The sequence below is a fragment of the Hyla sarda genome, chromosome 5, assembly GCF_029499605.1.
Source record: "Hyla sarda isolate aHylSar1 chromosome 5, aHylSar1.hap1, whole genome shotgun sequence".
In the NCBI taxonomy this organism is placed as follows: domain Eukaryota; kingdom Metazoa; phylum Chordata; class Amphibia; order Anura; family Hylidae; genus Hyla; species Hyla sarda.
This window is the reverse complement of record NC_079193.1, coordinates 183,953,017-184,166,812: the sequence shown is the minus strand read 5'-3', so window position 1 is coordinate 184,166,812 and position 213,796 is coordinate 183,953,017. Positions and strand designations below refer to the sequence as shown.

Here is a 213,796-nt window from a genome sequence, read left to right as displayed (position 1 = left end):
ATCAGAAAGCACTTAGACAGAAAACAACAACTCAACTTAAGCAGCTCATAAGTACTGAAAGGATTAAGATTTTTTTTATAGAAGTAATTGAGGATTTTCCTAGTGTTTATGATGGATAATATAGGTTTTATTAAAGACAAGAGGCGAGTATTATAATGCCAATCTTTCTTTTACTGAGAAAAACAGCAGCAAAAGAGTTAACATGAATACAAAGAGAAAAAACATAGGTGAATGCAGGTGATAACAGGTACGTAATCAGCAAGGTATCCACCAATCAGGACACAGCATAGGTTATAAAAAGTGTATGAGTCCCTTAATCTTCCTCTTCTTTTTTTTTTTTTCTCTTTTTTTTTATTACCACCACATATTATAAAAAGAAAAAAAACGAATAATACAATATTTTATACAAATTTTAATATAATATAAAAATTTCTTTATTTCTGGACATGTCCAAAGCATATATGCAACAATCCTGCCTCTTCCTGCCCACATTTTGACCAGGCACTCGAGTTCTTTTTACCTATTTTATACAAAAAGAGAGATGTATAGTACAGCCTATAAACTATATTAAACTGTATGACCCTATGATTCGCATTTAATGGAATAACATTAATTCTTTTGTGTATTTTTCCCCACTGTGCTTCTATCTCACCCAATTCTTTTTGCCATATTTTTCTACTGTGATGATTTCTCTTTAATATAGAAAATGTATTAAGTGCTCTATATACCTTTGACAACTCTTTTTTTCCCATCTCTGTATTCACCATCTTATCAAAAAAACTACCTTTTACTATTTCTACTTTCTTCCCCATATCTACCATATCTTTTACTATACCTCTTAATCTCCTATATTCAAACCATGTCCCAACTCCAACTTCTCTACCCTTTTTTAACTCTTCCCATGTTTTAATCTTCCCTTCCTTATATATATCCCCTATTTTATTCACCCCCCATTGTGCTAGTGTTCGAAATTCTAATCTATTTATTTCCTCTACTGTGTTTTTATTATTCCAAATCAGGGCTATATCCAATATCCCAGTTATTCCCACCTCCCTCTTTACCATTTTCCACGTTCTTTTCAAGGCAGCTATTGTTATACAGTTTTTCCATCTTTTCTCTTCTAATTGCCCTGACTCCAGTAACTGGTAAATATCATCATATGATCCTCTACATCGTTCCATCAAATACTCAATCATATGAGATCTCCTCCAGTCCCTAATAAAGTATAATTGGGCGGCTAAAAATACTTTTTCACGTCTGGAAACGCCATTCCCCCTTCTCTTCTGGGTAGACATAAATATTCTATCTTAATCCTCACCCTTCTTCGGTCCCATATCAAGGCATTGAATATTGACAGCATTCTTTAAAAAAAAATTCATCACACCAAATGGGTGAAGCGCTAAATACGTATAATATTTTCGGGAACATAATCGTTTTAATTAATATCATTCTGTCTGTGTTAGAAATTTTGAAGTTGCTCCATATTTTAATTTTCTTTTCCATGTTCTTTATTAATGGTTGTAGGTTTAATTTATAATGATCTTCTTTTCCAAAATAATTTTTATTAAGTTTTTCACAGAACATAAGAAACAGCAGCATCAAGTGATGCAATGAAACAGAGCTTGTACAAAGTTCTAAACACACGTACATGTACAATGTTTTACAATCAACAGTTACAACCAAACCAAGGAAAACACTGACAGTTGTATGTAGCTACTTCCAATTAGTGGGACTAAAATCAAGAATGGTCATTAAGACTGCTAGTGTATTGGTATAATGAAAAAATGCATTCAGTGCTCAGAGAGTGACATCAATGTTACAAAATGAGTGACCGCAAAGTCAATATTGCATGTGAACGGTTCATATAAGTACTCAATATGGAGAACAGCTAAACCGGCAAGGATGAAACTGGGAGGGGGACCGTGCGAAGGGAGCCCAATCATTCATACTGACTATGTCCTTCTATATGTCTACACAATGGGGAGACTGTTTCCACCTCTCCCAACTACCAGTAAAAGCACTAAAACCTACGGAACCAAGGGCTATAATCTTTTCAAAGAAGTAGGTGGTATTGATTTTTGCTATCAAAGATTCAATAGAAGGGACATCGGCTGACTTCCAGCGACTTGCCAACGTTATCTTAGCGATTATACAAATGATGCAATAGAGATCCCTGTTTCGTTTAGATATAGAAGCTAGGTCTAGAAATAATAGTACAGATTGTGGTGACCATGGAACGTCGTGGCCTAGAACTTCCTTCAATAACTTTGCGCACGAGGACCAAAAGGGTTGAATATTAGGGCACTCCCAAAGGATGTGATAAAGTGTGCCTCTGTTCCTACACCCTCTCAAACATTTGTCAGATGTGTCAGTATATATCAAAGCTAATTTTATAATGATCTTCTAATTTACCTGAGATTTGTATACCTAAGTATTTAAAGTGCTCATCTTTTTTTAAAATATTTTTATTTCGTTTTCTATGAATATATTATTCTCCACCAATGGAAGGAGTACTGATTTGGACCAGTTTATTTCTAATCCTGAGAAACTCCCATATTCCTTGATAATCTCCATCACTCCGATCAGATCCGACTATTTTTCAAAAAAAAGCAGGATATCGTCTGCATATAAGGATATTTTGTCCTCTCTCCCCCTTGCACCAAACCCGCCAATCTCCTTCTCCTCTCTGATCTTAACAGCCAAAGGTTCCATGCTCATAGCAAACAGCAAGGGAAGAGAGGGCATCCCTGTCTGGTGCCTCTTGAGAGCGAGAATTGCTCCGATAATTTCCCATTGATCGACACTCTTGCCTTAGGTTCGGAGTATAACAGTCGGATCATGTCTATATATGTTTTCCCAAAGCCTCATTTTTCTAATACTGCCTACCAGAACTCCCACTCCACCCTGTCAAAAGCCTTAGTGGCATCTAAAGACAGGATGGAGTGGGATTCCCCGCCCTGTAATTTTCCCATATCTATGTTCGTAAGGACTCTATATATATTGTGTCGGGCCACCCCATGGTTCCCAAACCTCCCCCCCCCCCATCCTTCCCCATCACCCCTCCCGGTGACCTGCCATCTCGGGCAAATCTCTAGCCTTACGTGATTGGACTGAACATCTATGGAAGTATTACATTTTGCAACTGCCGCTAATATATTATCTAGGGCAGGTTGGGGAACATCACCTTCCTTCTCCATTATAGAGCCATCTAATCCCAGATCTCCTGCATTGGTTTTATTTTGTCCACCTTTTCTAGGCACTGCCCCCGGCGAGACAAAATATTTATCCACTTTCCCAGCTGCTTTAGTGTCCTTTATTGGGCTATGTGTTTTATTCAGCTTGGGTGCCATCTTATCCTCCAGTTGTCAATATATTGTCCCACGCAGAACAGTCACGTGTATTTCATATGCTGCGCTGGGAGTTTCAGAAAAAATTACCAATTAAATATTTCCAACGGACACTTTCAGCTTGCTGTATCATAGAAGAAGCTCAGTTATCTGCAGACTATAGACCTGCTCCTGCAGTGCTACAGGTGTTTCACCAGGTGTCGTTTATACTCAGGAGAAAAAAAAAATACACTGTCCCAATTTGGGTTTTCCACCCAAATCCAGTTCTTATAGATAAATTCTTATTTCTTATGCAGAAGGGCCTACTTTAAGCATACAAGGTGAACGTGGCAGCGCCCACCTCCACAGCTATAATCGCCACGAGGGGGATTTATTATTGAGTGAGCAAAACTTTCCCCCACACCTATTCTTTTAGTACAGTTTGTTCACTGTGGCAGTTTCATAAGCAGTTTCATCCTTATAACAACACAGATATGGGAGGATCTCACCTGAATCTCAGCTGGGTCCCTGGAGCAGCCATGGATCAGCCTCCTCAGTGTGTCTTCCTCCAGTAGCTCCAGGGTCACACTCTCACTCTTCCTGCATTCTCAGCACAACACAGACCCGGGTTCCTTCCACTCACTACCTCTTCTGGGCCTCCACTCCAGATCGCAGTGTTGCTGGCACCTGTGTGTGCTGTTGTTCGTGTGGGGGCTGCTACGCTCACAGTCCACTGCTCCCCACTCGCTACTGCTGTGTCAGGTCAGGTCCCTCTGCTCCACCGCCAACCAGCACACTCACATCCCAGCTTTCAGCGCAGCTGAGCAGTGTCCCGAACCAGCAGCATGTGTTTGGTCCATGGAGGGGGCAGGAAGCGGGGGGGAGGAGCCTCTCAACATCCTCGCATCACGTCCTGTTCCCTAGTCAATAATCTTCCTCTTTCTTTGATGCGGTAAACAGGAAACAGGATCATCAAACTTCTCAAACAGATAATAACAGTAGTCATCAGTGGAGTCTTTAAAACCCGATGACTTCCATGTAGAAACAGGGTCCTTTAGGCTGTCAAGAGAAAATACATGAAATTATAGGAATGGGAAATTAGGGGGGGATAATACTCGCCTCTTGTCTTTAATAAAATCTATATTTTCCGTCATAAACACTAGGAATTTTATGACAAGCAAGAGACTGCTATCATAATGTCAGTTTAAAGCTTGCAACAAAATATATAATAAGTAAGCAAGGTTATAGAATATACACAAAATTAAATAACATTCATGGAGACATGAGATTCTGGTCTGAAATAAAAGGTTTTGAAAGTGGATTCTGATGACCAATCTGCCGTCTTAAGAATGTCGGAAAGAGAGCTACCTGATTGAAATGTCTTGGTGGCCGTGGCGCCTCTGACGGAATGAGCTCCAAAATGGTAAATGTCGATACCGGCAAAGTGCATGGTATTTTTACCCAACGAGCCAGAGTGGTTGAAGAAACAGGAAGGTGAGGTTTGCAAAAAGAAATAAGCAATTGAGAAGCAGATGGGGGTCTAATGTTAGCAGTCTTAGATTCATAAGATTTTAGACAACGCATCATTTTTCATGGAAAGGAAAAGCGGGATAAAAAATAGAATGGAGATTCGTTTTTGTACAGCGATGAATAGAAAATTGTACGCCTTGAGGAGAAAATTGACGATGAGAGATGTCCAAGGCTCTAACATCCGAAACTCTTTTGACCGAAATGAGGCAAAGAAGAACTGTGAGTTTGAATGAGAGAAGCTTAAGGGAAAGAAGATCCTTGTCTTCCCAGGATTTGAATATATTAAGGATCAAGGAGACATCCCAAGTGATTTGGTACTTAGGCTGGGGAGGTCTCCTAAAATGCATGCCTTTAAGAAGTCTACACACTAAAGGGTGTTTTCCCACAGGAGTAAATTCAATAGGAGAATGGTTAGCGGAAATGGCCGAACGGTAGACGTTAATAGTGCGATAGGCTTTACCCTGATCGAAAGAAGAAGAGAGAAAATTCAGGATGTGGGCGAGAGGTGCATGAACGGGATCCAGGTCCCGTTGTGAGCACCAACGAAGCCAAAGTTTCCAGGCAGATCTGTAAGCTGCCTTGGTACCTGGAGCCCAAGCGTCGGCAAGGATGTCCCTAGTTGATTGTGAAAGGTCTGGGTTCGATTGTGGAGACCCGATACCAACCAGGCCACTAGAGAGAGATTGCCTGATAGGATGAGAGGATGAGGGTTCCCGGAGGGGTCCAGAAGAATGTTCAGAGAGGATGGAATGATGCGAGGAAAGTCTATAGACATCTCCAGAATTTGAGGGAACCAGGACTGGGTGGGCCACCAGGAGGTTATGATCACCAGGGTTGCCTTCTGGATCTTGGCTTGGGTAAGAGTCCTCGAAATGAGGGAAAAGGGAGGAAAAGCGTAGAGTGTTCCGTCCGGCCAAAATTGTAGAAAAGCGTCCACTCCCAGAGCCTCTGGGTCGGGGCGCCAACTGAAAAATGTGGGAATTTGTCGATTCAGACGAGACGCAAAGAGATCTACGGTTAAGGGACCCCAAAGAGAATTGATTTGTAGCAAAACATTCGGATCGAGTTTCCAATCGCTGGAATCCGCTAGATAGCGAGAATTCCAATCTGCGACCGTGTTGGATAGGCCCGGAAGGTATTCCGCTTTGATGATAATATTTTTGTTCAGGCAAAAATGCCAAAATTCTTTGGCGATGTTTGCCAGCGCCTCTGACTTCGTGCCTCCTAGGTGGTTGATGTATTGCACCTCTGAGATCTTGTCCATCCTCAGCAAAATTCAACAATGCTCCCTTTGGAGAAGCTCTTGAGGGCGAATGAACCTGCCAGCAGTTCGAGGCAATTGATATGAAGTAGAGATTCTTCCCTCGACCATTTGCCTCCAGTAGATAAATTCCCGCAGCGAGCTCCTCAACCACTGCGACTCGCATCTGATTCTATAATCAGACCTGGGAAGGTGTTGAAGATTGTCTTCCCGTTCCATTCTTGAATATGGTTCAACCACCAAAGAAGTTCTTCTTTGGTGTCCGGGGTCAGCGAAATCTCGTCTGAGTATCCGAGGCCATTCCTCAGGTGTTGAGCCTTGAGGCGTTGCAGGGCTCTGTAGTGCAGGGGTGCTGGAAAAATTGCCTGGATCAAGGCAGAGAGAAGACCCACTATCCGGGCGATGGATCTCAGGGAAACTAACTGTCTGTTTAGAACCGAACGAATTTCCTTCTTGATTAGACTTAATTTCTTTGATGGTAAGCTTAAGAGAGCTGAAAGAGAGTTGATTGTAAACCCCAGGAATTCTACCTCCTTGGAAGGAGTTAGTACTGATTTCTTGTGGTTTATTAAGAATCCCAAATTGTGAAGGAGGGATAGGGTCCACTGAGAATGAAGGTGAATGAGAGACAGAGACTGGGCCATGATGAGGATATCGTCCAAATAAATTATTAGACGAACGCCCCGGCTCCGAAGAGAGGCTACTACTGGCTTTAGGAGCTTGATGAAGCACCAAGGAGCTGAGGAGAGACCGAAGGGGAGACTCGTAAACTGCCACTTTTGATTTTTCCAAAGGAATTGAAAATAAGGTTGGTGACTGGGGTCTATTGGAACCGTTAGATAGGCATCTTTGAGGTCTATTTTGACCATCCAGTCCTCTTGGATCAAGAGATCCTTTAATAGATGGATCCCCTCCATCTTGAAATGCTGGTACTGGACGAAGGTGTTCAGTAGTTTCAAGTTTATGACCGGCCTGAAGCCGCCGTCCTTCTTTTTTACTAAAAAGAGGTTGCTTAAAAATCCCGGGGATTCCAGAGGAACTGGAATGATAGCCTTTTTGGCTTGCAGATCTCTGACCTCTGCTATAATTGAATTGTGATCTGTCTTTGAAAAAATTATGGGGTGAGGAGGTGAAGGTTGGACCGGGGGTGAGAGAAAATCTATTAGATAGCCTCTGACGGTATTCAAAATCCAGGCATCTGTAGTGATTGCATTCCAAGCATGGAAAAAATGTTGGAGTCTTCCTCCTAATGGAAAGGGGGAAGAAAATCGGGTTAGTGCACTTACCTGTAGATGGGCGTGATTTGGAGTAACCGTGTTGACCTCTCGCCCTCCAGGGACGGCCTTTCGATGGGAAGAAAGGTGACTGATGGTACGAGGTCAAACCTCGCTGGCTATCGTAATGAAAGGGGGCCTTGTCTTGCTGCCTGTCTTGGGAGTGTCGGCAGGGAAAGCGGCCCTTTCCTCTCCTGGCCTTCCCAAAAATTTTATCTTGAAAAACTTTTTTGAGGGATGTCTGGGCTTTATTGAGGGAAGAAAACAACCCCACGTATTTACTGATCTCCTTAATAAAGGAATCCCCGAAAAGGAGACCCTCAGTATTGGAGTCCGGTTCTGAAATGGCCAAATGCATTAGTTGTGGGTCAAGTTTTAATAATATGGCCTTGCGCCTTTCAGTGCAGAAAGCTGCGTTAATACTGCCAAACAAACAGGTTAATCTCTGGGCCCATCCCCTGAGGGTATTAGTATCCACTGGTTGGCCAGATATATAGGCCTCTTCAGATAGATTCAGAATCTTAGTGATAGGTCCTAGGAGATCTAGGAATTTATCCTGGCAAAACCTAAAGGATCTGTCGACCCCTTGTTTAGGATTTTTGCCGGTCTTTTGTAGATATTTCACCAGGATTGGATCAATCTCAGGAGTGGCTGAGGCTTTGTGCGCCAAAGATGGTCTGGGGCACTCCGCTTTAAGTTTGCTCCTGGTAGCCTTATCCAACGGCTTATGAATCCAGGCATTGAAAAATTTGGCGATCTGAGGGTTAGGAACCCATTCGCCCGAACGTGGATGCTTTATGAGTTCAGGGTTGAAAAAGGGTTCGCCTTTACTATCTAGGATGGTAGGATTCTCAGTCGGTATTTGGGGTTCATCCAGGTGGTCAGATATATCCTCATACTCAGAATCGGAGAACCGGGGGTCCGCGTCCGAACCGGATTTTTCTGAAGACTCATGGCTGGATGATGTATTATATGAGTCAGGTTTTTGCCTGTTAGATGATTTTACTACCTGTTTTTTATTTATCTCCTCACGGGTTGAGGGTATGTGGTGCAATTTCTGAACACCTTTAATTGTGCTGCCTTGGGTAGGCACGTCAATAACAGTGGCCTGATCCTTATGAGATGTCCTCGCCTTTTTTGAGGCGGGAGGATCGGTATTACAAAAATTTATTTTTTGGGAATGTTTCCCCGATTTTTTAAAACCTTTTGCTAAGGCTGAAGTTGATTCCTCCGCCGACCAAAAGGAATCGGACAGGGTAGTAGGGAATTTTTTATGTAAGCTGGAAGAAGGAGACTGAGAAATGGCCAATATCACAGAGTTGGTTATTGCCTCCAGCATAATACCCATGGCTGACTGAACAGTGGACCTGACTGAGACGGAGACTGATTCGTCATCCAAATTTTTTATATGGTCTTCCAGTGTAATTTCAGACTCCTTATCCTTACAGGGGGAGTCAAGTTTATTTGACTTTTTAGTCATATTTTCCTCAGTCATGTTTAATGCAAATGTGGCAGTGACTGGGACACACATTAGTGAATGACAGGCAGAATAATATTATCAATATTAGCCCAAGAAGGGTTATGGTAGTCAAAGGGGATAAAAAATGCCCAAAACTTGTAAATAAATGAAAGAATACTAAGCGCGTATGAAATTCACAGAGATACGTCTGAAGCCGCAGCTGACACCGGAGCCTGTGAGGTAACCCGCGCGTATCACAGTATAGAGGGGAGAAGGAAGGTCTCGCGATATCTGATGAGATCGCGTCAGAGCGAGGCGGCCAGGCGTGAGCCCGGGATGGCATTAGTGCTGTGTGAAGAAGAAAAGGAGAAATACAATGCGATATAAGAACGGAGAATGAAGGTTAGAGAGTACAGGGAGGGAGGGAAAGCCTAAGCTGCCCAGGAATACTGAAAAAGGGGGAAAGCGATATGTCAAACAGGGGACCAAGAACCGCTATCTATGACAGGGTGTATGTAACAGATACTCTATAAATGTGCTGCCGCAATACAGTAAATTGTACCATAAGGTAATATTATTACAGTTAAATGACCAGACACAAGATACTTATCTGAAGCAGCAAAAGAAAGAGGAAGATTAAGGGACTCCTACACTCTTTATAACCTATGCTGTGTCCTGATTGGTGGATACCTTGCTGATTACGTACCTGTTATCACCTGCATTCACCTATGTTTTTTCTCTTTGTATTCATGTTAACTCTTTTGTTGCTGTTTTTCTCAGTAAAAGAAAGATTGGCATTATAATAGGAGCCTCTTGCTTGTAATAAAATTTACAAATCTGTTTAACTTTCTGGAGCCAGTTGATATATATAGAAAAAAGTTTTTCCCTGGATAACCCCTTTAACCACTTAAGGACCAAGGACGTACTGGTATGTCCTGAGTCCTTTCCCTTTCTATAACGTAAACAACGGCCGGGACCCGTGGCTAATAGCGGGTTGCGCGCTATTAACCCTTTAGACGCGGCGTTCAAAGTTGAACGCCGCAACTAAAGTGATAGTAAATCACTGCCGGTTAGCTCAGGGGGCTGTTCGGGATGTCTGCGGTAAAATTGCGGCATCCCTAACAGCTGTGGGACACGAGGAGGTCCCTTACCTTGCCTCCTGGTGTCCAATCGCCGAATGACTGCTCAGTGCCTGAGATCAAGGTATGAGCAGTCAAGCGGCAGAATCATTGATCACTGGTTTCCTATGAGAAACCATTGATCAATGTAAAAGATCAGTGTGTGCAGTGTTATAGCCCCCGGTGGGAGCTATAATATTGCAAAAAAAAGTGAATGAAGATCATTTAACCCCTCCCCTAATAAAAGTTTGAATGCGTGCGGAAATGTCCAAATTATAAAAATATATAATTAATTAAACCGCACGGTCAATGTTGTACGCGCAAAAAAAATTCCAAAGTCCAAAATAGTGTATTTTTGGTCACTTTTTATATCATGAAAAAATTTATAAAAAGCGCAAACAAGTCCGATCAATACAAAAATGGTACCGCTAAAAACTTCAGATCACGGCGCAAAAAATGAGCCCTCATACTGCCCCATATGCGGAAAAATAAAAAAGTTATAGGGGTCAGAATATGACAATTTTAAACGTATTAATTTTCCTGCATGTAGTTATGATTTTTTTCCGAAGTACGACAAAATCAAACCTATATAAGTAGGGTATCATTTTAATCGAATGGACCTACAGAATAAAGAGTGTGTAATTTTTACTGAAAAATGTACTGCGTAGAAACAGAAGCCCCCCAAATTTACAAAATTGCGGGGTTTTTTTCAATTTTGTCTCACAATGATTTTTTTTCCCGTTTCGCCATAGATTTTTGGGTAAAATGACTGACGTCATTACAGAGTAGAATTGGTGGCGCAAAAAATAAGCCCTCATATGAATTTTTAGGTGCAAAATTGAAAGAGTTATGATTTTTTTAAGGTAAGGAGGAAAAAAATGAAAGTGCAAAAACGGAAAAACCCCTGGTCCTTAAAGGGTTAAACCCCTGCAAGTGATTGAATTATATTTATCCTGATGAATCCAGGTGCATCTGACCTTCTTATGCAGAAGCATTAGAAATTTACTAGCAGGCATAAATTGTAGTAAATTTCTTCGAGAACATGCCAAAGAGCAGCCAAAAAAAAGTACAAATCACAAATTTGTGTGCAAATCTTAGGTATGTGCAAAACATGCACTTTTTTTTTTTTTTTTTTGCTGTTTTGCCCCAGACACAGATTTTGATAAATTTCCCACATAGTATTTTTGTCAGTGCTAGCCAAAATTAAGAGTGGGTTGAAAACACAGAAACGTGATTTTTAGATGAAAGAAAAGGAAGTAAAAATGCCAGAACGAAGATGCCACAAAAGCAGAGTGTTGCCAATTGGGGAGATATCAAAAACTGTCTATATCTTAGTATAAATGTAAACAAAATAGCTTAGTTGAGCAGAGTGCAAGCGTTGCTGCCCAGCTACACCCAGAAGGCAGCAGCAGAGAGCATATTCATTATGGGGTGGGGCGGACACAGAATATGGAGGAGGCAGGGGAGATCAGCGAGTCGGCTCCCAGCCTCCACTGTGCAGAGCTGTGCAATAGAACTACAAGATGGATGGATTAATGTAAGTCAGGAATTTTATATATGGGAGCTATAACACTGCAAAAAAAAAAAGTGAAAAAAAAAAAGTTAATAAAGATCATTTAACACCTTCCCTAATAAAAGTTTGTCACCCTCCTTTTCCCATAAAAAAAAAACTGTTTAAATAAAAATATGTGGTATCGTCGCGTGCGGAAATGTCCAAATCATAAAAATATATCATTAATTTAACCACACGGTCATGGCGTACGTGCAAAAAATTCCATCAATAAGTCCTATCAAATCAAAAATGGTACCGCTAAAAACGTCATATCATGATGCAAAAAATTAGCCCTCATACCGCCCCATACACGGAAAAATAAAAAAGTTATAGGGGTCAGAAGATGACAATTTTAAATGTAATAATTTTCCTGCATGTAGTTATGATTTTTTCCAGAAGTACGACAAAATCAAACCTACTGTCACGATGCCGGCTGGCAGGAGGTGGATCCTCTGTGCCAGAGAGGGATAGGCGTGGACCGTGCTAGTGGACCGGTTCTAAGTCACTACTGGTATTCACCAGAGCCCGCCGCAAAGCGGGATGGTCTTGCTGCGGCGGTAGTGACCAGGTCGTATCCACTAGCAACGGCTCAACCTCTCTGACTGCTGAAGATAGGCGCGGTACAAGGGAGTAGACAGAAGCAAGGTCGGACGTAGCAGAAGGTCGGGGCAGGCAGCAAGGATCGTAGTCAGGGGCAACGGCAGGAGGTCTGGAACACAGGCTAGGAACACACAAGGGAACGCTTTCACTGGCACAATGGCAACAAGATCCGGCGAGGGAGTGCAGGGGAAGTGAGGTATACATAGGGAGTGCACAGGTGAACACACTGATTAGAACCACTGCGCCAATCAGCGGCGCAGTGGCCCTTTAAATCGCAGAGACCCGGCGCGCGCGCGCCCTAGGGAGCGGGGCCGCGCGCGCCGGGACAGGACCGACGGAGAGCGAGTCAGGTACGGGAGCCGGGGTGCGCATCGCGAGCGGGCGCCACCCGCATCGCGAATCGCATCCCGGCTGGAGGCGGTATCGCAGCGCACCCGGTCAGTGGATCTGACCGGGGCGCTGCGGGAGCGAGAGTGTAGCGAGCGCTCCGGGGAGGAGCGGGAACCCGGAGCGCTCGGCGTAACAGTACCCCCCCCCCCCCTTGGGTCTCCCCCTCTTCTTGGAGCCTGAGAACCTGAGGACCAGATTTTTATCTAGGATATTGTCCTCAGGTTCCCAGGATCTCTCTTCAGGACCACAGCCCTCCCAGTCAACCAAAAAGAAGGTTTTTCCTCTGACCTTTTTGGAGGCCAGTATCTCCTTTACGGGAAAGATGTCGGAAGAACCGGAGACAGGAGTGGGAGAGATAAGTTTAGGAGAGAAACGGTTGATGATGAGTGGTTTAAGAAGAGAAACGTGAAAGGCATTAGGAATACGAAGAGAAGGAGGGAGAAGAAGTTTATAAGAGACAGGATTAATCTGGCACAAAATTTTGAAAGGACCAAGATAGCGTGGTCCCAATTTGTAGCTGGGAACACGGAAGCGGACATATTTAGCGGAGAGCCATACCTTGTCTCCGGGAGAAAAAATGGGGGAAGCTCTTCTTTTCTTATCAGCAAACTTCTTCATGCGTGATGAAGCCTGTAAGAGAGAATTTTGGGTCTCTTTCCATATGGTGGAAAGATCACGAGATATTTCATCCACAGCGGGTACACCAGAGGGCAAGGGAGTAGGGAGGGGGGGAAGAGGGTGACGGCCGTACACCACGAAAAATGGGGATTTGGAAGAAGATTCAGAAACTCTGAAGTTATACGAGAATTCGGCCCATGGTAGAAGATCTGCCCAGTCATCCTGGCGGGAGGAAACAAAATGCCGTAAATAATCACCCAGGACCTGGTTAATTCTTTCTACTTGCCCATTGGATTGAGGATGATAAGCAGAAGAAAAGTTTAATTTAATCTTGAGTTGTTTACAGAGAGCCCTCCAGAATTTAGACACGAATTGGACGCCTCTATCCGAGACGATCTGCGTGGGCAACCCGTGAAGACGAAAAATGTGTACAAAAATTGTTTTGCCAACTGAGGCGCAGAAGGAAGACCAGGAAGAGGGATGAAATGTGCCATCTTGGAGAATCGATCAACGACCACCCAAACAACAGTGTTGCCACGGGATGAGGGTAAGTCTGTAATAAAGTCCATACCAATCAGAGACCAAGGCTGTTCGGGAACAGGCAGAGGATGAAGAAGACCAGCGGGCTTCTGGCGAGGAGTCTTATCCCGGGCACAGACAGTGCAGGCTCGCACAAAATCCACAACATCCGTCTCCAGAGTCGGCCACCAATAGAAACGAGAGATGAGTTGCACGGATTTCTTGATGCCCGCATGACCTGCGAGATGGGAGGAGTGACCCCATTTGAGGATTCCGAGGCGTTGGCGTGGGGAGACGAAGGTCTTCCCTGGAGGAGTTTGCCTGATGGAGGCTGGAGAAGTGGAGATCAGGCAGTCAGGAGGAATGATGTGTTGCGGAGAGAGCTCTACTTCCGAGGCATCCGAGGAACGAGAGAGAGCATTGGCCCTAATGTTCTTATCGGCAGGCCGAAAGTGAATTTCAAAATTAAATCGGGCAAAGAACAGAGACCACCTGGCCTGGCGAGGATTCAGCCGTTGGGCAGACTGGAGATAGGAGAGGTTCTTGTGATCGGTGTAAATAATAACTGGAAATCTTGATCCCTCCAGCAGATGCCTCCATTCCTCAAGTGCTAATTTAATGGCTAGTAGCTCTCGATCCCCGATGGAGTAGTTCCTCTCCGCCGGAGAGAAGGTCTTAGAAAAAAAACCACAAGTAACAGCATGCCCGGAAGAATTTTTTTGTAGAAGGACCGCTCCAGCTCCTACTGAGGAGGCATCAACCTCCAATAGGAAGGGTTTAGATGGGTCAGGTCTGGAGAGCACGGGAGCTGAAGAAAAGGCAGACTTGAGCTGTTTAAAGGCGTCTTCCGCTTGAGGAGGCCATGACTTAGGATTGGCATTCTTTTTGGTTAAAGCCACGATAGGAGCCACAATGGTGGAAAAATGTGGAATAAATTGTCTGTAATAATTGGCGAACCCCAAAAAACGTTGGATAGCACGGAGTCCGGAGGGGCGTGGCCAATCTAAGACGGCAGAGAGTTTGTCTGGATCCATTTGTAGTCCCTGGCCAGAGACCAAGTATCCTAGGAAAGGAAGAGATTGACATTCAAACAGACATTTCTCCATTTTGGCATAAAGTTGATTGTCACGAAGTCTCTGAAGAACCATGCGGACATGCTGGCGGTGTTCTTCTAGGTTGGCAGAAAAAATCAGGACATCGTCCAGATACACAACAACACAGGAATATAAGAGATCACGAAAAATTTCATTAACAAAGTCTTGGAAGACGGCAGGGGCGTTGCACAGGCCAAAGGGCATGACCAGATACTCAAAGTGTCCATCTCTAGTGTTAAATGCCGTTTTCCATTCATCCCCCTCTCTGATGCGGATGAGATTATAAGCACCTCTTAAGTCCAGTTTGGTAAAGATGTGGGCACCTTGGAGGCGATCAAAGAGTTCAGAGATGAGAGGTAGAGGGTAGCGGTTCTTTACCGTGATTTTATTAAGACCGCGGTAGTCAATGCAAGGACGTAGGGAGCCATCTTTTTTGGACACAAAGAAAAATCCGGCAGGAGAGGAGGATTTGCGGATAAAGCCCTTTTTTAAATTTTCCTGGATGTACTCAGACATAGCAAGAGTCTCTGGGGCAGAGAGAGGATAAATTCTGCCCCGGGGTGGAGTAGTGCCCGGGAGGAGGTCAATAGGACAGTCATAAGGCCTGTGAGGAGGTAGAGTCTCAGCTTGTTTTTTGCAAAAAACATCCGCAAAGTCCATATAGGCCTTAGGGAGACCGGTTACAGGGGGAACCACAGGGTCACGGCAAGGAGTACTGGTAACCGGTTTAAGGCAGTCCTTGAAACAAGAGGGACCCCAACTCTTGATCTCCCCTGTGGACCAATCCAGGGTTGGGGAATGGTGTTGAAGCCAGGGTAGTCCAAGGAGAATTTCGGAAGTGCAATTGGAGAGGACCAAAAACTCAATTTTTTCGTGGTGAGGTCCGATGCACATTAGGAGGGGTTCCGTGCGGTAACGCACGGCACAGTCCAATCTTTCATTGTTAACGCAATTGATGTAGAGAGGTCTGGCGAGACTGGTCACTGGGATGTTGAACCTGTTGATGAGAGAGGCCAAAATAAAGTTTCCTGCAGATCCGGAGTCCAAGAAGGCCTTAGTGGAGAAGGAGAAGGTAGAGGCAGATATCCGCACAGGCACAGTAAGACGTGGAGAAGCAGAGTTGACATCAAGGACTGTTTCACCTTTGTGCGGAGTCAGCGTACGTCTTTCCAGGCGGAGATTCTCCATGCGGCGTCGTGTCCTCTCTTGAGGTGTCAGGCGAGACCGGTCAACTTGCATAGCCTCCACGGCGGAAGGCACAGGAACGGATTGCAGAGGACCAGAGGAGAGAGGAGCCGGGGAGAAAAAACGCCTCGTGCGAACAGAGTCCATATCCTGGCGGAGCTCCTGACGCCTTTCGGAAAAACGCATGTCAATGCGAGTGGCTAGATGAATGAGTTCATGTAGGTTAGCAGGAATTTCTCGTGCGGCCAGAACATCTTTAATGTTGCTGGATAGGCCTTTTTTAAAGGTCGCGCAGAGGGCCTCATTATTCCAGGAAAGTTCTGAAGCAAGAGTACGGAATTGCACGGCGTACTCGCCAACGGAAGAATTACCCTGGACCAGGTTCAGCAGGGCAGTCTCAGCAGAAGAGGCTCGGGCAGGTTCCTCAAAGACACTTCGAATTTCCGAGAAGAAGGAGTGTACAGAGGCAGTGACGGGGTCATTGCGGTCCCAGAGCGGTGTGGCCCATGACAGAGCTTTTCCAGACAGAAGGCTGACTACGAAAGCCACCTTAGACCTTTCAGTAGGAAACTGGTCCGACATCATCTCCAAGTGCAGGGAACATTGCGAAAGAAAGCCACGGCAAAACTTAGAGTCCCCATCAAATTTATCCGGCAAGGATAGTCGTAGGCCTGAGGCGGCCACTCGCTGCGGAGGAGGTGCAGGAGCTGGCGGAGGAGATGATTGCTGAAGCTGTGGTAGTAGCTGCTGTAGCATCACGGTCAGTTGAGACAGCTGGTGGCCTTGTTGCGCTATCTGTTGTGACTGCTGGGCGACCACCGTGGTGAGGTCGGCGACAACTGGCAGAGGAACTTCAGCGGGATCCATGGCCGGATCTACTGTCACGATGCCGGCTGGCAGGAGGTGGATCCTCTGTGCCAGAGAGGGATAGGCGTGGACCGTGCTAGTGGACCGGTTCTAAGTCACTACTGGTATTCACCAGAGCCCGCCGCAAAGCGGGATGGTCTTGCTGCGGCGGTAGTGACCAGGTCGTATCCACTAGCAACGGCTCAACCTCTCTGACTGCTGAAGATAGGCGCGGTACAAGGGAGTAGACAGAAGCAAGGTCGGACGTAGCAGAAGGTCGGGGCAGGCAGCAAGGATCGTAGTCAGGGGCAATGGCAGGAGGTCTGGAACACAGGCTAGGAACACACAAGGGAACGCTTTCACTGGCACAATGGCAACAAGATCCGGCGAGGGAGTGCAGGGGAAGTGAGGTATACATAGGGAGTGCACAGGTGAACACACTGATTAGAACCACTGCGCCAATCAGCGGCGCAGTGGCCCTTTAAATCGCAGAGACCCGGCACGCGCGCGCCCTAGGGAGCGGGGCCGCGCGCGCCGGGACAGGACCGACGGAGAGCGAGTCAGGTACGGGAGCCGGGGTGCGCATCGCGAGCGGGCGCCACCCGCATCGCGAATCGCATCCCGGCTGGAGGCGGTATCGCAGCGCACCCGGTCAGTGGATCTGACCGGGGCGCTGCGGGAGCGAGAGTGTAGCGAGCGCTCCGGGGAGGAGCGGGAACCCGGAGCGCTCGGCGTAACACCTACATAAGTAGGGTATAATTTTAATGCAAAAGTGCAAAAAATGGCAAAAAATTCCAGCTCCCAAAAATCAATAAAATTTTATTAAATTATATTAAAATTATACCCAAAAAATGGTGAGGTATAAAAGCAGGGCTGTGGAGTCGGTAGAGAAATGTTCCGGCTCCGACTCCAACTCCACAGTTTTTTGTACTTCCGACTCCGACTCCCCGACTCTGACTCCTCTGTATTAATATGCGAATGTATTTATAAACACTTACAGGTGAATCCAAGAAGCTGTTCCACCAAGTTCTTCTAAGCTCTTCTAGCAGAGAGAGGTAGTTGGGTAGAAGCTGCTACCTTCTCCTTTTTGTGTGCTGATCTGCTGCTGAAGATAGGGCAGTGGGAGGATCCAGGAAGGGGCATTTATTATAAAACATGATTTCACTAGTCATGTGTAAAGTTTAAGCTAACAATCGAGTTTACAAATTTTTATAGCCTAAGCTGAATGACAGCAGTTTTTTCAATGGTTTATAGCTTCAGTCTTGAACTATTGACCCTCCATTCCCTTCAATTATACAAGTGTCTCTAGTCCTGCAAAAACAATATTTACTTAATCCCTTATCAGTGAGAGGCTAGGTTACCCATGGGTTCCCTGTAACAGCAGAACACAACATTATGGAAAGTATTGCCGCTCCTAATTGTGCGTTGCGTGCCATATAGTGAAGCACATGAAAAGCATGCTTCTTCACGGTCACTTAACGTGTTTGTTTTGTGGTTACGTGAGGCACTGCATGCATTGGTCTTTATTCTTGCAGTAGAGAAGTCATTAATTATAACTTTTTGTGAATTGGGACTTTTAAACTTCCTTTTTTTTGTATTCCAATCTAAATTTAGTAGGAGTCTGAGTCGGTGCATTGTTTGCCGACTCCAACTCAAGGTACCCAAAATTTCGTCCTACTCCTCGACTCCGACTCCACAGCCCTGTAATAAAAGCAAGCAGAAATGCTGATGCGTTTTGAACCACATGGTTCTTAACCCCTTCAGGACCAAGCCCATTTTGGCCTTAAGGACCGGAGCGTTTTTTGCACATCTGATCACATTAATAACTCTGGAATGCTTTTAGTTATCATTCTGATTCCGAGATAGTTTTTTCGTGACATATTCTACTTTAACATAGTGGAAAATTTTTGTCGATACTTGCATCCTTTCTTGGTGAAAAATCTGTAAATTTGATGAAAAATTAGAAAATTTTGCATTTTTCTAACTTTGAAGCTTTCTGCTTGTAAGGAAATGGATATTACGAATACATTTTTTTTTGATTCACATATACAATATGTCTACTTTATGTTTGCATCATAAAATTTACGTGTTTTTACTTTTGGAAGACACCAGAGGGCTTCAAAGTTCAGCAGCAATTTTCCGATTTTTCAAAAAATTTTCAAACTCTGTATTTTTCAGGGACCAGTTCAGGTTTGAAGTGGATTTGAAGGGTCTTCATATTAGAAATACCCCATAAATGACCCCATTATAAAAACTACACCCCCCAAAGTATTCAAAATGACATTCAGTCAGCGTTTTAACCCTTTAGGTGTTTAACACGAATAGCAGCAAAGTGAAGAGAAAATTCACAATCTTCATTTTTTACACTCACATGTTCTTGTAGACCCAATTTTTGAATTTTTACAAGGGGTAAAAGGAGAAATTTTTTACTTGTATTTGTAGCCCAATTTCTCTCGAGTAAGCACATACCTCATATGTCTATGTAAATTGTTTGGCGGGCGCAGTAGAGGGCTCAGAAGGGAAGGAGCGACAAGGGGATTTTGGAGAGTACGTTTTTCTGAAACGGTTTTTGGGGGGCATGTTGCATTTAGGAAGCCCTTATGGTGCCAGAACAGCAAAAAAAACAAACACATGGCATACCATTTTGGAAACTAGACCCCTCGGGGAACGTAACAAGGGGTAAAGTGAGCCTTTATACCCCACAGGTGTTTCACGGCTTTTGCAAATGTAAAAAAAAAATAATAATTTTTACCTACAATGCTTGTTTTCCCAAACATTTTACATTTTTAAAAAAGGGTAATAGCAGAAAATTCCCCCAAAAATTTGAAGCCCAATTTCTCCCGATTCAGAAAACACCCCATATGGGGGTGAAAAGTGCTCTGCTGGCACACTACAGGTCTCGGAAGAGAAGGAGTCACATTTGGCTTTTTGAAAGCAAATTTTGCTCTGGGGGCATGCCGCATTTAGGAAGCCCCTATGGTGCCAGGACAGCAAAAAAAAAAAACCCACATGGCATACCATTTTGGAAACTTGACCCCTCGGGGAACATAACAAGGGGTTAAGTGAACCTTTATACCCCACAGGTGTTTCACGACTTTTGCATATGTAAAAAAAATGCTTGTTTTCCCTAAAATTTTACATTTTTAAAAAGGGTAAAAGCAGAAAATACCCCCCAAAATTTGTAACACAATTTCTCCCGAGTACGGCGATACCCCATATGTGACCCTAAACTGTTGCCTTGAAATATGACAGGGCTCCAAAGTGAGAGCGCCATGCCCATTTGAGGCCTAAATTAGGGACTTGCATAGGGGTGGACATAGGGGAATTCTACGCCAGTGATTCCCAAACAGGGTGCCTCCAGCTGTTGCAAAACTCCCAGCCTGCCTGGACAGTCAACGGCTGTCCGACAATACTGGGAGTTGTTGTTTTGCAACAGCTAGAGGCTCCGTTTTGGAAACAGTGGAGTACCAGACGTTTTTCATTTTTATTGGGGAGGGGAGGGGGGCTGTGTAGGGGTATGTGTATATGTAGTGTTTTTTACTTTTTATTTTATTTTTTGTTAGTGTAGTGTAGTGTTTTTAGGGTACAGTTCACAGTAGTTTCTCGCTGGCAGTTTGAGCTGCGACAGAAAATTTGCCACAGCTCAAACTTGCAGCCAGATACTTGCTGTAAACCTCCGCCAATGTGAGTGTACCCTGTACATTCACATTGGGGGGGGGGGGGGGGGGGGGGACATCCAGCTATTGCAAAACTACAACTCCCAGCATGCGCTGACAGACTGTACATGCTGAGTTTTAGTTTTGCAACAGCTGTAGGCACACTGGTTATGTATCACTGAGTTTGTGACCTAACTCGGTGTTTCACAACCATTGTGCATCCAGCTGTTGCAAAACTACAACTCCCAGCATGTACGGTGCATGGTGTACATTGACTGCTGAGAGTTGGAGTTTGCAACAGCTGGAGGCACACCGGTCGTGAAACACTGAGTTAGGTAAAAAAAAAAAAAAAACTCTAAATTTCACAACCAGTGTGCCTTCAGCTGTTGCAAAACTACAACTCTCAGCAGTCACCGACAGCCAACGGGCATGCTTGGAGTTGTAGTTATGCAACCAGCAGATGCACCACTACAACTCCCAGCTTGCACTTTAGCTGTTTGTGCAAGCTGGGAGTTGTAGTTATACAACAGCTGAAGGTACACTTTTCCATAGAAAAAATGTGCCTCCAGCTGTTGCAAAACCATAAGTCCCAGCATGCCCATAAGGGAATGCTGGGAGTTGTGGTGGTTTGCCTCCTGCTGTTGCATAACTACAGCTCCCAGCATGCCCTTTTTGCATGCTGGGAGCTGTTGCTAAGCAACAGCAGGAGGCTGTCACTCACCTCCAACGATCCACGCCGGAAAGTCAGTCCCTCGCCGTCGCCGCCGCCGCCGCTGCTCCTGGGGCCCCGATCTCAACATTCACGCCGGGGATCGGGGTCCCCAGCTCCCGGGGTGCACGTCCCGCACCCGCTCACGTCCTCCGGAAGAGGGGCGGAGCGGGTTGCGGGAGTGACACCCGCAGCAGGCGCCCTGATTGGTCAGCCGGTAATCCGGCCGACGAATCAGGGCGATCGTGAGGTGGCACCAGTGCCACCTCACCCCTGCAGGCTGTGGCTGTTCGGGGCCGTCAGAGACGGCCCCGAACAGCCAGTAATTCCGGGTCACCGGGTCACTGGAGACCCGATTGACCCGGAATCGCCGCAGATCGCTGGACTGAATTGTCCAGCGATCTGTGGCGATCGCCGACATGGGGGGGGGGGCATAATGACCCCCCCTGGGCGATATGCCGGGATGCCTGCTGAACGATTTCAGCAGGCATCCGGCTCCGGTCCCCAACCGGCTAGCGGTATGGATACGCCCTCGGTCCTTAAGGACTCGGAATGCAGGGCGTATCCATACGCCCTATGTCCTGAAGAGTTTAATCATGGCATGATTAGTGCCATGATTAAGAAGCATATGGTTCGAAACGCGTCAGAGTGTCTGCTTGCTTTCATACCTCACCATTTTTTGGCTTTCATTTTAATATGATTTAATAAAACTAGGATTTTATTGATTTTTGGGAGCTGGAATTTTTTGCACTTTTGCGTTTTTGGATACTGTTCATACCAAGATTTGCGGCTTGGATCTACATCATCTGAGGTATCTTCTTATCAAGAAATATTCATAGGCGGTGAGCTGGTTTATTTTTCTACATTTTCTTTTTTTTGTATCATTTTAATCGTATGGACCTACAGAATAAAGAGAAGGTGTCATGTGTACTGAAAAATTTACTGTGTAGAAACGGGAACCCCCAAAAGTTACAAAATGGTGTGTTTTTTTCTATTTTGTCTCACAATGTTTTTTTTTTCCATTTCGCTGTACATTTTTGGGTAACATGACTGACATCATTACAAAGTAAAATTAGTGGCGCAAAAAATAAGCCATCATATGGATTTTTAGGTGCAAAATTAAAAGAGTTATGATTTTTTAAAGGTAAGGAGGAAAAAATTTTAATGCAAAAACAGAAAACCCCCGGGTCCTTAAGGGGTTAATGGTCTATTCACACATACAGGATTCTGCACAGATTTGATGCACAGGATTTTCTCCTGCAGATTTCAATGTAAACTGAATGAGTGAACACAGCTTGAAATCCTGCAGAATACTGCATGTGTGAATAGACCCTAAAGGGGTATTCTGGCCTTATACATCTTATCCCCTATCCAAAGGATAGGGATAGGGGATAAGATGTCTGATCGCAAGGGTCTCGCCGCTGGGACTCCTGCAATCTCCGTTCAGCCCCCGGCATTCTGTGCCTGGCGCTGCCACCTCTTAAATAAGTTTGGATTCTTCTACACTCAAACAATAAGTTCTATAACTGCTATGAGATTTGTGCCAAATTGTATGCCATTTTCTGGTTTTAGTATTGTTACTGTAAATCTAACAGTCTTAGGCACTGTCATTTCCAGTAAGCCACACCTATTTTTCTTTTATAATGAAAGAAGTCCTTTACAAAGTGTGTTATATTTAATTGAATTATGGTTATTTTATTTTTAAATGTTCTTATTCCACAATGTTCTCCTTTTGCCACGTATTGACATTGTTTTAAATGGACATAATTGTTTATCAATAGGTCACATAAATTACCTCCACCCATGCAGAAATGAATACAGAGACTCTATTTTACCTGTGCAAGCAAAGCTGGCTATATGGGACATCAGGAATAGCAGTTATGCTGACTGTTCTACGAAAAATACATTACACCCATTCATTAGTGACCGATGTAGAGACTAGATGGCGCTCTCTGAAAGACTGTTATAGAAGAGATCTTCAGAAAGTCAAAGCAGTGGAACGCAGTGGGAGCTCACCAACCAAAAGGAAGCAGTATGTATGCTTTGGCCAGTAGACTTCCTGAGACCTGTCATTGAGGCTAGAAGGTATGTAAAAAAAAAAGTAATATAACATTACATAACATTTCTGAAAAGCAAAAACTTAACATTTTCTATTTTTGCATAACTACTGTAAATCTAACCAGAGATAAGTCTTAAGAGGGCAAATAGTTAAAGACCAGATGCACCTACTGTGGAATTGGAAGATCCTTCTTTAACTTTGTCTGGTGGACCCCTATTCTCACTATGATTCAGATGAGCCACAATGCTATATAATGGAAGGTCGCACAGGTGCAAAATACTGATGAACAACCACTCACGCCTACTATTCATGAGGAATGGGGTGGGGGGTAGCTGCTTAGTATTGTAGTTACACACAGATAAGGCATACACAGGATGCCAGTTACATGATAGCGTGTAGTGCACCATGCTGGCTTACAACCTATTAGTGACGCCCATATTATTCGATCAGGTGTGGTGCCCAACATCTTTTATGTACACCCCACAAAAAACTGACAACCCAGGCTCCCCCAGCATCACAAGGCCAGAACACAGCATAAAAGATACATATATACTCCATATGATAAACATGAGGCCATCTAGATACACTATTAGATGAGAGATGTTCCCTAATCGGCAACTAAAACTATTGGGGAGATTTATTGTTGTTGGTAAGTAAGTTTCAAAAAGTTTCTTTGGTTTTGCTCATGTGTGACATATGTTTATTACATATTTTTACCCCTTTTTTTTTTCCTAAATGTACTAAACCATTTTGTTTGTGTGTGTTTTTTTTCTTCTCATTTCAGATCCGTGTATACAGATTCGGTACTTCAAATTTGGTGGTCTACATCGATGACGTAATAGTAATAAAATGATTTACAAGGGCTTGAGGGGGAGTGTTTTTGGAATAAAAGTTTTTTAAATGTTTTGTATTCTTTTTTATTTACTTTACAGGCTTAGTAGTGGAAACAGTCTTATAGACATAGTCCATTACTAAGCCAGGGCTTAGCGTTAGTCCCAAAAACAGCTAGTGCTAACCCCCAATTATTACAAGTTGGTACCAACAATCAAAAATGGTGCTTTGGGGCCTAGGCCGTAACAGGCTGGCATTATATAGGCTGGGGAGGGCCAGTAACAATGGTCCTTGCTGAACCTGGTAACATTGGGCTGTTGCTGCTTGGTTGGTATCTGGCTGAGAATGAAAATACGGGGAACCCCAAATATTTTTTTCATAAATAATTACATAATAATTAGGGATGTCCCGATACCATTTTTTTAAAGACAGAGTACGAGTACGATACTTTAATTCTAGTACTCGCCGATACCAAGTACGAGTACTTTTATTTTAAAGGGAATCTGACACCAGACTGACCCGGTTTCTGGCGCTGCTTACCGAATGATATGTGGGTTCCTTGTTGTGTACAATAGAGGTGGCTGCTGTAGTATGAGCCAAGATCTCCCTCTTCTCCATTGGACAGAACAGGGAATTTGCATTGGCGGCGAGACCAATGTTTCTGGAGCGATTGTGCTGATGTTCACATAGTGAGCAGCGGTAGAAACCGGGTCACCTGCACTGTCTACCTATAAATTCAAGTTAGAGCAGGTGACTCTGCTGTAAGATTGCCTTTAATAGTAGGTAGTATTCCCTTGTAGGTAGTATGGATAGTTGCAGACATTAGTAGCAGCCCCCCTGTAGACCGCAGCTCCCCCTTGTAGACAGCACCCCCTCTTTTCCCCCTTGTAGAAAATGCCCACCCCGTGTCCCCCTTGTAGTCAACAGGCGCCCCCTTTTAGACAGTGCTCCCTCTTGTCACCCTTACAGACAGAAGGCCCACCCTTGTAGATAGCCCCCTCTTGTAGATAGCACCCCCCCTTATAGACAGCAGGTCCCCCCGCCTAATAGACAGCAGGCCCCCCTTATAGACAGCAGGCCCCCCCTCTTGTAGACAGCTCACCTGCGGCTGTCCTCGAGTGTTGCCGCTCCGCTGTTCCATTCTCCCGATCGTATCATGGCGTCCTATGGAGGAGCATGTGACATACACGTCACTCTGGTTCCTCCGTAGCATTACGCTGGGCGCAGGGGAGGAGGAGGAGTGACGTGTATGTCACATGCTCCTCCATAGGACGCCATGATGCGATCAGGAGAAAGGGACAGCGGAGTGGGGCCGCACACCAGCAGGTATCGGACATGGTATCGGGGACATTAAACGAGTCCCCGATACCATGCAAATGCAGAGTATCAGCCCTGATACCGATACTAATATCGGGACATCCCTAAAAATAATAATAATAATAATAATATAAAAATGTGTGTGGTTTCCCCTATTTTTTTTCTCAGCCACATATCAACCAAACAGTAACAGCCTGATGTTACCAGGGGTCAACGAGGACCATTGTTACTGGTCCTCCCCAACCTAAATAACGCCAGCCTGTTACTGCCAAGGCGTAGGAGCACTATTTTTTATGCTTTGGGCCTCTTGGTACCAGCTCTTCCCCGCACCCCTGTGGCAGAGGGTACCGAGGTAATAATTGGGGTTTTTCGCTAGCTTTTTGGGGGGCTAACGCTAAGCCCAAGCTTAGTAATGGACTCTATGTATTCGACAGCTTCTTCTCCTTTTTATTAAACATGGAAGGAGGCTCCATGTTTAAAAAAAGGAGAAGAAGTTGTCGAATACAGTGTTTAACTACAACCCCATCATTTCCAGACAGCCTTTGGCTGCCTGGGAATGATGGGAGTTGTAATTTCACAACAGTGAGCCTTCAGTTTAGCAACTCCCATCATGGGAGTTGTAGTTTAGCAACAGCTGGAGGCACTCTGTTGCTAAAATGCAAGCCAGGGAAACAGGCGGCAGCTGTGATTGGTCGGTCGGTACCGGCCAATCACGGTACCTTTTGGGGAATATGAAATTACAGTAGGGGATAAAATAAATGAGCAGTACCGTGATATGTTAAAAGGAGCCCGGGCTGGTATAATTCTGCAACCACCCAGGACTCCCACAGCCAGGCCAAGGGATGCTGCAGGACATGACGTGAATAGTATAACCGCAGTGCAGAGGGATGGCAGGGACGGCAAAAGCACATCCCCAGCCTGGCTGCGGGAGTCCTAGGTGGCTGCAGAGTGATGCCAGCCCAGGCTCCTTTTAACATATCACAGTGCCACTAATTTTTTTCTATCCCCTATTGTAATTTCATATTCCCTGCCCGGGGAATATATCGTGCTCTTCAAAGCCTGTCCGGGCTAGCTTACATTTTCAGTGTTTTGGAGATGTTTGCGACTCTTTGTGCGCCTTTCGCACTTAATAGATCACTGACCACTGCAAAGAAAAAACTGAAATTGACTTTTGTAAGCTCATTTGTAGCTTTTTGCTTACAGTCAAAAGGTCAAAAAAAATTGCTTAGGCGCATGTGCGACAATTGTAAAAAAAATAAAATAAATCTTTTGCTAAATCTCCCCCTATAAGCTTAGCATGTTTATTTATACTGTACTGATGGGCCTTCCTTGTGATAAAATGGTAACCTGTTGAAATGAGCTCTGGGATGTTATCAACCTCTTAAGGACGCAGGGCGAACGTAGAACCTCTTAAGGACGCAGAACCTACGTCATACGCCCGCTCCCGCAATATACCGCGGGGTCACGCGGTGACCCTGCGTCATATCGGGTTTGTTCTGGCGGCTAATGAAAGCCAGAACCCGTGGCTAAAAGTGCGCTACTAACCCTTCAGATGCAGCGATCAAAGTTGATCACCGCATCTAACGTTAAAAAAATATGCTTCCCGGGAGCTCATTGGGACCACCACGGTGAAACCGCAGTGTCCTGATCAGCTAGAACGCAGCAGGAGGGTCCCTTACCTGCCTCCTGCTCATCCGATCGGCGATTGATTGCTCCAAGCCTGAGATCCAGGCTTGAGCAATCAACCTCTGAAAACACTGAGCAATGCAATGCTATGGCATAGCATTGATCAGTGCCTACAATCAATGAAATGCATGCTATAGTCCCCTATAACATTGCAAAATAAAGTGTAAAAAAAAAGTTAAGAAATGTGATTTAACCACTTCCTTAATAAAAGTTTGAATCACCCCCCCCCTTTTTCCCATAAAAGGTCACTTTTATACCATAAAAAATGTATAAAAAGTGATCGAAAAGTCTAATCAAAACAAATATGGTACCGATAAAAACTTCAGATCACAGTGAAAAAAAATTTGCCCTCATACATCCCTGTATGCTGAAAAATAAAAAAAAGTTATAGGGGTCAGAATAGGAAATTTTTAAACGTATTAATTTTTTTGCATGTACATTCATGGCCGTAAATGTTAGCACCCCTGAAATTTTTCAAGAAAATTAAGTATTTCTCACAGAAAAGAAATGCAGTAACACATGTTTATACCCTTTGTGTATATTGGAACTAAACCAAAAAAGGGAGGAAAAAAGCAAATTGGACATAATGTCACACCAAACTCCAAAAATGGTCTGGACAATATTATTGGCATTATTAACTGAGGGTCCTGTTCCAATTTTTGTTTTGCCCATTGTGCAGCACCTGAAACTACGGATACTGGAAGCCTGTGCTAGCATTTCTCCTGTGGTGTTGCTATCAGTGTGTGAAGAGTGGGAGAAGAGGGTTGCATTGACAATCCAACACAATGGGCAGCACATTGAACACATTTTATAAGTGGTCAGAAACTTGTAAATAACTCATGAAAGAAAAAAGTTATGTTAAAACCAAGCACATCATTGTTTTTCTTGTGAAATTCACAATAAGGTTGATGTGTCACATGACCCTCTTCCTATTGAAAAAAACAAAAGTTGGATTCAAAATGGCCACCATGGTCACCACCCATCTTGAAAAGTTTCCCCCCTCACATATACTAATGTGCCACAAACAGGAAGTTAATATCACCAACCATTCCCATTTTATTAAGGTGTATCCATATAAATGGCCCACCCTGATCATGCTGTGGGGGGAGGGGTGATCCACCCCACTACACCACCAGGAATGCATTAAAGGTGCCTTTAGATGCCACTGTCAGCTTTGACAGCGGCGATCTAGAGGGTTAACAGCCACCTGTGGTGACTCTACATGGTGCAAAATTCTTCACAGAGCCCCCCCTAATATGTTTCGTCCACAGGTGTGACGTCATCAGAGGTTATGGGGCAATGACAGTGAGACACGCCGCATCGGGGGTTTTATAACCTCTCTCATTGACATCATAGGCCACTCCTTCAGATTTTACCCTATCAGCTTGTAACTTACCTATTGACATATGATTCCACATATCATAGGATCTATTAAATTGTCCAATCATTGATCCACCTCTCCTTCCTTGTTAAAATCAAATCTCCAATTCATCCTGAAACCTATCAATCAACATTCCTGATCGATGGTACGTCCTCTTTGGTGATACTCGCCAGAACTCCATCACGAATATGAGTCCCGATATACTGATATTCCTGTAACTACACTAATTGAGAGTTTAGATGTTGAGTCTTTATACACTAATATTGCTCATGATTTAGGTATACAGGCAACAAGTCACTTTTTGAGCACTAGGGGAACACAATATCACCGGCACAACAATTTTCTCATTACACTTTTACGTTTTGGTCTTTTTCTTTTAGATTTTTAGTATTATTTTCAAATTAAAGGCACCATGATGGGCACAACTTGTGCACCTAATTATGCATATGTATTTCTTGGGTGGTGGGAGAACACTATTGTTTTTTCAGATTTTTCTGAGTTTTCTGAATTCACAGGTCACATTTTATTTAGGGGTAGATTTATTGATGACATTTTGATTTTTTGGGGTGGCACTATTACTTAATGTGATTTATTTGTAACTGCACTGAACACTAACAATATAGGAATGAAATTCACTTCAGAGATCCATACCAACACTATTAATTTTCTTGACTTGGAGATATCACTAGACTTGGATGGAACTGTGCATACCAACATTTACAGAAAAGAAACATCAATGAAAAGTTTCTTGCATTGGCAAGTTACCACCCACCCCCTCATAAAAGAGGGATTCCGATAGGACAATATTTACGGGCTAAAAGGAACTGTTCAAATGATGATACCTTCCGGAAGGAATGTGATGAACTGTATGCAAGATTTTTGAGTCGTGGATACCCAAAAAAATGGCTCCATAAAGCTTATGCGAGAGCTAAGGCTACACCACGTAGCCAACTATTAAGTAGTCAGGCGAGACCAGGAAATGGGACTAAAAAAGTCATCTGATGTATTGGAACATTTGATTCCAACAATAAACAAGTCTTAAGGATTATGGAGAAATACTGGCCACTTCTGATAAGTGATGCCGAACTCAAGGAAGTGTTACCCAAAAGACCAGCTATTACGTATCGTCGAGGACATAATACGAGGGAATCCTTGGCCCACAGTTTCTTTTCAGAGACAAATATACAAACCTGGTTGAGATCTCCCACCATTGGTTCATACCCTTGTGGTGGATGTGCTTTTTACAAGTTAAGCCGAAAATGAAGGAATTTGTTAACCCTGTAGATAACAAGAAATACAGTATCAAAACATTCAACTGGGGTAGTCTATGTTGCTCAATGCCCATGTCCAAAACTCTATGTGGGAAAAAACTATTCAGCAATTGCGAAGGAGGATATCAAAACATGCTAGTACCATCAATCCTAACATGGACACCTCGTTGTCTAGACATATTAAGGAATTCCATGGCTGCAATGCGATGCTGCTTAAATTTTGGGGAATACAAAAATGTATTCTTGGTCCAAGATGTGGGAACCTTAAAAGGAAAACTGTCAGCTTGTGTGGGAGACACTGATCAGTTTGATGCATACCATGCCCGGATCCGCGGCTCCGTTCGCCCGTTATCTTCTTTCTTCTTGATATGCAAATTAGCTGCTAACTGGCACGGGCAGCTTACTGCCTTCATCTGGCACTGTGACGTAACCGCCGCCTGGCCCACAGCACCGCCCGGCTTATGAATATTAATGTTCTCCCTCATCATCTCCCTCTCCTTCCCCGCTGATTTCAGGACTCCACTGCGATGAAGCAGCTTCCGGGTGTAGACAGGAAGCCAGCACATGCACAGTGGAGTCCTGAAATCAGCGCGGAGGAGAGGGAGATGATTAGGGAGAACATGAATATTCATAAGCCGGGGCGGTTCTGCGGGCCGGGCGGCGGTTACGTCACAGTGCCAGATGAAGGCAGTAACCCTGCCCGTGCCAGTTAGCAGCTAATTTGGATATCAAGAAGAACATACGGGCGAACGGCGCAGCGGATCCGGGCATTAAACTGATCAGCGTCCCCCGCACTACCAGCCAGTACCACTGGTTAGTGTGGGGTAGTAAGCTGACAGTTTTCCTTTAATTGGAAATTACTGAAGGAAGAGGGTTTTGGATTTACAAATTGAAGTCCCGAAGCCCGGTTGGTTTAAATGAGGGCTTTACATTTTCAGCTTTTTTTTTATAAACCATCGGCTTATGACATTGTTTACTTAGTCTACAATGATTATAACTAAACACGACGAGAGCTGAGCCCTATGTTGATTCGTATTTAAGGCCACTGAGGTTGATGAAATGAGGAAGGTACGCTCTCTTCCAAATAATTGTTCACTAAGTGTATAGCTATAGGATCCAAATTGTTAGTTATGTGATTTATCAATTGAGTTAATGAGATTTACTGGGGATTATGAAGAGTTAACCCAAGTATGAGCGATTACTGGATAGCATACTTTTGGAGATGGAAGTCAATAAGCAATTGGAATTAGAGTCTATTATGTATGAGGTGGGAATTTATTATGAGTTCTCCTAATATGTATAAATTCCAATTCCCTTCAGGGTTAACAACCCCTCCGGGACTAAGACCCCCGACTAGGGTCACCCTTTTAAAACTTCACTTTTATTTATTATTTGTTAAGAACAAAATGAGGTGCAAAAAATAATACAAACGAAGGTGTTTAAAAACACAATATATAGGAATTGGATTGGTCCATTACTGGTTCCACTAATTCTGATTCACTAGGGCTTATATGTTAGGGACTCTTTATCATTGATCTGGATCCTAAGATTCCAATCTTTATAGTCCACATAACATGCACCTCCTCTATCTAATTTACCAATTCCTATTATTGCTGTTTAAAAAGTGTTCCCTAGCATCCCCCCGACGTTTCGCTGGAAAGACCCAGCTTTATCAAGGTATAGGACACTAATGTTGGGAGTGGGTAATCACTGTGATATATATGTCCTCTGTTTGTAGGTGTGGTCACTTACCAATTTATTTGGACCAATCAGGGACTGCCACATCACTATTTTGTCTCTTAGTTATGATTCTATATCCTGTTAGCTTCTGTCTTATTATCGGATCAATTCCGGGTTATCTAGGTCATGTGATATCCATTTCCATCCGAACCTATCAACAATCACGTTCCATCCTTATTTCTTACTTGTTTATAATTCGTGGTCCAATCCAGATAGGTCTTGTAAGCTTTCATCTTCTTACGTCACTGAACCAATGATGTTAGTGCGATCAGGCATGCGCATTCGTCCCGTCCTACCCCTTCTATGATACCACGGCTTTCCTCTATGGTATTTCCTGCGCTTGCGCACTGGGTTCAGTATTCCCATGGTAACAAGTAAACATATCTTGGCGCTTGCGCACTATCTCCCGGCTTATCAATAGTTGCGATCTTTCTCCACGGAGCTGGAGGCGCACGCGCACTAAGGTATTCCCGGTGCTGGCGCATTAGATGTATGTTGCCATGGAGACAAGTAAACAAACTAGCTCTCTGACAGCTCTCGATCTCTCTATATGATGTCATCTTATTGTATCGTTATATCTATTATATCTTCCTATTATTTTATGTACTAGGATTATTGATGTTTATAACTATATCCTGACCATATTGTAGTTATTACCCCCACATTATGGTTACTAGGAGAAGTATAAGGAGATACAAGATAGTTTACTATATAGTAGCCTATCATCTTATTCATTTCTTTGTTAATTTTCTTATAGGTAGATTCTTCCGGATCCAACCAAGCTGGTCCACGAGGTAAGTATCACATGGTTTGGATATGTAAGGATGTGTAAATAATTTATCTTATTTCTTATTTTTCATTTTTATTCTTTTGGAGCAAGTCACTTTACTTGTATCAAGGACCAGACCCACCCAGGTAATTACAGGAATTACCCTATACCAATTAACAGGGATATAGTTAAGATGTCATTGGCAAATTACCCACTTCTTCCTTTAGTACTATTTTAACTATTATTCCACTCACTAAATTACTAAATTAACTATATATCAACCTATTTCATTCTAAAAATGCAGAGTAGGAAAAGCCTTCATTAAGACCATCAGGTGATCTACTCCTCAGACGGAAGATCCATCTGGCTTCTTCCCTTTGGAGGAGATTATCTATGTCTCCTTTTCTTGGCCCCAATTTGACAGTGGTAATTCCCCAGAATTGAATTACTTCCAAACTATTCTTGTGTACACTTCTCATGTGTCTACATATTGGGGTCTCAGCATTGGTGCGTATTGTACTCAGATGTTTACCCACACGTCTCCTCAGTTGTTGAACTGTTTTCCCTATATACACTTTCGGGCAACCACATTTTGCTGCATAGACTACATTTTTACTGTTACAGTGAATGAACTCCCTAATTTCATATTTCTTTCCATCAACTGGATTAACAAAGGATTTAGTCCGTGGCATGAACTTACAGTTCACACAATGGCCACAAGGATAAGAGCCTGGTGGTGGTAGGGTTGAGAGCCAATTCAAATCATTGGCTACTTCTATATCCTTCTGATGGCTGTGTACAAGGATATCCTTGAGGTTAAGACCTCTCTTGTATGTTATACTTGGTTTTTTACTTATTACTTCCTTGAGATCACTGTCCGCTAAGAGTATTGGCCAATACTTATCCATAATTTTCCTAATTTGAGGGGAATAGGCATCATACATCCCTATGCATCTTATAGTTTTGGGGGGATCATATTCTTCTCCTTTTTCCTCCAAAAGTGATGTCCTAGTTCTAGAGTTTGTTTTATTATATGCCTGTCTCATGAATTTTTTAGGGTATCCCCGATTACAAAATCGTAACATGAGATTTTGGCTTTCCTCCCTGTAATCTTCTTCCTGCGAGCAGTTCCTTTTTGCTCGCAGGTACTGGCCATAAGGTATACTCTTGCGAAGCGATCCTGGGTGCCAACTTTTCCAATGTAATAAGCTATTAGTAGCTGTGGGTTTCCTAAAGTTCTTGGTTTGTATTCCCTTATTCTCATCTATTCTGATATTTAGATCCAGAAAATTGATAGATTTTCCTCCCACTTCGTGGGTAAATCTCATCCCTATTTCATTTTGATTTAAGATATTTACAAATTCCAAGAATAGCGACTGTGATCCTTCCCAAAAGATTAGGATATCATCCAAATACCTACCCCAAAATAATATGTGCTCTGTGTAGTGATTCAAGGTGTCATCTCCAAAAACAAAATTGTGTTCCCACCACCCCAAAAATAGTGTAGCAAAGGTAGGTGCACAGGTGGTCCCCATAGCGGTACCCTTTACTTGTCTGAAAAAGGTACCCTGAAATAAGAAATAATTGTGTGTTAGCAGAAAATCCAATGATTTAATTACAAATGTATTGTGGTCTAGAAAAGACCTACTTTTAGTGCTTAAATAGGATTCCGTGGCTTTTATACCCAAGTGGTGTGCTATATTGCTATATAGTCCTTCCACATCTAAACTCATAAGTGAAGTGTGCTCAGTGACAATGAAATCATTAATTTTCTTAACTGTGTCTTTTGTGTCCTTAAGGTGTGATGGGAGTGTGGGGACAAAAGGTGCGAGAATTGTGTCCACATATTGGCTAATATTTTGGGTCAAATTGCTGTTCCCTGAGACGATTGGTCTTTCTTTTATTGGTGGATATTTTTTATGTGTTTTTGGCAGTGCGTAAAAAGTCGCTATTCTTGGACTTTTAATCAGTAGGAATTTAAATTCTTCCTCAGAGATGAGATTATTATCTTTCGCTGTCTCCAACAAAGTTTTCAACTCTCCCAGATAAATTTCTGTTGGATCTTTCCTTAAAATCTCGTAAGTGTCACCATCGTCAAGGATGTCCCTGACCATCCTTATATATTCCGATCTGTCCATGAGGACAACTCCTAATATGTAGACCCTCATATTCATTATGAATTTTCATTAGGTAGCGATATACAAGGTATTCTAGCCTGTTTATATACTGGCAATGGTGCTGCCTATCAATAGGGCAAACAGGCTATTTATATAGACCATAGGATATAGAGGGAATAGTGGTGTGTTGCATTATTGGTATTCCCCCCTTTTCTAGTGTTAATTTAATGAAGAGTAAATAATAAACAACTTCCACTTTGGTATACATTTATTTATTAAAAGTATACAATATATATGTATATTGAATGGTGAATGTATAACTTTCTTCTTTGGTATATGATCACTTATGGTGAATGTTATTATTAATTTATAGGGATTGATGAATAATGCATGACCTCTATATATAATTTTTGCTGTATACTTACGTATTGTGAATAATCAGATACTTACCTACAATGATTCCTGGTAGTTTGACATATATATATATATATATATATATATATATATATATATATATATAAATAGATTCATTAGGAGCACTCTCTTTTGTTCCCCTACCTACTTGTTTTCCATGAGTATTCTCTATGTTTTCCTGCATGCGACGAAATCCGGACATGCGCGAGTGCGAGAACGAAGAATAAGTGCTCGCGCATGCGCTAGAAATACACGCAGGCGCAGCATGATATTGGGATAGGGGTTGTTGTTATAAGAGCAGGCGCTTGCGCAGGGGGAGACATGCGCAGTGTGGTGAATAAGGAGGAGTGTCTACATATATCGGGACTCATATTAGTGACGGAGTTCCGGAGGTTATAAAACCCCCTGTGCGGCGTCTCACTGTCATTGCCCCATAACCTCTGAGGATGTCACACCTGACGAAACATGTTAGGGGGGGGGCTCTGTGAAAACTTGCATCAGCACTGTTTTCGGCACACACTGCAAGTGTGCTGTACTGGTATTATAGTGTTTGTCCTTTGTGACGACAGTACACAGTGCATAGCAACGACGCAGGGGACGCACACCGGAGGCCTGAAGCAGCGCGGACCCGTCCCCGGCAACAGGTAATTATGCAACCGGGGATGGGGGGAGGCAACGGGGCAGCGGCGCCGGCAATGGGTGCCGCTGCCCCTTCTCTGCCCCTGGCTGTTGGCGCCGCTTCTCTCCCCCTGGCTATCGGCGCCCCATTGCAATGGGACGCCGGCACCGATAGTCAGGGGGACAGAACGGGCAGCGGCGCCGATAGCCAGGGGGAGAGAAGGGCCGGCAGCAGGGCTCTAGACCCCAGGAAAGGCAGGGGGAGAGAAGCGGGCAGCGACGGCCTCTCTCCCCCTGCCTTTCCTGGGGGTGTATCGGCGTATAACACGCACATAGACTTTAGGCTAAAAATTTTAGCCTAAAAAGTGCGTGTTATACGCCGATAAATACGGTAAATCAAAATGTAATAGAGTAGCGCATTGCTGTAATAGAATAAGATCACTTATTGGAGTTTTCTATACTACTAATCTGGAGAGATTCAAGGAATCTCATCCTTCCTAATGGTATCAGTATACATCTTTTGTTAAATACGGTAGTCAAAGTGCTAACTTGCCTACTGGTTTTTGCTGACAAATTTGCACTAGGGATGTAGTTTAACTCAGTAAGTCTACCAGTAAAACTTACGTTCTCAGTTTTTGTATGATTAGATTAGCCCTGTCATAGATTCCTACATTGGATATGTATAACATTACAGTTCATGAGAATGTTATACAGAGCCAAAAAACCGACCATGTTTTTCAGCACTGCCAGACAATATTGTGGGTAAGAGTATGATTTTTATTGTAGAATGCGAACTTCCACGATTCTTAGAGATGGGATCCAGACTTTAGTTTTATTTTGTCTGTGTTACTTGCATTCTTTAGCAACACTTTGACTGAAATATTTTACTCTAGTATTTACTATGTGTTCATACCTCAATATTGTTACTGTCACTGATAATTGATGGCATTATTTATGTGCTATAATCCTATAACATCATTATTATAGTATTTTCTAAGGTTATGTGTTGTTACTAACTTTTCTATGATGGGAAAACTTATTTTATTAATATTTGGAACCATACCTGGTTGCAATGTATATTATTTGGGTAACACAATATTTTCCTGAATCTTTGTCATGCACAAAGTTACATACAGAGTGGGTGCAAAATAACCCTAAATTGTGCACCTTAAAAGTTCCATGAAAGAGAGCAAACAAAACCTAGAACACTCAAAATGATAGACTCATTGCTAAATCACAGCAATTGTGACAGTGTGGAAATGTTCATTTTAGCAATGAAACTACTTCTGAAGTTAAAAATTACTGCAGTAGGAATGTCAAACTAATACTGTTACCTTATTATGTTTTTCACTCTTTTTACAAAAAAATTATAATGTGGAATTTCTAGTAATTATCTATAATGAGGCAGTCTGAGACTGTGACTTGCCATGTTCAGTACTATGTCAGGGATTTACATGTATATACAGCTGTTCTGTGTTAAAAACTAAAACTTCCTATTACTTCTGCTTGAATGAATGACTTCCACACTAAAATCATTCACAACCACTTTCAGAGAGTCTACTTTATGCATAGTTATATTCCCTACATACACAAAGCTATGTGTTTGTTAAGGGTGTTTAATGTGAGAAACGGGGTTGGGACTGTCATAGCAGTCCATCATAATTCAGACATCTACTAGGTGATGTCAGGGAGCAAAGAGAGGTGGGCTGGGACATCTGTTACTATACAAAAAGGGGGCATGTTGACGAGTTAGGTTTTGGTAGAAAAAGGGTGTAGTACCTGTCACTTTACTTTTGGTGGGAATACTTTTGATCTTCTATAATTAATAAGCCTAAGATTCTGGAATGTAGTATAGATATCAGCATTTTAAAGAATTACATTAGCGTGATCTAAGGTGATACAAGGTGCTCAACCCCAAGTGCAGTTGTGCACCTACATTGGAGTGGAGAACCCGCACCTATGGATCACAATATGGATTCACTCCTGTGGCAGATGTAAACAATGACATTAGCTAACCCTCAAAACTGATGTAAAATTGGGACATTAGCCAGTATATCCTTATATGAAGGACACACCTGAGCCGCACACCATGCCAAGGTTTCTCAAGTGGTGCAGGACCTTTCAACTAACCTACCTGGCCAGATAAATAAAACCAGGAACCAAATTACAGCAGCCATAGGTCCGACTTGCAGATTGCTCCCCAATTATCTCCAGTGTGAACTGAGCACACATACAATGTGAGGGGGGATACAGGCTACAAGCCCCACCCTTGGTTGGTTCATTTATAGCCGGCCTCACAGGTGAAGCCTTATAATGCTACCCAATAAGATAAAAAGGTGCATTAGTATAAGCCTTGAGCAAAAACATGTCGGCTTATATTTGCATGAACATGGTTTTAGCAGGAAACTCAACCCCAAGTGCTGTTGTGCACCTTTGCTGGGGTGGAGATCCTGCACTTGTAAGCCGTTGCTATGGACGATCCTCAGCAAAAAATTGCATACAATGGAGGATGCCTGCAGACGGTCACAAGTACCACAGTGACACCATATAAATGTGTATCAGCATTTTACACAGATTCCACACTTTTGTTTATACAACTGTTCTGCGTTAAAAGAAAAACCCTCTGTCTCCTCTGCTAACTCTTTAAATTAATGTACTTTATGTATTTAACTTTCTTTACATATGTGCTGTACAAAAGGAACATATCTTATTCTATAAAAATGATTATTTGAATGTGTTTCATTAAATATATAAAGATGATTGTATTTAACTTTATTAATGTATCTTACAAAATAAATCATCTTAGACTTACGGTTCCAGCGCCATGCTGTGAGGACGCAGTGAAGCACAGCTCCGCTCCTGATACCTGTTCTCTGACCCCCTCTACCCGCTAATCTGCATCCTGAAGCAGAGACAGAGGGGGGGAATGCACCATACTTACTATTCCACCTGATTTTGGGACTTCTCTTCTTTTTTTTTCTGGGGCAGTGTTTTGTCATTATTTGTATGTGTGTGCTCACAAAGCTTATTTTTAGTATCTGTGGGTCTATCTGTATTGAGGTTCCTGCCAACTATATGCTTGGGGGTTCGGGGGTGTTGGCTATGGAGGGGGGGGGGCGTGACTATTAGAAGGACAGAGTTGCTGTCGCCTTAATGGAGTGTTTTTAAAAGGTTACAGTTTTCTTTCTCTCAGTGTGGAATACAGGAAGTCCCTGGTGCTAGGGGGTCTTTGGTGTGGAGTGGAGAAGCAAAGGAAGAGTCCATGATCCGACTGGTTGCAGTGCTGGTATTTTTCTTTTTGGTTGGGGATGTGGAGGGGATGTTTTTTTTTTAGTTTTGGCTCATCTCTGATATATTTTTGCTCAGGATCCTGTTATGTACTTTCTTTAAGTCCTACTCATGTTACCTCATTATGCAGATTATTTCATGGAATGTGAAAGATTTACGGTCTCACCAAAAGAGAGGGATGGTATTGAGTCACCTGAAACACCTATTTCCAGATGTCATCCTCCTCCAGGAAACTCACCTGGAAACTCACCGCCAAGCCCCCTCTCATAGACTTTCATTGAGGGGGAGGGGAGTGACATCATACGGGGCGGAGTGGTGATGTCACGATACTCCAGCACTGTGGTCGTCACGATCCACACTTGGAGCCTCCAGCGCTGCGGAGAGCTCGCAAAGGTGGGTGCTGGATAGGGGATAAGATGTATTAGGGCCGGAGTACCTCTTTAAGACAGCTTCTGCGGATTTCCACCTTTTTAACATTTATGGCCCTAACACAGGAGGGGGGTCTTTTTTAGGTGATGTGGCGGGAGGGTGATGTCCAGCTCTGGGTTGCACCAGCTAGAGGACAGGAGGAATAATAGGTGGGTGGACTTGCTCCTCAGACATAGTGTTACCATTCTAGCTCCGTGGGCAGCCTAGACCCATTTGGAAGATTGTCGGAGGGTTTTACACTCAGACTGAATATAGCAATTACTCGCATGTCCAAGACTCTTGGTCAAGGATTGACATGTGTTTTGTATCTCCTTCCTTACTACCTAAAATACAGCGGGCATCTGTAGATGATCTGGTGGTCTCTGATCACTCTCCGTTGGTGCTGTACCTGCATGATCAGATTCTGATGGGGACTGATGTCCTGTGGCGGTTCCTGGTGGGTTTGGCCAGAGACTAATAGTTCCAGCAGCTTCTAAAAGGGTTGGTGGATGGAATTTGCAGGGGTCAACAGGGATCACAGCTCTTCTAGGACACGTCTAAGGCGGTATTGATTATGGCATATACAAGTTCTCAAAAAAAGAAAATTGCAGACTAAAAGGTCCATTTAGGGGCCTCGTTGCGGAGGGCGTACACGGACTTCACTGTTGCACCTTTGGCAACTGGATTTTATATTATATATATATATATATATATATATATACACACACACACACATCTTTGTGCCTACAGCTTTTTTTTTCTTATTTATTTTTTTTTGCTGGCATTTTATGCAAATCAGGCTTAAGTATGGCTTGGTCATCTGCAAAGTCTGGCATGCCTTGAAAGGCGAGAACATTTTCATCGTTCACACTTTGATGCCTCCCTATTTCGGTTTGGCAACAAACTTAGCCACTTGCTTGTGAGATTCACTAAAGGAAGACTCCCACCATGTCATATTTTCTTGTGCTCTGTGATAGGGCGGGACCCTAAACTCATTAATGGCCTCCTAAAATATTTTTTGGGAGACCTTTACTCCGCCTTCACCTCCTCTTCAACTCCATCACGGTATTGGTTGTCCATGTCAAATATGCCAAGCCTGGATGATGACGATAGACAGAGGCTAAATGCGCCAATAAATGAGGAGGGATTGCGGGGCGTAGTGGGGGGTTTGAAAAATAACAAGACACCTGGCCAGGATGGGTATTCAGGGGATTTTTTGAAAGTCCTGCTCCCAGATAACACGTTCCATCTTATTATCTCTGTATAACGCATACATGTCTGACACACCCATTCCGCCAGATATGATCACAGCTTACATTAAGGTTCTACCCATAACGGGAAAAGACCCCTTAACCCCTTAAGGACCAAGCCCGTTTTGACCTTAAGGACCAGGCCAACCAGGCCAAAAGTTTTCGTTTATTCCTTCTCGCCTTCTAAAATCCTTAACTCTTTTATATTTCCAGACCCAGACCCATATGAGGGCTTGATTTTTGCGTGACCAATTGTTCTTTTACCATAAAATGTACGGTGAACCCCCAAAAATATTTTTTTAGTGAGGAAATTTAAATCAAAATCACAATACTGCAAATTTTGGAGGGTTCAGTTTTCACACTGTACACATTACGGTTAAAAGGACGTTTTCTTTATGTTGTGGATCAATCCGATTAAAATTATATCCATCTTTACATACTTTTCTATTATTGTACTGCTTTTAAAAAATTATAAACTTTTTGTACAAAATGAGTTTGTTTAAAATAGCCCTATTTTGACCACCTACAACTTTTTAATTTCTCCGTATACGGTATGGTATGAGGGCTTATTTTTTTAGCCGTGATCTGTACTTTTTATTGATACCAAATTTGCGTATATGAAACTTTTAAATCACTTTTTATAAAAAAAATTTGAATTAAATGTGACAAAAAAGCAGCAATTTTGGACTTTTTTTTTTACATTTACACCACTCACTGTACGGGATCATTAACGTAATATTTTGATAGTTCGGACATTTGCGCACGCGGCGATACCAGATATGCTTAATTATTTTTTATGCTTTATGGGGGTAAAATGGGGAAAAAAGGACAATTTACATTTTTATTGAGGGAGGTGATTTTTCGCTTTTCTTTTTTTTCCTTTTTACACTTTTTATGTCCCCATAGGGAACTATCTATAGAAATCACTTGATTGCTAACACTGTTCAGTGCTATGCATAGGGCATAGCACTGATCAGTATTATTGGCGATCTTCTGCACTGGTCTGCTCGATCTCAGACCAGAGCAGAAGACCCAAGGAGACGGACGGAGGCAGGTGAGGGGACCACCGTCTGCCATTTTAGATGATCGGATCCCCGCGGCAGAGCTACGAGCGATCCGATCATCCATTTAAATGTGCGCATTGCAGCAGATGCAGGGATATGTATTGATCACGGCATCTGAGGGGTTAATGGCAGACATCAGTGTGATTACGGATGTCGGCCATTACCGGAAGGTCCCTAGCTGCTGATAGGAGCCGGGACCTGCAGTGCATGACGCGAGCACCGCTCCGATGCTCGCGGTCATGTACAGGACGTAAATATATGGTAAATCCTGGTGCATGAAGTATGTCCGTGTTCGTTAAGGGGTTAAAACATCTGTTGGGTATATGCCTATTTCCCTTATCAATGTGGACTTGAAAATAATGTAAAAATATTTTAGCAGATAGGCTAGCAACTGTACTGCCTGGCTTATTTCATCGTCTCAGGTGGGGTTTATATTGGGAAGGGTCGGCGGTGGCCAATCTTAGAATAGTTACGGCAGTCCTGGTTGATATTCATCTGCGACACCCATACACCCGTCTCCATTCATTCCATCGATTGATGTTGAGAAGGCGTTTGACAATGTGAACTGGGGATGGATGTGGCGGGTCTTGCAGAGAATGGGATTTAGGTTCCTTCCCTATCAACAAGCATTATACACTACTCCCCTAGCCAGAATACATACATCAGGTTTTATTTCCTAAGCTTTCCTCAGCATCCTGGAAAACGGTTCTCCGGAAGCGCTGACTGCTGCAGCTGCCGCAGGGCCATTTGATCTGCCCCATTACGCTGCGCTGCCACTCTTCCGTCCCAGCTTCTCAGGCTGTCAGGGCGCCACTCCTAAATCAAATCACCGATGCCTGTGGCGCTCTCATCACTAAGCCGCCCCTGCGTCCAATCCCCGCTGCCCTGCCCTGCTCTGCTCTCATCACTACACCCCGTCACTACACCGCCCCTGCGTCCAATAAACCTACAGCATCAAGTCATAGCTGCCCTGCTCATCCCTCGCACACTAGGGGGGAGATTTATCAAAACCTTCCCAGAGGAAAAGTTGCTGGGTTGCCCATAGCAACCAATCAGATCGCTTCTTTCATTTTTAACAGGGCCTTTGCAAAATGAAAGAAGCTATTTGGTTGCTATGGGCAACTCAGCAACTTTTCCTTTAGACAGGTTTAGATAAATCTCCCCCTAGGAGTCTAAATGTACCTCTAGTGTGCACACAGTTGCAGGGATATCAGCACGGCAGTAAATACAGCAGTAATGTGCACAAAACAGTACACACACAAATTCACAACAGTGCCCCTATTCAATACAGTACTGTATATAGGGGCAAAGGGTGTGGTCAGCACTGTATACAGTACTGTACTGATTAAACTGTTCTAAGTTACTCCTTCTGACGCAAAAAAGTAAGGACATTGTTTATCTGTACTTTTTGTGGTTATTTTTACCTTTTTTCTTCATATTTTCTTACTTTGGGTTGAAATTTTGGGGAATCAGGAAGCAATTACCAGTTTTCCATAGAGTTATAGACTCAACATACATGGTTTCAACATACAATGGTCCTCCCATAACCAATTAATATTGTATGTTGAGGGACCACTGTATGCAGCAAGGTAGAACAGACTGCAACACTCACTACAAAGAGACTTGACTTCTGATTCAAATTTCTTGGTGGTGAGTGCCAGAGTCTACTCTACTTTGTGGAAGCTTTATCTGGCCTTTACATCTGCATCTTTGTGTTCCTGCTGAGCGCTGCATTGGATAAGTGAAGTGCCCCTTACAGTGTGTAACAAGTGCAAGCTTTCTAAGTGGGGATAGTGACTGTGTTTTTATATCTGTCTGCAAGTATCTATGTCAAAGTCTGCACTGCCTGTGTGATACTGGTATCTACTGGTCTATGGCGACTGTGTGTAATGTTGTTCTGTGTATAGTGGAATTTATGCTGTAACAGTATGGTGGTATTCAGTTACGCGGTGGTAATTGTAGTGGTCCCAGTGTAGCAATATTATTTAGTAGCAGTATATTATTATGACACTATGCAGCAGTAATTTCTACCCATGATGTGGCAGTATTATTTATTTCCCTTGTATATTTGCATTAGTGGTAATACTCTACTCAGTATACTGGGATTTGTTTAGTAACAGCATAGGGGCTAATATATGTATTAATGCATTAAATTTATGGGGATATTTTTTACTTGTATACTGGTATTATTTGGTAAATGTATGACTTTTAGAGTTATACAGCATTATAATGCAGAGCATAATTGCCTTATAATATGCTGTACTCCTATAAAGAATGCTGCTCCCCTAAAAAGAGAAGACTCGGGTCCTCATTTCCAAGATCGCATGGTGCCCCAGCAGTCATACCCCTGTGATCAAATAGTTTAAACTTTTGCAACATAGAAAAACCCCTGAAAATAGCCTTACAACTGCCACATAAAGCCACCTCTTTATATCAGAAACAGTAAAACAAATGCAGTATACATACTATCCATCATCTTCGAGAGTACACCTCTCTAAAGCAGGGCTTCTCAAACTGTTATAACTCACCAGACAGGCTAAAAAAAAATCCAGAGCCTCGGCATCTGTCATGGCAGTCCATGCTAAACTAAATACATCTAATCTGCATATAACTTTAAAATTAAGTACAATATAACTCAATTCTGATGCAAAACGAGGGATGGACTCACAAGGAAGGACCTAGGAAGTGTTCTGTAATGTCTGGAACTAAAGCCTGAAGTGTCTTTTCTGTGATATCTGGAAACAAGACTTTAGTAGCAGAACCTTTACAAGCCCTGTAAGTTGCAAGGTAGAGCCTCAACAACCTGTTCCAAATTATTATGCGGTCTTGAGGACCGTGCTTGAGAAACACTGCTCTGTGTGTCAGACTTTTTCCAGCTCATTTCATATATTTTAAAACTGGTTGAGATTCTGGTTTGTTCTTTCTTTTTGAAAGCCTTAAAGGGGTACTCCACCCCTAGACATACTAAGATGTCTGATAGCAGAGGTCCTGCCGCTGGGAACCCCCGCAATCTCTCCAGCAGTAACCCGTCATCTGGTGCACAGAGTAGGGGCCAAAGGATCGCCAAGTCACAGTCCCACCCCCTTGTGACATCACACCCCTCCACCTTAATGCAAGTCACCACGCCCCCTCCCATAGACTTGCATTAATGGGGGGGGGGGGGGAGCCTCCGGCCCATTGAATCTCCAGTCATCAGGCACGGAGCGAAGCTCCCTCCGTGCACCAGATGACAGGGGGGAGCTGCAGGAGAGATTGCGCGATCAGACATTTTATCCCCTATCAAACATACAAAATCAACAGGAGATCAGATAAATTGTTCCTTCACTGTACTTTAAAATTGCACATAGCATTGAGCATAGCAATGCCTGTCACTTCAGGGGTCCAGGAAAGGGGCGACAGACAAGTGTTCCAGTGCAATAGTGTAGAGCAGAGGACCATTTAAGGGGTTATCCTCTCACTACTTCCTGGTTGAGCAGTTGCTCAGTACTACAAATCTCAGAATGTCTTGCTTTCTCTCACCTCTTTATTACTCCCCTCTTGCCATCACTGTTCAGCACAAGACAGCATGCTGTAAACACCCCTCATTCACCTTAAATGTTTAACTGAAGATAAATGTAAAGATGTATATGTGAAAGGAAGATGATGATGTAGACTGTTGAGGATGTCAGAGGTGAGGACATCACTCAGAAAGTGGGCTGGAGCTCAGAGACCAGATCCAGCCATGTTTCTGGGACAGCAGATGATTAGGTTTTGTCTAAGCAGAGAGGTGAAGATGAAAGGACATGGGTGAAGCACACAAAAAGATGCCGGAACCAGTAACATTTGTGACAACACTATATTAGTAAGTTCTGTATCTATTGTAAACCTATTTTGATATACAATCCAAGCTTTGTTGGTCTCGGCAGCTATCACCTCTCCAAAATAATTTTATTTATTAATCTTTAAAGTGTACCTGCCTGAAAAACTGTCAGAAGTCAAGACTCCCTCTTTTTGACATTTCTCTGTAACATCAAGTTAAAACTACAATATTTATTGCTTTCAGTTAAATACATGAAGGTAAAGGAAAATATATAAAACAAGCTAAAAAATGTAATTTTTTTATGTAATATATATATTTTTTTTTTAACCATGTTTATAACTTATAAACAATAAAAATTTAAAGGAGATATCCAGGATAGGGCATAAGTAGATGATCACAGGGGGGTCCCAGCGCTTTGGCTGTGAGCTGATTTTTCTTGTCAATATCTACACTCTTGATATACAGGAATTCAGTTAATAAATGGAAATTACATAAGTCATAACCATTTTTATATTTAGCAGACAAGAGGAAAAAAGAAAATTGAAAAATGGCACTGGATAATTCTGGATAGTTGGAAAGGGCAGTGTTGCAGCATCACCCGCCTCGGGCTACCCCTCTATCCATGATCTGCCATGATTGACATACATGTATTGGGAGTATAGCCTAACAGCACTGAGCCCTGTAAACAGAACACATGCCTGTGTCGTGCATATGACTAAGGTGTACTAAGGTTGTGCTGCATACACACATTCCCATTTTTCATGCCTTTAGTCAGTGTGTAGAGTGTTGACTTAGGGACAGGTAGCCAGTTGGTTAGGGTATTGAGGGGCGGTGGGAATATTTATAGGGGTCCTGAAGTTCAGACGATAAACTTGACTTAAGGTCCCCAATATGTTTGTATTTTTTGTCGCTTCTTGCTCCTTATGTGTTTCTTTTCAGAGCAGCCAGTAGTGGGCAGGGCTTTAGCAGCAACCTATGAGCTTTAGCAGCAACCTATCAGTTCCCAACATGTATTGCTGCCATCTACTCCACAGCAGGTAGAGCGTGTTGGATTTTCCACCCGACCCTTCTCTCAACTGACATCATCTGTTGGTGGAGCGTTAGGGGCCGCCATACATTTTTGGAAGCATGGACATCACAATTCTTGCATTCGCCAAATGTATTGTTAAAGCGGATGGCCTAAAATCGTATGCTAATAATTAAAATCAGATGTGTCTAAAATTTACATATCAGACAGATACGTAATGGTAGTTTGTTTTCTCACTTTTTTTGTTTCTCCATTTTTCTAGACTATCCCTTAGGTACTGTACATATGTAAAAAAAAATATTGTGTACAATTAAATGGATCAAACTATTCAGTAATACAATCCAATAAGACTAACATAGGTCAACCATAATTTTTCATCCAACAAAAAATTGGGCAAAAACTTAAATGGACCGAAAGGAGTACAGGTCAATAGAGGTCAATAAATACCTCTAGATATATACCATTTCGTGTGCTTTTACAGATAGAATCATATGTTAACTCGACGGATGTAAAAACTAATGTGAATGCAGCCTTGGACAGTCGGCTGAACCCGCCGCCTTTGGTGGGTTCGACTGACTTTAGTATTGGATGTACGGCAACCTTTAGGAGGGCCTGTTACAGATCAGCTTCTCAAAATAATTTTGGCCCCCATGAACTGTGAAGGCATAGGTTTATTTAAGACCAGATTGAGGCATTATGGCAAGAAGATACTAAAAAGCACCTCCTCTAACAAAACACTTATGTGAGCTTCAATTTTACAGTTAAAGGGGTTGTGCGCTGCCCTGCAGTTCAGAGCTCCGCTCACAGCGTCCGGAAGTTCATTACTCCGAACGCTGTGTGCGGGCTTCCGTGTTCGCAGCTGCCGGGCGTGACGTCACACCCGTCCCCTTCGTGACGTCTTGCCCGCCCCCTCGTGACGTCTTGCCCGCCCCCTCGTGACGTCTTGCCCGCCGCCTCAACGAAAGTCTATGGGAAGGGGGCGCGACCGCTGCCACGCCCCCTTCACATAGACTTTGGTAGAGGGGGCGGGAGTGACGTCACGCCTGGCGGCCGCGAACTCTGAAGCCCGCACACAGCGTTTGGAGTAATGAACTTCCGGACGCTGTGAGTGGAGCTCCGAACTGCAGGGCAGCGCACAACCCCTTTAAAAGAAAAAAAATCTTAAACCCAACAATGATTTCAGTTTTGCAAGGTAATGAGAAAAAAAAGTCACCATACAATAAAAAATAATGAAAAATGAGAAACATAATAATTAAAACTTTTTTATCTTCTACTGTCATGAATTCTTCAATCTCCCAGTTTCTTGCAAGTGTTTTATAAGGCTTGGTATATTTATATCTAGAAGAAGAAAAAAGTTAAACAATTTAATGAAATAGTAACAGCTAACAGTATAAAGCTGACTAAATGTTATGTGTGTGAGTGCACATTCACATGAATATGAACATTTCAAAATACACTAAACAAAATTCAATTGCGGTAATGTACTGTATTTGTTTTGGTTTATAGTTGTAAAATCTCATTTTTTTGTGTGGTTGCAGGTCCCCTGCGCAAAATTCTTATCCTCTTCAGCATTAGAGCATCTCCATCACTCCTATTCTACCGAATGCGCTCTCTCTGAGAGCCGGGGCCCCATTTTGGAAATCCCCCTCAGGGATTAGATACTTGTCAACTATCCTGGGGATAGACAATAACATTTTTATTTGCTTGACATTCCCTTTAAAGAAGCACCTATATTTGTGTAGAACAGGCCTTGTGTGTACTTCGTTAATGGCATTTATGAGTTGTGTGCTTTCAAGATTATAGTTCTGCTTATAAAATCTGCATTCCCTCTGATACTGAATGCTTTTCAAAAAAAAAAATGTAACACCAAAAATGGGATCAAAATTACTTAAAATCTCAGAAAAGAGGCCTTAGACCATATTTATTTCTGGTTAATGGTACAAGGTTAGGTTAAAAACCTATTCCCACCATAATGTAGACCAGCCCCAATGATATATGGGGAAGATCACACAAGTGCTAAATACTAATGAACAGCTACTCGCACGCCTACACTATTGATGAGGAGGGGTCGGTAGCTGCTTAGTTTTATAACTGTATATAGTTACAAAGGGGCAACTCTAAGGAATGTTTTTTAACCTGCCAAAACAGAGGAGAGTGCATTATTAATCCCTTGGTGCCATCCAATAAAAAAGTAAAAAATAAAAAAAAAATCTGTAATTCGTGCTATACTATTTTTTCGTCTGACCAGTAAACTGTAAATTCCCATAGTTTTCACTGTGTTTCAACCATCATGACGCTACATAATGCACTCACAAACAATAGCTTCAGGCAAAATCTTTTTATTTTTTTATTTTTATAACTATGAAGTATACTTTTGCATACACTGAAATGCACAGTTTAAAGGAAATCTGTCACCAGTATCACCTGAACTAACCTGTTGGTACCGACATATAGTGCAGGTGACACTGATGACAACGGTACTTACCTTGTCCCATTCCGTGCAGGGGATCTCCAATAATCTTGTCTGTTAGCTTCAGCTCCAGGCCCGGCTTAGGGCACGGGCGAAGCTTAGTGATGTCACTGATGCTGTTTTCTAGCAGTGGGGCCCAGCAGATAACAGCAGCGGCTTGGGGCATGGGCGGAGCTTAGCAGCAGCGGTGACGTCACTCTCTGCTGGGTCCCGCTGCTAGAGAACAGCAGCGTTGACGTCACTAAGCTCCGCCCGTGCCCGAAGCCAGGCCTGGAGCTGAAGCTAACAGAGGAGATTACCAGAGATCCCCTGCACGGAACGGGACAGGGTAAGTACCGTTGTCATCAATGTCACCTGCACTATATGTCGATACCGACAGGTTAGTGCAGGTGACACTGGTGACAGATTTCCTTTAACACTTATTTCACTTATTCTAGGACTTTATCCTAATAGTACTGCAAATAAATAAAGGTAAAAAAGCTTTGGTACCTCGAAATGCAGGGTTTGTAGCAGCAATTTTTTTCAATGTAACAATGACTTCAGATGCATTCATGTTTTTGATGCTATTAAAGAAAGCATCAGTTGCTTCGCTTGTGTTCTGAAACATGGGTGGAATTGCCTTGTCTGAAGTTAAAAGCAAGAAGAAAAAACTGTCATACTGGTACTATGAAACGCTCAAGCCAAAAGTAGACTGTTAAAAAACAAATCAAAACATTTTTTAATACCTGAAGAACTATCATTTTTTGAATCAGTATTGCTTGCTACAGTGGAAAAAACCTATAAGGAAATGAAATTAAAAAGGTAAATTTAACATAGTTCTTTAAAATGCTCATAATAAATTACATTACATAGGAAAAAAGTCATACCCTTCAATGATACTTTAAAGCATTAATGTCATTTGTAAAAACTTTTGACATGTTATATTGACTATTTCTAAGCATTGCATAATGATTTTCGATTTTTCATAGCCTATCTTCTCGATATCACTATTGTTACATAGTTTTATGCATTTTTTTGTATTTTAACCCCTTAAAGACTCAAGGTTTTTCCGTTTTTGCACTTTTGTTTTTTCCTCCTTACCTTTTAAAAATCATAACGTGTTCAGTTTTCCTACAGACCCATATGAAGTTTTATGTGCTACCAAATTTACTTTGTAATGACATCAGTCATTTTATCAATAAAATCTATGGCAAAGCAAAAGAAAAAATTATTTGTGTGACAAAATTGAAAAAAAAAAAAAGCCATTTTGTAACTTTTGGGGGCTTCCGTTTCTACGCAGTGCACATTTTGGTAAAAATGATACCTTTTCAGCCCGCTCTTTAGGTAGGCTGCAGTAGAGGTTTGCTACTGGCATCAACCTCATAGAAAATTTGCCTCTGGATCAACACAGTAGGGACACAATAGGGATATAGGTTGAACTAGATGGACTATAACAGATTTTATAGCTTAGAAAAATGAATCACAGGGCCTGATCAAACACTGTAGCAGCCATGTTATCAGAGTTTCAACAGGTTGAAATTAAGGTTATATTTCTTAGTCTGTTTCATTCACATAAGTTTTTCCACAATGTGCCTTCCTCTGGGAGAGCGGTATGCACCATTTTGTCAGTGAGTATTTAGAACATGATGGGGGTTAGCTACATTCTCTAGACAAACTTGTAGTAGATAAGACAGGAGGGGAGAAAGGAGAAATAAAAACTAGGAGTATGTTTATCCATATAATGAACATTAGTTCATATGTATAAGATAATCCATAGGACACATGGTAGTGTCATGTATACAATTCAGTATTGATAAGTGACATCACACATACATATTTGCCCAGATTTATCAATCAGCCTAAAACCCTAATTGTTTGTTTTTCCCACAGCAACCAATCACAGCTCAGCTTTCATATCTCAACGAGCTCCTGTAAAGTGAAAGTTGAGCTGTGTTTGGTTGTTAGGGGAAAAAAACAATTAGGGCTTCAGGCTAATTGATAAATCTGGGCCATTATGTTATATCCCACACAGCTTATATAGTTATGCTATATGCTAGACATTGTAACATATCAGTCTCTCCTTAAGAGTCTTATACAGGGTAATTAGCATTTGTTGGGATTCCAAAGGTGAACTGTGACCTGCCGTCATAGACTGTGCATGAATATGTTATTCCAGCTTATTTGAGTAATTGGTAGCAGTGGCGTACCAAGGGGGGGGGGGCGGCCTGCCCCGGGTGCCACTCACAAGGGGGGTGCCAGGGGCGGACTGACCCTCCGCTGCAACTACTGAGGAACTGGGACATTCGAGGATTGGGAGAAAGGGGGGGGGGTGCTCTGCATATACCTATGGGAAAGTAGGGAGAGGGGGGGGGGTGCTCTGCATATACCTATGGGAAAGGTAGGGAGGGGGGGTGCTTTGCATATACCTATGGGAAAGGGAGGGAGAGGGGGGTGCTCTGCATATACCTATGGGAGAGGAGGGGTGCTCTGCATATACCTATGGGAAAGGGAGGGAGAGGGGGGTGCTCTGCATATACCTATGGGAAAGGGAGGGAGGGGTGCTCTGCATATACCGATGGGAAAGGGAGGGAGAGGGGGGGGGTGCTCTGCATATACCTATGGGAAGGGGAGGAAGAGGGGGGTACTCTGCATATACCTATGGGAAAGGGAGGGTGGGGGGGGTGCTCTGCATATACCTATGGGACAGGGGGGTGCTCTGCATACACCTATGGGAAAGAGGGGGGGATAGCTCTGCATATACCTATGGGAAATAGGGGGTGGGGGATGTAGCTCTGCATATACCTATGGGAAAGAGGGGGGGTGTAACTCTGCATATACCTATGGGAAAGGGAGGGAGAGGGGGGTGCTTTGCATATACCTATGGGAAAGGGAGGGAGAGGGGGGTGCTCTGCATATACCTATGGGAAAAGGAGGGAGAGGAGGGGTGCTCTGCATATACCTATGGGAAAAGGAGGGAGAGGGGGGGTGCTCTGCATATACCTATGGGAAAGGGAGGGAGAGGGGGGTGCTCTGCATATACCTATGAGAAAGGGAGGGAGAGGGGGGGTGCTCTGCATATACCTATGGGAAAGGGAGGGAGAGGGGGGTGCTCTGCATATACCTATGGGAGAGGGGGGTGCTCTGCATATACCTATGGTAGAAGGGGGGTGTTCTGAATATACCTATGGGAAAGGGAGGGAGAGGGTGGTGCTATGAATATACCTATGGGAAAGGGAGGGAGAGGGTGGTGCTCTGAATATACCTATGGGAAAGGGAGGGAGAGGGGGGTGCTCTGCATATACCTATGGGAAAGGGAGGGAGGGGGGTGCTCTGCATATACCTATGGGAAAGGGAGTGAGAGGGGGGGTGCTCTGCATATACTTATGGGAAAGGGAGGGAGAGTGGGGTGCTCTGCATATACCTATGGGAAAAGGAGGGAGAGGGGGGGTGTAGTCATGCATATACTTATGGGGAAGAGGGGGGTGTAGCTCTGCATATACCTATGGGAAAGAGGGGGGGGGTGTAGCTCTGCATATATCTATGGGGAAGAGGAGGGGGTGTAGCTCTGCATATACCTATGGGGAAGAGGAGGGGGTGTAGCTCTGCATATACCTATGGGGAAGGGGTGTGTGTAGCTCTGCATATACCTATGGGGAAGGGGGGGGTGTAGCTCTGCATATACCTATGGGGAAGGGAGGGGTGTAGCTCCGCAAATACGTTTGGGAGAGAGGGGGGGTGTAGCTCTGCATATACCTATGGGAAAGAGGGGGGTAGCTCTGCATATACCTATGGGAAAGAGGGGGGGGGGAGTGTAACTCTGCATATACCTATGGGAAAGAGGGGGGTGTAACTCTGCATATACCTATGGGAAAGGGAGGGGGGGTGCTTTGCATATACCTATGGGAAAGGGAGGAAGAGGGGGGTGCTCTGCATATACCTATGGGAAAGGGAGGAAGAGGGGGGTGCTCTGCATATACCTATAAGAAAGGGAGGGAGAAGGGGGGGTTCTCTGCATATACCTATGGGAAAGGGAGGAAGAGGGGGTGCTCTGCATATACCTATGGGAAAGGGAGGGAGAGGGGGTGCTCTGCATATACCTATGGGAAAGGGAGGGAGAGGGGGGGTGTTCTGCCTATACCTATGGGAAAGGGGGGGAGAGGGGGGGTGCTCTGCATATACCTATGGGAAAGAGGTGGGGGGTAACCCTGCATATACCTATGGGAAAGATGGGGGTTGTAGCTCTGCATATACCTATGGGAAAGAGGGGGGGGGGGGGAGTGTAACTCTGCATATACCTATGGGAAAGAGAGGGGGGGAGTAGCTCAACATATACCTATGGGAAAGAGGGGGTGGGGAGTGTAGCTCTGCATATACCTATGGGAAAGAGGGGGGGGGGGTGTAACTCTGCATATACCTATGGGAAAGAGGGGGTTACCTGGCTACCTACCTACCTGCCCTTTTACTGTGCAGGACACCAAGGAGGGCATTATTACAGTTTGTGGGCCTATAGATGGAAAGATTGTGTAGAGGAGGGCACTGAATATATGCAGAGTTTGCCATGTTTTTCCTGCAGATGTTAAGAGATCCACATGGCGGTCTTATCCGGACGGAGAAGAAAAGAAAAGAGGACGCTGCTGATCGGAAAAGATGTAATTGTGAGTCCCAAAATGTAACTGTAATCACTTATATGGTATACACATCCTTTGTACAGCTGATATCTACCGCCATATGGTCCTGTAGATAATCACTTATTGTATACAGATTCTTTATAGTATAGTGGTCTGTATATAGTGGTTTTATTCAGTACATTATGGCGGTATTATCCAGTTATTGTGTGGTGGTATATATTTACTCCTTGTATACCAGTATTATTGGTCATGGAAATTTACCTACGTTAAAGTGTTTCTTACATATATAAATTTTAATTTATTGTGTGTGGGATTTGGGTGGAATAGGGACGTGGCAGAAGATTGACGAGCTGCATAGCCTAGCAGGGGCCCTTGCCTTTCTTTTGGTCCGGGGCCCCGAGTGTTGTCAGTCCGCCCCTGGGGGGAGGGGAGGGAGGGGATGTAATTAAGGCGGGGGTGCGTGTGTGTGCCAAACAAAGGGTCCGTCCCGGGTGCCAAATGCTCTAGGTACGCCCCTGATTGGTAGTCTTCTAAACAATGGTACTGTGTCTCTGTGTGGGGAGATAACCAAGTCCAGAAGTTCGAAGTTAACCCCTTAAGGACCCTTGACGTACGGGATGCCGGCTGAAATCATTCAGCAGGCATCCCATGCAAACGCCCAGGGTGATCATCAGACCCCCCCATGTCGGCGATCGCGGCAAATCGCAAGTGAATTCACACGCCATTCCGGGTCTATAGTGACCAGGAATATAAGGGGGATCGTGGTTGTCTAAGACACCTACGATCCCCCAGAAGGCATAGGAGTGAGGTGGCCCTCCTATCCCTGCTATTGGTGGTCTAGACGCAACCACCAACAGCAGATTGGGGGCGGGGGGGGGTTAACTTTCGTTTTCCCCGTCCTGCCCACCCACAATAGGCAGGGCAGGACGGGGAAACGACGGGGACCGGCGCCGAAGATCCACTTACCGATCCGGGCGGGCGACGGAGGCTGCGGGCGACGGAGATCGGCGGGCGGCGATGACGTGCGGCTGGATCCGACGGAGGCCGGTGAGTTGCCAAGCAACATCTGGAGGGTACAGTTTGAGACCATTATACAGTGGTCTCTAACTGTAGCCCTCCAGATGTTGCAAAACTACAACTCCTAGCATGCCCAAACAACTGTTTGCTGTCAGGGCATGCTGGAATTTGTAGTTTTGCAACAGCTGGAGGACCACAGTTTGGAGATCACCTTGCAGTGTTCTCTAAAACTGTAGCCCTCCAGATGTTGCAAAACTGCAAATCCCAGCATGTCCAAACAGCAAACAGCTGTCTCGGCATGCTGGGAGTTGTAGTTGCATACCTCCAGCTATTGCATAACTATATCTCCCAGCATGCCCTTCGGCGATCAGTACATGCTGGGAGTTGTAGTTTTGCAACAGCTGGAGGTACACTGGTTGGAAAATACTGAGTTAGGTAACAGAACCTAACTGAAGGTTTTCCAACCAGTGTGTCTCCAGCTGTTGCAAAAGTACAACTCCCAGCATGCATGGTCTGTCTGTACATGCTGGGAGTTGTAGTGAACGTACATGTGAACGTACAGGGTACATTCACACGGGCGGGTTTACAGTAAGTTTCCTGCTTCAAGTTTGGGCTGCGGCAAATTTTTCACCGCAGCGCAAACTCCTAACGGGAAACTCACGGTAACACGCCAGTGCGAATGTACCCTAAAAACACTACACTACATTACACTACCACATAATAAAGGGTAAAACCCTACATATACACCCCTTTATACTGTCCCCCCAATAAAAATGAAAAACGTATTGTATAGCAGTGTTTCCAAAACGGAGCCTCCAGCTGTTGCAAAACAACAACTCCCAGCATTTCCGGACAGCCACTGACTGTCCAGGCATGCTGGGAATTTAGCAACAGCTGGAGGCACCCTGTTTGGTAATCACTGGCGTAGAATACCCCTATGTCCCCCCTATGCAATCCCTAATTTAGTCCTCAAATGCGCATGGAGCTCTCTCAGTTCGGAGCCCTGTCGTATTTCAAGGAAACAGTTTAGGGCCACATATGGGGTATCTCCGTACTCGGGAGAAATTGCACTACAAATTTTAGGGGGCTTTTTCTCCTTTTACCCCTTATGAAAAGGAAAATTGGGGTCTACACCAGCTTGTTAGTGTAAAAAAATTTACACTAACATGCTGGTGTTGCCCCATACTTTTTATTTTCACAAGCGTTAAAGGGGTACTCCGGTGAAAACCTTTTTTTCTTTTAAATCAACTGGTGGCAGAAAGTTAAACATATTTGTAAATTACTTCTATTAAAAAAATCTTAATCCTTCCAGTACTTATTAGCTGCTGAATGCTACAGAGGAAATTCCTTTCTTTTTGGAACACTGATGACATCACGAGCACAGTGCTCTCTGCTGACATCTCTTTCCATTTTAGCAAACATGCATAGCTGATGTATGCTAAGGGCAGCATGGTGGCCCAGTGGTTAGCACTGCTGCCTTGCAGTGCTGGGGACTTGGGTTCAAATCCCACTAAGGACAACAATAACTAAAGCGTTATTATTATAATAACGTCAGCAGAGAGAACTGTGCTCGTGATGTCATCAGAGAGTATTCCAAAAAGAAAATAATTTCCTCTGTAGTATTCAGCAGCTAATAAGTACAGGAAAGATTAAGATTTTTTAATAGAAGTAATTTACAAATATGTTTAACTTTCTGCCACCAGTTGATTTAAAAGAAAGAAGGTTTTCACCGGAGCACCCCTTTAAAAGGAAAAAAAGACCCCCAAAATTTGTAACGCAATTTCTCCTGAGTACGGAAATACCCCATATGTGGGCGTAAAATGCTCTGCGGGCGCACAACAAGGCTCAGGAGTGAGAGCGCACTATGCACATTTGAGGCCTAAACTGGTGATTTGCACAGGGGATGGACGATTTTACAGCGGTTCTGACAAACACAAAAAAATAAATCCCCACATGTGACCCCATTTTGGAAACTACACCCCTCACGTAATGTAATAAGGGGTACAGTGAGCATTTACACCCCACAGGGGTCTAGCAGATTTTTGGAACAGTGGTCCGTGAAAATGAAAAATGTAATTTTTCATTTGCACAGCCCACTGTTCCAAAGATCTGTCAAACGCCAGTGGGGTGTAAATACTCACTGCACCCCTTATTAAATTCTGTGAGGGGTGTAGTTTCCAAAATAGGGTCACATGTGGGGGGGGGGGTCCACTGTTCTGGCACCACGAGGGGCTTTGTAAACGCACATGGCCCCTGACTTCCATTCCAAAAATTTTTTTCCCAAAAGCTCAATGGCGCTCCTTCTCTTCTGAGCATTGTAGTTTGCCCGCAAAGCATTTTACGTCCTAACATGGGGTATTTCCATACTCAGAAGAGATGGGGTTACACATTTTGGGGGTCATTTTGTCCTATTATCCCTTGTAAAAAATTTAAATTTGAGAGAAAACTAGCATTTTAGTGAAAAAAAAAAAAATAATTTCACATCCAACTTTAACGAAAAGTCGTCAAACACCTGTGGGGTGTTAAAGCTCACTGGACCCCTTGTTACGTGCCTTGAGGGGTGTAATTTCCAAAATAGTATGCCATGTGTTTTTTTTTTTTTACTGTTCTTGCACCATAGGAGCTTCCGAAATGTGACATGCCCCACAAAAACCATTTCAGAAAAACTCACTCTCCAAAATCCCACTGTCGCTCCTTCCCTTTTGAGCCCTCTACTGCGCCCACCGAACACTTGACATACACATATGAGGTATTTTCTTACTCGAGAGAAATTGGGTTACACATTTTAGGAAGATTTCTCTCCTTTTACCCCTTGTAAAAATTCAATAACTGGGTCTACAAGAACATGCAAGTGTAAAAAATTAAGATTTAGAATTTTCTCCTTCAAGGGTTAACAAACCTTTTGAATGTCATTTTGAATACTTCGAGGGGTGCAGTTTTTATAATGGGGTCATTTGTGGGGTATTTCTAATAAGAAGGCCCTTCAAATACACTTTAAAACAGAACTGGTCCCTGAAAAATTTGGAAAATTGCTGCTATACTTTGAAGCCCTCTGATGTCTTCCAAAAGTAAAAAACATGTCAACTTTATGATGGAAACATAAAGTAGACATATTTTATATGTGAATCAATATATAATTTATTTGGAATATTCATTTTCCTTATAAGCAGAGAGCTTCAAAGTTAAAAAAAACTTGCAACATTTTCAATTTTTTCATCAAATTTTTGAATTTTTCACCAAGAAATGATGCAAGTATCGGCAAAATTTAACCACTAACAAAGTAGAATATATCACGAAAAAACAATCTCGGAATCAGAATGAAAGGTAAAAGCATCCCAGAGTTATTAATGTTTAAAGTGACAGTGGTCAGATGTGCAAAAAATGGCCGTGTCCTACAGTGAAAATTGGCTGGGTCCATAAGGGGTTAAGGAGTGTGAGCTCTAATCTCCAGACATATATTGAATGTTTAGGGATGTCTCAACTAGTTGCCATGTCTGGGTCCCACCAGGGCTTAATTGCTCTGAAGTGTCATGGTAATCTCTATCTTTTAATTTAAGGGCCCACATTTCATGTATGGAACGACAAGTTGAAATGAGCTTTAAAACAATCAACCCTTACTGGTAATAAGTCTAATTAACTATGCAATAATGCCACCTAGTGTATAAGTGAATGGCCATTAAACCAGTAGAGAAGGTAAAATATGGTAATGATATCACATACTCATTTCCATATGCACACACCAAGTCTACATTCATAGAGAAATTTCAATTTAGGAGGCGTGTGTAATAGATAACAAAAAAATTTTTAAACTAGAAGTTATACACACAAAGATCCTCTTCTACATACTTTGCCAAATCTTAAAGGGGTACTCTGGCCCTGAGACATCTTATCCCCTATCCAAAGGATAGATGTCTCACCGCGGGGGTCCCGCCGCTGGGGACCCCTGCAATCTTGTATTCGACATCCACCTGTTTGAACTGCATGCTGCGGTGCCAGCTCACAAACAGCCGGGCGGCAACTACGGGGCTGGTGTATCATGACGTCACGACTCCGCCCCCGTGTGACGTCACCCCCCCGCCCCCGCTATGCAAGTCTATGGGAGGGGGTGTGACGGCCCACGTACCTGGTCAGTCTCCCCCTCTTCCAGGGCCGCCTCAGAGGACCACACGGATATGTCGGACATGGTGCACTCATTGGTCTCGGCCCTTGCCTTTCTTTTGGTCCGGGGCCCCGAGTGTTGTCAGTCCGCCCCTGGGGGGAGGGGAGGGAGGGGATGTAATTAAGGCGGGGGTGCGTGTGTGTGCCAAACAAAGGGTCCGTCCCGGGTGCCAAATGCTCTAGGTACGCCCCTGATTGGTAGTCTTCTAAACAATGGTACTGTGTCTCTGTGTGGGGAGATAACCAAGTCCAGAAGTTCGAAGTTAACCCCTTAAGGACCCTTGACGTACGGGATGCCGGCTGAAATCATTCAGCAGGCATCCCATGCAAACGCCCAGGGTGATCATCAGACCCCCCCATGTCGGCGATCGCGGCAAATCGCAAGTGAATTCACACGCCATTCCGGGTCTATAGTGACCAGGAATATAAGGGGGATCGTGGTTGTCTAAGACACCTACGATCCCCCAGAAGGCATAGGAGTGAGGTGGCCCTCCTATCCCTGCTATTGGTGGTCTAGACGCAACCACCAACAGCAGATTGGGGGCGGGGGGGGGTTAACTTTCGTTTTCCCCGTCCTGCCCACCCACAATAGGCAGGGCAGGACGGGGAAACGACGGGGACCGGCGCCGAAGATCCACTTACCGATCCGGGCGGGCGACGGAGGCTGCGGGCGACGGAGATCGGCGGGCGGCGATGACGTGCGGCTGGATCCGACGGAGGCCGGTGAGTTGCCAAGCAACATCTGGAGGGTACAGTTTGAGACCATTATACAGTGGTCTCTAACTGTAGCCCTCCAGATGTTGCAAAACTACAACTCCTAGCATGCCCAAACAACTGTTTGCTGTCAGGGCATGCTGGAATTTGTAGTTTTGCAACAGCTGGAGGACCACAGTTTGGAGATCACCTTGCAGTGTTCTCTAAAACTGTAGCCCTCCAGATGTTGCAAAACTGCAAATCCCAGCATGTCCAAACAGCAAACAGCTGTCTCGGCATGCTGGGAGTTGTAGTTGCATACCTCCAGCTATTGCATAACTATATCTCCCAGCATGCCCTTCGGCGATCAGTACATGCTGGGAGTTGTAGTTTTGCAACAGCTGGAGGTACACTGGTTGGAAAATACTGAGTTAGGTAACAGAACCTAACTGAAGGTTTTCCAACCAGTGTGTCTCCAGCTGTTGCAAAAGTACAACTCCCAGCATGCATGGTCTGTCTGTACATGCTGGGAGTTGTAGTGAACGTACATGTGAACGTACAGGGTACATTCACACGGGCGGGTTTACAGTAAGTTTCCTGCTTCAAGTTTGGGCTGCGGCAAATTTTTCACCGCAGCGCAAACTCCTAACGGGAAACTCACGGTAACACGCCAGTGCGAATGTACCCTAAAAACACTACACTACATTACACTACCACATAATAAAGGGTAAAACCCTACATATACACCCCTTTATACTGTCCCCCCAATAAAAATGAAAAACGTATTGTATAGCAGTGTTTCCAAAACGGAGCCTCCAGCTGTTGCAAAACAACAACTCCCAGCATTTCCGGACAGCCACTGACTGTCCAGGCATGCTGGGAATTTAGCAACAGCTGGAGGCACCCTGTTTGGTAATCACTGGCGTAGAATACCCCTATGTCCCCCCTATGCAATCCCTAATTTAGTCCTCAAATGCGCATGGAGCTCTCTCAGTTCGGAGCCCTGTCGTATTTCAAGGAAACAGTTTAGGGCCACATATGGGGTATCTCCGTACTCGGGAGAAATTGCACTACAAATTTTAGGGGGCTTTTTCTCCTTTTACCCCTTATGAAAAGGAAAATTGGGGTCTACACCAGCTTGTTAGTGTAAAAAAATTTACACTAACATGCTGGTGTTGCCCCATACTTTTTATTTTCACAAGCGTTAAAGGGGTACTCCGGTGAAAACCTTTTTTTCTTTTAAATCAACTGGTGGCAGAAAGTTAAACATATTTGTAAATTACTTCTATTAAAAAAATCTTAATCCTTCCAGTACTTATTAGCTGCTGAATGCTACAGAGGAAATTCCTTTCTTTTTGGAACACTGATGACATCACGAGCACAGTGCTCTCTGCTGACATCTCTTTCCATTTTAGCAAACATGCATAGCTGATGTATGCTAAGGGCAGCATGGTGGCCCAGTGGTTAGCACTGCTGCCTTGCAGTGCTGGGGACTTGGGTTCAAATCCCACTAAGGACAACAATAACTAAAGCGTTATTATTATAATAACGTCAGCAGAGAGAACTGTGCTCGTGATGTCATCAGAGAGTATTCCAAAAAGAAAATAATTTCCTCTGTAGTATTCAGCAGCTAATAAGTACAGGAAAGATTAAGATTTTTTAATAGAAGTAATTTACAAATATGTTTAACTTTCTGCCACCAGTTGATTTAAAAGAAAGAAGGTTTTCACCGGAGCACCCCTTTAAAAGGAAAAAAAGACCCCCAAAATTTGTAACGCAATTTCTCCTGAGTACGGAAATACCCCATATGTGGGCGTAAAATGCTCTGCGGGCGCACAACAAGGCTCAGGAGTGAGAGCGCACTATGCACATTTGAGGCCTAAACTGGTGATTTGCACAGGGGATGGACGATTTTACAGCGGTTCTGACAAACACAAAAAAATAAATCCCCACATGTGACCCCATTTTGGAAACTACACCCCTCACGTAATGTAATAAGGGGTACAGTGAGCATTTACACCCCACAGGGGTCTAGCAGATTTTTGGAACAGTGGTCCGTGAAAATGAAAAATGTAATTTTTCATTTGCACAGCCCACTGTTCCAAAGATCTGTCAAACGCCAGTGGGGTGTAAATACTCACTGCACCCCTTATTAAATTCTGTGAGGGGTGTAGTTTCCAAAATAGGGTCACATGTGGGGGGGGGGGGTCCACTGTTCTGGCACCACGAGGGGCTTTGTAAACGCACATGGCCCCTGACTTCCATTCCAAAAATTTTTTTCCCAAAAGCTCAATGGCGCTCCTTCTCTTCTGAGCATTGTAGTTTGCCCGCAAAGCATTTTACGTCCTAACATGGGGTATTTCCATACTCAGAAGAGATGGGGTTACACATTTTGGGGGTCATTTTGTCCTATTATCCCTTGTAAAAAATTTAAATTTGAGAGAAAACTAGCATTTTAGTGAAAAAAAAAATAATAATTTCACATCCAACTTTAACGAAAAGTCGTCAAACACCTGTGGGGTGTTAAAGCTCACTGGACCCCTTGTTACGTGCCTTGAGGGGTGTAATTTCCAAAATAGTATGCCATGTGTTTTTTTTTTTTTACTGTTCTTGCACCATAGGAGCTTCCGAAATGTGACATGCCCCACAAAAACCATTTCAGAAAAACTCACTCTCCAAAATCCCACTGTCGCTCCTTCCCTTTTGAGCCCTCTACTGCGCCCACCGAACACTTGACATACACATATGAGGTATTTTCTTACTCGAGAGAAATTGGGTTACACATTTTAGGAAGATTTCTCTCCTTTTACCCCTTGTAAAAATTCAATAACTGGGTCTACAAGAACATGCAAGTGTAAAAAATTAAGATTTAGAATTTTCTCCTTCAAGGGTTAACAAACCTTTTGAATGTCATTTTGAATACTTCGAGGGGTGCAGTTTTTATAATGGGGTCATTTGTGGGGTATTTCTAATAAGAAGGCCCTTCAAATACACTTTAAAACAGAACTGGTCCCTGAAAAATTTGGAAAATTGCTGCTATACTTTGAAGCCCTCTGATGTCTTCCAAAAGTAAAAAACATGTCAACTTTATGATGGAAACATAAAGTAGACATATTTTATATGTGAATCAATATATAATTTATTTGGAATATTCATTTTCCTTATAAGCAGAGAGCTTCAAAGTTAAAAAAAACTTGCAACATTTTCAATTTTTTCATCAAATTTTTGAATTTTTCACCAAGAAATGATGCAAGTATCGGCAAAATTTAACCACTAACAAAGTAGAATATATCACGAAAAAACAATCTCGGAATCAGAATGAAAGGTAAAAGCATCCCAGAGTTATTAATGTTTAAAGTGACAGTGGTCAGATGTGCAAAAAATGGCCGTGTCCTACAGTGAAAATTGGCTGGGTCCATAAGGGGTTAAGGAGTGTGAGCTCTAATCTCCAGACATATATTGAATGTTTAGGGATGTCTCAACTAGTTGCCAGCATGTCTGGGTCCCACCAGGGCTTAATTGCTCTGAAGTGTCATGGTAATCTCTATCTTTTAATTTAAGGGCCCACATTTCATGTATGGAACGACAAGTTGAAATGAGCTTTAAAACAATCAACCCTTACTGGTAATAAGTCTAATTAACTATGCAATAATGCCACCTAGTGTATAAGTGAATGGCCATTAAACCAGTAGAGAAGGTAAAATATGGTAATGATATCACATACTCATTTCCATATGCACACACCAAGTCTACATTCATAGAGAAATTTCAATTTAGGAGGCGTGTGTAATAGATAACAAAAAAATTTTTAAACTAGAAGTTATACACACAAAGATCCTCTTCTACATACTTTGCCAAATCTTAAAGGGGTACTCTGGCCCTGAGACATCTTATCCCCTATCCAAAGGATAGATGTCTCACCGCGGGGGTCCCGCCGCTGGGGACCCCTGCAATCTTGTATTCGACATCCACCTGTTTGAACTGCATGCTGCGGTGCCAGCTCACAAACAGCCGGGCGGCAACTACGGGGCTGGTGTATCATGACGTCACGACTCCGCCCCCGTGTGACGTCACCCCCCCGCCCCCGCTATGCAAGTCTATGGGAGGGGGTGTGACGGCCGTCCTGCCCCCTCCCAAAGACTTGCATAGCGGGGGCGGATCCTTGAAGGCAGCCGCATCAGCCAAAGGCTAGGTAGGTGCCTTAGAGAGGCGGGAGACCGGCAGATCCACAGTTGGAGAGGAGGTCCACTGAGCAATGAGGTCCTTGCGAAGGGATACCGTGCTTGAACCTTCTATGCTTCCTGAAACTTCTTGTCAGGGTGCCTCCAGGCGGATACCAACAGGGCGTAAAATTCAGCGTGAGAGCTGAAGGTTTTGGGTGCCAGTCGGGCAAGAAAAAAAGGAGACTTCTGGAGCCACGTTCGAAGTTTCTGGGTCCTCTAGATGGAAGGTGTCTCTTGTGGCCGAGACCAATGAGTGCACCATGTCCGACATATCCGTGTGGTCCTCTGAGGCGGCCCTGGAAGAGGGGGAGACTGACCAGGTACGTGGGTCTGGAGGACCAGAGTGGCGACCATGGGAGCGTCCTCTAGGGAAGCGACGCTTGCTACAGGGTGGAGTAACGGGGCGATGCCTGTGAGGGGAGCGCCCGTGCCTGCCAGAAGACTCGGAGGATGAGTCAGATGAAAAACACCCCCATGATGCTGCAAGAGCATCAGTATAGGGGAAGAGCGGGACCCTCCGGAGGGCCAGGAGGGTCTCTCCAATGCAGTCACCACATAACGGAAGACCTGAGCCAAGTCAGATATAGACTGGGCGAGGGAGAGAACCCAGGCTGGAGGGTTGGTCGAACCCACCGGGTCTGGTAGACAACTGGGGTAGAATAGCAGGGGGGTCTGGGGGAGCAGTGGAGCAGGCAGAACAAGTGGTTCAGCAGAACCAGATATTTTTGAGATACAGCTTTTACAGATGTAATGAGTGGCTAACACTCCAGTTAACTGTTTAGAGGGAGCAAATGGGTTCAGCAGAACCAGGCATTTTGGAATTACAGCTTTTACAGACAAAATGATGAACTAACGCTCCAGTTGTCTGTGCAGCCCAAGTCGGAGACTCCAGGGCAGCTGCTGTGAGGAGAACTCCGTTCTAGTATAGATAGAGAAGGGAGAAATGCCGGCCAATAGTAAAAGAGGGGCGGGCCAGGAGCAGGGGCACTGTTGATTGGCGCCTGCCTCTCACAACGCGCGCACAGCGCTGATTGGAGGCTAATTCGCGCCTCTTAGAAGCCCCGACAGAGGGGGCGGAGCTATAGTGCCCTCAGCTTCTGACAAGAAGGTCAGTAATGGCGCCCACGCCTGCTCCTCTCCCCGAGCGCACATGTCATTCACATATGCGCTCGCGGGGCAGTGAGCGAGTTGCCGCCGGCAGCCGAATGCTGCCGAAAGCGAAAGTATGCCGGCGCTTCATGCGTAAAAACGCTGCGGCTACCAGCCGCTTAAAGAAACACACACACCACACACACATATCATTCAGGAAAGTGAGAAGTATGAATAAAGCTGTGCTCCAGTCCAAAAATGCTCCTGCTCACCCCGGCAATAAATATCGAAAAAAACCCTGTCCAGGCCAGCCCCTGAGAAAAAGTGGGCAAAAAGTGAGGGTCTCCAGAGGTTGCAAGACTGTTACCTAAGGGAGAAAGGGAATATACTCACCTCAGTAAGAAGAACTTACCTAATGAAGTCTTCTATAGAGGTCTTCAGTCAGTTGTCTGTCACCTGCATCACGCCGAGCTACCATGTGCGAGCGAGGCGAGCAGGGAAATGGGGACCTGGACCCATGAGGTACAACCCCAGGCGCTGACCGTTGGCGAGATGGGTTGACAGCCCATATACGCTATGTCTGTGCCCCCTCAATCCCAATGGGGAGACAGTGAGCCGCAGTTCCTGAATCCCCATCTGAAAACATGAAAGAAAAAGGAATAAAAAACTAACACATCCTTAACTAGGAAAATAATAAAACATGAGACCTGGTCTGGAGAACTCCAGACCATGTTCACCTCCTTAAGACACTAAGCTAAAACTCATTACCTCAGGTGCCTGTGGGCGGGTATACCCTGCTGGGAGGAGCCGACTTCTCTTGTTGCCATAGTGTCGAGCCTCCTAGTGACAGCAGCATACACCCATGGTCTGTGTCCCCCAATGGAGCCGATAGAGAAAAGGAGATTTTTATGCTCAACGTAAAATCTCTTTCTCGAAGGATCCATTAGGGGACACAGACCATAGGTATATGCTGCTGTCTCTAGGAGGCTTAACACTATGGCAACAGAAAAGTTGGCACTTCCTAGCAGGGTATATCCGCAACTGAGCTAATCAGTTTTAGTCCCAGAGCAAAGGGAGAAGACCGACAGGTGTAGAGAAAAAAACAGGAACTGTCTGAGAAACCAGGAGAAAATGAACCGAACTCACCCAGATAACTGAAACCGGAACACCAGAAAGAAGGGTGGGAGCTGTGTCCCCCAATGGATCCTCCGAGAAAGAGATTTTACGGTAAGCATAAAAATCTCCTTTTCTCTATCGGCTCCTTTTCTCTATCTCTAGGGGCTCCCCTGTCCTCCCGGCGGCTCCACTCCTCGAGCGCACAGGCGGGGGGGGGGGGGGGGGAGGGGGGGGAGAGGCGGGGTCACAACCCCTGCAGCATCAATGCCCTAATCCCTTCTGATGAATTTTTCATGAAATACTCTTCAATCGACCAAGCGATCCAGGTAATCTTACACTTGGGCAGAAACACATGGCTGTCAAAGGCAGACATCACGGACGCCTTCAAGCTACTCCCCATAAAGCAAGACCTCTGGCAATGGCACGGAGTCAAATGGCAGAACAAATACTATTTTGCAATTAAGCTCACGTTGGGGCAAAGAGCAGTCCATGGCTCTTTGATCAACTAGCCACTGCACTACATTGGGTGCTACAGAACATCTCCAATTGCCAGCACACAATTCATTATCTGGATGATTTCTTATTACTAGAACATCCAGACTGCACCCCGAGCAACCTCGGTGCTCTACAGACTCTATTTTCAGAACTCGGAGTCCCAGTCTCTCCACACAAGACTGAGGGCCCTGCCACGCAAGCTTACTTTCTTAGGCACGAACATGCAAGCCAGACTTCCTCAGGAGAAACTGGCCAGAACCCGCGAACTGATCCACAAGCTGTCCAGATGCCGCACAGTATCCAGGGTCGAGCTACAGAGTCTCTTGGGTATGATGACTTTTGCCATGAGGATCATTCCTCAGGGCAGATCTTTCATATCCAGACTGTTGGATCTACTTCCCTCAGTCTCGGGTCAGAGGCACACCATACAGTTAGATAACAAGGCCATGGCAGACCTCCTTTATGTGGGACCACTTCTTGGTTAATTGGAACGGGGTCTCTTTCTTCGTGCCCTCGGCAACTGAAGAATCCCCCACAGTAGTTTCTGACGCCTCAACAATCGGTTTCGCAGCCATACACGGAACCCACTGGCTGGCAGGCCCCTGGCCTGCAGACATCTTACTTATCCCCAACTTCAGAGAAACGTCAGCCTTATTTGAAACCTACCCAATGGTTGCTGCCGCAGCTGTTTGGGGGCACTCGTGGACCAACACCACTGTTCGGTTCCTGTGCGATAATGCTGCCACCGTAGAGATCCTCAACAAGGGTCGTTCCAGATCCCCCCAAATCATGCGTTTTGTCAGGTGGTTTGTTTTGCTTTCACTTCATCACAATTTTCATTTCATTTTTGAACATATTGAGGGTAGCAAGAATCTGGCGGCAGATGCCTTATCCAGGGCTAAAATGAATGTAATTTTCCAGGTCCAGCCAGATGCAGATCAGGCCGGAGTTCCGGTTCCTCCACTCCAGAGCCTTCAGATGGATTAGCCAACTACATCACCATTGCCAACGACCTGATCAGAGGGTCACTAGCACCCAGCACTACTCGAGCCTACGACGACGCCTATGCGTCTTTCACTTCTTTCATGCACAATCAAGGACTTCCAGCCACAAAATTTCCATGCACTCTTCTCTAGCTTTTGTTGGATTTTGCCACTCTACACTGCATCTATCTCACAACTCCATCAAACTGCACTTAGCAGGGCTACAACACCATAGATCACTTGCGCACCCCAACACTCCTTCACTACTTTCCGCTCGGCCTATCAAAGCAGCACTTAAAGGCATCTCTGTTCTCTCTCACCCTACTACCCTTTCTCGCGCACCGGTCACTGGGGATCTTTTTTGAGCCATGTCTTCTCTACTAGACAGGCACCCCTTCGGCTATCACCTCAGCACCGTCATCAAAGCCGCCATTCACTTAGCTTTCTACGGGTTCCTTAGACCAGGGGAGTTCACACGTCATGGTCCCAGGTCACCTGGTCCAACCCTGAGCCAACTCTCACCAAACGGACCAGGTTTTACGCTCACCCTACCCACTTCCAAAACCTCCAGGTGGGGGGCCTCCATACGCTACTTCCCCACTGCACACCAATGGTGCCCTGTCTCCACTCTCACAGACCTTGTCCACATGCTGTCTGGACACGTGGCAGACAGTCCACTTCTCCCGATCAATGGTCGGAAATCTGTCTTCCTCACAGTTCTTGAAACATGTCCGCTCACTAATTGTGATTCTGGGCCACGACCCTACTGGCATCACAGGGCACTCCTTCAGAATCGGAGCGGCCTCGGCAGCCTCAAAACATAAGCGCCAGCACACGTCATTAAGAAACTAGGCCGCTGGAACTCAAGCTGCTTTGAACGATATGTACCTGACCCATCAACTGAGATGACAAACGTATTTAAAGTGTTAGCTTTGTGACTTCAATAAAATAGTGTTGCACCCTACTTCTGACTCTTTGCCCTCTATAGGCGTACCCACGCTCGCGGTATTTGGGCACACTTCATCCGCTTCTGTTCATCATCTACTTTCTAGGTCTATCAAGGATTCAAGTCTCAGGTTGGTAAGTACTGTCACACATGCTTATTCCATAGGTAAGCCTCTCTCGGCCTTTTCGAGCCACGACCACAAGTAATTAGCCTAATTGGCTACATTTGTGGGAGTGGTGTGGGGTATAAAACCTCCCCTATCCCACAGGTAGGGGCATATGTATGGTTTGCGTCACCCATCCAACCCTCCCCTTTTCTATCAATTCACATGCTTATTCCATAGGTAAGCCACTCTCTGCCTTTTCGAGCCACGACCACAAGTATGAACACGGTAGAACTTTGTGAAAGTGTGCAAAGACGACCAGGTGGCAGCTTTACAGACCTGCGAGGCCGAAGCCCTGTTGCGGAGGGCCCAGGATGCCCCAACAGAATGGATGGAATGAGCCGAAACCCTGAAGGGTGGGATCCTCCCCTTGCAGCGGTAAGCTTCCAAAATAGCAGAGCGGATCCACCGAAAAATGGTGGCTATGGAAGAAGGCTGTCCTTTAAGACGACCTTCCGTAAGAACAAAAAAGGAGTCACACTGCCGAAAGGAAGAAGTGACAGAGATAGGTCCGAACAGCCCTCACTACATCAAGTTTGTGGAGCAAAAACTCCCTGGGGTGAGAAGGAGCAGGACAAAAGGACGGGAGAACGATGTCCTCATTAAGATGAAAAGCCGAAACGACCTTAGGCAAAAAGGACGGACCTGGACGGAAAACAACTTTGTCCTGGTGCACAACCAGAAAAGGAGAACGGCAGGAGAGAGCCGCCAGCTCAGACACTCTCCTAATAGAGGTAATGGCAATGAGGAATGCCACCTTCCATTAAGGAGGCGAAGAGGGATGTCCCCGAGAGGTTCAAAGGGAGAACCCTGTAGGGCACCTAGGACCAGATTTAAGTCCCAAGGGGGAGAAGGGGACCGATAAGGAGGAGCAGCATGTGCCACTCCCTGAAGAAAGGTCCGGACATGAGAATTGGACGCCAGAGGATGTTGAAAGAGAACAGAAAGGGACAAAACTTGACCCTTAAGGGAGCTGAGAGCCAACCCTTGTTCCAGCCCCAACTGCAAAAAGGAGAGAAGACGGGGAAAGGAAAATGTGACAGGAGAAAAAGCCTGAGCCTCACACCAACGAAAATAAGGCCGCCAGGTACGGTGGTAAATTTTCACAGAGGAGGGCTTGCGAGCCCTGAGCATGGTGCGAATTACTTGGGAAGAGAAACTGCGGGCCCTTAGAACCGTGTTCTCAACCACCACACCTTCAAATGCAGAGACAGTAAATTGGGGTGGCACAGGGGACCCTGAGATAAGAGGTCCGGACGAGGGGGTAGGCGCAGTGGTACGTCATCCAGAAGCCTGACCACGTTGGTGTCCCACGCACTCCGGGGCCAGTCTGGAGCCACGACAATGGAGGGAACGCCCTCCGCTTTGAGTTTCCTCAGGACCCTGGGAAGTAGAGGAAGGGGAGGGAACAGATAGGGTAGGGCAAAGCCCAACCTAGGGATCACCAGGGCATCCACGGCTAGAGCCAATGGGTCCCGGGACTTTGACACAAAAAGAGGAACTTTGTGGTTGTGGCGGGACGCGAAGAGGTCCTGGAGTGCCTCATAGGTTGCAGATCTCTGCAAACACCTTCGGATGCAGGGACCACTTGCCGGCATCAGCCGAGGACTGGCTGAGAAAATCCGCTTCCCAGTTGAGTACTCCCGGAATGTAAATTGCTGAGATGGCCAAAAGGAGTTGCGCCCAGAGGAGAATCTTGGTCACCTCGGCCATCGCCGCTGAGCTGCGAGTGCCGCCCTGGCTATTGATGTACGCCACAGCAGTGGAGTTGTAAGACTGGACACAAACAGGGTGGCCCTGAAGAAGTAACTCCCAATACAGCAGATAAAGATAGATTGCCCTCAGTTCCAATATGTTGATGGGGAGAAGGGCTTCTCGGGGGGACCAGAGACCCTGAACCGTCCGGTCCCTGAAAGCACCTTCCCAGCCCGACAGACTGGCATCCGTCGTGACAACCTGCCAGTGGAGGGGCAGGAAGGAGCATCCCTGAAGAAGCAGGGGGGGAGCAGAGCCACCAGAGAAGGGACTGACAAGACCGTCGAGAGAGAACGATCTTTCGGTCGAGAGACACAGGAGACCTGTCCCACCCGGAGAGAATCGCCAGCTGAAGAGGGCGGCAATGAAACTGGGCAAAGGGCACGGCCTCCATGGCTGCCACCATCCGACCTAGGACTTCCATGCAAAGGCGGATGGAGACTGGGACAGGCTTCAGAAGTGACCGGACTCCTGACAAGAGAGAGTCAGGCGCTTGTCCGGCGGAAGTCGAATTCGGCCAGAGGCCATGTCAAACTGGAGCCCCAGGAAAACCAGTGACTGGGTAGGGGAGAGGGTGGACTTCTTGATTGACCAGCCAACCGAAACGAGACAAGGCCTGGAGGGTGAGACCCACACTCTCCAGATTCTGGGCCCTGGATGAGGAGGTCGTCCAAGTAAGGGATCAACGAGACTCCTCTCGCCCGTAACAGGGCTATCACAGGTGCTAGGACCTTGGTAAAGACCCGAGGAGCAGTGGCCAGACTGAAGGGGAGAGCCACAAATTGAAAATGACCCTCCGGAACTGCAAAGCGGAGGTACCGCTGATGACCGGGGAATATTGGAATGTGGAGGTAGGCATCCACCAAAGAAAGAAACTCCCCTTAATCCATAGACGCGACCACCGAACGGAGGGACTCCATTCGGAAATGGCGGAGCAGAAGATGTTGGTTGAGACGCTTGAAATCCAAGATTGGGCGCACAGAACCGACTTTCTTGGGGACTATTAAGAGGTTGGAGTAAAAACCTTGAAAACTTTCCCTGGGGGGAACCGGGACAATTACTCCCTGGAGAAGGGACTGGAGTGCCCCCCGAAACGCTTTTGCTAGCAAGGGGGACCGGGGGGCCCGGGAAACAAAAAAGCGATCCCTTGGAAGGGAGGCAAATTCGATCCTGTATCCGTTGGATACCACGTTCCTTACCCAGGATTCCTGAATGTGCGTGGCCCAGGCCTCTCGGAAGAGCAAGAGACGACCTCCCACCCGAGAAAAATACGCGGGTGGGGGCGTCCCTTCAGGCTGAGGTAGGTTTGCGGGTGCCCGATTTGGCTGCAAAACGGCCGCTACGGTTATCCAATTTCCAGGAGGGGCGTGCCTGGAAGGAGGGAGCCTTTTTGTCCCGCGTTGGTGCCTGCCTAGACCCTTTATTGGGACCAAAAGTCCGAAAGGACCGGAAAGAGGAGGACTTCCTACGGGAAGTAGTGAAAGCCTTATTCTGAGGTAACAAGCAACTCTTCCCGCCTGTCGCCTCTGAGATAATCTCATCTAGGCTCTTGCCAAAAAGCAGAGATCGTGCAAAGGGAAGTTCAGTAAGAGACTTCTTGGAGGCGTCATCCGCGTTCCAGGCTTTAAGCCACATGGAGCGACGGAGGGCTACTAGGTTGCCCATGGCAAAGGCAGCACAGCGGGCCGACTGCATGGAAGCAGTACACAGAAAATCTCCAGGAACCTGCTGCTTCAAAGGCACATTTTGCCAAGGTCTCCACCTTCTTGTCCGCTGGATCCTTAAAGGCAGCCGCATCAGCCAAAAGCAGGGTAGTCGCCTTCGAGAGGCGGGAGACTGGTGGATCCACAGTTGGGGAGGAAGTCCACTGAGCAATAAGGTCCTTTGCGAAGGGATATTGCGCATGGACCTTCTTCGTTTCCTGAAACTTCTTGTCAGGGTGCCTCCAGGCGGATTCCAGCAAGGCGTCAAATTCAGCATGAGAGCTGAAGATCCTGGGTGCCGGTCGGGCACAATGAAAGGAAACTTCTGGAGCCACGTCCGAAGTTCCTGGGTCCTCTAGGTGGAAGGTGTCCCTTATGGCCGAAACCAATGAGTCCACCGCGTCAGACATATCTGTGCGGTCCTCTGAGTCAGAGGCCGAATCAGAAGCCTCATCAACAAGTTTTCCAGGTGAGTGGGAATGAGCGGAGGCAGCCCTGGAGGAGGGAGAGACTGACCTGGTACGCGGTTCTGGAGAGCCAGAGCGGCGACCAGGGGAGCGTCCCCTGGGGAACGACGCTTGCGGCAAGCAGGGGCAGCGGGGCGATGCCTGTGAGGGGAGCGCCCCTGCCTGCTAGAAGACTCAGGAGATGAGTCAGATGACACTCCCCTATTGCGCTTTGCGAGAGCGGTTAGCATAGGGAGAAGGAGAGCGCGTCCCTCTGGTGTAGGGAGGACCCCCTAGGCTCCAAGGCAGTCACCACAGAATGGGAGACCTAAGCCAAGTCGGAGATAGACTGGGAGAGGGAGGATACCCAGACTGGAGGATAGCCGAACCCACAGGGTCTGGAAAGGCATCCTGATTAGAAATAACAGAGGGGTCTGGGGGAGCAGTGGTGCAGGCGGAACAAGTGGGTTCAGCAGAACCAGACATTTTTGTGTTACAGCCCTTGCAGGTATAATAGGCGACTAGGGTCCCAGTTAACTGGTTAGAGGGAGGAACCAGTCTGGGTTCGGACATAGTAAAATTAAACAGTCTCACCCAAAGTCTGTGTCCCCAACAGGGCAGCTGCTGTGGAGAGAGAGATAGGGGAGGGGCTGAAATTGTGGGACCAATGAAGGAGGGGGCCATGTAAAACAAGGGCACCACTGATTGGCCCTGAAAAAAAAACCTGCGCGCGCATAGCGGTGATAGGAGGCTAATTCGCGCCCTTAGAAGGATTTCCACTAGCTGCGGGTGGGCGGAGCTAAGTCCTGACAGTGCCCGCGGCCGAAGTACATGCGGACGGATAATGGCGCCCGCTCCCAGCCCCGAGCGCATATGCGTATGACAGGGGAAGGGAGCGGGCGAGCACACCGCTGGCAGCCTCACGCTGCCGACAGAGAAACTATGGAGGACGAGATACGCGTCCGGAGAAAGTCGGCTGAATCCGCGCTGCTATGCATTACAGTGAAAGAGCTCTCCCTCACAGATTTTAAGTTTCTTCCGCACCACTGCTATTGTCCCCCATCTGCATTAATAAAGAGACCCCATAAGAGGAGGGAACAAAGTGCCTCAAGCCAGGCCCCCAAGTCCAGGGCAGTGCACCAAGAGTGGGCCAAACCTGGGGGTCTCCAGAGGCTGAGAGTCCGCTACCTGGAGGAAAAAGGGGGAAAAAAAATACTCACCTCAGTCTGAAGAACTTACCTAATGAAGTCTTCAGTCAGCTTTTGCCACCTGCATCATGCCAGGATGCAACAGCGAGACGAGCAGGGAAGTAGGGGGACCCGGACCTATGAGGTACAATCCCAGGCGCTGACCGTTGGCCAGAGGGGGTTGACAGTACATCCACGATGCCTGTGCCCCCTCAATTGATAATGGGGAAACAGTGAACGCTATGTTCCTTAGTCCCCACCTGAAAACGGAAAAGAAAAAGGAATAAAAAAAATCTAAACATCCCTAACCTAGAAAAAAAAAAATGTGAGACCTGGTCTGGGGAGAACCCAGACCAGCGTCTACCTCCTTAAGACACTAAGCTAAAACTGATTAGATCAGTTGCCTGGAGGCGGGTATACCCTGCTGGGAGGAGCAGACTTTTCTGTTGCCATAGTGTCAAGCCTCCTAGAGACAGCAGCATATACCCATGGTCTGTGTCCCCCAATGGAGCAGATAGAGAAAAACTAAATTCAGCAACAGAACTTCTGAAGGCCATATGACATGAACAACTGGACAAAACTTAAGTTTTGTAAGTTACTCCTCCTCCTTGGACTCCTGGTCATCCACACTATAACCCAGTGTATTGGGTTCAGTGTGGGCGACAGTTTTCCTTTAAGACTGCAAACATATAATTTATTACTTACAATGCACCTTTGCTTTTGTGGTTACCTTTAAAAAAAAAAAATAATAATAATAATAATAATTAGGTTCACCCATGCTTATTGGCTACATCATCCAGCCAAACATGAGTACATGAGATCTGAACTGTCTATTGTATTTTATGTGGTTTCAAATTTCACTATTACATTAATAAAAACCCACTAAACTGAAGCCTATTAAACTTATCACTGTACAAAAAGAAGGTAAATACCTGAGTTTTAGCTTGCTCTTCACGAAACGTCAACAGTGCTTTAGTGCAATTCTTAGTGATTTGTTGGACAAATGAGGCATCACCGTCATTTTTTATTTGGAAGCTTCGCTTAAAAAAATAAAATAAAATAAAAAACAAATATAGAAAAAATATGAAAACAAATTAACACCTTATATTGAGGGCCTCTTCATCACCACATAACTGTGGTGTTCAAGATTTGGCTAGAAAAATTAAAATTAAAAATGAATGACCCTCATCTTCCACCAAATCCCCCCCATCATGTCCGTCCCAACGGTCCATGGTCCTGGCTGATTGGAACATTCTGCTTTTGTTTCAAGATGCAGAAAGCATTAGCTCAGCCAATAACTGGCCTAGGCAGATCCCTGCTACAACTAGTGACTGACTAAACAAAGACTCAAGGTACGTCGAAATGGAAGCAGAAAGTCTTGTTCAGCCAGAACTGGGGACCTCCAGGACAAACGCAGTGGGGGATCAGAGCAAGTGAATTTCATTTATTTTTTTCTCTCAGCTCGCCAGTACATAACAAAATTGTGGCATCAGACAACCCCCTTTAAGTGTTTCTTTAGAGTAATCAAAAGGTCAAGTGTAATTCTACTCTACATTATAAAAGTATGTACATTAAAGTCATCCAGTTCAATGGTGACCCACTAGGCTGGATGCATGGCTCCCCTAAAAGTTGGAGCAGGCAGAGCAGCTCATGTGCAGACTGAAAACATAAAGCTTACCAAGTAATTCAAAAAGTCATTATTTGTTGTAAAGTCCTTCAGTTGGTTTAATTTCTATACAAGAAAAAAAATATATATAGGTTTTAAGATTACTTTTAATTCATCTTATAATTTAAATATTTAACTCCTTACTAATCAGAGTTGTAATAGTACATCATGTAAAGTTTCTACTTCCTACTATTATAATGCAAAAAATGGCACAACACTTTTGTGTCAGATATACCATATGAGACCATGTTGCACTGATTGGGATAAGAGACAACTAAATTGTAGGCTGTTTAACCCCTTAGAAGCAAAGCAGCAATGGTATCTAGGTGTTTTAAAAAGGGAGTGGCTCCTTTAGTAAACACAATAAAGAAATACTCCAGGGCAGTAAAACTTATCCCCTATCCTTTGTTTTGGATCACGGGGGATCCGACCGATGGGATCCCCCCGTGATCTTCTGTACGGCACCCCGGTAGTACCCAGAAAGGGAGTTTGTCGACCCCGGCACGAAGCGGCGGCCGACACGCCCCCTCCATGTATCTCTATGAGAGAGCCGGAGATTCCCAAACGCTGTATCTCCAGCTCTCCCATAGAGAAACATGAAGGAGGCATGTCCGCTGCTGCTTCATGAGGAGGTCGATATGCCCCTTACTGGGAACTGCTGGGGTGCTCAGGAGATCATGGGGGTTCTTAGCAGCTGGATCCCCACAATCTAAAACTTATTCCCCTTTGGATAGGGGATAAGTTTTACTGCACTGGAGTACTCCTTTAACACTAACAGACCCTGTGTAATAAGTGGCCTGTGGGTAAAACACAGATATCCACAATAGAGAAAAAGTCAGATTACATGTGTGGTTTTTCAGACAAAAGTGCAGAATGTATGGACCAATATTTACCACTAACATCAAGTACAATATGTCACGAAAAAACAAATCTCAGAATCACTTTGATTGTTTAACGTGACCCAAAATTATCACAACAAAAAGTGGGACAGGTCAGATTTGAAAAGTCTAAATTGGCCTGGTCCTGAAGGGGTTAAAGGCAAATTTCGTTCAAAGTCAGGAAACTAACTGGACATCAAATACTAATGGAGGAAGAAAATTAACACATTCATATATTAATATGTATTACTTACCTCTGTATTTACCATATTATTTTCCATAACACTGTGAAGAAGTAGTAATAAGTTAGTGAACTGTAATAACAAATTCAATAAACATGAAATAAGAGAAAGTCTCAGCTACCTCCTTAGTTTGTCAGTAGAATAAAGAATGGCACAGGTTTATAGTGCCACAGGGGATTACCTGGTCATAAAATAGAATGGTAGCCAGGGATTGGCATTTTTCCCAAAGGTACCTGTCATATGTATCTACTAAGTTTTAGGAAGCACATATTTCATCCAGGGAAACCTGGGTGAGATATGGGAATTCCAGAAAAGATTGAAACCCATAGCAGAACACAGCTGCTGGAGGAGCCTTTGATAAAGTCCATTTTCTGGCCTGGAGTTTTAGTAAATGAAAGGAAAATTGGTAGTGGGGCCTTTCATTCACTTTCTTGCCACTCCAGGTATTCAGTGTGGCCCAAAATTAGCACAGGTGCTCAAGGCAGATTGTTACTAGACCTTAAAGGTTTGAATCGGTCTGCAAGCTGAAGCTGGGAGGTAATGGAATGGGAGTTGGAGTTCTGAGGTTTGTCTCTACAGGGCTAATGCCCCACAGTATATACACACACTAAAATGTGTATGAATCATTTTTCTAAAGTAAATCTTAAATATTACATAAGTGCTCCACTGTAAACCACAGAAACTATCAATAAATGAGCCTCTGAAACAATTAAAGCATATGTAGAGGACCAACATGGGTAAACGAAAATTAACCAATGTTAATATATTTTGAGGTACAGGTCTAACACAGTCTATGAAATTCACATAATAACTACAGAGAAAATACTATATGAATATATTGCATACCTTTTGTTTTCTGGGGAAATTTGAGATACACCTGTTAGGTCAAAACAGAATTTGTACGATACATTAATAAAATGTGATGACAAAAGTTAAATGGGCACTCTCAGATACAAAAACTTTTGATATGTTGTAAAGAATGCTAAACCAATAGGTTTTACAATTGCTTTCATTAGAAAATTTTCTGTATTTCATACTGAAAAAGCCAGTCAAACAACTGCTACTGTCAGTGAGGACAAGCTGGGAGTTGTAGTTTTGCTAATGCTAGGGGAGATGTGAGCAGACAGCATACTGAGGGAGGGGGCGGAGACCTGCACAGTGAGGCCACGCCCCCACCCTTTGAGAGGAATTCAGACTAGTGAGCTAAATTAAAAGTGTAATAAAAAAATAAATAAAGGTGCTAGACACATAAAAATGTACATGGTCAGGATTAGGTACTGAGTGAAATATTTAAAAAAAAGATTTTTTTGTTGGATCAGACAGTTACGCTTTAACCCCTTAAGGACGCAGGACGTAAATGTACGTCCTGGTGAGGTGGTACTTAACGCACCAGGACGTACATTTACGTCCTAAGCATAACCGCGGGCATCGGAGCGATGCCCGTGTCATGCGCGGCTGATCCCGGCTGCTGATCGCAGCCAGGGACCCGCCGGCAATGGCCATTAACCCCTCAGGTGCCGGGATCAATACAGATCCCGGCATCTGCGGCAGTTCGCGATTAAAATGAACGATCGGATCGCCCGCAGCGCTGCTGCGGGGATCCGATCATTCATAACGCCGCACGGAGGTCCCCTCACCTTCCTCCGTGCGGCTCCCGGCATCTCCTGCTCTGGTCTGTGATCGAGCAGACCAGAGCAGGAGATGACCGATAATACTGATCTGTTCTATGTCCTATACATAGAACAGATCAGTATTAGCAATCATGGCATTGCTATGAATAGTCCCCTATGGGGACTATTCAAGTGTAAAAAAAAATGTCAAAAAATGTAAAAGTAAAAGTAAAAAAAAAAGTGAAAAATCCCCTCCCCCAATAAAAAAGTAAAACGTCCGTTTTTTCCTATTTTACCCCCAAAAAGCGTAAAAAACATTTTTTATAGACATATTTGGTATCGCCGCGTGCGTAAATGTCCGAACTATTAAAATAAAATGTTAATGATCCCGTACGGTGAACGGCGTGAACGAAAAAAAATTTAAAAAGTCCAAAATTCCTACTTTTTTAATACATTTTATTTAAAAAAAAATTATAAAAAAATGTATTAAAAGTTTTTTATATGCAAATGTGGTATCAAAAAAAAGTACAGATCATGGCGCAAAAAATGAGCCCCCATACCGCCGCTTATACGGAAAAATAAAAAAGTTATAGGTCATCAAAATAAAGGGATTATAAATGTACTAATTTGGTTAAAAAGTTTGTGATTTTTTTTAAGCGCAACAATAATATAAAAGTATATAATAATGGGTATCATTTTAATCGTATTGACCCTCAGAATAAAGAACACATGTCATTTTTACCAGAAATTGTACGGCGTGAAAACAAAACCTTCCAAAATTAGCAAAATTGCGTTTTTCGTTTTAATTTCCCCACAAAAATAGTGTTTTTTGGTTGCGCCATACATGTTATGATATAATGAGTGATGTCATTACAAAGGACAACTGGTCGCGCAAAAAACAAGCCCTCATACTAGTCTGTGGATGGAAATATAAAAGAGTTATGATTTTTAGAAGGCGAGGAGGAAAAAATGAAAACGTAAAAATTAAATTGTCTGAGTCCTTAAGGCCAAAATGGGCTGAGTCCTTAAGGGGTTAAATGGGCACTGTCACCAACTTTTTTTTTTTTTTGATATGTTGTAGCATTTATGTACTACAACATCTCTAATATAGTTTCATTATTTATTTTTATTTTTTTATTAATATGGTGTAATTTACGTTTGAAAACTGGCTACTAGGGGCGGGAGCAAGCACTGAGAGCGCATTGGCTCCCTGGCCTCACACGCCGGCCCCGCCTCCCGGCATACACCACTGCTGCTGCCTCAGGAAGGACTCAGCACAGCAGTTGGGTATGTCTGTTTTGGGTGGGGTGATTTTAGCGCCGTGGCAATAACAAATTTATTGCATTTAGCGCAGAGGGGGAGGGGGGGTTACATAGCGCCATGGCAATAACAAAATGTATTGCTTTCAGCGGGTGGTAGCGCCGCGGCCATAACAAATTTATTGTTTTCACCACAGGGTGCTTCCAGTTGTTTCACCACTATAACTCCCAGCATGCCCTGACAGCCAATAGATGTCAGGGCAGGCTTGGAGTTGTAGTGGTGAAACAGCTGGAGGCACCCTGTATAGGTGACCTAAGGGCGGAAGTCTGCCTGGTAAGTGAGCACACTACCAGGCAGACAAAAATACATTTTTCTAAAATAGTAATAAAAAAATTTAAAGGCAGGGAAGGGGTTAGGGATAGATGGGCAATAGGCAGGGAGAAAAAAAAAGGATGGTGGGAGCTACTCTTTAATGTACAACAACGCCATATGATCAGTGAACTAACAGTTTTCAGAAACACATTGTAAACAGTACAAAGAGAATTACAATAAAAAGTGCTCACGTGTCTCATTTACCCCTTCCCAGACAGCAATTTCTGGCACATTTGTAACTTACCTTCTAAGAGCTAGAATTTTTTGTTTAAATTTCTGTTTTTATTGATCAAATGGGAAATGTGAGTGATTTGTATTTTTAATATACTATTTTTTAGTTCCCCTAGGGGACTTTCATGAGCAATCATATTTATTACACTGATCAATGCTAGTGCACTGCATCAGTGAAAACGGTGCTCTGCTAGTACAGACTGCCTAAAGCAGGCTGTATTAGTAAAGTCGACATGGCAGGCACAGAGCCCTTTATTAAAGGGGTACTCTGTCCCTAGACATCTTATCCCCTTCCAAAGGATATAAAACAAGATGTCTGATTGCGAGGGAACAGTCGTTGGGAACCCCCGCGATCTCAGACGTGGCACCCCAGTCATCTGTTGCATGGAGGAGACAGCGCTACTTGCCATATGACCGGTGACCACAGCCATCATGCCTCCTTTATCCATGTCAGAAGACAGGAACAGCAATACCGTAGTCACCATTGGAGAGGCAGAAGGTATGTTCGGGTTTACGGTTTGTTTGCTTGTGTTTTTTTATGGCAGCATTCTGAGCTAATTAAAGAAAAAATATGATTTTCCCTGGATAACCCCTTTAACCCGAAAATCCTTCCCAAAAGTATTAATGAGGTAATGTGGGAATTTATCATTGGTTTTACTGTTTTTTGTGTTGTTAAGGTTTGTAGCTAAGCCATTGTCTGGTTAACTTTTTCTAATGCTCAAAAATTTATAATAGCAATTTATCGCACAAATCTCCATTTTGGCGCACAGGTTAAAATGTCGCAAAGGAGGAACCATACAAAGTGGTGTACTGTTAGGTGGAGTAAGTTATATATTCATCACATGCCCTGCATCATTCAATAAATTTGGTGCACGTACACAGATAAAAAGGAATACACCTACACCACTTTTGATAAATTCTCCCCAATATCTCTATGGAGGGAATTTATCATTTTGGAAAGATAAAGTATCAAATCATCAGCATACAAGCCTTACTGATCCATTCTGCAACCAGTCTCAATACCAGAGAGAGAATCATCTAAATTAGAGGAGCATAGGTTTATGCAGTAATATCAGAAAGTATTAGGCTGAGTCACATTGCCGTTCACACCCAACCCGGCTCTTTATTTTATGCAACCAGCCTTTTCTGTTACCAGCCTTCTTAGATAGCAGAAGCAGTTTAGGTGAGTTGATATGTATCTTAGTTGTATACACAACTAGGATACATATCAACACACCAAGCTGCCTCCATTTTTCATTCAGAGATGTTTCTTTGAAAGATAAATGGGCAGATCTGTGGTACAAAACTCAGCTACTAATTTATTAAAGGGCTTCTCAAAAAGTTGCACATGTGGCAGTCTGTGCACCTCAGAGTGAAATCTATGCCAATTAGGACCTGGCATAGATTTCCGCTACAACTTATCAAGAGTAGTAACTTTATAAAGGGTGGTGTAGGTGATTGATTTTTCAACACCTTTAATTTGTGTGGTGGCAATGTGTATGTGCACAAATGTATTAAACAGTTGAATGATGTAATAAATATGCTGCAAGTAGTATGGTGCAAATTTTTGGGAAATAACACTTCAGTGCACTACTTTATATGGTTTCTCCTCTGAACCTTTGAGACAAGTTGAGGGCAATTGATAAATTCATGACCACTTAGGAAAAACACTTGATTCTGACATATCTACACAAGCATGAGAAAATAGTCTAAAAAAAAAGTCCCAAAAATGTAAGTGTGACAAATACAGAGACAATTTAAGAGCAAAAAATAGTCTACATTCAATGATAAATTCCCCTCCCCACCCCCAAATAGGTGCACATTTTTTTGCAAAATAGGTGTGTGAGAAATGTGTGACTTTTTGGCACCACAACACTGACTTTAACCATTGCTATATTTCCTCCATAGTGTTATAAAGTTTACATTAACAATTGCAGATAGCTACACTTCAGTAGCTACACGGTCAGTAAGTTTGGAGACTCAAGTCCAGTTCTATTTCAGACACTCTACTTTCAGGATGTTTGTGCAGGTCTATGGGAGGTGTGTTAAAAATGCCTCTACCAACGACATCCCCACAAGAACAGAAGCCTAGCGTAAGTGGTCGGTATCTAGTGAGATTTTGGCAGTACAGTGGCTCTACTAAAACAAACTACATCCTACATGTTTCTTTATCAGAAATGGTACTAATTTGTCTGTTCTCTATATAAAATTTACTGTGCTAATTCCATAGCCAAACAATATACCCCGCAATCTTACTCTTCCTTTTTTAAACTGCTTCTTAAATAGATACATTTCTACATGAATCCACATTAGGACAGTTATTTTTATTATAGTATCCCTTCTCCAATTGCCCTTGATCACTATTGCACAGGTGCCATATACTCACCAATCCTATTGTTAAAACTTTAATCCAAATATACACATTTTTACACAAATAAACTAGTGAATATTTTGCTTGTTTAGGTTAAAGAGTCATATTTATATTTTGCAGACATAACATAAATAGAGAAATATACATACCTTTTGGTGGAGGAAAGACCTAGAAATAAATATGCAAAATGCATTTTTTATATTCAGCATGAGCAATTTAATAAAAATAAAATATTGAAGTACTAATAAAACTATAAATTCAATTGGGTACAACATAATAGAAAAAAAGATTAATTTCTTTACATAGATATACATGGCAAAATCTAACGTAGAATGGATTAGAACAAAGAGAATAAGGAACAAAAAACAGAGGGTGAAAGTCTTTCTATAAATAAAAAGACAAAATGGTACAATATGGAGCCATAGTAAATATAAGCCCTTCATGGAGGAACCAGAATCAGAGTATTGAAAAACACTGGAAGTCTAGCTTATAGACTGCACAGCCCTGGTTAGACCACTTACTGTTAAAGAGTACCTGTCATTATCTTTATACATTTCTTTATCATTTGATATTGCTCTGTATCTTCTGCTCAGTCTCAGTCAGATTCACAGACTGAGAAGGGGCATTCCCCAGCAGGCATGACATAATCTGAAGCCATACAGGGGAGAACTTCCTCCCTCACTGTGCTACACACATCACATAGCAGTTTAGTGTGAGATAGGCTGTGATTGGCTGAGGCAGCACACACACCCCTGCTCTCTGAACTCCGCTATACACTGTACTAAGCTGAGGTACCACCTGCATTTCTTGACTTTTGTCTCTGCCAGGCTGCTGCAATACACAATCTGCAAGAAGGACCAGAAGGAGGATCCCTTAAATTTAGGGGTTAATTTAACTCAAAGTTACAACATTTTAAGAAAATAAATTCAAATAGACTAATCTATAAACATGCCTGAATATTTTATTTCAGCTAGGATTCTGCAGAATAGTATTGTTAAACATTTTACATTGCTGCTGGTTAAACCACTCACCGTTGAGGACATTTTAGGAACTTTAGCTGGATTTGGACCAGCCTTGCCTTCATTAATCTCAGTTGCATCTTGCAATATACGTTTTCTCCCATGCATTTTTTCTACTTGTGATGCAATCAATTTTAATTGTTGTGTATATTCAGATCTTTTAGAAAAATGTAGTTGATTCACCACTAATTCAGGATGGTGTTTTTTCTATATAAAAAAAATTTAATAAAAAATAAATAAATGATGCAGATACCAATATATGTAAAATACAAGATATTTGTTAAAATAGACATTTTCTGTTATTAACGCTTAAAGGGGTACTCCGCCCCTAGACATCTTATCCCCTATCCAAAGGATAGGGGATAAGATGTCAGATCGCCGCGGTCCCGCTGCTGGAACCGCGCTATCATTACAGCACAGAGCGAGTTCGCTCTGCACGTAACGACGTGGCATAATTACCTGGGTCGGGTCCGCGCTGCTGCAGGCCTCCGGCGTGCGTCCCCTGCGTCGTTGCTATGCACGGCGCGGCGCACTGACGTCATGCGCCGCGCCGTGCAGCGCATAGCAACGACGCAGGGGACGCACGCCGGAGGCCTGCAGCAGCGTTGACCCGACCCAGGTAATTATGCCACCGGGGATGGGGGGAGGCAACGGGGCAGCGGCGCCGGCAATGGGTGCCGCTGCCCCTTCTCTCCCCCTGGCTGTCGGCGCCGCTTCTCTACCCCTGGCTATCGGCGCCGGCAATGAGGCGCCGGCACCGATAGTCAGGGGGACAGAACGGGCAGCGGCGCCGATAGCCAGGGGGAGAGAAGGGCCGGCAGCAGGGCTCTAGACCCCAGGAAAGGCAGGGGGAGAGAAGCGGGCAGCAACGGCCTCTCTCCCCCTGCCTTTCCTGGGGGTATATCGGGGTATACACGCGCACACACGCACCCTCATTTTACCATGGATATTTGGGTAAAAAACTTTTTTACCCAAATATCCTTGGTAAAATGAGGGTGCGTGTTATAAGGCGGTGCGTGGTATACCCCGATAAATACGGTATTCAAAATGACATTCAGAAAGTGTTAACCCTTTAGGTGTATCACAGGAATAGCAGCAAAATGAAGGAGAAAATACAAAATCTTCATTTTTTACACTCATATGTTCTTGTAGACCCAGTTTTTGAATTTTTATGAGTAAAAGGAGAAAAAGCCTCTCAAAATGTGTAACCCAATTTTTCTCTCGAGTAAGGAAATACCTCATATGTGTATGTCAAGTGTTCAGCAGGCGCAGTAGAGGGCTCAAAAGGGAGGGAGCGACAATGGTATTTTGGAGAGTGAGTTTTTCAGAAATGGTTTTTGGGGGCATGTCACATTTAGGAAGCCCCTATGGTGCCAGAACAGCAGAAAAAAAAAACACATGGCATACCATTTTGGAAACCACACCCCTCAAAGCATGTAACAAGGGGTCCAGTGAGCCTTAACACCCCACAGGTGTTTGACGACTTTTCATTAAAGTCGGATGTGTAAATGAAAAAAATGGTTTTTTTCCCCAAATTTACCATTTGGTAATGGGTGAAAATGCTCCCCAAAAATTTTAACCCCATCTCTTCTGAGTATGGAAATACCCCATGTTAAGACGTAAAATGCTCTGTGGGCGAACTACAATGCTCAGAAGAGGAGTCACATTTGGCTTTTGGAAAGCAAATTTTGATGAAATGGTTTTTGGGGGGCGTGTCTCATTAAGGAAGCCCCAGAACAGCAAAAAAAAAAAAAAATACATGGCATACTATTTTGGAATCTATACCCCTCAAGGAACGTAACAAGGGGCACAGTGAGCCTTAACACCCCACAGGTATTTGACAAGGGGCAATAGGAGAAAATGACCCCAAAATTTGTAACCCCATTTCTTCTGAGTAGGGAAATACCCCATGTGTGGACGTCAAGTGCTCTTTGGGCAAACTACAATGCTCAGAAGAGGAGGAGCGCCATTGAGCTTTTGGAAAGAGAATTTGTTTGGAATGGAAGTCAGGGGCCATGTGCGTTTACAAAGCTCCCTGTGGTGCCAGAACAGTGGACCCCTCCACATGTGACCACAATTTGGAAACTACACCCCTCACAGAATTTAATAAGGGGTGCAGTGAGTATTTACACTCCACTGGCGTTTGACAGATCTTTGGAACAGTGGGCTGAGCAAAGGAAAAATTAAATTTTTCATTTTCACGGACCATTGTTCCAAAAATCTGTCAAACACCTGTGGGGCGTAAATGCTCACTGTACCCCTTATTACATTACGTGAGGGGTGTAGTTTCCAAAATGGGGTCACATGTGGGAGGGGTCCATTGTTCTGGCACTATGGGGGCTTTGTAAACACACGTGGCCTTCAATTCCGGACACATTTTCTCTTCAAAATTCCAATGGCGCTCCTTCTCTTCTGAGCATTGTAGTTCGCCCACAGAGCACTGTACATCTACATATGGGGTGCTTATATACTCAGAAGAAATGGGTTTACATATTTTGGGGGGCTTTTTTCCTATTTTTCTTTGTGAAAATGAAAAATTTAGGGTAACACCAGGATTTTAGTGAATTTTTTTTTTTTTTTCATTTTCCCATCCAACTTTTATGAAAATTTGTGAAACACCTGTGGGGTGTTAAAGTTCACTATACCCCTTGTTAAATTCCATGAGGGGTGTAGTTTCCAAAATGGGGTCACATGTGGGTATTTATTCTTTTGCTTTTATCCAAGAACCGCTGTAAAATCAGTCACCCCTGTGCAAATCACCAACTTAGACCTCAAATGTACATAGTGTGCTCTCACTCCTGAGCCTTGCATCCACAGAGCATTTTACGCCCACATATGGGGTATTTCCGTACTCAGGAGAAATTGTGTTACAAATTTTGGGGGTCTTTTTTTCCTTTTACCGCTTGCGAAAATAAAAAGTATGGGGCAACACCAGCATGTTAGTGTAAAAAAAAATATTTTTTTACACTAACAGGCTGGTGTAGCCCCCAACTTTTCCTTTTTTATAATGTGTAAAAGGAGCAAAAGCCCCACAAAATGTGTAGTGCAATTTCTCCCAAGTACGGAAATACCCCATATGTGGCCCTAAACTGTTTCCTTGAAATACGACAGGGCTCCGAAAAGAGAAAGCGCATTGCGCATTTGAGGACTATATTAGGGATTGCATATGGGTGGACATAGGGGTATTTTATGCCAGTGATTCCCAAACAGGGTGCCTCCAGCTGTTGCTAAACTCCAAGCATGCCTCAACAGTCAGTGGCTGTCCGGAAATGCTGGGAGTTGTTGTTTTGCAACAGCTGGAGGCTCAGTTTTGGAAACACTGCCATACAATACAGTGTAAGGGGCAGTGTAAGGGGGTGTATATGTAGTGTTTTACCCTTTATTATGTGTTAAAGTGGTGTTTTTAGGGTACATTCACACAAGTGGAGGTTTACAGTGAGTTTCCCGCCAGGAGTTTGCGCTGTGGCGAAAAATTTGCCACAGCTCCAACTCCAACTCCAACTTGTTCATTCACATGGGGGGGGCAAACCTCCAGCTGTTTCAAAACTACAACTCCCAGCATGTACTGACAGACCGTGCATGCTGGGAGTTGTATCTTTGCAACAGCTTGGGGCACACTGGTTGGAAAACCTTCAGTTAGGTTCTGTTACCTAACTCCGTATTTTCCAACCAGTGTCCCTCCAGCTGTTGCAAGACTACAACTCCCAGCATGTACGGTCTATCAGTGCATGCTTGGAGTTGTAGTTTGCCACAGCTGGAGGCACACTGGTTGCAAAACACTGAGTTAGGTATCAAACTTTGCAACCAGTGTGCCTTAAGCCGTTGCAAAAGTTACAACTCTCAGCATGCAGTGAAAACTGAAGGGCATGCTGGGAATTTTAGTTATGCAACAGCTGGAGGAATACTACTAACACTCCTAGCATGCCCTTTGGCTGTCCGTGCATGCTGGGGGTTGTAGTTATGCAACAGTTGGAGCCACACTGGTTGCAAAACACAGAGATTGTTACTTAACTCCGTGTTTCCCAACCAGTGTACCTCCAGCTGTTGCAAAACTACAACTCCCAGCATGCCCAGACAGCCGAAGGACATGTTGGGAGTTGTAGTTTTGCAACATCTGGAGGGCTACAGTTTGGAGACCACTGTGCAGTGATGTCCAAACTGTAGCCCTCCAGATGTTGCAAAACTTCAACTCCAAGCATGCCCAGACTGTCCAGGCATGCTGGGAGTTGTAGTTCTGCAACATTTGAAGGGACAGATCTTACAGAACTACAGCTCCCAGCATGTCTGGACTGTCTGGGCATGCTGAGAGTTGTAGTTTTGCAACATCTGGAGGGCTAGAGCTTGGGCACCACTGTATAGTGGTCTCCAAACTGAGGCCCTACAGATGTTGCAAAACTACAACTCCCAGCATGCCCAGACAGCCTTTGTCTGTCTGGGCATGCTGGGAGTTGTAGTTTGGCAACCACTAGAAGGCAGCAGTAAAGATCACTTTACGGCGATCTTACTGCTACCTTCACAGCCACCGTCGCTTCCTTACCGCTGATCCCGCCACTGTCTGTACCTGTCTGCTGACACATAGGGGGAGTCTGAGGGATACATCTTAGTTATTCTTGTGGGGACACAAGGTACTATCTATATAAGCAATACCATCCAGCCCGCTTAATTAGAAGTTGTGGCAGCCTTATGGGCCCAATTTTTCAATTTGATCCGCCGAGATCAGACTCCTAGGCTATATGGGAGCTTAGTCGAGGACCCAAGGAAAACATTATAAATAGTAGAGACAAACCTCTGAGGAACTGATGCAAACTGATTCATAACGGGTACAAGTGACATCTACCGCAAGGCTTTTCAAACTAAAAAATGGGAAATTTGGCGATAGCAATACATCTCAGAGTCTGCTAGGCCATAAAATGTGCGGAAATGAGAGTGATCTAAAGCCAAACCTGTCAATGAAGTCACCTATGCGAAGAAGACCTTTATTGGACCACCAGGAGAACGCAGAGGATACCATGCCAGGAGGAAATTTAGGATTATGGAAAACTGGAGCAGCTGGGGTGTGAGCTGACTGCAGAGGGTAGCGCTTGCAAAATCTGTGCCATAAAGCTAGTGATTGTGAGAGAATAGGAGAGAGAACCGGAGATCTATCCCTTGAGGGGAGCCACTGAAGAAGCGGTAGTGGACAGAGTGGGGTCATAAGCGCCTCAATGGCAACCCAATGGGGGTAGCACTAGCCCACATGAGCTTGTGTAAATTGACTTCACGCTACTCCAGCCCTGTAGTCGTAGTCTGGGAGTTGCACGCAGCACTGGAGCCTCAGAGTTTGCCGGGTCACGACTGCGGGGCAAGGAGTATCGTGACGTCACAATTCCACCCCCGTGTGACGTCACACCCTGCCCCCCGCAATGAAAGTCTATGGAAGGGGGTGTGATGGCAGTCACAACCCCTCCCATAGACTTGCATCGTGGGGGCGGGGTGTGACATTACACAGTGGCGGAGTTGTGACGTCACGATACTCCGGGCCTGTAGTCATAGTCTGGGAGCTGCACGCAGTCTAGGAGCTGCATGCAGTGCTATAGCCTCAGAGTCTGCCAGGTCACGACTACAGGGCCGGAGTATCGTGACGTCACACCCCGTGGTGCGTGACATCACATGGGGGCGGAGTTGTGACATCACGATACTCCGGCCCCGTAGTCGTGACATGGCAGACTCGGAGGCTACAGCAATGCGTGCAGCACCCAGATGTTCATTCAAATGACATTGACACTTTAAAAAAAGGTAACTGAAAGTCTATATAAGGGAAAGCTCACAATGAAAAGCAGCAACCGATTGTGCTCTTACTTCCTGCTCTCACTTCCAGCAAGCCTACACCTTTGCTGAACAAGAAAGTTTCAAATTCAGGTAGCAGAATGTGACGCCCCAAGGTCGTGGAATCACTGTGCCACAAATGGCAGCTGGCCAGCCGGGCAGAATAGGGAAAACTGACACTAAAGATAATGTCAGACACAGCAAAGCTGATTAATGGTCACTTCACACGTACAGTATTCTGTGCATAATTGACGCGCAGATTTGATGCGCAGGATTTTCTGCTGCAGATTTCAATGTAAACTGAACACAGCTTGAAATCCTGCGCATCAAATCTGCGCAGAATACTATACATGTGAATAGACCCTAAAGGGGTATTCCAGAATTTTTTTTTATTTGACTGTGCTAAAGTTAGTGTAGTTCATAATATAGTGTCTGTACCTGTGTGTGACAGTGGTCTTTCAATTCTTTTGTGATTTTCGCCCCAATATTTATTTTCAACAGCATACAAAATGACTGTTGTCTCAGGTTTTTCCCAGGTTGCAATGTGGTCGAGACCTGACATCACTAGTCAGCTGATGACAGGGAGCCTGTCTGCTTTAATGGGTGGAGCGATCGCTTGGTGGGAGAGAGATCAATCTGCAACTAATTGTATTTTTGCAACAGCTGTAGGCACCCTGATTGGAAAAAACAGGTCTTTTGAATGGATGCAGCTCATTTATGTTTCAATGAGTGGCTGATGTGTGGGAGGGAGGAAAATGGAATTATGGGATTTGTAGGCACAGAATTAAACTCAAACAGGAAATACCAGTTCACAAAATGCTAGCCACAGTGTTATGGTAATCTCACAACATAGCCATTTAGCCCCAAGACAAGCGCAGATCCTTCCTAAGCATATTCATTACTGTCTGGCAGGTACATACTAAAATCACCTTATGGTAAATAACCCCTTTAACGGTGTTTATTAACGTAGCAGGTTCAGAAACAATAGCTAGGCAAGATTGCTACAGATGCAGGTTGGCTAGAACAAGCCACAATTGTGGTAGACAATTCCAGGGGATGAGACCGAGGCAATGTCGTGTAGTCAGGAAGGATCAGGAACACAAGATCAGCAGACTGACTTTAGGAGTACTGAATAAACAACCTTGCTAAGGCCAGGAACAGAAGGTGTGGCAGACTTGTATATGCAGTGCCTGGCTAGGACTGAAGGAGAATCCAATAGGGAGTGATCGCTGGCTCTATTTAAAAAAAAAAAAAAAAAAAAAAAAAAAAAAAAGGCGCGCAGCCCCTAGTGGACAGAGAGGAAACTGCACTAAGAGACACACCAAAATAGTCCATCTGGTGAGCTGCAAACTGGTAAAAGAGCCTTGAATCATGTCAGGGTAGGCTTCAGGGCACTACTAACTGGATTAATTGGTTCACACAAATATACACTGCTCAAAAAAAAATAAAGGGAACATATAAACAACACAATGTAACTACAAGTCAGTCACACTTCTGTGAAATCACACTGTCCACTCAGGAAGCAACACTGATTGACAATCAATTTCACATGCTGTTGTGCAAATGGGACAGACAATAGGTGGAAATTATAGGCAATTAGCAAGACACCCCCAATAAAGAAGTGGTTCTGCAAACTGTGACCACAGACCACTTCTCAGTTCCTATGCTTCCCGGCTGATGTTTTGGTCACTTTTGAATGCTAGCGGTGCTTTCACTCTAGTGGTAGCATGAGGCAGAGTCTACAAGCCACACAAATGGCTCAGGTAGTGCAGCTCATCCAGGATGGCACATCAGTGCAAGCTGTGGCAAGACGTTTGCTGTGTCTGTCAGCGTAGTGTCCTGAGTATGGAGGCGCTACCAGGAGACAGGCCAGTACATCAGGAGACATGGAGGAGGCCGTAGGAGGGCAACAACCCAGCAGCAGGACTGCTACCTCTGCCTTTGCGCAAGGAAGAGCAGGAGGAGCCACTGCCAGAGCCCTGCAAAATGACCTCCAGCAGGCCACAAATGTGCATGTGTCCACTCAAACGGTCAGAAACAGACTCCATGAGGGTGGTATGAGGGCCCAACGTCCACAGGTCGGGGTTGTGCTTACAGCCACACCGTGCAGGACGTTTGGCATTAGTCAGAGAACACCAAGATTGGCAAATTCGCCACTGGCGCCCTGTGCTCTTCACAGATGAAAGCAAGTTCACACTGAGAACATGTGACAGACGTGACAGAGTCTGGAGCCGGCATGGAGAGCGTTCTGCTGCCTGTAACATCCTCCAGCATGACCGGTTTAGCAGTGGGTCAGTAATGGTGTGGGGTGGCATTTCTTTGGGGGCCGCACAGCCCTCCATGTGCTTGCCAGAGGTAGCCTGACTGCCATTAGGTACCGAGATGAGATCCTCAGATCCCTTGTAAGACCATATGCTGGTGCGGTTGGCCCTGGGTCCCTCCGAGTGCAAGACAATGCTAGACCTCATGTGGCTGGAGTGTGTCAGCAGTTCCTGCAAGAGCAAGGCATTGATGCTGTGGACTGGCCCACCCATTCCCCGGACCTGAATCCGAATGAGCACATCTGGGACATCATGTCTCGCTCCATGCACCACAGACTTTCCAGGAGTTGGCAGATGCTTTAGTCTAGGTCTGGGAGGACATCCCACAGGAGACCATCTGCCACCTCATCAAGAGCATGCCCAGGCATTGTAGGGAGGTCATACGGGCACGTGGAGGCCACACACACACACACACACACACACACACACACACACACTACTGAGCCTCATTTTGACTTGTTTTAAGGAGATTACATCAAAGTTGGATCAGCCTGTAGTGTGGTTTTCCACTTTGATTTTGAGTGTGACTCCATATTCAGACCTCCATGTGTTGATAAATTTGATTTCCATTAATAATTTGTGTGATTTTGTTGTCAGCACATTCAACTATGTAAAGATGAAAGTATTTCATACGATTAGTTCATTCATTCAGATCTAGGATGTGTTATCTTAGTGTTCCCTTTATTTTTTGAGCAGTGTATTTGAAACAGAGCCTAGGCTTTTATTCTTTAGTGTGTATTTCGGGCAATAATAAAATCATGTATATATTGGCTACTTTACTGCTTATGCTTAATTTTTCCAGTCCATTTTAATTTTAACTTACAATTATAGAATACATTTTACACAGGAATCGAAAATATACATTTTCACAAATTATGAATTTTATAGTACATTTTTTACCAGGTATACGATTCTGTGTTTTGATCCACATAGATGCAATATTGTGGTCCCTCTTGGGGTTTGTGTGTCACACAACAAGCATTTGTAGGAGTATGTACCATTCCTACAATGCTCAACAATATACTCAAGACCTGTCAAAAAAGTAGAAAAACAAATAATTTGTTGTTCTCATAAAACCAAAAAGGCACACATTTTTATATAACTAAATTGTTGTATGTACTGTCACTGTTCCCTTTATTTTGGAAAAAAATGTATAACTTTTACAAACAAATTAACACAGTTTCATTACATAAAAATAAAGACATGGCTAGGTTTCATCTAGACATCACAACAGTTTTTATCAGTATTCTGAAGCCAAAAATCAGAAGGGGAAACAAAGACAAAAACAGGTTAAAATCCTACCATTATATTTCCCTTGTTTAGTATCCAGTTCTGGTTTACACATACTGATGCAAAATAAAAATAAAACAATTCAGCCAAAATTCTGTCAAAATATCGGACCATTTGTAAGAATTGGGATTGCAAATAATTTTCTTACAATCCAACAGAAAAACATTTCCCACCCCTCGAATATCTATTTATACAAAGAAAAAAGACGGCCATCTACAAATCTCTATTTAACAGGTCAGTGGTCAGAAGGGAATTTTGTGTTCTGAAAGATATTGCTTTAATACAAAAACAAAAAAAAGTCCATGACTTACCGAGCATAGGTTCATCTGTAAGAAATGTATCAAGAAAATACTGTAGACGTTGTATATTTTCTAGGAGTTCTGAGAGAAAAAAAAAAAAATGTATTTCATCCATAGTGTATAAGACAACAAATGAATGAAATGTGGAGAATTTGTTCATTAGAAATAAAAACTTCTATTAATTTTCAGATTTTTCTTCTTTAAAAAGTACCTGTCATGATCTTGTTACATTTTATAATCCTCCCAGTTCACTGCCCCCATCATGATAAATAGGGATGTCCCGATACCATCGAGTACCGATACTTTAATTCTAGTACTCGCCGATACCAAGTACGAGTACTTTTATTTTAAAAGGGAATCTGACAGCAGGGTGACCCGGTTTCTGGCGCTGCTTACCGTGCTGATATGTGGGTTCCTTGTTCCGTACAATGGAGGCGGCTGCTGTAGTATGAGCCAAGATTTCTCTCTTCTCCATTGGGCAGAACAGGGAATTTGCATTGGCGGTGAGACCGATGTTCACATGGTGAGCAGCGGTAGAAACCGGGTCACCTGCACTATCTACCTATAAATTCAAGTTAGTGCAGGTGACTCTGCTGTAAGACTGCTTTTAATAGTAGGGAGTATCCCCCTGCAGACATTAGCAGCCCCCCCCCTTTAGACCGCAGCCCTCACCCTTGTAGACAGCTCACCTGCAGCTGTCCTCTGTTGGGTGCTGCTGCTCCGTCCTCCCATCCGCATCATGGCGATCTATGGAGGAGCATGTGACATAGACGTCATTCTGCTTCCTCCGTAGCGTTACGCTGGGCGCAGGGGAGGAGGAGTGACATGTGTGTCACATGCTCCTCCATAGATCGCCATGATGCATATGGGAGAATCGGTGTTAGTAAAGTTTGGGACACGGAACGCTTCAAGACAGTTTTCTTCACTACACCGGGCAGCAGAGCGGCAGCAGCTATCGGACATGGTATCGGGGACATTGAATGAGTCGGGGACATTGAATGGGTCAGTATCGGCCCCGATGCTAGTATCGGGACATCCCTAATGATAAACTACCTCCTGCCTTAATTTTTATTATTTGTTAGTTTTCTACTTTGATATTGCTCTGTATTTTCTTTTTTTCAATCAGATCCCTTTTATGAAACTTTTTTCATTTAAAACAAAAACAAACAGCTGGCAGAATGTATAAGACAGAGGAATACAGTTTCTCAAGGTATGACAGACAACATAATATCAGACTCGTCAAACAATGAGATATGCCAACATTGTGCGCAAAAAGTACTATAAGGATACAAGAAAATATGCAATAAAACAATAAACCATACAAACAGAAAACCATATGTAAGCAGTTCCCATATGACTCCAAGCATTGCACCCACAGTGATAGTACAAAAAATACATTCAAGCCACCCTTAAGAGAGATACCAATACTTGCTCTGTATTTTCTGCTCAGTCTAAGATTCACAGACTGGGAAGGGATGTTACTCAGCAGGCGAGGGCATACAGGTACACCCTCCGACCCGGGTACTTAAGGACAAAGGGCGTACCTGTACGCCCTTGTCCTGTTAACAGGGTTTAAACAATTTGTACCAGCGGAGAACGGGCTAAACCCTGTGGGTTCCAGTTGCTACGGGCAGCCAGGACCCACGCCTAATGCCCGCCATTAACCCAAAGTTGATCGCGGCATCTAAAATGAAAGTGAAACTGTCCTGGCAGCTCAACGGAGCTGATCGGGACTATTGCGACATCGCGATGTCCCGATCAGCTTACCGGATGACGAGAGGGTCCTTACCTGCCTCCTTGTCATCCATTCGGCAATCTACACTCCAAGCCTGTGCAACAGGCTAGAGCAGCAGAGCACCAGTTACACTGATCAATGCTATGCTATGGCATAGCATTGATCAGTATATGTAATCAGAAGATTGCATGTTTTAGCCCCCTGCTGGGGCAAAGAAAAAAAAAAAGTGTAAAAAAATAAAATAAAATAATAATAAATAAAAGTGAATTAGCCCCTTCCCTATTAAAAGTTTAAATCACCCGCTTTTTCCCATTTTTTTTAATTAAAAATTATGTAATAAAAAATAAAACGTGGTATCACCGCGTGCATAAATGTCCGAACTATTAAAATATAAGGTTAGCTAATAAGGTTAGCTAAACCGCTAATACCAAAGTCCAAAATCATAAATTTTTTGGTCATTTCATATACCATAAAAATATTAATAAAAAGCAGTCAAAAAGTCCCATCAAAACAAAAATGGTACTGATAAAAACTACAGACCACGGAGCAAAAAAATTAGCCCTCATATAGCCCCGTATGCGGAAAAATTAAAAAGTTATAGGGGGTCAGAAGATTATAATTTTAACCCTACTAATTTTGGTGCATGTAGTTAGGATTTTTTTAAAGTAGTAAAATAAAATAAAATCTACATAAAATGGGTATCCTTGTAACCGTATGGACCTACAGAATTAAGATAAGGTGTCATTTTTACTGAAAATTGCATTGTGTAGAAACGGAAGCCCACAAAATTACAAAATGGCATTTTTCTTCTATTCAATTTCACCCCACAAATATATATTTTTTGGTTTTGCGGTAGATTTTGTTATTAAATGATTGAGGTCATTACAACGTACAATTGGTGGTGCAAAAAACAAGCCCTTATATGGGTCAGCAGGTGCAAAATTTTAAGTGGTATGATTTTAAGAAGTAGAGGAGGAAATAACTAAAGTACTAAAATGAAAATTGACCTGATCCTTAAGGTGAAAATGGGCTTGGTCCATAAGGGGTTAAACAAAGTATAATAGAAAGTTTTTTTTTTTATTTACCAAAAGGAGTGCAATAGCAAAAATTAGTTTTAATGACATTGCCTATTTAAGGAACTTTTTTCACATTTTACTCTATGAAATTCCATGTCTGAGGACATATACAATCAGAAGAACCAAGAACAACCTGTCTTATAGCCACTGCAGGACATTCAAAACTATGCAGAAATCACAAAAGGAAGGTCAGATCATGGCTCTCACCAAATAAAAATTATGAAAAGTCTTTTACAAAACTGTAGTAAGAGAGCACTTTGAGTCCTAAAAAGTATCAATTAGCTTCAGTCTTTTTTTAATCATATCCATTTTTGTATTTTTATTTTAACATAATTTTCCATTTGGCTCCCTTCTCTCCCAGGTATAGGAAGCAATAAAAGGCAGCACCAAAGAGGAAACCTAAGTCTACGATCAAGGATTGAGAAAGTACTGTTTGTACCTGTCAAACTTCCAATGCCAACATCAGCACATGATCACCACACCACCATATACCATATTTATCGGCATATATAACATGCACCATAATTTTCACAGGAAAATTTGAAGGGAAAAAAAAAAAGGAAAATAAATGACATGGAAGCTCTGAACCACATGCCTCATCATCCCACCCAACTTTGATTCCCCCTGCTCCTCAGTTTGTCCCCCTCCCCCCCCCCCCAGTGCAACATCATTCCTCCCCTTTATGAGCCCCTGTGCTCATAAAGTCGCACGTGATTAGGGTGTGCTCTCAGGATGCCTCCTTTATGCAAAGCCGAGCCCTCTTCCAGCTACCTTGCCTTCCTATTTGTGCAAATTCACAAAAGTCACAAATTTTTTGCACAAAAAATCTTTTTTTTATGCAAAATCTGCAATTTTCAGAGATTTACGCCGATGGCACGGTTTATTAAAGGACCCACTTTGGATCTAATAATGAAAAATTTCCGGAGCCATAGAAGCCACACACACCTCATGAGAACTTTGCTACTGTTTGTGGGTGGCTAGGACGCAGGTCACATGATTTGGCCTCACTTCCGGCTTCGTTAGTCAAACTGACATAAACAGAAGGACCAAAAAAAAAATATACAGACACAAACTGAATACTCTCTGGTCGCATCCATCGTCAAAGACTTTTAATGTCAAATTTTGAATACACTTTTGAGTTCTGTTTGTTGTAAGATTGCATTCACATCAGGTTGCCGGACTGAAAACCATGGTCTGCTGGGGTTTTAGTTTTGCAACAGAAAAAACAAAAATGGATACAGTCCAAAAATGATCCGAAATGAATCACTAGCTGACTCCACCTGGTTCCCTGAAATGAATGGGGTGCAGCACAGGTCTGATGCGGATACAGCAGCTGCTGGTTTATTACTTTTCCGGCCGAAGTTTGCTTTGCCAGAAAAGAAAAGTATACAAAATGCCAAGGTTTTTGTTCCACCGAAAAAAAAATGAATTAAATCTGAACAGAACATAAAAATGACCCACTAAAATCATGAAAGAGTCCTAATACGTATGCAAAGTAATTATTTTCCAGAAAGAAAATAACTTGCTGTATATTCACTCATGGTAGCTTTCCTTTAAATCAATGTTGGATCCCCAAAGGGCCTTAAACATCATCTGGGATTATATACCAAGCCAGACATACTCCCAGAAGGGAGAACTGCCTTGGCAAATAAGCCCAGATCATGTTTTAAGGACAGTGAAAAGGGTTGTGCCATCACGAGAATGGGGAACCCAGCCTCTGTTAGAAGGAGTGACGGGAAGCGCAAGCGCTTTGGCGGTCCATCCATTCTCTTTGACAGGCGCAGAAACAGCAGGACTCCCAGCAATCGTCTAGTTATACCCTATCCTGAAGATGAGGGATAACCTTCCTACATAGCACAACCCCTGTAAGGGTTGAACATCCATGTAAAAGTAAGTTCCTTTCTTTGTAGAGAGATACTTTGTATAACTATGTATCCATGGAACATTGCATGGCTTGTAAGACTTCATAAGTTTGTTTGTTAATCTACTCATGGAGACACATTACCGTTCCAGGCCCCTTGTGACGAACACCATATAGTAAATACATATACAGAATCTCATAAGTAAGTCCACCCCTCACATTTTTGTAAATATTTTAAGTTTTATGTGACAATACTAAAAAAAAAAATAACACTCTGCTACAATGTAAAAGTAGTGAGTGCACGCCGGTATAACCATGTTTAAAGTTGTGACCCCTCAAAAAGACTCAACACACAGCCATTAATGTCCAAACCCTGCCAACAAAAGCAAGTACACCCTTCGCAGAACTGTTTAAATTGGGCCACAGTGTCAGTATTTTATGTGGCCACCATTATTTTCCAGCATTTACCAGAGCTTCACATGTTGTCACTGAAGTTCCCTTCCACAACTCCATGACAACATGAAGCTTCACAGGTGATCAATAGGGTTTAGGTCTGAAAAAATACTTAGCCAGTCCATTGCCTTTACCCTCAGCTTCTTTAGCAAAGCAGTGGTTGTCTTGGTGCGTTTGGGGTCCTTATGTTGGAATACTGGCCTGCGGCCCAGTCTCCAAAGCAAAGGGATAATGCTCTGCTTTAGTATGTCACAGTACATGTTGGCATTCATGGTTCCCTCAATGAACTGTAGCTCTCCAGTGCCTGTAGCACTAATGCTGCCCCAGTCCATGACATCCCCACCACCTTACCTGACAGTAGGCAAGACACACCTGTCTTTGTACTCCTCACCTAGTAGTCGCCACACACGATTGACACCATTAGAACCAAAGAAGTTTATCTTGGTCTCATCTGACCACTGAACATGGGGTAGATTTATCAAAACCTGTGTAAAAGAAGAGTGGTGCATCAAGTCGCTTTAAAAATGAAAGAAGCACTCTGATTGGTTGCCATGGGCAACTGCACCACTCTTCCTGTACACAGGTTTTGCTAAATCTACCCCCATGTTCAGTGGTCAGATGAGACCAAGATAAACTTCTTTGGTTCTAAAGGTTTAAATTTTGAGTGGCGACAACTAGGTGAGGGGTACAAAGACAGGTCTCCCTAATCTCTCCAACGGTTCCAGTAACCCATGTCTTTAGCAAACTGTTTTCCGGCTTTCTTGTGTTTCATCTTTAAAGGAGTAGTCTGGTGATAAATAACTTAACCCTTGTGCATAAATTATACTGTAGATAACTGGGGCCCCCGCAATCTTCTGCACGGGGTCCCGGAAGTCGGCAGGAAAGGGGGTGTGTGTCGTACCCCGCACGGAGGGCTGGCTGACACGCCCCTCCATGTACCCCATCGAGATACATGGAGGGGGTATGCTTGCTGCGGCTTTCTGTGGGGTGCCCATGCAGATCACGGGGGGGGTCCGAGCACTTGGACCCCCGCGATCTATAACTTATCCCCCTATCCTTGGATGGGGATAAGTTATTTTTCACCAGACTACTCCTTTAAAAGAAGCTTCCTTCTGGGAAGCCAGCCATGCAGACTAATTTGATTAGTGTGTGGCATATGGTCCGAGCACTGACAGGCTGATCCCCTACCTCTTCAACCTCTGCAGCAATGCTGTCAGCAATTATATGTCTATTTCCCAAAAAGAACCTCTGGATATGATGCTGAGTAAATTAAACTTCTTTATTCGACCATGGTAAGGCCCGTTCTGAGTGAAACATTTTCTGTAAAACCGCTGTATGATCTTCCTATAGCCTAGGCTTCCTTTATCTAGAGCAACAATTCTTTTTCAGATCCTCAGAGCGTTCTTTGCCAAAAGGTGCCATGTTGAACTTCCGGTGACCAGTATTAGGGAGTGTAAAAGCAGTAGCACCATATTTTACAGACCTGCTACCAGTCACATCTGAGACCTTGTAACACTAATGAATCACATGACGTCGGAAATTGAAAATGGCTATTTAGGCCCAATTTGGACATTTCCACTTAGGGGGTGCATTCACTTTTGTTACCAAGGTTTAGACATTAATAGCTGTGTGTTGAGTTATTTTGTGGGGACACAACATTAAATACTATTATACAGGCTGTGCACTCACTACTTTTATTTCAGCAGAATGACTTTTCTTCCGTGTTGTCACATGAAAAGATATAATAAAATATTTACAAAAATGTAAGGGTGTACTCAGTTATGTGAGATACAGTACATCTATTTAGGTACACTTGTTTTTAACTTGTCTTTAGAGATGAGCGAACTTACAGTAAATTCGATTCGTCACGAACTTCTCGGCTCGGCAGTTGATGACTTATCCTGCGTAAATTAGTTCAGCCTTCAGGTGCTCCGGTGGGCTGGAAAAGGTGGATACATTCCTAGGAAAGAGTCACTGGCCCACGGGAGCACCTGAAAGCTGAACTAATTTATGCAGGAAAAGTCATCAACTGCTGAGCCGAAAAGTTTGTGACAAATCGAATTTACTGTAAGTTCGCTCATCTCTACTTGTCTTCTTTAGAAATACTACCTGTTCTGTTTATGTCATACTTCAGTATAAACTGTATAAGGATTATTACACAGCTCTACTTACCAGGTGATTCTTCTTTCACCTAAGTTGGGAAAAAAAGTCACACACTATTAATTAAACATTAACATTATAATATCAAAATATACCTGTAGTGATTTTTTCATAGTATGCTAAGATATTGTAAAGCCACTTACTGCATTCCAGTGTTTAATTCCTCCTATGTGGTTACTGAAATTTAATACTGAGGAGAAGGAAACTTGGCAAACCTACAATACGAGTAAAGAAATGTAAGAGAAATCAAATGAAAAATAATATTATATAAATAAATGAGAAATATATATATATATATATATATATATATATATATATATATATATATAAAATGTGCAATTGCTATTATGGAGGTAAATATTGTGATTTCGATATGCGAGAAAGGCTATATGGGCAGGCTGCTTTATGAGGAGGGATGGCTACATGAAATTCATATAGCCATCCCCCCCCCCCCATTCCATTTCAGCCCTAGAAAAGACAGACAAAGAACTCTCTCACACACCAAGGAAAGAGGTCCAACAAGATGGAAGCCATGTGAGATGCGAAGATTGACCATTCAGCTTTCCCAGGAGCAGAAGTGAGATTCTTACATAGACTTGGTAAGAGACACAAAAATGGTATTCCATTTAATTAAAACTAATTCTATAATGTGGATGGAATTATACCATTTAGATTGGCAAATAATTAAAGGGGTATTCCAGGCAAAAAAATTTTTATATATATCAACTGGCTCCGGAAAGTTAAACAGATTTGTAAATTACTTCTATTAAAAAATCTTAATCCTTCCAATAGTTATTAGCTTCTGAAGTTTTCTGTCTAACTGCGCAATGATGATGTCACGTCCCGGGAGCTGTGCATGATGGGAGAATATCCCCATAGGAACTGCACAGCTCCGGGGACATGAGTCATCAGAGAGCAGTTAGACAGAAAACAACAACTCAACTTCAGAAGCTAATAACTATTGGAAGGATTAAGATTTTTTAATAGAAGTAATTTACAAATCTGTTTCCCGAGCCAGTTGATATATAAAAAAAAAAGGTTTTGGCCTGGAATACCCCTTTAAATTAATTATCTCCATATTGCCCATCATGATGTTTCCTCTGGACAGAGTGATGTATAAATGTTTTTCTTCTATGATATCCTAACCTAGTAGCTCATGTTGTATTGTAACAGTTGCTCACTATTCACATGTATTGTTCTACTATAGGTAGTCAATTAACAGGCTTGTAATGTTTACTAATATATCTAATTGATATTCATTTGCATATATCATTGTGTTTGTTACTCATTTATGTTTATAACTTCATAACCAACAAATCTGCATACTTTTATAATACCTGTGTATTATTGTATATTGAAAAACGACATCCTTAGCGTTAATGTAATCCTGTAATAAAATGAACTTGATATCTGAGGAAACAGTCGGACTCAGAGGTGAATTGTATCGATTAGGCTTGTCTACAATTCACCAGGTCATAATTTTTATACATTTTGATTATTTTCAATTTTTCATAATTAATATATATATATATATATATATATATATATATATATATATATATATTTTTTTTTTTAGGAACATAATTCATAATTGAATTACTACCTCACAACAACATCTGCTGCACTGGGCCGCCCAGGAGTGATGGTGGCTCCGCCCCATGACCTGCAGTGGCTCTGCCCCCTAACCTGTTGTGACTCCGCCCCTAACTTCTACAGTGCAGTTGGACCCCCACCAATCACCTAGTCATTCCCAATCCTGTGGATCCGTTTTAATCTTGAGATAACCCAATTTAAGGGTTATTCTAATTACTGAGATGCGAAAGCTGAAATGTCCGAACATGAAAATTCACACAACCAATGAAAAACTTGGCACTCAATTTTTAGAGTAGGTGAATATTATTTGCAGTCCTAAATAGAAATATATGGACCTATTGCTGCGAAGGACAGTGTAGATAGGTAGAATCCTCCAATTGCAGTGAAACAAGTGTGCTGTAAAGCAACCAATAGCCGCTAGGAAAAGTGACTATAAGCAAGCTTGTTTTATGGCTATTGGCCTATTCTACCTATCTACACCATTCTGTGCATTCTGGTTTTCTGATAAAGTCCGATTAGAACTCAAACATCAATATATATATTTAGGGTAACAAATAAAATTCTCATATATACTGTATATATTCGAGAATAAGAAGAGTTTTTCTGAACGATTTTTCGTGCTGAAAACGCCCCCCTTGGCTTATACTCGAGTGAACTCTCCATCTGTCAATCCCTTCTCAGTGGTAGAACACTATGCAAAACAATGAATAGCGTCCAGGCACTGCTGAACAATAGAATGGCTGTTTATACAGGTAAGGAGCAGGACTGCTATAACGAGGATACCTGCTGCTATGTAGTGGGAAGATGTGTGGTGCGGCTTCAACCCAGCGAGAGTGGGTTAATAGACGAGACTTGCATCAACAACAAAGAAGAAGTACAGAATGAATCGCACTCACCACTAGTGTTCCCAGGAAAAACGATCCTTTAATGCATTTACTAGTGACGTTTCCTTGACGACAACGCACAGGGATATTCATGCGTAGGGGCCGGGCCCGGAGCGGAGAATAGGGCCTTCCGGTGAAAATGGACAGCCCGGAACGACTAACCCACCCCACCGGACGGTCCCTGCAGCATAGATGGGCCGGACCAGCTCACCCTTCCTTCCCACCGAGGGGAGGAGAGTAGAAAACTAAAGGGGGGGTCTGGATGATGACGAAGGCCTGGCAGTGGTCTTCAACCTGCGGACCTCCAGATGTTTCAAAACTACAACTCCCAGCATGCCCGGACAGCGGATGGCTGTCCGGGCATGCTGGGAGTTGTAGTTTTGCAACATCTGGAGGTCCGCAGGTTGAAGACCACTGATTGAAGGGATTGACAGGCGGTGATGATGAAGGGGGGGGGGGTCTGGATGATGACAGGGTGATGATGACGGGGGTCTGGATGATGACAGGGTCTGGATGATTACAATGGGGGGGGGGGATGATGTATTTCCCACCCTAGGCTTATAGTCGAGTCAATAACTTTTCCTGGGTTTTTGGGGTGAAATTAGGGGCCTCGGCTTATATTCGGGTCGGCTTATACTAGAGTATATACGGTACTGAAAATGGAGTGCCAAGTTTTTTGTACCAATTATCAAGGATTGAGATTGTACTTGAACACCATCACCATGAGTGCCATATTTATATAAAAAAAAATCAGTCATATTTTAAAAATTAAAATACCAAACAGCTCAACAATAAAATAAAAATGGATACATTAAGAAAAAAAGAAACTTACCTCACAAACAAAGAGTGGTTTATTCTGTTCCGAACTCATTTCTATTCAGTCCCCAGCTTTCCTGCTAAGGAATGGCTGAAAGACAAACATGAAACAAACCACATTAGCGCGGAAGGTTTTTTCAGTATCTCCACATAGTTTTTTTATCCAAATTTTCATTTGACGTATTTGTTCACAACAGGTGAATGCTTAAATAACAGGTAATGTAATTTGCATTTGAAAATCACTGATAATTAAGTAGTAAGCTGCAATGCAGAACACAGCCTGTGATCAAGAATGGCACTGTAAGCAACAAAGGAGACCCGGAATTGAAGCAAAAAACTACAAAAAAACTACAAAATTAAATGCTGTTTTATAGTGGTCACCAATTGCTTTAAAACCACAGCAAATAAAACCTAGTTATCGTGGGGACTAAAAGATTTTCCATATTTATATTAAAGGGAGTCTGTCACTTAGGGCTGCCTACAGTCCAATCTGCAGGCAGCATGCTATAGAGCAGGAGTTGCTTAACCCCTTAAGGACTGAGCCCTTTTTCGCAATTCTGACCACCGTCACTTTAAGCGTTAATAACTCTAAAACACTTTTACCGAATATTCTGATTCTGAGACTGTTTTTTCGTGACATATTCTACTTTACTTTGGTGTTAAATTTTCGGCGTTACTTGCATCCTTTTCTTGGTAAAAAATCCCCAAATTCCATGAAAATTTTTAAAATTGTGCATTTTTCTAACTTTGAAGCTCTCTACTTGTAAGGAAAATGGATATTCCATATAAATGTAATTTTTATTCATAAATACAATATGTCCACTTTATGTTGGCATCATAAAATGGACATATTTTTACTTATTGAAAAAATTAGGGGGCTTCAAAGTAGAGCAGCAATTTTAAAAAATTTCATGAAAATTGAAAGGGACAGATGTTACAGAACTACAAATCCCAGCATGCCTGGGTGGTCTAGGCATGCTGAGAGTTGTAGTTTGGCAACATCTGGAGGGCTACCGTTTGGGCACCACTGTAACAGTGGTCACCAAACTGTGACCCTCCAGATGTTCCAAAACTACAACTCCCAGCATGCCCAGACAGCCTTTGTCTGTCTGGACATGCTGGGAGTTGCAGTCCGGCCTTCCTAGTGGTTGCCACAGTAAAGATCACTTTACTTTCACTTTCATTTCTCCCCCCCCCACCGTCGATTCCCTACCTGAGCCGTGATCTCCGCTGAATGTCTGTGATGATCGACGGGCCCCACGCATGTTCTCCTCAGGTACAGGCCTCCATCTTCTCCCCCCCGTTCTGCCCGACATCCAGGGGTGGGCAGAACGGGGGATTTCCATGGCAACCCCCTGTCCTGCGCTGCCATTGGTCAGAACTCAGTTCTGACTAATGGCAGGGGATAGGAGGAGATCGGAGCGCTGCAACCTCACTCCCATCCCTTAGGATGATCGGGGCTGTCACTGACAATTCCGATCATCCCTATTTTCCGGGTGATCGGGTCACCAGAGACCCGATCAGCCCGGAATTGGAGAAAATCGCATGTCTGAATTGACATGCGATTTTCTCCGTTCGCCGACATGTGGGGGTCTCAGGACCCCCCCTCGGCGATGTGCCGGGATGCCTGCTGAATGATTTCAGCAGGCATCCCGATCCGGTCCCCAACCAGCTACCGGCAGGGACCGGAATTTTCACAGGCGTATCCATACGCCCTCAGTCCTTAAGGACTTTAAAACGGGGGCGTATGAATACGCCCGCCGTCCTTAACAGGTTAAAAGATTTATATATAGGTTTGTGGGATAGGTTCCAGTATAACTTGTCATTTATTCCTGTAAACCTCTGCTTATTCTAGGCTAAGTAGTTAATTGGGTGGTACTACGGTGATTGACAGCTCTCTAATTGCACACTTATACATATATAGCCGTCCATCACAGTTATCCAGAACATTTTCCCACAAAATTAAATATCAGTCTTTAACGTGACAGCGCTTAATGTAGAAAATCAGCATCCAGCTCCATTTCTCCTAGCAGAAGGTCTGTGGTTGCACATTCTTAGGGTATGTTCACACTGAGGAATTGGAGAGGAATTTACTTGAGTAATTCCGCTCACTTATTCCTCTCCAATTCATTCAGCAGTGCCAAACCCCATTGATTTGAATAGAATTCCGCTCCTCAGTTCACTGAGGAATTACTGCAAGCAGAATTCCATTCTGCATGAAGAATGAGCATGTCCTTTCTTCATGTGGAATCCGCGTCTAAATTCTCAAATACCGCAATGTAAAATTTTTTAGTCCCGCCGAACACGTTTTCATGCGGAAAAAAAAAAGGGAAATTAAAATTGGTGGTTGTAGTCCAGCAAAACAAAAATACTGTTCTCTTCTATATTCCACGAGGAAAATTCGCGTCAATTACACGCGGAAAAAAAAAGGAAATTCCGCGGTGCAATTTTGAAGCAGGAATTCCTCTCCAATTTCTCAGTGTGAACATACCCTAACAGCGCTGTGTGATCTACATGCATTAATCTTGGAGAGCAGAAACTGATACAGAAAGCCACATTCAGCAGTCTACAACTAGCTGCTCATATGTACTGTAGCTTACTGCCAGCAGAGGACTATAACAGAAGTGTGCACAATGCAGGCAAGACTAATATACTATCCATTTAAAGGAAATCTGTCATCAATGTCACCTGCACTAACCTGTTGGTACAGGTGTGTAAAGAGAAGGATAAGGATTGATGATAATATAACTTACCTATTCTGATCTGTCACTCTGTTTGTCCATTATCCTCCTTATTCGGGCAGCAGGCTGTATGCTTCTGCTTCCTCACTCAGCCTCGCTGCAAGCAGGCTTAAAGCAGCAGCAAATGACGTCTGCATACTCCTGGAGCGCCACCATGCATCAAGCCTGCCTCTCGAATATTGAAGATAAGGGCCGAACAGGGTGAAGGATCAGGAATAAGTATCATTATCATAAGTGTCATGTGCACTACCAACCTGTACCAACAGGTTACTGTGGGTGATACTAAAGAAATGCTTCTTCTTCTTCTTTAAAAAAGCACTGCAGGGAGTTTTTCTTATTAAGTGGAGCATAGGCTATTATTAGAGAAAAATGCAGAAGTTCTTTTGCATGCCTTGTGCTTACATGTTTTAGTTGATGTGGCAGGCATGGGTTTTTAGCCATACTAATTCCTGTCTATATTTCCCGTGAATCCTCTGGCTTCGCAGAAAGAGGGGGTGGTGCAATTCCCTTAATGAAACAAACCTAATCACAAGCCTAAACTGCTGAGTTGTGGTTTGGTTTAGGCTGTGTTCACACATTGCATTTTTGAACATGTGAATGCAGCCTCAGGTAAGGTGTAAAACTGCTATATATACTGATTCCAAAGAGATTATAGCAGCAGAATACAGATAGAGCTGGGTGGGGAGGGGTCTGGGAGCCACCAGGAGAGTCTGAGAGATTATGATGTCATCCTGTAGTTCAAATGTAGTCATCTGATCCAGGACAGACCACTCCTCACACATAAAGCACTCTGATTTTCTGTGGGACAGACTTGTGATTGTATGACCCAGTTACAGTAATGGAATGCATTTATACTTCATTTTTGAAGGAATATTGATGTTCCGGTCAGACGAAGGCCAATAGGCCAATGGACCTGGACACTATTTCGAGTCAACCCGCACTCCAGGAAAAACAGTTAAACTTAAGTTAATTGAATCAGATTTACTACACATGATATAATAGCGCTGTGCTAACACCGACAGGTTTCCAGACTATCCTGGCTTTTAATCATAATAAATAAATGTGAGGTATTGTGATAATTCCATGCAGGCAAAACCATGCACCCACCCATGCAGTAGCCAATGGCCGTACAATGATGGGGCTAGGGCTAGCACCGATTACTACATGGGGGAATAGTCTCACCAGCGCGCAGTGATCACAAGAGAGTACACCTCCCCACTTCTGTCTCCAAAGTTATCACGGAATGCGGAGGTGGAGTGCAGGGCAGGGAGTAGCGGTAATACTTTACTGCTCCCCAGATAATCCTTTTAATACACCACAACAGAAAACCATTAAAATAATAGTTTGTTTCAATATATTCACAGAAAATACCTACCAGTAATAGTTGAACCACTGAGCTTCTCTTTCCAGCACAAGTAGAATATTGCTTGCAGTTACTCTGACCGTAGCTTATACTCAGCAGCTAAATGGTAAAGGTCAGCTGCAGGGAAAAGAGGGTGCATAATATAAAATTAATGTATCTTTTGAAAGTTATTTGCAAATCCAACAAAAAATATGCGGATCATTCCTGCATTACTTTTAAAAAACAACAGAAAATATAAAACCTGTAAGCAAATTGTGCTAAAAGCTTATACACAGATGACAGGTGCTAGTGCAACAAGATAAATTCTACATCAAAAAGTTTAGCATGAAACGGGGCATGGCTTTCTTATACAGAGGAGGGGTTTAAAAGAAAAAACAGATTATTGAAAAGCCGGAAAATTATACAAACTTTAGTACAATTTTTTTTCTCCGCTCAACTCCTCTAAAATAACAGACACCTGATAGGCCCCATTGACGTCAATAGGATCCATCAGGACCCGTTTTGCAAAGGGCCCTTTCGGCTTCGTTGTTTTGTGCTGAACGGACCACAATGATGGTGTGAACTTACTGTTCAACAAACTCTGCATAAAACAGTACAAGTAAATGTAAGAAACTTTATATTATGAGTTATTAGAAAAGAATGTTTCTATGTCCACTTCTCTGGTGTATATCTCCTCTGTTCTCCAGCCTAGGCAGCTCTCTGAAGAAGTTAGTTTCCTAACGAAACGTTAGAGCAATTTATCAAGTTTTTAGACAGGAAGACAGTGTGTATTAAGGGTGCGGAGTTACTGTGTGATGGTAGAGTGATATACTGACCATACACAGTGAGAAATAAGATAACTCCTACACCAGCACTATAGCACCACCAAGTGGGCTAATACAAGAAGACACACTGTCTTTCCTGACAATTTTAAATATATATAAGTTTCACAATCACAGATAGACCTTTTAAGTAATAAGAATAAAAGTTATATTTTAATTGGGTTACAGATAGGGTATTGTTCCCCGGAAGGGAGGATCTCCTCCCAGAAGGGGATTGGAAAATTTACTATTGAACCCATAACCCAATGGGACCACTGGTGTTGGATCTCTGCTACTAGAGACTTAGCCTAACCAGCTGATTGCAGTAGAGGCAAAAACTTTAAAGGGGTACGCCACTGCTCAGCGTTTGGAACAAACTGTTCCGAACGCTGGAGCTGGCAGTTCGTGACGTCATAACCCCGCCCCCTCAATGCAAGTCTATGGGAGGGGGCGTGGCGGCTGTCACGCCCCCTCCCTTAGACTTGCATTGAGGGGAGGGGGCTTGGCGGCATGAGGGGGTGGGGCGTGACATCATGAGCGGTGGGGCTATTACGTCATGAGCTCCCGACTCCAGCGTTCAGAACAATTTGTTCCAAACACTGAGCAGCGGAGTATCCCTTTTAAAGCTTTTTTTTTGCTGGGGTAAGAAGTCATTCTTGGTAAATAAAGGGATATACAAATATGTTACAGATCATAATTAGATCGGTAGAAGTTGTTTATATCAACCAGTGACCAGTGACATTTTCTCCATACATTTAATTTGTAACTCGAACAAGTAATAAAGTGTTTCTATTACAGACACTGTAGATTAACATGGATGCGTTTACCTATTGTCTGTAGCTCACCCTGTCCACCAGGGATGGAGGGGCTTAATACTCACATTTTTTGATAAAAGTAGAGTTCCCAGTTTCCAGACCTCCAGAGATCAGACATTTATGGCATATCCAATAGACCTGTAATAAATGGTAAGAGGGGTATAAGTCCTCATTGCACATTGCTTACATATCAGCATCTCAGGAGAGAGCGGCCATAAAAAATATGGCTGTGGAGACATGTTGGGTAGGCTGTTCTCATTGGTGAATGCAGGGTACAGACAGGGGTGCAAGGTACAGAAAGTAGAGAGGCGCCTCCGATAACTACTCCAGTGACCATCCGTGACTCCCTTCTCTTTCAGTTCAGGTGCGTCTGTCACTGTGATTAGTATATATGTTGGTCGGCACTACCGTTGGGGGTGGTGCACGTGGTGGATCAGGTCTAGTAACAGTGTAAATAAAGTGCCAGAACTCACCAAGTATATTCAGGGATAAGGAGATTTATTGCATATTCTTTAAACCAAACCGGACAGAGGAAGGCTACCACCGAAACGCGTCCTGTTTGATTTAAAGGAAGCTCCTTATTCTAGGCGAGTGCTGGGACATTATTTATACTGTCACCGTGATTGGCACAGAACGCAGTCTCCAGTTCCTACACTACTCTACAGCGGCCGCCGGCCAGTGAACATTAACCCCTTAACGACATTAAATGTAAATGTACATCCTGGTGCACTGATGCAAAAAAGAAACCTTTCAAAAGTTGCGGTTTTCTTATCAATTTCCCTACAAATATTTTTTGGTTGCCCCGTACATTTTATGGTAGAATAAAAGGGTTCACCTTCCCTGTGATACCTTCTAAATCTGGCCCGTGAGACTTTTGAGAGACATTTCACAAAAAGTTGCACATAAATTGGTGACCACAGCACAAAGGGGAGATTTATCAAAACCTGTGTAGAGGAAGAGTGCTGCAGTTGCCCATGACAACCAGATTGCTTCTTTCATTTTTTACAGGTCTCTATAAAGATAAAAGAAGCAATCTGATTGGTTGCCACAGGCAATTGCACCTCTCTCTCTCTCTACACAGGTTTTGATAAATCTCCCCCAAAGTGCTCTGAATAAGAAAGGTATAAGGTCTAAATGACATGTCACAGATAAAATTGCACTGGGTCAGCCTGCGACAAATTTAGACCAAAAAAGCAGTCTAAACAGATTGATAAATTCCCCTCAAACTGTGGAAGTGTGTATGTTGAAAAGTCCCCCCATTGGTCTAAATTCCCCAGATTGGTCTTCGCATAGTGAACATTATTCCATAACAGTGTTATTGTATTAGTCAGTGGCAATGGTAGTCATGGTGTGGCAGTATTTGTCCCTCACTGGTAACACAGCTAGCAGTGTGCACATATTTCACTTTGTTTGGAAGTTCTCACCATTTTTGTTTTTTGTACTGGTAATATTGGTATCAGTATACAGGATTTGGTCAGTAACAGTATAATGGTAATAAATATAGTGATAATATAACACTGATATTATTGGTCAGTATAATAGATTTGTAAAGTATAACTGGAGCTACCTCTGAGTGTGCACACACACTATTCCTCTATATACCACAATGTGATCACACATTGACTGATACAGGAACATCCTCAGCAGTGTACACATACTACTCCTCTGAATGTGATTGATACAGGAACATCCTCAGCAGTACACACAGTACTCCTCTGTATACAATGTGATCACACAATGACTGATACAGGAACATCCTCAGCAGTGTACACATACTACTCCTCTGAATGTGATTGATACAGGAACATCCTCAGCAGTACACACAGTACTCCTCTGTATACAATGTGATCACACAATGACAGATACAGGAACATCCTCAGCAGTACACACACTACTCCTCTGAATGTAATTTCACAGTTATACACACAGTACTCCTCTATATACCACAATCTCATCAAAACAACAGACACATGGACTCCTCTGCAGTGTGCACACACACAAACACACACACACACTACTCCTCTATATACAATGTGATCACACAATGATCCATACAGGAACAGTAGTACACACACTCCTCCTCTGTATATAACAATGTGATCACACAATGACTGATACAGGAACATCCTCAGCAGTGTACACACACACACACACACACACACACACTACTCCTCTATATACAATGTGATCACACAATGATCCATACAGGAACAGTAGTACACACACTCCTCCTCTGTATATAACAATGTGATCACACAATGACTGATACAGGAACATCCTCAGCAGTGCACACACACACACACACACACACACACACACTACTCCTCTATATACAATGTGATCACACAATGATCCATACAGGAACAATAGTATACACACTCCTCCTCTGTATATAACAATGTGATCACACAATGACTGATACAGGAACATCCTCAGCAGTGCACACACACACACACACACACACACACACTACTCCTCTATATACAATGTGATCACACAATGATCCATACAGGAACAGCAGCATACACACTCCTCCTCTGTATATAACAATGTGATCACACAATGACTGATACAGGAACATCCTCAGCAGTGCACACACACACACACACACACACTACTCCTCTATATACAATGTGATCACACAATGATCCATACAGGAACAATAGTATACACACTCCTCCTCTGTATATAACAATGTGATCACACAATGACTGATACAGGAACATCCTCAGCAGTGTACACACACACACACACACACACACACTACTCCTCTGTATACAATGTGATCACACAATGACCGATACAGAAATATCCTCAGCAGCGTACACACACTACTCCTCTATATACAATGTGATCACACAATGATCCATACAGGAACAGTAGTACACACACTCCTCCTCTGTATATAACAATGTGATCACACAATGACTGATACAGGAACATCCTCAGCAGTGTACACATACTACTCCTCTGAATGTGACTGATAAAGGAACATCCTCAGCAGTACACACAGTACTCCTCTATATACCACAATCTGATCACAACAACCGACACATGGACATCCTCTGCAGTGTGCACACACTACTCCTCTGTATACAATGTGATCACACAATGACCGATACAGGAACATCCTCAGCAGTGTACACACACACTCCTCCTCTGTATATAACAATGTGATCACACAATGACCGATACAGGAACATCCTCAGCAGTGTACACATACTACTCCTCTGTATACAACTAAACACACACACACTACTCTTCTGTATACAACACACACACACTACTCTTCTGTATACAACACACACACACTACTCCTCTGTATACAACACACACACACTACTCCTCTGTATACAACACACACACACTACTCCTCTGTATACAACACACACACACTACTCCTCTGTATACAACACACACACACTACTCCTCTGTATACAACACACACACACTACTCCTCTGTATACAACACACACACACTACTCCTCTGTATACAACACACACACACTACTCCTCTGTATACAACACACACACACACTACTCCTCTGTATACAACACACACACACTACTCCTCTGTATACAACACACACTACTCCTCTGTATACAACACACACTACTCCTCTGTATACAACACACACTACTCCTCTGTATACAACACACACTACTCCTCTGTATACAACACACACTACTCCTCTGTATACAACACACACTACTCTTCTGTATACAACACACACACACTACTCCTCTGTATACAACACACACACACTACTCCTCTGTATACAACACACACACACTACTCCTCTGTATACAACACACACACACTACTCCTCTGTATACAACACACACACACACACACACTACTCCTCTGTATACAACACACACACACACTACTCCTCTGTATACAACACACACACACTACTCCTCTGTATACAACACACACTACTCCTCTGTATACAACACACACTACTCCTCTGTATACAACACACACTACTCCTCTGTATACAACACACACTACTCCTCTGTATACAACACACACTACTCTTCTGTATACAACACACACTACTCTTCTGTATACAACACACACTACTCCTCTGTATACAACACACACACACACTACTCCTCTGTATACAACACACTACTCCTCTGTATACAACACACACTACTCCTCTGTATACAACACACACTACTCCTCTGTATACAACACACACTACTCCTCTGTATACAACACACACTACTCCTCTGTATACAACACACACTACTCCTCTGTATACAACACACACTACTCTTCTGTATACAACACACACTACTCTTCTGTATACAACACACACACACACACACTACTCCTCTGTATACAACACACACACTACTGCTCTGTATAGAACAACTAAACACACACTACTCCTCTGTATACAACACACACACTACTGCTCTGTATACAACAACTAAACACACACTACTCCTCTGTATACAACACACACAACTCCTCTGTATACAACAACTAACCACCTGATCCTCCTTACTTCCCAGATTCTCCTCACCTCAATGTTTATCATTCGTCCACAGTCCATGCAACCTGTGTCGTCACTTCTGGTATGTGACGTCACAGAGATGCGGAAGGCAGCGGCTTGGTCAGTGCGCAGACGCAGTAGAGCGAAGATCCGGGTAAAAATCTGCAATGGATCTGGAAGAGCTACAGCGCGCGCTAGACAGGGACACGTTGCCATGGTGACCTAAGAAAAAAGCTTCTCAGCGAAGCTACTGGTTCTTAAAGGGACCCAGGTCACATATTATAGCGCCGCCAAATTCCACAGCGCTCTATAAGGGATCTGTGCTTCAGTTGTTAAATGGAAGTGTGACTGGGATCTGTTCTATAATCTACTTCCTATTGACTTTTGATTTAGCCTTTACATTTACCTGCTGCTTTTCAAGTAAAATACAACCCCCTATATGCGGCTTTTCTGACGCTCGGAGGAGACATACTGCATATTGGGATAACTGGCTGCAGTACTCGGCACTATCACTGGGTGGCAGTATACTTCTAGCACTCATAGGCTGGGTTCACATGGCAGAATTTCCTCTTCGAAAATCATCCTGATCAGGACCTTCTATTGATGTCAATGGGGCTTTACATTTCTCAAGGATTCCATTTAGAGTTTCCACATGGAAATTCTGCTTGGATCTGCCTCATATTACTTGTGTGCCAGGATTTTTGCATGGAGAAGTAGAGGAAATTCAGTGAGGGAATTCTGCCATGTAAACCCAGCCATAGGCTAAGTTCACACAGCCGAAAATGTGCGTAATGCCTGCCCAAAAAACAGGGAAGGATGTCCCGCACATTTGCATGTTGCAGAGGTGCTAGGACTGCTTGGAAATGCACCATCTTCATAGACGGCAATGAAATTAATGGGATTCTGCTGCAGCAGAATTTCCAACCAAATATTTCCGCAGAATACCACTCGGAAATTCTGCCATGTAAAAATTGCCATACACAGCAATGACTCTTTTAAGCCTATATTTTTAGGGTAGGGTCACACAGCGAATCTGCAGATGCGGTATCAGCAGTCACAGAGCGAGGTTCCTGCTGTGACCAGGTAGCTCTGTGTGTCTGGAAATCTGTCGCTATGAGCAGACACACAGAGCTGCAGGGAGCCCGCTCTGTTTTCACTTTGTGACTGCGGACAGCGCATCTGCAGCGTCAAATACAGCTCAAAATTAGCATATTTTTTTGGGGGGCTGTTACATGCAGGTTTTCTCTATGTTTTAGTAAATGCATTTTGGTTGCATTTTTTCCTGTGGCTTTTTACCCACAAATTATGTGAGTCAATGATTTCCTTTTGGATCACATGAATTGTAAGGTTAAATGTGGCCACAGATAAATGCAGCACACATTTAGGCTGGACTTACACATCACATAGGGGAGAATTTAGTCGATATTTAGTCCACCACTCTTATTTAAAGGGGTATTCCAGGAAAAAAAATATTTTTATATATCAACTGGCTCCAGAAAGTTAAACAGATCTGTAAATTACTTCTATTAAAAAATGTTAATCCTTCTAATAATTATCAGCTGCTGAAGTTGAGTTGCTGTTTTCTGTCTCACAACAGTGCTCTCTGCTGACATCTCTGCTTGTCTCAGGAATTGCACAGAGTAGGAGAGGTTTGCTATGGGGATTTGCTTCTACTCTGGACAGTTCCCGAGACAGGTGTCATCAGAGAGCACTTAGACAAAAAAAGAACAACTCAACTTCAGCAGCTCATAAGTACTGAAAGGATTAAGATTTTTTAATAGAAGTCATTTACAAATCTGTTTAACTTTCTGGAGCCAGTTGATTTATATATATATATATATATATATATATATAAAAGTTTTTTTTTCCTGGATAACCCCTATAAACCCCTGCAAGTGATCGCATTAGATTTATCCAGATGAATCCAGGTGCATCCGACCTTCTTATGCAGAAGCATTAGAAATTTACTAGTAGGCATAAATTGTAGTAAATTTCGTGTGTGGGGGAGGCCATGCCACCTTTGCAACAAGCCCCACCCACTTGGCGAACATGCCAAAGAGCAGCAAAAAAAAATTACAAATTAGTGTGCAAATCTCAGATATATTAGAAAGGTTAACGTTTTGGCAAAATGTACAAAACTTTGTACAACAAAGTTTTTGATTCTGACAGTGCCTATTTATTTTCTGCTTCAATAACTAACATATCAATTCTCTAACAAGGATTCTTTGTGAAATGATACTCTTGCACTTTGGAATTCTTCTCTAAATCTCCATTGACAAGGATTTTTGGTGGGAATATTTGGCAAGAAATTACAGATTTTGATGAGGATTTCCCAGGAAATTCATCAATAACCTAAGGCCCTATTGGCATGGTGGAATTCTGATCCGGAAAAATGTCATCCGGACATTGCACAGGCAGTGGCAACTCATTTCTAAGCGGATTCTGTAACAACCAGAATATATAACAGGCCTAGATACATGAGAAATATGACAATGATGATATTGTGACATCCTGAAAACATGGCAACCTAAATATATTAGGAATGTAGCAGTGATGATATTGTGAGTGCCTAAAGGTAACAACCTGGCTATATGAGAAACGTAACAGAGATAATATCGTATCCTGAAAAACATAACAGTAGTGACATTGAAACAGCCTGAAGATACCATAAAAACTATTTAACAGTGCTTTGTTCTTGTTTTTTTAGTTTGCATGTAAGATGGGCAGGAACCCCGCTAAATACAGTAGAGGGCCTCCTCCCATACTTTTTAGTAGTATGGCTGGGAAAAAATACTATATAGAAATATAAACATGGATCTATGAGTTATATAAAAAAAAATACATATTGACAGGGGGAAATATATATATATATCTATTTACATGTGAGCAGAAGAAAATGTACTATGGCAAAAGCTCCATTAGCAGACACCTCCAAATAGGGGACACCTTCCAATAGTGGACAGTTTTTTATTCCCCAGCAGTGTCCCATAAGACTTAATGTATTTGCACCCTCTGAATAGGGGACACTCCCAATAGCAGACACAAACACACCCAATAGGGGATAAAACACTCCCAATGAGGGACAAAACACACCCAATAGGGGATAAAACATTTTGTACACAGGGCCGTCGTCAGGGGCATACAACCAATACCCCATTAAGAGGCCCGGGCTCCTAGGGGCCCCTGGACCCCACTAAACCCCACTGTAGCAGCCCCAGCATAAAAGCAGAAGACCGCTATTTAAACAGTGGTCTCCTGCTTCTGTATGTCTGCTGGCCACATCATCCTCCCCCGATCCCTCTGTGCCAAATCATCCCCCCTATTACCCCCTGTGCCACATTATTTATCCTTGATCCCCCTGTGCCAGTTCATTCCCCCTTTATTACCCTCTATGCAAATGTATCACCCCCTCTTTACCACCCCCTATGCCATTTCATCCCCCCTGTGCCATTTCTTTCCCCCTTTATCCCACCTGTGCCATTTAATTTCCCCTTTATTCCCCTGTGCCACTTTATTCCCCCTGTTAATAAATCATACCCCCTTACCCTTGTGCCACATCACTTTTCCCCTTCCCTCCTCCCTCTGTTGTTCTTATCTGGCCAGCAGGCTCAGGTGCAGGGGCTCTCAGCAGGTTTGAGGGTCTCCTGACGTTCTTTGCGCTGCACCTACTGAGAGGCTGTAAGCAGCAGGTGCTGCCAGCAGTGACGAGTCACTCTACTGACTTCACTCGTCAGTGCCTGCAGTCACCGCTGCCCGCAGCAGCTGCTCTCAGTAGATGCAGCACAGAGGATGTCAGACGACCCTCAAACCCGCTGAGAGCCCCTGCACCTGAGCCTGCTAGCCAGGTAAGAAGAACAACGGGGGGAGGAGGGAAAGGTCATGTAGCACAAGCGGAGGGGGGGGGGGTAATGATTTGGCACAAGGCACAGGGGTGAAGAAATGGCACAGGGGATAAAGGGGGGAATGAAATTGCACTGGGGGGATGAATTTGCACAGAGGGGGGAATGAAGGAAGGAATGGAATGAAGTGGCATTGGAGGGATCAAGAGGGGGAAAAATGGCAGGAAATGGTACAGGGGGTGATAAGGGGTAATTAAATGGCACTGGTAGATTCTACTGTCATATGGCTTTTATAGTGTTTCATGGGTAATTACACTTTGGAGTGAGTACAGTACAGTATTTGGTCATTTATAAAGATTTTTCAATAGGGGACAGTTTTTTTTTCCTGTGAGTGTCTGCTATTGGGAGAGTCTACTGTAATATAAAGACAGGCAGTGGACATGCTGCTGACCATATGGCTCTATATAATGTCCCATTCCCAGCATTTCCACACGCCGCAATGATGCATATAAGTAAGGTCCTGCAGCGTTTAAGTTTGACACAATTACCCCTCACATGAATACTGAATTATAAATAAAATGATTTACAATAAATATTTAAATTGAAAAAAAAATGCCCATTTTCCAATAAAGCACTATATATAATAAGTATCGCCATGTTTGTAACAACTGGTAAATTCCCAAAGAACCTTCAGTTGACCACACCGGCACAATCATCGGTAATTCCCGCCTTGGAGCATGGCCTACTCAAGCAAGCCAGATCCAGATTCCAAGAAATGATGCCAACTCATGTGGAAAAGGTCCACAATTGTCATTTATTGAGGCATATAAAACATAATTAAAACACAGCAACCCAGAGTGGATGACTAATGCATTTTAAACTTGGCATTCTTAATCATAGTCTGAGGCTTTTGATGACAAACATCCTCTTGAAAACATTTCTTGTGGTTAGTTCCTCCTCCAAACTTTATAACAATATCCTTAAACTGTACCCGTCAGATCCAACAAAAAACTTTTCTTATATATATATATATATATATATATCACTAGGTACCTAATCCTGACCATGTACATCTAATTTTTATGTGTCTAGCACCTTTATTTATTATTAATTTATGTCACGATTCGGCTGGCAGGAGGTGGATCCTCTGTGCCAGAGAGGGATTGGCGTGGACCGTGCTAGTGGACCGGTTCTAAGCTGCTACTGGTTTTCACCAGAGCCCGCCGCAAAGCGGGATGGTCTTGCAGCGGCGGTAGCAACCAGGTCGTATCCACTAGCAACGGCTCAACCTCTCTGACTGCTGAAGATAGGCGCGGTACAAGGGAGTAGACAAGAGCAAGGTCGGACGTAGCAGAAGGTCGGGGCAGGCAGCAAGGATCGTAGTCAGGGGCAACGGCAGGAGGTCTGGAACACAGGCTAGGAACACACTGGGAAACGCTTTCACTGGCACGATGGCAACAAGATCCGGCAAGGAAGGGAAGGGGAAGTGAGGTTATATAGGGAAGTGCACAGGTGAATTCACTAATGAGAACCAGGCGCCAATCAGCGGCACACTGGCCCTTTAAATCGCAGAGACCCGGCGCGCGCGCGCCCTAGGGAGCGGGGCCGCGCGCGCCGGGACAAGACCGACGGAGAGCGAGTCAGGTACGGGAGCCGGGATGCGCATCGCGAGCGGGCGCCTGCCGCATAGCGAATCGCATCCCGGCTGGGAGAGGTATCGCAGCGCACCCGGTCAGCAGGTCTGACCGGGGCGCTGCAATTGCGAGAATGTTGCGAGCGCTCCGGGGAGGAGCGGGGACCCGGAGCGCTCGGCGTAACAGTACCCCCCCCCCTTGGGTCTCCCCCTCCTCTTGGAGCCTGAGAACCTGAGGACAAGACTTTTGTCTAGGATGTTGTCCTCAGGTTCCCAGGATCTCTCTTCAGGACCACAGCCCTCCCAATCCACCTGGAAAAATTTTTTTCCTCTGACCGTCTTGGAGGCCAGAATCTCCTTCACGGAGAAGACGTCAGAAGAGCCGGAAACAGGAGTGGGAGAAACAAATTTGGGAGAGAAGCGATTAATGATGAGTGGTTTAAGGAGAGAGACATGGAAGGCATTGGGAATACGGAGAGAAGGAGGAAGAAGGAGTTTGTAAGAGACAGGATTAATCTGGCACAAGACTTTGAAAGGACCAAGATAGCGTGGTCCCAGTTTGTAACTGGGGACACGAAAGCGGACATATTTAGCGGAGAGCCATACCTTGTCTCCGGGCGCAAAAATGGGGGGAGTTCTTCTTTTCTTATCGGCAAACCTTTTCATGCGGGATGAAGCCTGTAAAAGAGAATTTTGGGTCTCTTTCCATATGGTGGAAAGATCACGAGTCACTTCATCCACAGCGGGCAAACCAGAGGGCAAGGGAGTAGGGAGGGGGGGAAGAGGGTGACGGCCGTACACCACGAAAAATGGGGACTTAGCAGAAGATTCTGAGACTCTGAAGTTGTATGAAAATTCGGCCCATGGTAGAAGATCTGCCCAGTCATCCTGGAGGAAACAAAATGCCGTAAATAGTCACCCAGGACCTGGTTAATTCTTTCTACTTGCCCATTGGATTGGGGATGATAAGAAGAAGAGAAGTTTAATTTAATCTTGAGCTGTTTACAGAGGGCCCTCCAGAATTTAGACACGAATTGGACGCCTCTATCCGAGACGATCTGTGTGGGCAAACCGTGAAGACGAAAAATGTGAACAAAAAATTGTTTTGCCAACTGAGGCGCTGAAGGGAGACCAGGAAGAGGAATAAAATGTGCCATCTTGGAAAATCGATCAACGACCACCCAAACAACAGTGTTGCCACGGGATGGGGGTAAGTCTGTAATAAAGTCCATACCAATCAGAGACCAAGGCTGTTCGGGGACAGGCAGAGGATGAAGGAGACCAGCAGGCTTCTGGCGAGGAGTCTTATCCCGGGCACAGACAGTACAGGCCCGCACAAAATCAACAACATCCGTCTCCAGAGTCGGCCACCAATAGAAACGAGAGATGAGTTGCAAGGACTTTTTGATGCCCGCATGGCCTGCGAGGTGGGAGGAGTGACCCCATTTGAGAATCCCGAGACGTTGGCGTGGAGAAACGAAGGTCTTCCCTGGAGGAGTTTGCCTGATGGAGACTGGAGAAGTGGAGATCAGACAGTCAGGAGGAATGATGTGTTGCGGAGAGACCTCTACTTCCGAGGCATCCGAGGAACGAGAGAGAGCATCGGCCCTAATGTTCTTGTCGGCAGGGCGAAAATGAATTTCAAAGTTAAAACGGGCAAAGAACAACGACCACCTGGCCTGGCGAGGATTCAGCCGTTAGGCAGACTGGAGATAGGAGAGATTCTTGTGATCGGTGTAAATGATAACTGGAAATTTTGATCCCTCCAGCAGATGCCTCCATTCCTCAAGTGCCAATTTAATGGCCAGTAGTTCTCGATCCCCGATGGAGTAGTTCCTCTCCGCCGGAGAGAAGGTCCTAGAAAAAAAAACACAAGTAACAGCATGCCCAGAAGAATTTTTTTGTAGAAGGACCGCTCCAGCTCCCACTGAGGAGGCATCAACCTCCAATAGGAAGGGTTTAGATGGGTCAGGTCTGGAGAGCACGGGAGCAGAAGAAAAGGCAGACTTGAGCCGTTTAAATGCGTCTTCCGCTTGGGGAGACCAGGATTTAGGATTGGCATTCTTCTTGGTTAAAGCCACGATAGGAGCCACAATAGTGGAAAAATGTGGAATGAATTGTCTGTAATAATTGGCGAACCCCAAAAAACGTTGGATAGCACGGAGTCCGGAGGGGCGTGGCCAATCTAAGACGGCAGAGAGTTTATCTGGGTCCATTTGTAGTCCCTGGCCAGAGACCAAGTATCCTAGGAAAGGAAGAGATTGACATTCAAACAGACATTTCTCCATTTTGGCATAAAGTTGATTGTCTCGAAGTCTCTGAAGAACCATGCGGACATGCTGGCGATGTTCTTCTAAGTTGGCAGAAAAAATCAGAATATCGTCCAGATACACAACAACACAGGAATATAAGAGATCACGAAAAATTTCATTAACAAAGTCTTGGAAGACGGCAGGGGCGTTGCACAGGCCAAAGGGCATGACCAGATACTCAAAGTGTCCATCTCTGGTGTTAAATGCAGTTTTCCATTCGTCCCCCTCCCTGATGCGGATGAGATTATATGCACCTCTTAAGTCCAGTTTGGTAAAGATGTGGGCACCTTGAAGGCGATCAAAGAGTTCAGAGATAAGAGGTAGGGGGTAGCGGTTCTTTACCGTGATTTTATTAAGTCCGCGGTAATCAATGCAAGGACGTAGGGAGCCATCCTTTTTGGACACAAAGAAAAATCCAGCTCCGGCAGGAGAGGAGGATTTGCGGATAAACCCCTTTTTTAAATTTTCCTGGATGTATTCAGACATAGCAAGAGTCTCTGGGGCGGACAGAGGATAAATTCTGCCCCGGGGTGGAGTAGTGCCCGGGAGGAGGTCAATAGGACAGTCAAAAGGCCTGTGAGGGGGTAAAGTCTCAGCTTGCTTTTTGCAAAATACGTCAGCATAGTCCATATAAGCCTTAGGGAGACCGGTTACAGGGGGAACCACAGGGTCACGGCAGGGAGTACTGGGAACCGGTTTAAGACAGTCCTTGAAACAAGAAGTACCCCAGCTCTTGATCTCTCCTGTTGACCAATCAAGGGTTGGGGAATGGCGTTGAAGCCACGGTAGTCCAAGGAGAATTTCGGAAGTGCAATTGGAGAGGACCAAAAACTCAATTTTTTCGTGATGGGGTCCGATGCACATTAGGAGGGGTTCCGTGCGGTAACGCACGGCACAGTCCAATCTTTCATTGTTAACACAATTGATGTAGAGGGGTCTGGCGAGACTGGTCACTGGGATGTTGAACCTGTTGATGAGAGAGGCCAAAATAAAATTTCCTGCAGATCCAGAATCCAAGAAGGCCTTAGTAGAGAAGGAGAAGGTAGAGGCAGATATCCGCACAGGCACAGTAAGGCGTGGAGAAGCAGAGTTGACATCAAGAACTGTCTCACCTTTGTGCGGAGTCAGCGTACGTCTTTCCAGGCGGGGAGGACGGATAGGACAATCCTTCAGGAAGTGTTCGGTACCGGCACAGGTAAAGATTCTCCATGCGGCGTCGTGTCCTCTCTTGAGGTGTCAAGCGAGACCGGTCAACTTGCATAGCCTCCACGGCGGGAGGCACAGGAACGGATTGCATAGGACCAGAGGAGAGAGGAGCCGGGGAGAAAAAACGCCTCGTGCGAACAAAGTCCATATCCTGGCGGAGCTCCTGACGCCTTTCGGAAAAACGCATGTCAATGCGAGTGGCAAGATGAATGAGTTCATGCAGGTTAGCAGGAATTTCTCGTGCGGCCAGAACATCTTTAATGTTGCTGGATAGGCCTTTTTTAAAGGTCGCGCAGAGGGCCTCATTATTCCAGGATAATTCGGAAGCAAGAGTACGGAATTGGATGGCGTACTCGCCAACGGAAGAATTACCCTGGACCAGGTTCAGCAGGGCAGTCTCAGCAGAAGAGGCTCGGGCAGGTTCCTCAAAGACACTTCGAATTTCCGAGAAGAAGGAGTGTACAGAGGCAGTGACGGGGTCATTGCGGTCCCAGAGCGGTGTGGCCCATGACAGAGCTTTCCCAGACAGAAGGCTGACTACGAAAGCCACCTTAGACCTTTCAGTAGGAAACTGGTCCGACATCATCTCCAAGTGCAGGGAACATTGTGAAAGAAAGCCACGGCAAAAGTTAGAGTCCCCATCAAATTTATCCGGCAAGGAAAGTCGTAGGCCGGAAGCGGCCACTCGCTGCGGAGGAGGTGCAGGAGCTGGCGGAGGAGATGATTGCTGAAGCTGTGGTAGTAGCTTCTGTAGCATCACGGTCAGTTGAGACAGCTGGTGGCCTTGTTGCGCTATCTGTTGCGACTGCTGGGCGACCACAGTGGTGAGGTCGGCGACAACTGGCAGTGGAACTTCAGCGGGATCCATGGCCGGATCTACTGTCACGATTCGGCTGGCAGGAGGTGGATCCTCTGTGCCAGAGAGGGATTGGCGTGGACCGTGCTAGTGGACCGGTTCTAAGCTGCTACTGGTTTTCACCAGAGCCCGCCGCAAAGCGGGATGGTCTTGCAGCGGCGGTAGCAACCAGGTCGTATCCACTAGCAACGGCTCAACCTCTCTGACTGCTGAAGATAGGCGCGGTACAAGGGAGTAGACAAGAGCAAGGTCGGACGTAGCAGAAGGTCGGGGCAGGCAGCAAGGATCGTAGTCAGGGGCAACGGCAGGAGGTCTGGAACACAGGCTAGGAACACACTGGGAAACGCTTTCACTGGCACGATGGCAACAAGATCCGGCAAGGAAGGGAAGGGGAAGTGAGGTTATATAGGGAAGTGCACAGGTGAATTCACTAATTAGAACCAGGCGCCAATCAGCGGCACACTGGCCCTTTAAATCGCAGAGACCCGGCGCGCGCGCGCCCTAGGGAGCGGGGCCGCGCGCGCCGGGACAAGACCGACGGAGAGCGAGTCAGGTACGGGAGCCGGGATGCGCATCGCGAGCGGGCGCCTGCCGCATAGCGAATCGCATCCCGGCTGGGAGAGGTATCGCAGCGCACCCGGTCAGCAGGTCTGACCGGGGCGCTGCAATTGCGAGAATGTTGCGAGCGCTCCGGGGAGGAGCGGGGACCCGGAGCGCTCGGCGTAACAATTTAGCTCACTAGTCTGAATTCCTCTCAAAGGGAGGGGGTGTGGCCTCATTGTGCAGGTCTCCGCCCCCTCCCTCAGTATGCTGTCTGGTCACATCTCCCCTAGCATTAGCAAATCTACAACTTCCAGCTTGTCCTCACTGACAGTCACAGGACACAAGATGACAGTGGGAGGATTTTTCCTCCAGCTGTGAGCCCTGCACTCACAGCTGTCAATCAAGGAAATGTGTCCATGACATAGGTGATGATGCATGGACACAGCAGGACTAGTATGTGTCCAAGCAGGCAGGGAGGGCAGTTGTTTGACTGGCTTTTTCAGAATGAAATACTGAAACATTTATAATGAAAGCAATTGCAAAACCTATTGGTTTTGCATGCTTTACAAAAAATCAAATGCTTTTGTATCTAACAGTGCCCATTTAACCCCTTAACGACGCAGGACGTATATTTACGTCCTGCGCCGGCTCCCGCGATATGAAGCGGGATCGCGCCGCGATCCCGCATCATATCGCGTCGGTCCCGGCGCTCATCAACGGCCGGGACCCGCGGCTAATACCACACATCGCCGATCGCGGCGATGTGCAGTATTAACCCTTTAGAAGCGGCGGTCAAAGCTGACCGCCGCTTCTAAAGTGAAAGTGAAAGTGACCCGGCTGCTCAGTCGGGCTGTTCGGGACCGCCGCGGTGAAATTTCACCGCGGCGTCCCGAACAGCTGACAGGACACCGGGAGGGCCCTTACCTGCCTCCCCGGTGTCCGATCGGTGAATGACTGCTCCGTGCCTGAGATCCAGGCAGGAGCAGTCAAGCGCCGATAACACTGATCACAGGCGTGTTAATACACGCCTGTGATCTGTGTAAAAGATCAGTGTGTGCAGTGTTATAGGTCCCTATGGGACCTATAACACTGCAAAAAAATTTTTTTTTAAAGTGTTAATGAAGGACATTTAACCCCTTCCCTAATAAAAGTTTGAATCACCCCCCTTTTCCCATAAAAGAAATAAAACAGTTTAAAAAAATAAATAAATAAACATATGTGGTATCGCCGTGTGCGTAAATGTCCGAACTATAAAAATATATCATTAGTTAAACCGCACGGTCAATGGCGTACGCGCAAAAAAATTCCAAAGTCCAAAAAAGCGTATTTTGGTCACTTTTTATACCATTAAAAAATGAATAAAAAGTGATCAAAAAGTCCGATCAAAACAAAAATCATACCGATAAAAACTTCAGATCACGGCGCAAAAAAACGCCCTGTACGTGGAAAAATAAAAAAGTTATAGGGGTCAGAAGATGACATTTTTAAACGTATAAATTTTCCTGCATGTAGTTATGATTTTTTCCAGAAGTGCGACAAAATCAAACCTATATAAATAGGGTATCATTTTAACCGTATGGACCTACAGAATAATGATAAGGTGTAATTTTTACCGAAATATGCACTGCGTAGAAACGGAAGCCCCCAAAAGTTACAAAATGGCGTTTTTTCGTCGATTTTGTCGCACAATGATTTTTTTTTCCGTTTCGCCGTGCATTTTTGGGTAAAATGACTAATGTCACTGCAAAGTAGAATTGGCGACGCAAAAAATAAGCCATAATATGGATTTTTAGGTGGAAAATTGAAAGGGTTATGATTTTTAAAAGGTAAGGAGGAAAAAACGAAAGTGCAAAAACGGAAAAACCCTGAGTCCTTAAGGGGTTAAAGAGTACCTGTCACCAAATAAAACTTTTAATACAGTGTTCCTTGTGTAATTAGCAGACAATTTCCCATTCACTTGCTTCCAAAATTATCAACATAAATATGTTTAAAATGCAATACAAAAAAAACAACCATTAGGTTGCTCTGTTCTGTTCCCTGCCACAATTAAAGGGGTACTCCGGTGAAATTTTTTTTTTTTTTTTAAATCAGCTGGTACCAGAAAGTTAAACAGATTTGTAAATTAACAAAAGAAAATGTGTGCAGCTCACATTCAAATGCCCGAGGTCAATGTGGCCAAAAAGATCGATCCCCACCATTCAAAAATAATCTAAATTAATATAAAAATATTTGAACCACACCTCAAGAGCATCACCCCATTGGGTACACAATGAATATCAATTGGGAACAGCCAGTTTGAAACAAAATGACAAATTTATTAAAATACAATAAAAAATATGATAGTACAAACATAAAATATTTATCAGAGCAATATTAAATGTTACATTGAACTGCCATTGGGCCCTAATGGCAGAATAAATTGTATCCCTTGCAGCAATCGCCTGATATTTAAAGTGCCAGCGATATTGAATGCCGATAGTTCAGAATATACTGTTAATCCGGCAGATGTAGTGTAAATGAAAAATAAGATAAATAATCAGTCTCGCAATGGATCTAGACTGTACTATCCATAGTCATTGGATGAAAAGTTGTGCGCTACCTCACCGAAACAGCTGGTCCCGTGGTGCAGCGGACTGAAGATGGTACATCCAGTAAGGTGCTGTATAACGGTGAGTGGGCAGTGTGGTCCTCCCGTGCCTGTTGCGAATGGAGCTCCGGCAAGAGACTTCCAGGTGAGCGGTCCGCAATTGCTATTTGCTGTTTTTTAATAGAAGTGATTTAAAAAAAAAAATGTTTTCCATCGGAGTACCACTTTAAGGCGACAGTGTCTGGCCGTCAATGCCAGGAGATGTAATAGGTCCGGGAAAGAGCACACATTTACTAGAAAGGGGGCTTGAGCCCCTGCATTTTTTAATGCTCCTCCTAAAAGTGCCCTTCTCCCTGGCAGGAAGTAAAATGAGTGGTGATTAATCTTCACAGCTCAGCCATGGAGAATGAGAAGAGGGGGAGGGTAGGGGAGTACAGAGAGAGAGAGCAAGGACATAAGAACTAGCAGCCTTACACAGTGACAAAACCCCAGCCCTGCACAGCCCCTCCTGTCCCGACAGCAGCAGAAACAAAAATTGAGGAGCATGGAGGGGGAGTGCAGCCTTACAGTGCTTAATTCCCCTGCAGTGCCATAATCTACACAGAGACAGGTCCTGACATTAAGATGGTGTGATCTCCACAGCGCCCCCATCATGTCACTTTGTGTTTTCCAGGCGGCAAACACAGCAAGCAAGGAATGTGTATACCGTATTTATCGGGGTATACCACGCACCGGCCTATAACACGCACCCTCATTTTACCAAGGATATTTGGGTAAAAAAAGTTTTTTACCCAAATATCCATGGTAAAATGAGGGTGCGTGTGTGCGCGTGTATACCCCGATACACCCCCAGGAAAGGCAGGGGGAGAGAGGCCGTCGCTGCGCGCTTCTCTCCCCCTGCCTTTCCTGGGGTCTAGAGCCCTGCTGCCGGCCCTTCTCTCCCCCTGGCTATCGGCGCCGCTGCCCGTTCTGTCCCCCTGACTATCGGTGCCGGCGCCCCATTGCCGGCGCCAATAGCCAGGGGGAGAGAAGCGGCGCCGACAGCCAGGGGGAGAGAAGGGGCAGCGGCACCCATTGCCGGCGCCGCTGCCCCGTTGCCTCCCCCCATCCCCGGTGGCATAATTACCTGTTGCCGGGGTTGGGTCCGCGCTGCTGCAGGCCTCCGGCGTGCGTCCCCTGCGTCATTGCTATGCGCGGCGCACTGACGTCATGCGCCGCGCCGTGCAGCGCATAGCAACGACGCAGGGGACGCACGCCCGAGGCCTGAAGCAGCGCGGACCCGACCCCGGCAACAGGTAATTATGCCACCGGGGATGGGGGGAGGCAACGGGGCAGCGGCGCCGGCAATGGGTGCCGCTGCCCCTTCTCTCCCCCTGGCTGTCGGCGCCGCTTCTCTCCCCCTGGCTATCGGCGCCGGCACCGATAGTCAGGGGGACAGAACGGGCAGCGGCGCCGATAGCCAGAGGGAGAGAAGGGCCGGCAGCAGGGCTCTAGACCCCTGGAAAGGCAGGGGGAGAGAAGCGGGCAGCGACGGCCTCTCTCCCCCTGCCTTTCCTGGGGGTGTATCGGCGTATAACATGCACATAGACTTTAGGCTAAAAATTTTAGCCTAAAAAGTGCGTGTTATACGCCGATAAATACGGTATATGTGACTCTATGTATGCATGTAATAGCTATCTAGTGTGTGTGACTATGTGGAGATTGTGTTGTATATCTGACTATGGGGTGATTGTGTGTTGAATGTGTGACTGTGTGGTGGTCGTGTGTTGTATGTGTGACTATGCGGTCATTATGTGTTGTATGTATGACTATGCAGTGATTATGTGTTGTATGTATGGCTGTGTGGTGATTGTGTGTTGTATGTGTAACTGCGGTGATTGTGTGTTGTATGTGTGACTAAGTTTAGATTATGTGTTATATGTATGACTATGTGGTGATTGTGTATTGTATGTGTCACTATTTGTGATTGTGTGTTGTATGTGTGACTATGCAGTGATTGTGTGTTGTATGTGTGTCTATGTTGTTATTATGTGTCCATGTGTCATAAACATGCATATGTGTGACTATGTAAGTGGTCACAGTGTGGTCTAGGTAGGTGACAAATGCATGTATAAGGGCATCCATGTAAGTCCTCAGGGCAGGGTTGTAGCTAGGGTGTGGCGAGTGAGGCACTGGCCTCTGGTGCAACTGTGAGGGGGCAAAGAGGGTGTTTAACTTGCCTTCATTAACAATATAGTAGCAATACAATGTACGCATCACCACCCAGTATTGTGCAAGAGCAGAGAGTCCTACTGCATACAGGGCATTTTGCTTCTGTAATAAAGCTTAGCAGCAAAAGCTTATGCTTCAGGCGACGTGTAAGCCATCATTTGCAGCGTACAGGAGATAGTCATGAGCTTCTCCAAGTGACAGAACCCAGAGCAGAACATGTACAGGGCCCAACCTCATCGAGGGATCGGTGGTTTTCATACAGTGCCTGTGTAGAGCCGGTGCCACCACTATATGGTAACTGTATGGGGGATATTTGTTTAAGTATAGTGGTTTTTGTCCAGTATCTAGTTTGAGTATAGTGGTTTTTGTTCAGTATCAGTATGGTAGTATTAAAGGGGAATTCCGCCCCTAGACATCTTAGTCCCTATCCAAAGCATAGGGGTTACGATGTCAGATCGCCACGGTCCCGCTGCTGGGGACCCCCAGGATCTCTGCGAGTTCGCTCTGTGCGTAATGACGGGCAATACAGGGGACGGAGCAGCGTGACGTCATGCCTCCGCCCCTCGTGACATCACAGCCGCCCCCTTAATGCAAGTCTATGGCAGGGGCGTGATGACCGCTACGCCCCCTCACATAGACTCGTATTGAGGACGTCACGTGGCGATGCTCCGGCCCCTGTATTGCCCGTCATTACATGCAGAGCGAACTCGCTCTGTGCAGTAATGACAGCGGGGTGCCGCAGCGGAGATCCCGGGGGTCGCCAGCAGCGGGACCGCGGCGATCTGACATCTTATGTCTAGGGGAGGAGTACCCCTTTAACCAGTCACTATGTGGTGTAATGGAAGTAATCATGGTGTGACGGAATTATTTGTCTCTTTAGTGGTGTTATTGGTCTCTATATAGTGTTTCCTATTCCCTACCAGTATGATGGTATTACCTAGTCACTTTGTGATGGTAATGGTAGTGGTTATGGTTTGGTGCAGTTATTTATCCCTTGTGTAGTGGTGTTACTGGTTATAAAGGTCTATTAATAGTGGTTCTTATTCCCTAACAGTATGATGGTATTATTTAGTCATGCTGTAGTAACACACTGCTAAAAAAATAAATAAAGGGAACATTTAAACAACACAATGTAACTCCAAGTCAATCACACTTCTGTGAAATCACACTGTCCACTCAGGAAGCAACACTGATTGACAATCAATTTCACATGCTGTTGTGCAAATGGAACAGACAACAGGTGGAAATTATAGGCAATTAGCAAGACACCCCCAATAAAGGAGTGGTTCTGCAGCTTGTGACCACAGACCACTTCTCAGTTCCTATGCTTCCTGGCTGATGTTTTGGTCACTTTAGAATGCTGGCGGTGTTTTCACTCTAGTGGTAGCATGAGACGGAGTCTACAACCAACACATGTGGCTCAGGTAGTGCAGCTCATTCAGGATGGCACATCAATGCAAGCTGTGGCAAGAAGGTTTGCTGTGTCTGTCAGCATATTGTCCAGAGCATGAAGGCGCAACCAAAAGACAGGCCAGTACATCAGGAGACATGGAGGAGGCCGTAGGAGGGCAACAACCTAGCAGCAGGACCTCTACCTCCGCCTTTGCGCAAGGAGGAGCCACTGCCAGAGCACTGCAAAATGACCTCCAGCAGGCCACAAATGTGCATGTGTCCACTCAAACAGTCAGAAACGGACTCCATGAGTGTGGTATGAGGGCCCGACATCCGCAGGTGGGGGTTGTGCTTACAGCCCACCACAGTGTCCAGGATGTTTGGCATTTGCCAGAGAACACCAAGATTGGCAAATTCACCACTGGCGCCCTGTGCTCTTCACAGATGAAATCGGGGTTCACACTGAGAACATGTGACAGACCTGACAGATGCCGGGAAGAACTTTCTGTTGCCTACAACATCCTCCAGCATGACCGGTTTTGCGGTGTTTCAGTAATGGTGTGGGGTGGCATTTCTTTTGGGGGCCGCACAGCCCTCCATATGCTTGCCAGAGGTAGCCTGACTGCCATTTGGTACCGGGATGAGATCCTCAGACTCATATGAGACCATATGCTGCTGCGGTTGGCCCTAGGTTCCTCCTAATGCAGGACAATGTTAGACCTCATGTGGCTGGAGTGTGTCAGCAGTTCCTGCAAGAGGAAGGCATTGATGCTATGGACTGGACAGCCCGTTCCCCAGACCTGAATCCGATTGAGCACATCTGGGACATCATGTCTCGCTCCATCCACCAACGCCACATTGCACCACAAACTGTCCAGAAGTTGGCGGCTTTAGTCCAGGTCTGGGAGGACATCCCTCAGGAGACCATCTGCCACCTCATCAGGAGCATGCCCAGGCGTTGTAGAGAGGTCATACGGACACGTGGAGGCCACACACACACTACTGAGCCTCATTTTGACTTGTTTTAAGGACGTTACATCAAAGATGGATCAGCCTGTAGTGTGGTTTTCCACTTTAATTTTGAGTGTGACTCCATATCCAGACCTCCATGGGTTGATAAATTTGATTTTATGGCAGACAGGAGGCTTCATATTATGCTTAAATCTTTCATTTACTACTTTGGAGCAGCAATAGTTAATCAAACAGATGAAAAGAAAAATGCAATCAGGATGATGTCACATATGTAGATGAGTATCATAAACAATGAACATGCAGCAGAGGTGATATAATGAGTCCCTTCTAGTAAAACTTCCTTTTCATTGCTGCTTCACAGAAAGATAAGTTCTATATATTATTGTTGCATTGTTATATATGCTATATATCTTCCTAATATATTTCATCCTGCCTTTATTTCATACTACCGTTATTTGTCTACCATCCTTGCCCTATATTTCTCTTTACCGCCCTTCCGCTTATCTCTGTGTCCCTCACGGCTCCAGGAGTGCCAGCATCCACATCTTTATAATTGTTTCCCGTATCCTCTCTTTACTGCTTTACCTCTTTGGTACCTCATCTGGTAAGTATTATCCGTGCCTTTCTCCTCTGTGCCCGACCTTGGACAGTCTTACCGAACAGACCCGTCTTCTTGTTTTTTCTTCTCCCCTGAGCCACAGGCTCCCGCGATATAATATAGTGAGACTTCCTTTCCTCCCCCTCCCTTCAACTGGTTCTCAGTTGAATCCCGTTTTCACACGTGGCGTCTTCTCCTCAGACGCTGGACTGCTTCACTGAAGAGAAGACGTGTCACGCTCCATTCTCTGTCCATATATTAATATACTCCTCATTCAGGTTACCATTATTTACTAAATTTGCTACCATTTACTATATATTACGATCATTATATATTCCCTAAGCAAATTTAATATAATTATATAATTAAAATAATTAATATACATATTAAATGATATTTATCTATTAGTATAATTCATTATTATACATAACTCATTAGTATCATTTATTTAGAATAAAATATTAACTAACTAATGAAATACATTTCATATATATATATATATATATATATATATATATATATATATATATTATCTCATACTCATTATCCCTATTGTTATCTCATATATTACAGGTTTATTACAATTAAACTATGTCAGCTGAACATACCAGGAAGTCATTCCTCATTGAGAAACATATATTACTACCCACCAAATCCAAGACATGGTAGATCAGTCGGTATCTAGGTCCGTTCAGTCGGCCATCCGCACTGCTATGTCCATAATGCAGGATTCCATAGTAACCATGGCTATTACCAAATACTCCTCAAAAATCTCCTATTCCTGCACCTCATACTCCTTCAGGACCATTTTTTGGTCTGCTGAAGATCCAACATCCAAATAAGCTAAAGGCCTTAAAAAATCTGCAAAATAGAGCCATTTTCATGACGACCGTACCTCCCCAAAACCTAAAAATATAGCTATAAAGGGAGCAAAATCAGTTACATTCTCAGAACTCACTTCCCCAGTGCAGCCATGATTCAGGTGTCATACAGTTACACCAGAGACCCTCCGCCCGGGAGGAAGAGCAATTGCAACGGGCAAAAACCTCTAAGAGATCCAAACCGGACTCATATGCGGAAATCTCAGGCCAATCCTCCTAAGAATTATCTGATTTTGATCCTGAGGATTTTTCTGATGAATATGAAAGTATTAATCCTTCTATTGAAAATCCTGAAACTGTGGTCTTAGATAGTAAAGGTAACCCTTTCTTTGACCAAACAAACAAAAAACCTCGCTCAGGCGAGTGGGTTCCTCAGTCTCACATGGAAAAATACCTGACTGTATGGATCAGAAAGGCACTAGATAAAGCCACTAGAAATAAATTACGGGCAGAGTGTCCAAGACCGTCTGGCATCCTGTGCTCTTCACAGAGGAAAGCAGGTCTCTGCCTTCCAAAGCAGCTGACAAACCTGAACTTGACCCCATTTTGGTGAAATACCTTTTAAAATCTGGCAAACCCCCCGAAAAAAAGGGGTAGACCGATCTTTTAACCTCTTAAGGACGCAGGGCGTACCTGTATGCCCTGCGCCCGGTATTTAAACGGGGTCACGTTGTGACCCCACATCATACCGGCTCAGTCATGGCGGCTTATGATAGCCGGGACCCTGGGCTAATAGCGTGCGGCACCGATCGTTGTGCTGCGCGCCATTAACCCTTTAGACGCGGCGATTAAAGTTGATTGCCGTGTCTAAAATGAAAATAAAAGTTTCCAGGCAGCTCAGTCGGGCTGATCGGGACTATCACGATAAAATCGCGATGTCCCGGTCAGCTAGGACGCGAGCGAAGGTCCCCTTTCCTTGCTCCGTCACGTCCGATCGGCATTTGTTTGCTCCAAGCCTGAGCTACAGGCTTGAGCAATCAACCCCCTATAATGCTGATCCATGCAAAGCTATGGCTTTGCAGGGATCAGTGTAAAAGATCAGTGTGTGCAGTGTTATAGCCCCCTATGGGAGCTATAACACTGCAAAAAAAAAGTAAAATTTTTTTTTTGTTTTTATAAAAGGTCATTTAACCCCTTCCCTAATAAAAGTTTGAATCACCCCCCTTTTCCCATTAAAAAAACTGTGTAAATAAACATATGTGGTATCGCCGCATGTGGAACTGTCCGAACTATAAAAATACATTGTTAACTAAACCGCACAGTCAATGGCGTACGCGCCAAAAAATTCCAAAGTCCAAAATAGCTTATTTTTGGTCACTTTTTATACCATGAAAAAATGAATAAAAAGCGATCAAAAAGTCTGATCAATACAAAAATGGTACCAATAAAAACAGCAGGACACGGCGCAAAAAATTAGCCCTCATACCGGCCCATACGCGGAAAAATAAAAAAGTTATAGGGGTCAGAAGATGAGATATTTAACATATACATTTTCCTGCATGTAGTTATGATTTTTTTCAGAAGTACGACAAAACCAAACCTATATAAGTAGGGTATCATTTTAACCGTATGGACTTACAGAATAAAGATAAGGTGTAACTTTTACCGAAAATCACTGCGTAGAAAGGGAAGTTACAAAAGTTACAAAATGACATTTTTTCTTCAATTTTGTCGCACAATGAATTTTTTTTCCCTTCCGCTGTAGATTTTTTGGTCAAATGACTAATGTCTCTGCAAAGTAGAATTGATGACACAAAAAAATAAGCCATCATATGGAATTTTATGTGCAAAATTGAAAGTGTTATGATTTTTAGAAGGTGATGAGGAAAAAATGAAAGGGGTTAAACTATGCCAGGATAAAGGGGTTAAACTATGCCAGGATAAACTATTAGACCTACTAGGATCCTAGATCTTTCCGAGGAGGCTTATTCCTCTGGCAATCCGGTGGATATCAATATATTACGGGGCTGGGCCCAAAGTGCCATTTGTACTTTAGGCAATGCCAATGCAACTATCTGCACTGAACGTCGTCGCTCAGTTCTAATGAAACTAGATCACCAGCTATCACACCTTGCCACTAAGGAATCTGCGACTCCCACTGAAGGCCTTCTATTTGGCGACTCTTTTATAAAAGATATAAGTAAATATGTAGGCCTATTCTCGTCCCTAGATAGAGCCCAAGCTTCTCTAAAAAAAGGTCTTACCCAGTAATTTTTTTTGGCAGGGCTGGAAGAGGAAGGGGATGCTCTTCCAGCCACATTGCACAACCCAGACAATGTTACCCCTTCTCTCCATACCGGGGATGTCCATGGAGGACCAGAGGAATTCATGGTTTTCCCAGAACCCCTACAGGTGAGTCAAAATCCAATATCTTCTTCCCAAATTCCATTAGGAGGAAGACTAATTCATTTTTCCCACAATTGGGAAATGATTACTTCCGATTCATGGATCCTCAACACAATCAGAGATTATCAAATAGATTTTGTTTTCTCTCCAATCCAACTTATTCTTCCCCATTCTATCCATTTCTCTGTTCTAGATCAGAACCTAATAGAAATCAGAAATCAAAGATCTTCATTACAAAGGAGCTATAACACCAGTTCCTCTCCAATCTTCTGAGCAACCTCTTTTTGGTAAAGAAAAAAGATGGAGGTTTCCGCCTGGTTATAAACCTAAAAATTCTAAACAACTTTGTCAAATATCACCACTTCAAGATGGAAGGGATCCATCTTTTGAAGGATCTTCTCCTTCAAGACGATTGGCTGATAAACATAAATTTAAAGGACGCTTACCTTACAGTCCCTATCCATCCTTCTCATCAACCATACCTTCAATTCATCTGGAGGAATCAGAAATTGCAATTCACTTGCCTACCCTTAGAACTTTCTTCAGCGCCCTGGTGTTTCACAAAACTGCTGAAACCAGTTGTGGCTGCACTGAGAAGTCGAGGTGTTCGTCTAATAATCTACCTAGACGACAGTCTCATCATGACCCGTTCTCTTCCCCTTTTCCAACTCCACCTTCAATGGACATTGTCACTTCTGGAAAATCTAGGGATTTTTGATAAATCACAAGAAATCAATTCTGTCCCCTTCAAAAGAGGTAGAATTTCTAGGTTTCATTGTAAACACTCAATCCGCCCTTTTGAGTCTTCCTTACAGAAGATTAAAGATGATTCGGAAAGAAATTTGCTCCATTCTAAACAAAGACCTTATTTCCCTTCGGTCCATAGCTCGGATCGTGGGGTTACTTTCAACTTCCATCCAAGCAATATTTACAGCTCCTCTACATTATCGAGCACTTCAACAACTAAAAACCCATCACCTGAGAAACGGGTTAGGATATTCAGACAAAATATCCCTTTCTTCGGAATCCAGAGAAGAGCTACTCTGGTGGCTTCGTCACATCCAAGAATGGAATGTAAAGACGATTTTCCATTCCAAACCAGATCTCATCATCGAATCCGACAAAAGCCAATTAGGTTGGGGTGCTCGTTGCGGTCACCTTTCCACAGGAGTGAAATGGTCTGTAAAAGAATCACAACTACATATCAACTGTCTACAGTAAAACTTCTGGCAGGTTCTTTTGCACTCGAACTGTTGCATTCTGTTAAGGATGGACAACATCTCAGCGGGTCAATATGTGAACAGATGGGGAGGTACAAAGTCGAAACTTATGGTGGACATCTCAAAAGAGTTTCTGCCTGAACAAAAACATAATACTGAAAGCAGAATACCTACCAGGTCTTTCCAATTCGGTGAAACTGGACCCGATCTGCTTTCAACACATCAACTCTCTTTGGGGTCCATTATACCTAGACCTCTTTGCATCAAGACTAAACCGCCAACCTCAACGATTTTTCAGTTGGAGACCAGATCCAGAAGCATCAGGACTAGATGTGTTTCTTCAAATTTGGCCCCCTCAGACTCTGTACTCTTTTTCTCCCTTTGCAATGATCTCCAGAGTGCTTTTACAAACCCTGAACCAGAAATCCACTCTAGTTCTTATCACCCCATGGTGGCCGACACAATCGTGGTTCCCTCAGAACTCGATTCCCCGATTGAGTCTATTCCGGTAGGTAAACACCCTTTAGTTTGTAGACTCATGAAAGGCATTCATTTCAAAAGACCTCCTTTACCAAAGTATCATTCAACCTGGGATGTAAATAAGATTTTGGATCTATTTATATCCTGGGAAGATAATGATTCCTTATCCTTAAAATTACTTTCTTTCAAACTTACCACTTTACTTTGTTTAATCTCCATTAAAAGAGTTCCTAATGTTAGAGTTCTAGATATTTCTCATAGGCAATATCCCCCTGCCCCCCCCCCCCCAAGGTGTTATTTTCAAAATTTATAGATGAACAAAAACTAACCTACACTCAGTATTTTATCCTGCATTCCCTCATCAGGATAAATTTTGTGTAGTTCATTGTCTAAGATCCTACGGAAAAAAAGAACGGAATCCCTTAGAAACCCTTCTTTTTCACAATTACTAATTTCTTATTGTCGACCTTACTTACCCGTCTTCTCCCACCTTAGCTAGATGGGTCAAACAATCTATTAGCTGGCATTGATGTCTCTATCTTTGGGGCACACTCCTCTAGAGTAGCTATGTCCACCAAAGTAATGCAAGCAGGCATTTCTTTACCCAATATTCTTAAGGCAGCCAATTGGTCTTCTGAGTCTACTTTCAAGACCTTGTATTTTAAACCTCATTCTCATCAATGTCTATTCTTTAAGTCTTTTTCTCTATTAAAATGTTTCTATGCTAGCTTTAAACTTGCTTAATATGAAGCTTCCTGTCTGCCATAAAATTGGAGATTTTCCTAGCCTTGGTGTTGGAAAATATGGATTTTAATAAAGACAGGAGGCGAATATTATCCCACCCATTTCCCAACCTGGAATATCTTATTATTATTTTCTATTTTTCTTCTTATTATTATTATTTGATATATTTTAGATTTTTCTGCCTTCTAAAAGCCTGTTGATGGGACAGATACACCAAAAGGTCTTCAAGATCTTCTTTGTTTGAAAAGTTATATTCTACACTGTTAGGTTATTTCTACATGACAATGAAAGAGAAAGTTTTACTAGAAGGGACTCATTATATCACCTCCGCTGCATGTTGATTGGTTATGATACTCATCTACATATGACATCATCCTGATTGCATTTCACTTTTCATCTGTTAGATGCTGCTCCAAAGTAGTAAATGATGCACAGTAGCGGTCTGTGCTACACAGAGACGGGCAGGATCCAGGCTGCTTCCAGACTTCTTACCCTATCATTGGGTTACAAGCTTCAATAGGTGTTGTGCTCTAAGCATAACGCCCTAAGCTGAGCGGTTATCCTTACTGCTGCTTCCATTTATCTCTGTACCATCGGAGTAACGGCACATGTCTTTTGCGCTTTTGTCTGTTTTATTTCTTTTTCATATTGTACAAGTTTAAAGTAGTAAATGAAAGATATAAGCATAATATTCGCCTCCTGTCTTCAATAAAATCCATATTTTCCAGCACCAAGGCTAGGAAAATCTCCAATTTCCATTGATAATTTTTGTGTGATTTTGTTGTCAGCACATTCAACTATATAAAGAGGAAAGTATTTCATACGATTAATTCAGATCTAGGATGTGTTATCTTAGTGTTCCCTTTATTTTTTTGAGCAGTGTATGTCGTCCTGGTGTGGAGGTATTATTTTATGTTTATAAACCTCAACCTATAATTAAATCCGGCGATTTATACACTGTATGCATCACCACTCACTTAATGAGGCAGTAGCTTACCAGGGGCTATAGCTAAATATCAAGCTAATACATCAATTAAGTGGGAGAAATGGCAGTTCCAGTTGCTCAGCTATACATCTAATAGATTACTGGGGGCCACTGAGAAGTCTGATATCATTATGTGGGTACTTTAATAATTGTGAGAAGTGCCTTTTTTTTACCATTTCAGCCCGTCCCTCAAAATGCCTGTGTACGTCCCTGAAAGGGTCCACAATCTCTCAACAAGAGGTACACTACACAAAAGTAGCCTCTGAGAGCCATTATGCCCTCTTATGGCAAGACCCAGTGTCTAATCAGACCACACCTGATTATATAACTTTCTGAAACATAACTGCATGTAGAGCTGGAATCTGATTGGTTGCTAGGGGCAACTACTCCACTGATCCTTTCCACAAAATGTAATAAAAACACAGAAACATGTTGCAGATCTTTCATTTATTGTTTGTTTCACACTATAGTTTTCACTCCTGGTTTTGGCTACAAATGCTGACCAAAATGATCTACAAACTGGAGGCCACAATACTTGGTATGAACCCAGCCTAAGGCTAGTTTGAGACATGCAATATGGGGGGGGGGGGGATTAACCAAAAACTGCCCAGAGAAAAAGTTGCTGAGTTGCCCATAGCAACCAATCAGATTGCTTCTTTCATTTTTTTTAAAGGACCTCTGCAAAATGAAAGAAGCGATCTGATTAGTTGCTATGGGCAACTCAGCAACTTTTCCTCTGGACAGGTTTTGATAAGTCTTCCCCGATGACCCTGATTTACTATTGTAAACCCCACCTGTTTTGTCGGGTTGCGCACCAGAATGTAAGGCAAAATGCAGGGAAACATTAGTAAATACCATGGAAAAATAAATACTTGTAGGGAATTAAAACCCACAAAGAAAACTCCACTCCACTCTTAGTAAATCAGGGCCAATATGTATACATTTTTGAATCTATATAAGTTTGAATAATCAGAGGGGTGTACGCCTAAAACATAATTTTTACTATTGTCTACTAAAAAGGATGCCCACAAACATAGAGTTATAACAAACACAAAATTGCAGGGCTACTAGGTCTGGTATTAGCCCAGGTCCAGAACAGATGGTCAGTGTAGTGGTGCTAACCCTGCTCGCAAGCCGAAATTCTGCTGCCGAAATTCTGATGTGTGAATGGGACAGCAGAATCCCATATAAGTATATTGGCTATAAATGCATGCAGAATTCAGTGCAGAAATGCAGCGTGAAACCGGCCTAAGGCCGTGTTCACACAACAAATTCTGCATGAATTTCAGTGAGGAATTCCATCTAAATTTATGGCCCATTAACTTTAATGGGATTCCGCACTGCCATTCACAAGCATGCGGAATTTCACTGCTGAAATTCTGTTTTCTGCGGTCTGGAAAAATATAAGTCTGGTCTCATATTTTTCTGGACTTCGGCTGCCGAATCCCATTGAAGTCAAAGAGGCTAACTTTCTGCCGAATTTCTGCAGAATCCGCACAAACTATCACTGTTCAATTAAATAGAATCTATTTTTTTACTGAGATGCGGAATCATGCAGAAATTTCTGCAGGGATTCTGCACGAATTCCGCATGTGTTTAAATTCTGCACCAATTCAATGCGGATGCAGAATTCATGCACATAGGCAGATTTTCCACCGTGTGAACGCGGTCTAAGGCCAGTTCACAAGGCAGAATTTCTGCACTGAATTCTGGAGTTAACCCATGCTGCTGCTGAGCAGTTCTGGGTAAGTCTTTGTGTGCAATCCTGTATATACAGCTGTCTATAGATGACTGTATATACAGGATGCAGACATCAACAATTGGAGGCTCCCTGTTTAGGAACACCCCAGGAGAGAGGCAAAAATTTAGCAGCAAGTCATTCTGCTGAGACCTGCTGCAATCCGCATTTATTAAGATAACAAGCCGGCGGCACATGCAGCTACACTGAGCTCCCGGCCGTCTCCTGTATACGCTGTCACATTTCATAATCCCCGTCGCCGGGAGCTCTGATTGGTGAATAGCTATTCACCAATCACAGCTCCCGTCTCCCGGCGGCAGGGATTATGAAATGTGACAGCATATACAGGAGCCGGCGGGGAGCGCAGTATAGCCGCATGTGCCATCAGATTTTACAGTTAATAAATGCGGACCGCAGCGGGTCTCTGGAGAATGACCTGCTGCGATCTGCACCTCAGCCCTTGGACTATAACTCCCCATCATGGGAAGAATATGTCCATGATGGGAGTAGTAGTCCTAAATGTCCCAAAATAGTCACGCAGGGGGGGGGATGTGCAAGTGCCGTCTCTCAGCACTGCGGTACTACAACTACTCCCATCATTTGACAGACTCTGTCCCTTGATGTGAGTAGTTGTAGTTTAGCAGTGTTGAGGTACGGCTCCTGCATCCCCCGGCTATCTCGGTAGAACACTTTCCTACATGTCCTTTTTGATGGTGTATTTTTGCGTTAAAAAAAAATGAAAAAAAATATCTAAACAAAAAAACGCACATGATGAATTAGTATCCACTGTAAAATGCATTTCACAATACACAAAAAAAGTAGAATACTTTCTTTTTTGCTCTATCAAAAAAGACGCACAAAAAAGATGCAATGAAAGTCACTGCGCAAATTTTTGCCCAAAAACAAATACACAAGAAAAAGGGGTAAACTCAATGATAAATCTCCCCCAATGTGCCTATATTATGCAAAAACACCCCCAAAAAGCCACATTCACTGCACAGCATTTTTGTCATAAAAAATGATGCAGCCAGATATTAGCTTGGAGAAAATGTGTAACCTGAAACTCAGGCCTCTTTCACACTATGAAATAGTTCCGTTTAGGAACTTCCGTCACAAGTTCTGTCACTATATCAGGGAAAACCTGCTGTTAAAAAAAACCCTGACGGCCGTGACTAAATCGCATTGCAGCCTATGGGGTTTTGTAACTGGCCGTTTGCACAAGTATATGCCCGTAATTCATTACGGACGTGATACAGTGACTGGTAATCGAGGCGGAAAAATTACTGCACGCACGGTTGCAAACGGCCAGTTACAAAACCCCATAGGCTGCAATGCAATTTAGTCACGGCTGTCAGGGGTTTCGTAACGGCAGGTTTTCCCCGATATAGTGACGGAACTTGTGACGGAAGTTCCTAAACGGAACTATTTCATAGTGTGAAAGAGGCCTCACTTGATGTTTTTCAACTCTGTAAATGACATTTATTTGCAGAGCTCATTCTTCTGGCGATTAATTTTTAGTGGCGGAACGTGCACTGTGCAGTAAAATCCCATTGCCAGCAATGGGATTCTACTTCACCGGAATTTCCGACCAAAATCCGTAAGCAGAATTCTGGTCGGAAATTCCATAGGGTGATCCTGCTGCAGTAAAAATAAGGATATGTGAACGGACTCATTCACATGGGCGAATTTTACTGCGAATTAGCAGCAGAAAAGTAGCAGAAAATAAGCAGCTCAATCGGCATATGGGCATGGGCAGATTTCCTGCAGCGTTTTTGCTCCCAAAAATCTGCAGCGAATTTTGTTACCATTTACTTCAATGGGTGGGAGGGAAAAATCGCCAACTATTGCAGATTTTCTGCTGACCCATCGAAGTTACCCATCAAATATGCTGCGGAAAATATGCAGGAAATCTTTCTGTGTGAATGGACGTTAAGGGCTCATTCACACGAGCTAATTTAATCGTGAGACAGCAGCGTGTTTCCCGCTACGAATTTGAACCGGGGCGAGCTCTCCATTACAGTCACCTCAATGGGGTATGTTGTGGAAAATCAGTTGTGGCTCAAACCCTCTGTGGGAAACTGCATGTCAGTCCAAAGCTGCAAGTCTGTACCCATCTGACCTGTGTAGAAGTCCCTTAGGGTGCATTCACACCACGTTTTTTCAATGCAGTTCCCGTATCAGGTTTTTGATCAAAAACGGATTCTTCAAAACCTGACTAAACTGTATTAAAATGTGTGTACAAATTTTAACCTGTATACAGTTGAAAACCGTATACGGTTTAAAAAATGATGTCCGGTTGAATCCGTTTTCTAAGAAAAAAACGTATATGTTTTTTCACTCCATTATAAATTTTCACTTGTTTGATTGAAATTCCAAGAAAAAAAACTGTGCAAAGTCAAAAAACGTATGGTGAAAACTGTATGGAAACGTATGCACATACAGTTCTGTACGGTTCCCATTGACTTCCATGTTAAAAAAAAAAAAAAAAAAAACATATACGGTTTAAGGGTGGGTTCACACTACGTTTTCTCCCATACGGGAGCGCATACGGCAGGGGGGAGCTAAAATCTCGCGCTCCCGTATGTCACCGTATGCGCTCCCGTATGTCATTCATTTCAATGAGCCGGCCGGAGTGAAACGTTCGGTCCGGTCGGCTCATTTTTGCGCCGTATGCGCTTTTACAACCGGACCTAAAACCGTGGTTGACCACAGTTTTAGGTCCGGTTGTAAAAGCGCATACGGCGCAAAAATGAGCCGACCGGACCGAACGTTTCACTCCGGTCGGCTCATTGAAATGAATGACATACGGGAGCGCATACGGTGACATACGGGAGCGCGAGATTTTAGCTCCCCCCTGCCGTTTGCGCTCCCGTATGGGACAAAACGTAGTGTGAACCCAGCCTAATACAATTTTTCACCCGGACCAAAAACCGTGGTAGGCTAAGGTTTTGGGTATGGAAAAAAAACTGACAAAACCGTAAAGGATGCAAAACGGACACAACCGAATGCATCTTTTGGCATACGGTTTTTAATGGAGAGTCAATGCATACTGTTTTCAATATGGTTCCATATGGTTTTCACATTAAAAACGCATACGGGAACTGTATTGCAAAAACGTGTTGTGAATGCAGCCTTCAGGCCTGTAATCCAAGTACAGTAAGGTTTGGTGGCCATGCCCTCACAGGCTGGCACCTTCCCGCCCCTTCTGTCAGGACTGTTTATGGCAGACTGGCTCACACTGACAGGCCCACTGGATCTCAGGATCAGATCCTCTCACAGTGATAGTATGAGGGAAGATCTCCCCTCTGCCCTGTGTGAGAGTGAGTGGCGCAGCCTCCACTCCATCCCTGCAGTCCCCTCCAGCTCATCCAGTCCGGCTCTTCCAGCACACAGCCTGCAGCTGGCAGCATTGGGAGGAAGGCCTTTTGCATGCACTCAGGTTGAAGAGCCTCAAATGGCAGGGAAATTAGCTGGCTCCGGAGGAAGGGCTGTGCTTGTCCTTTGTTCTCACCAGGTGCAGCCATAACAAATCCTCCCTGGGACAGGCGCGACATTAAAGACGGCGACCAGTCCGAGACTAATGGTGAGCAGCCCCTGCGGCCGGAACGTCTCCTATCTGGGGGCAGCAGAGGCTCTTTGTCCGGGCACAGCTTAGACTGACTGCTCCAAGCCAGGAGCCCGCCGGGCCGTGGAGGAAGCGCTCAGGCCAGTCCCGATGCTTGGTAGGACTAACACCCTGTGAATAGTCATTGCTACAGTTTACTGCTGAATTGTTTAGAGTCCCTGTCACTTGCCTCCACCCTCTCCCGGGCATTCTCCTCCCACTCTCACCTCTTTTTTCTGGCATGGCACCCCTCCTCCCTTATTTATCCCATCCCCGTCTATTGATTCCCCTACATGTGACTGAGGTTCACAGGAGGCGCCTGCTACATGACCCCTTCCTGACAGGGCACACGTATGTGGAGGGTGACATGTATGCCAGGGGCGGATGAGGCTCTCCCCTTCTGTCACCACTATAACAGGCTTTGAGTGTTTTAGGAATAGCTGTGGTTGCTATGGTGACACCATGTCTTTCAGCTTCAAGTGTCTGAATGGGCAGCCGTGGTCCTAGACATTGGGGGAGATTAATCAAAACCTGTCCAGAGGAAAACTTGCTCAGTTGCCCATAGCAACCAATCAGATCGCTGCTTTCATTTTTATGAAGGCCTGTGAAAAATGAAAGAAGCGATCTGATTGGTTGCTATGGGCAACTGGGCAAGTTTTCCTCTGCACAGCTTTTGATAAATCTCCCCCATTGTTCCTGTACATCAGTTTTCTCCAAACTGATGAGACCTTCTGTTGTTGCAAAACTACAACTCCCAGCATGCCTGGACAGCCAACGGCTGTCCAGGCATGCTGGGAGTTGTAGTTTTGCAACAGCTGGAGGTCCGCCACCCCATGATGGAGTCATGGCTTCACCTGGCACCGAATGTTGACAACCAAAAACTACTAAACCAGGTCAGCATCCTTGCCAGGGTGTGGGTAGCGTGCTGTGACACATTTTTCAGTGGCCATATTATGACACTGCTAGCCACAGTGCATAAGTCAGCGTAATTTCCTGTTACTTTATTTATTTATTTTTTGTTTTTTAGAATTCTCATTGAAAATAGTTGTAAAGGTTTATACATCAAATCAAATTTGCTGAAATGTTCTCAAGATCCACTGGTACAGTAAGGGTTAACTTGGACAAAAGTTCACAGAAAGAGAATTGTTAGCTCATTAAAACGTAACCTTTTAATTATAACGTGTATGATAAAAAAAAAAAATGTTGTCCTCAAAAAATATAAAAATTTATTCAAAAATGAAACAGTGTAGGTAGGGTAAAGAACCTAACCCGATACCATCCTAGTCCTACACCGTCACCATACACAGCGAATGGATTTCCTACAATGCACAATGTTGTGTCAATGGACACAATAAATAATTCCGATTCCCTTCTTATTGGGAATAAGAATTATTTGTGTCCATTGACACAACATTGTGCATTGTAGGAAATCCATTCGCTGTGTATGGTGACGGTGTAGGACTAGGATGGTATCGGGTTAGGTTCTTTACCCTACCTACACTGTTTCATTTTTGAATAATTTTTGAGGCCGATTTATTTTATCATATAAGTTATAATTAAAGGTTAAGTTTTAATGAGCTAACAATTCTTTCTGTGAAAAGTTTATACATCCTTTAAAGGAAAACTGTCAGATATTTTCTCCCGCACTATCCACAGGTACTGGTGGATAGTGCGGGAGACGCTGATTAAAACGAGCCCTACCTTGCCCGGATCCGCCCGGCCGTTCGCCCACAATTGTGGTTTTATTCTCTGTGTATATCTTGCTGTAACTGGCATTGGCGGGGCTTCTGCAGGTTAACTGGCGCAGACGTCAGTGCCAGTTAACCTGCAGATGTCCCGCCCGTGCCAGTTATAGCAAGATATACACATTGAATAAAACCACAATTACAGGCGAACGGCCAGGCAGATCCGGGCAAGGTAGGGCTCGTTTTAATCAGCGTCTCCCGCACTATCCACCAGTACCTGTGGATAGTGCGGGAGAAAATATCTAACAGTTTTCCTTTTATCTTCTATTATCAGTATATCTTGAAATGAGGTGCTAACTGGCACTCTGACTTCAATGCCAGTTAACCTGCAGATGCCCCGCCCGTGCCAGTTATAGCAAGATATACACATAGAATAAAACTACAATTGCGGGCGAACGGCCGGGCGGACCCGGGCAAGGTAGGGCTCGTTTTAATCAGCGTCTCACGCACTATCCACCTGTGGATAGTGCAGGAGAAAATATCTGACAGTTTTCCTTTAAAGGAAAACTGTCAGCTTTCTTCCCCCGCACTAACCAGCGGTACTGGCTGGTAATTCTGGGGTCAGTTTGAACCTTACCATGCCCAGATCCGCCGTGCCGTTCGCCCGTTATCTTCTATTATCGGTATATTCAAATGAGGTGCTAACTGGCACTCTGACGTTAGTGCCGGGCCGCAGCGCTGCCCAACTCATCCAATATTCCTCCTCTGCCTCTCCCTCTTCTCCCCGCTCTGTAATGAAGAGAGAGGGGAGGAATATTGATGAGCTGGGCAGCGCTGCGGCCCGGCACTGACGTCAGAGTGCCAGTTAGCACCTCATTTGAATATACCGATAATAGAAGATATGGGGAGAACTGCGTGGCGGATCTGGGCACGATAAAGTTCAAACTGGTCAGCGTCCCCCGCACTACCAGCCAGTACCACTGGTTAGTGCGGGGGAAGAAAGCTGGCAGTTTTCCTTTAATTAAAGTCTATCAGTGTTATTTTTAAGTGTTATTTTTATTTTTGTTCTTGCATGACTGCCGAGATTAGGTGTAAATATTGATGGAGTAAATTAATATTGGCAGCTGCCGATGGAGGTGGCCAAATAGTGGATGGTCCTCCAAGCTCCATCATTGCAAAGGAAGTTGATGTGATTGGGTACCTGGGCACCATATCAAAGTAAGTTGTAATAGTAGATTAACTAGATAAAATGTTTCCCGCTTTGGATTGGATGGTTATGTATATATTGTTTTGTTTGTTTTCAGTGCTGTTTTTATGAAAAACCTAGCAGTTTTTTTTTACATAACCTGTGGCCAACCCCCAACAATGAGATTTTACTGCCCTGATCACACACCACCTTACAGATTCTTAATGCACCCTTCAGATCCTGATATATTAAAGGTTTATAACTTGTTGACCATTCAGTCAGATGAGCGTGAACTCAAATATAATAAAGGGAGGGAGGTGATGGGTGGGATAATACAGTCCCAAAGGGTGTGAAAAATTGGGGGGGTGTTAAGTAATTTTTGCCAATTTTGGGGGCATTTGTTTCTATGCAGTGCATTATTTGGTAAAAACAACACATTGGCCCTGGTTTATTAAGAATGGAGTATAGGTTTCTTTGTGGGCTTTAATTCCCTACAATTTTTTTCCACGGTATTTACTAAGGTTTCCCTGCATTTTCCACTTTCCATTTTCCCTACATTTTTGCTTTTTATTTTATTTATTATTATTATTTTTTTTATTATTATACACATGCTCTGATCTGTCGGGTTTTCCTGGGCTCAAATCCACCACGTTTTCTGTGGAAAGCTTAGTAAATATGTAGGTTTTTTTGAAAATGTTGGGAGCACGCCTTTTTACCCCAGCGGTCACGCCCCTTTTTCGGGTTTTCTCAGTAAAATGGAGAGTTAGTCGTGTTTTTTCAACTCTGGCACAAATTCCGGTGCAGACAGAATTTCTGGCGCTCAACCCGACAAAACATGTCAGGTGTGCAATAATAAATGAGGGCCATTATGTTTATTCTGTAGGTCCATATGATTAAAATAATATATAGTTTTTGTTTAATTTTACTACTTTAAAAAATGTATAACTTTTTGTATGAAAATCATTATGCTTAAGATATCTGATTGCGGAAGACCCCCCCCCCCCCCTTGGGATCTCTGCTGCGGCACCCCAGTGATCCCGCGCTTGGGCTGAACTTCGTCCCACGTTGAATGACTAGCAATGCGGTGCCAGAGGCCGTCCTTTGGATAGGGGATAAGATGTCTAGGGGCGGAGTACCCCCTTTAATGCCTGGCATTAGCCTTGGGTGCTGGCTGCTCATAGCAACCCGGACCATGTGGGTATAAAGCACGCTTGGCTCCTTAGCGCACTTCATATAACGGGAGCAGGACTAGTGCGTACATGTACGCCCCTGGGGTTTAGGACACGCCCATCTGACTGATTATCTGAATTGTCAGACAAACTATAAACCCTCAAATCACATATATATGAATGATCAGGGCACTCTTAGCTATTTAATAATAACTGAATAACATTTTTGGGATGGCTACAGACATGATTTTTCTTTTTTTCTTCTTTTAGGTAAAACCACATGGTTTTTGATGTAGTTTGTTCCAGTGTGAACGAGCCCTAACAAGGACCAACCACTGCTATTAAACATGTAACTGAAAGTATTTTTTTTATTCTCTTTTAAGATGTTTGCAGTACCGTGGAAAATGCAAAACAACGAAGTGTTAAAACCGGCCAAGTACTTTTCTGAATTGGAGAAGAATGTCCTCTTGGCCTTGGTAGAAAAATACAAATATGTACTTGAATGCAAGAAAAGTGATGCTCGGACTATTGCGCTGAAGCAACGCACTTGGCAAGCATTAGCCCATGAATACAATTCCCAACCTAGTGTATCTCTGAGGGATTTCAAACAACTAAAAAAATGCTGGGAGAATATCAAAGCAAGGACAAGAAAGATAATGGCCCACGAAAGAAGAGAAAAAGTGATGCGATGTGGGCTTGCGTCCAACAGCCTAAAAGAAAAAGTAGCAAGTATGATTCCAGAGCAGATCTACTATGTACAGACTCAATCTGAGGAGGAATCTCAATACAATCATGACTCTTCCAATCCAGGTATAATCTATTTCTTATTTTTATTTTTTATTTATTTTTTTTAAACATTTTTATTTGGATTTTCAAAAGTATTTTACAATAACCAAAATATGAGAGGGACAATCTCTGACATAGCAAAAAAAATGCAGAGTATCCCCAAAAATATACAATATGAACATTGTGTAAGCATGACGAGGTATTATCTGAAAGAGTGATACTGGTTATATTTTGTAACAAATGCCATATTAACTTTAATTGGGGAGGAAAAAAAAAAGTACATTGTCTCTTTGCAACAGAAAACAAAAATACAATATTTAGGTCTCTAGTATTTAATATACTTATAGATGCCATTGTAACATATTCTATGTATCTATGATGCAGCGCTCTTATCCTTCTTAGGTAGACAGCAAAGGTTTTTTTGTTTTAATCAGATCCATGTTTATTAATTAATTAATTTTTTTAACTAAGGAACAAACATCCCATGTCCCAAACCTTTGTTTGCTACTACTCTGATTCAGACTACCAGGGCTTTCCAAACTCTGGCCAGCGGTCTTGATTCTAGGAGATGACTTTTGAAGTAGTTTTCTCTCCTGCTTTGCACAGTCTTTCTGCCACCGATGCATCCCCCTCTTCCTCAACTTCTTTTTCTCTGCCTTCCACCTGATTTGATGTTACTCCCACTACGATCTCTGTATTAATAATCTTACAGATCGCTCATTCTCATTGTTCTCGCCTCCTCATAGCACCCACACCCTTTTTGACTACTTTTTTGGGAGCATCCCTACCCTTTGACTGCTGACAGGTGTGGATGTAGGCTCCACGACATGGTCAGACCATGTCTCGGTTCAGATTGCGCTGCCGCTCCTTGCCAATCACACTTGCTCCTGCTATTAGAGGCTAAATGAGAGCCTGCTTAAAGGGGTACTCCGGTGGTTAATTTTTTTAACTATATGGCATCTTCTTTGTAAGTTTTGTTGTTTTGCAATATACATGTGTTATATGTTTTGGCAGCATGTATTTGTTTTTCTTACATGTTTGTTGGGCAGGAAGTTCTGTAGTTCAGAGGGTTTTCTTTTACTGTTGTCCACAGTTCTGAGTCTGTTGTGGACAAGATGTCACAGCTTTTTTTTTTCTCTGTCTGCATGAGAGGAATAAGCCACGCCCCCTCATCTCATCCAGCTGAGTACACAGCTCCTCACCTCCCCTCCCCCCTGCTCTGTATTCTAAGGACGCAGGTCTGCACAGGAGAAGGACCTCACAGAGAAGATAAGTGTTATCTGAAGGGGAGGATGAGAAGGTGCACAGGCTGCAGGGTAATAAATCTCATACTGGGAATGATCTCTATTAGGGGGAGATTTATCAAAACCTGTGCAGAGGAAAACTTACCCAGTTGCCCATAGCAACCAATCAGATTGCTTCTTTCATTTTTCACAGGCCTTCATAAAAATGAAAGAAGCGAGCTGATTGGTTGCTATGGGCAACTGGGCAAGTTTTCCTCTGCACAGTTTTTGATAAATCTCCCCCTATATGTGAAGGGGGGGGGACTCCCGAATGACACATGCTGGGAGTTGTAGTCCCTGTTGTGTGTGTGTGTATGCTAGTGTTTACAAACCAGTGTGCCTGCAGCTGTTGCAAAACTACAACTCCCAGTATGCCCTGACAGACTTTGGGCATGCTGGGAGTTGTAGATTTGCAACAGCTGGAGGCACACTGGTTGGGAAACACTGTTTTAGCCTATTCAGCATACACCTCATGTTACACCAGTGTTTCCCAACCAGTGTGCCTCCAGCTGTTGCAAAACTACAACTCCTAGCATGCCCAAAGGCTGTCAGGGCATGCTGGGAGTTGTAGTTTTGCAACACCTGGAGGCACCCTGGTTGAGAAACACTGGTGTATGCCCTACAGAGGTGTGGTGAACTACAACCCCCAGGAGACTACAGAGGCAGCATGCTGGTGTTATACTGAAGACTCCTGAATGACACATGCTGGGAGTTATAGTCCCTTTTGTGTGTGTGTATGCCAGTGTATCCCAACCAAGGCTGATTATATTAGTGTGCTGTGTATAAGGGGGCCGACCCGGGAAAATAGTAGGATGGGTAAAGGGCGGAACAAACAAACAAGCAAACAAAAAAAAAAGGAGCCGCCCCAAACCAGCAAGGCATGTGGCATGCTGGGATTTGTAGTTTTCAGCACAGCAAGAAACAGGAAATGGAAGCAAAGATAGGAAAACAAAGTAGGGGATAAAAAGACAACAAAGAACGGAAATAGAGTAGGCTAAACAACAAGAATAGAAATGAAACAAAACAAATAGGGTAAGTCAAAAACGGAAAAACACGCTGACCACCGGAGTACCCCTTTAAGTGTTTATTCACACGTACAGTATTCTGCGCAGATTTTATTCGCAGGATTTCAAGCAGTGTTCAGTTTACATTGAAATCTGCATCAAATCTGCACAGAATACTGTACGTGTGAATAGACCATAAAGGAGTTATCCAACGTAGGGTAACTTTAGTGCTTACTTGCAAGACCGTAATGGACATTGGAAGGATCTGTGCTTGTTTTGGGACTAAATGGCTATATTGTGAGTCTACCATAACGCTGCTGCTTTCTTTTTGTGAAATGGCAATTTCCTATTAGAGTTCGTTCTTTCCTTCCAACTACAATTCCCAGGATCCCCTTGTATGTAGGTGTAAGGTCACTTTTCTCCCTCCCACACATCAATTGCTCTACCCATTGCAGCACAGCTGAGCTGCCTTGCATGCATGCTGTGCTTTTAACTACAATTCCTTGCAGCCCTGTAGAAAATGATCTCCCTTCCACCCATTGTAGCGCAGACAAGCTCCCTTTCAACACCTGACATGGGCTGCACTGCAACCTGGGAAAAGCCTGAGACAACACTCATTTTGTATGCTGCTAAAATGAAAATCGTGACAAGGATCACATAAGAATTGCGAGACCAGCCATCAAATACAGGCACTATATTAATTATGCACTAAATTATGTACTACACTAACTTTACAGCCCCTGTAGCACAGTCAAATAATAAAAAAAATAATAATAATTCCCAGAATCCCCATTTAAGAATTCTCTAATCCGTAAAGCACTCAATTACATATTTTTCAATACTTTGCTACCAATGCGGGCTCTGTTTTCTCTCAAGCCACCCTCTGGGGGAGGCCCAGTAGGCAGTCCTAAGGGTACACTGTATTTACATTTGGTGTTCAGTTTAAGAGAGACTGCTCTGCCAAATTATCCTTACCCGTATGCTGCATCGGTTGGAAGCAGAGATGTCCCGATACTGGACATTTGCATGAGTACTTGTACTCGTGCAAATGACCCAGATACCCGATATGAAACCTGCCGGCGGGAGCCCCATTGGCAGGTATTGCGGTCAGCTGCCTGCACTCAGATCAACTCCTAGAGGACGCAGGGCATAAATTTACACCCTGCGTCCGATCCTGAGTTATGAAGCGCGCTCAGCTCTGGTGGAAAACTTTTTTTTTTCTGTGTTAAATCGACTGATGACAGCAAGTTAAATAGATTTGTAAATTATGTCTATTAAAAAATCTTAATCCTTCCATACTTCTTAGCGGCTGTATGCTACAGGGGAAATTCTTTTCTTTTTGGGATTTTTTTTCTGTCACGACCACAGTGCTCTCTGCTGAAACCTCTGGAACTGTCCAGAGCAGAAGAAAATCCCCATACCAAACATATGCTGCTCTGGACATTTCCTAAAATGGACATAGGTGTCAGCAGAGAGCACTGTGGTCGTGACAGAAAATAAATCCAAAAAGAAGGATTAAGAATTTTTAATTGAAGTAATTTACAATTCTGTTTAACTTTCTGGCACCAGTTGATTTAAAAAAAATAAATAAAAAAAAGTTTTCCACCGAAGTACCCCTTTTAACCACAGCAATCAAAGTCCTGCCGTTAGCTCAGGGATGCTGATCGGGATCACTGCGGTGTCCCAATCAGCTGTGAGGACAGCAGGAGGTCCCTTATCCTGCTACGTGCTGTCCGAATGCCGCTCCTTTACTGAAGCCAGCCATGGTAGGCATTAGTAAAGGAGCGGCAATAACACTGATCACTGCTATGCTAATAGAATAGCCTTGATCAGTATGCAATCTACAGATTGCATGTCATAGTCCCTTATGGGGACTAAGAAAGTAAAAAAATTATAAAATAATGTGAATTAACCCTTTCCCAATGAAAAAAAAAAAAAAAAAAAACACGCCTTTTTTCCATTTAGGGTACGTTCACATGGGTGGATCCACAGCGTATTTCATGCTGCGGATCCACCGTTGAAGGACCTCTACATGGTGCCTTTTAGATGTGCCTGCTTGGAGTAGCAATACGCCGCTACGAGCAGACACACTGAAACGATGTTTGAGTCGCCATGCATGTGTGATGTACTCGCACACATCGTGGCCACTCCCCTGCTCCGAGAGCGGGCGCGATGTGCGAGTACTCTGCGCATGCACGCTGCGACACACACATCGCAGTGTCTCTGCTTGTAGCGGCGTATTGCTGCTCCGCAGAGACACATCTTAAGGCACCATGAAGTGGTCCTTCAGCGTCGGATCCACAGTGTAAAATACGCTGTGGATCCGCCCGTGTGAGTGTACCCTTAAAGCGCAATTGTCATGAAATCTGTGTACAATAAGCTGCACACAGTACAAGTGGTGTGTATAACAATGTTTTTTTTCCTAATATTTGCAGGCTTTTATGACCCCAAAAAATACTTTTTATCAAAGCCACTGACAGTCGGGTAGGCGTCGCCCGAGATACGCGATGCCCCGGCACTGCCGCGCCCACCCACTGTATGTCAGCGCACGGACCGCTGTGTGATTGACACACAGGTCCCATCGCATGCGCCCTTCAGATTATCTAACGTGCGCGCCACCGCTGCCTGTCATTCTGGCAAGCGCTCGCTTCCCCAGCGCGCCGTCTTCCTCCTCAGCGCGCCTGCGCAGTGCTAGGTGCAGAGAGAAGCAGGGGGAAGCAGTGCTTACCAGGATGACACGCAGTGGAGTGCACATTAGATAAGCTGAAAGGCGCATGCGCTGGGACCTGTGTGTCAATCACATAGCGGTCCCAGCGCTGACATACAGTGGGTGGGCGTGGTGGCGGCGGGGCATCGCGTACCTCTGGCCATGCCTACCCGGCTGTCAGTGGCTTTGATAAAAAGCATTTTTTGGGGTCATAAAAGCCTGCAAATATTAGGTAAAAACATCGTTATACACACCACCTGCACACAGTACAAAGGCTGTGTGCAGGTTATTGTACACAGATTTCATGACAGTTGTGCTTTAAGGGAAAAAAAAAGTCACATGACATTGAAAAAGGTATCGGTACTCCTTGGTCTTAAAAAAATAAATTTTATCAGGACATTCCTAGTTGGAAGCCTCTGTCCCACAATCCCTCCCTTTGTACACTTACACTGTTGGTATATGTCTCATAAAGTGGTCTGTCTCTTTGTATTACACAAAACATCGATATTTTACGAAAGGGGGAATAAACCTCATACTCTGTTGGCTAAGCAATTTAGGGATCAATCAGCGTACTAGCTCCCATTGTTTGAATGATGGTGCATGCAGTCTCCTTTCTAAACCAAAGGCTGTTTCTCTGCTCTTTCAGGACTACTACTCATAACAAACTCCTTCCTTACTCCTCCCCACTGATCCATAGAGAGGGATGAGGTTTTCTGCACTTTCCTGGGCTCTTGTAACCTTCCCAAGTTTTCTGCAGTGACTCTCTCCTCTCTCAATGCCCTGATCTTTGTGGAGGATGTAGCTGTAGTCATCCAGGACCTACCAGGTGAAAAAACCTTAGGTCCAGATGGCTTTCCCTACCTGTACTATAAATCATTTACTCCCTCACTTAACCTCCTTATTTTATGACTTCCTAGTGGATACCCCCTCCCCTCCACCATGCTACATTCATTCATAACTGTTATCCCTGAACCAAAGACCATCTGGACTGCTGCAATTAGAATCATTGCCCTGCTTAATTCTGACTTAAAAATCTTTAAAGGTTCTAGTGTTGCATCTTAATTGCTATCTTCCGGCATTGGTTCATAAGTACCAGGTGGATTTGTCCCTTCCAGACAAGGAGGGGAAAACGCCTGAAAAACTATTGACCTAATTGACATTATCACCAGGTCTGCCCTCTTACTTAGCAGAGAAGGCCTTGGACCACCTCAGTTTGCCGTTAATGTTCTCCAAGCTTCGGTCTTTTGGGTTTTCTGGCCACTTCCTGTCTGCAGTTGAATATCTGTACTGTGCCCCATCTGCCTTAGTTCATGTACTCCATGCTACCTCTTATGCTTTGGATTTGTAATGGCATCTGGCAGGGCTGTCCCGGAAAGGGAATATGGTGGACTTGCGGTTCTGGATTTCCTCTGGTACTACTGGGCTTCTCCTTTCAGGAGGGTCCCGGCCTGTTCAAGTCTTTCTACCTATACCAAATTGAAGTCAATGGTGCAGAACATCCGTGTGGAATTTCAGTGCGGATTTCAACATGGAAATTCTGGCAAGTGAACATAGTTTTATTTGGAAGTTTGGAAAATAAATCTACTTCTCAGGTTCAGTAGGCCAAAGGGGTATACAGTATGGTTCCCAGCAAAATTTTTGATTTTCATTAAAACAAATGTTTACTATTGAACTCCTTATGGTAAATACAAAAAAAAAAATATTCCTAATATACTTTGTTTAAAAAAAAAAAATCAAGTTTTCTATGTTTTATTTGTGCTTAAAAAAGCTCAAGAGCACATTTTCCCCCATCTCAAACACAGACTTTGGACCGAAGTCCAAACACAGAAAGTGCAGCCTAGAGTGCTGAGGGGGGTGTGTCCAGCCTCATCCAATCATAACTCCTCTCACACTCAATTGCCATATGCTGTTGGTTGGACCCCCCCCCCCTCAGCACTCCAGGCTGCACTTTCTGTGTTTGGACTTCGGTCCTAAGTCTGTTTATATGATGGGAGGGGGGAATGTGCTCTTGAGCTTTTTTAAGCACCAATAAAACTTAGAAAACTTCATTATTTTTTATTTTTTTTAAACAAAGTATATTGGAAATATTTTTTATTTACTATATGGAGTGCAATAGCAAAAATGAGTGCCAATTTAAATCAATTGATGAAGAAAAAAAAAAAAATCTACCCCTAAATTTGCCTCCATTTAAAAACATTTTGAATAAAACACTGGGGAAAAAACAGCTGCGTGTGTAATTGTCCAAACTATCTAAATATTACATTCCTGTATCACCAATATAACCACTATATCACCGTACTGATATTGAATAAAAACGACTTTACACAGACAGTGGTGACCTCTGCTCTACACAGGTTCTGCAGACCGTAAGTGATTACTTGCAGTTACATCAGGTGACATCTTGGGTTGGGGAACAGTAGGTAGATACCCCACATTTGGTAGCTAGGCCATTCCAATTGGTTGACAGGTCCCTTCATGTGTTTCTCTCCCCCCCCCCCCCCCCATTACTCAGGTGTCCCGAGTAGGTAGGTGCCACATATATCTAGTTACTCCCTGTAGGCAGAACAGTACAGCTTACTTCCAGTAGGTAGGTCCCCCTGTATAAAGTAGTCCCCTGTATATAGTTGCAGCTCCCCCAATATATAGTGCTGGTAGTAGCAGACCCTTTAGGTGGTGTTAATAGAACCAGCCCCCTTTAGGCCAAAGTAGCAGCAGCCCCCTTTAGGCCAAAGTAGTTTCAGTAGCAGCACTCTTTAGGCAGTAGTAGTAGCAGCCCCCTTTAGGTGGTAGTATCATTAATAGCAGCCTCCTTTTAGGTAGTAGCCCCTCTTGACGACAAGATTTAAAAAAAATAAAAACATGCCAGGCTCCCGCATAGGCTGCAGCATGGCCTCAGATTTCTTCTCTTCTCTTCCGTCTATGCTCCAGCACATAATGTCACTCTGGGCATCTACATATATGCATAGGTGCCATTATGGACGTGGAGTTGTGCCTCTGTAAATGTAGGAGTGTAACACTTGCTCAAACATTAATGGCCTCTACTAAGACAAGGTTCTCAATGTTTGAGTCCCACAGAACCACTTTAAAGGAGTTATCCCAAAATTTAATTATCCCTTCTCCACAGGAATGAGCAAATAGAGACGCAGCTTATATGCTCAGCCATTGCTCAATTCACTGTGGAACTTCCGAACCTTGAACATGGCTGTGTTCAAAATTCCTATAGACATTGAATGGAGCAGTGGCGAAGCATGCTCCTTGCAGTTGCATTCCTCCATTCTTATTACTGATTAGCTAGTTATATCCTATGTTGTGGTTAGTTTTACATTTTAATTTTGGGATAACCCCTGTGAAGTGGGCATTCACCTAGAAGTCTGTTAAGTCATAGTGACAAATCCTTAGAGCACAAACTTCCTAATATACATTATAATCTAGCCTCAGTGTTATGTTGCTGCTCCTCCTTTTATATGTCTTTGCATATGTACATGATGTGAGCTTGAGGATTTAGTTATAATGCTAGCAGTCAATTTATTATTATTATTTTTATTATTATTATTATTATTATAAATTTTTATTTATATATATATTTTTTTTATATGATTTTAGACATGGACTGCAAGAAAGTAAATCTCTTAGATCTGGAGCTTCTTATTGATGAACAGGGGAAAATCCAGACCAAACCATATAACAAAGCACCTGAAACAGACTTGTTGTGTGGGGATGGTTCTCCATCCAGTTCAGTAGAAAAAGGTAATATAAAGACTGAATGCATTAACCTGTTTATGGAGTTGTGATTTATAAATCATGGTTTATTAGTGTTTCTAAGTTAGGAACCCAGTAATCAATTCATTTCAACCAGGCACCACCCCAAGGCTAAAACCAGTCTGCATATTTTACTGTGTTGCACCTAAGGTTCACACGGTGTAAAATGTGAAGGATGTTCCAGAACATTCCACACATTTGAAAAATCCGGCAGGCCCTGGCACCGCTTGGAAATGCGCTGTCTCTTAGACTGCAGTGCATTTCCAAATTAAATCTGCAGAAAGAATAGAAAAGTCTATTCTTTTTGCGGATGCCGGAATCGGGATTTCTGCTTCGGAAACATCTGCCAGAGAACTTCCTCCATGTGAACAGAGCAGCAGAATTCCACTGAAATCAATGGGACTCTGCTGTAGTGGAATGACCTTGCAGATTTTGAGCCCAATATGTTTGTAGAGGGAGGGCTAACCCCTTCCCACCCGAAGACGTATGCATATGCCCCAGTTGTCTACATGTTAATGCAACTGGACGTATGCATATGTCCTAGCGATCTCCTGCTCAGCGCGATGCATTGCAGGAGATCGCTGGTGGGATCCGACTGTCAATCATAGCCAGGGTTCAGCCACAGCAGGATTGTGCTTGTCTTGGCAGCATTAACCCCATAGATGCTGTGATTAGTCCTGATCATGGCATGTATGGGAATGATAAGGGGATCCAGCTATAGAATCTAGGGATCTCATTGGTTGCCATGGCAGCAGGAGGCCAGCTGATGGCCTCCTTTCTGCCTAGTACGGCAGCCTGTGAAGTCCAGTCATAGGCTGGATCATACAGGCTGAATGTAAGTGTACAAAAAAAAAAAAAACCTTTTCCAATAAAACCCTGTATTATCATCCCCAAAAAAGCCCAAACCTATACATAATAGGTATTGCCAAGTTTGTAATGACTTTTGACAAATGACAAAATTGCTAATTTTGGTCCAAAACGTGAGGAAAAAAAGATAAAATATGGTACCACTAAAAAGTACAGCTTGTCTCACAAAAAATAAGCCCTCGCACATTGGGGTTGGCTGAAAAATAAAAAAGTTATCGGTCAGAGCATGGCAACACAAAAAAACTGGGGAAAAAAAGATTTTGTTGAGAAAGGGAACATAAAAAACTAATATAAATTGGGTATCGCCATAATTGTACCACAAAATTTAAATAACAGAATTTTTACCATACACTGAATGCCATAAAAAAATGTAAACGCCAGAAATTTTTCACAAAATTTTGCTATTTTACACACAAAAATGCTGCATGACTCAACAAAGATTTATCACTCCTATAAAGTACAATGTGTCACAAAGCTATTACAACCTTTCAGAATACCGTTAGGCTCCTGTAAAAACTCCCAGCAGAAAGTCCATAAAACGGCAGTCAAAAAAATCCCATTCATGTCAATGGGATTTTTTTGACCATCCTTCAGCATCAGCTATGTCCCGTTATGACGAACGTCCATTATTTTTGACTGTGCAAATAACAGTGCATGAACTAGCGTATGGACCTAAAATACCGGACTATAACGGTGCATGACGGATTAAATAGTGGGTGATAAAGGATGGAACATGTCTGCTATTTTGATAGAATGCCCGTTAAAATAACGAACATTGGCCATCTGTTATGTTCAGTTATTTTATCTATTTTTTTATGACCTGTTTTTGCAGAATAACGGGTGTCAGAAGGCAGAAACATGACGGTAGTGTGAAAGAAGCCTTAAAGAAACACATGCCAGATTTGAAAAATTGGGCACAGCCATTTAGATAAAAACAGGCTGCGTCCTTAACCTGTTAAGGACCCAGGGCGTACAAATATGCCTTGACACCCTGGTACCCGTGGGAATTTCGGTCACCCCCGGGCGGGGACCGGAGTGACTACTGATATCGATCAGCAGGCACCCCGCGCAAATACCCATGTCGGCAATCGCCGATGAATTCACACCGGAGATTTGCAGCAATTCCGTGTCATATGGGTCTCCGGTGACCCGGAAAATAAGGGGGATCGGTGTTGTCCAACACACCCAAGATCCCCCTGAAGGGATAGGAGTGAGGTGGCAGGGGTGCCACCCCTCCTATCCCAGCTATTGGTCGTCTAGAAGCGATGACCAATAGCAGATCGGGGAAACTGACAAGGACCGGCGCCGAAGGTCCACCCATGAGCGGCGATCGGCGGCGGTGATCAGCGGCAGAAGAGGACGGTGATGCGGCTTCCTGGATCCTACGGAAGACGGTGAGTTGCCTTGCAACATCTGGAGGTCTACAGTTTGAGACCACTATACAGTGATCTCTAAACTGTAGCCCTCCAGATGTTGCAAAACTACAACTCCCAGCATGTCCAGACAGCAAACAGCTGTCTTGGCATGCTGGGAGTTGCAGTTGCGTATCTCCAGCTGTTGCATAACTACATCTCCCAGCATGCCCTTTGGCGGTCAGTACATGCTGGGAGTTGAAGTTTTGCAACAGCTGGAGGCACACTGGTTGGAAAATACTGAGTTAGGTAACTGAAGGTTTTCCAACCAGTGTGCCTCCAGCTGTTGCAAAATAACTCCCAGCATGCACGGTCTGTCAGTACATGCTGGGAGTTGTAGTTTTGAAACAGCTGGAGGTTTACATTCACACTGGCGGGTTTACAGTAAGTTTCCTGCTTGAAGTTTGAGGTGCGGCAAATTTTTCGGTAAACTCACTGTAAACCCGCCAGTGCGAATGTACCATAAAAACACTACACTAGCACATAATAAAGGGTAAAACACTACATATCCACCCCCTTACACTGTCCCCTCCAATAAAAATGAAAAACATATTGTACGGCAGTGTTTCCAAAACAGAACCTCCAGCAAAACAGTATTTACAGACAGCCATTGACTCTCCAGGCATGCTGGGAGTTTAGCAACAGCTGGAGGCACCCTGTTAGGGGTATTCTACGCCAGTGATTCCCAATGTCCACCCCTATGCAATCCTTAAAGGAGTACTCTGGTGCAGACTACTCCTGGTCCATCCTGCCCGGGCTGCAAAAAAAATTAAAATGAACCATCTCTCACCTTCCTAGGTTCCCGCGGAGCGCCACTACAGCTGATCGGTCCATCCTCTTCATACTTCCGGGTGTAACGAAGCGTCACATGGCGCTCAGCCTATTGCCGTCCGCCGTGATATACTGAGCGCCATGTGATGCTTTGTTACACCCGGAAGTATGAAGAGGATGGACCGGAGGACCGATCAGCTTTAGTGGCGCTCTGCGGGAACCCAGGAAGGTGAGAGATGGTTCATTTAAATTATTATTATTTTTTTTTTTTTGCAGCCCAGGCAGGACGGAGCAGGAATACTCTGCACCAGAGTACTCCTTTAATTTATTCCTCAAATGCGCATGACGCTCTCTCACTTCGGTGCCCTGTCGTATTTCAAGGAAACAGTTTAGGGCCACATATGGGGTATTTCTGTACTCGGGAGAAATTGCACTACAAACTTTGCGGGGCTTTTTCTCCTTTTACCCCTTATGAAAAGGAAAAGTTGGGGGCTACACCAGCCTGTTAGTGTAAAATGTGTATTTTTTTTTTACACAACATGTTTGTGTTGCCCCATACTTTATTTTCACAAGCGGTAAAAGGAAAAAAAGACCCCCAAAATTTGGAACGCAATTTCTCCCGAGTACGGAAATACCCCATATGTGGGCGTGAAATGCTCTACGGGCACACAACAAGGCTCAGGAGTGAGAGCACACTATGTACGTTTGAGACCTAAATTGGTGATTTGCACAGCGGTTTCTGATTTTACAGCGGTTCTGACATAAACGCAAAAAAATAAATACCCACATGTGACCTCATTTTGGAAATAACACCCATCATGGAATGTATCATGGGGAGTATTGTAGTGCGCCAGCAGAGCACTTGATGTCCACACATGGGGTATTTCCATACTGGGGTTACAAATTTTGGGGGTCATTTTCTCCTATTACCCCTTGTAAACATGTAAAATTTGGGGAAAACCCAGCATTTTAGTGAAAACATTTTTTTTTCCATTTACACATCCAACTTTAACAAAAAGTCATCAAACACCTTTGAGGTGTTAACCTGTTAAGGACCCAGGGCGTACCTGTACGCCCTGAGTCCGCTCCCGATCTATAACGCGGGGCCCTACCTGCCTCCTCGCTGTCCGATCGCCGAATGACTGCTCAGTGCCTGAGATCCAGGCATGAGCAGTCAAGCGGCAGAATCATCGATCACTGGTTTCTTATGTGAAACCAGTGATCAATGTGAAAGATTAGTGTGTGCAGTGTTATAGGTCCCTATGGGAGCTATAACACTGCAAAAAAAAAAAAAAAAAAAAAAAATAAGTGAAAAATAAAAGTGAATAAAGATCATTTAACCCCTCCCCTATTAAAAGTTTGAATCGCCCCCCTTTTCCAATAAAAAAAAAAGTGTAAATAAACATATGTGGTATCGCCGCGTGCGGAAATGTCCGAATTATAAAAAATATATCCTTAATTAAACCGCACGGTCAATGACGTGCGCGCAAAAAAATTCCAAAGTCCAAAATAGTGTATTTTTGGTCACTTTTTATATCATGAAAAAATTAATAAAAAGCGATCAATAAGTCCTATCATTGCAAAAATGGTACCGCTAAAAACTTCAGATCACGGCGCAAAAAATTAGCCCTCATACCGCCCCATACGTGGAAAAATAAAGTTATAGGGGTCAGAAGATGACAATTTTAAACGTATAAATTTTCCTGCATGTAGTTTTTTGATTTTTTCCAGAAGTACGACAAAATCAAACCTACATAAGTAGCGTATCATTTTAACCGTATGGACCTACAGAATAAAAAGGTGTAATTTTTACCGAAAAATTTACTGTTCAGAAACGGAAGCCCCCAAAAGTTACAAAATGGTGTGTTTTTTATTTATTTTTTCAATTTTGTCTCACATTGATTTTTTTTTTTTTTCGTTTCGCCGTCGATTTTTGGGTAAAATGACTGACGTCATTACAAAGTAGAATGGGTGGCGCAAAAAATAAGCCATCATATGGATTTTTAGGTGAAAGATTGAAAGAGTTATGATTTTTTAAAGGTAAGGAGGAAAAAACGAAAATGCAAAAAAAACGGAAAACCCCGGGTCCTTAAGGGGTTAAGGATCACTGTACCCCTTGTTATGTTCCTTGAGGGGTGTAGTTTCCAAAATATTATGCCATGTGTTTTTTTTTTTTTTTTGCTGTTCTGGCACCATAGGGGCTTCCTAAATGCAACAAAAACAAATTCAGCAAAATTTGCTTTCCAGAAGCCAAATGTGACTCCTTCTCTTCTGAGCTTTGTGGTACGTCAGCAGAGTACTTTATGTCCACACTTGGGGCATTTTCATACTCAGAAGAGATGGGGTTACACATTTTTGGGGGCATTTTCCAATAAGAAGGCCCTTCAAATCCACTTCAAAACTGAACTGGTCCCTGAAATTTCAATTTTGAAAATTTTGTGGAAAATTGCTGCTAAGTTTTGAAGCCCTCTGATGTCTTCCAAAAGTAAAAACATGTCAAGTTTATGATGCCAACATAAAGTAGACATATTGTATATGTGAATCAATATATAATTTATTTGGAATATCCATTTTCCTTATAAGCAGAGAGCTTCAAAGTTAAAAAAAAAAAAATGCTAAATGTATAAAATGTTTCCTCAAATTTTTGATTTTTTTTCACCAAGAAATGATGCAAGTATCGGCAAAATTTTACCACTAACATAAAGTAGAATATGTCACAAAAAAACGATCTCGGAATCAGAATGAAAAGTAAAAGCATCCCAGAGTTAATGCCAAAAAATGCAAAAAAATGGCTGGGTCTTTAAGGGGTTAAGCTTTCCCTTTTAATCTTCAACTGACATTAACGCATAAAAAAAAAAAAAAAAAAAAATAATAACCTCAAAACTGCATGTGTGATTCCAGCCTAAAGGCAGGGCTACACATGGCGCATCCACAGTGTATTTCAATCTGCAGATGCACAAACAGCAGTCACAGAGGGACTGCAGAGCAAGCTTCCAGCTGCGGCCGGGTAGTTCTGTGTGTCCGCCTGTAGCGGCTGATTTCTACAGTGGGAATTCCGCCACTACGAGCTGACACATAGCTACACGGCCGCTGTGAATGCCATCACAGAGTGCATCTGCAGTGGGAATACGGTGCGGATGAGCCCATGTGACCTTGCCCTAAGGGTATATTCATATGGTGGAATTTCCATGTAGAATCTGGCAGAAAAATTCTGCTACGTAAAGAAAAATTCTGCATAAAGTTTATGTGTGTGAGATATTTGAGTAAAAATGAAAAAAAAAAATAGCTTTTTAAATAACATTTTATTATTGCCAAATATATTACGGTAAGTAGTACAAGTTGTGACAATAAACAATGTAAACATTTCTTGGAATAACAAAACCTTAAAGAAGCACTTTAGGGTTATTAGAATTATTTGATTATAGTACAGCATGGCAATTATTAGAGAATAAAGAAGAGGTTCTTGTATGCTTGTGCTTACCTCTGATGTGGCAGGCTTGCGTTCTGGTCAATGTTGTTGGAGTTGGTAAAATCGGATATGTACCCATTCGTATATACATGTAAAGGAGTACAGTTGTATAATTTCTAGGTAAAGTAACTTACATCCCCTGAACTGTTTTCTCCCCCATGAACCTAATCACGTCCTGGTTTCCTTTTTTGAATGGTGTCTGTGCTGTTGCTTTGCTTTCCCACAGTCCCCCTTGTTTACATACACAGGTCAGTCTGCTATTACTCCTGGGACAGATCAGGAGATTGCAGTTGGACTGAGCATTCTTGACCATCTTAATAGATGCCCTAAGACTGCCATAATCAAGAACAACTGCCATAACCAGAGTGCGGAGGAAAAAATGTAAAGTGCAGAAATGAAAAAAGGGGTTAATAGGGAACCTGTTAGCTGTGTTTTGTTTTTTTCTTTAATGCTGCCCAAATGACAGGCAGCATAAAACAGATACAGACAGCGGGATTCTGGGACACTGATTTACTCTAAAACACCTGGGTGATTCAGAGAAATCATATTAAAAAAATAAATAAAAAAAAAGGCACCCAGGTAAGTAGTCATGGGAGGTGGTCCCTGCCGGCACTCCTAGGGGAAGACTCATTAGGCATCATGGAACAGCTAACAGGTTCCCTTTTTAGAGGTGTAAGCAGCTGCTGTCAGACTTCACTTTAATGTTATTGATGTTTGCATGGACCCATAAAATAACATATGAAGTTCACTATAGGTCTGACATATTGACCTTATGTGCACTATATACTTCTAAAGAATTAATGCTGGTTGTAAACCATTTTTATACATATTTTAAGAAAACAGCTGGCTTTTTCTATACAAGCTAAATACGGTAGTTGGAGAGGAAATTCCTCCTAAAAGCAGAGTCGGGGCATCTAACAGGACAGGCGCATTTGCTAGGCTCTGTCAGCTCTGTACCTGACCGCTCACAGATTCCCTTTAAGAGCATGGAACACCAGAAATCGCAGTCCAACATAGCAAGGTTTTTTTTTTTTTTTGTGTGTGTATGTGTTTTTACTGTCCTAAGCCTGCTTTATTTTTTATTCACAACGAACTACGCTCACAATAAATAACAATTCCTGTTTATTTCTAACTAATACATTAAGCAGCATCCTTAGCTCTTAGTCACTCTTCCCGCTGCGTATCAGAAAGGGGATGGGCTCTCCATGGCTGTCCGCAGCAGATTATCAGCTGTGGAATTTCCGCTGTGGGAAATCCACGCAGATCCTTTTGACTTCAATGGGGCCTGCTCTGGATTTTCCACATCCGAAAATATGCTGCAGAGAGCCCGTACCCTCAGCGGGATTTATTTGCTGGTTTCCCGTCAGCAGGAAACCAGCAAATAAATCCGCTCATGGGAATGAGCCCTGAAATTTTCACATGCCTAGTCCTGCCTGTGTTTTCTCACACTGAGGGCCACCTCCTTGGACACTGTGCAGACCTAGCTTATCCCAATAATGTGCCGGCCTCTAGCACTAGGGCTTAACCGATAACATGGACTGGACATAAAAGGAATGACAGGCCCTAAAACCAACCTGCTTATCATTCCATAAAATCATAGCCCATAAACAGACCATAGGAGCTCCTCTCTTCCACTGTGACCTGTTTGATAAAAAAAAAAAAAAAACTTTTCTACCTGTTTTACAACTAAAGGGCGAGTGCTGTCCTTCTATTTGTATTACAATTATCAACTTTGGCAACTGTATATGTAGGAACACAATCATACAGGTATTTAGACATTAATGCAGTGTAGCCTTAGGCTTCAGTAGACCAAAACAATCTACTTGTGACCTATGTTTGGTCTGTTTTACTCTGGTATAGCTTTTATTTGAGTTTAAAAAGCATGGTAGTCTTGGATTTTTATTTATCTTTCACTGTCTATTGAGGCTTAAAGTATAGCTACGGTATATTGTGGGATACGTTTTTAATGGTATTCTGAAGTATACCCATAGCAGCGACCATAAGCTTGACGTTATTGGGACCCAACTAACTTATGCAGTACATTTATACAATACAGCCAAAATCTGTCTAACACCAATCAAAAAAAGTACACCGTTTAGAAATGTAATTTCTTGGTTTATACATTGCTGTTAAACTTCAAAATATATATTTTTTTAAAGGGGTAATTCAGCCGAAGAAAAACATTTTAAAGGTCGGTAAGAGTGCTATGAAAATTAGAAAGAAAGCTTACCTGCCAGCCCTTATTTCCCTGCTGCTACAGTTCTGACAGCACCTAGTCCCTGCCTCTCATGGCTTCTTTCTGATGCCTGTGAAATGTCATATCTACAGGAAATGCCAGTTAAGCCAGGGCGAGTCGCCACTGCAGTCATTGATTAGTTCCTGCAGGGACTACTCATCACAGGACCACAAAGCAGCTGTAAAAAGTTCTGATCTGTAGCTGTCAGAAAGGCATGGGATTGGTGCATGTGAGTATGCTTTCTTTTATTTTCATAGTACCCCGCTCTCTTAAAATGTTTTCTGGGACTAAAATAACCATTTCAAAATAGCACAGATTACTTAATTTTATTTTATGTATTTACTATTCTATAGCTTTCCACAAAGGAGACCTAGAAATCCTCATTGATGAACAGGGCAAGATCCAAACAGAACCAATAAGGAATGTGTCTGTCACTGACTCAGTGTGTGCAGAGGGAGCTTCCCCCAACAGTATAAAAAAGGGTAATTATTTTCAGAATTTTATGTTCCGCTGTGGCAAGAATTCTTAGTACCCTTCATTTTTTTTTTTTCAAGAACTTGCATTCTTTGGACACACCAAAGTATGTATTTACCATTTCTTATATTGCCACAAAGCAGTTTCTTTCACTCACCTTCATAGTCTTCTGATTTTGGTATACCGTACTTTGTGCAGATGAAATCTGTATCTGCTAGGACAGTAAAGCTGCCCATACACCTTACACAACTGTCAGCCTACACTTTTTCATGCATGCTCGGCTGGGTCCTGCATGTGTTTTTTTTTTTTTAGTGGGGAGAGCAATGTTTTTTTTTTTTTTTTTTATCTTCACAGGAACATAGACTTGGCATGTTGAAATCCAAATTGTCTTATCCTTCTTCTTTCACTACATCTATTGCCAGGTGGCCTCCAAACACATTGGTCTTCAAATACTGCCAAAATAGCAAATTTGGCTGGCATACATATAATGTGTTTGGGCAACTGAAGCTTAAAGGCTGCAGCCATGTTTTGAATGCATTATTTTTTTAATGTATTCCTTCATACATATTGGCCCAGATTTATCAAACTGCATGAGAGATTTTCCCACAGCAACCAGTCATAGCTCAGCTTTCACTTTACCAGAGCTTGGTAACACATGAAAGCTGAGCTGTGATTGGTTGCTGTGGAAAAATCGCTCCACTTTTGTTTTTCTCTCAGACAGTTTGATAAATCTGAGCCATTAAGTTTAAAAAAATAAAAAATAAACCCAAAACAAAAAAAAATGTATTTCAAATTTTGCTTTAATTTCACTGGGGAAGATTTATCAAAACTTGTCCAGTGGAAAATTTGCTGAGTTGCCCATAGCAACCAATCAAATTGCTTCTTTTTTCACAGGCCTTTTTAAAAATGAAAGAAGCAATGTGATTGGTTGCTATGGGCAACTCAGCAACTTTCTCTGTACAGGTTTTGATAAATCTCCCCCACTATGTCTTGACGTACAGTATAGTGCTATTAGCTGCTAGAGATGAGCGAACTTACAGTAAATTCGATTCGTCACAAATTTCTCGGCTCGGCGGTTGCTGACTTTTCCTGCATAAATTAGTTCAGCTTTCTGGTGCTCCGGTGGGCTGGAAAAGGTGGATACAGTACTAGGAAAGAGTCTCCTAGGACTGTATCCACCTTTTCCAGCCCACGGGAGCACCGGGAAGCTGAACTAATTTATGCAGGAAAAGTCATCAACTGCCGAGCCGAGAAGTTTGTGACGAATCGAATTTACTGTAAGTTCACTCATCTCTATTAGCTGCATCCTGTTCTGTCAGGGAAGCAGTCTGTTGTTTGTCTCCAGCCCTTAAAGGGGTACTTTGCCCCTAGAAATCTTATCCCCTATCCAAAGGATATGGGGAAAAGATGTCTGATCGCGGGAGTCCCGCCACTGGGGCCCCCCACAATCTTTCCTGCAGCACCTGCTTGTCATCAGCTGCACGGAGTGAAGATCGCTCTTTGCCTGATAACTCGCCATACAGGGGCTGGGGTATCGTGACGTCACGGTTCCATAGCCTTGTGACGTCATGCCCCTTTATCTCTTTCCTGAATGATCTAAGCTTGTTTATGACCATATCAAAGTTCAGGGATATAATTATGACAAACTTCTAGATATAATTATAACATGATTATTTTCAGCTTGGATCTCTCTTTAAGGGGAACTTCAGTACTTAAAGGGGTACTCCGCCCCTAGGCATCTTACCCCTATCCAAAGGATAAGGGATAAGATGTCTGATCGCGGGGGTCCCGCCGCTGGGGACCCCTGCATTCTACCATGCGGCACCCACCTGTAACGGCTTCCGGAACCGCTGGAGGCCCTCGGGCTAATACCATCCCGACCACGGGGACGGAAGATTGTGACATCACACCCTGCCCCCTAAATGCAAGTCTATGGGAGGGTGCTGCTGATCCCCCTGTGAGCTATTGGAAAAAGTGGGTCTGCACAAGATAGGAAGTCCTTGACCCCAGGGTAGGTTAAAGTGGGGTGTTTGGAGAGATGTACTATGATGGTGTCTACAGTTGAAAGAATCGTTACACACTGGTAAATGCAAACAGGGGTAAATGTTATTGAAATTCACACAGTCCTTAGGACATTCACAAACAACGTGTAGTAAACTGAAATCCTATAACAACTTAAAACATTCAAAATAAAGTGTTACCATAATAGAGTATGGTAATCTTTGTTCTAATTCAGGTTGAATTAATGTCTTTCAGTAGAAAACCTACGTTTTAAAAACCAAGCGATATCATAGACTGGCGCGTGTTTCAAAAGAGGCGGGCAAATGGACAAGCTGCGCTTGAGCTATAGGAATATAAAAAAAAAGTAAAAATACAGTAATGTAATGAATAATATATCATAGCAGCTCTATTAAAAAAAAAAAAAAAAAAGTTAGCATAAAAACCAGATGGTCCGGAGCCCAAAACTATGTGTGCTTCTAAACAAAAAGGCATGCACTAGAGGGAAGGAGGGTGACGGATCGCCAGCAAGGTGGTCCCAACCGGTAAGCAAGATTTAAAAGGGTATTCCAGGAAAAAACATCTTATCCCCTATCGAAAGGATAGGGGATAAGATGTCTGATCGTGGGGGGCCTGCCGCTGGGACCCCCGCGATCTCCCTGCAGCAGCCCGCATTCTATGCGTAGCTGCGTCTGAAGTTTGGGAAACTGCTGGGCTTCTGAGACGAGGACTTGACATCACGCCACACCCCCTCCATTCATTTCTATGGGAGGGGGCGTAACGGCCGCAACACCCCCTCCCATAGACATGAATGGAGGGGGCGTGACGTCACGTCCCCATCTGGGAAGCCCGGCGGTTTCCGAAACTTCAGACGCAGCTACGCATAGAATGCAGGCTGCATTATCCCCTATCGAAAGGATAGGGGATAAGATGTCTGATTGCGGGGGTCCCAGCGGTGGGCACCTCGCGATCAGACATCTTATCCCCTATGCTTTTGATAGGGGATAAGCTGTTTTTGCCCGGAATACCCCTTTAATATTCTGATATATGGAGTCTGAACTAAAGCTAGTCTGAACTCCTGGGGTTTCACTACACACTATAAGGAAGTGATACCGCAGGGCTGATATTATGAAGCCACCAGATCCAGCATAAATGCAGAGAATTCAGCTCTAGAATAACAGGAGAAACATTCATTATTAAACACAATCTTACCTGTGAAACTGATCATTTCATCTATTTAATTCAATGCTGCTGTGGTTTACAGTATGTGGGCAGGACCACACAAAAATCTAAGGAGTAAACAAGCACAGATTTAAATGGGCACTGTCAGATTAAAAAAAAATTTATATGTTGTACATATTTGCAAAACATTAACCTATACTTCATAAGAAAATTGTATTTCTTTTTTTTTTATAGAAATCATGGCTTATAAAATCATGGCTTTGTCCAAGCTGAAGCACAGGCATGGACAAAGTCCAGTAAGTGAAGGTGGGCTAGCATTCCTCTGTGCTCTCTCCTGTCTGATAGGACTCCTCGGTGCTCTCTCCTGTCTGATAGCACTCCTCTGTGCTCTCTCCTGTCTGATAGCACTCCTCTGTGCTCTCTCCTGTCTGATAGCACTCCTCTGTGCTCTCTCCTGTCTGATAGCACTCCTCTGTGCTCTCTCCTGTCTGATAGCACTCCTCTGTGCTCTCTCCTGTCTGATAGCACTCCTCTGTGCTCTCTCCTGTCTGATAGCACTCCTCTGTGCTCTCTCCTGTCTGATAGCACTCTTCTGTGCTCTCTCCTGTCTGATAGCACTCCTCTGTGCTCTCTCCTGTCTGATAGCACTCCTCTGTGCTCTCTCCTGTCTGATAGCACTCCTCTGTGCTCTCTCCTGTCTGATAGCACTCCTCTGTGCTCTCTCCTTTCCTATAAATTAAATTAACTGCAACCATCAGAGCTAAAAGAAATATCAGAAACAATATTGGTATAAAAATCTTTATACAGTTTTAGTATGAATCTTAATTTTAATATTTTATCCCTAATTATATGCAATACAAATTTTCATTATAATAGTGGTGGTTTTAATTAACCCCTTAAGGACACAAGGAAAGTGCAAAAATGCTTTCAGTTTTCCACCTACAGACCTATATGAGGGCTTGTTTTTTGCGCTACCGATTTTCCTTTTGTAATTACATAAAAATTTTACACAGAAATTAGCAGGTTCTACAAGTTTTGCCCTTTAAATGGGCACTGTCTGATCCAAAAACTTTTTATATGTAGTTACTGATGAAAATGAGACCTTCTGTATAATGGTTATTACATTTTTAAATTAATATTTAAGAAATGTCTCCTGAAAATCCCACTACTGGAAAAGAGATGACTCATGGACAAGACTGCATATGCAGAGACACCAATCACCTCCCACCACCACAAGGGAGGGTCACACCCCCTTCCCCTGAGAGTATTTCTAACACTGTGAGTTAATTAAAATAGGCATTTTTTTAATAAACTAGCTGAGTACCCGGTTTTTCCTTCCTAATCCTTGTTGGGGAGAAAAATAAACAAAGGAGGAAGCTTTTGACTTCATATCCCAACCTCATATATTGTTGCCATATCCCGTCCTCCTATCCCGACCCGTAATATGTGTATCAGGTATTGAAATATGTCCAGCTGTACGGAAGTTATGTGGGAACATACATTTCCCATCGACTTGCATGGGACTTTAAACAAAAACCCCGAGACCCTCACAAATGGGGGTAGTTAAGGGTTAAATTAACTATCCTATATTTTAAGTGGACATATAAGTAACATGTGACCAAGTATTATCGAAATATCTCCAGCCGTTTGCAAGTTATGCTGTAACATGTATTTCCCATTGACTTGTATGGGAATTTAAACATAAACCCCGCTCCTGGCAAATGGGGGTGATTAAGGGTTAAATCACCTATCCTATGTTTGTTGATGACATATAAGTAACATGTGTGCCAAGTTTCATGTTAATATCTTTAGCCGTTTGGACGTGATGCTGGAACATACACACACACACACACATACATACATACACACACATACATACATACACACACACACACACACACACACATGTTGAGAGAGAGATAGATATATAAATATAAAAGTGATAGAGGCATAAAAATTTGATGTACTTGGTCAGGATTAGGTACTGAGTAGCATATTATTATTATTTTTTTTACGCTTTAATACTAAGTTACAAATTCAGACAGAGAGAACTCCTCAGGCACACAACAATGATCTACTTCAGAATTCTGTTATTCTAAACCTAATGATTGCTGCATCTTGCTTTGGTCCTACAAAATTGATGGGCCATAGATATCAGAAAAGGGGGCTAAACTATCAATGTTCATGCCAGTTAGGTAATAAATATACAGTCTGTGTAGATTATGTATATGGTAGTGTTACTGCATTTTACTGTTTTATTTCTAATATATATGTCTGTTTATTACCCAGAATCTTTTGTCATTCCGGACAGAGATATGTATTCACCAGAAAAGTCTAACATCGTCAACATGCAAAAATGTCAAGATAATCTGGCATCGCCTTCCTGCTCTACTCCAAGAATTACTGCTAACAGGACCTATAGAAGCAAACCAACCCAGAATGGCATACTCACTAAGATGCATGAGGAAGAGCATCATCAGCAAATGTCTATTCTTCAACTGCAACTCATTCAGATGAACGAGGTGCATGTTGCTAAAGTCCAACAGATAGAGCGTGAGTGTGAAATGGCGGAGGTCGAGCACCGAATAAAAATGGAGATACTGAACAAAAAGAAAATGTACTGGGAGAGAAAACTACAAACAATCACTAAAGAGTGGCCAGTAGCATCATTCAATAGACCGTTTCCAAACTCTCCATGAATCGTAACACTTAAGAGTTCAAAAGATACTCGGAAAAACACTGGCAGGAGCACTGTTCATGGCTCAGCCATCAGAATGAACAATCAGTAGGCCCAAACACTGGCAACAGTTTCTGTGTAGGAAAATAGTTTAAAAAAATAAATATATTAATAAAAAAAGACAAGTTCTAGGACATGCCGGAGCTGATATTGGGAGCAATGTGTTTTTGCTTTTAGTAGTATTAAAAACATAAGATGCGTATGGCCTAGATGCTGTAACACAAAGCTTATGATGACATAAGCTGAAAAATTTGGTCTTTCTTCCCACAAACTGTATTTTTAATAATTTTTTTGTTAATTTTACAGACATCAAGTCCACTTTTTATGTTTTGTGTATTGTTTCCTTGTTTGTTTGCTGGATTTCTTTGGTACACTATTTGGGTAATATATGGATAATTGTCATCCATTTATAAATTTGGAAAAATTGTGTGATGATTTGGAACCAAATGACCACAATTCTTCTGGATGAGACCAAACCTTATTGCAAGAGTTATTGAAGTATTGATGGTGGAGGGTGATGTGGCTGTTATTTCTGCTATACGCAGTAATGTTTACACAATCCTCCGCTGTAATGGGTCTAAGGTTATCCAGGTATTAAGGAGGCCAAAGGTACAAAAAAAACAAACCATTGTGTCTTATTTATATCATATTATCTGACTGATAAATCAGGGTTGCAGTGAACCTCAATCGAATCACTTTACTGTTTAAGCACAAATGAAGATGAGTGCTGTACACCCTTGTGTGTAGCTACACTAAACTTTCCACAGTTACTCATCTATTAGTAACAGTATTTATGTAATTGAAAATAGAAATGTGTTTCATACTGAACTGTGGTCTGGCGCTCATTTTCTACACACTTAATTCCCCCACATCGGTGATAGAGTGAAAAAACATTTTCCCCTTGATTTGGGGGGGAGGGATTTTCTTTTTTTTTTTGCAGTATTAAAAAAAAACATGGTTAAAATTTTCCACTGGTAAAAGTAATAATAATAGAGGGATTATTAGGGCATTCGAAATTCATGGCCTGTTCTCTGTATTAGCCATCAATATTAGACTGGTACTCCCAATAATCACTTATCTTATTCTGATGCTGATCTTATTTTAATAGCTTGTCCTGAAGATATTCCAGCACTTTTAAAATTCTGGATAACCCTTTTAAAACCAGACATTGTGGTTATAGGGTCAAAAAGACCAAATAAAAAATAATGTGGGGAAAAGGACTAATTTTATTAGTGTGTAAAATGTGTGGTCAGTCACCAGTTTAGAGTTAGCTGTATTGCGCAAATGAAAATAGTAATTGTTTGTAAGTGAAAATAAACTATGATTTCAGATGTTTTTGTTTTTTAAGACAGTTGCGTGTTTCTGATGTCACATTTCTGGGTACAGATGCCTTTTTTTTTATGTACGTTAATAAACTGTTCAATGCAGGGTTTTATTATAATATATAATGAGGAGCTTTTCTGTATTAATATTCATGTACATGATGAGGAAAACATAACCCTCAGATCTTTTTGTTTCAGTATTTTAAGTTTTTGGATCATGTATGCAAACCATTTTGGAAAATTAGAACAATGTTGGATGCAATGCATTAACCCCTTTATGTAGATAAGGATGACCTTGCATCACCAGAGGACACAATGATGGTGTGAGCAATGTGTCTTTTATTAGGTAAGTATACAAGATAGCTTTGTGGACAACACGTTTCAACTGACTTTTCCTTCTTCCTCAGGTACGTGTTACATCAGTGATACACACACATATATACATATAAAAAAAAAATATATATATATATTTCAAATAAAGGGGGGATTTAGGGTTAATTGGGTCAGGGATGATGTCAGTTCCTGGGAAGTGGTCTGTTACTGTTTTTAGTAGTTGATCATTACAACTATATCACTTAGAAAATAGGCCCATTATAGCCTATGGAGAGTTGGTGGTAGGCTGTGAAGCTAAGCAGGAGGTATGAGCCTGAGTTGTGTCCCGGGATATACCATAGTTTAAATAGTGATTACTTAAATTTAATGATGTGGTGAGGATTTAATTATAATTGACAGTAGGTTAATAGATTCCCCTTAGAATGAACCCCTTTTTCCTTGTAACTAACACAACTAGGTCAGTAGGTTAATGGATACCCATTTACAGGAGAAGGGAGTTAATTGACAATAAACACATCTAATTACAGTAGATGGCAGCAGAGTGTAGGGAAATGTAACTCCTAGTGAGTTTAAACGCAAACAGCAGAGCAGTAAGACTGTGTAGGATACATTGTAGGTGTGTGCCTAATTCTAAATGTGGATACTATAACTATTAAGGAGTGTAACTAGCATGTATATTTCTTTATGGTGACATACAAAACATCACATTTTATGTCATGAAGATTTTTATTAGAGAGTGGTTTTAGAATTGGCTGGGAGATTTTATTCACATTAACCCCTTCATGACCCAGCAATTTTTTTTAATGTATTTTCTTTTCTCCTCCCATTCGAAGACTCATAATTTTTATTTCTTTCCACTGAAAAAGTTGTATGAGGACCTATTTTTTGCAGAACAGGTTGCACTCTTCACTTTATTTTATCATAGAATGTATTACAGAGCCGGAAAAAAAAAAAATGTAAGCCAAAATGAGTACACAATACGGTAATTCTGACTTTCTTCTATGGGTCCGTATGATTCCTTTGGTACCAAGCTTGGAAATTTTGCATTTGCATAGGTTTGATATTTTGATCACCTTTTAATCATTTTTTTCTGGGACGTGATGTGACCAAAAAATCTGCAATTTTGGATGTTTGATTTATTTTACGAGGATTTTTATTTTTATGTACGTTTAAAAACAGTAAACTATTTTTTTTTTTTTTTTAACACACATTTTTTGGCCTCCTCCCCCCCCCCCCCCCCTCCTTCTACTAAGCCGAGGTGTCAGCAGAGAGCACTATGGTCAGACTGGAAAAACTACACAAATTCTTTTTGGAGCCTACAGCAGCTGATAAGCAATGGAAGGCTGACATTTTTTTGAATAGAAGTAATTTACCTATTTGTAGTACTTGCACTAGATGATTTGAAAACATTTGTTTTCCACCAACGTACCCCTTTAACCCTTTAAGGATGCAGGGGATCTTCGCTGGAGACTGCTGGATACTGGATCAGGTAGGGAATCGACTGTGGGAGTTGAGTGTGCGCCATAGTGGGATGGCCCCACGGGGACTAATGCCGGACATCACTATTTGCAGTGATACCCGGCATTAACCCCTTAGACTAAAATAAAAACACTCCCGCCAGCTCAGTGAAGCTGATTGGAACCATTGCGATGAAATCTGCCTCCTCTCTGTTGTACTGCAGCAAAGTATAACCTGTAAAAAGTGAAAAATATAAAAAATCATTTTTTTTATTTAAAAAAGTGTAAAAAAATAAAATGAATGCCCCTTTCTCCCCAAATTTTTTTTTTAATGAAAAATAAAAAAAAGTTATGGTTGTCAGAACATGGCAACACAAAAGGGGGGGGGGGGGGGGGGGGAAGGATTTTGGTGAAAAGAAAAAGCATAAAAAGTTATATAAACTGGGTATCGCAATAATCGTACCAACCTACAGAATAAAAATTTAACACATAACAATATATCACAAAAAAAGAATTTAACATATAACAATATGTCACAAAAAAATCGCAGAATTGTGTCACTTAGTAAAAGTGTGTCAAAATTATTACAACCTAAAGAGACACATGCCAGATTTGAATAATTGTGTTTGGCCATTTAGGTAAAAAAAAACAGGTGGTGTCCTTAAGTGGTTAAATAGAAGTAAATTACAAATCTGTAAAAATTTTCTGGCACTAGTTGAAGACATTTTTTCCCCCGGAGTAACCCCTTTAACCCCTTAAGGACGCAGGACGTAAATGTACGTCCTAGTGCAGTGGTACTTAACGCACCAGGATGTACATTTACGTCCTGTGCATAACCGCTGGCATCGGAGCGATGCCCGTGTCATGCGCGGCTGATCCCGGCTGCTGATCGCAGCCAGGGACCCGCCGGCAATGGCCGACGCCCGCGATCTCGCGGGCGTCCGCCATTAACCCCTCAGGTGCCAGGATCAATACAGATCCCGGCATCTGTGGCAGTGCGCGATTTCAATGAATGATCGGATCGCCCGCAGCGCTGCTGCGGGGATCTGATCATTCAGAACGCCGCACGGAGGTCCTCTCACCTTCCTCCTTCCGGCTCCCGGCGTCTTCTGCTCTAGTCTGAGATCGAGCAGACCAGAACAAAAGATGACCGATAACACTGATCTGTTCTATGTCCTATACATAGAACAGATCAGTATTAGCAATCATGGTATTGCTATGAATAGTCCCCTATGGGGACTATTCAAGTGTAAAAAAAAAAATTTAAAAGTGAAAAATCCCCTCCCCCCAATAAAAAAGTAAAACTTCCGTTTTTTTCCTATTTTACCCCCAAAAAGCGTAAAAAATAAATTTAATAGACATATTTGGTATCGCCGCGTGCGTAAATGTCCGAACTATTAAAATAAAATGTTAGTTATCCCATACGGTGAACGTAAAAAAAAAAAGTCCAAAATTGCTACTTTTTTAATACATTTTATTTAAAAATTTTTTATAAAAAATGTATTAAAACTTTTTTATATGCAAATGTGGTATCAAAAAAAAGGACAGCCCTCATACCGCCGCTTATACGGAAAAATAAAAAAGTTAGAGGTCATCAAAATAAAGGGATTATAAACGTACTAATTTGGTTAAAAAGTTTGTGATTTTCTTTAAGCGCAACAATAATAGAAAAGTATATAATAATGGGTATCATTTTAATCGTATTGACCCTCAGAATAAAGAACACATGTCATTTTTACAGTAAATTGTACGGCATGAAAACGAAACCTTCCAAAATGAGCAAAATTGTGTTTTTCTTTTTAATTTCCCCACAAAAATAGTGTTTTTTGGTTGCGCCATACATTTTATGATATAATGAGTTATGTCATTACAAAGGACAACTGGTCGCGCAAAAAAAAGCCCTCATACTAGTCTGTGGATGAAAATATAAAAGAGTTATGATTTTTAGAAGGCGAGGAGGAAAAAATTAAAACGTAAGGGGTTAAGGACGCAGACCTTTTTCACCTTTAGGACTGAGCCTTTTTCGCAATTATGACCACCGTCACTTTAAGAATGAATAACGCGAAAACGCTTTTACCGAATATTCTGATTCTGAGGTAGTTTTTTCGTGACATTCTACTTTATTTTGGTGGTAAATTTTCGGCGTTACTTGCAGCCTGCTTTGGTGAAAAATCCCCAAATTTCATGAAAATTTTGTATTTTTCTAACTTTGAAGCTCTCTGCTTGTAAGGAAAATGGATATTCGCAATAAATTTAATTTTTCTTCACAAATACAATATGTCCACTTTATGTTGGCATCATAAAATGGACATATTTTTGCTTTTTGAAAAAATTAGAGGGCTTCAAAGTAGAGCAGCAATTTTCCAAAAAATTCATGAAAATTGCTAAATCTGAAGGGACAGATGTTACAGAACTACAACTCCCAGCATGCCTGGGCAGTCCAGGCATGCTGAGAGTTGTAGTTTGGCAACATCTGGAGGGCTACCGTTTGGGCGCCACTGTAACAGTGGTCTCCAAACTGTGACCCTCCAGATGTTGCAAAACTACAACTCCCAGCAAGCCCAGACAGCCTTTGGCTGCATGGTCATGCTGGGAGTTGCAGTTTGGCCTTCCTAGTGGTTGCCACAGTAAAGATCGTTTCACTTTCAATCCACCCCCCACCGTCGATTCCCTATCTGATCCAGTATCCAGCAGGCTCCAGCGAAGATCCCGGGTCCCCAGGCATCTTCTCCTGCAGGTATGGCCTCCATCTTCTTCCCACGATCCCCTCGACATCCAGGGGCGGGCAGAACGGGGGGTTGCCATGGCAACCCCCTGTCCTGCGCTGCCATTGGTCAGAACTCCGTTCTGACTAATGGCAGGGGATAGGAGGAGATCGCAGCTCTGCGACTTCACTCCTATCCCTTAGGCTGATCGGGGCTGTCGCTGACAACTCTGATCAGCCCTATTTTCCGGGTGATCGGGTCACCAGAGACCCGATCAGCCCGGAATTGGATTCTCAGGACCCCCCTCGGCGATGTGCCGGGGTGCCTGCTGAATGATTTCAGCAAGCATCCTGATCCGGTCCCCAACCGGCTAGCGGTGGGGACTGGAATTCCCATGGGCGTCCTTAAGGACTCAGGATGCAGGGCGTATGGATACGCCATGCGTCCTGAAGAGGTTAAGTAATCGACAATCCACCGAGCACCGGGAAGGTGGGGTAAGTACCTGTTCTTCCACAGCAACCTGGTACCCCTAGACACCAGGGATTTACAAGTATTTAATATTTAAAAGCCGTGATAGCTATTGATCATTTAACCATTTAAATTATGGACATCGGAGCCAGCTCCGATGCCTGTCTTTACCGGCAGATGTCAGCTGCTGATAGCAGCGAGCATCTCCCGGTTATGATGCCGACCTGCACTATATTCTGCACACCTGACCCATGACATACCGGTACATCATGAGAAGAAAAAAAACAAACTTCTACAAAGCCATCTTCTAAGACAGCTTTTTGTCGCCCATTGAGCTGTGTGAGGGCTTTTTTTGTGTATGATGAATTTGTTTTCATTGGTAGCATTTTGGGATAGAAGTGCTGGCCTTGTACTAAGATGGCAGACCTAGGGACCTTTTATTAGACCCTGGCTGCCAGGACAATTTATCTGCAAACCACGGTTGCCTCCCTCTATTTGACAACTTAAGCCTCCAGGAGAGCAGTGAGCCACACTTGCTTAACCCCTTAAAGGGGATGGCCAGGATTATAAAAACACAGCTGTTTCTGTTTCCCGGAAAGAGCACCACATCTGTCCTCAGGTTGTATGTTATGGAAAACCTTCCTCCCTGCTCTCCCACACTGTCACTTCACTCTCCTGCTCAGTCAGTCTCCTGCCTTTGCCTGACAGTCCAGCAGCCTGATATTGTATAGTGTGTTACACAGACAAGTTTTGGCAGTGTAAGCGAAGAGGAGAGAGAAAGCAAAATATCCCCTTGCTCACTGCTGAGACTTGTCTGTGTAACACAATATACAATATTAGGATGTCGGAAAGAGGAATACTGACAGAACAGGAGCATGAAAGAACAGCGTGGTGAGAGCAGAGAGGAAGGTTTCATTTCCGTCTGATTTTGTCAAGGGTAGATTACATTGTGCTCACTCAGATAAATAGGAGTAATTCTAATACAAGGATAGCTCAACTCCTCCTCCAGAATAAAAGTCCATCTTAGGGTATGTTCACACTACGAATTACGTGAGCAGAATTACGTGATGTGAACATAAACATCAGTTTGGGTATCCGTGAGACCCGTTCACACTGCGGAATTCCGCCACTGAAATTGTTCAGTGCAAAGAAAAAAGAAAAAACATGTTCATTCTTTGCATGAAAGTCCACGAACACTGCATAGCTGTCAATGGTGATGGAGCAGTGCCGCGCGGTCCTACCACCGAAGTATGGAATCTCTGCTCGCGGAATTCTGCAAGCGGAGATTCCGTTCATAATCCGTAGTGTGAACATACTGTTAGGATCTATTTCTCCTTGTCATCAGTCAACTCCAGCCGTGTTGATTAGTAGACAGATTTAATGCACATGTATCGATACAGGTGGATGATCTCTTACAAAGCAGAGAAACAGCTCTGCAGAAGAAAAGTATACCCCAAAATAGATTGCAGCTCTTTTGTATGGCAACACTCTAAGTGTAAGTTTATTGGCTAAGAAAACCCCGGTGGCTCCTAGTGTTAAACTTTATTACCAATCACAGGGTTCCTGTACACTTTCATAGAAAATTCTTGTTATCCAACAAAAGCCTCATTATTTACCAAGGTCATTTCTATATTTTTCCACCTTCTGGGCACTGGCCAGGACTTAGGACAGTAGTTAATTGAAACTAGATAAAACCAGCCAACACGTCATAAATAGACATAAATACATACATACATACATGTGTGTGTGTGTGTATGTATATATATATATATATATATATATATATATATATATACTGCATATACACAGAGAACATAGATATCAAAATATAATTTTACCAACATATTCCCTCCTCTGATATCTATGTTCACTCGCTCAGTTCATTTCAACATAAGTCCCTTCCTCAGCCGGGTTTTTGGACTTTGCTTTATAGAGAGGGAGTATTATCATAGGCATCTTCTTCCAGAGAAATAGTTTGGTATATAGTTCTTGTCATTGCAGTCTCAATCAGTTTTTTTTAGATAGTCCTCGGATGCAGGGAATGCAACAACACCCACAGGTCACCAAGATGACCAACACAATCGCACTGGAGATGGGGGCCGAAGTCACCAATCCAGTCCATCTTCCAAACCAACCCTCAAGCTAGTCGGTGAATGGGTCACTTATTCCGGAGTTCTCGGCCAGCTCATTTGATAATGCAGTCATTCCTTCGATTGCTCTGGTAACGATTCCTCCTGGGCTGTATTGTTGGGAATAAAGGTACAACACATACTGCCAAACATCCTGCAGACCCCTCCTCTTTCTGCTAGTACTATATCTAGGGCCATCCAATTTTGTCAGGCTATCAAAGAGGTGGGGGCCAATTATTCTGCTAAGCCTTTGACTACATCCCTTCTATAATACAAACCTCTGTTGGTTATAGTAGATGTAATTTATTCAGTCAACATTTTTGTATACTGTACTCCACAAAAGAACAGAGATTCAAACCCTGCGGCCACTTGATCTCTGGTTTTAAACTTATTAGGCACTTCACGTGGAACCCCTATCTTGTCATGTACACCTGAGAATCAAAAGACCCTTTAGGAGAGGTGTCCCTTCGGCTACGTGCGTGGCCTCTTTTCCAGGGTGACTCTGACAGGGTATGGAGGGGCATAGCCAATTGGACCCCAGCACAATACCCTTGGGCATTGGCTGGGCTCCTAGCTCTTAGCCGCTTATCTCCGCATAACCACCAGACGTCAGCCCTTTGGGTATCATGCTCAACCCAGCCAACATCCTTCCCTCTCTTGTTAATCCTCTCCATACAGTAGTCATCGGGCAACAATCCTAGGTTTGTACCACTCTCATTCCCTGGCAGTGCAAAGAGAGTAAAATTGCCAGGAAATGCCGTGAACGCTGGGGGTATTTGAGATCTCTGGACCTGAGGAAACAAGAAAAACATTGTATGACAGGTTGTGTTAGTATCAGGTTGTATGCTTTTTGGAACAGTTTCATCATACAATTTAAACCTTCTTGATCTGTACTAGGGTTTAAAGGAAAGGGTGCTGCAGTTAAGTGGGGCCTGACACCCGCACATTGCCAACTAGGCAATTTCTCTTTTTAATGTTTTGGCTTTATAGATTAGCCATTCTAGCCACTCATTGTTATCTTGATACCTTGTTCCTAAGGCTATGGCATCCTCTATGGTGAGGTTGACTAACCTTATAGTTTTATTTAATATTTCAACTGTGGTATAAGGCACTTCCCTTTTCTTAGATATCCCTTTTTAGGTACTTCCTTTCCTCTAGGTCGGACTTCTAAGAAAATCCCTCCTATAGGATCTGTTCCTGATACTTCTACTTTCCTACAGGGTAATATCTTTGATCTGTGTTTTAGGCATAACTACCCACTTCTTTTACACTGGGTATATACTAAGTGTACGTCACAGGTTATACAATTATACATAGCAATTAACCAGAGGACACCTGCATGCTATCTTAGTCCTTGGCCAATTTCCCAGAAACTCCTCAATTACTGATATATATATATATATATATATATATATATATATATATATATATATATAGGCACACATATACATACTCATATATACACATACATTACTGTTTCTTATCGCTTTTGCCTGTCTTAAATCTCCACAATCAATCAACTGACACAGGCTACTAGTATTGTACTACTGGTTCCTTCTGAGAATGTAAAATTGAGAGGTCTACCTACAGTCATACAGTCTGTTAAAGGTTGGAGATTATCCTTCCGAGGATTCCAGGAATTCCGTCCAGACCCAACACAAGTATTATCCCTATCATCCTATCCAGCTGAGGAGCTCCAAGGGGTCAGGTATTGGAGGCTTCACCGGTTTGAGAAAGTCTCTGCCTTATGCAGAAACTCCCTCTGTAGCCGGACTTATTGGAGTCCCCTCAGCCTTCTCACCCTGCTCTGTCTGCAGAACCTTTTTACAGTGAGACTGATGGATCCAGGTATTCCTCTCAGCTATCTTTACTGCTGTAGTGTGGTTAGTAGGACTTTGTAGGGTCCCTTCTACTTAGGTAAATGTCAGTGTTTCTTCTTGATCACTTTTATGAGGACCCAGTCTACAACCTCCCCCCTCTGAGACATGGGTCACCCCATGTATCAATACTGCTGCATAATTGAAACAAGGACGTGGACAAGAGTGGTTTAGTGTCAGGAGATCAACAGAGGCCATTAATGATACTACATCCTTTGCTCTTTGTTCGTCTAAAATCCCTCACCCCCCTCCCTCCTCTAGAACCTAGGGAGAGTCTGCAGTCAAGGATGCGTTCTCTAAGGATAAGATAAGGGGTGTACACAGGGAGGGGGACGGTGTTGTGCTGAGATTGTGATGTGCTGAGTGTGGAATTCCTGAAAGCACCAATGCTACTACATGTCAGTGTATGGAATCTACATTAAACCCAATGGGACAACAATGTTTTAAAAGCAGCACTTTTAAACTGAGAAAACCAGTACCAAAAAAAAAAAAGAAAAACGATGAATGGCGCTCTCACACAGAACTTCTGAGCACCCTTGCAGTTCTGTCATGGAGTAACTGAAACTGCCTCAGTACGGACACAGGAAGGGGACCCCCCATAAGCACAGGGTCCACTACAAAAGCAGCAAACCACAGATCACATGACAACTGGGCACCAGTCCACTCCAGAACTACAATAGACACTACAAAATAACTAACAGATATCAAGACATATTAGGATTATTATACAGTAGGCAAAACCCGAAACAAAGCATGTCAACAACAACAGCTAAAGACTCACTGAACTAAACATGGAGAAACACAAATAGAACAGAATCAGAACACAAACAGAAATAGCATCACAAGCCACATTACATACATCTAGATAGAAAAATAGCACAAAATACAAACCAGAATTTTTATCTGCAGAGATCCAGAATTATAACCAAAACAAAAACAGGACTGACACAAATACATACTGAGCGTTAACATACTCAGAGACATAGAAGCTTAACTAAAAATCACCAGCCTGATAAACAGCCTCGCTGGGAAACTGTATTCTGCTATGATTATTCAACTAGACATTGCATACTCCTGAATTTCCACTAATCCGGCAACTTTTGCATCTACTACATGTATGTACTGCATGCATTGAATACCTGATTTATCGTACGATATTATGTCTTTAGCATTTATTAAAACCATTCACAAATTCTCCTATGTTAATTACACATCCCTTTGTATAAAATACAAGCCCCTCCTGTTGGAATGCTTGGGCGTTGTCTAGTCCCCGGACGCCATTTTGAAACATAGCATTATGCCTATGCTTTGAAGATTCTATATTTTTATACAACAAAGATTAAACATGTTACAGCTCGCATAAGAGATTGGAAAAAGAAGTTTGACTTTATGTCTTCCATTACCATAGAAATACAATACTCACTTTAAAATGTAGCATATTAGATATAGCAAGCGCTGTATATACAGGTTTCACAACATCATACACTCACAATGTACACAGACTCCAGGCAGAGAGGAGATTGAGAGGACTGTATTACAGAATACACAACACTATCTACAAGCATTCTCTTCTTTTGTAACAACCGATGACACAATGAATCATATACAAGAGATAACACAATAACAGATAGGACACACACAGAGAGCTCTTCATACATTCACAAAAGTATAAAATTATGCAAATATATACAATAACCTTCAATTAGTGCCACGTGGATTTTCCTTATCTTTTTGCTAGTTTGAAATGATATATCATAACACTTTTTATTTATACTAACAATTTTAAAAGGGAAAGTATTCACTATTATTATGCTATTCATTCATCCAGGGGACCCCTGTGGTCCCCCTGACTCCTTCAGTATATTCTTGAACAAAGTATTAACACTTTTTACAGTTCCAACAAACTTTTTTGGACTCTTCCACATTCCTGTACCATAGTATCACTTACATAAACACTCCCACCTATTCTAATCCTACCTTCGCCTTCTGTAACATATTGTTTCCCATCCTCTTAAACATAGTTACACATAGTTAGTACGGTCGAAAAAAGACATATGTCCATCAAGTTCAACCAGGAAATTAAGGGGTAGGGGTGTGGCGCGATATTGGGGAAGGGATGGGATTTTATATTTCTTCATAAGCATTAATGTTATTTTGTTCCAGGAATGTATCTAATCCTGTTTTAAAGCTGCTAATTTTTCCTGCTGTGACCAGTTCCTGAGGTAGACTGTTCCATAAGTTCACAGTTCTCATGGTAAAGAAGGCGTGTCGCTCCTTGAGACTAAACTTTTTCTTCTCCAGAGGAGGGAGTGCCCCCTCGCCCTTTGGGGGGGTTTTAACCTGGAACAGTTTTTCTCCATATTTTTTGTATGGGCCATTAATATACTTATATACGTTTATCATATCCCCCCTTAAACGTCTCTTCTCAAGACTAAACAATTGTAACTCCTTTAATCGCTCCTCATAGCTAAGATGTTCCATGCCCCATATTAGTTTAGTCGCGCCTCTCTGCACCCTTTCCAGCTCCACAGTGTCCCTTTTATGGACAGGTGACCAAAACTGAACAGCATATTCCAGGTGAGGCCGTACCAATGCTCTATAAAGGGGGAGTATTATGTCCCGGTCACTCGAGTCCATGCCTCTTTTTATACATGACAATATCCTGCCGGCCTTGGAAGCAGCAGCCTGAGATTGCATGCTATTCTGTAGTCTGTGATCTACAAGAACACCCAGATCCTTCTCTAACTGTGACTCTGCCAGTTTAATCCCCCCTAAGACATACGACGCATGCAGGTTATTAGTACCCAGATGCATAACTTTACATTTATCCACATTGAACCTCATTTGCCAAGTGGATGCCCAGACACTTAGTCTATCCAAGTCATCTTGTAACTTATGCACATCCTCTATAGACTGGACCGTGCTACAAAGCTTGGTGTCATCTGCAAAGATAGAAACAGAGCTGTTAATGCCATCCTCTATATCATTGATAAATAAATTAAACAACAGCGGTCCCAGTACAGAACCTTGGGGTACACCACTAATTACCGGGGACCAATCAGAGTACGAATCATTGACCACCACTCTCTGGGTACGATCCATGAGCCAGTGTTCAATCCAGTTACAAACTAAAGTTTCCAAACCCAAAGACCTTAACTTACCTGTCAGACGTCTATGAGGGACAGTATCAAACGCTTTAGCAAAATCCAGAAACACTATATCCACAGCCATTCCTCTGTCAAGGCTTCTACTCACCTCTTCATAAAAGCAAATTAGATTGGTTTGACAACTTCTATCCTTAGTAAACCCATGCTGGCTATCACTTATAATACTATTATCCCCTATGTATTCCTGTATGTAATCCCTTATAAGTCCTTCAAACAATTTACCCACAATGCACGTTAAACTTACTGGTCTATAGTTTCCTGGGGAAGACCTAGAGCCCTTTTTGAAGATTGGCACCACATTCGCCTTGCGCCAGTCCCCTGGCACAATACCAGACACCAGTGAATCTCTAAATGTCATGAACAAGGGTACAGATATTACTGCAGTCACCTTCGCATTTATCTTTGCCTTTTAGCTCATAACTATATTGTTATCCCCTTTTTACGTTTACAAATACATTGGCTTATATATATATATATATATATATATTTTTTTTTTCTTTTTATTGATCTGACTTGGGCGTGGTTCTTTCCCTGCACCAGCCAGTGCCCCATACTTAAGCTTCTTTTTTTCTGTTAGACTCATTTCCTTAATCCTACCACGTAAAGTGTGCCATTATTGTACAGTCAATCTATCATTAAACCCAAACTACTATTAAAGTCACCTGTCAATATATATCACTTTTCCTAGGTGACTAATACTTTCCATGTCTAGTCATCCTGTTTTCCAGGGTTCTGGTCCATCCGGACAGTCCCTAGTCAGGTGTCCTTGTTGGTGGCATGATCAACATTCTCTTTTCTCCACCCATCCGTTATCTGGCCAACCTTCTCTGTTTCTCTGATTTCTACCTTGTCCCCTCGATCTACCTCTTCTTCTTCTCCCCCTGTTGCCGCCCCAACCTCTTCCACCCCCGCTATGCTCAAGTGTGGCAACAGCAGTGTATTCATCACACTCATCATCACCATCACCTTGTAAACAAACTTTCACCTTCACAGAGAGGACCTGGGCTATACCAGAAGGAGACACTTGTGTGGGGGTAGTAGTCTTTGCTGGGGACAGGGCAGGATCGATTAATGGTACGAGAGGAATTCTAGGTTGTGCTATGGGTGGGGAATGGTAGGGCAGTGGCCGTCATGCATAACACACAATGTCGTCCTCTTCATCTACCAAGGGCAATTGATTTTGAGGCTTACATAAACTACCCATCTTTTTGTTCTAGTTTTCTACCCTATTCTGTGCTTGCTGCAGCCATTCTTCAGCCACCGACAGACCGTATCTTCTTTGGGACCAAAGGATTTAATTTTATCTACAAGGTCTTGGCACCCTTTAACAGTTAATTTCCCATTAAACCCACAATCTCTTTCCCATTTGTGACAGTATTTGACATTATTTGGATCTGTGATATGCATAAATTTCTTATCTCCCTCTAAAGGAGCAGGCGGAATGCATCAGCAACTTAAACAAGTGCAAGCAGATCCCTTCACAACCTATTCCCCATCTTTAACAACCCTTGGATTTCTCAGTGATCTATAAAACACCGGAGGAACAGTGTTAGGATTATGGAGACAGAAATTATAGAAGATCAACATGACCATGAGCAATGACCAAACAAATGACAGAAACAGAAAATAATTAAACCCTCCACCAGCAACAATAGAGTTAGTCATGGATAAGGTAAAATTAGTATCAAAACTAGACATGAGAGAAAAAGGAATTCAGCCTCGCGATCACTCCTGATCACTCAGCTGCTCCAGTTGTTTACACCAGGCAACACTCCTCTGGTGTTCGGTATACCTTTGCGCAAATATTTTTGTTGTCTGTCCTGGACAGTAGGTAGTGTCATATTTATATTAGGCTACACCCCAAGAAAGCCTCTTCGGCCCCTGTGTTATCTAGATCTCTCTATCTCAGTGGTTCTCAACCTGGGGTACAAGTACCCCCAGTGGCACTTAGCAGTTCTCCGGGGGTACTTATAAAAAAAAATCAGTAATGGCAGCCACAGCCACTGGTACTGGTCAGGGCCACTTTGAAAGAAATAGTAGGCTGACGTCACCACACCGAGAAACGGAGCAGGAAGACTGCAAAGGGGAAACGTGGACACTGGGCTCCTGTGGGCAGTAAACATGGGGAGATAGGGAGAGGAACAGGATCCTGTTATAAAGGAAATTAAAGCATATGAATTATAAGCAGGCAGTGTCTATTTACATTAGGTTACACTCCAAGAAAGCCTCTTCGGCCACTGTAATAGTGCCGATGCGCAGTCATTACAAAATGGCTATAATTTGGGAATGGGATGTCAAGGGTAATTGCAAAAAATGGTTGAGAACCACTGCTCTATCTGGTATCAACACAGTGCCTGTCTTCGGCCACTATGTCACCAAGTTGTTATGCGATCAACAATAGTGCCGGTGTGCAAAACTGAAATCACCTCAAGAAAAGAAAAAGAAAGAGAGAAAGAGAAAATTGGTCTGTCTTACCTCTCAAACGACTTGGAGGACTGGATCAATCAGGTTCGGAACCAGAAGGTGGGCCTGGGTCCCGATACCAACCAGCCCCTGTTTCACAGCTAATCTTTTGTCCTCAGCGACTTTAGAGTATTTTGGTCAGTACCGTTAGACCCGAAATCCACTCTTTGTTTCAGGCAATCGAAGAACCATTTGTTAGGATCTATTTCTTCCTGTGATCAGTCAACTCCAGCCGTGTTGATTAGTAGACAGATTTAATGCACATGTATCGATACAGGTGGATGATCTCTTACAAGCAGAGAAACAGCTCAGGAGAAGAAAATCATACCCCAAAATAGATTGCAGCTCTTTTATATGGCAACACTCTAAGTGTAAGTTTATTGGCTAAGGAAACCCCGGTGGCTCATAGTGTTAAACTTTTTTACCAATCACAGGGTTCCTGTACACTTTCATAGAAAAATCTTGTTATCCAACAAAAGCCTCATTATTTACCAAGGTCATTTCTATAGTTTTTCACCTTCTGGGCACTGGCCAGGACTTAGGACAGTAGTTAATTGAAACTAGATAAAACCAGCCAAAACCATCTGAAGTTAGACATAAAAAAAAATATATATATATATATATATATATATATATATACTGCATATACACAGAGAACATAGATATCAAAATATAATTTCACCAACACATTCCTTTACAGATCAATTCTCTGTTCTGGCTCAAAAAGAGGGGTCTCAAATAATGTACCTATGGTATGTTCTAATGCCCTAAACAGTAAGTGAACAGGTGTTATCTTTCTAACACAATCTTTTTTTTTATTTTAATTTTTTTTCCAAATTCCTTTTATTAATCCTTTTTCTTAAATCCACATACAAAATATAAATAATACATATTAGATTTATTCCCCCCAAATCCTAGCACATCCCCACTTACATTATCCCAAGAGGGAGTCAGGAGGATGGGAGTACCAATTGTGACTCCGATCAAAATATAACAATTGTGAATATTACATTCCTGTTAATCTATATTATTCTTATTTCACTCTTACATTTAAAAAAAATCCTCCCCTCCTCCTGTCCTCCCGGCTCTTTACATGTATAATTTCATTGTTTTATACAGAAGATAATAAATAAATAAAAAAATTCTCTTCTCTCCCCTCAACCCCTTGTCACGATTCGGCTTCCAGGTAGTGGATCCTCTGTGTCAGCGAGGGATTGGCGTGGACCGTGCTAGTGGACCGGTTCTAAGAGGCTACTGGTTTTCACCAGAGCCCGCCGCAAAGCGGGATGGTCTTGCTGCGGCAGTAGCAACCAGGTCGTATCCACTAGCAACGGCTCTACCTCGCTGACTGCTGAGAAGGCGTGGGACAGAAGGACTAGGCGGAGGCAAGGTCAGACGTAGCAGAAGGTCGGGGGCAGGCGGCAAGGTTCGTAGTCAGAATGGATAGCAGAAGTTCAGGTACACAGGCTTTGGACACACTAAACGCTTTCACTGGCACAAGGCAACAAGATCCGGCAAGGGAGTGCAAGGGAGGAGACTAGATATAGCCAGGGAGCAGATGGAAGCCAATTAAGCTAATTGGGCCAGGCACCAATCATTGGTGCACTGGCCCTTTAAGTCTCAGAGAGCTGGCGCGCGCGTGCCCTAGAGAGCGGAGCCGCGCGCGCCAGCACATGACAGCAGGGGACCGGGACGGGTAAGTGACCTGGGATGCGACTCGCGAGCGGGCGCGTCCCGCTGTGCGAATCGCATCCCCAACGGCCAAGACAGTGCAGCGCTCCCGGTCAGCGGGACTGACCGGGGCGCTGCAGGGAGAAAGACGCCGTGAGCGCTCCGGGGAGGAGCGGGGACCCGGAGCGCTAGGCGTAACAGTACCCCCCCCCTTAGGTCTCCCCTTCTCTTTGTCCGGTAACTGCCTCCCCTGGGATGAGGACACCGGGAAAGAATGGAGGATTTCCTCAATGGCAGGCAGTACAGCAGGAGTAGGAATGGGGAGGGGGGGCAGAGGGTGAAGCTTGGCACGGGGCAGGGAGACACAAGGACGGGAGCCATGAGGAGGCACAGAGGCTTGCCAGACGGGACTGGGAGGGGGGGAGAGGCACTTCCTGTGGCAGGCAGAGTCCCAGTACTTGATCTCCCCGGTGGTCCAATCAAGGGTGGGCGAATGAAGCCGGAGCCATGGCAGACCGAGGAGGACCTCAGAGGTACAGCCGGGGAGAACGAATAGCTCAATCCTCTCGAGGTGGGGTCCAATAGACATGAGGAGGGGTTCTGTGCGGTAACGCACGGTGCAGTCCAATCTGGCTCCGTTGACCGCGGAAATGTAGAGCGGCTTGACGAGACGGGTCACCGGGATGCTGAATTTATTAACAAAGGACTCCAAAATAAAATTCCCGGAGGCACCAGAGTCCAAGCAGGCCACGGCTGAGAGGGAGGAGTTGGCTGTAGGAGAAATCCGCACGGGCACCGTGAGACGTGGAGAAGAAGACTTAGAACCAAGAGATGCCACACCCACGTGAGCTGGGTGCGTGCGTGCGTTTCCCAGGCGTGGAGGACGGATAGGGCAATCCACCAAGAAATGCTCAGTACTGGCACAGTACAGACAGAGATTTTCTTCTCTACGGCGATTCCTCTCTTCCTGGGTCAGGCGAGACCGATCCACTTGCATGGCCTCCTCGGCGGGAGGCCCAGGCGAAGACTGCAAAGGATGCTGTGGGAGAGGTGCCCAGAGATCTAAGTCTTTTTCCTGGTGGAGCTCTTGGTGTCGCTCAGAAAAACGCATGTCAATGCGGGTAGCCAAATGGATGAGTTCTTGGAGGTTGGCAGGAATCTCTCGTGCGGCCAGCACATCCTTGATGCGACTGGATAGGCCTTTTTTAAAGGTCGCGCAGAGAGCCTCATTATTCCAGGATAGTTCAGAAGCAAGAGTACGGAATTGTATGGCGTACTCGCCAACGGAAGAATTACCCTGGACCAGGTTCAGCAAGGCAGTCTCAGCAGAAGAGGCTCGGGCAGGTTCCTCAAAGACACTTCGGACTTCAGCGAAGAAGGACTGGACTGTGGCTGTGGCAGGATCATTGCGGTCCCAGAGCGGTGTGGCCCAAGACAAGGCCTTTCCTGACAGAAGGCTTACTACGAACGCCACCTTAGACCGTTCTGTAGGAAACAAGTCCGACAACATCTCCATATGCAGGGAACACTGAGACAAAAATCCACGGCAGAGTTTAGAGTCCCCATCAAATTTGTCCGGCAGGGACAAGCGTAGGTTAGGAGCGGCCACTCGCTGCAGAGGAGGTGCAGGAGCTGGCGGAGGAGATGGTTGCTGCTGTAGCAGAGGCAGAAGTTGCTGTAACATGGCGGTCAACTGCGACAGCTGCTGTCCTTGTTGGGCAATCTGCTGCGATTGCTGAGCGACCACCGTGGGAAGATCAGCGAGACTTGGCAGCGGCACCTCAGCGGGATCCATGGCCGGATCTACTGTCACGATTCGGCTTCCAGGTAGTGGATCCTCTGTGTCAGCGAGGGATTGGCGTGGACCGTGCTAGTGGACCGGTTCTAAGAGGCTACTGGTTTTCACCAGAGCCCGCCGCAAAGCGGGATGGTCTTGCTGCGGCAGTAGCAACCAGGTCGTATCCACTAGCAACGGCTCTACCTCGCTGACTGCTGAGAAGGCGTGGGACAGAAGGACTAGGCGGAGGCAAGGTCAGACGTAGCAGAAGGTCGGGGGCAGGCGGCAAGGTTCGTAGTCAGAATGGATAGCAGAAGTTCAGGTACACAGGCTTTGGACACACTAAACGCTTTCACTGGCACAAGGCAACAAGATCCGGCAAGGGAGTGCAAGGGAGGAGACTAGATATAGCCAGGGAGCAGATGGAAGCCAATTAAGCTAATTGGGCCAGGCACCAATCATTGGTGCACTGGCCCTTTAAGTCTCAGAGAGCTGGCGCGCGCGTGCCCTAGAGAGCGGAGCCGCGCGCGCCAGCACATGACAGCAGGGGACCGGGACGGGTAAGTGACCTGGGATGCGACTCGCGAGCGGGCGCGTCCCGCTGTGCGAATCGCATCCCCAACGGCCAAGACAGTGCAGCGCTCCCGGTCAGCGGGACTGACCGGGGAGCTGCAGGGAGAAAGACGCCGTGAGCGCTCCGGGGAGGAGCGGGGACCCGGAGCGCTAGGCGTAACACCCCTCCTCCCTCATTTTTTATAGTGCTCCATTTTTTTTTACTGCATTCTACCATTCTAAACTACTTGGTGACTGTGGAGACATCCATTTTCTAATCAACATCAATCGCACAAAGAGCCATCTCATACATCTTATTTTTACTCTTTTTTTCTTTTACTTTCATTCCTGAGTCATCGCCCATGATTGCCATTATTGGGGGAAAATTCCATCTCTACCTCCATTATTTCTTGTATCTTTTGATATAGTTCTTGCCAATAGCCAAATATTGCTGGGCAATCCCATAGAATGTGGAGATGTACCGCTTGCTCCATTCTACATCTATTACAATTACTATTTTAGATTTTCCCTATTTTTTCCAAAAAGATAGGTGTATAATACAATCTATATATTATATTCAACTGTATTATTTGATATTTCAAATTAGAGGGTATATAATTGATGTTTTTTTAACACAGTTTTCCATCTAACCCTTTCTATTGGCCTGACTTCTATTTACCATTGTTGGTAACTTCTGTGCTCTAATTCATTTTTTAGGAGATAAAGGAGAAAAAATATAGAGATGGCTCTTTATAGTGCCGGTTATCCGCGGTATTTGTGGAGAGTAAAACAGAAAAGTAAAGGACCTGCTCACCTTTGCAGGTTGCGCCAAATTACAGGCAAAACTCTGATAAACATTTTGGGCAGGTCGCTGGTGTGTCAGGAGCAGCTGGCCATCGATCCCATCTAGGACGGTGAAGAATGCAGGGGTACAGATGTGAGAGGTGGAAATCCCGGCAGGGGTTTCCTTTTCCTTCCAGTGAAGATCCGACTGCGGCACTGTAGCGTTACACCGGCGTGATGACACAGAAGTCGGGTGTAAAGTAATAGTACTTTTTATTAGTAATCATAAAAAGTGACATACGGGGTTGGATTACATGTTTCGGAGGGGCTCCCTCCTTCCTCCGGTCCACATTACAGTGTATAGATAAAGCATCTTATATATGCACACATACATAAATACATTAACACATTACCCATTTGGTAGGTCTGGAGGCCATTGGTGGCTGAGTGTGACTTCAGCCTCCAGGGTCTGTTGTACAGGTCCTGTTGGTGTATAGGAGTGAATAGGCTGGATCTATAACATTGTGATTATTTCCCCATTGAAGCCAATAGGCCCATTGTGGTCTATGGAGAACTTGTAGACATATGTGGGTCACTTGGTACTTAAGAAAGTGTTTGAACCTTGGGAACTAGGTCAAGTGGATTCCATAAATGGGCAACTAGGTTAATTGGAACCGCGGCATGTGAGCGGACACGCGGTCCGGAGCTCTGCTGGGCATCCTACTGTTATCCTGGGCATCTGGCCTAAAATCTTTTCCTATTTGCCACCTACCTGTTCCTAAAGTTGTACGGAGCATCCCTGTGTCAGGATGGCCGGGCGGAGGCGTAATACCATGACACAGCGGGTGCAGGAAGACGATGAGGCCGAGATGCCAGGGGAGCTCGCACCATCTTGTGTGGAGGTGGCTGGGGTTGCGGAGCGCCTGCACCTCTTTTCTAAAGACCCTGCTGAACCTCACCCTGATATTTCAAATGCTGGGGCAGTAAAAGCTGTGTCTGCACAATTTCCTGCTACCATTAACCCCTCCTCTGCTGGTGTGGGGTCGGCTGCTATGGGCGCCTCACTGCCTCCAACTGCTATTGCTGAGCTTATCCTGAAAGATGTCTTTTAGGCTGTCTTCAACGGCAACACTGATGTTAAAATGTTGCTGGAAGGGTTGCGTGAGGACATTAACCTTATTCGCCATGATATGCAAAAGGTTTCTGAGAAGATTGGTGGGAGGTCTGTAATTAATAATCTGACTGCACTTGCCGCAAAATCTGATGACATGGAAAACCGCCTGCGGCAGAACAATGTGCGCCTGGTGGGCGTCCCTGAAAAGGCCGAGGGTCGTGACCCTGGGGAGTACTTTGAAAATTGTCTCCTTAATATGTTTGGGAAAGAGACTATGACACCTCTCTTCGCTGTTGAGCACGCCCATAGAGTGCCCACGCTTCCTCTTCCTCCTGGAGCCCCGCCTCGAGCTGTCTTCATCCGCATTCTACACTTTAAGGCAAAGTTTCCACTTGTTTTTTTTTCTGGCAGTTTTTGGAAAACCGCCACTGCAGTTTTTGAGCCAAAATCAGAAGTGGATCCATAAGGGAGGAGAAGTGTAAGTCCTTCCTTTATATGTCCTATTCCTTTTGAATCCACTTCTGACTTTGGCTCAAAAACTGCAGTGGCAGTATTCCACTGTCAGAAAAAAAACCAAGTGGAAACTTAACCTCAGGACAGAGATATCATCCTGCTCAAAGCCAGGGACATGGATATGTGGTGTCCCAGTACCGTACGTTGTACCGTACCTTGTGTGGTAAGTCCCCAAAGTCAGAGTTCCTGCCTACCGGTAGGATCCTTCTAGTGGGATAACCCCTGGTCACCTCTTCCTTATTTAATTTTATGTGTTTGGTGTATGTGATTTGTATATAATTTATATATATATATGTATAGTACTTCCAGGACCTTAGGTCACATGACTACTAAGCCTACTGTTAGGTTAAGCTTAAAGGGGTAGTCCAGTGGTGAAAAACTTATCCCCTATCCTAAGGATAGGGGATAAGTTTGAGATCGCGGGGGGTCCGACCGCTGGGGCCCCCTGCGATCTCTCTGTACGGGGCCCCGGCTCTCCGCCGAGATAGCGGGTGTCGACCCCCGCACGAAGCGGCGGCCGACACGCCCCCTCAATACATCTCTATGGCAGAGCCGGAGATTGCCGAAGGCAGCGCTTCGGCTCTGCCATAGAGTTGTATTGAGGGGGCGTGTCGGCCGCCGCCTCGTGCGGAGGTCGACACGCCCCCTTCCCGCCGGCTGTCGGGGCTCCATACAGGAGATCTCGGGGGGCCCCAACGGTCGGACCCCCCGCGATCTGCAACTTATCCCCTATCCTTAGGATAGGGGATAAGTTGCTCACCACTGAATCACCACTGGACTACTCCTTTAAGGACCTTTCAGGTCATGTGAGTGGGTCACATGATGTACCACAATGCTTTGTGAAAGGACTGACAGTTGGTAGAACCAATAAGCTATGAGTCTGCCCCTTGCCACATAAGGGCGCTGTATCCAATCTTCGCTCTCTTTCCCCCGGGATATGACAGCAAGCGGAGCTCTGCGCAAATCTAAAGACAAATCTAGGCCTCGAGCCTATTTCTTCAGCATCTTACTAACTGTGAGTCTACTAAACTAAATTCAGCAAAATCTATGTGACTACTGAACCTAAAACCAAACCCTATATTCAGTGGAACAGCGTAAAGAAAGCCTCAGAGCTTATTCCCTACAAAGTCCCAACCAACTGTGAGGAACTTAAAGTCCGGTCCTCTGTAAAGACTGTTACAACTGTTAACCTGCATAAAAGTTACAGTACAGTAGTGATGGAAAAAAATTGGATTTAGCAAAATGTATCTTTTTTATAATTTTTAAACAGGGATCAATTTATGTGTGCGGGCAGGGCACTAAAAATGTAGCCGACAATAATAAAAATGTAGTGTGTGTGTCTTTCACTTTTTTTCTTTATTTTTTAGGTGGTACTACTACTCCCAGCATGGAACACACACTGTTCCATGATGGTAGTAGTAGTACCTGTACTAATTGACAGATCGCCCAGGGTTCTGTTGCAATTCTTCTGTATAATTTATAGATGCGGCCAGCCGCTCTTCTATTGTCCCCTGCACTGCCGTATATATACACCTATTCATATTTTCCGTGGAGAGCTGTGATTGGCCAGATGGTTCCAGCCAATCACAACTCTCTGTGGGGAAATATGAATAGGTGTATATATACACGTCAGTGCAGGGGACCATAGAAGAGCGGCTGGCTGCCCGCATCTATACATTATACAGGAGGATCACAATGGGTGTCAGGAGTGACATTCATTGTGATCTTTCCTTAACTGCAGATACTTCAGCTCCCAACATGGAACAGAACATGCTCCATGATGGGAGTAGTAGTACCTGCAGTTAACCCCTTAAGGACCAAGCCCATTTTCACCTTAAGGACCAGGCCAATTTTATTTTTGCGTTTTTGTGTTTTTCCTCCTCACCTTCTAAAATCCATAACTCCTTTATATTTCCATCTAGAGACCCATATAAGTGTTTTTTGCATGACCAATTGTACTTTGTAATGAAACCTCTCATTTTACCATAAAATGTACGGCGAACCCCCCCAAAAAATTTTTTAGGGAGGAAATTTTCATGAAAACCTCAATTTTGCACATTTTGGAGGGTTTTGTTTTCACACTATACACTTTACGGTAAAAATGACATGTGTTCTTTATTCTGTGGTTCAATACAATTAAAATGATACCCATGGCTAGATACTTTTATATTTTTGTACCGCTTAAAAAAAATGTAAAACTTTTTGTACAAAATCAGTCATCTAAAATCGCGCTATTTTGACGACCTATAACTTTTTTATTTTTCCATATATAGAGTGGTATGAGGGCTAATTTTTTGCAACGTCATCTGTACTTTTTATCGATACCACATTTGCATAAACTTTTTAGATAATTTTTTATAATTTTTTTTTAATTAAATGTGACAAAAAAAACGAATTTTTGGACTTTTTTTACGTTTACGCCATTCACCATACGGGATCATTAACATTATATTTTGATAGTACAGACATTTACGCACGGATGTCGGCCATTATTGGCGTGTCCCCGGCTGCTACTAGCAGCCGGAACCTGCCGTGTATGACGCGAGCACCGCTCCAATGCTCGCGGTCATACACAGGATGTAAGTGTACGTCCTGGTGCGGGAAGTCCTGCCAAACCAATCCTATCTATCGCAGAGATGGAGCGGCTTTCTCCTGCGCTCCACATCACTGCACTATACTCTGGCCGACCAGTGATATGAATAGAACATTGCTCAGTCATATTTCCCGCTGAGAGCTGTGATTGGCTGCAACCATCCGGCCAATCCCCGCTTTGGGCGGAAAATATGAATGTTCTATTCACATCACTGGCCGGCCCGGAGTATAGTGCAGAGATGCGAGCGCTGTATAGAGCTGCTCCGCATCTCTGCTATATTATGGACGATCGCATCGGGGCAATATGTCTATTAGTACAGGTACTACTACTCCCATCATGGAACAGTCTGTTCCATGCTGGGAGTAGTAGAACGTCCTAAAAAATTAAAAAAAAAATAAATAATTGACAGGTCCCCAATACCCGACCTGTACACATAAAAATCTTTGACCTGTAAGGTTTTTTTTTTTATAATACATTTGTTAATGGATTGTTTTTTTAACCTCTTAACGACGCAGGACGTATATTTACGTCCTGCGCCGGCTCCCGCGATATGAAGCGGGATAGCGCCGCGATCCTGCATCATATCGCGTCGGTCCCGGCGCTCATCAACGGCCAGGACCCGCGGCTAATACCACACATCGCCGATCGTGGCGATGTGCGGTACTAACCCTTTAGAAGCGGCGGTCAAAGCTGACCGCCGCTTCTAAAGTGAAACTGAAAGTGACCCGGCTGCTCAGTCGGGCTGTTCGGGACCGCCGCGGTGAAATCGCGGCGTCCCGAACAGCTGACCGGACACCGGGAAGGCCCTTACCTGCCTCCTCGGTGTCCGATCGACGAATCACTGCTCCGTGCCTGAGATCCAGGCAGGAGCAGTCAAGCGCCGATAATGCTGATCACAGGCGTGTAAATACATGCCAGTGATCAGCATAGGAGATCAGTGTGTGCAGTGTTATAGGTCCCTATGGGACCTATAACACTGCAAAAACATTTTTTTAAAAAGTGTTAATAAAGGTCATTTAACCCCTTCCCTAATAAAAGTTTGAATCACCCCCCTTTTCCCATAAAAAAATAAAACAGTGTAAAAAAAAAAAAAAAAATAACATATGTGGTATCGCCGCGTGCGTAAATGTCCGAACTATAAAAATATATCATTAATTAAACCGCATGGTCAATGGCGTACACGCAAAAAAATTCCAAAGTCCAAAAAAGCGTATTTTGGTCACTTTTTATACCATTAAAAAAATGAATAAAAAGTGATCAAAAAGTCTGATCAAAACAAAAATCATACCGATAAAAACTTCAGATTACGGCGCAAAAAATGAGTCCTCATACCGCCCTGCATGTGGAAAAATAAAAAAGTTATAGGGGTCAGAAGATGACATTTTTAAACGTATAAATTTTCCTGCATGTAGTTATGATTTTTTTCAGAAGTGCGACAAAATCAAACCTATATAAGTAGGGTATCATTTTAACCGTATGGACCTACAGAATAATGATAAGGTGTAATTTTTACCGAAATATGCACTGCGTAGAAACGGAAGCCCCCAAAAGTTACAAAATGGCATTTTTTTTTCAATTTTGTCGCACAATGATTTTTTTTTCCGTTTCGCCGTGCATTTTTGGGTAAAATGACTAATGTCACTGCAAAGTAGAATTGGCGACGCAAAAAATAAGCCATAATATGGATTTTTAGGTGGAAAATTGAAAGGGTTATGATTTTTAAAAGGTAAGGAAGAAAAAACGAAAGTGAAAAAACGGAAAAACCTTGAGTCCTTAAGGGGTTAAAGTGTGAGCATGCACAATTCGAGGAATAGCATTTCTAATTTTGATTCTAATACAAATGTAAATCAAAATATGTCTATTTTTATCTTTTTCAAAAATTTAAACACAGATATCCGTGCAACATGTGGAATAGTGTCCTGGTATGGATATGTGACTACCAGACCGCGCGCACACCATGTTTTCAACATTTCTAAATCAAACTGAAAAAGTACATAAACGTTTGGATTTAGAACATTTTTATTTAATATCTTTGTAACACAAAAAAGGTGTACCATATTAAAATGAAGCATGCACTTATAATTTTTTTGGTAACCCTTGGTGTGTCTTGTTTAGTTATAATATTAAAAATTTTAAAAAATTTGATCTGGAAAATGCTTTAGTTTTTTTCTTGACATAAAAAAATGTGTCTTTACAATGGTAATAAAATAAACCAAACCCTGTCCGTTTTCCAATAAAAAATAAAAAAAAAAGCTAGCCACATCTTCACTGAAGATCACACGAGCTCTGCTTGTGATGACAGGGCAATGCAGTGGATGTAGCAGCAAGACATCAGGGACCGCCACACTGTGAATTCTTACACTGCCCTCTTACTACAAGTATATGGTACATATGCAAACTTTTTTAAACTCAAAAAATGTTACCACAGTGCTCTTTGAAGAAAGGTCAGGGTGTTCCAGGAAAACAAAATATTAGGTTTGGTTATTTAAATTTCAAAGGTCGAGGAATGTGGGAAATTATTCTGCCTCATATAGGCTATATATATATATATATATATATATATATATATATATAGGAATATGCAAAGCAGCTCATTACACCACCTTTTCAGGTAGTGTTCCCTGGTATCAGCTTGGCTCCTGTTAAGGAATATAAAAAGCTGATCGGGATTTATGCCAAGCCAGACTACTCCCCAAAAGGGAAGTTTCTACCCATCTGCAGACAGCTGTTTCGGGGTGTTTGCCCCTCATCAGTACAGAGCAGGGGGATCTGGCTTGGCTGTGGTGAGAGGCCTGAGGCTTTAAACGGGGTCAGTACTTTCCTCAGGGAGAGGACACCTCTTCAGGTGTAACAGAGATTCAGGTTAGGCCAATTAGCACTCCGCAGGCATATATATATATATATATATATTTTTTTTATTTTTTTATTTTATTAAATGACTAGTTTATTGCACAAAAAAATAAATGGTGGTTTTCAGTTGTAATGTATACATATATACACAGGGTGGGCCATTTATATGGATACACCTTAATAAAATGGGAATGGTTGGTGATATTAACTTCCTGTTTGTGGCACATTAGTATATGTGAGGGGGGAAACTTTTCAAGATGGGTGGTGACCATGGCGGCCATTTTGAAGTCAGCCATTTTGAATCCAACTTTAGTTTTTTCAATAGGAAGAGGGTCATGTGACACATCAAACTTATTGGGTATTTCACAAGAAAAACAATGATGTGCTTGGTTTTAACGTAACTTTATTCTTTCATGAGTTATTTACAAGTTTCTGACCACTTATAAAATGTGCTCAATGTGCTGCCCATTGTGTTGGATTGTCAATGCAATCCTCTTCTCCCACTCTTCACACACTGATAGCAACACCGCAGGAGAAATGCTAGCACAGGCTTCCAGTATCGTAGTTTCAGGTGCTGCACATCTCGTAGCTTCACAGCATAGACAATTGCCTTCAGATAACCCCAAAGATAAAATTCTAAGGGGGTCAGATCGGGAGACCTTGGGGGCCATTCAACTGGCCCATGACGATCAATCCACTTTCCAGGAAACTGTTCATCTAGGGATGCTCGGACCTGACACCCATAATGTGGTGGTGCACCATCTTGCTGGAAAAACTCAGGGAACGTGCCAGCTTCAGTGCACAGAGAGGGAAACACATTATCATGTAGCAATTTTGCATATCCAGTAGCCTTGAGGTTTCCATTGATGAAGAATGGCCCCATTATCTTTGTACCCCATATACCATGAGATGTGCAGCACCTGAAACTACGGATACTGGAAGCTTGTGCTAGCATTTCTCCTGCGGTGTTGCCATCAGTGTGTGAAGAGTGGGAGAAGAGGGTTGCATTGACAATCCAACACAATGGGCAGCACATTGAACACATTTTATAAGTGGTCAGAAACTTGTAAATAACTCATGAAAGAATAAAGTTATGTTAAAACCAAGCACATCATTGTTTTTCTTGTGAAATTCCCAATAAGTTTGAAGTGTCACATGACCCTCTTCCTATTGAAAAAACTAAAGTTGGGTTCAAAATGGCCAACTTCAAAATGGCCGCCATGGTCACCACCCATCTTGAAAAGTCCCCCCCCCCTCATATATACTACAATGTGCCAAAACAGGAAGTTAATATCACCAACCATTCCCATTTTATTAAGATGTATCCATATAAATGCCCCACCCTGTATATTGCTTATAGCTATTTTAGAACACTTTCACGTTTCACAGCCATTTTCTAAATTATCCCCAAAAAATAGTATACACAATTATTAATGAAATTTTCACAAAGCAGAAATTAGGGAGTAAAGTGAGAGGGGAAAAAAAATAGATTAGGGTTTCCTTGGTGGGTTTAGGTGCCATATTTGCAGGCAAACTTGATAGTTGTGATTGCCAAGAGTAAGAGTTTTTTTCTGGACAACTTTCATAATATTTACTAGAACATCAATCAAAAAATCTTGCGATGTTGGTTCATAAAGTGGTTTGACCACCCAATCGCGTCGCCCTTTGGAATATTCAATGCAATGTCGTAAAGTTCTTTGTGGACCACTACTTTGATTGTTTTTTTTTAACAGTAGCTTGTACCCTACCAGCATTGTAGTTGTGGTCTAATGCCGCCAACTGTGTGCGGGCCACGATTGAGTCCATATAAAAATATAGGCGCTTTGGACAATATTTCATACATAGGCTATGAAAAATGTCTAAACTGCCTGTGTGGCAAAATTCTGAAAGATGCATTATGTCCTTTAGGAGAATGGGGTTATGCACAATTTTGTACAGCACATTATAGGCTGGGGATTTTGGGAGTAGCCATTTAGTTTCACCATCTTGGTCCTCTGTTAGTGGTGGGTGGTGGCAGTGACCCAACTTGCCTTCTTCAATCCAGGTATGTACATTATTTACATGCTTTATTACTGATTTCCAATTTTCCACAAGAAGATCTGCATGATGATTGCAGTTACGTGCCGAGCACCACAAATCATTCCTGATTGGCAGCTATTCAAAACTTGTTTTTAATTTTTTTGTTTTTGCACCAGCTAAAATTTTATTGCTAACATTTTTTGCAACGTGCCTCACATCAAACTGGTGCTTAATCATAGTATAATGCTGACGAATCAATTTCTGAATAGATGCATGTCTGTCTGTGGCTAAGATGTGCATGGAAATACCCTTTGATAGTAGGTGATCAATAGTTTTTTTGAAAGCTTTTATTTCTAATGCTGCGGAAGACATTGATGGTCTGAGCTGCTCAACCGTAAAATCACATATCTTGTTGGTAACTACATCGAGTAAGGTATATGTTCAGTATTTGGCACAATATCCAGGAGAGTCACACTGACCATCTCCACTTAGATAAGCTGGGGCCTGCCTCAGGGCCCTAAGAACGGTCTCCTGTTCGTTGCTCCATTGTGCATTAACTCTAGGAAATATTTAAAAAAAATTGATGCTCAAAGAAAGCTGTTTTATTTATTCCTAGGATATTAAATAATTTCAAAAATGTTAGAATTTTATGAAAGCTATTACCACTAAGTATAATGGCTGAAGAAAGTAAACATTTCCAGCTGGAACACCATAATAAAGAGGTTGGGATTCCCAGGCTTTGGATTTGTGACTAGAGATGAGAGAACTTACAGTAAATTCGATTCGTCACAAACTTCTCGGCTTGGCAGTTGATGACTTGTCCTGCATAAATTAGTTCAGCTTTCCCGTGCTCCGGTGGGCTGGAAAAGGTGGATACAGTCCTAGGAAAGATTCTCCTAGGACTGTATCCACCTTTTCCAGCCCACGGGAGCACCTGAAAGCTGAACTAATTTATGCAGGAAAAGTCATCAACTGCCGAGCCGAGAAGTTCGTGACGAATCGAATTTACTGTAAGTTCGCTCATCTCTATTTGTGACCATTGGAGCACTTGACATGAAATCGGCCGAAAGCTCCTTGTACAGTAGTTTTAAACTGAACTATTTTCCCAACACACCTAGGCAAAAATGGGCAAGGTAAATGGGCTATCACTTTTGTTAAGCAAGATTCAAAAACAATATACAGTAACCCCCCGACCTACGATGGCCCCGACATATGATAAAATCGACATACGATGGCCTCTCAGAGATGTCAGCATCGACATACGATGCTTTTATATGTCGGGGCCATCGCATTAACTGCTATCCGACAGCGCAAAATGCTTAAGCTGCTGTTGGATAGCAGTTTAAGCATCCCTGGCAGGTTCGCTCACCTATTCCCGCTGCTCCGGGTCCACTTCGCGATCCTCCGGTGTCTTGCGCATCTTCTCCAGGGTCCGGGACTCGCTTTCCGGCGTCGTTATTACGTCACTACGCACGCCGCAGCAGCGTAATAACGTCACCTGAAAGCGAGGCCCGGACCCGGCAGAAGATGCGGAAGACACCGGAGGATCGCGAAGAAGACACCGGAGCAGCGGGACAGCATTGGGAGCCCCTGGAACAGCAGCGGGAGCGGTGAGGACCTGGTGCGGAGCGGCGGGGACAGGTGAGTACAGCTTCCTATACTTTACATTGCACGGATCCCTCAACATACGATGGATTCGACAAACGATGGGTCGTTTGGAACGAATTACCATCGTATGTTGAGGGACCACTGTACTTCCTTTCCTGAACAGGGTTATCTTGGTCTGGGGAAAAGTCTACAAGGCCATCCTTTTCCTCTACTTCCAATGGAGAGTCTGTAAATAAGGAATCTCTGGATAATTCCTCACAGTTGCTTAGTCAGAAGGTTAGATCTTTACACTCTCCAGTAGATACCGTATTTTTCGTCCTATAGGACGCACCGGCGTATAAGACGCACCCAATTTATAGGTGCAAAATCTAAAAAAATAAAGATTTTGAACCCAATAGTGGTCTTCAACCTGCGGACCTCCAGATGTTGCAAAACTACAACTCCCAGCATGCCCGGACAGCCAACGGGAGTTGTAGTTTTGCAACATCTGGAGGTCTGCAGATTGAAGACCACTGCAAAGGAGGTAATACTCACGTGTCCCCGCCGCTCCGGACCAGTCACCGCTGCCCTGGATGTCGCTCCATCGCTGTCGCCGTCCGGAATGTCTCTGCTGCCGGCCGGGTATCCTTGCTCTCCGTCGCCGCCATCACGTCGTTACGCACGCCGACGCACGTACGCGACGACGTGATGACGAGGAAGGAGAGCGCCGGCCATACAGGGGATCCCTGAACGGAGAAGACACCGAGGAGGCAGGTAAGGTCCCTCCCGGTGTCCTGTAAGCACTAACCCGGCTATTCAGTCGCGCTGTTCAGGACCACCGCGGTGAAATTGCGGCGGTCCCGAACAGCCCGACTGAACAGCCGGGTTAGTGTCACTTTCCCTTCAGACGCGGCGGTCAGCTTTGATCGCCGCGTCTGAAGGGTTAATAAAGGGCATCACCGCGGGCCGCAGGGACTGCCGCGATAGGGGTGTATTCGCCGTATAAGACGCACCGACTTTTTCCCCCCAGTTTTGGGGAAGAAAAAGTGAATCTTATACGGCGAAAAATACGGTAAATCACTGTTTTCTTCACTTTCCATATTGTTTCCTAATTCATTTGAAGTGTCTATCCAAATTTTGTGTGATAAACTGTTGTCAGATGTTAATGGCAGCAATGTTGTTGTTTGTTGCTTAAGGAATTGCTCATATGCATTTTGAAAGGTTGTGATTGATGATGTAGTATCTGTAGTATTTATTGTGTCTTGTTCAGATTGCTGAAGAATGTTGGGATACTCTAAAGAGTTCAATCTTCTCTTAGATTTTTGATTCATTTTACGGAATTGTGCAGGCTGAGCCTCCTGCATTTTTTTTCTGATGATTTGGCCCCAGGAGCTGATTGAAATTATGTTGTTTGGACCAACTGACCGGCAATCATTCTGCAACTTTCTGTATTTTTTGTTTTTTGGTTGTCTTATACATAATATTTTTAGACAATGGTTTGTTAGACTTCTTTTGGGCTTTCATTGAAAGAGGTGATATAAGAATAGAGCACAATATTTTTTATTTTTTGTAGGTATTTTAACCGGAATGTGTTTAGATTTTTGATCATGCATTGGTAAAGTGTTTGTTGCAAAATCCTGTGTAGTATTTTTTTTTTTTTTTAGAATATTGGGATTCATTAATTATGATTGACCTCTCTTTTGTTTTTTTGTGTTGGCTTTCTTAAGTGCAAAACATAAAAGATGTCTCATCCAAAGCATTTGCATTATTACCCTGACCAATGGTCTCTTGTAAAGGGTTTGAAACAGTGCTTGAAATTTGTTCTTGCATACTCGATAAGGTGTCATTAAAAAACTGGGGTTTCCTAGCATATTGGTGATCCCCCCCAACATCACTTTCCCCTAGTGTTCCCTGAAATCCCTCAGTTGACGTTTCTGTTGTGTAAGGCTTGACAGCATTCATTGTTGCAGAGTTTTTGGTGATAGTGTGAAATACAGAAGGAATTGCATCTTTTCGCAACGTTCATCTGTCATTGTCATAGTTGTAACTGTCTGTGGTAAAGTGTAGTGAACATGAACAGTAACTATCATTGACTGTTCCCAGCCAAACTTTGGAAACCATCTTCTTCAAATGATCTGAAAATTGTCCTGTTTGTTGCAGCCATATCCGGATTCTCGAGATATCCTTGGGGATGGTATGTAGTGAGACCGAGGTATTTTTTTTCTTCGCCAAGAGGTTTTGCATCCTTTGACCAGGCAGGAAAACATTGCTAAACTAAAAGGCCAATAAACATAAATTTTTATATAAATTAACAATGCAATTTTTGAAAAGGGGTTGTCATAAGACATGTTATCTGCTATCCAAAGGCTAGTGGATGAGATGTGTGAGTGTTGGTGTCTTAACGCTGGTGACAACCACAATCTGTCATGCAGCACCCACCTGTCTGAACTGTAAGAAGCGATGAACGTTCTGTGTTTGATGCCTCACTACCACTGGTCCAGATAATCGTGCTGTCATACCTCCGGCCCCTTGTAACATAATGCTGATCACCAACAATACAAGTCTAGAGTTGGTGGAGAGATGCTCCGTCATCGCACCTCCGTAAACTAGCTATTTCTGTATTGCAGGACACTATAGGGTGTTGAGAATCTGGAAAACATGTCTCCCTCCCCCTGTGATGTCACGGTCCACACCCAACCCCCTTAAAGGGGTACTCTGTCACTAAGAAATCTTATCCCCTACCCAAAGGATAGAGGATGATGTCAGATTGCGGGGGGCCCCAGTGGGGTAACCATAATAGTCAAACATTCAGCAATCACATTTGGGAGAATCATGCCTGGCTGGCAGCTCATAATCTGCGGCGTCATGACTATGGGGACGATTTTCTTAATTTGTCACCTGTTTGGTGTACCGTACAACACTTTATCCATTGGACTGGTATGTATCATTTGGGTTTAAAAATTTATATAATTTTTTAGCACAATTTTTTTTAAAATAAATATGTAAGAGTACTAGCAAGGACTCGTATAAAAGTGTCAGACGCTGGACCATGTAGGAGCGATCCCTTAGCACTGCAATACTACAAGTACTTCCATCATGGGACGGAATCTGTCCCATGATTGGAGTAGTTTAAGTACCGCAGTGATGAGGGATGGCTCAATCACATCCGTGGCTGAGGAACTGTATTGGGACTGTTAGGACTACTACTACCATCATCATGGACAGCCTCCGTTAATGACGGGAGTTGTAGTCCTGTGACTGAAGGACAGATCGCAGCAGGTCATTCTGCAGAGACCCACAGTGATCCACATGTCTTACCATAAAAAGCTGGCGGCACATGTGGCTACACTGCTCTGCCGCCTGATCCCGTATACAGCTGTCATAATTCCTAATCCCCGCCGCAGGGAGACAGTAGCTCTGATTGGTAAATAGCTATTCACCAATCAGAACTCCTGTGTTCCAGCAGCGGTGAATATGAATTATGACAGTGTAGACTGGAGCCGACGTCACATGCGGATTCACTGCGCTTCCACCGGCTCCTGTATCATAATTCATAATCCCCAGCTCAGTGAGACGGGAGCTCTGATTGGTGAATAGCTATTCACCAATCAGAACTCCCGTGTTTCAGCGGCAGGGATTATGAAGTATGACAGTGTATACAGGAGCAGACAGCACATCCGTCTTTACTGCGGTTCCGCCGGCTTTTGTCATAATTCATAATCCCCGGAGCAGGGAGACGGGAGCTCGGATTGTTGAATAGCTAATCCCCATTCAGAGCTCCCGTGTTCCGGCGGGGATTAGGAATTATGACAGTGTATACAGGACCCGTCTGCACATTCACCTTCACTGCACTGCCGCTGGCTACTGTATACAGCCATAATAAATCATAATTCACACCGGAACATGGGTGCTCTGATTGGTGAATACCTAGTAACCAATCAGAGCACCCGTCTCCCAGTGGCGGGGATTATGAATTATGAGAGCTGTATACAGGAGCCGCAGTAAAGCCGCATGTGCCGTCGGGACCTGTATACACTGTCATAATTCATAATCCCCGCCGCCGGAACAGGGTAGTGCTGATTGGTGAATAGCTATTAACCAATCAGAGTTCCTGTGTCCTTGCACCGGGGATTATGAATTATGAGAGCTGTATACATTACCCTGCAGAAGCGCAGTAAAGACGAATGTGCCATCAACTCATGTATACACTGTAATAATCCATAATCCCCGCCGACGGAAAACGGGAGTTCTGATTGGTGAATAGCTATTAACTAATCAGAGCTCCTGTCTCCTGGCAACGGGGATTAAGAATTAAGATAAACACTTTACTTTTGTTCTCCGTTTTATGGCTATTCACCAATCTGAACTCCCGTGTTCCGGCAGCGGGGATTATGAATTATGATAGTGTACACAGGAGCCGACGGCACATTAGGCTTTACTGTGCTTCCACTGAATCCTGTATACACTGTCAGAATTCATAATCCCCACCACCGGAACACGGAAATTCTGATTGGTGAATAGCTATTAACCAATCAGAGCTCCTGTCTCCTTGTGCCGGGGGTTATGAATTATGAGAGCTGTATACAGGATCCGGTGTAAACACAGTAAAGCCTAATGTGCCGTCGGCTCCTGTGTACACTATCATAATTCATAATCCCCGCTGCCGGAACACGGGAGTTCAGATTGGTGAATAGCTATAAAGCGGAGAACAAAAGTAAAGTGTTTATCTTTATTTTTCTAATTAAATACAACATTAGCAATTAAATAGGTGACCATGATTCAAGTTATTTCACAAAATAACCTTATTACTCAGAAGATACACACATGCAAGACATGTTACCCAAATACCGGAATTAATGAACATAAAACATAAGAAAAAAAAAACAAAAAACACTATGCTTGGACCATAAATTGACACTGCATACCAGCATTCCACCAAAACCAATAGCCCTATTGACACATCAAATAATGTAAACCATCAGAACAGCAATGTACCCCTCTGTAGAGCAAATGAAAAGTACACAAAAAATGTTTGTTTGTTTTTTACCTCAGAGAAACTTTGCATGTGCTTGTGATGTCATACCCCTTAACAGACCTGTCCAGCAGAGTAGCAGTAAATAATTTAAAAGAAAGCACCAAGCCGTAACAGCCCCAAACACCATTGTTACCATAAAACTTTTAATTAATGTGAAAAGAAAAGATAGGGAAAGACATCTTAAAACAGAGTTGTGAAATAGGCAAAAAAATAAAAATAAGAGAAATAACTTTCCGCTGCTATGTGCCAAAAACGAAACATGCATGCACACCAAAAAAAAAGGCTAGACGAGTAATGCATACAAACTATTTATTCAATTTGCACACAGGTGAAATCAGAAAAAAAAATAAACTAATAGCGTTTATTAAAAACACATTCAATGCAAAAACGAGGACACAGTTACGGTCCTGATAACGCTTGTCTATGCAGGGACATCTTTGCAGCCAATGATGTTGCTGAAGCAACACAAGCCAACCTAACTACATAGCCAACCAATCGAAATCGGTGTGATGTGAGCCTGCGTCCGCCGCTCTCCTGGATTGCACCTGTTGCACCTATTGACAGGGCTTCAGGAGATGGCCACAACCCAAATAGGCAGAGTAGATAAATACTATGTGAATAAACATTAAGGAGGTGTGGTGGATCACAGGCAGGGGAGGATGACGCAAGTATACAGACACACCTAAAAAAAAAGGAGCTCCCGAACACAACATGGCACCAAGACTGAATGGGGCCAGCACAGTGGGATACAGAAAAATGAACGACTTCTGGATGCAAAGAAAGGTAATATTCAAAACACAACCATAGAGGACACGGACACAAAAAAAGGTATTTAAGTATATCTGTACTGTAGGAAGCATGGGCCAAAAACTACTCCAGCAACGGAATACCCCTTTTAGGACCAGACCAATTTTAATTTTGCATTTTCGTTTTTTCCTCCTCGCCTTCTAAAATCCATAACTCTTTTATATTTCTATCTCCAGACCCATATAAGGGCTTGTTTTTTTTTTTTGCGTGACCAAATTGTACTTTGTAATGAAACCTCTCATTTTACCATAAAATGTACAGCAAACCCAAAAAATTATCTTTTTTAGGGAGGAAATTTAAATGAAAACTACAATTTTGCACATTTTGGGTTTCGTTTTCACACTGTACGCTTTATGGTAAAAATGACGTGTTCTTTATTCTGTGGGTCAATATGATTAAAATGATACCCATGGCTAGATACTTTTATATTTTTGTACTGCTAAAAAAAAAATCTAAAGCTTTTTGTACAAAATCAGTAATCGCCCTATTTTGACCACATATAACTTTTTCATTTTTCCGTATATAGGGCGGTATGAGGGCTAATTTTTTGCGCCATCATCTGTACTTTTCACATTTGCATATATAAAACTTTTAGATAATTTTTTATAAATTTTTTTGGGAATAAAATGTTCACCGTACAGGATCATTAACATTATATTTTGATAGTTCGGACATTTACGCACGCGGCAATACCAAATATGTTTATAAAAAAAAATTTAAGCTTTTTTGGGGTAAAATGGGAAAAACTGACAATTTTCCATTTTTATTGGGGGGAGGGGATTTTTCACTTTTTTTTACTTTTTATTTTGATATTTTTATTTTTAACTTTTTTTTTTTTTTTTTTTACACTTTTTATGTCCCCATAGGGGACTATCTATAGCAATGATTTGATTGCTAATACTGTTCAGTATTATCGGTGATCTTCTGCTCTGGTCTGCTCAATCTCAGACCAGAGCAGGAGACACCGGGAGACGGACGGAGGCAGGTGAGGGGACCTCCGTCCCCCCTTAAAGATGATCGGGTGATCCGAACATGCGCATTGCTGCAGATGCTGTGATCTTTACTGACCACGGCATCTGAGGGGTTAATGGCGGACATCCGTGCCATCCGGGGGACATCCGCGCCACGAAAGCCATAGCTTTACATGGATCAGTGTAATAGGGGGTTGATTGCTCAAGCCCGTAGCTCAGGCTTGGAGCAATCAAACGCCGATCGGATGCGATGGAGCAAGGTAAGGGGGCCTCCGCTCACGTCCTAGCTGATTGAGACATCGCGATTTTATCGCGATAGTCACGGTCAGCCCGACTGAGCTGCCGGGAAGCTTTTACTTTTATTTGTGACACGCGTCTGAAGGGTTAATAGCGCGCGGCACAACGATCTGTGCTGCGCGTTATTAGCCCAGGGTCCCGGCTATCAATAGCAGCCGGGACCGACCCGGTGTGATGTGGGGTCACAGCGTGACCCCATTTTAAACACCTGGACCGGATGCAGGGCGTACAAGTACGCCCAGCATCCTTAAGAGGTTAAATTCACCTGGGGCAAGTAGCAGGTGTGGGCAACATAGAAATCACACCTGAAAGCAGATAAAAAAGGAGAGAAGTTTACTTAGTCTTTGCATTGTGTGGCTGTGTGCCACACTAAGCATGGACAACAGAAAGAGGAGAAGAGAACTGTCTGAGGAATCAAGAACCAAAATTGTGGAAAAATATCAACAATCTCCAGAGATCTAGATTTGCCTTTGTCCACAGTGCGCAACATTATCAAGAAGTTTGAAACTCATGGCTCTGTAGCTAATCTCCCTGGGTGTGGACGGAAGAAAAGAATTGATGAAAGGTGTCAAACGCAGGATAGTCTGGATGGTGGATAAGCAGCCCCAAACAAGTTCCAAAGATAGTTTGCGCTGACACTGATGCTCCCTGAGCCTGCAGGACAGCTTGACTATCAGTCGACATTTAAATGAAATGAAACATTATGGCAGGAGACCCAGGAGGACCTAACTGCTGACACAAAGACATAAAAAAGCAAGACTACATTTTGCCAAAATGAACTTGAGTAAGTCAAAATCCTTCTGGGAAAACGTCTTGTAAACAGATGAGACCAAGATAGAGCTTTTTGGTAAAGCACATCATTCTACTGTTTACCGAAAACGGAATGAGGCCTACAAAGAAAAGAACACAGTACCTACAGTGAAATATGGTGAAGGTTCAATGATGTTTTGGGGTTGTTTTGCTGCCTCTGGTACTGGGTGCCTTGAATGTGTGCAAGGCATCATGAAATCTGAGGATTACCAACGGATTTTGGGTTGCACTGTACAGCCCAGTGTCAGAAAGCTGGGTTTGCATCCGATATCTTGGGTCTTCCAGCAGGATAATGACCCCAAACATATGTCAAAAATGGATGGCAACAAAGCGCTGGAGAACTCTGAAGTGGCCAGCAATGAGTCCAGATCTAAATCCCATTGAACACCTGTGGAGAGATCTTATTGCTTATTGATGGTTATAGGAAGCGACTGATTTCAGTTATTTTTTCCAAAGGGAGTTAATGCTATAGCCAAATGCAATGAATGAATGCCATAACCGTATGAACAAACTAAATGCTAAAACAGCAGACTGATTCTATAACATATGTACAGAATAAAACACTATAACCTTATGCACAGAATGCATGCTATAACCATGTGCACAGGATAAGTGGGAAGTCTATTGGCTGAATTTCTGTGAGGGGCGAGAGTTTTCTGCCCCCCACACGTTCAGGGGGGCCATCGAGTAATTGTGGGTAGGGGCGGGGGTATATAACGCCCCTGCTCCTACGGGAGGGGCGTACGTGATGTTTTGCGGACGTCACTGTATCTGTCAGGGAGCAGCTGGCGTTTGAATCTCCCGCTACTTTTGTAGCTCGGATGGCTGCTCAAACTATTGGAGCTCGCGGTTTTCGAGTCCAGGTTAGGTGGCGCAGTCTCGGCATCTGGTCTTACTTACATGCTGCCCACCACCAGCATGGTAAGGTATCGGGGGTTGTAGCGCTGCAGACCGATTCGGCCCGCAGTGCTGGCAGTCTTGGCATCCAGCAGGTTGCTTTCAGCTTTTGGGTAAGCAATGTATATTATATCAGAATCCTCTCCATTAGCAGTGGGGGCCTCTATGTGCGCCATACGCTTCCTTCGTCACAGGAGAGCGTCCCTGGGGCTTATATGTGTTACTGAATGTTCCGCTTATAGGCCGGCATGTGTGCCTGTTGTTACAATGCGGTTTCGGGGCTATGTGTCCACAGCTGTCCCCTGCTCTGCAGGTAAACAGGAAGCAGAGCCTCCGTTAATTACTGCGGGGGGAAGGGGAGCCATTAGAAGGGAGATAGACAGGGTCATGGCATTAGTGATGTACATCTATACTCTATACACGGTAATTGGGACGGTTGTAGCATATTCAAATAAGGGAGACTTATGCTCTTAGCATGCTGGACTTGCGCTCATTGCATGTCACAGGACTTACGTTAATAGCATATATTCAGGAATTACGCTCATAGAATTACATGGTACATACATAGCACTCATGCAAAAAAAAAAACCTGTGCAGCACTCAATACGGTACACACGGTTCATAGCTTTTACACGGTACATGCACTCTTAGCGTTTATTCTGTACACAAGTGTTTAGCGTTTATTCTGCATTTGTACTGCATTTGTACACACAAAAAAAACCAAAAAAACATTACAAACAAGCCATCAGGGCACACACTTCCTGACGCATATCAGACATCAGGGCACACACTTACTGACGCATACCAGACATCAGGGCACACACTTCCTGACGCATACCACAAACAGAGGTATTAAATGAATCAAATTTGTTGAATTACCGTTTACAAGCATGTGGCATGGTGTCATATTGTTTAATAAGCGCATGACATTTATTCTGTTCATACATTCATGGCATTCATGCTGTTCACATGCTCATGGCTTGTCATACTGTCCATACGCTCACGGCATTTACACTGTCCATACGCTCTCAGCATTCATACTCTTCATACGCTCATGCCTTTATTTTACTCATGGCTTGGTATACTGTTCATACGCTCACAGCGTTTCACTCGGTTCACACGCTCATTGTTTTACACCATCCTCACACTCATGGCATTCATACTGCAACCGCTCTTGGCTTTTACTGTAAACACACTCATAACATTCACACTATTCATACGCTCTTGGCATTTAAGCTGTCCGTACGCTCAAGGAATTTATGCCGTACACATTTGTTCATACGCTTATCGTGTTTACACTGTTCATATGCCATGGCATTTACACTGGGTAT

At 43.5% G+C, this 213,796-nt stretch overlaps 2 protein-coding genes and 1 long non-coding RNA gene across 19 annotated transcripts; 1 reads left to right on the top strand and 2 right to left on the bottom strand.

The window, feature by feature from the left end:
• Positions 1-22,704: 22,704 nt before the first annotated feature.
• LOC130273679 (uncharacterized) lies at positions 22,705-29,683 on the bottom strand. Its single transcript, XR_008844084.1, has 3 exons — positions 29,602-29,683; positions 28,427-28,634; positions 22,705-23,215 (listed from the first exon to the last, which is right to left on the bottom strand). It is a non-coding gene; the product is annotated as an uncharacterized LOC130273679 (long non-coding RNA).
• A 17,595-nt stretch (positions 29,684-47,278) lies between these two features.
• Positions 47,279-126,437, bottom strand: LOC130273677 (uncharacterized). Of its 8 annotated transcripts, none has more exons than XM_056520876.1 (17): positions 126,390-126,437; positions 108,901-109,026; positions 107,286-107,390; positions 103,186-103,260; positions 100,020-100,091; positions 99,889-99,907; positions 92,604-92,672; positions 91,903-92,033; positions 82,889-83,083; positions 82,007-82,025; positions 76,860-76,890; positions 76,026-76,056; positions 74,906-74,959; positions 74,160-74,267; positions 49,372-49,423; positions 49,136-49,270; positions 47,279-47,514 (listed from the first exon to the last, which is right to left on the bottom strand). In XM_056520876.1, exons 4-17 carry the CDS (start codon positions 103,222-103,224, stop codon positions 47,453-47,455), a joined length of 1,017 nt encoding a protein of 338 aa, XP_056376851.1. In that variant the 5' UTR covers positions 103,225-103,260; positions 107,286-107,390; positions 108,901-109,026; positions 126,390-126,437; the 3' UTR covers positions 47,279-47,452. The 8 variants fall into 8 exon arrangements, 7 of the variants coding, with proteins under 7 accessions (XP_056376851.1, XP_056376850.1, XP_056376854.1 ...); XM_056520875.1 differs by having other exon boundaries at positions 108,954-109,026; positions 126,390-126,410; XM_056520879.1 differs by lacking the exon at positions 126,390-126,437 and adding an exon at positions 113,427-113,568 and having other exon boundaries at positions 47,279-47,850.
• Positions 126,438-142,914: 16,477 nt separating this feature from the next.
• On the top strand, positions 142,915-173,602 carry MSANTD3 (Myb/SANT DNA binding domain containing 3). Of its 10 annotated transcripts, none has more exons than XM_056520857.1 (6): positions 142,915-143,522; positions 147,967-148,393; positions 156,967-157,110; positions 166,231-166,359; positions 169,766-169,837; positions 171,821-173,602. In XM_056520857.1, the coding sequence occupies exons 1-6, from the start codon at positions 143,520-143,522 to the stop codon at positions 172,228-172,230; spliced, it is 1,185 nt and encodes a 394-aa protein (XP_056376832.1). In that variant the 5' UTR covers positions 142,915-143,519; the 3' UTR covers positions 172,231-173,602. The 10 variants fall into 10 exon arrangements, 9 of the variants coding, with proteins under 9 accessions (XP_056376832.1, XP_056376834.1, XP_056376830.1 ...); XM_056520859.1 differs by having other exon boundaries at positions 142,922-143,661; XM_056520855.1 differs by lacking the exon at positions 142,915-143,522 and adding an exon at positions 144,304-144,436.
• The last annotated feature ends 40,194 nt before the right edge of the window (positions 173,603-213,796 follow it).

What these genes read in the sequence shown, in the direction of transcription:
- LOC130273677 (XM_056520876.1), bottom strand. Translation starts at nt 103,224, where the DNA reads ATGAGTTCGGAACAGAATAAACCACTCTTTGTTTGTGAG. An exon ending in AACCACTCTTTGTTTGTGAG is followed by an intron (nt 100,092 to 103,185) that starts GTAAGTTTCTTT and finishes CTCGTATTGTAG; the next exon opens with GTTTGCCAAGTTTCCTTCTC. An exon ending in ATAATATGGTAAATACAGAG is followed by an intron (nt 74,960 to 76,025) that starts GTAAGTAATACA and finishes TTTCTTGTATAG; the next exon opens with AAATTAAACCAACTGAAGGA.
- MSANTD3 (XM_056520855.1), top strand. Translation starts at nt 144,332, where the DNA reads ATGCTGGGAGTTGTAGTTTTGCAACAGCTGGAGGTCCGCCACCCCATG. An exon ending in CCCCAACAGTATAAAAAAGG is followed by an intron (nt 166,360 to 169,765) that starts GTAATTATTTTC and finishes TTTTTTTTATAG; the next exon opens with AAATCATGGCTTATAAAATC. An exon ending in ACAAAGTCCAGTAAGTGAAG is followed by an intron (nt 169,838 to 171,820) that starts GTGGGCTAGCAT and finishes TTTATTACCCAG; the next exon opens with AATCTTTTGTCATTCCGGAC.